The sequence below is a fragment of the Sceloporus occidentalis genome, unplaced genomic scaffold (genome assembly GCF_023333645.1).
Source record: "Sceloporus occidentalis isolate IW3139 unplaced genomic scaffold, rSceOcc1.0.p SCAF_1, whole genome shotgun sequence".
Classification (NCBI taxonomy): domain Eukaryota; kingdom Metazoa; phylum Chordata; class Lepidosauria; order Squamata; family Phrynosomatidae; genus Sceloporus; species Sceloporus occidentalis.
Genome location: NW_028316981.1, coordinates 289,145,897 through 289,434,254, shown reverse-complemented (window position 1 = coordinate 289,434,254; position 288,358 = coordinate 289,145,897). Strand labels below are relative to the sequence as shown.

The window sequence follows — 288,358 nt, the reverse complement described above, 5'->3', positions numbered from 1 at the left end:
GTATAGGGTTTTCAGGACTTGCTGGGTGGAAGCACCCAAACTTTTCGATGATGCAGGAATGTAATTCTTTGCTAATTTTTGTTCTCATGGGAAACAATGAATAATATTACATGTTTTCTTCCTACTGCAATAAAGTTTTCAAAGACTGTTCATAATTCAGGACTTATTCTGTACAGAATTCAAACATTTTTTTGGGGAGGGACAGCATTTGCTGAACAGAAAATGCTATTTTCTGTGCGCGCATGCACACACACACACACACACACCATGTATGAATTTTGTGCAGAAAATGTGCCTAGATCAAAGATGTCCAAGTCCAAGATGTTCCTCGTCAAGGTTTCTCAACACTCAAAAAATATGTTTTAACCACTTTTCAAATATTTTGGATATTCTTTCCATCCCAAGAAAGATGTCACAATCAGGGCCTTCCCAATGGCTGTTCCTAGACTATGGAACTCCACTTCAAGGGATGCTAGTCTGGCTCCATCCCTGTCATCTTTCTCCAGCAGAGAAAGACTGTATTATTTTTGCAGGCTTTTGGAAACTGCCCAGGAAGAAACTTCAGGTGGTAATGGATTTGTTATTGATGTGATTTTAAAGTTACCTTTAATTTGCTTGTAGACATAGCTTATCTTATGAAGACAATGAGAAAGGGGATAAAATGCAATGTTCGGGCATTAGAGAGGAATTTGGGGAAGGCAGGAGAGGAAATCAACCTAAATTGGTGAAATCCATACAGAAATTCAGAGGAAAAGCATTTTGCACAATGTTTCCCAATAATGCTTCATTGAATTGTTTCACTGTATCTTTATTGTTTCTTTCACAGGAGGCCCATGTAAATTCTATGGTAATTACTTCAGCTTAGACATGCATAGGCTTACACTGTTTAATCTTTTATTTCCCAGTTAGAATGAATGGTTTGTTTTGGCTTCATTTGAGGGGTGAGGCCAAATTTAGAGGGGGTGGTCAGAGCAGCCATCAACCATAAAATACTGAGATGTGAATTAGGGAAAATTAAAAATAGCTCCCATGATATAACTTTTTTAAAAACAAAAATGATGACGATCATAGTAGTAAACAACAAGGGAATAGCTAGCCATTAAGCCTGTTTGACATGCCTCAAAGCTATGGACTTCTGGGATTTGTAGTTTTGTGAGATATTTAACCTTCTCTGTCAGAAAGCTCTTGTGCCACAACAAACTACAAATCCCAAGATTCCATAGCTTTGAGCCATGGCAGTTAAAGCAATGCCAAATTGTATTATTTCTGCAGTGCAGATAAAGCCTCAGACTTGAACTCTTACATTGTTGATTACAATATACTGGTATTAGATGAATGACCTTGTTTTTCTTTGTTTTTCATCTGAATCACCTTTGTTTTCCATAAAGGTAATATTGATGGTTTACTTGATAGGAGTAATGAATAATGAATATAAAGTACTATAAGTACTTTTTAAACATCTATAAATACTCAGTGGCATTATTAATATAGGCAAAATTCCAATAGAGTACTTCTGTATCCAGTGGTACATTTCCATACTGAATGGAAACAAAACAAGGACCATGTTCCACTCCAGCCTCAACCTTTTGTGGTGCCAAAAACCTGCTTTGGGGGGGTTTCTTAGCATGTTTTTAGAGGGACTAGGGAAACACAGAAGGATATAGAGCAGTGGTTTTCAACCTTCCTAATGCCACGACCCTTTAATACAGTTCCTCATGTTGTGGTGACCTCAACCATAAAATTAATTTTGTTGCTACTTCATAACTGAAATTTTGCTGCTGTCATGAATATGTGTTTTCTGATGGTCTTAGGCAACTCCTGTGAAAGGGTCATTTGATCCCCAAAGGGGTTGCGACCCACAGGCTGAGAACCGCTGATATAGAGGGTGCTGCTTTGGATAGAAGCATCAGGAACCTGAGAAAGTATAGACAGTAAATTACATGAGGAGTGACTTAGGGAGCTGGATATGTTTAACCTGGAGACAATAAGGTTAAGAGGTGATATGATAGCCCTCTTTAAGTATTTAAAGGGGTGTCATATTGAGGATGAAGCAAGCTTTTTTTCTGCTGCTCCAGAGATTAGGACCTGAAGCAATGTATGCAAACTACAGGAAAAGAAATTCCACTTCAACATTAGGAAGAACTTTCTGACAGTGACATCTGTTCAGCAGTAGAACAAACTCTATGATTCTATGCTTCCAAGAAAGTAATTCATTATCATTATAGCTGTAATTTTATGATATATTGTTTTACCCTCATTTCTGAAAAGTAATTACATACTTTGTTGTACTTTTTCAAAAAATCTGAAAGCTACCAGAGGTGTTACAACACCAATTTCCCATCTAACTAGTCATAATCTCGACACCCAAAGCAGAGCACAAGGCATCAGCCTAAGACAATGCACAAACCAGCACTTGAACTATGTGATAGTCATCCTTTGTTATTTATTGAAACCACACCTCCAGACTATAAAACTAACCAAAGGCAGCCAGTAGATCTGTTGCAGATGCATTGAATCTATTCTCAGTTTTATGGTGGATTGCTGTGAATCTGCCATCCTGTCACAACAGATTCACTAGCCGCCCCTGTTGCTGTTTGTTGTTAATTGCTTTTGCGTCAGCCATGACTGTAAAACATCTGAAGAGTAGCCTTGTTAGTTTGTGGTAGCAACTAGAAGAAGAAGAATACAACAACACTTTTGTAACTAATTTATTTTAGCATGAGCTTTCATTGATTTCCATCCAGCTCTTCAGGCATACTGATCGAATAAATATGAAGCCACACATATATTAGCAATTTTCCACGCCATCTGGATAAATTTAGTGTCTCCCACTGTGGCAATTTTGAAATTTACAGAACTATGTAAGTTTTAATACACCTCTGGTTTGAAGAAGCAGATTGAAATCCATGAAAACTCATACTAAAATAAATCAGTTCATCCTAAAGGTGTTGGATTCCTCCTACCCATCTCCAATTTTCCATTTGAACAACTGCAGTTAAACTGCAAAAGGAATGACATGATTCTTCGCTGACTTACAATCACAATGCAATGTAGTTATATTTTTAATTGGGAAAATGTTAGTTACAAATAGTTATTTATTTCTCTAGATGCTTTCTAGCAACCTATTTTGAAACTTTGGGTGGGCATCCCCTAGCTCTACCAGTATTACAAATCAGTGTTGTGCTACTATTCTGTTTTTCTCTCCTGAAAGGATTTTTGGGGGTAAGAAACAAGAACAAAATGTGAGAAAGGTTGAAAAGGAAAACAATGAAATCTCAACACACACATTGCAAGTGAACACACACATGAATGAAGCAAGGTTATGGAACAATAAAAATCTCACCTGGAAATAGCCTCCTCCCATAATAAGTGTCTACAATTTTTCTACTCTGTTATATTCCTCCAACAACATCTGTGCTACCTTGACTTAGTTCATGACTTTGCACAAACATAGCCCCTATAAATGAGTAAATTAATATGTTGTTGGATAAGATAAGAATGGACAGAGTCCAACTCACTCTAATTTGGCCCTGCAGACCTAGCAGAATATAAGTACCTCATGTCCTTGGCTGAAGTGGGCAAATACAATGCAGGAAAAATGCTTGAAAAAGCAGATCTATCCAAGGAGACAGTGCCATTGCCTACCCACTTCCCCAGCTACTGTTTCTGGCTTAGAGATTTGAAGGACAGCTGACAAACCAACATTAAAATTGTGTTGCTACCACAGTTACAGATGGTGTGCTATGCCCCATAAAGGATGAAAGCTGCAGTCAACTCATAAAGGTTGTCTCTTTTTTATTGAAATACATGATTTCTTATATGGTAATACCACCTGCCGCTCTGAAGCCCATATTTCTTCATTCACATGTGCTGGACTCATGCCTAGTTTTTATTTTCATTGGTGCACTAAAATATCAGGTTTCTGTTTGCCACAGTCCTCAGAATGGGAAAGGAAGCAGTACTTTGCTTAAAGTTCATGGACACCCAGGAGTAGCAGGAGAACATGAATGTATCTAAACCTTTCAACCAGTTTTCTCCTTGCCACAGATTCATTCTGGATCTTATCACCATGTTACTGAATTTCCTATAGAACAATTTGTCCATTTAAGGTGAAAAGCAGGGAGTGACTTTATTTCTGAATTAAATGCACAGTATTAGTGATTCACAAAGGAATGTGAACTAACTGTCATCTATTCTATGTCCCTTTAGAATTTCTAAGGTTATTTTACTCCATAATTAATTGGAAATGGAAATAAAATATGTTTTTCAGCAATGTCCTTCCCCTGGCCAAGATCTTTTAACATTTTCTCTCAAGTAAATCCTGCTCAGCAAATGTCCTCTCCAATGTTTATTAAATGTTTCTTGTTTCCCCAAATAATCTAGGTCTGCAGTTTTTAATAAGGCAGTGGCTTCTCCCATGTATATCTCAACAGTTTCAACTCAGAATTCTTACTTCACGTACAAACTTCATCTGAGGTCACATTATCGACTTGTGAAACCCATATAATGGGATTTCCTCCCTAAGAAAAAATTGCAAGGTACTACTCCAGTTTGAGTTTTAGGAAACTTATCCAGATTTTTTTAAAAACAAAAATTATACTAACTTCTCAGATTATTTCTATAATATAAAATAGTCTGCTCTTCAGGAAATATGTTTTTCCCCATTCCAGCTGGTCATGATGACAAATGTTATGTTACTTTAAGAACTGGTGCCTCTAATATTGTGTCTTCTTTCCTCTTCATTCCTTTTTCTTGTGAGCCATATACTCTAACCTAGCCTGTTAGCAAGGGTTATCGTGGTTTTATTGATGTTAAATAAATCACTCCAGAAGCCTCTGGGGCTTAAATGCTTTAAATAAATAAATATAGTCCCTTGTGTTGGCACAAAATCCCCAACTTGTGTATCCAGTATGATTCTGAGAATTGTAATACAGCAAGAAACTTTTCCTAGCTGATTTTGTACATTGTAGCCAAAATCTATGGAGGGGAATTTTACTTAGCTCAAATTGAGAGTGGGTCGGCTACAAGGATCCTGCAAGACCATCTCCCACCTGTATCCCAAGAGGCCAATGGATCCAAGAAATAATGCAGAAGCAGACTTCTCCGATTAAAGTATTATTTTATTAAGGGGGGAAATCACACAGCAATCACTACCACACACTGATTCATTCAAGGCTCAGGAAATCAGGGGTTAGCTTGGAATAGGTTTGAAGCAGAACTACAAGTGATACTTACTATAGTTGAGGCTTGCTTCCGGAATTCAATTGGGTGTGGTAGGGTGAGACACAGCCGTTCCGACAGCGTTGGGTGAACAGAAGTGCTGGAGCTAGACTAGAGATTACAGTGACCTAGAGTCCCCATGAAATCCAAACTAGCTCACTGAGGGGAGATTTCCAGGAGTTTATAAGGACTAAAACTAGCCATAGAGCAAAGATGTTAGATTGTATGGGGTGAGATAATCTCGCCTGGCAATAGTCAAGGTAAATAAGAAGGGGATTGAGTCATTTGCCGGCCCATCAGGTGAGATGTCTAGGGAATCATCTCCCATTCTTCTGATTATGGAGAGGATGATGATCCCATTCGCAACTCCCAAACTGCCTTCTTGTCTTGGGATGGGATTTTCCAAGTGGGCTTGGTATGACCTGCCTGTCATCTCCCAGGTGGTAGTGGGGTCATCTACAGGGTACATCTGGGGTCATGTGGAATGCTACAAACACACCAAAATTCAGAAAAATGCACTTTGGCTAGCAATATTGTTTTAAAAATGCATTTTGTGATTATTTTGTTGTATTACATGTTTGTTTTTGTTGTTGTGTACCTTCAAGTTGTTTCTAACTTATGATGAGCCTAAGTCAAACCTACATTGGGGTTTTCTTAACAAGATTTAGTCAGAGGGGTTTTCTGTACTGCATACCTTCCAACATTTAAATAGCAATAGTGTGGGGTGGAATTTTAGTTTCCCAGGATGTTAACCCTTTTAAAGGTAAACTAAAATATGCAAGTATGAAAGTTAAACAGCCAAAAACATGGGTTAGACTATATCTTAATATGCTTTCCCATATCAGAGTATGGCCATACAATAACACTGCACATGTTATTAATGAGGAAGAACACACAAAACTACGGTACTATTTTAAGTAAGGAAATGCTGGTACAGTGGGCCCTTGTTATCCGCTGGGGTTTGGTTCCAGGATCCCCCATGGATAACAAAATCCATGAGTGTTCAAGTCCCATTAAATATGATGGCATAGTAAAATAGTTTCTCTTATATAAAATGGAAAATCAAGGTTTGCTATTTGGAATATATATATATATATATGGGGGGAATATTCTCAAGCCATGGATGCTTGAATCCGTGGATAAAAAAAATCCATGGATAAGGAGGGCTGATTGTATTTATGGACTGAGTTTAGGGAATGCAAAACTACCCCCTCATTTCCCCCGCTGCTAAGCTAACTGAATGAAAACTATTTTGGCACTTTGAATTCAGCTTAAAGCAACTAAAGTGAAGGGGGAAAGTGGGAGAAAGAGGAATAAACTAGGCCATTTTGATAACAGCTAAGAAAGTAGGATGACAGAGGATTAACTGGGCCCATTGCTGTTAAACTGGGGCAATTGGAGGATATGGTGTTACTTCAGTCTTCTCAGAGAAAAAGTGACACACATCTCAAAGCAGGAAGAATCGCCCTGGTACCTAGAATTAGAGAAATTCAGGTCTCCATCTCTTTGGTGGGCTTATTTACAAAGCTGTGTTTCTGTTGAAAGCCTGATGGAGAAATGGTATGTTAAAAAATAAATAAATGAATACATAAATGTCATTTCATTTAAATGATTCCATTTCTAGCAACAACAGCAAAACTGCCTCTCATCACTGCTCACTCTGCTGTGGAAAATCTGAAGCACTGTTTTTACTGCTGCCTCGCTTTTTCCCCAAATGCTGGTCATTCCCAGGTCAGAACTGCTGCTAAGAATGCTGTGAGCTTCACTGGTTTAGCAGCACTGAGTGACCTTAAATTTTTGAGAGCACTTCAACATTTAACAGCCAAATCCAGTGCTACTTAGTTCTCAGCTTGTGGCACTCTGACTCACCGCTGAAAAAAATGGAGGAAATTCAACCTATTTCTAAACCTTGGCAGGAAATTATGTAGAAGCCTCTGCTTCTCAACTCCTTCCACAGCTCCAATAAACATATCTGTTCATTTTTGTTATGTTTCTGTTTCCAGAAATCAGGTTAAGTGCCCTCAAGGTTGAGGGATAAGCAATCAATGTTATCTCCGGAGTGCACTTCCACCCAAACAACACAAAGTAAATTTCTTTTCATTTTTAGGATTTTTCTTTTCTTGTTGTTGAAGTGACCATATCTGCGGTCTGCCTGGTGAAACTTTTCACCCGTTTTTCAATAGAAGGAATAATGCAAAATTCTTAATGGGATTAATTTAAAACTGATGAGAACTGTAGGGACCTCAGATATTTCACTGTGTTCAAGGAAGTTACATGGCCAGGCCTCAAACTCAAATGGAATCTCTTTCATAGTTACTACTAGTAACTAATCCTAGCTAAGATAGACTTATATTTCTCAACTGTCTTGGTTTGGCAGAGGCAACCCCAGTTAACCTGCTGTCTGTTAATTCCCTCTGCATATCCCATACTGTATTTTGGGGTTGTCATATTTTTATATCTCCTAACTGGAGCATGTTTTTGAGAGATTCATGACTTGTCAGGAACACTAGGTCAGGTTCCGGGGGGGGGGGGGATTTTTTCCCCTGAGGCATGTGTACATCACAGGTAAACCAAATCATTAAATCTAAAGGGCTCCTTCCATCCCCCAAGAAATCTGCATTTCCCCTCAAAACTTGAGACAAAGGATCTCTTTGCATGAAAAGCAGTAAGCCAATCTCTCTCTGTCTACTCCCTGTTGTGTAACCAGCCAAACTTCTCTCATCCATGCATCTCAGGGATATCCTGATCCAATCACTGTTTTCTTACATTAAAATTAAAGCCAACAGCCAGTTAAGAATCCCATTGTTAATTTCTGGGACAAGTTTCTCAATCTTTGGCCCAAGACAGACAGGCCAAAAAGTGCTATCTTGCTGCCGAAAATAGGGTACCAGAGTGCATGGCAACTGCACGCTCCAGAACCCTAATATGTACAGGTGGTGGTCTAATGCTAGCCTGCTATCCACACAGGGCTGCCATCTTTACATAAGTGACGCACTGCATCCACACGTCGCTGCGCATTGCTTATGTTGCGAGTGTGCCAGTGGCGCACTCGCGACGTAACCTGGGCACAGCCAAAAGAACCCGGAAGAACTGGGTTCTTTTTACTCCAGAGGGATGTTGTACGGTTTGGTGGCTGCAGCATCCCTCCAGAGTTAAAATGGGCACGTAAAATGGGCACTCCCCTTTTTGGGCAGTCCGTCTCAGCCCCTTGTTACCTGACCAGATAGCCCATCACCTAGAGCTAGTTTTAAGGTAGCAATGTGATTTCAAAGCCTAACTTCTGCAAACACAGCCCAGCCCGCATACACACCCACAATCTGTGTATGTTCTGAGTGACCCTCAGGCCTCCCAGCCTGAGCCACTCTAGCTTTCTGTAGTTTCACATCAGACAGGTAATTATAATCCCACTGCAAACCTCTAAAAACTCTGCTATCCCTTTCCATATTTCCATTTTAGTTAGCTCTGCATAATGTGTTTGTTTGAATTGCTATCTTTTGTGTGTGTGGTTGCACTCCACATTTTTCTAAATAAAACCTTCTTAATTCAGCTCCAAACTGGAGTCCTCCCAGTTAGTATTATTATACACCAGTGCAAAGGGTCCAAATCTCTTGCAAAGCTAATTTCCCCAAAGTTTAAAGTATTGCTAATGGTTGGTGGGGGGCCCCAGTCCCCTCCCACCTGTTCTTTGGGGACACCTTGCACCCTTTAAACCCTTGAATCATCACACATGGTCTAGGTGGTGTCAGATGTAGGGAAACATGTGGAGACTCCAGTAGGCTTTTGTATGTGTGAATTTGTGATTGCACTTCCACATAGTGCAGCCATTAGGGTTACCTGTTTGGGGCTGGAAATCAGCTCCATCTTTAATTTTTTGTGGGTTTTTCAGGTTATCTGGCCATGTTCTGAAAGAGTTTATTCCTGATGTTATGCCAGCATCCGTGGCTGGCATCTTCTGAGAATGCTGGCATGGAAGAGAGTGGGATATATATATTCAATGCAAGCATTCTCTGAAGATGCCAGCCACAAATCCCAATGAAATCTTAGAAATAACCCGAAAAACCCACCAAAAACTATGGATGCCAGCCATGAAAGCCTTTGACTTCACACTGCTCCCTCTTTCTGCTTGACATGTATCTGGTAGCTGCTACCAAACAGCCACAACCCATGAGCCATTCTGGATTGCAAAGGCTGGATACGCTACTGCCCCAGAAATCTCTCCTGAACTCTAGGCCTATCAAGGTGTGGAAACCAACAGTTGGACACTTTGTTTACATCGAGTGCCTAACATACATCACATGTTAGGCACTCGAGTTGTCCCTTTGTCACAATGATGGGGGTAGTAACACTATCATCACCCAGTTTGTGTAGGCTTCATGACATTTGTAGGTCGGTGAACCTACTCACGTGTTTTGCAAAGCTAATTTCCCCAACTTTGAAGTATCAGTGAAAGTTGGTGGGGACCCTCTAGTCTCCCCACCTGTTGCTTTTAAAATGTCCCAGTTTCTCTGTCCTCTTCTCACCATTCCATTTTATTCTTGCTTACTCTAATTACAGCAAAATTGAGTTCAGTCCACAAAAGTAGCTTGAACTCAGCTCAGCAGGAGGGAGTGGATGAGACAGTGTCTTCCTCTTCCCAAACACAGTACATACATTCCAGCATTTCTTTACTTGAAATAGTAGTTCTGTGAGATCTTCCTCATTAAGAATTTTTGCCTCTTGTTACTTTGCTACACCCTTTCACCACATTCTGTTGTTTCATTTCGGAATGTTGGAAGGTATGTAAACACAACGAGTCAGTTACTGAATGGTAATTCAATACTTATGTAAGCTCCCTTGATTCATTGAATTTACCCTAGTTTGGATTAGTAATTGGATTTTGGCAATAACGTCTACAGGCCTGTCCACAGTCCAAGTCAACAAGTCATGTAGATTGGGATAAGCAGAAGACACTTCACTCCCTGAACATAATGACTTTATGAGACATACTCTGATGCTGACTATGGGCATTTACAGACTGACCAGAAAAGCTAGCCTTGGGACAGAATTGGGGTGCAGCATCCTGACAATGCACAGCTGACTCCCCCCTCCAGGGGCCCTGATGCCGTGCGCCATCCAGACAGCGTGCGGCATCATGGTGCACGTCTGGTGCTGTGTCCAGATGAGACAGTACCGAAGGAGCGTCATATAGCCACATCGCCACAGCTATGGCACCCTTTTGAGGGCGCAAAAAGAAGCCACTTTTTGCAGCTCCTTTTTGCACCCTCTAAAGGCCAGATGGGGGTCATGGCATGAGGTTGCCACAGCCCTGATCTGGCACAAAAAGGGGCGGCTGCAGGCAACCTCTTCAGGATGGTATATAGAGCCCTATGTAGTGTTTAATTTATTACAATATGTGATAGGCCAGCCCTACTGAATTGGGAGACCCTCCTACATATTCTACTGATAGGTCCCTGATCTTCTATCGCAACATCTATCCAAGGGGTACAATCTACATGGGACCCTTGCAGTCAATACAGCTGTAGTGCTATGATTCCAATTTAACACCAATGGCAACATCCCATGTAATCCTGGGGTTTATAATCCTAGTGAGGTATTAGTCCTCTCTGACTGATCATTCTACATGCACCTACCTGAACTGCAAATCCCAGGATTCCATCGGACGTTGCAATGGCACTGGAGTATACTGTTCTAATTATATAGAGTGCGAAGGCCCATGGAATATATAAAGGGATACTGTCAATGGTTTAGTTTAGAAAGCAGTTATGTCCGACAAGCTCAAGGAGTTTCACATCTCCTTTGTTCCCAGCCCTAAGGCAACATCTCTATACTATGCCCTGTAGACTACACTCAGGGACCAAACTAACCAAATCACAGTATTTGCTCCCTAAAATTATCTTTGTCATTGCTCCCTTAGCTGTGACTGATATCTAAGATTTGGACACAGAGGATATATTTGTATATATGTGTTTGTGTGTAATTTGTTTTGCTCTTCTGTAAATGATTCTCTCTCATCACACATGAAATTTTTGATGCACACATCAAATGAAACTGACATGGTTCAGTCCTTAGCATAATCCAACCTTTGTTCAGATATTATATAAATTAAGTTTCTCTCTGTATGTTTTTCACTACATCACAAGTAAATGGCTGGAGAAGTTTTCACATATTGGAATGGGATATTTGAGATGATGTAACTTAACATACAAATTATGTGGTGTACATGAAATTCACTTGGGAGGGATGCTAAGGAAGCACCCCAGTTATACAGTGCACCCTTGGCTTACGTGGGGGATCCATTCCAGACCTCCCCCCCCCCCGCATAAGACAAATACCATGCATGCTCAAGCCCCATTCAAGTGAATGGGGCTCGTGCATGCAGCGACGCAGTGGCACATATGCACCATTCATCCGAATGGGACGCACTGTCCCACATGCCCCGCAGCTTTACACATATGCTCAAAGTCGCATATAACACAGGTGCACTGTATTTTTATTCATGACATGTAGTGTGTTTGGAACCTTGTTGAGGTTAGCTCTTTTAAGAGCAGCTAAGGGGTTATTCAGATGGTGCAAATAATACCAGTAGAACGATGGTTGAATCTGTGTTGATCACATAAATTTCAGTTACATCCAATTAAATTTGGAGTAGGAAGCACTACCAAATAATCCACAAAGCCCAGGATAATTTATTTTGGGTGTCATTTTTTAAAGTTTTCCTGAAATATTTGCATTGTCAGCTGTGTATAAACTGATGCAGTTAGACCTGGGATAAACTGGGATAAAACTCTGCTCGTCCTGAATGTGTTTCGAATATATTTGCATTATCTACTCAATCTTTATTCACACTGCTGACACATGGAGGCAACAGAACTTGCAAATAAGTGCATAGATATAGTTCCAATTAAAAAATAGTGTGAACAACAAATCGGGAATGTATGAGTGAGATTCTTTGCATAGTTGTGTTGCAAAAGAAAACAGTAGATAATCCTTAAAATTGATGTACATCTTGAGCACCCAAAGAGATATAACCTCATCCTCCAGAACAGTTGAAACAACCACTAAAAATGGATAATTCTACTCCCAAGAAACATTGGGTAGTCGTGCTAGTCCAAAATAATTTAATTGTTTCCTAAATATAGCGAGTATCCCCTATATTCACACATACACTCCCACTTTTAGATCTTCAGAAAGTTATTTTTGCCCATAATCCCCCATCCACACTGCCCTGAAGATTTGGGGAGTTGTAATCCCAAAATGTATCTACAAAAATAGTCATCAAAAAAGTAAGTTTCCCAAGATCTAGTGAATTTTGCCTGTTTCTCTTGTCTCTCTGTTAAGCAGTGACATGGTGGTAATTGTCAGTGTGAATAAAAGCTGACCCTGCTTTTCCACCTGGTTGAATATTAAATAATCAGTGACCTCTTTGAGCACATTCATCTCTGTAGAGACACCATGTTCTATTAACAGTAAACAAAATTTCTCTGTGCATTCTGCATTGAATTTATTTATTTTTTGCAAAATATTCCCTCTGCATCTGAATACACATGTGTACTCTCACAGAGAGGGAGAGAGGTATACCTCAGTTAATGAAGTAGATGTGTTCCTGGGGCTTTACTTCTTTAACAGAAACTCTAGTACCAGAAAAAGAAATAACATGGAAAGAATAACTGAAAGAAAAGAGCTGGAAGCATGGCTTTCATAGACTTGAGTCTACTTCTCCAGTTGCATCCATGTGTGTTTGTGTGTATATACACATACACACATACGTATACCTAAAAAGACAAATATTATGTGTGTGTGTGTGTGTGTGTACACACACACACACACACACACACACACAAATATATACAAATACAAATATATATTTTAAAATATATGTTTTCAACATGTCATTAGTTGACTTGCATTTCATTACTGAGAAAAAAGCAGACAGTGAGGCTGTACAGACTGCCCTGAAAGGATGGTCTGCAGCGGCTCCTTTCTGCTGCCGAGGGACGCTACAGCAGCCAAACCGCATGGCGTCCCTCCAGAGTAAAAAGAACCTGCTTAAAACAGGTTCTTTTTATGGCACTGTCAGGACGCAATGACTGTGCCTGTCATGTGTCCATGACATAAGTGCAGCGCAATGATGTGTGGATTCTGCACAGTGCTTGCATCATGGATGTGCACCCCGTGTGGGCAGGGCCACACAGTCATGGCAGCGCCTGTACATCCTAGGGTTTGAGGGCGTGCAGTTACTGTGTGCTCCCAAACCCTAGTATCGACGGTAGCACACCGCTTTTGGCCCGTGTGTCTATAAACAACAAAAAAAGATTGTACAAGTGGCATGCAATAACACACTGTTTTATTTTCTAAGTCTGAGCCAAGGTTTCCGCCAAGCTGTGGGATGTACAGAAAGTAGGAAAATAATCCAGTATCACAGCTACTAGTCACATGCAGCCTAGACTCAATCTTTTCTCCTCATTCTCCTCACCATGGAAGGTTTACCTTTTTACTGAGCAGCTCAAGCAAACAATGGGGAAGGCTCTGAGCTGAACACATATAACATTTCAGGTAGCCCAGTTTTGTTAAGCTTATTTAAAAGCAGGAAATACAGATCAGGGAAATGGAAACTTGCATTTAAGGAAATAAAACATAAAGACTGAAAATGTGAGAAGCTTAAGAGCCTCACAATAAGTCAAGTGTTAGCAGAGATGCAGTAAGGGTGGAGTGGGGTATGGGGAGGTGAGGTGAGGTGGAGACTGAGTTCCATACATGGAAAGGAAGAATTATGCTTCTCAAAGGCAATACAACAAAGACAAAAGAAAACTGAGAAAATGTCTGGAGATTCAAAATCAGGAAGGAAAAGGAAATTCGGAGATCCAAAAAATCAAGTGGACAGTGTGGTCTAAATCCATCTCCTAAGTCCAACTAGAACAGACCTATTGAATCAATGGAATTTTCATAAGTGACTTATCACTTAGTACCTGACTGAATTGAATTTTTTTTATTAGTTGGGAATATCTGCTTGATATAGGACTAAACCTTCTCTGGGACACTTACAAGTTATCATTGTGATATATGTTGGGTTGACCTAGATATTCCTTACCTTTCTCTTCATCTTGATCTTCTTGTTGTTGTGTGACTTCAAGTCGTTTCCAACTTATGGCAACCCTAAGGTGACCCTATCATGGGGTGTTGTTGGCAAGGTTTGTTCAGAGGAGGTTTGCCTTCCACTGAGGCAGAGAGTGTGCCCATGAGCACTCAGTGGTTTTCAGGGCTGAACAGAAAATTGAACCCTGGTCTCCAGAGTGGTAGGCCAACATTCAATCCACTCTGCCATGCTGGCTCTCCATGGCTCAAATGCTCAGGGAAAGCCAATTTCAATGGGCATCTAAGCATTCTGGCTTTGTTGATAAATTTTAACCTGCATTCAAAGAAGGATGGTTTAGCTGCTGCCACCTACTGAATATAAAACAGTAAGACTCTCTGGCAGCCTGGTTAAAAAGCCAAGGCAAAGCTGTAGGAGGAGATGCTAGTATTAACAATTCCTTTGAACTGAACTAAACCAGCTAAGCATAATTCAAAGAATCAAATTTATTAACAAGACATACAGGACCCAATATTGCAGTCAGTTCAAGCAAACAAGAATAGGTCAAGCTACTGAGTGAAATTTCTCTAGCATAGGCAACCCAGATACCAACTCAGGCAAGGGAGAAAGGACAGCAGGAACCAACATTGGGGACTCATTGACTGAGTTGAAATAAAGTTCAGAGTTACCAATTTTGGGACATGACAACATAACTTTTTTTTTCTTCCCAGCTCTCTGTGGCAGTCAGATACACAGAGGGATATGGCCAATGATTTGTCAGCGAGGTGGGACAAGAGGTGTGAATGGATGGAGCCAATCCTCCCTTGGTTTCCTGTCAGACAAGAGATTTGGGGATTTGGGAGGAAATATATTGGAAATGACTCATTTCCTCCCAGATAATTAGAACTCATTTTCTTCAAAGATCCAATGGATCACATGAGGCCCATCACCCATTTTTGTGGCCCTGGGAATTCCCTCCACTTCCCCCACACAGACTTCTTCTTATTATTATTATTATTATTATTATTATTATTAATATCCTGCCTCTCCCAAAGGATCGAGGAGGGTTACAACACAAAAATACATCATAAAATGCAAAATACATACATACTGTACTTAGAATTTACATAATCCCCTTATTCCCCCATTTAAAACTTAAAAAAAACAATTATAAAATGCAGATTAAAATCAGTTAAAACAGACATAATTGAGTGAGACTTCTAAGGCAGTCAACAGGCATTCTATATCAGTGGACTGGGAGGATCATTCAGGGAAAGCCTGCTGGAAGGGATCCGTCTTGACAGCCTTCTTAAAGGCGTCAAGAGTGGTGATATGTGAGATCTCTGCAGGCAGGCCATTCCATAAATTAGGAGCAGCAGATGAAAAGGCCCTCTGGGTAACCGCAGCCAACTTGGTCTTCCTTGGCTGTAGTAGGTTTTTCCCAGAGGACCTGAGAGTGCGGGGTGGATTGCATGGAGGAAGGCGTCCCTGCAAGTAATCTGGATCCAAGCCATGAAGGGCTTTAAATGTTATTACCAAGACCTTGTACTGTGCCCGAAAACTAATAGGCAGTCAATGAAGAGATTTTAAGATTGGTATTATGTGGTCACCTCTAGATTTTCCTGCGATCAGACTAGAAAAGGTATAATTAAAGAGAGACAAAATGTTGATCCTACAAGCATCCAGGAGTAGTGATTCTCCTTTAAAATGAGGTGCACCCCCCTGTGTTTTGTTTTGACGGCTGAAAAAGTTTGAGATGATGTTTGAACCACTTCTGATTTCAGTTTTATGGGGTGGTGATGCCTGTGGTAACCACAGGAGGTGGGAGAACTGACCCTTGCCTCCACCCCACCCCAAGCTCATATACTCTTGTTTTTGAAAGTACAAAATACAGATTTGTATAATTTCCCCTTGTGTACAATCTCCCTTCATGCCAACAGCCCACTGTATTAAAGAAGGTACTCAGGAGAGTCATATGGGCCATGCTGGGGAGGGGAGAGTCATATTTTGCCCAACTCTTTCAGAAAAAAGTGCTAGGAATCCAAGCTAAAAAATGTCCAAACTTTAAATCTTAATGGAACTTCCATATTCAGGGGCAATCTGTCAGAGAACAGCAGCTGCTAGAAGGGGAGGAAACAATGGAGGGAAGGGATTTATTGCCTTTGCAACCTCCTTGTGCAGTTTCCAAACAAGATTCCTTCCCTATATGGATGATATGGAATAAAAATAATAATAAAAAGTGAGTCCTTTAAATGCTCCATTGCTCATTTTCTCTTTCAACACTGGGTTTTAGGAGGCATAACATGTTCAGTGGAAGTTATGCCCTATAAACAATGATGCAAACAGTGGAAAACTGAATGCTTCATAGGACAAATGCAATCCAAACACAAAGGCAACAGCATCAAAGATCAACACTCCCATCTCGTGGCTGCTGTAGGAAATTCATATGCTAATAAAAGTTACAAAGCAGTGAACCGTCCAGGAAGGTATCAAAGAGAGACACCGATTAATGTTTCTTATTATTATTGGTAGGGGTTTGTATTATTGTACATGGCATGAAAGGAAGGTGCAGCCATTATGCAGAGCAAGTGCAAAGTCTCTCAGTCAATCTCATGCACACAGATAGACACACACATTTTATAATATAGAGTTAATAATTCTCATCTTAATTTGCATACCCTGACAATGCTGAATACATTTCCTAATGATTTATAAACATTAATAACCAAAGCTTGCATGGGATAGGTTACAGATAATGCAGTCACACACAACTACAGTGAGCTGTTGTAATCTTCTGGGGGTTTGGATCTAGGACCTTCCATGGATACCAAAATCTGTGGATGCTCAAGCCCCATTTTATACAATAGCATAGTAAAATGGTGTCCTTATATTAAATGGAAAATCAAGGCTTACTTTTGAGTGTATATATATATATTAATTTTGGGTGTATATAATATAATTTTAAGAGTAAGGATGGTATAATGAAACCACATTTCAAAAGTAATATTAAGTAACAATGTAAAAAGTAAGAGATACTTTAGTGGAGCAAGGAATAGCAGCTTCTAGTTACAGGGAAAACTCAGTATCCATGGATTCCTTATCCACAGATTCAACCATCCACTGCTTGAACATAGTTTTACAAATACAAATTCCAAAAAGCAAATGTTGATTTTGCCATTTTATACAAGGAACACTATTTTACTACACCATTGTATTTAATGGGACTTGAGCATCCATGGATTCTGTATCTATGAGTGGTCCTGGAACTAAACCCTACCAGATACCAAGGGCCCACGGTACTTGCAAAACATACAGTCGGCCCTTCTTATACACGGATTTTTTATACACGGATTTAAGCATACACGGTTTGAAAATGTTCCAAAAAAGTATAAATTTACCTTGATTTTCTATTTTTTATAAGGGACACCATTTTGCTATGTCATTATATGTAATGGGACTTGAGCATACACGGATTTTGTTATACACGGGGGATCTTGGAACCAAACCCCAGCGTATAACAAGGGTCCACTGTACTTTTAAAAGGCATTTTAACAGGCATTGTCACAGGAATTTTTCAAACTTTATGCATTCTCTTACTGGTTGTGATTTTTTTTTCCATTTAAAAAAGTAAGCAAAAATAATAGAGAGAATAATAATGCAACAAACAGAAATTTCATCATAGTAGTGAGTAACTTTAATGGGTACCTTTTTAAACACTGTAGTGAGATTGGGATAAATTATTGTTAAAAGGTAATGCTGCAAGCTCTGCTAAGGGCAGAACATGAAACAAGTAAATCCGAGTACGCATGTGACTTAGCAAAGCAGAGTGGAGCCAAAACATGGAAGTCAAATTCACACAAACACCTCCATGCATTCAATAAACAGAAAGGTTCTCCATGGAAGACTGTCTCACCCATCTCTGCTATCTCCTATTGAATGTCAAATTATTGTTCTTGAGAAAGATGTTTCCTTTCTGACAGATATATGCTTAGAAATGTACATCTGATGAGGCATCTTCATTGGGTAGGATTACACCATGAATGTAGGAACACTCCATGCGTACAATTGCACATTTGGACAATTCCCTATCAACAACACTGACTGGATATTCATAATGGAAAGTCAGCTTGTGCTTCTGAAAGTGGACAGGCTACCCTCCATGCATTCACAACCCATTCTGCATGTTCTTTCAATGCATGCATAGAGAAGGTTATATGTCTCCCTGCTTATCCACCCAGCACTGTGTTTTTCATGAAAATGTTGCCCTTTGTACAAAAAAAAAACCCCAAAACCAAAAAACCTCCCCCTTTGGAGAATTTGGGTGGAGTTGGGAATGATTAATTTTCCCTACAGTGAACTTCCCCAGCAGCTGTTCAAAGCAAAACAATGTCTTGCTCTCCCACTCTGAATTGGCTTCATACAGAGTATAGGGCCTGTCTTCCTCTGAACTGATCTTGTACCAGTAGACTTTTCACAAACCTAAAAATGTCTAGCAGCTGGAATTTATTAAGCTTGTGAAAAGACTCTAGATTCTAACTGCTATTAGATCCAGATTGCTGAATCATAATAGATTTCAAAGGAGTTGACAATGTCATGGAAGAAGATTGGAGGGAGGGTATTTCATACCATCATATTACATCTTCCACAATGCCCCAACTTAATGATAATTGTTTGGTCAGAGCCACCACACCAAAATAGATTAGATGGGACAATGAGACAAAGCAGATTTATTGGTAATGAATGGATACAGCAGGAATTTATAGTGAAGAAAGCTTTCATGACCTCAAGTCAACAGGAAGCCAAAATCCCTTTACAAGCCATTGGGGAGCAAGGTTTCCAGGCAATACCAAACACCGTTACTTTAGGCTCATAGGAAAGCATATTCTTACCTTTCAGTATGTTCTGCCAGGAGGAACAGTGAGGTCTAACTATTCTAAGTGGAAGATAGCCCCTTCTGTTCAGGTTGCAACTGAGACACAGTATGCAAGCAGTGGTGTCAGTCTTTCCTTCCCCAGCCATGAACTCAATAAACATCCCACCCCACAGTATGCCTATGAAATTTAGGTAGGGGGAAACCTCCTACTGGCACATATGGGAGGTTTCTTTTCTAAGGGCCTGAATGAATGGACAGAATATGATGGGTCAAACCCATCATATCCTTCCTGTGAATCCAGCCTATCCCTGTCCTCTGAACCTACCCGTCTGGCACAGCAACAGACGGGGGTTCAGACACTCATCCACCATTGTACCTTGGAGCCACCACTGCTGCCTTGCCCATCGTGCAGATCCACAGTGCATAAGAGCAGAAATGGGGCTCCTGGCTTCACCCATATGGTCAGACATCTCCTTCCAACACCAGAGGCCACAACTGGGGCTTGTGAAAAGTCTACTGGTACAAGATCAGTGGATGCAACGGTCAGGAGCACCTATTATCAGCTTCGGCTTATTCGCCAGCTGCGCCCATACCTGTCCCAGAGAGACCTTGAAACGGTAGTACATGCTCTGGTAACCTCTCGATTGGATTTCTGCAACGCGCTCTACATGGGGCAACCCTTGTACCAAACCCGGAAGCTACAGATGGTACAGAATATGGCAGCCAGACTGGTCACTGGTACCTCCAGGACCAGTCATATTACACCTGTACTTAAAGATCTACATTGGCTGCCCATCCGCTTCCGGGCACAATACAAGGTGTTGGTGATAACCTATAAAGCCCTACATGGCTTGGGCCCAGGATACCTGGAGGACCGCCTCTCCCCATACATTCCGCCCCGCACCCTCAGAACATCTGGGCAGCAACTTTTGAGGGTCCCAGGGGCTAGACTGGCCTCCAGAACAAGGAGGTCATATACCATCGTCGCCCCGACCCTCTGGAATACGCTGCCCTTAGAGCTCCACTCAGCCACCTCCCTGGCCCAGTTCAGGAGGGAGCTAAAAACCTTCCTGTTCAGGTTGGCGTTCCCTGAAATAGATCCCAGCTAGTCTCCCCCTACCCTTCGACAGCGATGGCAGCTGGCTGTTGGGGTTTTAAAGTCGATGATGTGTTCAATGTTTATTTTAATATTGTTATTGATATATGTATTAGTATTTTATTGCATTAGCTGTTGTACACCGCCCTGATCGCTGGAAGGGCGGTATATAAATAAAACTTTATTATTATTATTATTAGTAGTAGTAGTAGTAGTAGTAGTAGTAGTAGAATGATGACAATGGCAGCAGGGTAGAGGCACATGGCCATTTGGTCTACCAGCTAAAGTTTTAGGGAAGCACTGCTGCAAATAGCTAGGTTTTCTAGACCAGGCTAAGGGCTGGTTGGGCTGGCGTCTGGTCGGATCCACCAAAATGATATCTGGTCTGCCCATCCCTGGCCCAGGGCTGTTGCTCTGCATCATCTCAACAGGATGATTCCAGGCTGGTGGGGGCACAGGCTTTTTGGCTCATATGTACAGCCCCTAAGCCTCATAACTACATAGCATCATTTTTTATTTATAAAAAATCAGGTTGTAGGAGCAAAATAAACAGTTTTTCCCATCCCTATTCTATATGTACTCGAGCTACTGTGCATTTATATCCATTTACAAAAGTTCAAAATGCAATACATGTGCTCGCTTCAGCAGCACATATACTAAAATTGGAACAATACAGAGAAGATTAGCATCTGCAATACAGATTTTGGCCCAAATGGGCCTCGTGGCATGTCTTGATGATGTGCTAGGGTTGCCTTGGGGCATCGCTTACAGATGCCCCGCAACCCTAGCACATATTCCATACATCAAAATGGCGGCGCCGTGTACAGATGGGCACTGCCATTTTGATGAGACAGATGCTTAGGGTCCGTATGTTGCAGTGCGATACTGATGCCACGAGTACACTATTAGTGCACTGCGGCGCCAGTATCGCACCACAAAAAGAACCTGCTTTTTGCGGGTTCTTTTTGCCCTGCGAGGAAGACATGCTGTTTGTCCGCTGCAGCTTCCTCGCGGAACAAAACAAGGCACCAGCAGTCTGCCCTTTTTGGGCAGTCTGTACTGGGCCAAAGTATGGATTTAAATATGTACAAAATTAAATATGCATGCACAAGAACTTTTATGAACAAACCCTGGAAACTGCAGTCCTTGTGGAATGTCTCTCTTTGTGTAGTGAAAAATTAGAAAGCAATATTGAAATGGTAGAAAGAGTGAAAAGAAAACATGTTTCAGGAGCAGAGAAGAATTTGTACTGTCTGGATTACCCATGACAGTGCCTTCTTTAGACTTCACTGCACTTTAATAGACATTAATGTTATAAGGCAAATGACAAAATAGATTTCTCATGTTTTTTCACTGGCTTAACTTTTCAGGGTAAGTGCCATCTAGTGGCTCATATCTAACTCTTAACTAATGCTACATTTATCTATGAGCACATAATTTCTCCATAAACTGACACTGTTTTTAAAATTAAGAAACAATTGTTTAATGTAAGGTCTACATAATGTCAAAAGGTCAACTTTATTTTTGATTGTACATTTCTCATATTTTTAATTCTTTTTTAATTAAACTTTATTAATATAATAAAAAACAAACAAAAAATGACATACAATATTACGGATATACCTGAAACTTCCCACAACCCCTCCAACAAAAAATATACAAATGCAAACATATTAAGAATAGTAACTTCCTGAAGATTGCAACCAATTACTGCTTCTTCAAAGACTTGATTGACTCTAATACTTTCAGTTTTTAATTACCCCATCCATTTTACTCAATAGAATGAAAATCACCTTGTTGTCCATCCTAACTGTCCTTTTTTTAAAAAAAAAATGGCATCGATACCTATATCTCAATACAAATTATAGTACCTTCATATAACTTATTTTCTCTCCTTTGTTTTGCAGGTATTTTAGCAGTGGATCCCAGTCAGACTTTTGCCTCTCCCAAAACTCACCTCTCAATAAGCATGTAAGATTATCTATTTCAATATCGTCTACTGGCTCATCTGGCCACTCTTTGCTATCAGGACATTCCTTCTTCTTCCAGTCTTTTGCAAATAAAATGAGAGCTGTAGTCGACATATAAAATAAGAGCTTACCATATTTGTTCTCTAAGGATCCTTAATATTTTTTTAAGGATTAGAAAAATTAAAGCTTGCTTTATTTTTATCTTTTAAAGATTATAGATAACAACAACAACAACACCCTGTTAGTAGCAAAGCTTAGTAGGTGGCAAAGTCCTACTGACTACGCCATAAAATGGCCCAGTTTGGCATTTAACTCTTTCTCCTTAGTAAGCAGCTCTGTGCTGTGCTTCTTGTAAGCTTCAAAATGCATCTGGAGTTCAGCATAGGATCTATGGATCCTTAATTCTGACAGACATAACAAAAATTACAAACCATATACATTTTAAAATTAGATGATAGTTATTTTTATGTCACACCTTATATTGTCAGTTGAAAAAAATTGAAACTAAATTAATATAATATATTAATGTGTCTACAAGTCTACATGTGCATTGAGATTTGTTTGTCCAACATCATGATTTGACCATTAGAGAAACAATGGATGAATCTGCTGGTTTTTCATTTCTATCTCATTTTTCAGTTTTTTCCAAGGTCATCCTTAAGCTCCATTTATCACAAACTCTAAAATATCCAAAGTTTGAACGAAAAATTGTTTACATTTCTCTGACATTTTTGTAAGATGTATGCTTTTGTCTAATACATATATTTTTGCAAGCAATTTCCAAGATGTAAGACAATTTAAATTATTTCAACAGATATATGGATTTGTATACCCATTTTACTAATAAATATTTAGTATGTGATTTTTTAAAAAAAAATGGAGAATATCATTGCGTAATTTGGAGAAGTGCAAATTTCAATTGTTTACTGTGTTTAGGTTCACATCTTGTATCTAAAAGTGCAACTAGGTAATTTCTCATTAAAATGCAACATAGAAGTGCTTTCAAATATACAAACACAACTAAACAGTCATCTGAAAAAGTAGTACTGAGTTGAGTGTGAGTATGCACCAGTGCATGTAATCCATATTACCATAATGATGATCATTTGATTAATATTCAAGACTTCCTCATAAAAGTCCAGGGTGCCTAGCAATGTACATAAAATGTATTGTTAAGCAGGAATTGTAAATACCTAAAATAATAAATTACAAATGTCTGCTAAATATTATGGGCTAAATCAAATCTTAGCCCTAACCAGAGTCAATGAGATTTACTAAAGTGTTCCTAATGTTTCCAGTAATTCAATGGGTCTTATTCTTCGTTAGACGGAACAATTGGATTTAGTCCACTAAAAGCTATACAAACAAACAACTATTATAGAGAAACCAACAATAAAATCCAATATTCTGAACAGCGACTGTTATATTTAAAATACCTCCAATTAAAGCATTCAAAAGCAAGCAGATCAAATGTTGTAATTTGTTTGACATAGGCTCTACTAAACTGAATAGCACAGATGCATATTATCCAGTTTTGTCTTTGTTCAGCCTAGTGCTTTGTGGGGGAGCTTTTTATTTTCCTTTTTGCTCCTGCTTCTTTTTCGGGTATACAGCTATGAATGACCTCAAACATTAAAAAAGCAACTGCAATTTAAAAAATAATAATATAAAGAATAATCAAAGCACGCTATTAAATGCATAGAAATATGTGTTTATTTCTCTGTTGTGTGAGCAATAAAAAGATAATGTACCAGTTAGAAGTTTGGGTTGTTCAATCCCAACTTTTGAGATACGGACTGAACTTTTTGATTAACAAGATAAGTAACCTCTCTTTACCTTTCACTGCAATACAGGCTTTTGCTGATAAACCCAATGCTCTTTCTACTTAACCAGGCCTGGCTCTGACACCTGGCATCTTACATCAGCTGCCAGAGCCCCACTAAGCTCTCTATGATAAACTCTCCACCTTCCTTAGGCATCTAGATTTGAGAACCCCCATTTTAATTTCCCTGATGCTCTGCAGTGACACTAGTGGTGTATTGTGGCTCCAGTGAAATCTAATTTTACTGGATTTAGCTCTGATTTTAAATGAGCTGTCCAATGCACTCTTGGGGCATAAAGTTACTTCAAAGGGTACTTTAAAGTTCAGATTTAAACCCAGTGCTTGTTCACTGTGTCTCTGACATGGGATCTTCAAGCAGCCAGTGAGTGAAACTACTGTATATTAAACACTATCATGGAAAATCTGAATCACAGCTCCTATGCACCCTTATTTACAGATAAGTATGAAGAGGGCACTTATGTGAATGAGAGGCCACTGGGCAATTGCCCCAAGATCCTCCCAAACAGAGCTATCTATCTCACTTTGATAGATAGACACTGTTGTATAGGTATTTTAAATAGAAGAATAGTCACCATGTCAAAGGACAGTCATCTATCTGTGATTGTCATCTGTTTGAAGTATCATCTAGTCTTAACTAGAAAGAGGGGAGAGCAAGGACCTCACACATGCCCAAGAACACATGATGCTTGGATAGCAGACTGAGCAGTAGCAATACAAGTCACCTGGACACAATACTGCATGCTATGGTGTTTCAGAGGAACTTCAGATATATTATTCCTCTGTAACTGAAGTATACAATATTAGACATTGCCCTGACACAATGGCTCAAGAATCCATTCTTGTTCAGGCAAGTATCACTTCAGAAGCTGCTGAGAACATTGCTAAGACTATGGAATGCTGTAGGAGTCATAGAATGTTTGTTGTTTATGTGTGCCTTCAAGTCATTTCCAGCTTATCATGACCTGGCCTAAAATGAACTTATCTGAAGACTTTCTGTGGCCGAGAATATGTGACTTTTCCAAGGTCCCCCAGTGGGTTTCCACAGCTGAGTGGGAAATCAATCTCTGATCTCTAGAGTCATAGTCCAATGCTCAAACCACTGCACCATGCTGACTCTTTTTCATAGAAGTATGGACCCATATCATGTATACATTTTGTTAACAGGAACATTGCCAAAGAACTGAAGGAGCCCATGGAAATACCTATCCAACTCTCATTACATTATTCAGCCAATTAACCTAGGCAAGTACCATTGAAATGGCCAGTCAAAGCTCTGGCAGGAAAGATGATCTAGTAGTCTGAAGCAACTTCACCAACCTAACTGCTGTCTAAAGTCTAACACTAACCCAGCCTAGCCAAGTACCCTTGAATACTCCTTTTGTCATGAATGAAGCATTAATACTACTTTGAATATCTGGCTGCATTCTTAATCAAAAGATTATTCTAAAGGTCTCTCTCTCCATTGTACATACTGCTAAAAGTGTTTTCAACTATGATAGTACAAATGCTATATGGCAGCTCTTTTTTAATGTTTTCAGATTCAAGCGGTATCCATTTCTACTCCTTTAAGATTAAACTGCTAGAGGATCAGGGTAGGAGACAATTTTGGCAAGTCACAATAATTGTTGGACTGTTCTAGCGAGATAATAATAATAATAATAATAATAATAATAATAATAATAATAATAGGATTTATTTATATGCCGCCTGATCACTGGGAATCCGGGCGGCTTACAACAGAGGGGATAATACACGGTTCCCTCTCCTCAGGCTTACAATCTAAAAAGACATGACACTAAAGGAAGAGGGAATGGTGGGGAGGGAGGGGATCAGGTCCAGCATTCTTCTCTCCCTCTGAGGCCTGGACCAAGGCAGATGGACTGGAGGGAGGGCTCTTTTTCTTAATCAAGGCCATGCCCGATGGCGTTGGGCCTATCCTTTTGCTCCCTCTAAGGCCAGAAGATGACAGTTGGAAGGAAGGAGGGGAGGGCTCTTCCTCTTCAGGCCCAATGCTATTGGGCCTGTCCTTTCACTCTCTTGAAGGCCAGAAGATGACAGTTGGAAGGAGAGGGCTCTATTTTTTTTTAATGGGCCAGACATAAGTTTAATTTAATAGAAATTGTCTTCAATATTTCATACATTCAAGTGTGAACAAGTGAGATGACTCCCTCTGGTGTTAAGTCTCTGCCTCCAAAAGCCCCCCCTCCCCAACTTCATTCCTTGATTTTTATGTGAAGATGCACCTTTTGAACACAAAGCAGGAGTTATTTTCCCCCCACACACACAATTGATCCTTCAGCTGAAGCTCTGCAAAAAACTACTAAGGCATCCTTAAGCACAAAAGTAGGTACAAAACAGAAGCTTTCATTAGGGCCAATGCCCAGGGTGAGTGAATTGTTCTGGGTAAATAAAATGTGATGCTATTGCTATGCAGTGCTAAACAGATAATTCCTAGGTTTGTGTGATAGGAATTTACAGAAAGGAGATTATCGCACTGCGTTCTGAGAACGTTCCTATCATCACGTGATGAGAACGTTCCTGGAACAGATATTACTGCATTAGTAAACTAGAACGTGATCAGAACGTGATCAGAACTGCATTTTACCGCACAGCAATTCCTGAAACCGTTCCGAGAACATATTCCACCAAGGCCGCCTCCGTCTCCTGATTGGCTGAAAGAATGACAGGCAGGGAGGCAGGGAAGCAGGCAGGCGAGCGACTGCAGTGAGGGAAGGGGTGTGTGTGTGAGAGAGAGGGGGGAAAGGAGGAGGGAGGGAAGGGAGGGAAGAAGGAGGGATCGGGAGGAAGGCAGGGAGAAAGAGAAATGGGGAGAGATGAGCCTTGCAAGTTACATCCCAAACCTCCTTTGCAAGGTTGGGAAGAAGGAGGAGCTCCATGCAGGTCTCTTCAAGCCGAAGAAAAGCAAGTTGCCAGGGAGGGGACTGGGCCAAGGGCAGAGCCCCGGCAGCCATAGCAGCTCTTTAAACCGGTTAGAAAAGAAGAGTCCTCTGCTGTCATCCCAATTCCCCATTTTGGCTGCTTGTCAGCCTTTTGCCTCCTGTGTGTGTGCGCATGTAATGTGTGCCTTCATAGAATCATAGAATCATAGAGTTGGAAGAGACCACAAGGGCCATCCAGTCCAACCCCATTCTGCCATGCAGGAAATCACAATCAAAGCATCCCCAACAGATGGCCATCCAGCCTCTGCTTAAAGACCTCCAAGGAAGGAGACTCCACTACACTCTGAGGAAAGAGTGTGTTCCACTGTCGAACAGCCCTTACTCTCAGGAAGTTCCTCCTAATATTGAAGTGGGATCTCTTTTCCTGGAGCTTGCATCCATTGCTCCGGGTCCTAGTCTCTGGAGCAGCAGAAAACAAGCTTGCTCCCTCATCAATGTGACATCCCTTCAAATATTTAAACAGGGCTATCATATCACCTCTTAATCTTCTCTTCTCCAGGCTAAACATCCCCAGCTCCCTAAGTCGTTCCTTGTAGGGCATGGTTTCCAGACCTTTCACCATTTTAGTCGCCCACCTTTGGACACGCTCCTTTTTGAATTGTGGTGCCCAGAACTGGACACAATATTCCAGGTGGGGCCTGTGAGCTTCCCTCCCCGCTTTAATTCTTGTCTGGCTCTTTGCTATGGAATTCTGGGAGTTGTTTGCTTGCTTTTGTGTGTTGCTCCAAACAGAGGAGCTTTTGTGGGTTCCTTCCTGGAGGGAAGGAGGAGAAGGTCCTGGGCATCCCTGCCATCCTTGCCTCCTGCAGGCTGCCAGCACAGGAGCCCCGCTGGACATGACACTAGAGGCCCCCGCAGAAGCAGCCAGACCCTCTCCCTCTTGCTCTCTGCTCTGGCCCCCCTGTTTCCCTCTCTCTTTCTCTCTCTTTCCCTTCTTTCCTCTTCTCTCACTTGTCCCAACTTTCCTCCCTTCCCTCCCTCCTTCTTTCCCCCCTCACACACACACACCTTCCCTCACTGCAGTCGCTCGCCTGCCTGCCTCCCTCCCTGCCTGTCATTCTTTCAGCCAATCAGGAGACGAAGGAATGAGAGAACGGATTTGAGAACAGATAAGAATATCGCACACACCTCTGTTGGAACGTTCTCATCACGTTTCAGCTCTCTGGGAACACATTCATATCTGTACCCTCCTGGAACACATTTGGAACACATTTAAACGTTCTGAGAACCCGATTGGAACACATACGTGCGGTATACTCAAATGCGTTCCGTTCTCATCACGTGATGAGAATGTTCTCAGAACGCAGTGCGATAATCTCCAAAGTCCCAATGCTCCAGATGTGTTGTATTACATTTCCCATTCTCCACCACCATTAACTCTGATGGCTGAGGACAGCTTGTCTCGAACACACCAGTTGGTGAAAGCTGCTATAGATGGATATAGAGGCTGAGAAAGACAAGGATAGCCCAGATTGCAGGCTAAGTACAATTGCTGTTGTGCGGCTCCAAAACAATGGCTCCTTCTTTACCAAGAAACCAAAGATCAACCTGGCTTCTTTTAGTCTTAGTGCAATAAACACTGTGGTGTTTTGTGTCCAAGGAATCTATCTAAGCTGACATCTGGACTGCAGGTGTCCTGCCATTTGTAAAGTCTTCTGTCTGGACAACATAATGCCACTGTTTCCAGCTCAAGCTCATAGGTCTCATATGCCACTGTTTCCACCTCAGGTAGTTAGTTCCTTACACCAGAAGGTGGAACATAGTTTCAGCAGCTGGATCTTCTTTTCCTACTACTGAGATCTACTTCTTTGGAGAGCAAAGTTTGTTTTATAAACAACTACTTGTTTCCTTCTTAAGAAACAAGCCCATTGACATGCTGTACATGTGGGTTGTTTTCCCCCAAAAAAATCTATATAACAGTTGTTCTTCAAAACAGTAGTAATATCCTGGAGGAGGAAGTGATAAATAATGAGGATTTCCTCAGCCTCTTTTAAACAAGAGCTTCTCTGACTATCCTCTTAATAAGTTTCAGGTGCAGCTGATCCCGGGCATCTGCTGAAGGAAGTGAAAGCTTTTAAGATGCTTGAAGATAAAACACGTCAAGACAAGGGAACAGATGTGTTCCTTTCTTGTGGTTGTGTTGGAAGATGCTATCAACATAACGTGCAAGGAGAAGCTGAAGCACCATTTCTGTGACCTCCTAGAGTCACACCCTTAAAGCTTTCTTTAAAATGCCAGTATTGTGGCATTTTATTGTGGCACAGGATCCTAAGACTAAGTGATATGAACAGAATCTGCAGTGCCACCAATAACAGTGAGAGTTTTTCTGAATGCATCTCCATATTCCCACTTTCTCTTTTAATTTTACCAGAAACAGAAACTTCAATGGTGTGGTTACATGCTCTCAAGCCATTTCTGACTCATGGCAACCCTAAGGCAAACCTGTCAGAGGGGTTTTTGTTTGTTTGTTTGTTTGTTTGTGGCAAAATTTGTTCAGAAAGGGTTTGCCCTTACCTTCATCTGAGGCTGGGAGAGAGTAACTTGCCCAAGGTCACTCAGTGAGATTCCATGGCCTAGCAAGGATGTGAACTCTAGTCTCCCATGGTTCTAGTCCAACACTCAGATCACTATACCACCTTGGCTACAGACTAGTAAATGACAATCTACGACCATGGGCCCAGGGAAAATTCACCATGGTTCCTGTCAAAGTTTATTAGACTGCATCTGTCATCTGTTACCAGGTATTGCAGACAATTGAAATACTCTTAAGCAAGTGATGGTTATGACCTATGAACCACTGTGAAGGTAGAATTCAGAGAAATAGCCAAGTTAGTATGGAATATCAGTTTGCAAGGGTGTCTTGTAGTATCTTTAAAACTAACTGTGCAAAAGAAGTTGCAGCATAAACTTTCATCGGCCCTTATCACACTAGAGGAATCCAGCTCAGAAACGGGTAGATTTAAAGTAGGAAAAAAAACCTGCAAATGCAGGAGGTTTTTCACACAACATTTCTGCAAAACAGAAATAAGGTGAAAATAAAACTAGCATTAAGGAGACAAAAATGACACCTTTTTACTTTTGGAACTTCCCGAACACACTGCAGAAATCATCCAGTCTGAGATGATTAAATTGGTGCTTATTTTAATTGGATAGGTGTTTTAATAATGTTGTGTGTGGGGGGGGGGGGTACTGTTATGATTGGGTTTTAGTTGTATTTTGTTTTAACCCTATGTTCTGAGGCACTTGGGTCATATACTGGGATAATGTGGGATAAAATTTAAATAAATAAATGCTGGAAATGGGATGGTGTGGATCACAACCATACCACAATACCATGGTAGTCTCCCAGCTCCAAGGGTTTCTGGACAAGATGGATTATCTAGATCCATTTCAATCTGGCTTCAGACCTGGCTATGTAATGGAGACAGATTTGGTCACCTTGGTGGATGACCTATTCAGGGAACTGGACAGGGGGAGTATGTCCCTGTGGTTCTGCTGGATCTCTCAGTCATTTTCAATATCATCGACCATGGTATCCTTCTGAACCACTTCTCTGGAATGGGACTTGTCGTCACTGATTCTTGGAGGGACAAACCCAGAAGGTGGTGCTGGGGTACTCCTGTTCAACTCCTTGGACACTGGCTTATGGGGTCCCACATGGTTCTGTTTTGTCCTCCATGTTATTTAACATCTACATGAAATCACTGAGAGAGATCATCCAGTGTTTTGGGGTGCAGTGTCACCAGTATGCAAATGACACCCAGCTCTATTTCTCCTTTCCATCTGATTCCAGATGTACTGAACCAATGTCTGATGTCAGTAATGGGCTGGATGAGGGGAAACAAATTGAAACTTGATCCAGACAAGACAGAGGTGCTCCTGGTCAGTCAGAAGGTAGATCAGGGAATAGGGATTTTGCGTATGCTGGACAGGGTTACATTCCCCTTGAAATATCAGGTTTACACCTTGAGTGTGAACCTGGACTCAACTCTGAGCTGGATGCCCAGATTTCAGTAGCGGCCAGGAGTGCATTTGTACAGCTAAAACTAGTGTGCCAGCTGAGACTGTTTATTAACCTGTGAGATCTGGCTAAGGTAACACATGTCTTTACATCCTATTTGGACTACTGTAATGCACTCTGCTTGGAGCTGCCCCTTGTTATTGTCAGATTGGTGTCCAAATACAAAGAAGGTCTGTCTTGTCTGTTGGAGTTACTCTGCTGAGGAGCTGTGGTCCCTCTTACAACTGCCCAGAGCTTATGGGGTATTTAACATGAGAGTCATCACAGTAATGTTTGGTTTGAAGTAATCAGTTGGTAAATGTATCCTTGTTTACAAATAAATGGCTTGAAGTAATTTATAAATAACAACATCAAAAGAACGCTATCAAGAACATTAAAACACTTAATAGTAAAGGATACTAGGAGCCTATATCTGAGTCACTTATTAAGTGAATGGACTAGGATAAGAACTGGGGCCATTGGGAGGATGAATGGTTAAAGAGACCGTTCTGAGGGAAGAAAAGCTTCCAACTACAGTCGCCCCTCCTAACTTGTGGCTCTGTGATCCACACCCTCGAATATCCATGGAGGGGTGAGCTCCGCTATTTCCAGTGGTACACAAGAGGACAACAATTTAAAAACATATTGTCAACCATCCACAAGATGCAAAGTTAAAATGCAATTAAACAATCAGAAAAAAATTAAAACTGGGTTAAGATATAGATCATTAAAAGACACATAGGCGGGTTACAGACCGCCTATTTGGGGCGGGCTGCACCCGCCCCTTTCCCCGGTGTATCGGGGCCTCAGCTGCCAGAACGGCAGCCGCTGAGGCCCCGATCCACCGTTTTTCAGCCTGCGGGGAAGCGGCAAAACGCCGCTTCCCCGCAGCCTGAAAAGGGATGTAATTGGGGCTTCAAGCCCCAAGGACACCCCGCGGCGGCAGGGAGGGGGAGAAAGGGGCCGCTTGGCCCCTTTCTCCCTTGCTTCGCTGGGCGCAGCTGTCTGAAGGCTGCGCCCAGCGACACAAAGCGGCGCCGCAAACCAGGAAGGAGCTCCGAAACGGAGCTCCTTCCTGGTCCGTGCTAAGGGCGCACTAGGCGCCCTGGCATGGAGCGAGGATGTCACGTCCGCACCGCCCCATATAGAGGCGGCACGGCCGTGACGTCCTCATGGCGGCGGCCGTCTGGAATGGCCACCGTCATTTTTTACGTGCAGAGCGCGTATTAGGGTTAGGGAGGTGCAGAAGCACCGCACTTCCCTAACCCTAGTACGCGCTACGCGCGTACTTTTGTGGCAGTGTGTAACCCGCCATACACCCTATATAGATACACATTATTACTGTTGCCAGAATAGTAACGCTGTAAGGTGTGTGTGTGCACGCATGTGTATGCACCTTCAAGTCATCCGGTGACCCCATGAATTTCATAGGGTTTTCTTAGGCAGGGAACACTCAGAGGTGGTTTTGCAGTTCCTTCCTTTGAAATGTAGCCTACAGAACCTGGTATTCATTGGCAGTCTCCCATCCAAGTACTAACCAGGGCTGATCCCAAATATCTTCCGAAATCAGACACAATCTGGTGCCTTTAAGGTATTTAGACCAACCCTGTAACATAGCTAGTAGTATTGTCCCTACAAATGGGATCTACAATAAAATGTTGCAATGCATCCTTCTTCCAAAGAAAAGTGCTCTTCTTACTTTCTCATCAAATGGTCAGTCACGCTTTGTCTCCAGTTAGATACCCTTTCGGGGAGTTTTTTATATGTCTTTTTAAAACTTTTTTATTTTTTATACAATTTTGTATTGTTTTAGCAAGATGATTTGAATTCTTCTTAAATTTTTATTGTAAAGTTTTAAAATTGATTTTATGTATGAGCTGCCTTGGGTCCCTTTCCAGAAGAAAGGTGACATATAAATAAAATAAACAAGTAATAAAAACAAAATCAATTGTCCTGATTTGGCAGGGACAGTCCCAATTAAAACCCTCACTCACCCCACTTTTTGAGCTGGTTTTAAAATGTCCCACTTTCTCTCTCCTCCTTCCAATTTCCCTCTTTGACCTAAGCTAACTTCAGTTGCTGCAAACTGAGTTCAAAGTGCAAAAGTAGTTTGCAGTCAATTAACTAAGCAGGGGGAGCAGAGAGGAAGGGGCAGAATCTTGCCCTTCTCTTAGGCTCAGGCAAAAGCAAACTACTGCAGCCTCTCCTAGCATGTGTGATTATATTTACAATGTCATATTATCAATCTAAGCCTTACAGGGAAGGTGGTATATAAGCTGAAATTGTTGGATAGTATCTGTTTCTGATGTTTGAAGATGTGGTGTGTGTGTGTGGGGGGGGGGGGATCAAATTCAGATAACATGGTAAAAAGTGTCTCCAACAACTGGCTTGCAGTTTCACATTTCTCATTCCAACCACCAGATAGCAGAAGAACTTTAATTCTGCACACTGTGTAGAACTGGGGGAAAAATTGAATCCAAGTCAGAGTGAAACTAAACAAATCCCAGACATTCTTTTTGTGATACATAAGCCAACTTTTAACCATGCTTGGAAAGAGTGGTGGGAACCTTGGATAGGATCTATGCTATTGCATGAAAACAAGTAGACGAGACACTTCAGAGAACTCACACTGCAGTTAATGTTCTATGTAAAGCAGCATATTTTACAGTAGGGTGTGGATTCCATTCAAAATGCAACTTCCCATGGGGAGAAGAAGCTGGCTTGTCTTCTATTGCTCCAGAGGTTGGATGCATACTAGTAGATTCAACTTACAAGAAAGGAGATTCCAACTGAAATATTAGGAGCAGAGGAACAGACTACCTTGGAAGGTGGTGGACTCTCCTTCTTTGGGGTTTTTTGAAACAGAGATGGAGTAGTCCTCTATTCAGGATGCATTAGCTGGAAGGTAACTGGCCTATGTGACCCTTAAGGAACCTACAATTCTATGATGGTTGCATACCCAACTTGGTATGAGGACTTACCACTTGGAGGCAAAATACACATCATTTGAAAAAATCACTAGCAGCTATTCTTTCTTTTAAAACTTATACATGCAGGAGATTGGATCTGGATCAGGACCATAGCTTGAATGTTATGAGGACTTCACACAGTTCCAATCCAGACTGGGTTTTTTGTAGAGTGGGGCCTTGTTATCTGCTGGGGCTTGATTACAGGACCTGCTGTGAATACCAAAATCTGTGGCTACTTAAGTCCCATTAAACACAATAGGGTAACACAATAGTGTTTGTTATATACAATGGTAAAATCAAGGTTTACATTTTGGATTTTTTAAAAAATATTTTCAAGCTATGGATTTTTGCATCCATGGATATATCCATGAATATGGAAGGCTGAACAACCCTTAGCCCATCCACATAGTAAATCTTAGGGGCCTTACATGGGAACCACTCTAATGGTTGAATTTTCCCCAGATCAAAAGAAAAGTAACAGTGGATGAAAGAATCAAAGAAGGCAGCATCTGACTGAATCATGGCTTTTCCAAAATTCTGCTCTGACCATGACTGACTGGATAAGTATTATATCAAGTCATGACACCCTCAAAATCAGCCCTTCTTCTTCCTGATTTAAGGACTGTCAGTCATAATCAGGTTAATACAATGGTTCTCAAGCAGTGGGGCAGGACAACAGCGGGGGTGATAGTTGCTAAAGGAGGGTGCAACAGTAGGAGGCCATGATCCTGGCTCTTCTTCCTTCTCTTTCCAAACTTTTTATGTGTAAAATTTACACATGCGTTGAGTTAAATACTGAGTTTACTTACATAAAACTGTTCTAATTTGATGTATATTACTTCCTTATAAAATGTTTAAATATTACTATACATGAATGTGCAAATGAAAATGCTCACACTAAATAAACAGACTAATGTTATTTATATACATGTCGAGTGGGGCGGGGATACCTGCATGTAGATGTAGATGTGAAGAGGGATCCCAAGGGTAATAATAAATAAATAAATAAATTTTTAATTTCTATCCCACTTTTTGCCAGGCAATCAAAGTGGCATACAAGTTAAAATGCATCCATATATACATACTGCCCCCCCTTAAAACAAGATTAAACAATATAAGATTAAAACTTATAAAAAGTTGGAGTACCACTGGGTTAACATAAACAGTCTCCAAATAGGACAAGAGTGGGCCACCATGTATTGATTTCCCCCTAAACCCACAGGACCAGCATCTTCTCTCTACCAAATTTAAGTGGTGCCAAGACCAACAAGTAAAATGGTAGTTTCTCTTTAAAACAAAACATTCAGGGAGCACATGCCTTTTTTTCTCTTTTAAAAATGCATTTCTGGGAAGGCTTTTGAAAAAATATTGCATTTTTGGCCTGCGAGAATGGCATCATGAAGAAATATATGGACATATATATACCTATGGGTCTCACATTCCCATCAGACACAGAAAGTTAAAACAAAAATAATGGATTATTACTGGATCTCAGTATGTATGTCTAACCATCACATGCAATTAAGCATCAATAATCCTTTAGAGAAATGCTACTATCCAGCTAACTGTCATTCAATGCCCAAGAGGTTTATATCAAGACTTCAAGAAAGTTTACTCAACTCAAAGGAAATTAGGTCCAAAACCCACCGCAGAAATAATCCAGTTTGAGACTACTGTAATTGCCCTGGCTCAATGCTAGGGTATTCTGGTACTGTAGTTTTCTGAGATGTTTAGCCTTTTTTTGTCAGAGACCTCTGGTACCACAATAAACTACAGTTTTCAGGATTCCCTAGCACTGAGCCAGGGCACTCAAAATGGTCTCAAACTGGATTATTTCTGCAGTGGGTTTTGGACTTTAGTGTAAGGTCTAATCTGCACTGCAGAATTAATGCAGTTTGACACCATTTTAACTGTTGTTCAAGCATTCTGGGATTTGTAGTTCTGTGAAATATTTAGCCTTCTCTGTCAGAGAGTTCTAGTGCCAAAATAAGCTACAAATCCCAGGATTTCATAGGATGGTGCCATGACAGATAAATCGGTACCAAACTGCTTTATTTCTGCAGTGCAAGTAAGACCTTAGTCAGGTCAGAGGACTTCAGTAGTTAGTTAACCAAAAGTCAGCTCTTCGAAACATTTTATAAATGAATGACAAATGGTCAGTAGAAGAGATTACACACACACACACCATTTTCATGATTTAATTTTTAGCTTATGTTTTCCTGGAAAAGAACCAGTGTGAGTCGGATAAGAACTCCAGGAGATCAGGTTTTGGATCTCCACTCAGCTATATTTGGGTGACATTGGGCATGTCACACTCTCTCAGCCTCAGAGGAAGACAATGGCCACAAACCCTCTCTGAACAAATTGCCAAGAAAACCCAATGACAGGGTCACTTTGGGATTGCCATAAGTGAGAAATGACTAAAAGGTACACAATAACAATTCCTCATTGCTTTTGAGACATGCATGGGCTAAAAATCAGACCATGTTCCATTACTTTATAAAATGCATGACCCCAGAATGGAACAGCATCAGAAAGAAATGAAGGGGGAGTGAAAACAGCAGCAGAACATAATCATAATGTGATGGTTTCAGAAGGAGAGGGAGAAATTTGGATAAGAAAATTGAATACATATGTCAAACAGAATCATGTATTCTTCAAGTACATCAGAATTTTTTCTGTCTCGGTCACACACCAGCTATGTGTGAATTGCTCTACATCAATTTAACATTTGGTAGTCCAATGTGGGAATGAAACTGCAACCAGCATACCACACATTATGCTGGAATTGTCTCAGTGGCTTTACATTGCTGTCTGATGCTGATGTTTGCACTCTAGCAGCTACATAACACTTGGGTTCTCATTTGTTATATTCTGCCCCTGCCAGTTAGTCTACAAATTGTAACACACTCTCACATTGGAGACAAATGAACACTTCTAAGAGTTGCCAAAGTGCCACATGGCATGAGAAATTATTAAACTTTAAAGCCTTCTGATAGTGTGGGCAGATTACAACAGCAAGAACTGAACAGTTACACTTTCCAGCTTCAAAAAGGAGGAAATGATGAGTAATGAAGTGCAGATGCCAAGGAAATGCACAGTTCCCAACTCAAGCACTCTTTGCCTCTGTTTTCCACTGGATATATGCATGCTGGAGCTGCATACTTTCTCACATACAGAAATAGTAGAGATGGGGATGAGAAGGGAGGTGGGTGGAATAAATGGCCACTGACATGGAACTGTAGCTGAACAAAGGAGTCATGAATTTACTCCCCAGTTTACTGGTGTGCTGTGTGGGATCAAGGATACAAAGAGCTGCTCTGCTAGTCCCACATGTTAGCCAGTGGGGGGTAGTGTTTCTGGAAGAAGAAAAAAAATCTCTAAAGCCATTGTGGTATGGTATGGCTTTCTGCTGTTCAAAGAGTGTGCCAGAAATCTTACCGCATGCCTGTGAGCCCTAGCAGAATTGTACAGCACACAAGGCAAGCCTAAGCATATGTATACTTACTAATTGGTAAATGCCACCTAGTCCAATGGAAACTACTCCTGTGTTAAGTACGTATGTGGTTGGTGGCTAAAGGGTACTGCAACATTAACCTCTTTCAATGGAATTGTCATTCTTTGATCACTCCAAAGACATCATTTTAAAATCACTGTTTTCCAGTGTTCCTCTGTTGCTGCATGTTTTCATTCTACTTGATTCTTGTGGGTTATAAAAATAGCATGCCATTGTAGATCTATCTTCCTCTGTAAACAAACAATGCACAATTAAACTTTGTTTAGTGTTCTTGTGCCTTTAAATTAAGGAAGACTGTACACAGTCAGCCCTCCATATCCACGGATTCAAACATCCAGGGCTTGAAAATATTATCTCTCCCTTCCAAAAATTCAAAAAGCAAACCTTGATTTTGCCATTTTACTACACCATTGTATATAATAGGACTTGAGCATTCATAGATTTTGGTATCCACGTGGGGTCATGGAACCAAACCCTAGCAGATACCAAAGGCCCATTGTATGGTTTCCTGTTGCTTCTAAAGTAATTGCCCCAAAAATGTCTTCTCTGTTAATTGCCCTTTATCACTTTCTAGGCTGGAATCCTGTGCAAACCTATCTTGGAGTACGTGCCATTGAACTTCATGGTGCTTACTTTGAGTACATATGTAGGCTTGCAATGTCAAAGGGGCCATTCAAGAAGAGATTAGTCACTAATTCCTCAGATGTAGTCAACAAGAATCAACAAACTAGGAAGAAGCTAAAAATAATAAACTTTTATCCAAGGTTGCCAAGGGCCACTCTTCAGTGGAATTTAGTTGAGAGCAAACACATCATAGAAGGTTCTTCGACAGCAAGAAGGGCACTGCTGCTGAATGGAGAACTAAATCAGATGCTGTGTGGGACTTCCGTTATAATTCTGCTTCCAGCTAATTATGGATAAGGAAAGTCTGAGCAGTGCAAAAGGGCCTTTGTGTGAAAGCTAGCAGATGTAGGGACTGTTAATAAGTGAAAAATAGATAAAAGTTAAACATTAAAGCTCATACAGGGCAAAAAAACAAACAAACCCATGCACACTTAGATCCTAGACTTTTAGTATGTGTTGTGGAGTATTATTCCTGAGCAGAGATGGTACTTTCTACGTTGAAGCCCCATAAATCAAACCAGTCCTATGCTATTTGTACAGCAAACAACTTACATAAAAGAGAAAGAATGATTGGTTGGATTTGGTTAGCATGAGACATCCATCACAATGTGTGTATATGTGTGCCCACATGCATGTACCTTCATGTGTTAATATATTTTATGTAAATGAAAATAAAGCATATTGGGCAGGTTTTTCTTTTTAAGATAGCATCCTTTTAAATCAAATACATAAATCTGGGTTTTAAAAATAGATAGCTACCATTATTGCCATGCTGTTTAATGTAGCAATTTATCAGTTTTCAAAATGAGATGTGCATTTCCAGCTTTTTTTTTTTTTTAGTGTGTTTGTTTGTTTGTTTTACTGTAAAGTACACGCTAATTCCACTCCAGGAATATAATTCTTTAACAGATTCAGAAAAGCTTTATTCAGTAAGCAGAGTTGATCACGGTACATAGGTGTCAGGACTGAAGAGTTTTCTCAGTTACCCCAAATACTTTAAGAGTCCAAAAATTCACAGTTACAAAAGCCTTCATTCCATTTGTCAGCAATTCAAAATGCATTGTCTTCCCAGGTCTTAGCCTCCTTCTTTTTCCCCTACATGGCTACAGCATCCCAGAAGAACCACTGTAGTAATCTGCAATTCATACATCCTCCCCATACCTGTGTACAGTCTGTCAAAACCAGAAGTGGATTGTCTTTGGATTCCTTCCTTTTTTTATATGGGATGTTTAGGAGTCTATTTTTGGCATTCTGTGTGGCACCCAGAGAGTTCTGGAGTAGAAATTTGGTCCATGGGCCTCCTGTAGAGGAGTCATCATTTTCTTTTTCTTTTTTTCTGAGGCAGCAAAAATGTCTTGGATCAACCTTGTCTATTTTGTCAAGATTTTTGAGTTTTCAAAAAGATTCTTGAGTTTTGAACACCTCAGACTCTGTGTATTTTGTCTTCTTCACTAATTATTATTATTATTAACCTTTATTTATGAAGCGCTGTAAATTTACACAGCGCTGTACATGCAATCTTTTTAGCTAGACGGATCCCTGCCCTCGGGCTTACAATCTAAAAAGACATGACACAGAAGGAGAAGGGAGTGGTGGAGGGAAAGGGTAAGAGGTCCAGCAGTTCCTCTCTACCTCCGAGGCCTGGACCAAGGCAGATGGACTGGAGGGAGGGCTTCCATTGTTCCACTAATGGAACAAAAGCTTCATGAACAATAAAATAAAAGCTAGAGAATGAAAGAATCATAGAATCATAGAGTTGGAAGAGACCTCACGGGCCATCCAGTCCAACCCCCTGCCATGCAGGAAATCCAAATCAAAGCATCCCCAACAGATGGCCATCCAGCCTCTGCTTAAAGACCTCCAAGGAAGGAGACTCCACTACACTCTGAGGGAGTGTGTTCCACTGTCGAACAGCCCTTACTGTCAGGAAGTTCTTCCTAATGTTGAGGTGGAATCTCTTTTCCTGTAGCTTGCATCCATTGTTCCGGGTCCTGTTCTCTGGAGCAGCAGCAAACAAGCTTGCTCCCTGACATCCTTTCAAATATTTAAACAGGGCTATCATATCACCTCTTAACCTTCTCTTCTCCAGGCTAAACATCCCCAGCTCCCTGAGTCGTTCCTCATAGGACAAGGTTTCCAGACCTTTCACCATTTTAGTCGCCCTCCTCTGGACATGCTTCAGTTTCTCAATGTACTTTTTGAATTGTGGTGCCCAGAACTGGACACAATATTCCATATAACAGTTACTTTGTCTAGCCCACATTTTACAAGCTTGTTTGCAAGAATATCATGGGAAACCTTGTCAAAGGTTTCTTACTGAGTGAATGCTCAACTGCAAAACTCACAATTGCTATCAAAACTGGATCCAACCTCCTCATGGTGGTATTTAGATGTTTCTGTGTCAATGGACCAGTTAATAAATAATAATAATAAACCATTTATTTATATACCGCTTTTCCTGGAGATCAAAGCGGTTTACAGCAATTCGAATTATGACCGATGCCATAATACAATATAAAAACAATTAAAAATACTATTACAATCACAGTTACAATATTAACAGTTCAATAAAACCATCTAAGAATAACCCAGAAAAATTACCAGATAGGGGAGTACAATCTCAAAGAGAATTGGGAGGGTAGGCTTGTTGAAAGAGGTAGGTTTTTAATGCTCTTTTGAAGGCTTCCAATGACCCGCTCAAGCGGATATCTTCTGGGAGACCGTTCCAGAGAATGGGTGCCATAGCTGTATAAGCCCTCTGCTGGGTTGTCACCATTCTCACCTTCGGATGTTCAAGTAATAGTTTCCCCATAGTTCTAAGGGTGCGGGGCAGATTGTGTGGGGAGAGGCGTTCTCTCAAGTAACTGGGGCCCAAGCCATCTAGGGCTTTAAAGGTAATAACCAACACTTTGTATTGGGACCGGAAGCAGATTGGCAGCCAGTGGAGAGATTTTAACATGGGTGTTATACGATCTGATCTCAATGTTCCCGTGATCAATCTGGCTGCAGCATTTTGAACCAATTGAAGCTTCCGAACCTGATACAAAGGTAGCCCCATGTAGAGCGCGTTACAGAAATCCAAATGAGAGGTTACCAGTGCATGTACTACACTTTCTAGGTCCCTTCGATCCAGACAGGGATGCAGCTGGCGTATCAGCCGAAGCTGGTACCAAGCACTCCTGGCCATCGCATCTACTTGAGATGATAACCGTAGAGATGGATCCAGGAGTACTCCCAAACTATGAACTTTGTCCTTTAGGGGAAGTGTAACCCGGTCCAGGACAGGATGACAAACTTCCCTACCTGGATTCGAGGGACCCATCATGAGTACCTCTGTTTTCTCTAGTTTCAGCCTGAGTTTGTTTTTTCCTCATCCAGTCCATTACTGACCCCAGACAGGCATCCAGAGGAGAGGTGCCATCCTTGGTCACTGTATCAGTCGGAGACATGGAGAGATAGATCTGGGTGTCATCAGCATACTGATAACACCAAGCTCCATGGCTCCGGATGATCTCTCCCGGCGGCTTCATGTAAATGTTAAATAGCATAGGGGACAGGATGGCGCCCTGAGGGACGCCCAATGTAAGCTCTCTTTTACAAGAGCAACTGTCCCCCAGCCTCACCATCTGGAATCTCCCCGAGAGATAGGACCAGAACCACTGGAGCGCAGTGCCCCCGATACCCAATTCTCTCAGGCGTAATATGTTCTCATGGAGTGTTCTGTCAGATAAGTTCTGATGTTTCCGCCAGTTGCGCTCTAGTCGTTGCGCAGCCCGCTTCATCTGGTGAAGATCTTTGGTGTACCAGGGTCTTCTATTAAGAGCGATACTGTCTATAGCCCCGGTGAGGTTCCTATCCCAGTTGTTAACCAGGGTTTCAACAGCATCGCCATCATGCCCAAACATAACACCCTCTAGGGCTTCTTGGAACCTTTTGGGTTCCATCAGCCTTCGAGGGTGGACCATTATAATAGGTCCTTCACCTCCGAGGGGTTTTTGGATAGTGGCTTTCAGTCCTATCTTGACCAGGAAATGGTCTGTCCATGACAAGGGTGAAATAGCATCTATTTCCACCCACTGACATTCACGCACTGTACTGAAGACAACATCGAGTATATTACCAGCACTGTGAGTTGGCCCTGAAACCAAATGGGACAGGCCCATAGAAGTCATGGATTCCATGAACAACCGAGCCGCACCAGATAGATCTGTTGAGCCGGCCTCGAAAGGTTGAAGCCTGGGAGACTCCAACACCAGCTCCGAGACCAGCTGTGTCAGCTCGACCAGGGAGTCTGTTAGGTTACGGTTAATTCCCTACAAGTTAGAAACCAAACTTTAAGCAGCTTAAAGGGTGTTGAATTATATCCCACAAAATTGGTTTCAGCCTTTGAATATCTTAATTTCAGACCCTAGTCTCCAGAGTCATAGTCCAACACTCAAACCATTACACCATGCTAGTAGCAATGACAGTGGTAAAAAGGGGGGGGGGGGTGTCCCACTTTCAAAGGAGTTATCACTGCACATTTTCTCAGTTGTGTGACTGGGGCTGCTACCCTCACTACACTTTCTTCCTGACTCTCCCTTAATACCTACCCAGCATGCCTTCCAGGGTTTGTTTGTTTTTAATTTGTTTTCTTCCCACTTTTTCATACAGTTTCAGAACTCTGCTACTGTGAGTTAAGTTGAAAAGAAAAGAAAAGAAAAGAAAAGAAAAGCAATGAGGGGGGATCATAGAATCAGGCTGTTTAGAAATATCAAGGAGAGGGTGGACAGCAGGAGGAGGACACACTGACACCATGTGACTGCCAATTGACAACTGCCCCGGCAGTGATGTTTCACACCTAGGGACTTATGGAATTGTGAGGTCATTGATGGGCTTCCCTATCAATGAAAAAGGACAAGTCAGGGACACAGCAGCTACAGGTCAGAGATGGTGTCGTGTGATAACTATTGCCAAGCCCACCTTTTTCCTGGTGTAATTGTGGTTTGAAAGCTGCATGTGATAAAGTCCTAAAACCCAAACCATTCACTACCCCACTGACACTGGAACCACTAGTGACTACTGGCTTCTCCTAAATTAATATCATTCAGCTATGTAACAATAGATCAGCATAAATAACTGGAATCTCAAATATTCTATTATATCAAGCCATGTATTCCCAGCTACTGTAAGTTTCAAAGTACAACATTCATCTTTAATATGTTGAATGGAGTGATTTATTTAATTTTATTTAGTTTTTATTTTGTTCTCACAGCAATATCATTTAAAAATCTAAACTCAAACCAAACAAATATAGAAACAGGCAACAAAAGTAACAGACCACCATTAAATTAGTCACAATGCACAACAACCAATCTCCTCCTGCAAACAACTTTAGAAAGAGGAATGCTTATAACAAGGGACCAAAACTGTATAGCAAGGGTGGAGAAATGTTAGCACACCAGATAGTTTGGACTTCAGTTCCCCTGGGCCCTATACAGCATGACTAGTAGTAAAAGATTGTTGAAGTTCAAAACACCTAATGGCCCAAAGATTCCCCAGTCCTGTAAAGGAGGGGTGGGCCTGAAATGTCCCCAAAGTGGCTTGAAATTAGATCAGAATCGGCCCCAAATCTTCTGTAAGTCAATCTATGGGTTGTGCTCCAAGCACAACTTGAAAAAGTTGTGTTTTTTTTTTTTTTTTTGCCTATAACCCAGCAACCTTTGAATAAGATGGCTGCAGGCCAATTTCCATGGAGATTCTGTAAATCCCCCCCAAAAGTAACTTGTCCATGCTCTGCTTTCACAGAGCCTCTCATAGGTATGATCTTCTGTCCTTCACTATATCTTTTCACCTATGTGAGCTCCTGGTGCATTTATCTGCAAAGATTATTAGATAAGGGTGAATATGTTGACATATAGATGCTTTGCTAGGCTGAATTATTGGGGGTGGGGGAATAACTTTCTCAGAGATATCCAAGATATCAGGGAAAAGGAAGCAGTGGAAGCTGATGAAATCAAATGCACAACAGCTTTGTTATCTCCTTCAAAACCAGAACTGGCTCAGTTTTAGAAGGAGGAGTCAGAGGACCTTATGATTCTGTATGTTCAGCTTCACTGGACCCATTGATAATGGACAATGACTATCTATGCCTAAGAAGCTGGGGGTGGATCAGAGAGCTTTGCACTGATTATCAAGCCAATAATAAAGAAACAGAAAAGAAGAGAATGAGTTCTATGATTTGAACAGATTAGGCAGAATTATAAATGCAGGCAGCTGCTTTTCATTTATGTCTTATTTAGTCACTTGAATCTACATTTTTCTAAAAATGTTGGGGTGGTGTAGATATCATGTTAAAATGTCTTCTACAAATGGATTTTGCTTGAGTACAGCTCCCATTGTCCTAATGAACATGCTTTCTAGGGATGCTGGTAAATGTAGAACAACACTTCTGGCACATGCTTCAAGTCATGGAAGGCTGTGTTAGGCTGTGTCGGACACAGTGCATTTAGGACTTCAATAAAACTCTACTCTGCAGGTATGTAGAAAAGCACCAGACTACTGGTTTATCAACTGTAAAACTGGGAAGATCTGGGTTCAAAACCCTAACTGGGCATGAAGATCAATGAGTGAGTTTGTGTCTGTCACTATCTCTTGGCCTACTCTGTACCCTCAGCTAGTTCTGAAGCCATACATAGGAAGGAGAACCAGGTGTGTTACCTTGACTACTTAGAGGAAAGCCAGGAGTAAATACAACAAATAAACAAATAAAGACAAAAAGTTGCATCAATTAAGCTTTACAGTGATAAGTATGAGTGATTTCTGACATTCCCATTTTAAGCACATTTTCAGAGTTTTAGTAGAATTTGTGGAATGTTAGAGGAGAAGAAACAGTGAGTAACCAGATAATTCATCTTCAGCCAAGATCCAGTGGGAACACCATTATGAGAGAAAACATTAGGGAGAAACAGGACCTAAAATATTAACAGAGAAGAAGACACCCTTCATACACATACAATGCTGTGTTTGGAAGAAGTAAGAACATAAGACAAAGGCAGGACATGAGACTAAGAGCCTGTACAGACCGGCACTTTGTGCTGCCCTGCAGGCAAACTAAGGCTGAACTAGGGCAGAGTGTTCCACTGCTCAGACGCCTTCTTGGCGCACACCCATACACACAGGGCGTGCCATGATGATGTCCCTTGGGCACAGCGCCCAAACAGCACTATGCACAAGGGGTGTTGTCATGGCGCACAGGCACGCCAATGGCGCCCCTTCAGGGATACAAAGAGAACCCACCAGGAAGTGGGTTCTTTTTCATCCTTCCAGAGGCCTCCATCCGGGGCAAAAATGGACAGCGTTGAACCCCCATCTGTCAAGCCCCTAAGCTGTAAGCAGTGAGAGCAGCTTTTCACAGATGGATTTGATGTCTCTTTCTAGTCATCAGAACATGAGAAATCATTAATCCTCATAAACTATTCAAACCTCAGAAATCTTTGAAGGAGAGGGGGGAGGGTGGCACAAATTGCCACCTCCTTTTCTGCCATTTGCACTTGGCACTTTGCCTGCTTAATGGCAAGACTAGACATAGAAAAAAGGAAGTTGCATGGCACAGTTGACTCAGAAATTTCTTCTAATGTAAATGTAGCCTTTCCCAATTTGTCAACTGTTAAATATCCAATGACATTAGAAGAAGAATAGATAAATTCATGGATGGTAAGACTGACCATGAGAGCCAGCACAGAATACAGGTTTGAGTATTGGACTAAAACTCTAAAAGGTGTAGTATAAATCAATGCTCAGTCAGGGAAACCCACTGGGTGAACTTGGGCAATTTCCACTCTCTTATCCTCAGACAAAAGAAATGGCAAATTCCATCTGAACAAATCTTGACAAGAAAACCCCATAATTTTTGCCTTAGGGGCACCATAAGTTGGGAAAGACTTGAAGATGCACAACAACAAGACTTCTAGTGGCTACGAATCATGATAGCTAAAGTCATGATAGTTCCCTACTTGCTGAGGAACAGGTGCAAGAGAATACTAAGGTGCTCGTTGTTATTGGTAACAACTTTAGTATGATTGTGCTCAGAAGTTGCATGTTTGCATGTCTACCTAAGAATTAGGCATAGCCCCTTTTTCTCTCCAGCTAGACTTAGCTTGCTTATCTTCCAAATTGTAGTGTGCAGTTCTCCCTCTATTTTCCATGTTGGAACAGTACATGTTATAGAGCCTCTCATCATGCCATGTAATGAAATCTTTAGTATTTATAAATAAACCTATTTCACATGCTTTTACAAAGGTGATTAAACTTGCTTTCCTAGAACCTGAACGTGTGAGATGAGGGGATGGCACTGGTTGTTGTTACTTGTGAATACTAATTATCCTACTTGTGAAAAAACAACCCTACTATCTCCCACATCCTCCAGCATTCTTGTCCTGCTTTCCATAGATATTTGGTTGGCTGCTGTGAGAACAGTATGCTAGGGGACCTGATAGGCCTTCAGCCTCATCCAGTGTGCCTCTTATCATTATCAAGTAGTAACAAATAAGAAATAGCATGGCATATCAACTATCAAGTAAAATCAGAAAGTAATAAATAATCTAATATTGAAATTAAATATCATTAGGGGTGTAAAATATTGGACAGGTATTCCTAGAACGTGTGGCATCTACTTAAACATCTCAACACTACCAATCTGATTTATTTTTTAAAAAACAGCCGTAGTTTTACTCATTTTGTCCTTTGATTCATTTGTTCCATTCATTCAGCCTTTTCAGTTAATATATGACCATGAAAACTCTTAATCAAAGAAGCCGTGAAGCTTGCCAAAGTCTGAGCATCCTTCAGAAGTGGAGATGATCAATTCATTTCAGAACTGATCTTTCCGCATCATGAAAGCAGAAGCCAGTGCTTCAAGAATTACTGTTTTGTTTGCCACTGTACTTGGTTAACCACAACAAATTAAGCTCAAGACAGGAAAGCTAAACATATCATTTTGTTTCTTTGCACATCTCTAACATTGTAACAGCCTTATGCAAAGGGATTTTGTAGCATATCTGAGGCTGTGTAAAGACACTGTAACATAAGCTTTCATAGATTTAGGGCTGGTAGACACCGGCACAATATACCAGCTTCCCAATGGTGTGGAGAGGTGTGTACAGAGGACGCATGTCCTGACACTGCCCTGAAGCTGACATCACACTTCCCACCTGCCCAGGAGTGCCAAAAAGGCACCACTGTGGCAGAAAAGCCAACCTTTTTCCAGCACAAAAAGGAGCTGGAAAATTTTGCCACCTCTTTTTGCAACAGAAAAAAGCCAGAGTGGGGTCATGGCATGTGGTTGCCGTGGCACCCTCCTGGCTCTTTCAGGTGCGATGTCACACCACCCCTTTGTGCTAGTCTGTTTCAGAAATTGGTCTACTTCCTCATATGCATAGAATGATGCTCAGGAAGGATTTTTATAATCTTATGCTTATGCTACCATTTCTTCTACATGATCTCAATGAGCTACAAAATCCCTTTGTATACTGGTATTCCATTCTTACATAGCTATGTCTCTGAACTGGAACAGCCTTATTTGTGATATTCTGACAATAGCCTCGCCTTCTCAAAGGAGCAGAGGTGAAGCATCATTTTCACTGCAAACGATTTTGATCAACAGCACAAATTATCTATATCTTGATGAAGATATCATGATCATGAGTGTTCTTTTCATTGGGTGTATCCTTCTGCCAAGTGGAAAACACCATCATTGGAACCCCCTGTAAATTTCCATGTTTGAGCAAATACATATCAGACTCATCTAGAAGAGCCAACCCTCTTCCCCAAGGAAAGTGAGGCAGCTGCTTCACACAGCTGATTTTATTTGTTAGGAAAGGGTAGCAAGAATATTTCTTCTTTACTTAGCTATAACTAATTAATTCACTCTCTCTCTTGATCTCTCTCTTCAACTATCAAGGATGAGGAAAAGGTCTTTTGGGACTTTGCTTCATATAACACAACTAATTGGCTGCTTTGTGTACTACACAATGTGATTCGGGTAGATTGTGGGAGAAAGCACCATTTGCTGCTCTGCCGTCAGTAAAATGTCTCTGACTAGCCCTGACCCGTTATTAGCTATAGATTCAGCAAGGATCGTTGACTGATGCACACAAAGAAAAAGCAGGGTCTGCATAGTTTAAATGTAAATTGTAAAAAGATGATGGAGATTATCACACAGGAACCAGATAAGGACAGAATCTCTTTCCTGTCCTTATCCCATATTTGACTGCAATCCCATGAAAGGCTTTCAGATTGCATCACGCTTGTCCCATCATTGAAGTGGCATTGCATTAACATGGACTCCTGTTAATGCAAAAATGCTAGGCAATGCTGCTTCAATGACAGCACAATGACAGGGATCTATGCAATATCCTTTGAAAGTCTTTTGCACAATCACAGTCAATTGTGCTTTCTTGACAGAATAATGTCTGGATAAGCACAAAAAACTATATGAGAAAACACATTACTGGTGTCATCTGTAGAGATTGTAAAGAGTGGAAGTTCTTTCCTAAAATAGTTCACCTACTCCCAGTAATGATAAATATTATCCTGACAGCACCAAAACATGATTGTCCTTTTTTCTGAGTGCATGAAGCAGTGCCACATCCACTGCAAGAAGACAAGATGGGTGTGCTCTACCTCAGGTTTTGCCTGCTGCTGCACTGCAGAATTAATGCAATTTGACCCCGCTTTAGCTGGTTTAAAGTTATGGAATCCTGGGATTTGTAGTTTGTTGTGGCACCAGAGCTCTATGACAGAGAAGGGTAAATGTCTCACATAACTACAAATCCCAGATTTCTATTGCATTGAGCCATGACAGTTAAAGTGGTGTCAAACTGCATTAATTCTGCAGTGCAGATGATTTGCTACATGAGTAAGAGGAGCAGGTGTCATTCCCACCTAGTCAGCTCAAGGAATATAGTAACTAAAGCAAAGTTATTTTGTCAGGGAAAAAAGCAGAAAATCACACAGACATCTCTCTTCTCTTTCCTAAACATAAAAATGAATAATAAATTAAATAATTAACAAGTGACTGTCCTTTCATGACACCAGAACGTGCTACATAAAACAGCCACCTCACTCTGGTAGATAATAGAGCCACCTCTGATGGGGAGCAGTTTCACTTTCCTATGTGTATGGGAGGCTCAAATACCCCAAAAGCATGACAACAAAAGGAACAGACACAGCTCCCCACTTGATGCTTGGGTCCAGCTGTACAATCCATTTACACAAGAGCAAACAACAATTCCTCTTTGAAAAAGATGATTCTTGCAGAGATTTTCTTGTCTTTTTGACCCGCCACAGGAGCTTCATGTTTCTCACTTGTTTGTGTTATCAAACCATCTGTAAAAACAGAAGAAGGTTCATAAAGGACTCTGAAGCTGGGTTGCTTGGAGACGTTTCCTGTGTGACATGTTTCCTCCACTTAAAAGCATGCAAAACATGGGGTGAAGTCTGTCTACCTGTAGTAACTGCATTTCTCCATGAGGCTGTAGTCATCTGAAGCTGGAAACCTCAGGGAAGCCAATGAATATTTTTTACTTGATTTGCAATAGGCAATTGCTACTGGGGAGCCATTATCATTCTGAGAACACCTTCAGCTCCTCAAGTTGCTGGTCACAGGCACTGTTTTAAAGACAGTACAGATATTGCAACTGGTACAAATCTGCTTCTGGGTCAGATGATCTGGGGAAATGGCAGAGGGGGCAATGTAGGTGAATAGGCCCAGAATATAGGTAAAATCTAACAAACTGGGTCATACGGCAACTCAGAGCCAGACCAGCCGGCGGGGGGGGGGGGGGGAGGACACCAAATCACTTTTTCAGCAGCTGGGCAGGCAGCAAAATCTACAGAGTAAATGCTGCAGTTGCCATCTTTCATGGTAGCTCTTGTATTCTGAGCCTTGTGTGATGCTGCCACTCCCATAGCTTGTTCAATAAAAGGACTCATGAATAATGGTGCTGGCATTTCACTTTCTGTCTTGTGTTAGTGGCCATGCTTTCCCACAACTACTGTATATAATCATGTATACGTCTAGATGTTTAGGTTAAAAAATTGACCCCAAAAGCCTGAGTCAACTTATCCACAGGTCAATGTAAGTACTGTATCTTAATTCTTATCTAAAAGAAGGAATCATTCCCTGGTGAAAACCAAGAGTATAATCTGTCCTGGAAGCACTGACCTCCACTACTCTCTCATCCATCCGCCTTCAGAGTAAGCACAAAGAGTTATGTCTGCTGGACATTTTTAAAGTTCTTTGACATTGTTTTGCTTTGCTTTGTTCTTTAGATCCTTTGCTATATGTCCCTATGTTTTACCCTCAATTTATCCAAGGGTCATAGCAAAATCCATAATTTTGGCCCCAAAACATGCCCTCAACATATACATGAGGTCGACTTATTGTCGAGTATATATGGTATGTTTCCCTGGTCCCATCTGTATTTCTTGGATTTTTTGGTGTGCCAACAAGCATAACAAGCAAACAAGCAACTTTGAACCGAGCCAGAAAGCCACCAGTTCTTGATCATTTTGAACCACTACTGTAAGGTTTTCTCCAAAACTGACACTCCACTCCCTGCTTCACTTCAAACTGTACAATGGGCCAAAGTGCATGCATGCTTTCTCTCTCTCTTAAGCCCTATCCCCTTGTTCTTGACAACATACCGAAGACCACCTCCATGCTGAGGTACAGTGACCTAGCCCCAGCTGGAACTGGATGGAGACATGTAGGCAGGCTTTAAAGCCACCTCACACAAAAAAACAGGGCTTCTTACGTGAATTTTGTCTTCCTATCTGGACCTGTGAGAGCACCAGTGTGGTGTAGTGGTTTGAGTGTTGGACCATCATTTCTCTTTTTTGCTGTCCTTGAACTGTTTCCCAGGCTAATCTCTCTTGTGGCTTCATCCCATCCTTCAAGGCAATGAACAAATATTCATGCTGAGGTGAATTATGACCACTTGAATCCAATTTATCTCCCTGTCAGTTCCCTTTCTTTCCATTTTCCTTTTTACTATAAAGGTTAGAATCTCAAATGGGACGAAAAGCCACCAGTCTCATTGTGTTTCCACAGATTTCTCGATTCTCATACTGTATAATCCTGCCTTCAGAACATGTGCCAGCAGTAAGGTTGTGGTCCCTCAGCCTTTCATAGGATAGTGGTTTGAGCACTGGACTACAACTCTGGAGACCAGGGCTCTATTCCTGCTCAGCCAGGAAATCCACTGGTTGGCCTTGGGCAAGTCACATGCTCTCATCCTCAGGGGAAGGAAATGGCAAACCTCCTCTGAATAAATCTTGCCAAGAAAATCCCATGATAGCCATAAGTCAGAAACTATTTGAAGTCACACAACAACATCTGGATACCCCGAGAAGCAAAGCAATTCCTGGGACTTCAGCTGATGCCCTGAGACCTGGCAACTCTAGTATAGATTGATTGTTGACAAACAACTCTCAGTGCTCAAGAACCAATTTTCTGTTGAGCATCAAAAGCCAATCCAGACTCAGTTCATGCCATACCAGGAACTTATGCATAATCATCTTATTCTGAGATGAAGCAACTGGGAGCTTTTTATGGGCTGACCTGCTTCCTGCAGCCACTACACATTGAACTGTTTGCAAAGATGAAGCCTTAACTTATTCTGACTAGAATGTGCTGGCATTTTTTTTAGGGGGGGGGGGGTTACATTTAGGAAGTAAAATAATTCTATTTTAGCAAAGCTGTCTTGTTTTAGCAAAATAAGACAGTTTGCTTGCCATTGCACAACTCATCAATAACCACTTCAGGCTCTCCACTGGCTGCTTAAGATGATCCCTCTTTTAAATTGCTAAAGAAAACAAAACCTTTCAGGCCTGGGAAAAATAAATAAGGGAATAAAACTACTCCTTCCCCTCCTCTTCCATTGTTTCTGCCACCTCTCAAGGGTCTTTTTTTCATACCCAAACAGCCTAGGATTTATGACTGGAGGTAAAGCTCCTTCCCCCCTCCCACCTTCCAAATGAATTTCATTTTTATTATTCTGCCTTTATTTTCCCCTTTCCTGACAGGTTCTTTTTCAACTAAATCCTCCTTTTATTACCAAGAGAAGATGTGTTCTATGGTGGCCTATCTGTTCCAATATCAAAAGAGAATCTTTCCTCTCTCTCTGTTTTGTAAACCCATTCATCACAATGGAACCTGAGCACCTATCCTCCATAAGCAATCCTTCACCCAGCTATCATCACAATCATTAAAGGCACAACAGGAGCCTTAAAAAGCAGGTTGAAATGCACTTTGGTGCTTTGCTGTAATCATTTTATTGGGCTTGCAATGACTGTCCAGATAACTATCAGGGGGATCCCTTCTGGTTGATGCACTGCTGCCATAAAACCAGCATTTTGTTTCTATGAACTAAAAGCATTGGGGAAAATTAGGCAGCATGTCAGGCCATCAGGAATGCTGTACAGCTACGAAAAAATATGTACTGTATTTTTTCCAGCAGTAATGCTGAAAATGCTGTTTATTCCATCGCTTAAGCACATTATAAAGAAAAATGCCTGGAATCTTTTTACAGTAACATGTAGCATGCACTGTAAAGTGTCATCTGTTGTGTGTGAAACAAAAATCTGAGCTTGTCGGAAGGATGTCCTTACAATCTGAGGTCAGCCAATAAGAGCTGGGACAGATAATATTTCGGGGTCTTTCAAAGAGTGGGAAATCTGGAGACTGATTTTTCCCTTCTTTCCCAGGAGAAAGCATAAATATTAAGCCAGGCCATCTGAAAAGTGGAAACAAACATCTGGAGAATAAAGAGTGGGGGGAACCATCTTACTTCCTGGCATACATTAAAGGAGGGTGCACACATCTACTATTTGAGGACAGCATTGTAAACATCACCATTAGTGTCAGCCTGGCTTTATCATATGCCAAATATTATTTAAACTATGACACTAGCAGATAGCATTTACAGGCTTCCTAAACAGCATTGTCCAGTTGTTCATCAGTTGTATTAATGTTGTCTTTAAAGATCTGAAAGAGTTACTACTATTAAGGAAGACTACAGTTCATACAGTAGTCTAAAGGAAAGACTAGTGTTCATAGAGCAAGGCTGAAAACAGCTTTGCTAACATCCTTCATCAGCTGACTGCCCACCATGAAATACAGTGAGCTCTTGGTATCTCTGGGGTTCAGTTCAAGGACCCCCACCACCACCAAGGATATTAAAATCCATGGATGCTCAGTCCCAATAAGTACAATGGTATAGTAAAATGGTGTCCCTTATGTAAAATGGTGAAATTAAGGTTTGCTTTTTGGAATAGTGAAAGGTACACCAACATGAAAAACGCTTGGTAAGAGTTGCATTTCTCTACACAACACATACAAGCAGTTTCATTCTGAAGGACAAAAAGTACTCCAAAAGGCTGCAGCAAGGAAACAAAACTTCTGGAATTTCCTGAAATAAAGCTTGCATTTAATGATCACAGTAGTGTGAAATGCTCACAAACCACATCACTCGTCCATTTATACTAAGAAAGCTCCATCTTTTTTCATATAATGCTTCCTTTCCAATTAAAAAAAAAGTGCTCAGCCCAAAGATGAAATATTCTTTGAATAAGTGATTTGATCCAGTAAATTCAATTATGTAAGAAGTTTGGCTGGGTTGACAAATGACTATTCTTCCAAGTTCCTTAATATTGGATATATTTATTTGATCTCAGACCTTAAGCTAGGCAATAGCTTTAATGAATTTATTTTTTAACCCCTATTTTATAATATTTACCTTCAAAGAGGAAAGTTAGACTCAAAAACTTTGCACTCTGTGACTCCTCCAGTGGATACAAATTGCCTATATGAATCAATAACAGTATTAAAGTTTTAGCTTTGAGGGCCTGCAGGCTGAAAATTCTGCAAATACTTTCCATATGTTTGTTAAATCAAATTCAGTTGCTTTAAAAAAAATGTTTTGAAAAACACAAAATGCCTTAGAGCTCATGATGATTAAGTTCGCTGTCACATTTTATGTCCCAAATCCCATCTGGTTCCATCAGCCAGAGAAGCTGTGGCAAAAATGCACATTTTTGCACTACAAATTACCAAGAGGTTTTTTTCCCCCAAGCATGAATAATCTTGTGGAAGGACATGTTTCACATAAAAAAAAAAAAATCAAAACATGTTCATACTCAGAAAATCAGTAGATATATGAAACACAAGGGTCTCAAAGCTATTCCCTACCTTTGCAATTCTCTTTGGTAATGAAAAAAATAAAGCAGGGTTCCTTTGCCTCCCTCTGAGGCTGAGAGAGTGTGACTTTGGAGAGATTTCTATAGCCAAGTGAAGATTTGAATCCTGCTCTCCATCGTCATAGTCCAAACCACTACACCATGCTGCCTCATTTACTCATTAACAACCATAAACATGAATCCCAAGTTACAAGAAGGATTGTTAAATCCCTTGTACATATTGAACAAGATACCTTCCCATCAGGGGAAGATGCACACAAAAGCCACGGATTAGGGCAAATTGTGTATGAAATTAAATACGGATGTCCAAATTCTCCTTTTAATGTAGAGTGTTACAGAAAACTGGACAAAGTATCTATGTCAGAAAGGCCTGAAACTCCTTTGATAATCCTTTCTAGAATAGAGGAAATGAATTAACAACTGGGTGCATGGATACATGCCACTGATTTAATAGATTTGCAGGACTTGTAATGTTAGGGATGCTGTGGCTTAGTAGTTAAGATGTCAATTCTGACTATTGGTAAAATGGAACATTGGCAGTTTGAGGCCTGAGTGATGCATGATGGGATGAGCTCCTGTCACTAGTCCCATCTTCTGGCAAATTTAGCAGTTCGAAAGCATACAAATGCAAGTAGATAAATAGGTACCACTTCAGTGGGAAGGTAACAGCAGAATAGTCCTCTGACAACGCTGGTTCTTTGGCTTAGTAACGGAGATGAGCACTGTCCCCTAAAGTCGGTTATGACTAGACATTCATGTCAAGTGACTACTTTTACCTTTACCTTCACCTAGGATGTGTAATAGCATTCAAGCTACTATGTGCAATTGTAAAACAAATCAGATGTTGGCTGATTGGTCCATTGGTGGGTTGTCTTCATTTTCTATACTTCCCACTCTGGGTGAGAGAGAGGAATTTTATTCCCACCCTGTTTAGGTCCCAGGAAAAAAACAGGCTTCCTACTCATGTTCCCACTGCTCTAGCCCTCTTCTACTACTTCATTGCCAATATTTAGCTATTTTAGTATGTTGGCTAGCTTGTTCTGGAAGGGATATAATTTTGCTTTGCTACTAAGTTTCATGAATCTCTGGTGTATGTCTGCTTTCTGTCTCAGTTTTTGGCAGATACAACTGAAAGTACAGATGAGGTGACAGGAAAGGCCATTCAAATTACGCATGTTTTTAAATGACAGTTCATTATAGTTATGTCTTCCAATGCATATTGAAAATTTTAAAAACAAACAAAAACAAAGCCCTTCAGTCTCATGTTGTTGTTAACTGCCTTCAAGTCTATCTCGATTCATGGTGACCCTGTGGATGAGACCTCCTTAATTGAGTCCATCCATCTAGCATACCATCTTCCTCTCTTTCTACTTCCTACCATCTTTCCTAGCATTGTTGTCTTTTCTAATGATTCATGCCTTCTCATGATGTGGTCAAAGTACCCCGGTTAACCTCAGTTTGATCAACTTGGTTTCCAGGAAGATTCAGGCTTGATCTCTTTTAGGACACGTTTGTTTGAGTCTTTTGGCTGTCGATGGTATCCTCAGCACTCTTCTCTGGGACCACATCTCAAATGAATTTGTTTTCTTCCTATCTATCAGCTATATTATCTATGCTGGGCACCTCATTCACCATTTTACCCAGTTGGACTCTTAGCTGAGCTGACCACTGATGTGGTAGCCTGAACCATTGCATACATAGCTAGGTTGACCGGGGTGGGGCAAGGAAGCAGCCAGACTTCCTCATTAGATGGATTATCAAATATTATTTTTAGGCTGCATCTGCACTGCATAAATAATGCACTTTGATACCACTTTAACTGCCCTGGCTCAATGCTATGGATTTCTGGGATTTGTAGTTTTGTGAGATATTTCGCCTTCTCTGTCAGAGTGCTTAGGTGTCACAACAAACTACAAATCCTAAAATTCCATAGCATGGAGACAAAGCAGTTTAGGTGGTGTCAAACTGCATTTGTTCTACAGTGCAGACGCAGCCCAAGAGAGACTTCAAAGTGTGTTAAGACCAGCTATCTTGTTACTCCTAGAAAGTAAACAGATTCTTGAAAATACGTCTTGTAATCATACTGCATACCTTACATGTTCCCTCTCAATTTCATCAAAAGAAGGATTGCATCCTGCATTTCAGGAAAAGGGAGTGGATGGCTTTCAGTACTAAACTTCCCCTAAATTGTTTTTTCCTAGGACACTTTTTTTTTAATTCAAGATTTTTACTGACAAGGTTCAACTTCCTCCACAATTCTTCTATATGAATAGTATCAGCTTGTCTTACTTTTCCTGTTGCCAAATGCATGGATTTCCTTGAAAGATAACTCTAGTTTGGGAATAATAATCAGAAGAATCGTGTGATAAATTCAAAGCCAAGGCACATCCTAAAATGAAAGTTAAGACACATCCTAAAATGAAAGCTATAGTTCTAGTTTTGCTAAACAAAGCTGCTTGCTGAATCACAACAATTTATGAGTGATAGGAGGAGAGTAAGATGATGTTTGTGTTCAAGAGGATATTGCAGCCACATGTTTAGACAGATTTCAGTAAATGTCACAAATTATGCAGATTCCAAAAAATGGATATTCTTTCCTTCAGATAGCCTCTTCAATTATAATTGTCATAGGAATTCCAAAAACTGAATTTAGGGCACATTTTCTCTTTGTGGTGGAAGGGAATGGCTAGTATGCAATAAGGAATAAGATAAGCTGTTTTTGGCTCTTCTCAGCTGTGGCCCAGCCAACAGCAACTCCTTTAGACTTTAGAGCAGAGATGGTGAAATGAAGCAGGGCCATTCCTTCACCTCCATTGAGCACCAACACCCTTTTGGTTCTTCCCAAATATCTTCTAGAAGCGGGCACACCACCAGGTTTCCATCCCAGCTGTTCAGGAAAAAAACCAGTAACTTCATGGCCTCATGTAATGCCTAGGGATGTAAAGAATAAGTCTTGTTATCCATTTCCCCGCCAAGGAAAGGGTTTCCTGACACTCTAGAAAACCTTTCAGGAAGAATAATACAGCAGCAAGACTTTTACCTTTTAGGATACGTACATCCCAGTGTTTTGGAAAATTATTCTGTACAGAAATACTCGTGGTTTTAGGACTGGAGCATGGCTTTGGTGCGGCTTCTGGACTCTTAGGACACATGCATCTTTTAAACAGCATACCATCAAAGTGATCCAAAACAGCTTTATTTTGGCCTGTCTGTATGGGACCTAAGACTTATATTTTATAACATAAAAGCTTTGTCCAGTATATGTTGAGTGGTTAGTTAGAATTGTTTGTATGAAAATTGTACTTTGTCTAGCATTTTATGTGTTTTTGTATTGCATTTGTTATGTATTTTTATTATGTGTATAAATACTAAATAATAATAATGATAATGATAATAATCAGCTATTGAGCCTTCATAAGGCAAGCTTTAATTTATGATTTTTTTCTGTCTCTCCTACTCACTCTTTTCTCTTAGCCTCTTTTCTGTTGCATTAAATTTTTTGTTACTTGCATCAATGTAATTTATATTGTTTTATTTTACAGTATTTGCTATTTTGTGTTATTCTGTTTGCCTTTATTACTATGGTCCACTTTGTATCTTTTGTATATATTTGGCCCATTACAGACGGGCTTAAAAGTACGCGTGGAGCACGTACTAGAGTTAAGGCGGGGCGGTGCTTCCGCACCGCCCTAACCCTAGTGTGCGCTGTCCACGCACAAAATGGCGGCAGCCGTTCCACACGGCCGCCGCCATCGATACGTCACGACCGTGCCACCTCCAAACAAGGCGGCGTGGTTGTGACGTATTGGGGTCGCGGCAAGGCGCCTAGGGTGCCCTTTCCGCGACCCCGGAAGGAGCCCCGTTTCGGAGCTCCTTCCTGGTTTGGTCTGCTGGGCGCAGCCTTCAGACGGCTGCGCCCAGAGGACCAAAGGAGAAAGGGGCCAAACGGCCCCTTTCTCCTTCTCCCCGCCACCGCGGGGTGTCCTTGGGGCTTGAAGCCCCAAGGACACCCCTTTCCAGGCTGCGGGGAAGGGGCCTTTTGCCGCTTCCCTGCAGCCCGGAAAGCGGCGGATCGGGGCCTCAGCGGCTGCCGCTCTGGCCGCTGAGGCCCCGATCCAGCGGGGAAAGGTGCGCCTACAGGCCGCCCCAAAGGGGCGGTCTGTAACGTGCCTTATTTTTGAATACTTTTGTTTCATACGTTGTTTGGTTACCTTTTAAGCAGATAAAATACCTTTTGCTTTTGGCCTTTTCAGTTCCATTGTTTCAACTCATCTCCTCTACTCACCAATGCCAATGAACTTACTTCCTTCATTTTAAACATTTTGGGAGGCTGGCTTTACAGTAATGGAGCTGGATCTGTACTTCCTAGACTCTATCACTACTAGCACATGCAGCATTTTGATTCTACTTTAACTATCACAGTTCATTTCGACATAATCCCAGGATTTGGTGTAGTTTGGTGAGATACTTTGAATCTTTAGGCGAGAGTTCTAGTCCACTTTGCCTGAACAACACTTGAACTCTCTAGCCAAAAATTATAAGTTTGTCGCTGGACTCCAAATTATAGGATTCTGTTAAAGTTGCATTTAGTTAAAGTAGCTGTGTAGTCTAGATAAACTCCTTATTCCTTCCCATTGTTTCTGCTTTTCTTGTTGTTCTTGGAGAACTTTTATACTACCACAGTAGAGTCAAATTCAAATAATATATGACTCGTTCTTATTTTTCTCATTTTCTTATTATTAATACTTTTTTTTAAAAAAAAATGACTAGTTTTTACCTGTTTGGTGGAGAACAGAGATTATCATGCTAATTTACTTCATGGTAAATTCTCAGGTACTAGGACCATGTTCCCACTATGATTTAAAGCAAATTGCTGATTGGGTCATTCTCATTTGAAACCAGTTCTGATCCTACTGTGATCGGTTTCAATCACGATGAAGTGAGGCAAACGGGAAAAAACCTCTCTTTCCTGACACTAGTTCTTTGGCAGTTCTTTTGAAAAGAACAGATTTCAAAGCATGTTCAACAAGTGGGAATGACGGGTCTGAATGACATAATTCTGGAGGGGAGGGACCAATGGCAGAGGGGTGTTTACCATCCCTCTTCAGTTTTTGGTACCCCCCCCCCCCTCAGTGCTGCCTTTGTGTTTGTGGTGTGACCTATGGGCACATGATTTTTTTAAAAAAAATGATACAAGATTCAATTCATTAGTTTTGCAACTACTTGCAATTACCCGGGCGATCCAAGGGCAGCTCCTAGGGAGGCAAGTAGTTGCAAAACCAATGCATCAAATCTTCTATCAATATAGTCCCCAAGCTGGGCTGCCACTTATGTCACTGATGACACACACGTTTGGCATGCATTTTGAAAGGGCACAAACTAGTGAGGATGACAATTGTGCCAAAAAAGTGATTACAAGGGGATAATGAAAAGATCTGCTTTCATAGTGGGAACAACAGACCTTTTGGAATCGATTTACTAACACAGAGCAAAGGTGAATTGCATACTGGTTGAAATGTAAGTGGGAATGAGTCCCTAGTCTTACCCCTATTCTTGAGGATATATCAACATTATAACAAACCTCCTCCAAAAGAAAAGCACATTTGTTTGCATCCTAGTTTAACTTTAAATTAACTGCATGGTGATACACATCACATGCATGATGATACACACAGACTGTATTTTTCTGCTTTGCTCACTGGCATGATCACTAAACAAACCAGGCTTATCCCAATCAATCTGTTTGATCAGCCTTGTTGCTTCCTTTGCAAGCTAGGATAAGAAACCAAAGTTTGTTCTAGATTTACAATTCCTAACTTGTTTGGGAATGGCAAGGTAATATTCCCATTTAGACGACTTACTAAATAAACACTTTTTGTCTTGTTCAGCAACTGGGTTTGCAGTAACCAGGAGCAATCAGGCAGTTTGCAGTACTTTTATATCATGCCAAGATTCTACAGATTATTCTGGGCAAAACACAACCAGTGTTTACTTTGGATAGTTATCAAATCTTTCCCTTTCTTTGGCTGTGCTCACACCTTATCCCACATTCATTTTTGGCTGTAGTAAAGTAAACATTAAAGCTGTCCAGCACTTGCATCCATACATGATGATGGGAAAAACAACAGCTTGGACAATCCCTTTTGTGTTCAGTGTTCTACCTTTGCATTTTATGATTTTATCTAATTTTTGCATAGCTGTCCTTCCAGCCCTAGTCTTCATCTGATTTCTTGACTGCAGTGCCATTGTCAAGGTCCAAGGTATGGGATCCAAGGTATGGTAAATCTGTTAACTATTTCAATTTCATTATTTTCTAGATTGAAGTTATGTTATGGTCATTATTTTTGATTTCTTAATATTCTGTATTAAGTGTGCCTTCATACTTTCTTCTTTGACTTTCTTTAGTAATTGTTCCAAGTGTATGTTGTTGTTGTTTTTTGGTAGTAGTATGGTGTCATCTACATACCTTACATATGCTGACATTTCTTCCTCCAGTCTTCATTGCTCCTTCCTCTGAGTCTAATCCTGCTCTTTGTATTACATTTTCTGCATACAAGCTGAACAAATAGGGTGATAGGATGTAACCTTGTCTGACCCCCTTTCCAATTGGGAACCATTTGTTTCTCCATTGTCCAAAACACACTGCATAAATAATCCAGTTTGGGTCAGTTTTAACTGCCATGGTTCAGTGCTACAGACTCCTGGGAATTGCAGTTCATTGAGGCACCAGAGCTCTCTGACAGAGGCCCCGATCCGCCACTTTCCGGGCTGCAGGGAAGCGGCAAAAGGCCCCTTCCCCGCAGCCTGGAAAGAAGAAGGATAAATGTTCAACAAAACTACAGTTCGCAGAATTCCCTAACATTGAGCCAGGGCAGTTCAAGTGGTCTCAAACTATACTATTCCTGCGGTGTGTTTTGGACCCATATTCTTTTCTAATGGTAGCTTGTTGTTCTTTGTACAGGTTACACATCAGGACAATTAAACATGATGCTACACATATTACTTTAAGAACCAGCCATAACTTTTTGTGGTCTTTGCAGTTAAAGATTTTGGTGTAGTCTATAAAGCACATGGTGATGTTTTTCCCCTAGAATTATTTGATGCACTCCATTAATAAATAATAAATGATTTATTTATAGCCTGCCCAATTACAAGGAATCCAGGCGGGTTACAAAAAAAATACATAGAAAATACAATAAAATTAAAAATTAGTCCCTTCCCAACCCCCCATCCCAATACTAAAATTACGATTAAATAATTATCATTTAAAAACAATAAAATACAATAGTGTTAAAATTAAGGGAAGAATTGGTGGATAGAACGACGTAAATCATAGTACAGTATATCACAATATACGAGGAGAGGAGCTAGGTTGGGAAGGCCTGCCGGAAGAGATCCGTCTTAAGAGCCTTCTTAAAGGCTGTAAGAGTAGAGATGTGGTGGATCTGCTCCAGCAGGTCATTCCATAGCTTTGGAGCAGCAGTGGAGAAGGCCCTCTGGGTGACTGAAATTAGTCTAGATCTTTTAGACTGAAGTGAATTCTTCCCTGAGGACCTTAGTGTGCGGGACAGACAATACAGAAGAAGGTGTTCCCTTAAGTATTCTGGACCCAAGCCATGTAGGGCTTTTTATTATCCAGCGTATTTTTGCAATGTGATCCCTAATGCCTCTTCCTTGCCTAAACCCAGCTTGCACCTCTGGAAAATCTCGTTGCACATATGGTAGAAGTCTTTGCTGTAGTATTTTCAGCACGACTTTGCTTGCATGGGAAAGTAATGCAGTGATCCTGCAGTTACTGCAATCTTTTTACATTCCTTTTTTGTATATTGATCATTTCCAATCTGTGGGCCATTGTTTTGTTTCCATATTTGTTGGCAGATTTTTGTTAGAACTAAAATTGATTCTGACTATTTGGACTGTACCAGTTTTGTTGGTATGTCATGTGTTCCTGCTGATTTATTCTTCTCAATTGTTTTGAGTGCAGCTTTCACTTCACTTTTCAAAATTTGGGTTTAATCTTTATAGGATTTTTTCCATGTGTTGTTCATCCCTTCATCTCTTTTATATAACTCTGCTATGTATTGCTTCCATCATCTTTTCATTTCATTTTGATCATGTAGTATACAGTCGATCCCTGGTATACACTGGGGTTTGGTTTCAAGATCCCCTGTGGATAACAAAATCTGTGGATGTTCAAGTCCCATTAAATATAATGACATAGCAAAATGGTATCCCTTGTAAAAAAAATGGAAAATCAAGGTATGATATTTGAAATTTATACTTTTTTTGAACATTTTCAAACCATGGATGCTTGACTCCGTGTATTAAAAAATCTGTGTATAAGAAGGGCTGACTGTATTCCTCTTCTGATCATTGAGCATTCCCACCCTTGGTTTAAATTTCCCTTTGATTTCACGGATCTTGTGGAAGAGGTCTCATATTCTTCCTTTTGTTATTCCATATAAAAAGGTTATGACGACTGCTCTTCCTTGACTCTGATTGTTGGCTAATGGACAAATTGTAATTTTTAGAGAACAGGAATTCTTAGTAAATTCAATGTTAGTATTTTATTGTTGTATCGATTGTAAATTGTACTAATCTGCTAGCCATGCATGAGCATGTACAAAGAGAATGTATAATCACATGTACTATCTAGTCTGTTATAATTCAGTTTTAAAACCACTACAGTTTCCTGGAAATTACTCCTTCTTGAAGACTGACATACAGGAAATACGTTCAACAAGGTTTCATTAAAATTCAAGACAAAAATAGCAACCACATTTTAACTAGAATTTGTAGTCATCAGCAGCTACATTTTATTGCCCTCAAAGGAGCACAGGAAAATTCCATGAACTTCCGATTATTCGTCAAAATCCTGGCTCCAGCTCAGAAGGGTGTGGATGAACAGTCATTAATAAGCTCAGTATCTCCAGAGATACATACAATTTTTCGTAGCAATGCAAGAAGACATAATCTTTGCTCCCACTGTTTTGCAAACAATGATACAAAGGCATAGTAGTGAGATCAAAGAACTGCAGAAGCAGTACTTTGGAAGGAAACTGATTAGGAAAAGAGGCCTGTTTAGAGAACAAAAAAAATCACATGAAAGGCAGGAAAATTACAAGCCAGAGAGCTTACATTTTGAAGAGAGCAAGCAAAGCACCCCAAACATGAAACCACTTGGAAGTCTAATACCAGCTAAGATTTGCTTACCAGATGATCTGGAAAATTCCCTGGAGGAAAAAAAAAGACCTGGAAACGAGTCTAAAACTTTGTTACAGTTTGCTTGGTATTTTCCAGAGTAGACTTCCAGAATTTTTTTTAAAAAAATCCTGCTATAATAATTAGCTTCCACTATAAAGTAGTTACTTGCTGTCACAGTTACTATTTTGAAAGTAACTCTTTATGTGGGGAACATATGGATGTAGCAGTGTAAGACAGTAGCATAAAAATGAGGTACCACTTAAACCATGTGATATTCCTCATCCACCATTTCATGAAACCATGCTCCCAAATCATAAACTATAGAAGGAAGGAAGGAAGGAAGGAAGGAAGGAAGGAAGGAAGGAAGGAAGGAATAAATAAATAGCATAATTTTCTTTGGGTGACCACTCTGTCTCCTTAGTCAACAATAGGGAGATATATCCTTCTCTATGTGGGATAGTGGTTGGAGTGTTGAACTATGACTCTGGTAACTAGGGTTTGAGTTCCAGCTCAACCATGAAACCCACAGGGAAAGTCACATACTCTCAGCCTCAGGGAAAGGCAATGGCAAACATCCCCTGAACAAGTCTTGCCATGAAAACCCCATAATAGGATCACCTTAGAGCCACCATAAGTCGGAAACGCCTTGAAGGCACACAACAACAACAATACAGAGTATATTATCATCCCTTATCATTCTTCCCTCCTTTCTCTGAATCTACTCTAACCTGTCTATACCTTCCTTAAAATGAGGTGGCCAGAAATGTAGTACTCCAGATGTGGCCTGATAAGCACAGAACATAGTAGGACTATTACTTCCCTCAACTTAGAAACTATGCTTCTATTAAAACAGGCTAACACAGCATTTGCTTTCTTTGCTTCAGCATCATTGCTGGCTCATGTTCAACATATGATCAAGAATAATCCCAAGGTCCTTTTCACATGGAGTACTGCTGAGCCAAGTATTCCACATCTTATCCTAGATATGCATTTGGTCTTTGTGCTTAAATATAGAATTTTTTATTTGACTCTGTTGAATTTCCTTTTATTAATTTCAGCCCAGTTTTCTAGGGTATCAAGGTCCTTTTGAATTGCCCCTCTATATTCCAATGTGTTAGCTACCCCTCTCAGTTTTGTATCATCTGTAAATCTGTTAAAGATTCTCTCCATCCTCAGACAGTCAGTTAAGAAAACTTCCCAATACGATTTAAAAAAAAACCCAGTATCATTACAATTAAACTAATTTAAAATCATACAAAAGTTTTAAAGACATACAAAAGTTTTAAAAGACAGATAAAACACCCCAATAAGAAGCTCCCCTGCACACACATTAAAAGTCTGCTTAAACCAAAAATTATTTGCCTGTTAGCAAAAGGAAAGCAGGGAAGGGGCTAACCTCACCCCTCACAGAAAGGAGTTCCAGGTAGTGAGAGCAGCCACTGAAAAGGCTCTGTCCCCATCAAAGCAGCATTGAAGTTTCCAAACAGTTTCCAAAGGCAGCCCCATGTAGAATGTGTTAGTAGTCTAAACGGCTTGTAATCAAGGCACAATCAAGCCAGATCTGATATCTCAAGGAACAGGCACAGCAAATGCACTCCTGTCCACTGCTGAAACCTGGGCATCCAGGCTCAGAGTTGAGTCCAGGAGAACACCAAAAGCATGAGCCTGAGATTTCAGGGGGAGCGTAGCCCTGTCTAGGATAGGTAAAGCTTCTTTTCCCAGATCTGCCTTTTAACTGACTAGGAGCACCTCTGTCTTGTCTGGATTAAGTTTCAATTTGTTTCCTTCATCTAATCTATTACTAACAACAAACATTGGTTTAGCACCAAGACACCTCCCTTGGAATCGGATGGAGAGGAGAGGAGAGGTAGAGTTGGGTGTCAGTATATTGGTGACGCCACACCCCAAAACTCAAGAGGACCTCTTCCAGCAGTTCCACGTAGATTCTAAACACCATGGGGGACAAAAAAGGGAAATGACCAGGGCACTGAACAGGAGTCCCCCAGCATCACCTTCTGAGTTTGTCCCTCCAAGACCACAACCACTGTACAACAATGCCCCCAAGTCCCATCCCAGAGAGTTGGCCCAGAAGGATTGATGACTTCAAAAGCCACTAAGGGTTTCAGCAGAACCAACAGGGACATACTCCCACTGTCCAGTTCCCTACATACATCATTCACCAAGGCAACCAAAGCTGTCTCTGGAGTTTATCGCACTGGCCCTAAAACGGGCCCAGTGTGTTCTAAATGTGTGTGTGTGCACGCACACATGGAACAGGATGGGGCCCAAAACCCCATTTTATTGCACACTGGAACACCGCCTTTGCCGCCGGGCGTTCCAGTTGCGTTCCCATTCCGTCCCAGAGGACGCCATTTCTGGGAACTGTTTCTAAGCGTCCCCAGAAATGGCGCCTCTGGGACGGAACAGGAACGCAACTGGAACACCCAGTGGCAAAGGCGGTGTTCCAGTGTGCGATGAAATGGGGTTCTGGGAACTGTTCCGTTTTGTGTGTGCACATGCGCGTACACGTTTAGAACACACTGGGCCCATTTTAGGGCCAGTGCGATAAACTTCTCTGTCTCCTAACTAGATCTGAAAGCAGATTCAAATGGATTTAGATAATCTATCTCATCCAGAAACATTTGGAGATTGGAGGCCACCACACACTCCAGAACCTTGCGTAAAAATGAAACATTAAAAACTGTCCAATAATTATTAAGAATGGTGGGACCCAGGGGGGCCTTTTTTAGAAATGGCCTCAGCCCAACCTCTTTTAGGCAGGATGAAAATTTCCCTTGCTCCTGTGAGGGATTCACTCATTTGGCCAGTCCCCCTCTAGCTGCTTTCAGAAGTCAGGAAGTACAGTGCACCTGCATCATACACCGCGCAGAGAGGAAGGGGCGGTGTGTCCCATAGAGTAATGGGGCATGCGTCTCTCGCGCGTGGTGTTGCGGGCACAAGCCCCATTCATTTAAATGAGGCTCAAGCATGCATAGAATTTGCTTTACGCTGGGGAGTCCGGAACGGATCCCCCGCATAAAGCAAGGGTGCACTGTACATATGTGGAGATGGTGACTATTCTGTAGGTTGCTCCCTCATTGTTAAAGCCCTCTTTTTTTTCATTGGCATTTTCTTCCTGGTGCTCCTCTATCTATCCAGAAAGTCCTCATGTTCTCTGATGTGTTAAAGAGTATCAGCATGTAGCTGCAGTGTACTGACTTTCTCTTCTATGAGAGCCACCAGTTCTCACTTGCTGCAAGTGTAACCAGGAAGATTTTCTGGCAAGGAAACAAACATTGCACACAGCAGATGCTGACAGATCCTTCTGCCTTCATCCATGCAGGACTGTTGCTGTTTTTAAAATCCCCTTCAGGATGTAATAACACTTACTGATATGACAGGAGTATGCCACTGGCCCTCAGATAATGAGCTGCTAAGGGAGTAGTTATACAGACCTAGTGGCTTCTAGCTCTGCCTCCAAACAACATTAGTATGTAGCTCTGCTTCCTATGGATAAGAAAGCATCGAATGCTCAAGTTATCCTTGAAATAGGTTTTCATAGAATCATAGAATCGTAGAGTTGGAAGAGACCACAAGGGCCATCCAGTCCAACCCCTGCCATGCAGGAACTCTCAATAAAAGCATCCCCGACAGATGGCCATCCAGCCTCTGCTTAAACACCTCTAAGGAAGGAGACTCCACCACTCTCCGAGGGAGTGTGTTCCACTGTCGAACAAGCCCTTACTGTCACGAAGTTCCTCCTAATGTTGAGGTGGAATCTCTTTTCCCATAGCTTGCATCCATTGTTCTGGGTCCTGTTTTCTGGAGCAGCACTCTTAACCTTCTCTTCTCCAGGCTAAACATCCTCAGCTTCCTAAGTCATTCCTCATAGGACATGGTTTCCAGGCCATTCACCATTTCAGTCACCCTCCTTTGGACATGCTCCAGTTTCTCAACATCCTTTCTGAATTGTGGTGGCCAGAACTGGACACAATATTCCAGTCTTATTTACAAATATACAAGCAGAGCACATTGGAAGCAAGCAGACACTTCTGTGGTGGACAAAAGAACTGTTAACCATGCTTCGGATCCCAGGAAAAACATTCAGAATCCCAAGTCCCACTACATGAAACCAACTCATATCTCTTGGCCCATTTCTATGGATTTTTATCACACATGGCTTTTAAACTGCCATAAAAATTCAATAATAGCACTTTTGGCAAAACTTATCACACAACACCATCTCCATCTCTCTCTTGTTGCCGCTTTGTCCTCCAATCATGGTTAGCTTGCACCTTGCCATTGATGGGGAAACCCATCAATGAGCTCCCAAATGCACTAATACAGTCCTAGCCCAGAGATGTGGTAAAGAACCATGCAAGACTGAAAACAGCCCAGTCAAGCTAGCGAAGAACTGTGTGGTAGGGAATGCTCCCTATCTGGTATGCATGCACTTTACTTCATTAGAATGATTGCAGTGAGAACACTGGTCATGCAATACAGTCCTATGTCTCTGACCACTAGCTAGAGAAATTCCTAGCTGACAAGAAACAACATCCAGGTTCTTTCATTAAATCCTTAGCTACCTCCAGGCAACACTGTACTATAATCACAGTAATCAAGCTGGCTGAACTAATAACAGTATTCATCTTTACAATGACAACAATCACCAAAAGCAGGGAACACTAAGTTTTAGCCTGCAGGTCTAGTATGGTTAACCCGCAACTCCCATAATTCTGTTATTTATTCCACAAATATATGTACATCAATATGTATCTCTGCTTTCATCCCAAGCTGAAATACAGTCAAGGATGGAAAGAGATGTTTAAGAGTGGAAGACGCTGCCTAAGAATAAGGTGGCATCTCCTACCTTGGAGGTTTTTAGGCATAGATTGGATGGCCATCTGTCAGAGGTGCTTTGATTATGTATTCCTGCATGGCAGGGAGTCCCTTCCAGATTCATGATTTTATGAAAGGAGTCTAGAAATCCAAATTTCTGTGTGAACAGCAATGCATGTTCAGGGCATATTTTCACCTTATAACATGCAACCCATAGGAGAAAAGCACACACACTTCTGCCATCTCTCTTTTTCAGCCACCTTTAAAATATCATAGCTCCTCTATCCTTCTGTTTTTTCCCATTTGTCATCAGCTTATTGCAAACTGAGTTGAAAATACAAAAGAATGTGCACTCATTTAACTGGAGGGGGGGAGGCAAAATATTGCCTTTCCCAGTAGGCTCAGGCAAAGGCAAACTACTACAGCTTCTCCTAGCATGTCATTAATAACTTTTGCCATCTTATACACATTGTGGCTCATCACACATATCCCAATTTGGAGGATAAGCAAAGATGAATGGGCATGAAGGAATTGTTCTGAGGTGGATGTTGAACAGAGCACATTCTAGTGTTCATTGAATTCTCAACAGGCATAGGAATGAATTAAATACAGTTGGCCCTCCACATTTGCAATTTTGATTAATATGTTCTCTCTAGGAATCTCTGTGTCCCCCAGTGCAACTCTACCAGAAGCTGATCACAGAGTTGTGCTGGATAACCTAGAATTTCCTAGAGAAAATTCTTCTGTAGACATTTATAGATCCTCCAGCAAGTTGATTCTGTGATCAACTTCTGGCACATGTTGGCCATAGAGTTGCACTGGGGGAGCTAGATATTCCTAGAGAGGTGTTCTTTCAGGTAAAAAGAATAGTGTTGTTTTATTTGCAGTTTTTCACATTCATGAGGTCCTTCATCCCTAACCCCAGTGAATGTGGAGGGATCACTATACTGCCTTGTATTCTTTAGAACATGACCCCTCTTTTAAATATAGAATCCACAGTTATCATTATTGATGTATCACTCTGAGAACTGTCACTGTTGTTCTTAATTGATAGCTGGATAACTGAGGCTGAATGGCAGTGTCTCATGGACCGACTGAAGGCAGAATGAGACGAAGACCCCTTTAAAACAATGTTTGATAATCTATATGATAAAAAAAGCACTGTAAATACTAATCTTAAATAAGAGAGCAAGTGAGAAGTTGCAATTCTGGCCTGCAAAAGTTGGATTCCGAGATCTTGTTCCATAGCCACTAGCCATGCTGGCTGCAAAAATTTGGGAGTGGTAGTTCAGATAATAGCAACAGTAATTTCTCCCAGCTCTCACTTGTTCAGAGTGTTCCATGAAGTCTTGTTTTAGGGCATACCATACCAACCTTCCACAGACGTTTCCACAGAGATTTCCTTTAGGGTAATATGCCACAGTATAGATCTGACACATTTTTAAAGAGTGATGCAAGTGAAATAAAATCAGACCAACAAAGGGCAGCTTCAGTTTGCAAGTCTGTTGAAATATGAACTTAGCACACACTTCGTGTAACACAGCTTTCATTTGTTTCTTGCAAAGAAGAGAGCAGTTAAAAACACAGTTTAAAAAGAAAGTGCAGGAATGGAAAAAGAGACATGGCAAGGGGTGGATCCCAAAAAACCTTTGCCTTCTCACTCCCAGTATTTGGTAGAAGTTGCCTGGTAGCTGGAAAGACACCCATTAATTATGAGCCTGCAGATGTCCCTTTAAGGTTTGCTCTGCAGCCTGGAGACTTCAGCCTAAACATTAGCTGTTAAAGATCTGACTTTATTTGTACATGTCTCTTGGATCTCGCCACGTGGGGGTTTCAAAGGCTAACGGCTCACTTCGGAGAGGATGGGGAGTGGGGCTAATAAGAGGGGGGGATAATTCATCTTGATGTCTAGGGGGAGGAAAAGTTAAAGGGCTTGAACAACAAACAGGAAATGCCTCACTGGACTGCTGTTGCTGCTGCAAATGCAGAAGGGGACCAGAAGCAGCAAGAGCAACAGCATTTTGGAGTTAGCAGATGTTTTCTGAACAGCAGAAGAGGTCCTGTTGCTAGTCTCCTTGATATTCGTCCTGGCTGGGTTCCTTTTGCTGTGCAACAACAGTCTCCTAAGCTCTCCTTCTGAGCAACATGCCTGGTGTCACTGCCCCATGCTTGGTCATAGCAGGTAAGAACATCTCTCTTTCTCTTATTGTAGAAATCTTCCCATCTGTCAAACTGTGAGAACAGGGAGAGCCACAAGCATCTCATTCTTATTCTCTCTCTCTCTTTTTGGACCTCATCAGATGTGAGTTCATCAATCCCACTTCTTTCAGTCTGTCTCCTTTTGAGCCAATCCTGGAGAGCGTTAAGTCAACTTTACAACCAGTGGGGTTTCCGTGACAGGAAATGTGATATTAAACAAAACAAAAAATAGAAAGAAGTAGGAGAGCAGGATTGAGAAATCACAGAATTAGCCCATGTCTAAAGACAGGCATGGAACTGTAGACTTTTATGTACAGTAGTTCTGTAAATCCTGTTGGTTTTAAATTTGCAAATTATTTGAGGTAGCAACATTTTGGGTTATGGCAGACTACACTTTGTAAAATCCACAGAACAAGAGATATGCAAGATGTTTTAAGAACATGTTCCAGAAGATTTATTAAATCAAACTTGATTCTTACCAGTTCTGTTTTTACTTACATAAACCATTTCTAGAGGGGATGGTAAAATTCAAGGAAATGGAAGTGGAAGTTGGGGGTGGAGAAAAGGAAATGAAAACAATAATAATTGCTTGATACTCTATGGGACTCTGAGGGACAGTATGGCTAAAATATGTGGGCGAAACACTAAAAAGAAGCAGGGTTTCAGGTTGAAAAAGTGCTGTTTAGCCAAGAAATCACGCAAAGGAGAAAAGAAACAATGTTTTCTGCTGCTCATGTCTTTTGTAAGTTTTGGCTGTGGTTCATCACTTTTGACAGCTAGTTTTATTGAGTTTGGTGGAAGAATTATGGAGTAAGCTGTTCAGAGTTTCAACATTTGTCTTCTTGGGGAGGGAAACATTCTTTGGAAATGTGCACACTATCACTACATTAATGCCTCATTATAATAATCCAAGTTTACCAAGCAATAATAGCATTCAGCATGCATGTATCTTATTATTATACCTTCCAAAATTATAGCATAGTACTATTTTTCTTTCTTCACTCTAATATGTGCAGTGATGGTAGTAGTGAGGGTGGTTTTTATGCAGCTAGTGAACTTTTTTGTTGTTTTACTTTCTGGACTTCTTTTACAATTGCAACTGTTGTTACATAATTTTAATCCATTATTAAATAGCTGAATAAATTATTGTTGTAACTTACTGTGAGATAAAACTCTGCAATACAATGGTAGGCCAGTTGCGATGAAGGAAATCTTGGATCTTGAAAAGGGCATTTGTTTAGTGTTCATATTGTTGATGATTAGATATCCTCCAAGTTCCTGAAAGACATGACCTGAATATTCCCCTACTGCTCTAAATTGTTGGACTCTATTATATGGAATTCAATTTGCCCACTGTTGAAGTGAGGCTGGATTGGGCATACTTTCACAATTTAACAAAGATTGCCATATGTACACATGCCCTTCATTTGATTTCCTATCTTTTGATTAGTCAACATTTGATGATTGGCAGCTGCATGTCTAAAGTGACTCTTTCAATGGAAATAGTATTTGAGATATTACATGATACAGATATTCTGACTGCTTTTGGATCTGCAGTGTGTCATTCAGATGTGCAAGTACTACTAGGTGCTGCAGACATCACATGATGAAAAGAGTGCACTGAAGTTGTTTTTCTTGTCCTAAATGGTTGCTCTTTTGTCTAGGTGCCACACGTAACCTTCTTTGCATGCACAAACTAATCTAGCTTGGGAGTCATGAATGATTTTTATTTCAGCTTGAACAGAGAGAGTACCGGGCATGAGAGTATTACTTTTTCAGGCACCTGTGTTGATCATTCAAAAAAAGGAAATTAGATAAAATCAGCTCAGAATGTACTACATTCCTCTCTTAAAGCCATCATTTCAAAAATGGCAATCCATTTCATGTACCCAGTAAAAACAACCTGGTTACAAACTTAATTCTCTCACTTAGTCACAAATGTATTGCAAGTCTCCTTCAAGGGTAACCTGAAACTGAGGATTCAGTCACACTGCAGAATTAATGGCTCCATCCAATGGAATTCTGAAATTTGCAGGTTGTTGTGGCACCAGAGCTCTGGCAGAGATGGCTAAACATCTCACCAAACTGCAAACCCCAGAATTCTATACCATTGAACCATGGCAGTTAAAGGCGTGTCAAACTGCTTTCATTTTGCAATCTAAGGTCCAAAGCACACTGCAGAAATAATTCAGTTTGCAACCACTTTAACTGCCCTGACTCAACGTTAGGGAATTCTGGGAACTGTAGTTTTGTGAGACTTTTAGCCTTTTCCGTCCGAGAGCACCGGTATCACAATAAGCTAAACAATAATTCCCAGGATTCCCTAGCACTGAACCAGGGCAGTTAAAGCAGTCTCACACTGGATAATTTTTGCAGTGTGTTTTGGGCCGTAGATTCTGCCTAAGACTGAAATTGCAAGCATACATTGTAGGAAAATTGAGCAAACATGATGCAGGATTAAGTTATTCACTGCCTTGCGGTTCTCTTTTCTCTTTTGAAAATCAACCAAAGTATATAACATTAGTAGCTTTTGAGGGCAACATATAATATTGCATGTTTTCTGCTGCAATACAAAGCACATTTTTCAGACTGAACAAATTTCACATTGAATAAGAAAACCAACAATTAGTTGCCATAAATAAAACCTGTGTCCAATGTTTAACATATAAGGCCAAATTTTGCTTCCAGACACAGAAGTTACATTGTCTCCCTTCTAAGGTAAAAATTATACTCCAGTGTAAATCAACTATTTGGCAGTGTTATGGTGTTGCTATTCTTCAGCTCTTTAATTCTTTTTAAAAGTACTTTATGTGGCACATGAACTCATATCTTCAATATCTTTTCTAGAACATTTCATTTGATTTTCTCAAGCATGCTTTTGAAAAATTGGGCTGCAGATATTTGAGAAATATTAATAGATGGCAGATTTGCCTAGAGTATGCAAAAGGTAACAATTTCTCTGTTTCTAAGCACCTTTCTTTTCCTTCCTGTTTGTTATTTGTCAAGGGTTTTTCATCTGATATGACAGAATAATCATCCAGAAAGTGTTATTTTGGCAGTTCTCATAAATTCTTCAGCAAGTGTTTCAAAAGTTTGGATTTGCCTAGAGTTACCATATATCTAAGATAATATAAACTGACCCGGAAGTTGTATTTGATATTGTTTCAAGTACTTTTGCTTGGTTTCACAACTCAGTATTCCCCTCTCCCACCCCCAAAACCCCTTGATGAACTTTTGATTGTTTTAAATGAAGAAAACAAGTGAGGACACCATATATGGATGGGTTTGTACAATTTGCCATAAAGTTAAGCTTTTGGTAGACCAGGCATTTTTCATACAAAGTAATAAATATGACCATAAAAACTATATTCCTTGACAACACAGTACTTTTCTATTGTCAGCCTTTAAAAGAAAAAGGTGCATCATGAGCACACTATGGTGGCTTGTGGTTGAGGTTTTTTTCTGACTGACAGGCGCTGTGGTACAAAATGGTTATCACCACAATATTGTATAATAGTTTTCAACTGATTCCCCTTTTGCATCCTTTTGCATAACTGTTTTTGTCTGAGAAATAAGTCAGTGCTTATATAGACTTCTTTCCTAATTGATTTCTGAACATATCACAAGAATCAACGGAATGTGCTAGGTTAAAACTTAAATATACATATTTTAAAAGCAATCTTTTTTTTAAGCATGCAATTACTTTGGTTGTGTACTTACAGCTGCTGAATAAGTATCTGTTATCTTGAAGAGGAGAGCTATTCCTGAAAAACTATTTCTTTTACAACATTGGTAACAGATGGTTGAATGTAACATCCTGAGCGTCAGGATGAAATGTCTACACATCAACAATTTTTTCCTTTCAATATCACTATGTTGTAAATCTGTATACACAGAAATCAGTGGTATTGATTTCATTTAAAATTAAGGCTTTAACAAACAGCAATGCCAGCACTGCTCTTAGAAGAGTGAGACGGCTGCTTCTTATAGCGGAGGGTGCATCTAGACTGTAGAAATAATGCAGTTTTTCACCACTTTAAGTGCTGTAGCTCCAACCTATGGAATCCTGGGACCTGTTGTTTTATAGCCTCCTCTCCAAAAAGTGCTGGTGCCTCACAAAACTACAAATGCAGGGATTTTGTAAAATGGAGCCATGGCAATTAATGTGATGTCAAACTGCAATATTTCTATGGTATAGATGGACCCTGAGTTGGGATGCCAGGAAAAGGCAATAAATGTATTATTGTCACATTTTGACTAGCAGAGTTAAATATAAAATGCATCTTTCAAAGTAACTCAGTAGCTTCTGGCACCTTACCCTCAGTATTAGCTGGTGGGTCCCAAGTCAGTGGGCCTGTGAATCCTCTTCAGGTTTTAGCTTAAAGGAGTTCACCCCCTAACTCTTTTAAAGTTCAGACCAAAATCTGTAGCAGATTCACTGCATCGCTGACACAGACATCACCAGCTGTCCTGGGTAGGCATGATTTGTTACACAACCAAACCTTTTGGCATGGCCACTGCTCCACTCTACTAAAACCTAAAACAGTGGAATTTGAAATGAAGACCAGTTTTGTCTGTGATATGCTTTCAGCCTTGTGGAGATCATTTATTTTACAAAACAGCAGTTGCCTTGCAGCACTGGGATTACCAGAAGTGACTAAAATGAAGTCTTCAGAAATACTTCTTACCTTGCAAACAGATATGCTTATTCAGCCCTCGCTGGCTCCCATGGGATTTGCTCCCAGGCTGGTTCGCTTAAGATTTCCAGTAAATGTTTTGAACAGCTTGTCCCTTCACATATAAGAACAATATAGGTAACAGAATTAATAACTTCCAGAACAGTGTTCACATAATTTCCCTTGCAACACCACACCTTTAACAGTTGTCTTGTAGAAACAATGCTTAAGACATTGCACAGCAACTGGAACTTTCAATATATGGAGACCAATGGCAACTGGTCTGTCCACCTTTGTTTCATATGTTCCATGTGATTGCACAAATAAACTAGATTAGCAAAATTATTTTGGGTGCAATCGTAAAAACAGCACACCTCAAAGTTGTCTCCAACATGTTATGCATTGGAATAAGGTGCAGTTGAGAGTTGAGATGGTGAGTGCAGAAAACAATTTTTTTTTTGCATTTATCTTTGCACTGCACCAGCTATTTCTGGCATCATAGTGCTACACAAGGATCTGAAAAGAACAAAACTCAGAGAGACCACAACTTGATGACTCAACAGTTTGTGTTGTTGTTATGTGCTTTCAAGTCATTTCCAATTTATGGTGATCCTAAAGTGAATTATGGGGCTTCCTTGGCAAGATTTGTTCAATGGTTTGCCATTGCCTTCCCCCGAGGCTGAGAATGTGTGACTTGCCCAATGTGACCCAATGGGTTTCATGGCCAAGTGGGGAATCAAACCCTGGTCTCCAGAGTTGTAGTATAACACTCAAACCACTAGGCCATGCTGGCTCTCAACAGTAAGCCTGCTTAATCTGTGCACTATCATTAAACCTTACTGACAAACTTGATTACAACAGGTTTTTTTGTGTGTGTTAGTACAATAGCTTCATCTGCATTCATATAAAAGAAGTGAGCTTTTACCCAGCGAACAAATTAGTTTCTAGTTACAGTTCATCTCTATTATGATCATAGACAAGCTCAATTAGTTTCTAGGTATTTCCATATTATTTCTGTATAATGAATGTATTTACTCACACTCTGGAATATGCATCCCCTGACATAGATTAGCTACTTTTGTTTGGTAAGACTGTGGAAGCATACATTGCATTAGCAGCAACAGATACTTCAACTACAGCTTTTAATTCTGGATCTTGCTTAATTGTCCAATGGAAAAGGGCACTGAATCACCATCAGTTTCTGCCAGATGAGTCAGAAAGCTATGCCCAGCACAGCCACATGAAGGAGGTTTATATTTACATAAGAACTTCATACATTCCACTATTTGGGTGGTATAGTACCCACTTCTGAACCTGCTTAGAAACTAAAAAGATGGATTTCATCCCCAATGCTGAATTCTGCTCCTCCTAGGAACCCGCCACCATAAATAACATAAAACCTGGATGACCAATCCTTTTCGGCTCCCTAAGCCAATATTCCAGACTGTTTCCAGGCTGCAAAAATAAAGCAGTCTGACACCACCTTAACTGACATGACTCAGTACTATGAATTCAGGGATTAGTAGCTTAGTGGGGCACCACAGCACTCTTGACAGCGAAGGCTAAACATCTCACAAAACTACAAATCCCAGAAGTCCACAGCATTGATTCATGACAGTTACAGTGGTGGTGTCATACTGCTTTATTTCTGCAGCATGACAGCAGCCTTAAGATGGCTGTATATAGGCCACGCCAATAGCCTTTTTGGTTGAGGAGGGTAAACAAATGCTTTAAATCAGTAATACCCAAATTCTGGTGCACCACGTTTTTTGGACTTCAGCTCCCAGAAGTCTCAGCCATCTTGGCCAATGATTTAGGATTATGGGAACCAAAATCCAAAAGCCTGGAATGCTAGAATTTGGGAATCACTGATTTAAATAAATGAGAGATCTTGTAGCTAGAGCACCTTTGAGATTAACTGAAAGAAAGAAGTTGGAAGGATGTGCTTTCTAGAGTTAAGTCTACTTCTTCAGATGCATTTGGTCAAAGTCTGCAAAAGCTCATGCTGCCAACTTCTTTCTTTCAGCTAGTCTCAAAGGTGCTACAAGATCTCTCTACATACTGATCCTACAGATTAACATGGCTATATCTCTGAATATATGACAGTTATAGTGGTGGTGTCATACATACTGCTTTATTTATGCAGCATGGCAGCAACCTTAAGATGACTGTGCATAAGCCACTCCAATAGCCTTTTAGCAGAGAAAAATAAAAATGCTTTAAATAGATACAATCAATTAACAAAGGTCAGATAACCGTACGTCATAACAGCAAAGGAGAACAAGGCACCACAAAATGTAGGACCTTCAAGAAAAATGTAGAGCATTCCAAATAAAAGTGGAAAACACTAATATAAATTTAAACGCATGGAGGACATTTTGACATTCCTCCTGGACAGAAGAATGAAATGTAGGACATGTCCAGGAAAAGTAGGACAACTAGTCACCTTGACAAAGGTAAATCGTTGTGAAGTTGAAGGCTTTTTTGTGGGTTTTTGGGGCTATGTGGCCATGTTCTAGTGGTCCCCAAACTGTGCCCTTGAAGAGACTTTGGACTTCAGCTCCCAGAAGCCTCAGCCATGTTGGCCAATAGTGTGGGATTCTGGGAGCTGAAGTCCAAAATCCCTTAAAGGGCTCAGATTGGGGACCACTGACTTTAGAGTACACCTGTCCTTCCATATTCTCTAGGGTTAGGGGCACAAGACCCCCGTGAATATGGAAAAACCGCAAATAACATAAACACTGTGTTTTTACCTGAGAGGACACCTAGGTCCTCCAACGCCAGACATTGACCACAGAATTGCACTGGAGGAGCTGCAAGTATTCTCTCTAGGAAACTCTAGAGACCTTTAGTTGAAGTTGACCATAGAGTTGCAATCTAGGAGAACCTAGATATTCCTAGAGAGAACATATTAATCAAATCCCTGAATAATCAAATCCACAAATATCAAAGCTGCAAATATGGAGATAAGTGTATTTATACTCCCCTGTGGAGCAACAACAGCTTTCAGAGTGCCTTACAGATTGTTAATTTGACAGTTCCCTCTCCTCAACTTTTCAATTTAAAAATCTATTAATAATAATAATAATAATAATAATTTATTTGTATTTTCCCGCTTCTCCCTGCGGATCGAGGTGGGATTACATCGACAAATTAACTCAGTACAGATATGAAATACAATCAATAAAACACTGACTTTATTATTAATTCAATAAAACAGCTAAAACATCTAGAACATCTAAAACATTTAGAAAACATAGATCCTATTAGGCAACCTATGAGGCAGCAGTGCTTTCTCTCCAGCTCCCATGGCTTTCCCACTTGCCACTGGCCTCCCTGCATCGAAAGCGGAGGCCAGAGAGGGGAAATTGTGCCAGACACCATTTACCTACAACTTTTAAAATCTAACCATTTCAATCAGTGATTTCCCAAACTCTGATCCTCCGGTTCTTTTGGACTTCAACTCCCAGAAGCCTTTGCCATCTTGGGCAGCAGTCAGGGATTCTGGGAGCTGAAGTCCAAAGTTTGGGAAATCACTGATTTAAACACAAACTTTTGGTTCCTGGAGGGATTAGTCACCCCTGTCCCCATTACGCTCGCACTGGAAAAACTTGTCAAGGGCTTGTGATTAATTTTACAATTTAATAAATATATAAAACATAATAATTTTAAAAAATAATTTTAAATTATTTTTTTAAATTAAAATTATAAATTTAAAAAATTAATTTTTAAAATTTATAATTAAAAATAATAATAATTATATAACATACGTTTAGTATGTTTTTCATTAAAAATAAAAGATAATTATATAAAATACATTATATATATATATATGAGATTTTTCAGTATTCCAACACTCTCGCCTTCTTTAGCGCGCATGCGCTCTTTTCAATTCTGACCGTATTCGCTCAGGGTTTGGTCCGCCAAAAGTAGCGGGCTCCGGTGCCGATGATATTGTTCTGGGGGGCGTGGCGTTTGGTTAGCCCCGCCCCTCCAATGCCCCACTCGAGCCGGCAGAGGGGAAACGGAGGGGGCGTGGCATTTAGTTAGCTCCGCCCCTCCAAGTCGGAGAGTAAGCCGGTTGAGGGAAGACGGAGAAGGCGTGGTGTTTGGTTAGCCCCGCCCCTCCAAGGCGGCTGAGGGAATACGGAGAGGGTGCGGCCTTTGGTTAGCTCCGCTCCTCCAATGTTGCGGTCAAGGCGGCAAATAAAAGGCACGGAGGGCGTGACACTTGGAAAGCCCCGCCCCTCCACGCACATCGGATTGGCTGGAGAGCCTAGGAGGGTTAGCTCCGCCCTCCACGCACATGGGGTTGGCTGAAGGGCCGGAGGGGCGTGGGTTTTCGTCAGCTCTGCCCCTCCAACCCAGCAGACTGGGCGGCTGAGGGAAGACAAGGAGAGCATGGCATTTGGAAAGCTCTGCCTCTCCAAGCCAGCGGGAGGGAAAATATGGTGGGCGTGGCCTCTGGAAAGCTCCGCCCTCCAAGCCCATGGTGGGGTCGAAAGCAGAGGAGTCCGAGGGCGTGGCCTTTGGTTAGCCCCGCCCCTCCAAGCGGGAGGGCGGACAGGCTGAGGAAGACGTGGAGGGCGTGGCCTTTGCGAAGCCCCGCCCCGGTGAGGCAAAATTGTGCGCGCGGCTGCCGGCGCGTCTTCCCAAAATGGGGAGGAGGAAGCGGAAGCGGCCAAGCCGAGCAGACACCTCCTCGAAAATCGAGGCCGGGCTTCGCGGGCGGCGGTAGGCCGCAGTGAGGATCCTGGTGAGGAAGGAAGAGGGAGGCGAGGCTGCCGCGCGACTAGGCCTGCGGCCTCCAGGATGAAGCTGCTGCGGAAGGACATGGAGAAGGACAACGCGGGGCAGGTGACGCTGGTGCCGGAGGAGCCGGAGGACATGTGGCACGCCTACAACCTGCTGCAGGTGGGGGACAGCCTGCGGGCCTCGACCATCCGGAAGGTGCAGACGGAGTCTTCGACGGGGAGCGTGGGCAGCAACCGCGTCCGCACCACGCTGACCCTCTGCGTGGAGAGCATCGACTTCGACTCGCAGGCCTGCCAGCTCCGCGTCAAGGGCACCAACATCCAGGAGAACGAGTACGTCAAGATGGGCGCCTACCACACCATCGAGCTGGAGCCCAACCGTCAGTTCACGCTGGCCAAGAAGCAGTGGGACAGCGTGGTGCTGGAGCGGATCGAGCAGGCCTGCGACCCGGCCTGGAGCGCCGACGTGGCGGCCGTGGTGATGCAGGAGGGCCTGGCCCACGTCTGCCTGGTCACGCCCAGCATGACCCTCACCCGCGCCAAGGTGGAGGTCAGCATCCCCCGCAAGCGCCGCGGCAGCTGCGCCCAGCACGACCGCGCCCTGCTGCGCTTCTACGAGCAGGTGGCCCAGGCCCTCCAGCGCCACGTCAACTTCGAGGTGGTCAAGTGCGTGCTGGTGGCCAGCCCCGGCTTCGTCCGGGAGCAGTTCTGCCAACACATGTTCCAGCAGGCCCTGAAGGCCGACAACAAGCTCCTCCTCGAGAACAGGAACAAGTTCCTCCAGGTAAAGGCAGGCAGAATAGCAATAGCAATAACAACAGCGCTGCCCACCCAGCTTCCAGCAGGCCCCCAGACTGACAGCAAGGTCCTCCTCAACCCAGGGAGGCAGCCATGCAAAATCATCATCATCATCATCATCATAATACGTGTTTATAGTAATAATGATAATACAATTTATTTTATCCTGCTCCTTTGCGCAATGCAAGCGGGACGGTTTACAGCATTGAAACATACATTCCATAACATACTTCATTGCTTCCTTTCCACTCTCCCCCCCTTATACTTCCTCCCCTCTCTAAATAGTGAGTGCATTTCTATACCACTTATTGGCGCAGTGAGATATACCTGCTATTGCTATTAAGTACTCCCAAAGCCATTTACAACGTGTAAGATAATTGCCCCCAACAATCTGCATAATGATTTTTAGAGACCTCAGAAGGATGCCAGGCTGAGTTGACCCTGGGCCCCTGGATGGCATTGAACCCACAGCCTTGTGGTTTGTGAGTGAGTGGCCGCAGTACAGGCAATTTAGCCTCTGTGCCGCCAGGGCTCTAAGGGACGCTCAGTTTCTACTAAACAACACATCATATTAAAAATCACAGCATGTTCCTTAAAGGAAAACACTTGAGGCAATCATCACCTTTCCTTATTATGCAACAGCATCCTGCTAAATATCTGCTTTCATGAATCAGACAATACCCTTCTCTGTCAGAGAGCTCTGGTGCTGCAACAAACTATAGTTCCCATAATTCCATAGCATTCAGCCATGGCAATTAAAGTACTGTCAAACCGGATTATTTCTGCAGTGTGGATGCAGCCCTAGTCCAACAGCCAAACCACCAAACTACTTTGACAGTACACCAGTGCTTCCCAAACTGTGTGCTTTAAGGGAACTTGGACTTCAGTCCCCAGAATCCCAGACTATTAGCTACCATGGCTGAGGCTTCTGGGAGCTGAAGTCCAAAATCTCTTAAAGGGCAGTTTAGAGACCACTGCTCTACACTATACTGGCTTTCTGGGAAATAAAAGTCCAAAATACTGGGAAGTTTAAAGTTTGGAAACCTTTGTGGGCTGCACCATTGAGATCAACTGAGAAAATGAACTGCTAATGTAAGCTTTCCTAGACTCCAATCAGATCATATCAGGCTGCTGCCACACAACAAAATTAATGCAGCTTGATGCCACTTTAGTTATCATGCCTCCATCCTATGGAATCCTGGGACTTATAGTTTGTTGTGGCACCAAAGCTCTCTGATAGAGCAGCCTAGATATCTCACAAAACTACAGATCCCAGAATTCCATTGAACTGAGCCATTGCAATTAAAGCGGTGTCAGACTGCATTAATTCTGCAGTGTAGGTGGAAACTTGGGCCTGTTACAGACTGCCAAAATAAAGCTGCTTCGGGTCTCTTTGGAGGTATGCTGTTTAAATGATGCATGGGTCCTAAGAGTCCGGAGGTCGCGCCAAAGCCACACTCCATTCCTAATCACTGGAGTGCAGCTTTGGTGCAGCTTCCAGATTCTTAGGATGCATGCATCATTTAAATAGCATACCTCCAAAGAGACCCGAAGCAGCTTTATTTTGGCAGTCTGAAACAGACCACAGTCTCTTTCAGATTGCATGCATACTTCCCCTTAAGAACTCTATATCTTTGTAGACTGACACAATATTTAGGATGAAAGTACGAACACATTTAGTATGAGAAGTAGTAAAATTCATATATAGTTAACATAATTCAAAAGTATGGCTGAGTAAAATGTTGCTCTTTGAAAACTGGGTTTTCTTGTATGTAAATTCATCATACATTTTATTTAACTTTGGTTTTTACTGCTTATACAACTTGGAAAGAAAAGGGCAAACAGGCTTCTAGTTCCATTGTAGTTTTCCCAGGATTTTGTTAAACTAGATACATGCCAGTAATTTAAACTAAAATGCCTTTGCTTGATAGAAAAGAGATCTTTGAAGCAATGACCAGTACATTTATTTAAACATATTTTAGATAACAAAATGCTCAATACAGTTATTAAAGGCCTGCCTGCATATTTCAGTCCTTGGAAAATAATCTGTGGAAGCAGATTGCCAATGTACTATTCACACTGAAAATGAAGGACTCAATTTAGAAATTTCTGTGATTTTAACGATGATTTCAAATATATGAAACCTGATACTGTATGTATGTATCAAAAGTATGCCTCATTAGATTTGATGAGGCATTTCCTAGTAAGCATGCTTAACATTTCAGTCCAGATTTTTCTTAAAAGCCACTTCCTCTCTACATAAGATGATTATCAGTAAAAGTACTGTTCAAACAAATAATGAGAAACTTAGGTACTTGGGAAACTGTTTTATTTTAAATACAACTAGAAAATGCAGGGCTGTGGTAAAGTTGAATCCAGATGCAATTCCATCTATCTATAGTAAGTGAATATAGAGCATTACATAAAATATGTAATAATGTTTTAAGATGATTAAATATTTTTTCTTTAACAAAAAATGTTTTAGTCACTTTTTTGCATTTAAAAACTTACCTGAAAGTACATACTCTGGTCAAAAGAGTTTACATTTCAAGAGAGAAACAACTCAGTATCAAAGTAGTTAGTGTATGCTTTCTGGAATTCTTCTTCTTTAGGTACACTCTTCTTCTGGACATAAATACGCATTGAAGGAAGTTCTGTGTGATCCTGCTGTGACGAGTAGACTTGCTGATACTAAAGCAGCCAGTGAAGTGAAGGCCTTAGATGATTTCTACAAGATGTTACAACATGAACCGGACCGAGCTTTTTATGGCCTTAAGCATGTGGAAAAGGCCAATGAAGCCATGGCTATTGATACCTTATTGATAAGTGATGAACTTTTTAGACATCAAGATGTGGCTACTCGCAGCCGATATGTTCGACTAGTAGATAGTGTGCGGGACAACATGGGCACTGTTCGCATTTTCTCTAGTCTGCATGTGTCTGGGGAACAGCTTGGACAGCTGACAGGTGTAGCTGCTATTTTGCGTTTTCCTGTAGCTGAGGTCTCTGATCAAGAGGAGGAATCTAGTTCTGAAGAAGATTGATGATGGTGATCCATTGCATCTTACCATAGAATAAATCTGCAACAGTGGGGAAAAGGGGAATCTGTTTCTACCATGATGATACACATCTGTACCATGCGTTATTGAAATGAGAATACTATTTTTCTAAGTGACTGATGAGGTGAGCATCTAGTGTCCTTATTTAAATACATTTTCCTTGCTGCAGTGCTAGTGGTAATGATTGTTCTAGCAAAAATGAACTGGAATATCTAATTCAATAACAACATTGGAATTTGTGGAACATGTACAAAAACAATAAAGTAACCCCAAGAAAGAAGATACAGTCTTGCTTAAGTATTTTCTGTATTTGGGGTGGGGGGACTTGGTACTTACCTGTTTGTCCTCATAGAAATCTTGATTCAAAGCCAAGAGTGTTTAGTATGTGAGGAGGATGACTATGAAATGGTGTGACTAGTCCAGTTGAGTCTTAATTTACTCTCTAGTTATTAACATTTTCAGACTTTTGATCCCAGCATCTGACAGTTTAAATGTTTTAACACAACATTCTTAGAGATTTAATCAGAACTTCATGGACATTATTAATGGGCAAGTGAAGTCACATATGACCTCTCTTTGAGCTATCCATTCCTATTAAATACATTCATAATGGGATATATATACACACACATACACACACACACATATATATTCAAGCTATTAATAGTTTAGTTCAAGCTTGAGCTGCAACTGAAGTGAACAAGGAGCAATGGCTTCAAACAATAGAACTTCATGATGGTAAGAACTGTTGGGCAGTGGGACACACTGCCTCAGAGTGTGGTGGAAACTCCTTTGGAGGTATTTAAACAGAGGTTGAATATCCATCTGTCAAGAGTGCCTTGGTTTCCTGCATGGCGGATTTGGACTGAATGGTCCATGTGATCTTTTCCAACTCAATTAGTCTATGTCTCAGGCCAATAAAGATTCAGTAACCAGTTCAGCACACACATCTGATTTAATTCCAGTTCACATGGGAGATTTTAATGCAAATATATAATTTATAATTATTATTAGTATTAATGCAGGGCAAGCAACAGTGAAAACTTGCAGGTCTAAAACTACTATAGCAAACATGTTGTCAGAAAGTATTATGAAACAAAAAATAGTGTTTATTGAAAAGCTCATTTTCTTTTTGCTGTTTAACATTAATTGTACCAAGGCAATAGTCTTGTACTCAGCTAGGGCTAATCCCCACTGAATTCAATGCAAACCACTCCTGAGTAGCATGTATAGGATTGCACTGCTAGTCTTTGCAGAAGGATGAAATTGCTGCTTTCTACCTCCAATTCTCAATGTTCTGTGTGTATTGAGTGATGGTATTTTATTCAAAACATACTGCCTTTTATCACATTTGATTCCAGGGTAAAGGCAGGTTACAGCATTTAACAGTTTCTTAGTGGTGGTAAGACTGAAGTGTCGGGGCTGGTGGTTTTAAATTGTTGAATGTTTTAAAGTTTTCAAAATAGATGTTCACAATTAGAGAGAATAGGCATGGCTGGATCCAATGTGACTGCTGTGTGAATGAAAAGAGAATTGCATATATGGAAAGGAGTATTTTTAGAATAGAGGTAGGTAACCTGCCAGAAGTTTTGAATTATCCATAATCCCTTACCATTGGGCACTTTGGCTTTGGGAGTTGAAATCCAAAGTATCTGGAGGTCCATCTGGAAGCCCATTGTACAATTTAAAAGTATGTATGTATGATATTTTACCAATCATAGCCTTATTATCCAATAACTATCCTTTATCCAGTGTCGTATAGTGGTTTGAAGGTTGGACTAGGCCTGTGGAGATCAGGGTTCAATTCCTTGCTTGGTTGTGGAAACCCACTGGGTGATTTTGGGAGAATCACATGCTCTCAGCCCCAGAAACCTCATGATAGTGTCACCTTCAGGTCTCCATAAGTTGGAAATGACTTCCAAAGACTGCAGGCAATGTTTACAGCACACTCACTCCTCCATTATAGTCTTGCAAGACTTCCTTGTGATAAGACACAGTGGCTATTCCCATCTTCACACAGTGGACTTTGTCACAGAGTTGGATTTGAACTGGAGATGTCAAAATATTTCAGTTTCATTTTACTGTGTTTTTTTTTAATTCAGTCTGCATTTTCTTGCTGTCCTTGATTCATATCTGGTTGCATGACTGAGGTGGGATTGGAGGGAGGAGTTGGGTGTATTTTGGTATGCATTTTTCCTAAATAATAGACTTTACGTGTATTTTTCTTAATGTATGCATTTTTTGTAATGCATGCATTTCCGCATTGACTAAATCATGTTTATACAGTTTTTTCCCCAAAGATATACATAGAATCATAGAGTTGGAAGAAACCAGAAGGACTGTTTCAAGCTGTACATTTTATTTGTGAATATGTTACTTCTTGTTATTTTCCAGTTATGGAAAATCAAAAGATACTCATTAACAATCTTACTGACCACAGATGAGGTGCATTCATTTAAAAACAATAAAACAACAATTACTATGAGTTTCTTTTCCATCCCTAATGAAAACCCATGTCTCCTTAATTCTCATTCACTACAGCGACACACTGGCTCTGGTTATACAGTTGAACCAGTTACAACTGTATCCAGCAAGTGTTTTTTCTAAATCAGTTTTTATATGCTTACAAGAAGATGTCAAGCCTTTGCTTAGTATATTTCTCAGTTACTATAAATCTGTGACCAAAGCTTATGACTGCATACTCCCGTGAATAAAGCCTTTGTTCGCTGGACTTGATCAAAGTCTAATACTAGATCTGACATGTCTTAATTATGGAATTTAAGGCTTTTGCAAGATCCATAGTTCTGATTTACTTCAGCAGAGTGTTGTGAGTTTTCTAATAAAAAGAATTTGAACTTTTATTGTTTATTGGCATTTGTCCAGGATGGCAGTTTCTTCTTCTACAAAGGCTAAAGATTAAGGCAGAGAAGCTAGAAGAAAGTTTAAACAAAAGTTCTTTTATGGATCATAGGAATAGGCACATTCTGAATTCTTAGCTGGAAAAATGGAAAGCTTTGTACAAGGGTTTATTGGAAATACTGGTGTTTAGCCAACTATGAAATTAATAGCCATATGAGTTTCAGTTGTGGCTGTATAAAAAATCAGTCCTGATAATGTTAAAAGGACACTAAGATCTTTGGGCACCAATTTTCAGCTGACAATAATGTGATACAGATATACTATAGTATATACGAATGGCTTTAGTACCAAAGATTTTTTGTAGCAATGGTCAAGAGCTCAGAGGAGGGATGTGGGCAACTGTGTTGGGCTAGGGACCACTTTTGTGTCCCTGGAACCTTGGCAGTCACATAAACTGCCAAAAATGCATTAAAAAGCCAAAAATGGAAATGGACAGAAGTTTGTCTGGTTTTGAAAAACTCTGTGTATGTGAAGGGAGGTGTAGTTATAAACACAGGGAGACACAAAATTAGGGCATTTCCTCCCCTAACATGAACCCACCCCCATTATTACATTTTCATTCAGTTTTCAAATTTCTAGTGATATGGAAAGTGAAACCTTGAAATCTGTTTGACCTAGCACTTATCTATTTTCTGCGTTTGTATTCCCTTTCTGTGGATGCTTAAACTGCATTCTAAATGTTCAACAAGTTTTAAATTACTACAAGGTTAGACAAGAGGCTACCAATAGAACAGAATATAGAGAAACAGAATGGTTCCCAATAGGCAAAGAGGTTAGTCAAGGCTGCATACTATCATTTATTTGTTCAACATATATGCTGAGAATATCACAAGAAGAGCAGGTTTAGATTCAGAAGAAGGGGTGAAGGTAGCAGGAAGGAACATCAACAAGCTAAGGTATGTGGGTGACACTATAAAACTTTGGAAAAATTACTGAAGAAGGTAGAGGAAGAAAGTTGAAAAGCAGGCTGAATGCTGCAAATAAAACAAAAATAGCATCCATAGAAGAACTACATAAATTCAACTTAGACAACAAGGAAATCAAAGTACAGTAGTTAAAGATTTCCCATACCTTGGATAAAACATGGATCAGAATGGAGACTGCAGTCAAGAAACCAGAAGAAGACTAGGAATGAAAGAACTAGAAAAGATCCTAAAGGGTACTTCACTCACCATGGCTGAGAACATAATGTGTTTGCCATGAGCACATGATGTCATGGATGCTTATAAAGTACCTTTTTAATCTTTTGTAAAATAATGGAGCTTCAAAAGACTATTCAAAAGCACCATAACAAGTTAAACTTAGTGTTTAATAATTACAGAACACCTTTTGTTATGATGGGGAATCTCTCTCTCTGTGTGTGTGTAGAGAGAGGGGGGGCTTAATTTTTCAAATATCCTTGAGATACAAAAGGTGAGATTCGCAGTTCCACATCCACATATATCTGCATCGTGCTTGCTTAGGTTCTGTGAAGGGCAGTCCACAAAGTGCCAGCAGTAGAAGGCAGGCATTTCATCGTGACAACTGTGCCCCTTCAAAAGGTGTTTTATCCACAACAATGACCCAAAGTAGTATTTTTCAATTGAAAAGATCCTAAAGAACCTACTTTTGTATTTACCCTAAGTATTCTAATACCTTCCTTTGCACATGGTGTTGTTTTTGGATACATAAGAACTCACACTCAGAAAATGGGTTTGCTACTAACATATAGGATAAAATAATTCATCAACTTCAGATTATTTTTCCATTTAAAAACAATTTTTGTTGCAGATGGTTTAGTTATTATAATTTTATTTTTTGTGTTCTAGTTAAAGCTGTTAAAACATGAAAAGAGGCTAAGGGAAGTTACCTTTTTGGACTACAGATCCCAGAATCTCCAAGTGTCATGCCAGCTACAGATTCAATAATTTGAACCTTCAAAATAAAACCAGTCTCTAGATATGGGGCTGTTGGCATTACTTTTGTCAAAAAAGCAAAGCCATCAAAATATCTCCATTTAACTTCAGTTATTGTCAGTAATTTTTAGAGTATGTGTGCACATAAACATGCACAATTTATATGTGTGTTTTCTCAAGGATCATAAGACCACTAATGGTGGCAGGCAGACTTTTACAAGCAATAGTTCTGTTCTATCAGCTTTGACTACTGTAAAAGGCACCAAAAGACTTGATTATGGCCTCTTAAAATGCATTGTGAATCCTAGCATCACTTAATTATCAACAACTATGAGTTGCACTCTTCTACCAGGAATATAATCCAAAAAAAACAACTTCACTACAATTCCTATGAAAAGGGACAGGAGGGGCAAAAAATACAGTTGTGTTCTTTTATATCTCCTATGTACTTTAATTTGTATTGCACACAATCGAGCTCTCTGGCTCATGTTACAATTCTTGCGTCATAAAGTATTTAAATTTTAATAATGTAATGTTTTTAATTGTTTGAATTGTTTAATTGTTTTTTAAACTTGTATTTTGCATGTTTTATAGTTTTTTAATTTGGACTGTTTAGATTTGTAAGCTGCCTTGAGTCCCTGTACAGGGAGGAAGGTGGGATGATGATGATGATGATGATGATGATGATGATGATGATGAGTGCATTTGATATGGGTTTTAAAAAACATGAAAGCTGTATCAGTTCATTACTGAACATACAAAGAGCTCTGCTGCATCAAACCATATCCATTGAGGACACCATACTACTTCTCAGTTTGGGGTAGCCTAAACTTTTTTTACTCTGGATAGAGTCAAGCAACTCTGGTAGTTCATCCTAGCAGCAGAAAGCAGTGATAGCTCAAGCTATTCCTCTCAAGCCCACAACCCACCATCCTCTTCTGTTGGGTGGCATAGTTGTATAAGTCACAGCCAGTCCTGTATTCACCAAACTACTGTACTGCTGCCCTCCAATTCAGTGGAGGATATAAGAATAACATGAAACAGTTAGTGATTTGTTAGGGTGGGATGGCTGGGTGGGGAGAGGACAGGTCAATTGATATTTTGGATCATTTGCCTCAAACAGCAAGATCTCTTGGATCAATGGTGCTCACAGTGGCAACCAAATGTTTCCACTAGCAAGACAGCAATTTATATATTATTTGTACCACTCTTCTCTTTTCCAATAGATATAGTAGAATTGCAGCCAGGATCTGTTTATCTTTTAATATGCAATGTGCAGCTACTTAGCCTGAGCCATGGAAATAGGAGAGGCTAAGATAATCATGCTTGGTAAGGTTAAAGGCAGTAAGAAAGGAAGAAGTTAGATAAATGGAGCCACAGCCCTGAGTCTGCAAGACCTGAGCAGGGTGACTTGGAGGTCTCTTATTCTGATGGTCACCATAAATCGAAGTTAATTTGAAATCAGTTAACATCAGTGGGGGAAAATACAACTAGTTATGGTTTTCATATCCACATTATCTAAGGCCCCATTCATACTGGCCTAAAAGACATGGAGGGAACTGGGATGATCCGGATGCCCCTCCCCCGAATCGCTCCGTTAGCAAGTGCCCACTACAAATTTGAAATCGAATGCATTTTGACAGAAATCGAATGCATTCTGTCTGCCGGCGAGGTGGCCGCTGTCAATCAAGCGATTGTCAAATGGTGACGTTTTGCAGGGCATCGGAAAGTGTCCTCCCCCTCCTCCCTTTTTTTAAAGAGCCAGGCACAGGGTTAATTTTTTTATAAACCTGTGGGCATTTGGGTCAGATCTGCCCCGTCCCAGGCAAAGGATGGAATTGTCATGCATTTTTTTATGCTTTTAAAAGCAACATTTGTAGCTTTCCCTTTGCTCCAAAAAATTGTTTAAAAATGTAACACTGATTGTAAGTGAGGTCTTTTGCAACATTGTAGCTTCCCCCTCTGCTGAACTGACCCCTTTCCTCCTGCTTACACTTTGCCATTGCCTTCCACTGAGGCTGAGAGAGAGTGACCTCATGGAATCAATTGGGAATAAATGGGAAATGCAGCGCATTAATAATAATAATAATAATAATAATAATAATAATAATAATCCAGGAGCAAGAGGAAATAGCAAGCACACAGACATGTCACCCCCCAAAAATGCGCATAAATGGTCAAAAAATGCGCATAAATGCTTCTGCTGCATCCATTTCCCTACATCCCCCAGCCTTGGCAATCCTCCTCTTCCTCTTCCTCCTTCCTCCTCCTCCATCACTTTCTCCATCTCCCCCCCCCCACCCCCAGCCCTATGCAGCCCAGCCTCCCCTTTTGCCACCTGTCACCCTTAGCATCCACCCTTTGGGCTCTTTCCTCCTCTCTCTCCCCTCCGATGAGGGGCGGGAATGCTCTAACCCATGGAATCAATTGGGAATAAAGGGGAAATGCAGTGCAGGCATTCTGACTGTAGCATCCGCATATAACAGTAATAATAACAACAACAACAACAACAATAATAATAATAATAATAATAAATAATCCAGGAGCAAGAGGAAATAAAGCACAAGCAAGCACACAGACATGTCACCCCCCAAAAAATGCGCATAAATGGTCAAAAATGCGCATAAATGGTCAAAAGAGGCTGCTTGAAAAGGGGGGGGGGGTGTTGCTTTGATTGGGGGTTGGACTGGATGTCCCTTGGGGATCCCTTCCAGCCTTGGGATCATGAGGGAGAAGAGCAATGGGGAGGCTGCGGGAGCGGGAAGTAGACCACCACCCCCTTTTCCCTCTGACACACACACACACACACACACAGAGAGAGAGAGAGAGAGAGAGAGAGGAATCTCTCTCCCTGCTTCAGCTGCTGGAGGTCTGCTGCTGCCTGGCCAGCGACCCTCCTCCTCCTCCTCCCGCCATCCCCTGGCTGCCAGGCTGGCTCTCAGGGGAGCCCCTCTCTGGGTGCCAGGCTCCAGGCTGGAAGCGGCTGCCTCCGTGGGCATACAATGTGCCCTCCTGGGGTTGGCCAAGTCCCCCAGCAAGAGAGGCGGCCTTGAATGGCCCCGGAGGGAGCAGGGGCCAGCAGGAGAGCAGGAGGAGGAGGAAGAGGAGGAGGAGGAGGAGGAGGAGGAGGAGAGCATCCCCTTGCCCAGCAGCAGCCCTTCTTCTCAGGGCTCTTTCCTCCTCCCCCTCCCCTCCGATGAGGGGAGGAAATGCCTTGCCCTTTGCCCACCCTCTGACCTAAATCCCTCCCTCAATTTGCCTCGATCGTGATCGAGGCAAAGTTCTCATTCCCAGGACCCGGGGTTTTTAAAAAGAAACGGCATTTGCGCCGATTTCAAAAGACCCGCGCTAGGGGCCATTTAACACGGAACGGGTGTGCAAGCTCCGGATTCGCTTGTGTGAGATTCGGGGTGAGTAGGAACTTCAAGTGATTGAATCGGTTTCAGAACCGATGTTTTTTGTAATGTGAATGGGCCCTAAAATTACGAATTGAGTTTAGTATTTGGTGTTCTCACAGAATGTAGAGCAGTGAATACAGAAACTGTTGGTGAAATGTTTGGATCAACATTTACACTGAAGTTTCCAAGCAGAGTATTAGGTCCTTTGACCACAGGTAAGAGAAGAGCAGGACCTGGTTCTTTCTCCCTTTCCCAGAGGTAGCAGTGAATGAGCTGTGGCTATGGAGTCTTCCTGCAACAAAGGCTAAGAGAATTGTGAAGATGAATTCCTACACATTTAAATTTTCTTGGAATTTCAGTATGACCAAGAAATAGATATTCCAAGTGGTCCTTTTTATATAATGAGGTGCCTTTCTGATCACACATGGACAACAAGGATACTGGCAAAGAGGGAGTGTGATGATGGGCCTTAAGTTGGAGGATGAGGGTTAATGGGATGAGAGAAAGAGCAGGAGGGGGGCAGGATCCAGAAAATAAAACAAACGTCAGTTCAGTATCAGAAGGAAGATAGAAACATGGAGAGAAGAATTATGTCATCTTAGTGAGAGAATAAGATATGGGAGAATTCCCAACTGATCCCAAGGAGTAGTACTCAATTTGAGTTGACTTACAGTTGGATTCATTACTGGAGTCAAACAGAACACCAAGCTAGACTGGTTGAACTACTGGTTGAACTACTGGTTGAAGGCACAAGCAGAGAAAGAAGGAAGTTCAGTCTGACAAGCTCCATCTGCATATGAAGCATGCCTTCAAAAGTCTCTTCTTTTTTGATCCATAAGCTAAATAGTGAACATTGAACTAGACAGCTATATTACTGCTGTACAGCACCATGTACATTGATGGCAACTTTATTGTTATACAGACCCTGCCATGTATGCCGATGGTGCTATACAAAACAATAATAAATAATAATATGACTCAACCCAGTTCCACCTGCTACCCAAAATTTCCCATAGGTTACTGCAGAGTTCTTTGTATTTGCAGAGATCTTTGTATTTGGTCCAAAAGAAGCATGGATATATGCTCAATCACACTGCTAAGTAGCAAGCTTAATTCAAAATCCAGTTGTAAAAAAGAGGGGGCACATATCTCCTTGCAGATTAATCCACTTCCATATTTGCTGAGGCATCCCTAACCTTTCTTGCTTAACACAACTATGCACATTTTTCCACATGTTTTTTTCTTTCACAGCTGTGCTGCATCTCACTCTGTCTTTCAATGTTGATGTGAAAGATACAATGACCTTCAGTGGCCCAGTGGAAGATATGTTTGGATACACTGTTCAGCAGTTTGAAAATGAAGAAGGAAAATGGTAAGATGATTTTTTAATACATCATCTCACATGTACACACTTTCCCAAAAAAACTATAAGCAACACAAACCATTGGATCTCCTACTATAAACATGCTTCTTTTCTGTTGATATATCATCCTACTGATTTTGTTTAATAAAAGAAACAATCCCTTAACTGCAAGAATCCTAGGGTGAAATTTCCAAGAAGATAACTGTGGTTTCCTTCCTTTTGCAGGGTGCTTATAGGGTCTCCCTTAGATGGTCAACCCCAGAAGAAAACGGGTGATGTGTATAAATGCCCTGTGGGCCAAGGCAGTGGTTTGCCATGTGTAAAATTAAATTTGCCAGGTAAGAGAGCAAAGGATGTGTCAGAAATTGGAAACAGAACCAGCACAGAAATAGTGAAGGCCTTGTCTGCATTTTCTTCACAACTCTTGTGTTGTCATCTTAGCATCACTTCAGATATCAAAAGTCTTTATGTCCAAAAGAGCAACAGAGAACACATTTATTCTCTGTTGGTCCAAACCAGCAAGATCAATAGTAAGAAAAAGGATTTCAACTAAATCTTAGAAAGAACTTCCTGATGTTATGAATTGTTTTAACAGTAGCACAAATTGCCTCAGAAAGTGGATGACTATACCTAGTTAAATTTTTTTGAATTGACACCTCCCAGGAATACTGTGCCTATTGAGACACTTTCTGCAGTGCATGAGAACTCAAAGTGTGTAGATTCAAATACTCTAGCCCTGCTTCTCTGTCTGTATATATGTGCCACTTCATATGAGTCCCCAACCTTGTCATGTAAAGCTAGCAGAACTCTGGGAACCCATAGCATTCAGCTAATATGCAAGCAAGCATAAGCGAAATGTCTCCTCAGACCTCTGTTAGTCAATGCAGCAAAGTTAGGGACAAAGGGGATATGTGTGTGTCAGGAGATAAGCTGAGAGGCCTTTGGTAGCAGCCAACCATGATAGCTTTCATGTCTAAATGAATACTTTCAGTCCAAGGAGAAGCAATGGTACCTACATCACTTCCTCAGAAGAGCCAATTTCTCAATGAGCATTTTCCCCCTTCCTTTTACTTGCTTTATTTGACAATGCTGAGCTTTGGACAAGAGGAGAAACTATTTTTTCCCTCTTACCTACAGAATCTTCTTTCACCTTCCATGATAGTAAGGCCCTATTCCTGCAATCATACCAAGGGACTTGTTCTTGTACTCAGGTTGGTTTTAACAACCTATGGCCTGTTACAGACAGCCAAAATAAAGCTGCTTCGAGTCACAGTGGAGGTATGGTATTTCAATGATGCATGCATCCTAAGAGTCCAGAAGTCGCACCAAAGCCATGCTCCAGTCTGGAGCGTGGCTTTGGTGTGACTTCTGGACTCTTAGGATGCATGCATCATTGAAATACCATACCTCCACTGTGACTCGAAGCAGCTTTATTTTGGCTGTCTGTAACAGGCCTTTAACTTTTCATGAGTCACTTTACATATAAAGGAAACTATCTTTTCTCATAACTTTTCACCACTCGTGCCCTTATAGAAGTACTATATATGCTGCCAATCTCTTTATATCAAATAATCTTTCAATCTAATAGCAGAATCATATAGACTGGAAAGTTTATTTGTTCTAAGGAGCAAGTTTCTGTACATCTTTGTTTCTTGCTGTCACTGCATAGCTTGTCTGACATTTTCTTTGAGGTTCAAGAAAACTATGTGAAGCAGTGTCCCAGACAAAGATTCTGGGATGAGAGCCAGGCTTTTGGCTTGAGGATCGGAATCCTAATCAAGAAGGAAGAGGGAGGAGGCAGGAAATAAAAAAAGAACTGTGGTTTGTTTTTTAAAAAATAAAAGGTTGGATCTTTCAGTTTAGATAAATTGCTGAATTTAACAGCTTCTTTGCACATAGACACATACTTAACATTTTTTATCTATTTATAGCTAACACGTCCATTCCTCAAGTTGCAGAAGTAAAGGAGAACATGACCCTCGGATCCACTTTAGTGACCAATCCCAAAGGAGGCTTTTTGGTGAGTACACAAGCATTTTACACAAATATATGTTGGTACACTACACCACAAAACACGCACCCTGAGTGGTTGTGAATGAGCAGCTAAGTGCTGTGTGTGGGTGCTCCTTCTTACAGAAGGAGTGGCTAAACAAACCATATCTGTTTATCTGTTGTGTCATCTGGCAGCCAATGTCTCTGGTTTATTTCCTCTCAACAAAATTGCAGATATAATCCTGGCTTTGTTCTTAGCTTCTTTGTCTGGCAATGCTGGCGAAACGTCAGGAAGAAACTCTTCTAGAACATGGCCACATAGCCCGAAAAATCCACAAAAACTACTTCACCTACATTTTGATATTTTAAAATAAAATAAAAAAAACCCTGATAAAACTGACCTGGACTCAGGTAAATATGGACCGGTTCCAGTCTGTAATTTGTCCATGGACCATTTCTCCTGCTTTTTAGGGAATATTCATCTTTCTGCCCATTGCCATATACTTTACCATTATAAACTTCAAACAGCAGATTTTCAGACATTTTGAGCCAGCAGAGACTGGCAATCATTATACAGTAATCTAAATTATTTAAATTACAACTTTTTCTTCCTTTCTGAAGGCATGTGGGCCTCTTTATGCTTACAAATGTGGACGCTTGCATTACACAACTGGCATCTGTTCCAATGTCAGCTCCACTTTTGAGGTTGTCAACTCCATTGCCCCATCTGTACAAGGTATGTGTATGAGAAGGCTACTCTTGTATGTGTTGAAATTATTGAGATCAAGGGCAACTAATGTATACAGAGGGATGTGCCAGAAGCACAGTCTATTTGTCAAGGCTACCAGCATTACCAAGTTAAGTAAATGTTATCATTATCTGTATATTACCTAATTGCTTGCTGCCTCTGGAATTCATTTTTGCATAAACAGAGTTTGGGATGCTATGTCATGAGCAAAGTTCCAGCTAAAAATAATCTGCAGAAAGTCACAGTGAACTAAGTGTCTCTTTAGATCAAGAAGACAAATGACTTAAGACACCCTCATAAACTTGCTTTTTTACATCTCATTGTATAACTGGAGCATAAGGGATGCCACAAGTTCTGCTCAAGTTTTGATTAGAAAAACAACATTTAGTCATGATGAGGCTCTGCTCTTTGTAGTTGGCAGGTGGTTGGATTCTGGGCTTTCCAGGCAGAAGGATATAGACATCACTTGCACGCACAACTCAGTTTCTATATTTGGGTAGAGATAGATCCCAGAGGGTGGTACTTTGTGGCTGCAAATAAGAAAAGATTATTTACTATTATTTATTTATTTATTTATTTATTTATTTATTTATTGCTTTTTTCCTAAACGGGACCCAAAGTGGCTAATGCTGTACATTAAAACAAAATTTCTCATATATATATATATATATATATATATATATATATATATATATATATATTAAACAACAGTCCACTTAAAACAGTGATTCTCAACCTTCCTAATGCTATGACCCTTGAATGCAGTGTCTCAGTTCCTAAGACCATCAGAAATATGTGTTTTCCAATGGTCTTAGGTGACTCCTGTGAAAGGATTGAGTACCGCTGATTTAAAATCATTCATTTAGAACAGTAAAAAAAACCCACATAAAATCTATTACATATTAAAAACCAGCATATCTGTTCCACTACCCCAACCAGTTAGAAGCTTAAAGTCTGTTTAAATAAGATATTTTTGCTGCTTTTATTCCTAGTCACCTGAAAGCCACAGAGGATGTGGCCTAACCTTTCTGGCTGCACAAATCTTCCATCTATAAACACCACATACAAATGCACACCTATGACTCTAACATTTTAGCTTCTCTTCCCCTGCATGATTTTTTTTTTTTTACTGTCTTACTTCCAGTGGCTACAAAAGCTAGTACAATTAAATTTGGGCCTCATGATAACACCTGAGCCTACTTAGTATGCTACACAAAAAGCAGCTTTTTGAAGTGGCTTTCCCAAATTTTAGTATACCCAACACCCTCCATGCTATATATGGAGTTTCCATATTTTCATATCTGGAGCCAGGCATGTTCTTAAGAGGTCACAATGACTTTTGGAACACCACAAAACATTCCCATGGGAAGGGCACAGACCCAAAGATAAGTGAAGGACCCCAGTAATACAAAAATAAAATCTGAATGGGTTTGCTGATTGCTCCCCCCTCCCCCCAGGTTTCTGCATGTCCTCTTGCACTTGAAACAACAGCAAAGGCAAGTAAGACCATATTTACCACATACCCCGTGCCCTGTTCCCAGCCAACTTCCTTGTGCATTTATTTTGGGGTTGTCCTAAATCCAATCACTGTTTTTGTTACTCCAAAGTTAAAGCCATCAGCCGTTCAGGAATCCCATTGTCTTCCTCCCAAGTCAGTTTGTCTCTATCCATTTTGAGCTTTTAGCAAGCAGCCAAGACGGCACTGTTTTATAATCAACATGCAATTAAAACAATCTCTAAATCCAAGGATGGTTTTTGGGATTGTTTTAATTGAATGTTGATTTTTAAAACTGCTTTGTACATTGTTTTTAAATGAATGTATTTATCCATTGTGCATCACTTAGTTGGGCTAAGAGGTGATGCATATTTTATTAAACAAAGAAAAAAAAAATCATGGGAGTTGGGATGCCCCACAAATGCTACCATGGGTGTTAACTGAATTTTGTGGAAGAACAGAAAACAGAAACAAACTCACTCTACAGGATCAGTCAGTACTGGAACTTTTTCTGAAAAAGAGATAGAAAGTTGATTTGGTTCTTTCCACAGCAGGCAGTGGAAACATATGGTTTTGCTTCCTCCTTTCTTTTCCTTGCTCCCTGGCTGAGGACAAGTATAAGTAATGCCAGACTTGTAACCATCTTTCTTCAATTTTTCTGAGTCATGCTTAAGGAGGCCGGAACCATTATTTTCTTGATTTAGTACCATTTCAAATTTTACATAATTTTTGCTTCTTTTGCATGTGAGCCATCACAGCCATTCCACACTTGTCAATGTAACATGAGAGCCAGGAAACCATACATATTATTACTTTCAGCAGTTCCTCCAAACTTGAAAGCACCTCTTAAAAAAATTACTGGCATTTCTTGTAATGACATTGTGGGCTACATGCTTATTCATGTGATTACAAATTCAAGGATGGCTGGAATGAGTTGCAATCACTGAAAAAAAACAACAGCTGCCCTAACTCTTAAGGAAAATCATAGGTAATACAAAATACCAGTATAAATGCTGTCAGAAAGCATGTTTGTTGTTGCTGTGTGCTTTTGAATTGTTTCCGACTTACAGCAACCCAAAGGTGAACCTATCAAAGTGTTTTCTGGGGCTGAGAGTGTGTGACTCACCCAAGATCGCCGAGTGGGTTTTCATGGCTGAGCAAGGAATCAAACCCTGGTTTCCTGGGTTAGTGTGTGTGTGTGTGTATTCTTAAGAACCAGGAAAGACAACTTTGGGGTTCGACAGACCACCCAAAAGGCTCCCATTTTCACTCCGGAGGAATGCTGCAGTAGCCAAACCACGCAGCATCCCTCCGGAGTAAAATGAACCTGTGAAAAGCAGGTTATTTTTGTGACATGCTCTGCATGTCATAACTGTGCCTGTCGGCATCCATGACGGAAGTGCAGCACCCAGAGGTGTGGATGCAGCACCACGCTTGCATCACCCTGTATGGATGGCACTGTAAAGATGGCACCATCCATACATGCTAGGTCTCCAGAGCATGCAGATGCTGCACACCCCGGAACCCTAGAATTGGCCCCAGGCTGCCATCTGTATTGGGCCTATGAATATTATTCAATCTTTTAAACTGGGGGAGGGAGTGTTCCCTTCCAGAAGCTACTGAAATAGTACTATCCATCATGTCTCACCACTGACCAGGCTGGCTATACTCAGTGAAATTGAAATATTCTCAATTTTGGAACCATGCTCTATAGAGGCAAAACATATTTCAAAATATTTGAATGATAGAAAAGGAAAATACTGGGGAAATGAGACTTTTCACAGTTTGGAACATGCTGAGTGGTGATTTCTGGGAGTTCTAGTCCAATAATAATAATAATAATAATAATAATAATAATAATAATAATAATTCAAATTTCCTAATTCTGTTTACTATTCTAGAAGTTCAGGATTCAAAAACATGTGTTTTTGAACACAGCAGATGTTCACCTTTCTGCAGAGGACAGTGGGGAAAGTCAAATGATGCAACAGAGTGAACAAAACAAATGCTCTTCCCTTATATTGTTTGAAGAACAAAATATTTGGAAAGGGTTCTTGTTTCTAAAAGGCCTTGACTTCTAGCAGCCTGGGAGCAAGCTGGAGAATGAGCAACTCAGTCACAGTCCAAGAAGGGCTCCATTTAATCTGTGAGGTGTCAAGCTTTTACAGAGTGAAGTGTTGAGGAACCATGCTAATCATTCATTAGTTCATTCATTCATGTCTTTCTCCCAAAATGAATCCCAGGGTAGCTTACAAGTCTAAATCAGAAGTCATCATATCAAAGCATTCCAGAACCATGTAGGCCACCTTCATTACTTTGTCTTGCTAGGTTGAAAGCTGCAATACAAAATAGGGATGTACTTGCATATTTTATTACCCTAATGTAAAGAATGCTTCCCATCCAAAAAGCTGTCAACCACTGTAAGATATTTTTTATTCTCTAGCAAAAGAAAGATCAGCACTTCTGCACTTTTGTTCTGTTTTTGTGCCCAAAATGTATTTTGTACAAAATTATATTGGCTCTTTTTACTCAGAATGTTGTGTTTGGAAGAAAACACAATGTATGTAGCAGAAAATACAAAATGTATATTTAAGAAGTGGATTTTGCACAAAGTAACAAAAAAAGTTCCAACATTTGGGGGGGGGGGAGAGAAATCTGTTTTCCAATCAACAGTGGAACAGAAACCCCTGCCTCCACCATATCTGTTTCATATCCGTAACTACCCAAAAGGAATTCTTACAACAATTTTGAGAGGGATTTAAATGAACAGAGAGGCATTTGGGGGTAGTGGGGGATTTCTTGGGATGGGTGGTCATACACCTTTTGCCCTACAAATCTCTTTTGCACAACAATGGTAATCTGTCGGGGATGCTTTGATTGAGATTTCCTGCATGGCGGGGGTTGGACTGGATTGCCCTTGTGGTCTCTTCCAACTCTACGATTCTATGATTCTATGAACAACAACTACAGCAACGGAAATTTCAAAATTTGGTCAGGTTGGGGATCTTTTGGGGATTGGTAGAGAGGCTTCAAACACTTCAAACATTTGATAAAGGGGTTACACATGTCCCATGGGCTGCACTTTTCCCATCCTTGCTGTCAGCACCGACAGCAGTCCCTCTTAGGTGTTCCTTCTAATCAAAGTCAATCATCTCTATTGGAAGAGTGCTACTTTAGTTTGAGTAGAAAAGCTATGGCATTATTAATAGCTACTAAATAGCTGCTCCCTTATCACTCATTTTACAGAATGCAAGACTCAGCTGGACATTGTCATAGTACTTGATGGCTCCAACAGTATTTACCCATGGGAGAGTGTTACTGAATTTTTGAACAGTTTGCTGCAAAATATGAATATAGGCCCCCAACAGACACAGGTATGATGAAGCAAATATTAGAGATATTTGATGATGCACAGATATCAAAGATGGGTCAAGTGAGCGATATGAGAGTGAAACCAGACAATATCATGGTTTTGGTAGCTGTGTACCCTCCAGCAGTGATAGTATGTGATTTTCCTCACTAGCACTTGAACTAAGAATGTTGTTGGAATTGTGGCTGGAGGATGTTGCTGCTGCAATTTGCAGGATGAATACATCAGTAGAGGAAATGCTTAATATCTGTGACAAAATAGCAGAATCCTCCATTTGGACTTTGTTGCTCATGATGCTTTTCCTTTTGACCCGGGGACCCCCTCCCTTAAGTATGTGTAGTTGACTGTAGAGGACGGTAAGAAAAAGCCTTACTCATTAGTAGTGGATTCCTGCATGGCTCTTGAGGTACCTTTCAACTCCCTCAGTCTACTATATATTTGCATTTCATAACTGCAATTCCTATGTTTCATTGATGTAAACCTGTATAATCATAATCATAACAATACCAATATTTGTTACATTTGTAACAGTAAAACATCTATGCCACTCTGCTCCTCTAAGACAGCTTCCATTCCTCAGTTCAAGTGGCAATAGTAAGTGCTAGTAAACACAGACATTCATATTGAAAGGGCTGGGCCATAAAACTGATTGAAAAGCACATCTGCAAAACCTAAAATGCAAGCCGGTGTAGCCATAAAAGAAATATAACTAGATAAAAACTGTAGAGGCCTTATTGATCATCTGTGTCTTAACCTTATGGGGCTTTTAATAATAGATGAATCAGCAATAAATATGCTAAATCAAGGTGCGTTATCACCCTACAGCAGCCATGTACACAAAGTATCAAAGCCAAACATAAACTTGAAATATGCTAATGGAACATCATGTAGATCACAACTAGTCAGGATGAACCACCTATTAACATTTAAGCAAATGGAAATGGGGAGAGGGGGTCTTGCTTGGAAATATTGCATATCTTCTTTTTTATTTTGTTTCAAACTTGTTCTAGAAGTGAGGCTGGCAAGCTATTAAAGTGAATCCCATGTGTTGTGTAGTTTGTGTTCAATAAACATGCGTATGCACAACATATTCCAGATTTATAATTCTTTATTTTGTTATTTAGTTAGTTGCCTGTTAAGTTACTAATAAAATATTTCTAATCCATCCCATATCACAATACAGGATACAATCAACAATTCTCTTTAAAAAATAGAACAAAGTAGCCAGTTTAACATAATTTAAATGTTAAGAGAGCCAAGTATAGTTTATTGGTTTGCATGTTGGACTATAACACCAGGAGACCAGGGCTCAAATCCCAAGCTGGCCATAGAAACACATTAGGTAGCCTTGGGAATGTCCTTCTCTCAGCTTACGAGGAAAGCAATGTCATATCTCCTTTGAATAAATCTTGGTAAGAAAATGCTATGAGAGGGTTACTATAAGTCAGTGTTGACTTGAAGGCACATAACAATAATACAACCACTTTACATGACATTGCTGAACCTAATGAATATATATTCAGGGATAGGCATGCTTTGACCATACAGCAAAATGAAACAAAATCCAAAATCCACAAAAGAAGAACTTTATTAGCTAGCTAAAATGCACAAAACACATAATGCAATATTTCAGAGGTCCACTGGATATAAATAATTCAGGTAGCCAATCTATGGTGACTAGGTAGCTTACAGAACTGCCGTTTTTCTTTGAAGGTATTCGATGTATGAGGAATCTTTTCAAACAGGGTAACAGTTGTTTAGTTGGGATAACTTGCTTGGCTCAGTTAGATTAATTTTGTGGTTGCTGCTCTCTAAGCTATCACTAAAACATTGTGGTGAAACCTATTTAAACTGAAAATTATGTACTGCAGGTTGGGATTGTTCAGTATGGACAAAATGTAACCCATGAATTTAACCTCAATACATACACAACTGTAGAAGATGTGCTTGTTGCAGCAAAGAAGATTGTTCAGAGGGGAGGACGTCAAACCATGACAGCTCTTGGAATTGATACTGCAAGGTAGGTTCAAACCATGTTGTGAAAAAGCATTGGCCTCATGTGCTATTCTGTTGGTTTGTTACACATGTGCCAACTGTTGATAATTGAGTTTGTGCTCACCATTGACTGGACTAGAAGTATGGTGAGCTCTGCTAGATCAAACAAAAATTATGTCTGGTCTGGCCTACTGTTTCCCAGTCTCATTTCAATGGGACTTACTTCTGAGTAGTTATGGAGAGTAGTGCCTTCTTCCTACACTAAAAACTACTATGTGGGTGGAGGTAAAACAGTGGACACAAAGGAATCACTTGATCCAGTGAATATAAGGCCATTTCCATTACTTTCTTGAATCATTTTTCTAACTAGTCACCACCTCACCTCTGAGGGAAAACATCCATAAAGGAGGTAAAGACGGAATGGCTGCACAATGCCTCTTCATTGGTATTATAAGAAGTTATCCATTAGATCTTCTAAATGCTCCCTTTTCTAGAGAATCATTTCCAGAATTCCAGAGTCAGCGTGAACATGGGTTGTGTTGGATGATGGCACCATGGATGGATGATGGAGTCTGGGAATGTTAGAGTCTAAAAAATAACATCCACGTTCTGGAAAGCATGCACGGTGTTAGAGCCTTAACACATGCCAAAAGAAAGTCAAGGCAGAGCAGCAGAGAAATGGCTTTCTCCTTGCTCCACTGCATGCTGTCATAGCACTTCCATTCTTCTTCCCAAGGGAGATAGTTGTAAAATCTTGCCTTTTGCCAAACAGATTTTTCCAGCATGACACAAGATACACTTTTACAGCAGCTTTGGGCCACTTTAGAGGTGTTCTATTTAAATGATGCATGCGTCCTAAGAGGCTGGAAGCCACACTAAAGCTTCACTTCACTCCTAAGGACCAGAACACAGTTTTGTCATGGCTTCTGGCCTCTTAGGACACATGCATCATTTAAACAGCACAAAACCTCCAAAGTGGCCTGAAGGTGCTTTATTTTGGCCTGTCTGTTCGGACCCTCAGTCTTATTCATTTCCTATCCAATTCTCATTGTTCCCATCAATATAATAATCTGTATTATAATAGACTTGTATATGCTCCCTATAATAGACTTCTTAATGCATTTCACTTACACCTCATTTACAAACCCTTCCGGATAGCTACAAATCTTCCCTGGCCCACTATTCCTACTCTTTCAATGACAATAAACAGTGAAACAACACCTTCCCCACTTTCCTGTGCAGGAATATTCTAGAGATGCTGTAAGAGTACATAGACTTTGGTTCTGCAGATGTAACATTAGGTTTTAATGAATAAATGCTGAATGCTAACTATTATTTTGCTTCATGTTTTGATATGCAGTGCTTTTCAGACTAGAAAGCCAATGGGATATAATGATTAGAGTTTTGATCTCATTGTGGAAAAGCAGGATATAAATGTAACCACTAAAACAACTAAAATTAATTGTAGCCCTCAGTTCATATAATGTTATCAGATTTCTAATTCTGCTTATCTGTTTCTGTACCTGCTCAGAAAAGAAGCTTTTACAGAAGCACGTGGTGCACGCCGAGGGGTACAAAAAGTAATGGTAGTTGTGACTGATGGAGAATCTCATGACGATTACCTTCTGAGAGAAGTGATTGAGGATTGTGAAGATGAAAATATCCAGAGATTCTCTATTGCTGTAAGTGATGTATTGACAGAAGACTCTAAGCCTACCTTTTCTTTGTTTGTCTAGATAGAAGCACAATGCATCTACTAGATGTCAATCATGTAATACAGAGAGCATATAAAGTACTGTATAAGAGCCTGCAAAGTAAGCCATTGGTACTAAATTCATATTGTACAAGGCTGAGAGAGCAACTACCTAAGGCCACCTAGTAAATTCTTAGCTAAAGCATAATGTGACCTTCCTAATGTATAACTCACAATGTAGTCACTACACAGCCCTAATTCACATAGGCTGACAGAAGTGGATTTGGGGCTTGACAACAGTTTAGCAGAGACATGCTCAGTTTTACAACATGCTCAGTTTGACAACTAAAGGTTTATATGGCTCAGGAGTGGGAACCAGCCCTACAGATGTTGTTAGACTACAATTCTGAGCAACCATAATCAGCATAGCTAATGGTGAGGAATGCTGGGAGTTGCGGTCCAACAATATCTGGAGGATTACCTGATCCCAACCCCTAGTCTACCTGAATAGAGGAGTGTACCTACTCATGGGAGGTTCGCTTGGCCTCCTTTTTGTTCTCTTTTCAACAGTGGGCAAAGACCTTTTTATTTTGAGAGACCTTTGATTTTTAATTATTTTTCAGAAGGGTGTGCTGGACTTTTATCTTTAATATGTGTTAAACATGTTTTTAAAAACATTTAAATTAATATTAATAAGATTGCCTATGTAATTTTTTATCTTTTGTATTTGTTGTTTTAATTACATTCTGTTTGAAACTACACTGCAAGCCACCTTGGATCCCATATTGGAACAAAGGTCAATTATAAATAAAAATAAATAGATAAATAAATACCTTGTACTAAGTCAGATCACCAACTAACCCAATATTGTTTCTTCTACTTGTCAGCAACTCTCTAGGTGCTCGGGGAAAAAATATTACCCAGCCTTGCAACCTTAGATTCTTTTTGTTAGAGATGAAGGAAATCAAATCAGGGACTTTTTCTACAGTGTAAAGCACACGTATTAACACCAAGCTCTTTCATGAAGCAGTATGAAATTCTTACTTCAAGCAATGGAAATGTGTGTTTGGGAAGGGGATTTGAATTGCACCTCACTAACTGCTTTTGAAAGTCTTCCATTGCTTTCAGAATCAATTAACCCTTCCTTATCATTTTTCACCTATCTTTTGCTGCTCTTGAGTCATGTGTTACTGAACCTGGCAACTCATGGTTGGCCAAAATGCCTCTCATGAAAGTTGACTCTAAACCTTATCCCTTTAAAGTGCTACGGGGTTTTTGTTGTTGTTTTTTTGCAGCAACAGGTTGTCAAAAATTTTGCTTTTAAAGTTGTACAGGCATAAGCCCTGTATGCACAGCTAGGAACTCTGAATGTTCTCAGTCCATGTGTCACCCCTCATGTTTGTTCAGCCTTGACACATTTAAAAAGGTTAATATGTCCTTCAAAACTCTTTACCATTCACAGTAGGGAGCCTACCTCTGTATCAGTTCCTGGTGTTTGTCTCCATCTAATAGCCTCCTATTTTAACAAAACAGTTGAATGCACTTTCTTTTTTATCTCTGACAACAAACCATCCTTTTGGAAAAGTTATTTATTATTATTATCATTATTATCATTATTATTTATTTATATAGCACCATCAATTTACACAGCACTTTATAGGTACAGTAACTGAAAGCAGTGGGCCCTGCCAGAGGCATACAATCTAAAATCTGTGAGGGAAGGAAGGAAAGAATCATAAAATAAAACTATACAATGCAGTTATAAAACAAACTATCTAGGTAGAATACAAAAATATATAATGTAATATAAAATAAAAAGAGCCAATGTGGGATAGTGGTTTGAGCACTGGAGTATGACTCTGGAGACCAGGGTTTGAATCCTGGCTCGGTCACAGAAACCCACTGGATTTGGACAAGTCACACTCTTTAAATCTCAGAGGAAGGCAATGGCAAAACCTCCTTTGAAAATAGGGGTTTTTTTGTGGGTTTTTCAGGCTATGTGGTCATGTTTTGGAAGAATTTATTCCTGATGTTTCTCCTGCATATGTGGCTGGCATCTTTAGAGAATAGTGGTATAGAGGTATGTGGGGTATATATACTGTGTGAACATTTGTCTGCTGGGAAAACCTGACCCTGCCCTTCCCCCAGAGGGGGATTCCCAGCAAACAATGGATCACTAATTAAATAGACACAAATCCTCCTCTCATATCCTCCCACCCTGAGACCTTGTCATTCACCAACAGACCAACACACAGATTAACATGTAAATCACTTCCTCTCAGCCAAGGGTCACACACACCATGCCACCATTCTCTGAAGTTGACAACAACAGATGCTCGTGAAACGTCAGGAATAAATTCTTCCAGAACATGGCCACATAGCCCCCCCCCCCCCAAAAAAAAAAAACCCACAAAAAACTTTCACAACTATGAAAGCCTTCAACTCCTCTGAACAAATCTTGCCAAGCAAACCCCATGATAGGGTTGCCATAAGTCAGAAATGGCTTCAAGGCACTCAGCAGCAGCAATATAAAACAAAGTAACCTATACATTTAATCAATGTTATATCCAAATGCATCTGAGGAAGTAGACTTAAGTCTACAAAGGCTCATTCTGTCAACTTCTTTCCTTCAGTTGTCTCAAAGGTGTGCCAAGATTTCTCTACATACTGATTCTATAGACTAACTCATCGATATCTTTGGACATTAAATTAAAGTTCCAAATGCTTTAGAAAACAAAGATTTTTTATTCAGATTTAAAAACAGCAAGGGAAGGAACAGTCTGCAAAAAGGGAGGTGATTCCAAGAGTATGGAGCAGTGATTGAGAAAGTGTTGTTGCTTCAACAGCAAAAACCTGCTTTAATAGCAAGTAACTCACTACTAATTGTTATATGTTTACGTGACAACATACAGAAAGGGATGGTTGTTTTCCTGTTAGGGGACCAGTATGTCCATTCCAGGTGTTAAAAAGAGCTATCCATTGTATTAAGCCATGTTCGTGAAATAGGCGGAGCACCTTTGATAGCTCCATTAATATTTCTATTAAAACCTGGAGGGCATTCCCTGCCCTACTGACGCGGAAGCCACCAGCTGTGACTTAACTGCTTGGCATGGACTCAGAAGGTTTCAACAGCTACAGAATTTCAAAGTAACACTTTGCCAGGGAGTAACACTTGTGGAACTTTTAGTCAGGGAGATCTCCATTTACAGAAAACTAAGCCTCTTTAGAAAATTGATATGCTTAGCCTCAGGCTTCTCCCAGTCTTAATGCACACAAGAATGAATCCATAAAGCACGTTTTCATAATATGGATTTTATGGACAATTTCAGTGCTCAGCTGTCCCTAGTGTGATTGCATCTTTGGAAGAAAAACAAGCCCTCCTTTCATGTGGTATACTGTTCCCCACAGTTAAAACTACCAGAAGACCAACAATGACACGCTGTTGCTAACTTACAACCATATGTATTGCTGTCTTGATGCCACCACAATATTGAGGTAAAATTGAACCAGCAGGTCAGACAGTTTCTCAATGTGAAATGGGGCAGGAGGTGTTAGATTTGCCTCAAGCAACAAAATGTCATGGCTTTGCATAATATCTATGGCGCTTTACAGACTGCCCGAAAAGGGTGGTCTCCCGCCACCCTCATTTGTTGCACGAGGGAGCCGCAGCGGCCAAACCGCACGGCTACCTCACGCAACAAAAAGAAGCTGCAAAATGGAGCTTCTTTTTGTGGAGCCATTATGATGCTGCAAAGTGCCATTGGCGCACTTGCGGTGTCATAATGGTGCCAAGAAGTGCGGATGCTAAGCGTCTGCTACGTCAAAATGGCGGTGCCCGTGTAGAATGGGCATTGCCATTTTGTACGTGCTTGGCACGTACTAGGGTTAGGGGCGTCTGGAAACGATGCCCCTTCCTAACCCTAGTATGTGCCGAGTACGTACTTTTTGGCAGTGTGTAACCCGCCTATGATTTCTTTTCCAATGCCATATCTCCTGTCTTCCATCTCTGCAATTTCCCATATTTTCCTGTAGTTGTGAGGCTTCTTTTTGAAACGTTACATATCACATGACTTCTTGATGGGTTCTTGTATGTGTTTTCTTTTCTTTTTAAAAAACCTCTATAGATTCTTGGCCATTATAACCGAGGGAACCTCAGCACTGACAAATTAGTTGAAGAAATCAAATCAATTGCCAGTGAGCCAACTGAGAAGCATTTTTTTAATGTCTCTGATGAATTAGCCCTGGTTACTATTGTTGAAGCTCTGGGAGAGAGGATATTTGCCCTGGAAGGTATGTTTTCTTTTTCGGTTTTGGTTTTTCTTTCATCTTTAACATGTTTCAGTACTGACTTTGTGGTAAATAAAGGTGTTCCCACTGCCAGATTTCCCCGTTATGGATTTTAGTCAAGATATTGATATCTAGAATTTTTCTCCAAGTTCAATAATGAAGTTAGCCTTTTAAGTCTTTAAAGATTATATGATTGTAATATTGGCCACTTCATTAAAGACCATGACAAAGAATCCATTTAAGAGCAATCCTGTTCTATCAGAGCTTGGAAATGTTCTTCTTCTTTGAACTACAAATCTCTGGGCACATTTTGTGTCTTTATCCTCTTGATGGTGAAATGTGTGTATTGACCAAACACTGTGTTATAAAGGCAAAGCAGGCCTCTGGTACAGTCCCCACCAATTGCTTCAAATTGTTAGATGCAGAGCTGCTAGATCAATTCAGTCATACACGGGATACCCAAAATTTGTTGGACTGTATGTATTAGTTGTTTCCAGGCTGAATTTTTACTGGCGTCTTTTTGCTCCCGGGTACAGGACTTACTGTGACGTAGCCTTGCCATTTCACATTGTGTTCTAGTTACATCTTTGTAACCTCTATTACATTCCTCTCTAATTGCAACATTGGGCAACTGTCAGGGGTTTGCAGTAACATCAGCCTCACCTGGGATCCTGGGGAGCATTTTCATTTCCAATCACTATGGGGGGGGGGGGGGGATTGGATGTCATTTTTTGCTACAAAAATTGAAGTAATAATTCATTCCCCAAAGCCTTTGAGAGATGTTACTGGATATTTTTCTGTATTTTAGGACTTTTCTCCCAACCCCTTTATCCACCTCTTCCATATCCTTTATTTCTAAACATGACCTGACATCCAAAATGTTGAGCTTACTCCCAAATATGGAGGGGATGGCAAGGAGAGCTTTGTGAGTCAAACAATGGTGGGTTATAGACCGCCGCTTTGAGGCGGTCTGCCACCGCCGCCGTTTGCTCCGTAAGGGAGCTGTCGCAGCCACACCGCGCGGCTCCCTTGCGGAGCAAAAAAGAAGCTCCAAAATGGAGCTTCTTTCTGTGGCACCCTAATGACATCGCGAGGCGCCGCTGGTGCACTCGCGATGTCATTAGCACCGCGACACGTTCGGACGCACAGCGTCCGATACGTAAAGATGGCGCCGGCCGTGTGGAACTGCCGGCGCCATATTGTACGGACAGAGTCCGTATTAGAGCCAGGGGCGTCTAGAAGAGACGCCCCTTTTTTAAAATGGGACGTCCTGCGGACGTCCCAAGTGCCGGTCTGTAACCGGCCTATGACCTTCACATAAAACCCACACTTACCCCATCCCATCTTATAGGCTGTATTAATAGAAATAGCATCATGTTTGCATTTATTTAAGTACTAGCAGTGCTTTAAAATTTTAGGCAGCTATACAAGTAATTTGCAAGAGATTATATCCCTTAGTAGGGAAAACATCTGTGTATACTTTATATTTAAATATCTCAGTCTTTCCTAGATAATCCCAGGGAGCTTGTTTGCAGAGAACAATTGCATCGGTGTCAACAGATGTATATACAGAGGAATTCACTGATGTAACTACATGCATTAGCATTTTATTGCTAATAAATGATTCAAACCTCCTTAGAATAATTTGTACAGAATCAATGGTAGGATGCAACAGTTTCTCAGTACTGCAGCTTGTTTCAGTTGAGCGTAATATATTTTTCTTCTTAGCTTGTGAAAATTATTCATTTCCTCACTTATAAACTTTGGCTGCACTCCACCAAAGCTGTATGTGTATAAAAGGGAAAGCAACATGATATTTCTTTCCCAGTAACATATAAGCCCTTAGCACTACCGAAAAGGAAATTTTCATTTTCATCTGAGATGTAGGAGCTTTTTGCACAGCTTTAAAAAATGACTTACTGCTCCCAAATTGAATTCTAATTCGTGATGTATCCTGATATCATCACAAGCATTTTTGCCACTAACACCACTGAGCAGGTGCAGCCCAGGTAATCTTCAGATACAATCCAAGTTCAGCCTCTTTTCAAAGCCGGGAGTTTCCCGGCTTTTCAAATTAGCTATTAGGGCTACACCAGGGGAGAAGAGAATTAAACCGGTACTTTCCTATTTGTATGCATGTGTGCCTTCAGGTCACCTGTTGACCTAGGGTGACCTCATGAATTTTGTAGGGTTTTCTTAGGTAAAGAATACTCAGAGGTACCAGCAAAACAGCTCAAGCTTGACTCAGGCTTGCATCCTTCCAAGGAGGCTAAAATGATTACCCAGATTGTTGGGGGCAATTAGCTTACAGTTGTAAACTGCTTAGACACTGCTAGTTCAGTATGAAGTGGTATATAAATGAAGCTGTTCATTTTGTTTATGTCCCATGCATAAACTGTAATGGACACGCCATTGGATAATAATGGGAGAAGCGCACCAGGGTGTGATAATCTTCCCCCCGATCATGCTATTGGCATGATTTAATCACATTTTAATGATGCTTGTCTCCTGTGTGAAAAAGTCCATTGTTTCCAATATAGGAACATAGGAAGGTGTCTCTTATGGAATCAGATCATGGTTTGTCTAGCCCAGGGGTTGGCAACTGTGGAAGATTAGGTGGCTGCATAGACCCCTAGGGGAACTCAGGGGGCAACACACATACACTGCTAAAAATCCCCCCCTTTCCTTTTAGGAGCTGTGAGGGGTATGCTTTCCATTATTTTAGCCTCTTTGAGGTACAGGAAAGGATTTTTTTCCCCAAAAGAGTAAGTCACTGGAAGTCTGATTTTAAAAAAGGCATTTTGGGGCAAAAGCAGGGCCCCTGGGAGCCACAAACAGCCCCGGGGGCCAATGCAGCTCATAAACCAAAACCTTGTCCCCTGCTGGTCTAACCCAATGTTCTTAACACTAAGTGACAGCAGCTTTCCAGGGTTTCATTACAGGAAATTCTCCAATCCCAGCTGGAGATGCTGATGACTAAACTGGGGGCCTTCTGCAGGCAAAGCTCGCCATTTAACCATTTGCTGTGGCCCTGGCTATCTTTTATTTGATCATGTACATGTCAAGTTTTAGCATTCTGGAGTCATCAAAACCTCAGTCACGACTGGATTGTATTCCAGTGCAATATGTAAATAATAAAATCTGTTGAAAAACATACAGTGTGTTCTGTTTATGGCTTTCTGTAAGTACCCCACTTCTTCCCAAATGCAACTGCATTATGCTTCTTGAGTCTCTGGTTGTGTACAATCTGAGAGGTTAATTTGCTTAATAACGTAATAAATGGTAGCCTTGAAGATAATGAATAGGCAGCACATGGGTACTTTGAAAATATTTTTGTTCCTTTGAAAATGAATAGCTCCCTTTTGCTTTGAAGCTTTTCCAGAAAAGAAAATTCTCTATGTTCTGGGTTGTTCTTGCTGTTTCTTAACTGGAATGCAATTACACAACCAGATTAAAACAACAAAGATTCTTGTCACACTTTAAAGACTAACAAATTTATCATAACAAACTTTTGTGGATATAGCTCACTTTATCAAATGCCTAACCAGAATGTCCAGTATATTTGCAATATGTAAATGGGATAGTAGATTATGAGGGGACAGAACAATGAATTGAAAATCAAATGCAGAAAGTACATTATGACCATTTGACATCCAACATGTGTTGACAATACAAATTCTTAGTCCTAGGTAAGCCAATGTGGACATCAATTGTTATATGAAACAGTTACCCCATTTAAACTTCTGCTGATAGACTGACCTTTTCTATGGAATAATATATTAGCTGTCTTCTTGCTCCAATCTCCCTTTGAAGTTTCTGCACTGGCTGCTTTAACATCAGTGAAATGTACTGAGAGGCTGAAGGATTCTTCCACTGGTTTTTGAATGTTGCCATTTCTGGCAAGATCTGTGTCCATTTATTTTTCTACATCAACTGTTTGCCCTATGTCCTATGCAGAAGGGCATTGCCTCACATTAGACAAAGATGCCATGCCTCACATTAGACAGTGACCAAGTAAACAAACATCTAATATTGTAAATGACATTATTTGATCTGGACATAGTGTTGCAAAAAACAGATTTAGTTCCAGGAGCTAGTTTTCTTTCCTGTGATCTGCCATTAGCCAAATCCCACAAAATTAAAGCCTAGTGCAAACTCAGACAAACCTTTGTGGAAACCAAAACTATATGTGGGGGGCCTGTGTATTGTTTTAATGGAGAATTGATCTAAAAGGATCCAACTGCGAATTTTAACATATTCATGTTATCTAAGTTGTACATACAGTAATTGTTAATGTTAAACTTTTGCTATCTGATACAATTTGTTGTATATTGTTTTTATGGGAATTTTATGTGTATTGTACTATTACTTTGATTTTGCAATGGCCATTGGCCAAAAACAATAAAGTATGTATGTATGTTAATGGAGAATTGCTTCTCCTGGAGATTTCTGAGAATTGAATTCTTTTTATATTTTTCTGTAGAAAAGGTCTGAGGTCTACAGATGAGATTGGGACTGCATTTGGCCCATGAGTTGTGTGTTATTCAATCCTGAGTTATTGGAATCTGGATTTATTGTGGATGCTAGACCTGTTTTTAAATCTTCGTTAAGTGATCTGTTACTGCTAGTGAGTAGTTTAAGGCTGAAAGGGTTTCTGTAATTCAAGCACAGTACGACCAGGCAGTGGTGTCAGTGGCATCACTAGGGTTGGTGTCATGCAGTGAGGTAACTCATGGTGTCTCACACACACACACACACACACACACACACACACACCATTGACCTCCCATTTCACACCATACTTAGGGCCCATTCTCACTAGCCCATTTGCTCTGGATAGAACTGGATAGATCCGGTTGCCCCCATATCAAATCTGCTCGGAAAGAAGTGCCCACTACCCGTTACCTCGATTGGGGCAATTTGCCCCTCTGAATTTCACATTTGCAGTACCACTTTAAAATGGAGCCTCCTTTGTTGGCAATCAAATTCACTTCTGCTTTCGTCAAAGGTGACATATCCTACAGCCATTGGCCAACCAAATGGGTGCTTTTCCTCCCTCCTTTACAAAAAAAACTGGTGGCAATGTGCACATATTCTGTCAACTTGTCAAATTTAAAAACCTCCAGGTGTGTGTGTGTGTGTGTTGTGTGTATTTGGGTCATTACAGATTATGGCAACCCTAAAATGACGCCATCCTGGGGTTTTCTTGGCAAGATTAGTTCTAAGGAGATTTACCATTGCCATTGCCTTGAGGCTGAGAGAGTGTGACTCCCCCAAAGTCATGGGTTTCCACAGCCTTCCCTCTGAATGCCAGCCTCTAGCTTCCCTTCACTTCCAGCTCAGCATTTCCTTCTCTTTGGAACCTCTTCCCTTCCCTTCCTTCCAGCCCAAAGCATTCGCATAATCTGTCATAATAATAATAATAACAACAGCAACAACAACAACAAACATCGCTTGCAGGGGAGGCCACCTGAATGCCGTCTCTGCATCTACTTTCTCTCCGATTGCCACCCCAGAATGCCACCTCTCCTTACATACACACATGTAGCACAAGCATTCACACATTGTCTCAGTTTGTCAAATTGAAAGGGAAACATTTGTAACATTCACAATGTAGCATTCGCATATTCTGTCACACACACACACAAATAATTTTTTAAAAAGCCACTTGCAAAGTGAGGTGCCATGCCGGCAGCAAGCAAACGAAAGGGAAATGTAGCACACATATACATTCTATCAATATGTATATGTGTCAACCTGTAGAACTATTTGCATAGTATGTCAAAAATAAAAATTCAAAGAAAGAGAGAGAGAGAGAGAGAGAGAGAGAGAGAGAGAGAAAGCTGCCTGCGAGAGGGGAGGCATGTTCTGCTCTCTGCCCTCCCTCTGACCTAAATCCCTCACCTGAACTTGACCCGATCAATGACCGGGGCCAAGTTCACATTTGCCGGCAGCAGGGAAGAAACAGGTTTTCCTAAAAGACCCGGGAAATAATCCACTTCCGAAAAACCGCTCCAAGGGGGATTTGTCCTGGATTGAGTGTGAAAGACCCTAATTCTGATGTGTTTAAACCGGTGCCAATGGGAACTTCCGACTTTTAATCCGGTTTACAATTCGGTATAAAAGGTAGTCTGAATGGCCCCTTAGTAATGCTTTTTTTGCACTGATGTTACTTGTAAATCGTAATTCCCATATACCACTGAATGTAATGCTAATAGTTGTGAAGTAAACAAGTAGCCAAATTAACATTATACTTTCAAATTAAAATTCTACTTTCAATTACAATATCATATGCCCAACCTAAATGTATTTAAATATACATAGTGAAGATTTGGTTAAAATGAGATGATGATGATGATGATGATGATGATTATTATTAAAGATAAAGGTGAGATTTCTTACATATTTTGAAATTCTCATTATCTTCTGTTGCTTAACATATTATTTATGTTACTAGATTTCTCTTGACACAATGCAGTTTACTCGCTTAGAAAAATAAAAATAAAAATATTGACTACATTTTGCAGACTTCCCCCTCTATTACCCATATATGAGAAGGATAAGTAAATTAAAGAGATAGCTGTACCCTACAGAGTTCCTTTTCTAGGGATAGCTTATTCCCTTCCTCATATACAATTCCTATTTTTTTAAGATTTGCTTTCATATTTTGTTGATCTTGCCCTTTTAGACTCCAAGTTATTTAATGGTTTTTACAACCCACAAAGCTTAACTTATTATTCTTTTGCCCTTTTACCCTTTTATAGCTCCTTTTATAAAGTAATTAACAAAGAGAGAAAAAACTTTGTTTCAGCAAATAATAAATAATACTATTCATTACCTCTAAGATTTAAACCCAGAGTTTAGTTACTTTCTCCATTTTCTTTGGGAATTTTGTTCCGATCGGTCCTTAATTTCCATTGTTATTTTATCCATTACCATAAGTTCACTGATTTTTACTATCCAGTCCTCCAACATATGTTCGTTTTCAACTTTCCAGTTCCTCTCATATATTAAGCGTGCTGCTGTAATCAAATAAAGAATGATATCTATTTCTTCCTTGTTAAGTTTTCCTTTAAAATCTTATGTAATATTCAGTAAATATATTTTAGGTTCCTTTCCAAAGTTTATTTCAAATACCATCTGAAGTTTTAGGTGGAACTTTTCTCAAAATTTTCTTACCTCAAATACCATGTGGTAGAAGGAAGCATTATTCTGTCCACATTTCCATCATTTGCCATCCTTACGATTCTTCATCTTCGCCAATTGAGCAGGTGAAAGATGCCATCTATAGTGTACTTTATAGTAGTTTTCAATCAGCTGGACACATTTAGTAAACTTTAAGTTTTTCTTCCATACCCTCTCTCAGCTCTCCAGGGGTATTTGTTGTCCTAGATCTTGCATCCATTTCACCATGCAACTTTGAACTGTTTCTTCTTCCAACTCAATATTAAACAAGATCTTGTAAATATTAGATATCATACGTTTTCCATATTGGTGTTACAGGACAGCAAAAGAAGAGGAGGTCTGGGCTTACCAAACCTCCAATTATATTTGAATGCATGCACCTTAATGTGGATAAAACACTGGATAAATCTAAAAAAAATCAAAGTCTTCTGGAACTAGAAGGAGCTAATTTAGAAAAAGGTTGGCACGCATATCTTTGCTACCAGGAAAATGAATCATTTAAAGATTTAAATAAGCACTTTATAAGGAAGGCTTTAATTAGGATAAGCGAACCCTTCACTTTAAACTCCTGAGATGGACATCCACACAGGAAGCTTTTCACTATATAAAGGAAAATGGATCACCTACAACGATTTACTAACTAAAACTACAAAGGGAGAAACCTTCAAAACATGAACGGACCTACAGAAAGAAGGCCTTGAGATTCATTGGTTGCTGTATCATCAGTTTAAAAAGAAATATAAAGAAGATTTAAAAAACAATGGAATAGAATTCAAAACAAAAAGCTTAGAGAAAATTCTATTAAAAATGAGATGTTTTAAAGGAAAATCTGTTAAAAATAAAAAAAATCTTTAATTTTTTTTAAAATTTAAAATTTTGAAATTTGAAAAAACATAATTAAAAAAAATCCTTTCTCTTCCCACTGAGCTTCACCCCACTCCCACCATCTCTTAAAGCATTTTAAAGGGAAGCAGATGAATGCCACAGCCTATTTATACCAAAAGATAGGTGTTTTAGGAGCAGTGGTGTCACCGCTCCGCACCCCCCTCACACCTTCTGCACCTTAGTGACACCACTAGGAATCTCAGCAGGGGTATACGAGAATAGGCAAGTGTGCCCTTCCTGGCTTTGCCACTGTTGGGCTCCCTCCCAGAAAGAAGCTGTGGCAGCAGCAAAGCAGAAAGAGTGAAGTGCCCCTTCCATCCCCTTCTGCTGTCTCACTTGTCTGGCAGTCCTCCAGTAGCCCTGGGCAAGCAGGCAGCTCAGTGAGGGAGTGGAAAGACCGGGGAGGTTGCTACCCAACCCCTGGCAGCCCCTTTCCACACTGGGTGACACCAAGCCTGGGGATGCCACTGCTACCAACCAAAGCTTGTGGGAAGGAGGTGATATTGTCCCATCATAGACTTCAGGTCAGCGTCAATATGTTTTGAATGATTTTTGTTGGCATTAATATTTTAGAATTTTGCCCCATTGTACACCACTTTGGTTATTTTTATTGAAAGTCAGTACATAAATGTAAATAAATAAATAAAATTAAGTATGCATGTCATATTCAGCTATGTGTAGTAAAGCATAATGCCTTCACTGTTTTACAGCTACCAAAGACAAGCTGGCAGCGTCTTTTGAAATGGAAATGTCTCAAGCTGGGTTCAGTGCCCATTATTCCCAGGTAAACTAACAAGACTGAGGTAGGGTTGTTTTTTTTTAAAGGAACTATAGATGATTCTATGTTAGCTAAAATTAATAATATAAAACCAGCTTCTTATAATTTTGTTTAGGTTATGAATAGTTCATAACCTTCTGTTCTCTATATTTTCCTGGGGCAGCCCCATTTTTTGGCTTAAATAAAAATAATAAAAATAAAACTTTTATTTGTATCCCGCTTTTCTGTGACAAGACAATCAAAGCGGCTCACAACACATTAAAATCCACATTTACAAAATTATGTCCCAAATCCCCCCCTTAAAACAGGATTAAACATATTACAATTAAAATATCTATTAAAAACACAATAAAAAAATACAACGAGGACAGAGCGGTGGGCTAATACATGATGTGTACCAAATACCAAATGCCATCAAGAATATAACAACACAGTGACCAAGTGGCAGAATGTATGATTTATCTAAAGAAATTATTTATCCTGCTTTCTAAGGACTGGATCATGCTTGGAGCAGTAGGAGCCTATGACTGGAATGGAACTGTTGTCATGTTAAAGGATAGTGCTTTCCTAATCCCAAGAAATGACACATTTTATGATGAATCTTCAGAAAAAAATGAGCCCCTTGCAGCTTACTTGGGTAAGTAAAATATTCAGTTCGTTTTTTAAATTTCTCTTAGCTGCCGTCAAAACCAAGAACCAGGTTGGTGTAGTGTTTTCAGAGTTGGACTACATCTCTGGAGACCAGGGTTTGAATTCCCATTCTGCCTTGGAAACTCATTCAATTTCTGGCCAATTTTTCACACACACATCCTACACAAATCCCTCCACACTCTTTCAGCCTCTGAGGAAGGCAATGGTGAACCCTCTTTGAACAAATCTTGCCAAGAAAACCCCATAATATGGTTGAATTAGGGTCATCATAAATCAAAAAGGAGTTTAAGACACACAGCAACAACAACAACAACAAGCTCCTAAATATCCTAGTTTTACAACAAGCTACACCATCTTGAAGCAAACAAGCAAACTTTAGGTTACAGATATCTGTTCTATTATATCATAAATATGACTTCACACTGGAAGACATTTTGGAGCAAATGTTCTGAATTTGGAACTAATTCCATCCATTGCCCATGTTGCTTTGGTTACCTCCTTGTTTTGCAAATCCCAGTGTTTTCACTAGGTCTTTAGAAGATAAAGAAATGGTGAACAAATAATGTGTGCAATGATAAAACAAGATTAGTTTGTGTTCAAGATTTTACAGTGTAGTATATTCATTCTGTGGCTAGTTCTCAGATCTTTAATTGCAATAGGACTTTCTCAAGTTCTTCTAAAAGCATGCCAGAAAGAAAATGCCACCCTTAACCTTACAGGATTATTTAGAGCATTTAGAGGACTATACAGCATGAATGACTGACACAGTCACTCAGTGAATACTATGGCCCAGTGTGGATTTAAGTATGGATGTCTCAAATCTCAGTCCAACAGCCTATTCACATTAACTTTACACCATCATTACGCATTTATTTTAATTTAAAAAGATGATGTAGTTATTGTCAAACCATTATGAGAATGACTGCTGTATCTTTCGTTCTTTAGGTTATACAGTAAATTCTGCCTCAGTACCAGGAGATGTGCTGTACATTGCTGGCCAGCCTCGATATAATCACACTGGTCAAGTAATCATATATAGAATGAAAGCGGGAGATATAGAAATACTTCAACGATTAAATGGAGAACAAGTAAGTGTACATATTACCATAAATTTACTGCTAGGATGGCATCCACATATTTGTGGCATGGCATCATCCATGTTAAGAAAATTTAGCACTGCAGAAAAACCAGTATAATATAATAATAATAATAAAGATTTATTTATAGCCCGCCCAATCACAAAGAATCCGGGTGGGTTACAACAATAAAATACATCAAATACAATAGAGTTAAAAATCAAACCCTAGACCTACCGCCCCCCCCCCCACCCAGTACTAAAACAGAATTAAACAATAATAGTATAAAAAACATTAAAAACATTAAAAGCATTTTAAAAAGGCAGAAACATAGGCGGGAAAGAATAGACAAATGAGGGGACAATATCTCTATATCTGGGGAGGGTAACTAAGTTGGAAAGGCCTGCCGGAAGAGATCCGTGCTTTCTTAAAAGCTCTCAGAGTGGAAATGTGATGGATCTCCTCCGGCAGGTCGTTCCATAGTTTAGGAGCAGTAGTAGAGAAGGCCCTCTGGGAAACTGATGTTAACCTAGATATTTTGGCTGTAGTAGATTTCTTCCAGAGGACCTTAGTGTGCGGGGCGGACAATAGGGAAAAAAGCGTTCCCTCAAGTACTCTGGGCCCAAGCCATGTAGGGCTTTAAAGGTGATCACCAACACCTTGTACTTTGCCCAGTAGTCAAAAGTCATTGCTTTCATAAATTAGTTTCTGATTAAAGCCATTTCAGATCAATGTAGCCTAGTCTATAATTGTAGAGTGTCCATTTTAAATGTCATCAAATGCATACTTTCTTGGCAGTCAAGGGGGAAAAAAGAAACCTAATGTCTTAACATAAATCTAAAACAGCATGGTAGACAGCCTCTGCAAAAAGTTCAGAGTTTTTCTGGGAATTTTGTAAAAAAAAAATAAAATGAAATGAAAAGGACAAGTTCATGGAACAGTCTCCTAGTCTGCATTGGAACCTCCACTATCAAAATTTACTTGACTCAAGTATGCAGGAAGAAAGAAAAACATCTAAGGTAAATAGCTTGAGCAGAAGCAGAGGATTTATCTTTAAGGCCTGGATGTACAACTAGCACCAACAAAATATGCAGTTCCTTAATTTTCGCAAACATATGATAGGATACTATTTTTTGTCAATTACAGATTGGATCCTATTTTGGGAGTGTTATTACAACCATTGACATTGACAAAGATACATTTTCTGATATTCTTCTGGTGGGAGCACCTATGTACATGGGGACTGAGAAAGAAGAACAAGGCAAAGTGTATGTTTATGCTTTGAACAAGGTAATGGTGAGAAAATAATTGGTAGGGGGGAACTGGGCTGGGATTTCAACAATACTGCAATACAGCAAACTGCATGATCTAACTCATGGCTGGTTCTGTATATACTGTATCTTGGGGAGTTGATCAAGAACATAACTAAGAATTACTTTTAGGGGCTGGACTGGAGCTGCGTTGGCCAGGGGATTCCAGAAGCTATAGTCTAAACAAAGTAGTCTTTACAAGCTCTGATTGAAAGAACCTCTGTAGTGAAATAGACAAAAATCTATTTTTGGCATTTCCTCCTCTACAGAAAACATTTGAATATCAGATGTCACTTGAGCCTTTAAAGCAAACATGCTGTTCACAACTAAAGCACAGTGACTGCACAAATCACAACAAGAATGAACCTTGTGGGGCTCGCTTTGGAACTTCCATTGCTTCAGTAAAAGATCTAAACCTTGATGGGTTTAATGATATAGTGATAGGGGCTCCTCTAGAAGATGATCATCGTGGAGCTGTGTATGTTTACCATGGCAATGGAAACAGCATAAGGAAAGAATATGCTCAGGTATGGAACAAAATTAAATGACTGTCCAAATCCCAAACCTATATCTTTTGGCAGTACTGGGGCTGTGGCCCCAGAAATCTGGATGTATTTACTTTTGCAACAAAATCGATGGAGTTTTTTGCAGTTTGGAGGTGTGTTGCCTGGATTTAGATTTCATAGTGGAGAATGTAGTTTATTCTCAGTTCCACAGTCTATCAATTGTTATTCACTGGAGTTTCACACTATCAGTGATTAGGATTCTATCCAAGCATCATGGAATCAGTGAAGTATGTAAATATAATAATGATTGGATAATGTAGCATGTTTTCAGTAGTGTCACTTCTGGTAATCGTGCTATTGTGATCCTACCTATAGACTAGTAATTTCAATCATTCCCCCCCCACCACCACCACCATTCATCATTATTATTTTTATAGGAAGGGTTTTGGAATTGTTGATGTCTTACCAGATTACTTTTATTGATATCTTACTGGATTACTTTTATTTTTAAACATAAGTTATGATTTATTACACTGAAGATAGTGAACCAAAATTAAAGAGATGAGTGGTATCCATACTGCCCTCTTAATTCTCTATTGTTTTACACTATAGAGTGTAGATTTTTCTTTTCACAGGTTTGATCAATTGCCAGATTAAAGGACTTTTGTCAAATGGATTTTTTTTAAAATATCAATCACGAACAAATCCATGACTAACAGTGTAAAGCTATGCATGTCCCCATAGATGTAGCTCCTACTAAGTCCTGAAAGGCCTGTTCTGAAGGAAATAGATGCATGGTTACAACCATGCTTAAATAAGTTTGCTATAATAAAGATATTGTGGTTTTTCACAGCGAATCGCATCAGGTGGGGATGGGGAAAAGATGAAATTTTTTGGCCAGTCTATACATGGTGAAATGGATTTAAATGGCGATGGATTGACAGATGTCACCATTGGAGGACTTGGAGGGGCAGCCCTCTTCTGGTATGTAAATTAAGTGTTCAATTAAAAGGTCAATTAAGCTGTTACTTACAGATATCTACAGGAGTGGTGCCCAATCACTGATTGTCCAAGGAGGATACTGTAGAAAAAAGAGCCATGTTCCAAGATCTCCAAAGATTGGTTATTTTATTAGTAGAAAAGCTCAGTGAATTTCAGACTGTGTATACTCTTAGGTCTTTTACATCTATTTGGGCTGTCTTTTGGAGCAGTGGATTCAGAAGCACCTTCAAGCTGTTAACACAGTCTTTCAGAGGAGTGTAATCCCATCCAGGAGTGGTTGACACACCTTCGAGTCCAGGTTAGGACCTTTGACAGTAAGCACCTCCATCTTGTTTGAATTCAGCTTCAGTTTGGTTTTCTTCATCCAACCCATTACCTCTTCTAGGGAGTCATTCAGAAGAGATATCTTATCCTTAGCTTTTGAAGGCACAGAGAAATATATTTGGTTATCAGCATAACAGCACCCCACTGCATGCTTCCAGATGACCTCTCCCAGCAGTTTCATGTAGATATTAAACAGCATTGGAAATAGAATAGCACCTTGTGATGTGCTGTATAACAGCCATTTAATTTTTTAAAAATATTTTATTTATTATTAATATTTTAGCAGCTATCGCAAAGCACCACCATCTGGAATGTAACTGAGAGGTAGGACCAGACCCACTGATTTACAGTTTCCCCAGTTGCCAAAGCCCTCAGGTGATCTAAGGAGATACCATGGTTGATGGTATGAAACACTACTCAGAGGTCCAAAAGCACCAGCAGGGACTCACTCCCCCTCTCAATGATCAGGCAAAGATCATCCACTAAGGTGACCATAGCAGTTTCAACTCTATCCTGTACTGAAGCCAGTTTGAAATGGTTTTAGAAAATGTGTGTCATCCAAGATACAACTGCCTTCTCAATCACCTTGCCCAGAAAAGGAAGATTTGATACAGATTTAATAGTTGTTAAAATCTAGAGGGTCCGGGTAGGACTTTTGTTAAATAGTCATATCACTGCTTCTTTTAAACAAGATGGAAAACTTCTATCCAAAAAGATAGTCCCCCCAAAAAGTAATTTTTCCAAGCTCTGGTTAGGAGAAAGGTAGAAGCTACTGGACAGGGGGAGGTATGGCATGTCTTGGAAGAAGGTACAGCTGGCTGGCTGGCTGGCCGGCCAGAATCCTGAACAATATTCCAAACTATGGCATTTTGAGGGGGTTCCAGTTGCTCAGAAATTTAAAAGTGATTTTTAGATTATTTTCATAAAACAAATTGGAAGGAGGTATGTTTATGGATAGTATATGCCTGCTGATAAATTCAGACTACTCTCAGTTGTCAAATGAAAAACAGTGGTTTTGATGGCCCACTATTAATGCTCAGTATGACATCTTTACCTTTTCAACTTTTATTATTTGTAATGTGTAAAGCTTTGCATTGTTAAAGTATTTAAAACATTTCTTTCTTCCCACCTACCATGTGTTACTTAGTGTTACTTAGTGTCTCCCCTCTGTTGTCTTCCCTTCACTGGCTCCCTCTTCCTTTCCGCATCAGGTACAAACTTTTGCTACTCACCTTTAAAGCCCTGCATGGGCTGGCCCCTCTTTATTTAACTGATCTTCTCTCTCCCTACATCCCTACTCGCACTCTCCGCTCTGGTAGCCAAAATCTCCTCTCTCAACCCAGGATCTCCTCTGCCCCGTCCCGGATCCGTCCCTTCTCTCTAGCTGCCCCTCATTCCTGGAACCTTCTTCCTCTGCATGCACGGCTCATCACTTCCCTAACCAGCTTTAAAGCTGAGCTGAAAACCATATTGTTTAGGGAAGCGTTCTCAGGGAATTTGTGATTGTTATCTGGCTGTCTGACAATATTTGATGTGATGTGATTTGTTTGATATTTGATGTTTTTAATCTGTTTTTTCCTTTCTATATGGTAATTTTATCTATTCCTCTTTTAATTGTTATTATCTTAGAATGTACGCCTTGGGCAGGCTTTTATTTACTCCTAATTTTACCGACTTTGTACAGCGCTGTGTATAATTACAGCGCTATAGAAATAAAGTTTAATAATAATAATAATAATTACAAAATGAAACATTTTCTTAAATGATGTCTTTCAGGTCTCGAGATGTTGCGGAAGTGAATGCATCCATGAAATTCATGCCGAACAAAATTAATATCCAGAAAATAAGCAGTGACATGCAAAAACAAAGGGTATTCATTAATGCTACAATTTGCTTTGAAGTCAAATTAAAATCAAAGGAAGTCACAGTAAATGAAACAAGTAAGTAGATAGCATCCAAGTTATTAAATATTACTTCATGTGTTGCCTTCAGAAAAAAGGTTTGGAGATTCAAGGGCCAGTTCTACCACTTCCTACTTGCTGTGGGAAACACCACCTAGAAAACTGAGGTCCGATTCCAATTTTGTACATTCATCTTAAAAAAGAATAAGAAGAACTAGGGACTTTATCACACTAAAATTACACACACACCCCAAATTGCTATGCAGTCTGGATTACTCTCTTCTTTGTCACACCTTTGTAATTTTCCAGTATGACAGCCTTCATTTCTGCCCACATACAGCATTTGGCATTGCCCACCTAGTACCACTCAAGACTGTCCAATGTGTGCCTAGTTTGACACACAAACTCAGATACTCCCAAAGAAATATAAATTAAAAGGAGGCTTACCTTTAAAAAGGACTCCCTGGTTGGGGGGGGGGGGGGGGCTTCCTGATTCATGATAGACTAATTGCTGGGAAATAAAAACTATTAATCTGCCAGCAACTAATCTAATCTGCTGAAGAACACCTTCATCACTAATCACTGGCAAACAAAAGGCAAGCAACACCTAAAGCCCACCTGTTGGCCATCCAAATTTGGGTTTAAAACAGAATTAATTGATCATACTGCAATGCTAGCACCACAGAAGCTGGAAAGGTTATCCAAGGAGGTTTTGCGTGAATGAAAAGAAACGCCTGCAAAACTTATCTCCCACCAAGATACCTACAGAAAAGAGGTGACATTGTGTGATAAGTCCCAGCTAAAGATGCTATTAATCATTTTAATTGCAGTTTACTTCCTCTTGTGATAAAGAACTTAGTGTGAGAGGATAGTGGTTTGAGTGTTCAAATCCTTGGTCAGCCATGGAAATCCACTGGGTGACCTTTGATAAATCACACTCTCTATGCCTTAGATAATGGGAAGCCTTGCTAAGAAACCACTATGAGAAGTCAGAGCTGATTTAAAGCATAAAACAAGTGTGGGAGAGGGTGTGTCCCATTTTAATCACCAAGCAGTCATTTTTCTTTTTCAATAAAATCAAATGTTGAGGTGTAGTCTGCAGGCTGCATACTTCCCTCACCAAATGATTGGGGAGCTGAAGGCTTGGTTATATTTAAGAGGACATCACAGTTATTATATAGGTATTATGTTATTATATTATTATACAGTAAAGAGGATTTATCATTGAATATCAAAATCAGGATTATCCATTCCATAGTATTTCCAGTTTCTATGTATGGTCATGAAAGCTGGACAGTGAAAACATCTGACAGGAAGGAAATCAACTCATTTGATTTATGGTGCTGGAGGAGAGTTCCTTAGATATCATGGACTATCAAGAAGACAAATAAATGAATCTGAGAACTAGTCAAGGCTGAACTCACACTTGAAGTCAAAACAGCTAAACTGAAGCTATTGTAACTTGAAGATGACATCGTGAAACTATATCATGAGATGTCATGGCTCAGCAAAGTGAAAAGCAGTAGAAAATTAGGACGACCTCATCACATATGGATTGATTAAATAAAGAAAGCAGTGACTCTGAGCTTGCTAGATTTCAGAAGATCTGTTGAACAACCGGGGCATATGGAGGTTTCTCCGTTATAGTGCTGCCATAAATCAAAGCTGATTTGATGGCAAATATCAGCAACACAGCTATTTCATCATGACTGCACATGTCTCCTATTCCCTCAAGACCATAAGCATGTTCTGTTTGTGAATTGGAAGAATGCATGACCTGTATAGTGAGAGCCAGCATGGTACAGTGGTCAAGCGTTGGACTGGGATTCTAATAGACCAGAATTTGAATCCCTGCTCAGTCATGGAAACCCCAAGTGTGACTATGGGGAAGTCACACACTCTCTCAGACTCATGGAATGGTGATGCCGAGCCCCTTCTGACCAAATATTTCAGAGAAAACCCTGTACTAGGTTCATCTTAACGTTGCCATAAATCGAAAAGGAACTGAAAGCACACAGCAACAACAGGGGGAGCCTCACATTTAGCAGGAGGTATGAAAGACTTGAGAGCTGTTGTGTTGAGTTGCAGTGATTTGAGTGCTGGACTAGGGCTTTGGGAGACCCGAGTTCAAATCCCTACTCAGTTATTTAAACCACCAGGTGATTTTGGGCAAGTCACATACTCTCAACCTCTGCTGAACAAATCTTGCTAAGAAACCCCTAGCTTCAGCTTAGGGTCACCATAGGTTGGAAAGAACTTGAAAGCACAATACAACAAACAGCAACCTGCAACTGATAGGAGAACACATTTGTCCATTATACTTCTTCAGCTATCCCTTCTTTAACATATCTGAAGCAGAGGCAGCTGGTGGTTTTCATACTCATTGAGGAACTGAATCTGCTCTGGGTTTTAGTATGTATTTTAAGGCAGCTATTCAAGAGACTGGATTTTATTCCCAAACAGATTCTCCACCTTGGATAACTCCTTTAAAGTCTAGATTAAAACCTGGCACAGATTCACTATACCACAGACTTCAGCGACATCAGCTGCTACTGATCTGAACCAATTCAAAAAACTGGATAGAAAGTAAGACAAATAGTCTCTATGAGGAATGCTTTTGGAAAAGTTTTCCCAGTGCAACCAATCATTCTTGTTTGCTTTTTAGATATCCAGTATTGGATTACACTTGATGCACAAAGAAAGTTGTCCCGAAGTCTTTTCACAGAAACATCTGAAAGGAAGATGCAAAAAAATATCACAGTCAAGGGTTCAGAATGTGTTAAGCACAACTTCTACATGTTGGCAAGTAAATCATATAAAATGGCTATCCTCCCCCTGGCACTTTTTTTACTTGCCATTCCATTTAATTAATGAATGATTTTGGATGTTTCTAAACTGTTTTAGCATGATATTTTATTTAGTTGTTTTGAAACTTTTCATTTGTATGTATTTTTAACTATTCTCTGTTTTCATCTGTGCAGGGAGGGGCCTTTGGTCCCATATTGGGAAAAAGGCATGAAATAAATTAGGAAATAAATAAATAACCAAGCAGCTATTTTGGGCAGAAATGGCCCACTACAAAGAATTTGCACTGATTTTAATGAGAGGAATATCCGCTTATCTCATTGTGTTCTCATCTTGTTGCTGTTGTTCTTCCATCACTTGAAAATGGCACAGCAGCATTATGTGTTTAATTACATATCGTAGTTTCATAACCTATTTTCTGTTACTGATGTCTGCCTGGGACATGCCACAGTTTGTCCAGGAGGAGTATACAGGATTCTTCCTGTGTCACAGGGTATGAAGCTTCATATATTTCTAAGCATCCGCCAGGATCCATAGGACAGTTGCTGTTGATAAATGTGGGGACTTTTCATTCACTTTTTCTCTCTCACATCCTGCTGCCCTCCCACTGAATGCATCTGAGAACACAGAACATGTTCCAGACTGTTATACCACCAAACACCAAGTGCCACTGGAAAAGACACTGTGTCTTTTCGGGTTTTGCCTTACAGTTACTCTGTTGCTGTGACTGAACAATGTCTTTTAGGAGACAGAATAGACTGTAAACTAGTGAGGAATATACTTCACTTTCAACATGACTAACACAATATGCCCAAAGTTCAGGGTAGGCCAGATGTTTTGGTTTACAACTCCCATCAGGCCTACCAATCATAGCCATTACTAAATATTATGGGAATTGTATTCAAAAACATCTGTCCCAACAGCTTCTACTATTGGAATAAATAAAAAAGAATAGTTGGAGAATGAGTATAATCCATAATATTGAGTATATAATCTACTTAGATCTTTAAACCCAGTCTAGGGTAAGTGTGTCATACTCAGTGTGCTGTTTAGTGTATTTCCTTTTCTATGAATAATATAAAATACAGGCCACTAGCAAACCAATATTTTAAAAACGTGTCTTTTTAAAATTTATTATCACCAGTAAAAAAGGAAAAGTTTGCAGTGATTGCTTTCCTCTTGTTTGCTTCTAGGACAAGCCTGACTTTCGTGATTCTATCAAGATTCTGTTGGAGTTCAATTTTTCTGATCCAGAGAGTGGTCCTATTCTTGACAGTGCTCTGCCCAACTCAATATATGAATATGTAAGTCACGGCAATGTGGAAAGTGTTATGATACTATTAATCATGTTAATACTTCAGATTCAATTTAACTCACGACTTGCTCCCTGCCCTGTGTTCAATTCTTCTCCTGCAGGAAATAATATAATGGAGAGGAGAATTGGGGTGCATGGGGGAGCTTCAGAAGGTCTGTTGGGGGCTGGGGGACTGCAAAAGGGCTGTAAAAGCAGCATACAGCCTTCAGGACAAAGGTTCCCAATTGAGAACAGTTTTGCAGAGACTCAGCTGTGTGTAAAAAAAGCCAGGGACTGTCTACACATAAACTATCACCCTCCATCTTGCATCAAACTGGAGAAAGACCAAACCATCATCAAACTGCTACAAAAGCCAGGATTCATAAGTGACCCAGTGCTCACTCCACCAGGCAGTATCTTGCTTTGTGTACTACAAGACTGATAAAGTTGGTCACTAAAAAATATTAAGACAGAACATCTGTGGGTCAGGAAGCTGTCCACAAAAATTTGCCACTTGTACCCCAAAAGCCTTTAGACGATGCAACTGGACATTCCTCTTTCCCCCAGGCCCTGTTTGCATCTCAGGAAATTCTTCCATCAAAAAACTAAGTGATTTCTGGTGTAAAACAGACCTGAGGGGTTGCAAATGGTGCAAACAGCCAATCTTGTTCCATAGAGGCTTTTGAGAACTTCCTAACCATGAGGGCTGTTTGACAGTGGAACACATTTCCTTGGAGAATGGTGTGGTCTCCTTCTTTGGAAGTCTTTAAACAGAGGCCGGATGGCTATCTGTCGGAGATGCTTTGATTGAAAGTTCCTGCATGGCAGGGGTTTGGACTCGATGGCCCTTGTGGTTTCTTCCAACTCTAAGATTTTATTGTAGACAATTTCATGGCCAAAAAGCAAAAGCAAAAAAAAAAAAAAAAAAAAAAAAAAAAAAGCCTATGGAGGAAGCATGGAAGCTGCAAAAAAGACCTCTTCCATATGTAGCTTATGACCCCCACTTTGCCTACCTCCGGTATAAGATGTCACTACAAATCAGGGCTAGCGGAGTTGGCTTCTCATAGCACAGGATAATAACAGGATATCAAACTCCTGGTGCTAGGTTTCACAAATTCCATGGTATACGGTGTGATTTCTTGTACTGTCACAATATGAAAATTAAACTATACATTCCACAGATTATTCCACAATAGTTGCTTTCCTAGTATAAGATTGTAAATATTTCATCCTGTAAATACATTATGTTCACAAGCAGTCAGTAAATTACTCCTTCCAAGAGAAGATAACAAAAAAGGAGGGGGAGAAGAGATGGGGTTGTACTATGCTAAGCCCTTCTTTTGATAATTAATGATGTCTTGCAGATCCCTTTTACAAAAGATTGTGGAAGCAAGAAGAAATGTATTACTGATCTACAGCTGACTGCCAATGCAACCATAGGAGGAAACAGGTAAGATAAATGAAACTACTTATTTATTTGCCCATGTATTTAAAATACATTTTTTTACAAATTTAATATAATACAAATATAGGCCTGGTACATACCACCCTGAAATGGAGAGCTGGAGGTAGCTGGTTTTCCTACAGAGGGACACCACAGCAGCCAAACTGCTCAGCATCCCTCTGCCCCAAAAAGAACCCAGAAAAATTGGGTTCTTCTTGGATGCCGCGTGCACATCACAAGTGCGCCATTGGTGCACTTGTGACATAAGTGATGCACAACGACATCTATATGTTGTGCATTGCTTACATCATGATGGCGGCCCCCGTATGGATGGGAGGCTGCCATTATGCCACCACCATGATGTCCTAGGGATTGTGCAGTTAGTGCATAGTGCATCTTAAGAGGCCAGAAGCTGTGCCAAAGCTACACTGAAGTCCTTAGGACTAGAGCATGGCATTGGCATGGCTTCCGACCTCTTTCGACTCATGCATCATTTAAACAGCATACCTCCAAAGTGACCCTGAAGCAGCTTTATTTTGTCCTGTCTGTTCGGGCCCAATAATACCCCATTCTCACAATAAATGTTCACTGCCCACTACATAAATTGGACTGGAATTAAATGTTCAGCACATGCATAGTTGCTATCAAAAATAGAATCTCCATATGTCTTCTTTTCCTTATAAAAAAGGGCTAAACTGGCTACTTGCAATGCTTGAGACACCTGTATTCTTCAGCAGGGATGGAAATGTTTTTTGATATAATTGCTCTCTCTTCTGGTGGAGACAAAATATATCTTGCCTCAGAAATTCACACATTTGCAAGTCTTGTGATGTATTTCTGAAAACTAAAATATCATGAATTCAGTCATACATTTATAAAATGCCAACAGATAAAAATATATACAGTTGAAAAATGCACACAGATACATTTTAATCAACCGGTGAAATGTTTTAAATGAATATATTAAAAATGTGTATCAATTAATGACTATATTTTGAGGAGGGTGGGAATATGGAAATTGTTTATAAATCTCCATGCAGGGTTTTAACGAAAGTCTTGCAAGCTGCTGTAAAAACAAAACAAAACAAAAATGGGATGGCAAAACAGTTTGGAAAAAAATAACAAAATTTAGACTAAGTGTTTCTCTCATCCATAGTTCTCAGCATAATTTTGCATAAAGGGAGAGAGAAAGTGAGAGGGAAGGGTAAGAGAACAGAGAGCCAAAGAAAATGTAGAAAAAGAAAAAGAAAGGTATGGAAGCCTGAAATGCTGAAAGTGTTATTTCTGGCTCCATCCATCACCAGGGCTCTTCCAGATTGGTCTATGAGATATACCTCCTTGGAGGTTTCTGGTTGTTGTTGCCTCCATGTCCACTCACTGAATTGTGTAGCAATTTATTGGTTCTGCACAAGACCTCTTTTAATTATGGCAGGGTTTGCTCAGATTGCTCATTGTTTGAAGGAAATCTTTTCTCCTCTGAATTTCTTTAAAAATAAAATAAAATAGAGTTATAGAGTACAGAGGTGCCACTTCCCTGATATAGTGATGGACTATAGCTCTATGTTGCTTGAAAAGGGGGGGGGGGGAGAGAGAGAGAGAGACAAGGATGCTTTTTTCCCCTGATACAGAATCATAGAGTCATAGAGTTGGAAGAGACCACAAGGGCCATCCAGTCCAACCCCCTGCCATGCAGGAACTCTCAATCAATACCCAAGAGATGACCATCCAGCCTCTGCTTAAAGACCTCCAAGGAAAGAGACTCCCCCACTCTCCATATGTCTTGAAAATAATGGATTCCACTTGAAAATGGGGATGGAATGTTGCAGCTCATGTTGGAATTGTCCACAAATATGAGTCTGCAACAGCAGAAACATTATTAGGATATTTAAAAAAAACAACAGCAGCAACCAAAAGCTACAGCCACAAATAAGCTTCAGCAGCCTCCTGACACATGTGCCATATATGAAGGAGCCCTCTGTGATTTTTTCCTGTGTCAATGGCTTTTCTTAGGAAAAAAATTCTCCAACCTGATCCTGTCACTGCAGCTCAAATTTCTCGGCTTCTGTTCTATTTCACTTTTTGCAAAGAAAGGGAAATTCACCAGTTATGATGTTATGTTACATATTATTACATATTACATGTGTGGAATATTACATATTCTTCAATGCTAATGCATTGCCAGAACGAAGAAGGGTAAGGGTAGGACTAAAAATAGGTAAGCTGTTGTTTTTAGAGAAAGCCTATAACACCCTGCATTATGTTATACCCAGCATCAAAAGTAATAGCAATTATGTCATGCCCTTGTTCTAGATCTAGATTGTTCACTAATAAACACTTGCTATATTTTTGAAAGTATACCAGGAGGTACCCAGCCATTTTTATTTACAAACTGCAACTTCTACATGTTTATATTATTTCTACATCCTTCCTCCACCTATCTTTTTGCCTTTTTCTCTTGATCATTCTAGGGGAAAATTCCCCACAAATCTTCTGTATTTCTTTCTATTATACTTTTTTATGCATGTTTCAGTATTGTGGAAGCTATAGTTGAGGAGAGGATAAGCCAAAGCTTATTAATTAATTTAAATATTTTTTGTTTATATTTTTCAGTTTTTCACCGTTTATTGTCAAGTTGAACAGCCTCAAGTTCTGGGTACACATGCTTGTTAGGAATAAAAAAGACAGTGCTTATAATACAAGAGTCGTTGTTCAATATTCTCCCAATATTATTTTTTCTGGGATTGAGGTATGTCTTCCTTCACTATTATCATCTTGGGATGGAGAACTAGCAAAGCGTGAGCATTTGCTTAGGTTTGGTTTATGGGCAACCTATGTTCTGTAATAATTGTTTTAGAATCTGGAATTACTGTATAATTAATTTTCACCCATGCTAGATGAACATTGGCCTTTCATTCTATAGTCAGCATGATCTGGGGACAATGTTTGCCTCTCAGACATGTATAGAGCTCCAGAAACCAGAGAAAACATGAAGAAACATACCCACATAAGTGCTTCAGAACATGATACTATACCCAAAATCTTAATTTTTCTTGTTTTCCCACACAGTGTCACTTCTTATTGCAGTTTTGAGAGGCACCGCATAGGAAAACAGGATTTGGGCATGCTGTGGAGGGTTATCGGAGGGGATCTGGGGAGAAACTGGTCCCTACCCCTATGTGGTTGCTCACTCCTGCTTTAAGGAAACTGGCAACTCTTTGCTTCAGCTAGTGTGTGGATTTTGGCATTTGTCATTTTATTACGATTTTCTTGCATGAAAAAGCTTGCATTTTAAAATGCAAAGCATGGTTTTTGTACAAAATAGCTTTTGCCCCTAGATTAAGCTTTTTGCATAAAATGCTTTTTAAATGAAGAAATGCACTTTTTGTGGGAGAATTTTTTGTTTTGTTTTGTTTTGTTTGCTATTGCTGCTTCTCCTGATTTATTTATTGTTTAAACCCTGTTCTTTTTTCACTCTCAAACATTGGTGAAATATTTTGCAGCAGCTGACACTTTTTTCAGGATGCTGTATATCTTCAAGGTGAACTAGAGGGGGAATCAAATATTATTTACAGCTGTATTATATGATATGATTATTTTCTTGGTTAATAATAAATGGTCCCACGCTAAAAAAAAAAAAAAAGAATTGATTACAGCATGTGCTTTCATGGATGATACCACATTTCAGAAGATGCAAGAAAGCCCATGCTATAATTATTTTTTAGGCTTTTTGATGCCACAGGACTCTGCATTGCTTTTGCTGCAAAACCTAATATGATTACCTCTTGAGAAATTTTTCTTATGGATATGATGATATGAGGTTCAGCCCATGCATCCTTTCATACTACACAATGCTAGAACTGGGGCTTCTGCCACACTGCAGATTTAATGCAGTCTGACAGTGCTTTAACTGCCATGGCACAATGCTATGGAGTGCTGGGATTTGTAGCTTGTTCTGTCACCCGATCTCTCTGACAGAGAAGACTAAAATATCTCACAGAATTATAAATCCCAGAATTCTATTGCTTTGAGCCCTGACAGCTAAAGTGATGTTAAACTGCATTAATTCTACAGTGCAGATGCACCCTACAATTCTACATTAGGATTCTACTTTAACTGCCATGGCAACCTTCTATGGAATCCTTGCATTTGGAGGATATTATGTTGGGATGGCAGTTAGCATTCTCAATCAGAGAGTTCTAGTGCCTCATCAAACTATAAATTGCAGGGATCCATAAGACATGCCATGTCAGTAAAGTGGAGCCATAGTGCTATAATTGTGTAGTGTGACACAATGTGGGCCAATAAAACTTGTGGCATGATTCTTCGTGATTTTTGCTGATACAGCCTCCTACAATCTTCCTTAGGAATATGTTGTAGAATGGATACCTTTTCTGTTATCGTTACTTTGTTTTTAAACAATTACATATCACAACAATTTATAGTTTATTTTTTCGTCATTTATGTCCAGAAAATACCAAAAGACAGCTGTGAATCCGGGCATAATATCACTTGCAAAATAGGTTACCCATTCCTATCAACTGGAGAGGAGGTGAGTTGTTGGGACTGAAATTGGTTTGGTTCATTTATATATTTTTTCCATTGCTAGGAAGTGGTGTTATACTAACTTAATAGCTGTGCTTCCCCCAAAGAAACAGGGGACTACAGTTATATGTGGAGTGAATAAGTGTCTGTCAGAGATCCCATGTTACTGTTGCAAATGCACAATTATCAATACTCTCAACTTGTTGCTGTCTCATTCTTTGTTATACACAATGAGATTTTTCCCCTTCTTTTACATTTTTTTTTTAACAAAGATGTAATTATGTAGTACAGAGATACTTCCACTGTTGGTATTAAGAACCTAAACAGAAAAGTGGGTAAGAGGGAGAATGGAATGGTGTGTCCTGAATAGGACTGGATAGGACAAGACAAGAGTGGTTTTGTTACAGGTTCCAGTTGTTAGCTAAAATAGGTAACATTGACATCAGAGAACTGGTTGGAATACAGGTAGAATATAAATCCTTGGTATCGTACTAGAAGAAAGGTGAGATATAAACTAACTAACTAACTAACTAACTAACTAACTAACTAACTAACTACAGTGGGCCCTCTCCTTATGCAGGGACCCGTTCCGGACCCCCCCCCCAACGTAAGGGAAAATGTGCGTATGCTCGCACCCCATAGGAAACAATGGGGTGTGTGCATGCGGTGGCAATGTGGTGCACGCATGCAGGCATGGACACCATTATTTAGATTGTTGTACAGCTTCCGCGTAAGCAGGAAGTCGTGTATAGTGTGCCCACATATGGGGCGGGCACACTGTACAATAAATAAATAGAACAGAGCACTTTTTTTCACCCTGGCTGGGAATTTGTGGAACTGTAGACTGCTAAAATGATAAATGAATGGGTCCTAGAGCAAATCAAGCCTGAAGTCTCCCTAGAAACCAAGATGACTAACTGAGGCTGTCATATTTTGGACGTATCATGAGACAATGTGGCTCACTAGAAAATTCAATAATACTTGCCATTTATGTTGCAATAGGAAAAAAGGGAGACTGCACCACAGATGCATTAATTCAAATAAGGAAGGCTGAGTTTGTAAAACCTGATCAGGGATGTTGATGATCAGGTCCCTAAAAGGTGCCTGAATCATAAGGTCACCATAGGTTGAAGTTGACTTGATAGCAAATAGCAACAACAACAGTCTAAAATGGGATGTTTCCAAGTTCTGAGGTGTGTCAAGAAAGAACAGATCTTAGACCTCCTGTTTAAGATCACATGCCAGTAGTGCAATAAAGCAATTCAGAAGAACAACCATCTCCGCTATCCTGCAATCATCAAAAGGATTTTAACTGCCATAATCTGTGAGGACATGAGGGAAATATTTTTTTTTCCTTTCTGATTGAATATGTCAGCTCTTAGAATCAAATTTTTAAGTGCTGCTGCTTGCTGAAAACACAATGGCTGTCTCCTAGTTTGCTTGAAAGGCTTCCATGAACTTGGAACATATGCTTGGAACACAGGAAGTGTCTTTGCAACAGCACTGAACAAAGATTGCAAGATGTTTGCCTTGGACATTCTTTAGAAGGTTTGACTGTGCCAAAATTGGAATCCTAAGAATCACACAGCATGTTGAAGTGCATGGGAATATAAACAGTTGTTTCCAGTATGGTCAAAGTACCTGCAAACCACAGATTCTAGACTGCATATTTATTTATTGTTAATCCTGAAGTTAAGAAAGGGTACAGTTACAGAAGTCAGAGGTCCATATATTATCTCCCTTGGGATAATATCAGCAGATGCTTTGTCTCATGCTTCTTTCTGCACTAGGAAGAAAAATGTCTGTAAAGAAACTTGTCCCTGCAAATAGGAGCACAACTTGGATAGTTATTTTTTAAACTAATTTATAACAGGCTGAGTATCCAAAATCCAAAATATTCCAAAAACTAAAACTTTTTTCATGGGTGGCTGAGCTAGTGACGCCTTTGGTTCAATGTACACAAACTTTGTTTCATGCACAAAATCATTAAAAATATGGTATAAAATTACCTTCAGGCTATGTATATAAGGTTATATGAAACATAAATGAATTTTATGTTTAGACTTGGATCTCATCTCCAAGATATCTCTTTATGTATGTCTATGCAAATACAGGTATTTCAAAACAAAATCAAAAATCAAAAATACTTCTGGCCACAGGCATTTCAGATAAGAGATTTTGTTTTGTTTTGAAATTTGCATAGACATGCATAAAGAGATATCTTGGAGATGAGATCCATTATCCATTACAGGGTTTAGAAAGTAACTTGTTACGTTGTTCACTGAATTGCTTTTTCGCTACTTTTCTTTTAAAAAATGAATGATGATCTCAGGTTTTGGCCCTGAAACTTCTTCAGGTGCTTTTAAAATGTCCCAGTTGGTCTCTCCTCCTTCCACTTCCCCACTTTGTTCTCAGCTTAGCACGAGGAAAGGAACTGTGCCCTTCCAATTAGTCTCAGGCAAAAGCAAACTGCTGCAGTATATCCTAGTTTGTTTGTTCTTCCTCACTAATAACTTCTGCCAACATGACCACCATCTGATGTTTTTATCTATGAAATGCTGGAGGGTATGGAAATTTTGGAGAATTTTAATCCAAGAGAGGAAGAGGCAGCCACCCCTTTACTGGCAGGATCGGGGCCTTGGCAACCTCACATCATGGCCCCAATCCGGCTTCCGGAGAGGGCAAAAGGAGCTGCAAAAACTGGGTCCTTTTTGTGCCCTCCAAGGGGTGCCAAAGCCACGGTGGCACGGCTTTATGATGCTCCTTCAGTACTGCATCACGTGGATGCAGCACTGGAGGGGTGTCATAATGGTGTGTGTCATGTGGACTGGCATGTGCCTAAATGGCGCCCAGGGGGCAGGGTTAGGACATGCAGCATGCAGATGCTGCATCCTGACTCCACCCACAGGCTGGCACAAAGTGCTGGTCTGTATTGGGCCTAACTTTTCCAAACTCTACATGGAGCTATGAGACCTCTCTCTGTAATGACACTACATGGGTGTGTTTTGGGGCATTGATGCATTAATATACTTTATAAAAAAACCTAGTGAGTTAAATGTTTTCTAAATGCATTCACACAATGTCATGTTTGCTTTGGTCTTCAGTCATAATAATAGCAGGCCACTACTGCAAAAATATTTTCAAATTCAATGCTGAGAAACTGTGATGACTTGGAACAGGCATGCATCTCTGAGTGATGTCTGGATCCCACAGACATCCCAGAAAAGGAATAAGCAATAATTCCACATCTTGCGCTGCTAACGCTAAAGATAGATATAACTCTTTAGGGACAGTGGGAAGCCAGTGTGAAGTACCCACTAGGTTGAAAAGGCTATGCTTCTCTTCACCCTGTTTTCCTGGAAAGATCATGAGGCAGAGACTGACAGCACTTGCTCTTGTAACCTCATATATTGCAACCTTTGTTCTCAGTCATAACATTAACTGTGAAGCTCATTGCTGCTTCTAAAGTGAAATTCCACACTGACTTAGGCTTTTTCATAAACATATGAAAATAAATGATGTGGAATTTCCACTTTATTCCCAGATACTCCTTTGTGACCCTGCTTGGTTCCCTCAACAGTAAATTGGCTAACAGCAAACTTTCCCACAGCTTCTTCTCCAGAGGCGTAGAAGTATCAGACTTCAGCAGTTGGAGATTCATTCTTCATTGTGCATGAAATATGGCTTTTTGTGGCCCAGATTATCTACTGCTAAATCAACCTAAAAATTTTCCATGCAATAATTTAAAAATGGGAGCATGAGAGTATTTATAATTTACAGCAGATGTTACAGTTTGAAATATCAGAGTGTCTGATCTAAAATATGTGACTATATTACACTAGAGTAATGCTCCCTCCTTCCAGAAGAGGGTTTCACTGTGCAGTCACACTACCTCTCATTCATTGATGTATGAGAGAAGTCCAGACACTTTGGCCTGATTCTGTTTTGTTGTTAATCCTGACGATTATCCTGACTGGAGTAGACCCCACTAAATCTGTAGGATTTATCTGTGCTAATGCAGACTGAAAGCCAGTGTGGTGTAGTAGTTTGAATACTGGACTAGGGCACTGGGAGACCTGGGTTGGAATCCCCACTTAACCATGGCAACCCATGGGGTGGCCTTGGGCAAGTCACACTCTCAGCCCAAGAAGAAAACAGTAGCAACCCTGTTTCAGCAAATCATGCCAAGAAAACCTGTGATAGGGTCTCCATAAGTCAGAAGTGACTTGAAGGTGCACAACAAAAAGACTGGAGATTAATCAGTAGGATTCAGGCAACACTACAATTTGCTGCCAGCCTATGTTTTCCCATTCTTCTTTCTGTCTTTTTTCTTACCAGAGAAAATCTGTTGAGAAAAAAAAAGTATTAGCTCTGGAAAGCCTTTTAGATGTGAACAGTAGAAGCCCTCTGGCAGTAATTTGTTTCATGTATACACACATATACATTCATGAAAAGCAAGACATGTTCAAGTAAGAGTGGTGTATCCAAGTGGACATGAAGTCCTAGCTGCTGGACACCCAGTGGAGACTAGGTTTTTTTTCGCACAGCTAAAAATGCGACTTACATTGCCTGGTTTGAATCCTCTTCTGGGATGCAGCCAGATATTATCACTCACATTTTGCCACCAATGCCACCTCCTGCCTAAAACCTGTCTAGAAACCACGCTCAGCTGGCATTTTTTTAGCTGTGCAAAAACTCGTAATTTGGTCAATATACTAAGAATACAAGATACCAAGAATACAGGTACATTGACTAATGGTATTGTATATTGTGGCTATAAATATATATGTCCATATTTGCATTGTCCTTGCTTTATATCTTCTACATTTCTGCTTGTATTTATTTTTAATAAAATCACTTTCATCTCAGTCTGAATATCAACATTGTATGTAGCAAAGATGTTCCCATTCATGAACTGATTGAATGAGGACATCCAGCCCCTATTTCTTTAAAACAAAATCTTGACAGAAACGGAGAGTTAATAATGCTGGCATAAAGTCATAGCACCCTTAGACAAAGTGTTATTTTTTATTTTTCTTTCAAAACAGCAAGATTTTGTGGTGCAGGTCAGGATTTCTCCTGTCTGCATGGGCCTAGGAATGCAGGAAATTATCAACTCAGACCATTAGTCCATTTTACCCAGTAACTAGCACTGGCTCTTCTAGGTTTTCAGCAGCAGTTTTTCAATCCCTATATAAGAAGTCAGAGATTTAACCAGTGTGCAAAGTGTGTGGCACAAGTCCCTCTTCCAGTTCTCTCACTCACATTTTACTCATGGCATTTTGTTTCCATTTATATTCTTTACTATTTGAAAATTTTATTTCTTTTTTTCTTAAAGGCATTGTAATTTTGACACATGTTAAAATCTTTGCATTTAGATTTACTTTGAAATAGCATTCCAGTTCAATGTGTCTTATCTTCTGGAAAATACTACCATTCAGTTTTCTGTAACAAGGTAAGTTTTGTTATATGTATATCTGTATACCTTTAATTTTAAAAAAATCACTATGCAGTTTTGCTTTCTATATTCATAGAATCATACAGTTAGAAGAGACCACAAGGGCCATCCAGCCATGCAGGAACTCACAGCCAAAGCAACCCTAACAGATGGCCAATCAGCTTCTGTTTTACAGTCCACCCTCCCCATATGTGGGGGATCCGTTCCGAACCCCCCGCTTATGGGGAAAAGAGCTTATGCTCAAACCCCATAGAAAATAATGGAGTGCATGCTTGCGGTGGCACACAGGGCGGGCGGCGTGAATATGTGTCCCATTACGTATGCCGGGGTTTGCCTTCTGCATAAGCTCAAAGCTGCAGAAGGCAAACCTGCCTATGGGGAGGGCTGACTGTATTACTGAATGTGATGCTGTATCTGCCTCAGAATGAAATAAAGTATGTGGCGGTGGTGTAATAATGGCGGTGTCCTGTATACATGGGAGCCACCATTATTACCTAAGTGCCACGCGGCATCCACACGTTGTCGCCTGGTGCTTACGTAACAAGTGTGCCAGTGGCACACTTGTTACGCCGCCCCTGCAGCTTTTGGGGGGGGGGGGGTTTCCACCGGAGGGGTCTGTACTGTGCCTATAATTTGTATTGGTTAGGAGCTGGTTGAGAGTTAAAGCATTAACTATTTCTGTTGATGGTCTTTTAGCATACTGTCTAGAAATTTTAGTCAAAAAAAGTGACTCAAAAAAACCCTGGGTCAGTTTATACATGGGTCAGTGTAAATACTGTACCTTAACTTTTATCCAAAAAGAATAAAAAACCCTTCTGTGAGCAGAGTGGTGAAAGACGAGAGTTTAGTCCGTCCTGGTAGAACCTAAAATAAACACCACGACCCCCCCCCCCCCTTCACTCTCTCCATCATGGGGCCATTTCTGGCCATTTTGAATGCCAGGATGGGAAAATGGCATAAATAATAATAATAATAAAATTTTTATTTGTACCCCGCCCTTCCGGGTGATCAGGGCGGCTAACAAAATGCACCGAAGCGCAAACAAGATACAAGATTAAAAACATACATTAACAATAACAATCCTTAAAAACAATAAAAAACCCCTTAGCCCAACCTCACGGCCACGAGAGAGGAGGGAGGCCCACAGGATGTTTAGTCGGGGAATGCCTGATTAAATAGGAAGGTTTTTAGGCCCTTCCTAAATTGGGCCAGGGTGGTAGATGAGCGGAGCTCCGTGGGCAACGTATTCCAGAGGGCTGGGGCAGCTGTGGAAAAAGATCTTCTGGCAGTAGCAGCCAACCTAGCCCCAGGCACCTTCAGGATTTGCTGCCCAGATGTTCTGAGGGTGCGAGGCGGAATGTACGGGGAGAGGCGGTCCTTCAGGAATCCTGGGCCCAAGCCATTTAGGGCTTTATAGGTGATAACCAACGCCTTATATTGCGCTTGGAAGCGAATGGGCAGCCAATGGAGATCTTTAAGCACGGGTGTTATATGGCTGGTCCTGGGAGCACCAGTGACCAGCCGCGCTGCCATGTTCTGCACCAGTTGCAGCTTCCGAGTTTGGTATAAGGGTTGCCCCATGTAGAGTACATTACAGAAATCCAGTCTCGAAGTTACCAGAGCGTGTACAACAGTTTCAAGGTCCCTCTGAGCCAGGTATGGGCGCAGCTGGCGAATCAGCCGAAGCTGATAACAGGTACTCTTGACCGTCGCATTCACCTGAGCAGTCAGGTGAAGGGAAGAGTCAAGAAGCACCCCCAGACTGCGCACGGAGTCCTTCACGGGGAGCGTGACCCCATTCAGGACAGGTGGAACCACCGTCTTTCCTGGTCCAGGGGAACCTATCACTAGTACCTCCGTTTTTTCTGGATTAAGCTTGAGTCGGTTTTCCCTCATCCAGCCCATTACTGACTCCAGACAGGCCACGAGAGGAGAGAGTAATGGCTTTTTGGAGCTTCCCCTCAGAGTTATGCAGAGAGAATAGATGGATAGTGCTTCTAGTTTTCCCAGGGCAGACTAAGCCCTCACCTTTCACCACTATTTAGAGAAGGGGATGGTTCCCTTTTTTTATATGAAAGAGCACTCTACCTGAACCTTTACCAAAAATGGAACCAGCCCTTTCTCTGAGTGAAGTAGTGAGAGGTCTTTTTGAGTGCCTGGATGGGAAAATGGCAGTGGCAACTCCCCCCACCTTAGGCAGTGCTGGTTCTTTCTTCTCTTCGCAGAATGGCCTTCGACATATCCATGGATCATATCAAAATCCATAATTTTTGTCCCCAAACCTACCCTCAGCGTATACATGAGGTCAACTTATAGATGAGTACAGTGGACCCTTGGTATCCACTGGGGTTTGGTTCCAGGACCCCCTGTGGATACCAAAATCTGTGGACACTCAAGTCATATTAAATACAATGGCTTGAATCTGTGGATAAAAAGTCCATGAATATGGAGGACTAATTGTATATACATTACGTAAACTTGGTTTCATGCTTGTCCCTTTAAAAAGATTCTCAGAATGGCGTAGTCACACTAATGATGTTCTTCTGTCCCAAAGGGGAAAAGGAATAATTAAATATTTTCCCCCTGGTCCAGTAACATCTTTGAAAACTGTGCAGTTTTCAAAGATGTTCTCATAGGAGAAGGAAAGTCTCTCCCTTGACCCATCTATCTCCTGCTCTCAACTCACCAGATATAGCTATGTAGTGGCAGGAGAAGATGAGCATGGATTTCCATCACTACCTGTTTTCAGACCTGGCTGGTTCAACCTAACACATTTCCTTAAGACGTACAAGGTAGACTCACGGGTCAGTTTGTCTTTGTATTTGTTCACAAATCTCAGTATGCTCTTTGGTCTCATGATTGCTGTACCTTTATTTGTTAGTCACAGACACCTTGTTTAAATATAAAATACTAAAAAAATGGCAAAATGAATGTGTGCTTTTAAACTTGCATCAGTAAGCAATTCCTTATAACAAAAGTGACCTGTGACTCATGTAGTAGATAAACTCCATAGCTGAACTGTCCACTCTTTCTTTTTAGTGACAGTGATGAACATGATGAGACCCTAGAAGACAACAGAGGAAGTATTGTAATGCCCATAAAATATGAAAGTGGATTAATATTCAAAAGGTATCTTTATATGTCTGTCTTACGATATTTAATGTAAATTTTCTCCTTAATTTGTAGAAAGGAATCATATGCTATATTTAAAGTAAAAAAAATGTGGTATTAAAAGGTGTTTTAACACAGAGCAGAAGGATTTAGACTAGTTTTATGCAATTTAATATAGTAATCTTGGAAGGGCTGTAGATTAAGCCACTTTACGGCTGCTGTAAAGTCAACTAAAATATCCTTAGCACTACAAAATATTCTTAGAACTACTGTGTCTCCAAATATTAGCTAAACTGAAATACTTTATTAATGAGTTGTAGGACTGTCAACATGGAATAGCCAGAAAATATGACTGAAATCTACTATGCCTTCAGTTGATTATCCCTTCAAAAAAGACCCAAAATTTTCAGCTTTATATAATTTAGGAATCTACATTCTACATGTTTGCACTATACAGTATTTTTATTTCAAGCCTATAATTTATTCCAAATAAAGAGCAAAGTAAAGTGAACCTGATCAAACACATATGCCCACTAGCAATACAGCATTTTCCCATTCTTACACATTATAGAAGTTATGGTTCTATATAATACTACTATGGTACAAACATAGATGGAAAACAAAAAACTGCATGCTCATTATGGGTCTGCCCAAATTCAGTGTATATTTCCAGGCTTACATGACTCAATATAGATAGTGTATTTCTTCAGGATCGATTTTCATGCTTTTGAAATATTGAAATGTTATGAGCCTGCCTCATGGGATCCAGGCTGTTGGAACACTTTCTACAGTAGAGAATTGTGGAAAGTGAGAATCTACATATTGCTGACCAAAGTAGGATTGCCACATATAAAAAGAAGCAACAAATCTTTGATCATACTATTCATGCAAAAGGAATTGCAGTGGACCCTTGTTATACATTGGGGTTTGGTTCCAAGATCCCCCGTGGATAACAAAATTTGTGTATGCTCAAGTCCCATTAAATATAATGACATAGCAGAATGGTGTCCCTTATAAAAAAAAAATGGAAAATCAAGGTTTGATATTTAAAATTTATACTTTTTTTGAACATTTCCAAACCGTGGATGCTTGAAACCATGTATAAAAAAAAACAATGTATAAGAAGGGCCGACTGTAATTTCATTTCCAAGATATCTTTTTTTGGTCTTGTATTAACTTAGAAATATGGGAACCTGCTTTATACTGAAGGAATCCTAGGATTTGTAATTTAGGGCCTCAACAGACTGGCGTTATATGCCGGCATGAGGGCAGCATGGGGAGCGTGGCATATACATGCCAGCTACCCCGACTCCACCCCCACACCACCCTACTGACCAGATGGCAGGCGGCATTACACCATGTCTTTAACTCAGCACTTACATGCACTGTGCCGAAGAAACAGTGAAAAGCTGTGGTGGTTAGGGCGGCCTTTACAGCTTTTTTTTTGCAGCTTCTTTTTGCACCATAGAAATGCCACGGGCCAGATCCAGTGAGGAAAGGGGCGGCTGCAGGTCGCTCCAAAGGTGTGGTATGTTGAGCCCCTTAGTACGTTACTTTGAATTCTCTGCTGGAGAGCAGCAGTGCTGTACTTCAGCAGATCATGTAATCCAATAATTGTCACCTTTGACAGGTATTTAGGGGTTTCAGAAAAGATTCTTTCCTGCAGATTCCTTGTATTTCCTAGGCATCTCCTATCCAAGTACAAACTAGGCTTGACTCTACTTAGCTTCTGAAATCAGATGAGAGATGTTTCCAGGATTGCATGTTGCTATAGCTTTTTCTACAAAATGGTGATACGTTAGCCATCTTTACCTGCTTGAGTTGTTTCCTGGGAGATATAAATGGGTTAGACTGGACTGAAGGAAGTGAGGTTTCAATAGTAGACTGGCTATAGAGAATCCTAGTTTGAAATGTCCCTCAATCTCCCTTCAAGATCTAGCCTGGCTTCTTAATGCATTGAAGCCTGGATATTTTCTTTATCTGGAATGAAAGTACCATACATTAGAGACCTTTGAACCTGGTTAGTATCAGCTGAGTCAAAACTAGGTTACCACAAAAGTGACTGGGGAATTTCTTAATCAATGGTAGAAACTGATTGATGATGTGATGGCATTCATTTCGCGAATGATAGATATAACAGATCTTGTGAATGGGAGGTATAACAGATAACCATTTGTAATTTCACAAACATTGTCAGCATGGAATGGTCCATTACTGAAGCTGTCATGTAAGGTAATTGTATGTATAATGTCAAGCAAAAATAAGTTATGATACAATGTACATATCTGCCCAGACAAAAATCCTATTTAGTTCAACAGATCTTAATTTTGGGCATAATTCCCACTTAGGTTTAAACCAGATCGTGTTTCGACAAGATCTGGTTTAAATCACCGAAACAATTCGGAAAGGGAGAGCATGGTTTTTGCCAATTTTACCCACGTCAAAAAGACATGGATAAAATGGGGTGTTTTTTGGGCTGAATTGATTTATTTAGAAATAAATCGATTCAGCCCCAGTGGGAACCAGGGCGGATTTAAATCTGCCCTGGTTCCCACTGGCAACCCTCTTTCCTGACCTCTCTGCCCCACCCATCCCTCCCTCCGTCCTCCTGGCCATACCTCCTTCCTTCCTTCCTTCCTTCCTTCCTTCCTTCCTTCCTTCCTTCTTTCCTTGCTTCCTTCCCTCCTTCCCTCCTTCTTCCTCTCCCCCTCCTTTCTCCTTCCCTCCTTCTCTCTGCCTGCCTGCCTGACTACTGGTGGCTTTACGGGGGCCTGGCTGCAGTGGTGAGAAAAGGTGTCAGAGCTTGCTGGCCCTCTCCTCCAGTCATCGTCCTCTTCCGCCATGGGATCTGTGCCATGGATCCTTCTCTGCTGCCCTACCTCTTTCCCCTTCTCCGCCCTGGTAGGCCTACCTTAGAAGGAGGCCAGGGCGGAAGGAGAGAGGCAGGCCAGGAAGATGGCTCCTTCTCCACTGCCTGCCCTGACATGCTCCATCCTCTCAGCCTGCCTTTCTCCTTCTGCCCCGGCCTTCTTCTAAGGTAGGCCTAGCTGGATGGAGAAGGGGAAGGAGGCCAGGTAGTGGAGAAGCAAAGATCCCACAGAGGAGGACAATGACTGGAGAAGAGGGCCAACGAGCCCTGAAAGCCCCCGTGGCCACAGCCACCAGGCCTCCGCAAATCCACCCTGACCTCATAGGACTTCATCAGCAATAATAATAATATTTAAAAATGACATTGCTTAAGCAAGAAATAGGAAGCCCTTTGTGTCATTTGCATTTGAAGGGTCCAGTCCCTTCTGGGTGGGCCCATTCAGTCTGGAGACTCAGAAGGGGTTTTCTGATATCTAATGTCCAAACCAAAATGGCTGTGTGGCCCCATAGCTTATTTCTCTGAGGACTCAAGTCAAATTGAGGAGAAGGTTGATATTTTTTCAGATTCTTACAAAAAGTAATTCTGAAACACACAGATGAGCACATAAGTGTATGTACAGAATCCACTGTTTTGCATTCTGAATGAGACTAGCTTTCTTATGTTCTTTATCCTGAACAGAGAACACCCAGTAGGATTTACCTATGTATTCACTCATCATTCAATAATAGATTGAATAGGTCTACTATAGTTGGGACTAAGCAACCGAATGCCAGCCCAAATTGTCAATTGCATTATTAAAACTCTCAGAATACAAATCTCATTTTAGCTTGCACAGTGTTTTTTCAAGCTCATTTCCCCACCCTCTACCTAAAATGTGGGTGCAAATCTTAAAGGTTTATTAGAAGGATTGTTGGATGCTTTGTAAGCTCTCAATAGCCAAATAAATCATTATTGTCTTCTTTTTAAGGGATCCAAGTTCATATCACATCATTATTGCTGCAAATGAACGCACTCCAGAAGTGTTTAATTCCACTGAAAGTATTGGAGATGAAATTAACTTAAACTATTTGGTAAGGAAAAACATGCAGTATGACTGATTGCTCTGTGCCAGTATAATGGCATTTGCACGGCTCATCACTTCCCTAACCAGCTTTAAGGCTGAGCTGAAAACCATATTGTTTAGGGAAGTGTTCTCAGGGAATTTGTGATTGTCATCTGGCTGTCTGATAATGTTTGATGTGATGTGATCTGCTTTTATATTTGATGTTTTTAATTTGTCTTTTCTACATGGTAATTTTATCTATTCCTCTATTTAATTGTTATTATCTTAGAGTGTACGCCTTGGGCAGGCTTTTATATACCGTATTTTCCGGCGTATTAGACGACTTTTTAACCCCTAAAATCTTTTTGAAAGTTGGGGGGTCGTCTTAATACACCGGGAAGGCTCCGCTGCCGGCACGAGGGCCGCTGGCCTTCTCCTCCTCCCAGGCCCCGTGGAGCCCGGGAAGGAGCGCCGCGGCCTGGCGCGAGGGCCGCCAGCCTTCTCCTCCTCCCAGGCCCTGCGGAGCCCAGGAAGGAGCGCCGCGGCCTGGCGCGAGGGCTGCCTGCCTTGCCCTCCTCCCAGGCCCCTGGGGAGGCTTGGAAGGTGGGCCGCAACCGGCGCGAGAGCCGCCGGCTTTCTCCTCTTCCCAGGCCCCCCGGGGAGGCTTGGAAGGAGGGCCACTGCCAGCGCAAGGGTCGCCAGCCTTGCTTTCCTCCAAGGCCCCACGGAGCCCGGGAAGGAGCGCCGCGGCCTGGCACGAGGGCCGCTGGCCTTCTCCCTCCTTGGATTTTAAGGAGGGAGTCTTATACGGCGAGTATATCCCAAATTCTATATTTTTACTGGAAAAGTTGGCGGTCATCTTATACGCCCAGTCGTCTTATACGCCGGAAAATACGGTACTCCTTAATTTTACCGACTTTACAGTGCTGTGTATAATTACAGCGCTCTAGAAATAAAGTTTAATAATAATAATAATAATAATACCTATGTTATACAATACTTTAAAAAGTTTTACAGGGTCATCTTGATTTCTTTTAAGGTGCCAGTGCTCTACATCCAACATTACACTAATGGACATCTACTCACGACGTAAAGCCCCTGTATAAGGCTTTATGTGCGCATGCATGCATGCACACATACATTCTGCTAGTGAACACAATTCCAGGATGGACCCAACTATATTTCATTCAGTGTCACATTTCAATCTCATAAACTCCCTGGGCAGTGGAGACCTTTACCCAAAGACAACTCCCTTGTGTAAAGTTCTGTTTGGTAAAGGAATAAGATGTTAAGTTCATAAACTCCTTGGCTCATCAGAGATCTTTTCAAAAAACAGGCTGCCCTGGAGAGTGGTTATGAAGATACTTCACTAAATTATTCATTCTTGATAAAATAGGTTGTCTCATAAATTCAAGACAACCTGTTGAAAATTTGTTGACCCTTCCCCCCCACCATGAGATTTTTCATCTCCAGCATCAGAACAAGGCAACAATGGCTTTTTTTCGTGAAGGTTTCTACAATTCGAAATCACTTTTGCCTCTGTACAAAATTAATGTCTTTTTCTTTTGTGGAGCAAGAGAGAGCAGGTACAGGAGGCCTGCTTGCTTGATTCAAAAGTTACAAACAACCCATCTGATTTTAATTTTGAATAGTCTGTGAATAAGGCAGCATCTATAGTAGTTTAGAAACATGTAATTCTCACAAAAATAATTCTCACAAATGCCCTTGAAACCAACAGATTGTCTCTCACAAGTAAGGAGAAAAACTGCAATTTTTCATTCTCATATAGAAAGAGACACATGGGAATTTATATCCTACTATAAAGTAGCTTTATTTCTTGTTAGGCATTTTAGGATGAATGAAGGAGATATTAATAAAGGATGAAGATAACATACCAGTAAATAATTATGCTCCATTCTTCTTGTCTTTAGATTGAAAGGGGTGAATATTTTCCAATGCCACAGATTACGTTACAGATCTCATTCCCTCACATGGATTCAGTAAAAAACCCTATTCTCTACTTAACAAAGATATCATACTCAGAGGTAAGTTAGTTATATATTTTAAAATTTACTCTGCTACTTCAAGATAAGCTTTGGTTTTCATATTGTAGAGGACATCTCATTTCATGGTACTCAGCCATTCTGATACCCTTCAGATTATTTTGTCTTTTCAATGAATATTTTCTGATCCTTTTTGCAATGTATAATAAATTTTATAATTTAGATTCCCTAACTCCAGTAAAATAATCAAATAAGATTATACAAATTAACTTGGTTACAAATTGGAAACAGAATTTAGTTTCCATGGATGGAAGAGCTAATTCTGTCTCCAGAATGCAGTAGAAATGAGCAGAAGAATGTGTATTCGGTTCAACAATTTCTATTCTTCTGCTCTTTCCACCAAAATTCCACTGGTGAAAGTGATAATTTTTGTAAACATAAAAAACTCCACAAAAACATTACGAATACAGAAAACCTCTTTCAGAAGTTGGGAAGCACTTAAACAATGAGGGATGTATTGCTGGGACAGAAGGGAGAAGCAGTCAAAAATGACCTCTTTGCTGCCTTTTCATCTGCAGAGATGTTCTAAGTGGGACTCCAGTTGAGGGATGCTTCTGTAATTCCAGCAGAAAAACCTTCTGGAACAAATCTTCTGAACCTTTGTTGTTGTGTCCTGGAATGACCGAGTTGGTCAGTGTGGTCTGAATCCTTTTGTCAGACCAGATTAAAATAGAGTCTACAATCCTACAATGTCTACAATAGGATTTGCTTATGTATCACCTTACCATTGAACATGTGATTGAATGGTCTTCTACTCTAGTTGGGAGCTGCTGCTGCTGCTGTTATTATTGTTATTTTCTTACCCTCCTCTCTCTATCGATCAAGATCAGGAACAAAAAGAGATTGAAATGTAACAAACAAAATCAGTTAGCAACACATAACATCAGTTATAAGAGCATATAAAACCTAGACATAGTTTAAAAAACAGTCATTCCAGAAAGGTATGCTATAGGGACTGGGGCTTCATTACATTGATTTGAAATGTTGGTTCACTGCATCTGCCCTCCCCTCCCCCCCAATACCCATGTGGTTTATTACTTATTTGTTTCAAAAGAATAAAATTAATATTTGTTTCTAAATTTTAATCTCTATTAAAGCTACATGGATTACTAATGAGATTTTTCATTCTTCTCTTCTCTCTGTAACAGAATGTGCAATGCCAAAGCAGCCATCCCACCGATGCATTAAAGATTGATGTTCCTGGCCATTCCTTTGTGGTGCCAAAAACACAAGAGCCTCTGAATGATGCACAAATAGTATGTTTGTTTGAACATTCATTAGGTTAATCTGAATATTCCAGTTGGAAACAAGGCAGGACTATTTAATCCCCCCCCCCCCGATTATTTTAGCAACTCATAGACATTTCACTGTAATTATTGCTTATGCTCACATTCATATATATGCTGAACTCACTGAAAATCATAGAGTTTGGAAATTTTGCTGGATTAGGTATTCTGGGAGGTGAAGTCTAAAAACAGTTTTTGACACTCTGGCTACTAAAGAAGCAGATGCAGCTGTGATTGTTCCACTTATGAAAGTGATTTCTTATTCTGAAGTAGTTGGTAAGAAATATGTGGTTATTAGGATTATAATTTTAAATTTTGAAAACCTTTAACCTTTCAGATCTGGATTACAACCCCGTTTACACTGTTGTCAGCAGAAACTGTACTTGTGTAAAGCTCAATTTTTATTTATTTAATGCAGTAAACGTTGTTGGGTGTTCTTCCCTGTACATCCAGTTTTATTTCCAGCCATATGTCAGTTACTGGGGGGGAGGGAGGTTCAGGCTGAGAGGAAGCAAATTATTACTTTTTTCTATGTTGTTTTTTTAAAGAACACCTTTTTATTTTAAAAAATGGCTCAAAAAATAAAATTAAAGCGTCTGAAAAGAAAGGAAGATCTGTGATTTATAAACAGAAGTATCAAACTTCTGTCACTAGATGGCACTCAGTTCAAAGATTTCCAGGAATAACTGACGAAATATTGCTATTAAAAGGAAAACTAAATATCAGGAGTTCTGTGACACCTTGAAAATTAACAGATAGAATTTCACATGAGTTTTCATGGACTATAATCCACCCCCTCAGATGCGGGAAGGAATACAATATTCAAGAATGTATGTGCAATTTCATTGTTATGGAGGTGAAATTAGAGTAAAATAACATACAAAAGATGACACCTGCATTATTACTACTGAATAACTATCAGGTGTAGAATCATAGAATCATAGAGTTGGAAGAGACCGCAAGGACCATGCAATCCAACCCCCTGCCATTCAGGAACTCTTAATCAAAGCATCCCCGAAAGATGGCCTTCCAGCCTCTGCTTAAAGGCCTCCAAGGAGGGAGATTCCACTACACTCTGAGGGAGTGTGTTCCACTGTCGAACAGCCCTGACTGTCAGGAAGTTCTTCCTAATGTTGAGGTGGAATCTCTTTTCCTGCAGCTTGCATCCATTGTTCCAGGTCCTAGTCTCTGGAGCAGCAGAAAACACGTTAGCTCCCTCCTCAATATGACATCCCTTCAAGTATTTAAACAGGGCTATCATATCACCTCTTAATCTTCTCTTCTCCAGGTTAAACATCTCCAGCTCCCTAAGTCGTTCCTCATAGGACATGGTTTCCAAACCCTTCACCATTTTAGTTGCCCTCCTTTGGACACGCTCCAGTTTCTCCGCATCCTTTTTTAATTGTGGTGCCCCGAACTGGACACAATATTCCAGGTGGGGCCTGACCAGAGCAGCATAGAGTGGCACTATTACTTCCCTTGATCTAGACACTATACTTTTATTGATGCAGGTACATCCAGGCTTCTGGGTGGTAAGGCTCCTTTTTGGCTGGAAGGTTCTTTTCTTCTGTTGGCCATGTCTCATCTCTCTCCAGTAGCTGGAGAAAGTTGTTTACTTCCTCCTCCATCCTTGGTCTGGGATTACTGCTAGCTTTCCTGAGCAGCACTTGCTGTTGGCTTTGAGGGATTTAGTTTGGTGTTTTGTTAGCTGGTCTGGGTGAATGACACCCGCCCTTCCTAACTCTCAGGGAAGAAATCTACCTGTTGTTGTTTCTATCCTACCTTTGTCCCAGTTCAGGACTCAAAGAAGCTTATAAATTAAAAAAAAAAACACATTGTAAAAAATTCATAAGCTACAACAGTTAAAACCTGACATGGTTTGGGTCCAGGTTATCTATGAGATCACCTTCTCCCATATATCCACCACATACAATCAGGTTCTTTGGTTGACATTTGCTCCAGGTGGTCAGTACTAGGTTAAGAACTGTCAGCTGGAAGACTTTTTCTTCAGCTGCCCCCAGACTGTGGAACAACCTGCCAGAAGAGATGGCTGAGTATGCTGTTTGAATTTAAACAGCATTAAAGACCAGTCTCTTCTGGCAGGCCTACTGTATCTGGATGGTTTTTAAATTGTGAATTTTAAATGTGGATTGTTTAAATGTATGTCTTATTTGTCCTTTGAAATTGATGTGAGTGTTGTATATATTTTTAATCTGTCATTGTTCTTTGCCTGCCTCAATCCGTGGGTTCTCTGCTTCGATCCATAATACAATCAAAAATTCAAACCAGATTAAAATATCCATCATATGCACGCACACACATACATGCACCAGCACAACAACTAGCAAGATCCTGCACATTGTTTAGATGGCACAGGCCTTATATGGTCACTCACAAAATGCTTGTCAAAATTCAAAAGTCTTCATTTGTGTGCAAAAAGAAAGCAGGAAGGATGCCAATCTAACTTCTCTTACAAAGGGAGTTCCAGAGTTTGGGAGGAGCCACTGAGGAGACCCTCTCCCATGTTCCCAGCAGATGAAGCTTTGAGAGTGGCCTCCTTAGTAAATTTCAAAGCACAGGCTTGTTCATAAGGCAGAATACAGTCCTACAAATAACCTGGACTTGAGCCATATAGGGCTTTATAGGTCAAAACCAGCACAGTGAATTATGTCCAGTAATGGGCAGGCAGCCAATGAAGCTGTTGCAACAAAAGAATTATGCATTCACATGAACTTCTCAATTGCACATCCCCAGATCAACTGTGTAGTAATAAACTTTGAATTGGAGGTCCTCATTGTGACAGCTCCTATAGACAAACACATGTCCCAAGAAGAGTGAAAAATGAAAGCATTTTACTCTGGACAGTCATGTTTTACAAATGTGTCATTCCTAATATATGTTGTTGATCCTTCAAACAGAACTGTGATTCATATGACTGCATATCTATTAACTGTACTGTGGCCCCATCAGATGTAACTCACGTAAACATTTCACTCCGACTCTGGAAACGTACCTTTATAAAGGTGAGTGAAATCTGCCTCATTCAGCCATACTAAGGAAGTAAACCTATGTCATGATCATGTACCTATACTAGCCACATTTATCTTTCCGCAGAGGAATATCCATCTTTGTTATATTCTGAATTTAGCTACAACTTTGACTCTGTGACTTCTAACCCATTATTCCAAGCTCTGGTGTAACACTTATCATATTCTTCTGTACACAGCATGTCCTGGGTCATATAGAATAGTCCTTAAGTATAACTACACTACAGAGCTATAGAAGACTGATAGCATTCTAGCTACCATGGCTCTTTCCTTCAGAATTTGTGGTTGAATTTTCTGCTAGAGAACTTTAGTCCACTCTGAAATGGAGCTCTCTGGCAGAAGATTATAAGTGGCTCACCAAACTAGAAATCCCAAGATTCTGTAGCATACAAGACAGTTAAGGTGCTGTAACTGTGTAGCATAGAACAATAGTATCCAAAATCCACAAAACAGTGATACCTTTATAGGGCTATCCAGAATGCATAGTGCAAAATTCAAAATGCAAAATACATGATGCAAGCTTTCCAAGCTCCACTGGCTTCTTCATCAGGCAAAGGTGTTAAAAATTGTACACACACACACACACACACACATATATATAATGACAATGTTAGTCACAGGCCTGCATTTTCTCAATTTGTTGTTTTTGTTGTTGTTGTTGTTCTGTGGAGGGATAGCTATGCAAGGAGGCCCCTCCTCCTTTTGGCCACGTAGCACTGGGAACAAAACATATGGGTAATATAGATACATGCTTTTCAACTGTAGTTTGAGTGTCTGCACTGGTTGCAAGGAATCTGGTGACCAATATGAAAGGGTTGCATATTTTCTTCATCCTTTCTGGATCAAGCCAGAGTCCTGCTTTAAATCTCTCAAAATGCTATTTACTGATTATTAAATATATACAAGATATGATAGACTCAATAGACTCATTTTTATTTCACAACACACTTTCACTGATGTTGTCTCTTGTAAGCAAAGCAGCTCTTTTCTTATCCATCTTTGAAATCTGAAACATCTCCTGAGTGTCAATCATTGTGCCTTCATTTTATTTTAGGCAAGTATTCACAGTGCAGAGATCACAGCAAAAGCATTACTTCAAAGTGAAAATTCATCACTGATATTGAAAAAAGAAAATGAAAAAGTAGAGGTGAGTTCTACCAGATTCTGTTATACACTGGAAGCTTAATCAATAAACTAGTTAATCCCAGAAAGAAAGAAAGAAAGATCTAAGCCTGAACATTTACTAGGTAGTAAGTCCTATTAAAAGTAGAGAATCTTACTTCTGAGTTTTGAATCCATGACTTTCCTTCCCCCCCCCCCCCCAACCTCTGCATTCAAACCATTATGGTTCAGGTTACAGTCTGGCTCTTTCAGACATCGGCAGTATCTGAATCAGCTTAATTGGTTTTGGGAAAATAGGACCTAACTCCAGTTATTCCAACTAGAGTCCAGAGGTTCAGTTCAGTCAATGTTGGTTCTAGTTGGTTCTGAGTGTTAAGCCAATGGCTAGAATCCTTCCGGTGTTTTAAACATGGATGAGTTCCCCTGCAGAAGCAGTTAGACATTTTTGTCGGGTGCAGAATGGTCACATTCACATGAAGATTACAGAGGTGCCACTATACATGTGGCACCATTGTAGATGGATGTGCACTGCCCATGCATGCACTAGGTGTACATTGCACATGCATGTGATTGTGCATTGAGTTGTACATTTGGTGTCCTGGTTCAGTTGCACAATGTTGCTATTCAACACAAGCATTTTATATTACAATCGATCTGTAACTGAATAGAGATAAACTGTGCAAGTACAATCTTGGCCAATGTGTAAATTATATTTCTGGTGGTGGCTGCATAAGAAAACTGCATTATACATATGCATCTTCGCATCATCATCTCCAGCATGGAAATTATTTTTTCCATATGTGGCAGTTTTATACTTACTGTTTAAAAACTGGATGCATCCAGACTGATTATAAAGACCAGAAAGTCCCAGATTTTGTTTCTGTTCTTACTTATTTTATTTTGGAGATCCATACACCTTTAATTCATCACAGAATATATTCTGTCAGTTCTCATGATTTATTTTAACCTAGTATGAAATCAGGAAAAAAAACCAGGAACAAAATCTTGGACTTTTCAATCAGACTGAATGTACCCTGTAAAAAGGAATTAAAATAACAGGCTTTTCTATACTTAGCTCAGTTTCTGGGTTGGATCAAGACTCGGGCTGTACAAACTGGTACTTTGAACATTGGCATGCTCAAAGCCCTTACCACGCCGCATGAGTGCCATTTTGGCATGCGCCCATCCACACATGTGCCATGACGACGCATGCCACGTGCAGCACCCAAATGGTGCAATGCATGGCGCATCAGCATGCCTATAGCACCTCTTCCAGGACGCAAAAGAAGCCCCATTTTGGGGGGCTTATTTTTGCTCCCTTGGGAGGCTGTGGCATGTAGTTGCCGCAGCCTGAATCTTGGGCAAACAGGGGTGGCGTCCCGCCGCCTGTCTGTACAGCCCCTTTATTCTTTTAGGACACCCTACAGCTTGAGAGATCCAGTGTGGTTTAGACTAGGACTCGATTGGACTACAGTTTGATTTAGCCATGGAAACCCAGTAAGTGGCCTTGGGTGAACTACACTCCCTCAACCTAAGAGGAAAGCAATGAAAAAACTCTGAATAAACTTTGACAAGAAAACTCCATGATAAGTTGGGTACAGGTCAAGTCAACTTAAAGGCACATAACAACACAGGAGATCCATTGAAATGAATGGGATTTCAATTAATCATCATTGTTACATATATTTCAGTGGCTTACTCTTAAGTATGATTAAGCCTAGATCCAATCCACTATGTTATACTTCTAAAATGTAATCCAGACTAATTGCAGATTCAATTCTATGGCATTGCACTATTTAAAAATATTTAAAAATAACTTTTTTTTCTTTAATAATTTTCAGACTATTATTAAAATTTCAAGAGACCTTCCTCCTGGCCATGTACCATTATGGGTTATTCTGCTGAGTGTATTTGCAGGACTTCTGATCCTTATGTTACTTATATTCGCATTGTGGAAGGTATGGTACTTCCATTGCTTGCTCTCTATTTGGATTTTCAGAATCTTTAGCATTTCAGATTTCTTTTTCTTCCTGTGCAAATCAGGTACCTTTCACACTCTATGGTTTTTAATTGTTGATTTTTACCCTTATATGGTTTAATCCTTTTTTAAGGGGGGAGAGATTATGTATACAGTGGGCCAGGCTACTTATAGGTGTCTTTCAGCATACGCTGAAGCTGCCTGGGAAACGGTTCAATGCCCGGGGAGCACGCATGGCCGCACAGCGAGCATGAGCCCCATTATTTCCAATGGGGCTCACAAATGGTGCATGTGGCTGTGGGGTGTGTACACAGCCGTGCAGCGAGCACAAGCCCCATTGGGCTCAAGCATATACGTTTTTTGCTTTACGTGGGGAGGGGTCCAGAACAGATCCCCGGGTAAAGCAAGGGCCCACTGTATATTGATGTATTTTAATCTTTGTACACCTCTTTCATTGTCTCAACAAAAAGCGGGATGGAAATAAAAGTTTTATTATTATTATTATTTATTATGAGGTTCAGGAATGAGAGACCAACAGTAACAGAGTAACATGATTGCTCTCTGCCAATTATCATACATATAAAGGAAGGTCTGAGTACTAGGACATAGGGCAAGTAATGTCAGTGTCATCATTACTGTTTCAAATGATCATCTTTAATAATAATAATAATAATAATAATAATAATAATTTTTCTATTTCCACCTCTCCCTGCGGATTGAGGCAGGATCCCATCAATATCAGCAATACAGTTTACAAAATACATAACAAATTAAAAACATCATCATATAACCACAATATACAGTAAAATACAGTACAATACAATACTAGTCAATGCTAGTCAGCCAGCAATATTACAGTAGGGGAAACAATGCATCTGATTCATCTGTTTTTCCATATAATCTAAACGGGGTGGGAATCTTCACTATAGCAGGTCAGGTGGATCTTGATAGGTTTTACTGAATTATCCATTTCTAATATGATTATATCATAAGTGAATTATACAGGGTTTCCAGGCAACTTTAAAAAAATAAAAGATTACATGGTTCTAGGGTGCTCACTGAAGAAATATAAAATCTGGAGGCTTTTTTATAAGGGAGAAAATATTAGTTCACCATTTCCAAATATTGTTGTTCTGTCGGTGTTTATCAAATCAAACTTTACAATGTGTACATGTAGCCTTCCCAATATTTTGGATTCTATGTCCCATCAATTCCAGCCAGCATGGCCAAAAGTCAGTGGAGATGGGAGTTATAGATCAACAGTATCATGGAGGGGGGAGGTTCCCCTGGGTTTGGTGTTTCATCTCCAGTCCTTTTTTGATTCCAAAAAAGCCTGGGTACATCACTTTCTCTCTTTGAAAAAGGCACTGTTTCTAGAGGTCCGTCACTGGTTTCAGACTGGCATATTTTCGGTGCTGAATATAAATATGAAAAAAGTTTTGTGGGCCTTTCCCACTTTTTCAATCATAAATATTTGAGGAGGGATATGAATGAATAAAGCAAGATTCTGAACTCGCCAGAATGACATATAAGTCAGCAAAACACAAGGCTACTTCTTTAAGATGATTTTATAATTCTCATGAGGTTTCTCTGTCCCTTTTGGCATAAGTATTTCTTCTGGTCTTCAAACTTTGCACCATTATAGTTGCACTGAGCTGTTAATAGTAGTGTGTCTTGGAGTGATACACTGATTGCACATTCATTGTAGTTAGGATCTGGGTGTCATCAAAAACTTGACCACAAGTGGGCAGACCTGTTAAAGGTAAAGGAAGAAACTACATCTTGAGCTTCCTTTATCCGAAATGCTTGGGATTAGAAGTGTTTTAGATTTCAGACTTCTTCAAATTTTTGCAATATTTGCATATACATAATGTGAACAGATGAGCAGGAGCACCACAGCCACCACCTTGAAGGCACAGGAAACAGAAGAATGCTCACCTGGTGGCTGGAGCTTACTACTGCCTTCACTGCTGCTTTACCCCATTTTATATGTAAGAACTTCCACATCCATGTTTTTTGTCATCTGCACAGAGTTCTAAAACCAAAACCCCAGAGGTGCGGTAGGCCCACTGTACAGGTATCACAGCTGAAGGGGGCTAGAAGGTTCTTCACCCCACCCTTGGGGACACTGAATAAACTGTTCTGCACCTGCATTTTGACTGTGGCCTACCACATGGGGTCAGGTGTGACCTTTTTGACTTGTAGCATCATGTCAAAACTCAAAAAGTTTCAGATTTTGAAGGATTGGGGATTTTCGGATTAGGGATGCTCAACCTTTACTAACTTACTGGAAGTACAGTATATGCATAATTTGATTCAAGCATCAATATTTTACACTTGTACAAATGACAGCAGTGTTAATTCAGGAGTCCCAGTTATTATTAACATGCCCAAAAGTTCATTATATTTTATGGGAGGTGGAATAACTGATTCAAAAGTCATTGGATTTGATAGCAGTGCCTCTATTGACCCAACTAAGGAAGTCACAGCCCTGAGTTTACAAGAACTGAGCATGGCTGTTGATGGTCATTCATAGAGTTCCTATAAGTGAATGCTGACTTGATGGTAAATAACAACAACATAGGCTGAGCATAAGGTTGAGGATCACAGCATAACATTCCAATAGATTCCTCTTCCCCAGTTGATTTTACAGTGCCATAAGATTTCCTGCAGGGATTGCATGAGCCCTGCTTGCATTTCAGGGACATTTCAAGCATGACCGATTTGCTTACCCAACTACTTTGTTGGCTCTTACCTCAAATTAACTTGTCACATTCCTTATTGTGGGATGAAACCAACCACTTTGGACTAATTTCACACATGTATTTTTGCACCTATATTCTCAAAGAATTAGGTGGGAACCGAACAATAAGATATTAGCCCACTCCTGCCCCATGGCAACTAGTGGCTTGAATGTCAATGGAGGGATCTGCACTGCAGAAAGTGTGACACCACTTTAACTGCCATGGCTCAATCCTGTGGAATTCTGGGATTCATAGTTTTGTGGTAGCAAAGGTCTTAGATAAAAAAGGCTAAATATCTCACAAAACCATAAATCCCAGAATTCTGTAACACTGAGTCATGGCAGTTAAAGCGGTGTCAAACTGCATTATTTCTGCAGTACAAATTAGACTGTAGATCCACTCAGGTTTAGTCCAAATTTGAAGGAGCTATTCAAGGTGCTGAACTACTTTAGCACCTCTCTGGATAGCACCTTTTAAGTGTGGAGTAAAATCCAGACAGTAGATTCACATCCCCACTGGTATTGCAGCTGCCCATGATAGTAGTATTAGGTTGCTCAGTCTCCAAATGTTCATCTTTAAATAGCCAGGATGGCACCCAAAACAGAGTTATCAGCATATCCAAAATATGCAAAATTATAAAAATACATATATTTAAGAAATATTACCACACAGCAATTGTGAACCCTGAAACAGTCTACTAGGGACTAAAGGTGGTCTACAACCACAAAATCCTTACTGACTGTTGAGGGAACAAATGAAAAATTGGATGGGAGGCAGAATGGAAAGGAATATTCTGAGAGATAGCATGGCTGGCAGGTAGCCTAAACAGGTTCACATTCTGCTGCAATGTTTTCCACTTCCATTTTTTGCTGATAAATTTTCCAAGCTGAATTTAAATACCTCCTACTCCTTTTATAGGCTGGATTTTTCAACAGGCCCTTAAGAAAGAAAATGGAGAAATGAAAAGTCCTCAAAGGGAAACCAGCAGTTCTACAATGATCACTCCTCAGGCCTTCGTCAGAAATAAGACTGTAAAAGAATTCCTTGCGTGTTGTGGTCACCAGGTTTTCTTCCACATCAACAGAGAATATCTAACACTTAAAGAAAAGAAAACTAACAAATCAAAGGGAATGAAAGAGGTAGTACTGGGGAAAAAACATATTTTTCTTTTCTTTTGACATGGGGAGGAATGAAAGATCCATGGTTGTTCTGTGTGTTTTGGAAAGGTTGTGGCTTCTCTTTTGCAAATATCCTTTTGAAGTGGAAATACAAACTACTTTTGAAACTGAGGAGCATTTTAAAAACAGTTTGGGATACAGCCAGGGTGGGATGGGAGTTCTTCTACTGACCTGTTTATGGAGGTCTTAACACATTGATTATTACTTTTAAAGCACAACATTAATGCTGCCATCCCAAGTGCATTTTCATGGAAGCATGCTCTATTGAACTCAATCTGTGATAAGTATGGGAAACTTGCCTTTTATAAACTTGTCCTTTCACTGATCCAAGATAGGGCTACAGGGATAGAAATCTCTCAGTTTATTTCTTGTTTTCAGTAAGTAAAAGTTCAAAACTTGGTACTTGACTAATCATGAATTCCAGGCCTTGGATAGTCTATTACTTTCAGTAACACATCTGTTTATTTGGAAAATAAACCTTCAGAATGTTATCAGAGACACTATGAAATTTGATAGAGGCAAAACCAAGGCAGCTTCAGTTTTGCTTTACTGCAGTTGGTAAAGACTTATTGCTGAGTGGCAGAGCGCATGTTTTGCATGCAAAGGGTTCCAGGTTCAGTCCTTGCCACCTGCAGATATGGCTAGGAAATTCCCTGGTCAAAAATTAAAAAGCTGCTGCTGTGGTGAGATCAAAGACACAGTGGATCAAAACACGGTTCACTTTATAATAGTTTTCAATGTTCCTACTACAATAAGGTACATATATAAAGACTATATCATAAAACATAATTCAGTTGATGTCAACGATATAGGTCTTGTTCATAGAAAGAATGCAGATACAATTTCCTATTTATGAATTGTTTTATCCACAGAAAATGCCAATTTTGTATTTTAAAAAACCCACATTTGTATGTTTTTCATTCAGAGTAAATCTCAAAATGCACAGATTTGTACCTATCTAGAATTCTATTCATCAAGGTTTCCTGACACTCAAGAAATCCATTTTAAACCATTTTTGAAATTTTTCAATTATTATTTTCACCAACCCATTTGCTATTTCAGACAAAGAACAAAATAGCCTAGAAACATCTGCTTAAGATTCTAAATAAATTACATTTGCCTGTGATGTTTAAACTCAAGAGAATTGTGGTTTCTTTATGTTACATTCAGAGAGGACAACCTGGAAGGAAACTGTAATTTCAGAACCTGGGTCATTCTCAAACAATAGTTTAAAATAAATCACAGTTTCCTGAGTGTGAATGTCACAAAGAATTGTGGTTAGTTTAAAGTGGAAGTGTGATCTTCCAATCTCCTCCTTGTAGATGTGAAAGTGGAAAAGACAGAGGGCACACACAAGAACATGTCTAACTGCAGTTTGCGCACATAGCAGGAAACATTTAAAGTAAAGCTTGGAAAAAAAATACACTTTAGACTGTTTTAGACTGAATGTTGTAGTCCAGGAAGAAAAAGGCTGAGATTTTGCATCAGAAGGAGCATCAATGATACCAGAGCTCTGTCTCCTGATGCAAGCCCCCAAAAATCTACCTTATAAGCCAGGAAGTGATACCAGCCTACAATTTCAAGATGCTGGGAAGTGAAAAAGTGTCCAGTTTTCTGCTGGCAGTGAGGTACTTTATGACAGGCAACTGCAACAGGCCTTGCAGAGAATTTCAGTGCTTTGGAAATCTATGTTGTTGGCACTTCCTGGCTGCTAGAGTAGGGTTTTTTTTTTTTTTTGGGGGGGGGGGGGGCTTTTTGATTGTTACAATGGTGCAATGACTGTAAATGTGAATTCCAAAATTTATGAAGTCCTACATCTGGCTTATGACATAAGTACTGAACAGCAAGTCATCAGTCACTTTTATCAATTTTTATCAAGATCTGAAACAGGGCACAGTGTTGCTGCATTGAACATATGTGCCTATCTGAACTGTTATAATCATTTCCCTATGTCCCTGTAAAAATATTCCCATGACAATGAATGGTATATATCGCAATGGTTTCCTGACCAACACTGTATCACAAAATATGGGTAACGACAGTGTTTACTAGAGATTTCCTGAGCAATTGTTAAATATGAAGATGCTTATTATGGTGGGCAAAGATAATAACATAGTACTCTGAAAAGGACATGACCATTGTTGCTTTATGTCAATGGTGGGCAGCAGTCAGAGGCTATGAGGCTGCAGCTTGTCAAATTCAATTTTTACAACAGGAATTTATCTAGTACTCACTTCCTGTCCATTTTCTGTATTTAACAAAGGCCTCTCCTGGACCTAAAAATGGCAAAAGGGGGCCAAAGTGTGGTGAAAATACTCTACAGCATTTTTAGGGGGATTTGAGGCAACGTTTTTTAAAAAATGACCCCAGCTGGTGTTGGGGGCTACAGAGATGGCTGTGAGTCCACATGCAGCATATATGATACACTTTGCCTGCTTCAAGTAGAAATTGTGTAGATCATTGGTTGTTGGGCCACAGAAACATAATTTAGGAATAGGTATAAGCACAATCCTGAAAAGAGAAAGTTTCCCTTTTACAGTTTAAAATGAGACATGCAAATATTTTTATTTTAAAAAACAAAATCCAGCATTTAATTCCTTACATAACTATAGATGTTAGGTGTACATTTCTGGCACTTTCCTTTGCTTTCCCTTGAGTGTTTTGCCTGTACACTAAGGTGATATATGTGCATGGAGAAATTGCATTTCTGTGGTTTCACTGTAGACAATTGGGTTTGTTTTGAGTTTTTTGAAAGGGTGATCAGACTTGCATTCACCTTTTCAAAAATTCCAAGTGTGTACAATATATACTGGTTCTTGTGAACTCTGGTGCTGGTGTGCATTTTAAAGACTGAATGTAAAAATTTTCTTCATCAATCTGCCAACTGATGTGCACTGAGTGTGTTTGTTTGTTTCAAATAGCACCAACCATTAAGTAGCCTCTTTCCTGTATTTGTACAATTACTTATGTATATTGATACAATTTGTACAGTTAAATGGTTCCTTATATTTTTGTTGATTTAATCAATTCACTGAGATTATAAAAATGTGCTTGTACATAAAGGCCACTATCTTTATAGAAAAATAAGCCTGAACCAGTGTGTCTCGCCTGAATTCCATTAGAAATCCCAGCTTTCATTGCCATTGGCTGTGCTGACTAGGGCTTCTGGGAGTTGCAGTCCATCAATAACTGGTAGACCACACAAGTTCCACTAGTGATCAAAAAAGTCTCTGTAGCCCTGTTGGTAGGGCATTACAGAGTAGGATCTTTGTTTTGTTTCCTGACAGATTAAGAATGGTTGAGAGATTTTAAAGAATTCACAGATTATGAAGTTGGCAAGTTTCTGTAGTTGTGCCCAAGAAAGGAATTTGCAGCATGAATTCATCGCAGTCACATAGTTTCATATGAATAAACTGTATATTTTTTTCCTCTGGCAGTTGATGTTGTTAATGCTTGAAACAACTGCATTATCTGTATTCACTGCTTTCAAGAGTCCAGTTACCCAAGCAGAAGTAAAAGGAATGGAAACTATCAGGGCTGGCCCAAGATGTTTTGTGCTCGAGACAGAGCAGCAAATGGCACATGCACATACAGTTCAATGTACATAAGTAGCTGAAGCCAAGTTATTTTGGTAAATGAATTAGATGTTATTTTGGTACATGAAACAGAAAATCAGACAACTGGGTCTCCTTTTCCATGGCAGTAAAAATAAAACAGCAACAAATTAAATGGACAAATAGTATTAATTAGTATTCAAGGACATGGCCATGTTAGTCTGCTTTAGCATAAAAAGATATAAATGAGTCCTGTAGTGTAGTACCTTTGAGACTAAGAGAGAACACAATATTGTCTTTTGCATCTGATGCATTAATAGATAATAGATAAGAGTCCATGGAAGATTAAGCTAGACATTTGCTTTTTCTCAGGACTTTATTGCTCAGGAAAAGAAAGTTGAAACCAACTGGGAGTGTAATGGTTTCTCCATGTTGCTCCGCATGCCCTCGTAGTACTTCCACTCTCTTTTCAAGGAGAGACAGTAATTAAAGCATGCCTTTTGCTAACAGGGAAAATACCCTCAGGAAGAGAATGGAAGTGCTACAAAGTTATGCAGAGAGGCACAGAGAAAGCTGCTATGTTTCTGAACTTTTTTGCCTTTTATTAATTATTATTAATTATCCTTTTGTTATAATCAAAACCTGTTGTCTGAGGAGGCTATCTTTCTCTGTCTAATGGTAGGACTGACTCAAAAAGCTATAAGGAAATACAAAGCAGGCAGATTTGGATTCACATGTGCAATACTGCATTATAGTCAATGAGAACAAAAAAGGATTACAGTAAAAACAACGCAGTGCATAAACTGTTATAGCCCACATTATTTCTTGCTACTTATCAGCTGTGGAATTGTTTAAATGCATATTGAAGTAGCTATGATAAGTGCCTCAAAAACTACTGTGGATACTGTATATAGGAATACACTGAAATAGATGGAATGTTTAAATCTTCATAGAACATTGATGGCCTGGCCCTAAACACATTGATCCAAATCCAGTCAAATTTAGTCCTCTGTGAAAAAGTCCCATTGAAAACACTAGAAGATATTACAGGCATGACTAACTGACTTTCGTATATTGCAATGGATAATTATAGAAATAAATCCTATTTATTTTAAAGAACTCACTTTCAAACAAATGTGTCTTAGGTAATGATCTAAAAATTGAACTCAGTGATCTGTTTACTCCAGAGAAGTCTAGTTAACAGCAATTTAAACTACACTGGAGAATTTAGGTTGTATATTGGGGTTAGTTATTAATACAAATTGTTATGTTTTTCACATATATCATTCCATTTTGCATAATGAAAATGCTTTGCTATCCATTTGTCTTTTCAAGATAGCATGTAGATTAATGCAGATATTTACCAACACAAGTTTGGTATGGATATTATTTAATTTCAATATCTAATTTTTCTTTTGTGTCATATGTTATTTTTTCCCTTGAGCATTCGTTTTTTCTGTTTCTCTAAATCTTCTGGTCTACTAAGGGTTTGTTCATACATAATGACAAACCAAAGGAAAAAGGTTTGTACCCATGCACAGCTATTTCTCATTCCTTTCTCCCTTCTTACTTCAAAGCAGTTTCTGAAATCTTTTGCAAAATCCATCATTTGCCATTACAACCAACATGCATCACTTGCACTTGCCTTCAACTGAGGATTGTGAAACCAGCTTGAATGTGTTTTACAATACTGATTTAGATGGAAAGCACAAATCATAGTTTTCTAGTATTGGCTTAATGACAGGTTATGGCGCACTAATAATGGAGTTATTAGTTTACATGAAAAGCACAAGGAGACAAGAAGGAGACTTGTGAGAGCTCAAAGGTTTTTGCCATAGAATGAAACCATCAATTGCTTCTATTTTTAGACTCAAATATATTTTAGTATATGCAAAAATGAGAGCCAGCATGGCGAGCGCTTTGCACATTGGACTATGACTTTGAAGACCAGGATTTAAGTCCCCACTTGGCTATAGAAACCCACCGGGTGATCTTGACCAAGTCATACATTCTCAGCCACAGAGGGAAGCAAAGCACCTCAACCCTCTAAACAATCTTGCCAGGGGAGAAAGAAATGTTCCTTGATTTAAATAAATGTATAAAATTGAAGTAATGAGTAACTCATATTTTACAACAGGGGTGTGTAACATGTTTTTCTCCAGATGTTACTGGGCAGCAAATTCAATCAGCTCTTGCCAACATAGCCATTGGTGAGGGATTTCAGAATTGTAATCCAACATCATTTGGAGGGCCAAAAGTTGTCACCCTTGTGTTATAGCATAGATAGGCCAAGAAGCAAACCAACCACATAGGTTTCTTCTTGAAAATTTATTTCTAAAAATATTGTTTGTGGGAGAAGGCATGTGTGAGACAGTGCATGTTTGTGTATTACTAATACTATTGCACAACCCTGTCTGGAACTGTGAACACCCCCTTTGTTTAATAATAAACTACATATAGACTCACAACTTTAAGCTTTATGAATAATTATGACTCTGGCCACCTCTTAAGAAATTCTTAAGGATCAATTGAAATAAGTGTGTCTGCTGTACCTGCCCAGCCCCACTCCATCCCACCTATATGGAATTTACTAATAATTGGGGCTTTGCTTGAATTACATGGCTGAATTCTGTTCATGCTTTCTCAGAAGTCCCAGTAAGTGCAAATCATCCGACTCTCTGGTAATAGGACTGAAAATAATGAGACTAGGAATATAAATCTTTGTGTATTCATTCTTGCATGCAAGAGCAAAATAATCAATAATTTTGTCAGATACAAGTTTAGAATTAGTAAAGACTAAGCCAATGTCTTTAGACAAGTCAAAATTCAGTTATATGCCACAGCTGAAGAAGTGAAATGAGTACTAAAGGGCAATATGCTATGTGCATTGTATCACTTGAGGTAGGTTTCCTTTTAAACAGAGAACAGTAGAAGAGCTTACTTCTGCAAAATAGTTTAGTTTTTGTCAATGTGCATTCTTGTTCATGTTTCTCTAATAAAAAGAAATCAAATACCCTCCATTAATCGTATGAGTTTCTTTTTTCTGTATTGATTCTCTGCTCCATGCTTCATATATAATGACAAACATTAGAAGTTTCCAAACTGATAATTCTTTAGTGAGCAATAAGATTAGTTACAGTAGTAGTAGTAGTAAAAATGCTACAGTACTTTGACTAGGATCTCAAGATAAGCAGGAACTCTTTGTTCCCTGCCTTCATCTGCTACAGCCTCTACTAATGACTCACTGTCCTCTCCCACACTATTACCAGCATTTCTTGGGAGGTAGAAATTGCAACATTTTTGTATTGCAGTAGGATGAACAATCTGACACAGTGACAGAGGTGGCTTTATCAGATGCCTTCTTGAAACGTCATTTCATATCCTGCTTCATCATAGCATACGTTTCCTCAGTCTGATCATTAGAAGAAGCAAATAAAAGATAAGTGTCTATAGAAATAAATGTCACAATGCCTGTCTAGAAACAACACATGTTTAGAAAGATGACTTTGAATCTCACAAAAAAATGTAAGAATGCTAGCTTGCATGTGACAAAACTGTAAAACTGAACAATTCTGTTGTATGGCCACTTTTTTGTTTCTACAGCTCCCCCCCCCCCCCCCCCAGTTAGTGGTGCTGCATTTTCCCTCAAAATATTAATAAGCTCCTTCAATGTTTGTTTAAACATATGTCACAAATTATTTTGGCTTGGTACATATAATAAACCAAGCTGAAAAATGCAAACAAAAATAATAGATAAAACATACAACTCAGACACAATTTCATATTAGATTTGCCTTTTGGTAAATATTCTGTATTCACTGAGATTGTATCAAGGCTAACATTTTAATGAAGCCATTCTAGCTGGGAAAATAGATACTGTATATTGATTCTAAGGTTGTCTCCAATGCAATGTTAACACCACACTGCAGAATTTAGGACAGAGCATGTAATGTTATGGGTTTAGTTGTTACTTTTTAAAAATAATGTGTTACTTGTTATTCTACATTGAATGCATTAGTAAATGTGTGTTTTAGGTATGCATTTTAATGTACATCTATTTTTTAAAAAAAGAATTACCATAATTGTATTTTTAAAATACCTGAAAAATTGTTAAATTGTCAAAAATGTCCCCCAAACCACATAATATAGGAGTAGAGAGTAAATATTAATTGCATCAAAAATAATGTTACTTGGGGTTACCTTACTTTTTAAAAAATAACAATACTGGTAACATCATCATCACCTCAAATCAGACATTGTAGGTAATATTATCACTTGCAACACTTTCCACGGAAGCTCTGAATAAAGGCTCCATCTACTGTTGAATGAGTGGGACTCTGCTTGCAAAACAGTGGCCCCATTCCCACTCGCCCATTTGCCCTGGATAGAACTGAACAGATCCAGGTCCCCCCATATCGAATCTGCTCGGAAAGAAGTGCCCACTACCCGTTACCTCAATCAGGACAATTTGCCCCTCTGAAGTTCACATTTGCAGTACCGCTTTAAAATGGAGCCTCCTTTGTTATCAATCAAATTCACTTCCGCTTTTGTCAAAGGTGACATATCCTACAGCCATTGGCCAACGGAATTGGTTCTTTCTCCACTCCTTTAAAAAAAAACTGGCGGCAGTGTGTGCATATTCTGTCAACTTGTCAGATTTAAAAACCTCCAGGTGTGTGTGTGTTTTGTGTGTATTTGGGTCATTGCAGATGATGGCAACCCTAAAACAATTCCATCCTGGGGTTTGATTGGCAAGATTGGTTCCGAGGAGATTTGCCATTGCCTTTCACCTAAGGCTGAGAGAGTGTGACTCCCCCAAAGTCATGGGTTTCCACAGCCCTCTTTGAAACCCCTTCCCTTCCAGCCCAAAGTATTCGCATAATCTGTCACAACAACAACAATAACAACAACAACAACAACAAATGTCGCTTGTAGGGGAGGCCACCTGAATGCCATCTCTGCATCTTCTTTCTTTGCTTTCCCTCCGATTGCCACCCCAAAATGCCATCTATCCTTCTCTCCTCAGGATCTCCTTGCTCTGCCTCCGTTTTCAACCCCAAAATGACATCTATCCTCACCTCAGAATGCCATCTCTGCATCCTCTTGCTTTGCGACCCCAGAATGCCTTACATACACATATGTAGCAAAAGCATTCACACATTGTATCAATTTGCCAATTTAAAAGGAAACACAAGCATCTGCGTATTCTCTCTCTCTCTCTCTCTCTCTCTCTCTCTCTCACACACACACACACACACAATTTAAAAAAGCCACTTGCAAAGTGCCGTGCCATGCCGGCAGCAAGCAAATGAAAGGGAAATGTAGCACAAGCAGACACATTCTGTCAATATGTATCAACCTGTAGATCTATTCGCATAGTCTGTCAAAAATAACATTACAAAAAAAGAGAGAGAGAAAAGCTGCCTGCAAGAGGGGAGGCATGTTCCGCCCTCTGCCCTCCCTCTGCCCTAATCTCTCCTTGAACTTGACCCGAACATGACCAGGGCCAAGTTCACATTTGCCAGCACCCGGTTTTTCTCAAAAGATACAGGAAAAACTCCGCTTTCAAAAGACCCGCACCAAGGGGCATTTGCCCTTGAACAGGTGTGCAAAGCTCAAATTTGAGTGTAAAAGAACCAGTGCCAGTATGAACTTCCTGCTTTTAATCCGGTTTCTGAACCAGGGTAAAAGGTAGTCTGAATGGCCCAGAACTTCCTCATCCTGTCCTCTCTCTATTCAGATGATTTGTAGAGTGCTAACAAAACAATTTGGATTCAAAATATTCCAACTTTGAGTCACAGATGAGATTGAACTCATGTAATATTTTGCACTTCTGCAAGGTAGGTGTCTTTCTCCACCTTTGACATCTACCCAAGTGCTTCATCACCCTGACCACCTCAAAAAACCAAGGAGCCTGTGCTTTGCACCCAAGTGAAAGACACTTGAGATCAACTGTGTCAGTTGCCTGGGTTTTATCCCTATTCCACAGATCAATCAGGGCATCAAGAGAATTACCAACTTTAGTAGCTGGAAAATCCCCCAAAGCATTCAAAATCCTTTTAGAGTCGTTAGTCTCTGGCAGTGGACCACTAGACTACTACCCCTTCAGAGGTTAGGAGTCCCAGCAGATCTACACCCTACCCCAAGATCACCATCATCCTGAACAGTAAAAACCAGATGAAAAATTTAGCATGCTATATATGTAGGGTCAAATATTGGGATAGGCCTATGGTTTCTAGATGAGGATGCCTTAGCATAGATGGGAGAGATTAACACCACTTCCAAGAGCACATCTAGCAGCTCTGGCAAGAAGACAGTGGGCAATGAGGTGAATGGTACACCAACAGTATCCCCATGCTCCCTAGTTGTCAGGTGTACACACTCAAAATCCTGGAGACTATTGGATAGGGTACCTCAATACAGGAATGAATGCTTAACAGATCACTGTGATGCCTCCTTCTAGCCCAGCAGAACTTGCCTGCTTCTGCACCCAGAAACCTGGTGGCCATAGCTGGGTCAAATTGACATCCCACTCTTGAGTTAATCAGGTTTCAGCTATACATGCAAGTTCAGCTTGCTTATCACACAGCTCTTCCCAGTTACACAATCTGGCATTAAGATGCAGTAGTTTGTGGTCTGATTGGGTTTACTAGAGTAGCCAGGAATCTTGTTGAATCAGAAGGAGGAACAGCCATGAGATGCCTCTCCCCCATTCTTCTCTATTGGCTTGTTCTACCTCCACCGTCATACCTTTTCTTGCCCGTTAACACTGAAATGGAAACATCCTTTACAGAAGAAACAGGTTCATCTTGGTCAGTTTAGCCTGAAAAGCTCCTGATACTTCGCCAAAGCTGGCTTCATGGGACCCTACTCAATAGGTGTTCCATTGGGATGGACTGTGAGTGGCTAGCCAACAGCTATGGGATGAGAAATTAGATGTTTGCTACAAAATTTCCAGACATATTCCAAAGTTTATTCAAGGGTTACTTTCTTATCTTGTCTTGGCTCAAATGCTGGTTAAATTAAATTCTGCATGTGTGCGATCTGATCACAGATAGACAGAAATTCTAATACACAATATACTGCTTTTGAATTTTCATCCAACTGATAGAAGAAATATATCAACAGAAGTAATATTCAGTGTGGGGTAGAGATTATTGGATTACATGGAAACCTTAAGCAAGTCACATGCTCTCAGCCTCAGAGGAGGGCAATGGCAAACAACCTTTGAACAAATCTTAACAAGAAAACCTTGTGATAGGTTTGCCTTAGGATCACCATAAAGTGGGAAACAACTTGAAGGCACACAACAATAACAGAAGTGAGAAAGCACTTACCAATTCTATGTTTATAGAATTGGTAAGTGCTCATACAATTATAGTTTTGACTCAGACTTACTTTCCCAGAAAGGCTATGCCCAGTGTCTCTCCCTAAGCAGTAGAATATGGATAATTCTACTGAAAGCATATGAAAAAAATAGGGGGAAAAATCAAAAGATGCAACAAGTTGTTTCATATCCTGGGGCTACCTTTATACTCAGGATGAGATCACTAATTCTCTGAATAAGGCAGGAAACTGTGATGAAATGTGCCTCTCCCACTTTTTTTGGTATTTGGGAAGGTTTCGTTCTTTTATACAGTTGGGAGAACAGGCATGCTATATTAGTGTTTTAACATTAAGCCCACATATGAGGTATTAGATACTATTATTCTTTTTCCTATTTGTCCATGTTAGTGACCACACCAAAGGTCATACCTTCTATGTGATGGTTGACAGAGAGAATAATTTGCTCCCAAATGAACAGAAGATTCTGAAGCAACTTTTCTCCAGCCTTGTTTTCACAGTCAGTTCTATGTCAATGAAATGGTGAATTGACTCTGGGTTTTGGTCTAAATCAAAAAGGAGTTATTCAGGACACTGAACCTATTTTGGGAATAGGATTCAAATTAAAACCAAGCATGGCATAGGAGCCACATGGCAATTATGACAACTGTGCATTAGCTAACTGCATAGAGTTGCAGGCCATAGCAACCTGCTCTGAACAAACTAATAGCTTAATCACATAATTTGGTATTTAAAAGATTTGTTCTTCACAAAGATAATAATCAAAGTAATAGGAAGAAAGGGCAGGAATCTCTCTCTCTTTTTGCACCAGGTTCACAGACCTCCTCAAAGACCATCCATGATCCCTGAGGGGCAAGAACCTCTGTATCAAAACAAAGGGTGGTTTGAGATACGTATCTCTGAGCACAACCCATCAATACACATTTGTCTGGAATCACACTGGTGACATATGCAGGCATTATCCTTTTGTATGTCTTTTAGGACTTTATCACCTTGGGAAAATTGGAAGGTTAACCAAAGGTTAATCCGGGGTCAGCCAAGGTATTTCACGTAATTTTACAAAAGATTTTCAAATGACGTTGCACGCAAACGAAAGGCAATCCAAACACAATTGTGACACATCCCAGGAATAGCTGGATTCAGAAAAATATCACATTTATAGGTCCCTTTCCGCTGCAAATTCACAGGCAATTCACATTTGCGTTAGCATGAAATGCATTTCCAGTTTGGCCATGGGATTATTGTTGGCCATGGGATCCTGTCCTCCCTGCGCATGCGCAAACATGCTAATTTGAAATCAAGAAGCCGATTTCATTCGCATTCGCATTGCTTTCTCTTTTGGATAGACGTTGTGTTCATCTGTGCATATGATAAACCACTACATAATTTCTTACATTTTCTTGTGCTGGAGAGCACCCACCACATGGCCATTCAGTGGCTGGGAGAGGGTGGAAGGCAGACAGTCAATGGCTGGGTTTTCCTGCAGCTGGACACACAAAGATTGCATCCTCCTGAACCTCTCAGGCACAATCTGTAGCAATAGTTTCCAAACTTTGGCCTTCCAGATGTTGTGTGCTTCTGCTCCCAGAATTTCTGTTGGCCAGGCCGGCTAGGGCTTTTAGGACTTGGTGTCCAAAATACCTGGAGGACCAAAGTTTGGGAATCATTTATCTGGAGGTTCAGGATGGTGGTGTTTCTTCCATGCATCCAGGTGCAGAAACACAGATGGCTGCTGCCTAGCCCTGTGATGGCAAACCTATGGCACGCGTACCATGGGTGGCACACAACGCCACTTCTCCAGGCACAGGCCTGGGAGGAGGAGGAACAGGAATACAGGTGCCCATTTCTCCTCCTCCCTGCCTTTCCCTGGCCTCTAGCTGTCTCTCTGAGACAGCTGGAAACCAGAAAATGGTGCTGAGAAGAAGCCAGAGGCACGCGACTCTGGCTCCTCCCCCCAGCCTTCTCCTCTCCAAGAGAGCTGAAGCCTGGGAAAAGGGTGGGGGGCAGAGGAGCGGCCGCATGCCAGCTTCTCTGTACCCCATGGGCCCATTCAGAGCCATAGCTGTTTCCGGAGAGCCAGCTATGGGTCTGAACCAGCTGGGGGTGGAGGAGTGGCCAGCAAATGGTGGAGGGGAGGAGCCAGAGGTGCACGCCTTTGTTTCCTGCCCTCAGAAGCCCGTTTGCAGGCTTCTGAGTGTCGCAAAGGGATAGTCAAAGGCTGGCAAACACTGAGGGGGGGAAGAGCCAGAGGCGCACACCTCTGGCTCCTGCCCTCCAGACAGCTGGAGGCCGGGAAAAGGTGGTTGGAAGCCCTGCCCTTGGAGGGTGGAAACCTTACCCCCCAAAGGGTTGAAGTCCCACCCCCCAGAGGCCAGAAGCCCCACGCCTGGCACCGGGTAGAGCCTGGTGTCTTAAAAAAACAGTTGGGGCACACGGCCCTAAAAAGTTTGCCATCACTGGCCTAGCCATTCAGGAGGCACTCTGGCAGCAAAAAGATGGATGAGGAAGTAGAGCTACACCTGGCAGAGCTCTATACCTGTCAGAACAATGCAGGATTTCAGCCATTGTGCAGTTGTTTGCCTTTTTTCACCTTCATGGGTTGTTGTGAAGGTGGGAGACATAGAAAAAGCTGTAGAAAACATGGAAGTGTTGTGAGTGGGAGATGAAATCCCACTCTTCGACCACCACCCAGTAAAACTGCATGAAAGAGGTAGAGTAATTCCATGGTAAAAGCCTAATTTGGAAGTATGGAGTAAGGGCAACAGAAATGTCCAGTCACCCAGAAAGACATTATTCACCCGTCTATGTTTACATACATAAATATTCAATTGAATCATTGTGTCTTAAGAAAGGTTAATAAGTGACTACTTGGGAGTGGCTGAGTAAACCTAGACATTGTGATTGTGGGTGACTGCAGGAAACAGAAAATAAGTACATATCATAATCATAAATAAAAGAGTTATTTAAAATGCAAGTCTCTACTCATCCTTACTAATATACCTGAAATAATTAACATACTGTACAATGATTTCAGTATTCACTCCTGTTTTTATGAGGATGAGGAACTCTGTTTCTATTCTTTGATGTTTGATGGGCTGTTCAGTTTTGTTTTAATTAAATTAAGATTTAATTCAATGCAGAGCATCAAACAATAGAATGTGTAGGTGAACAAGTATTTTATTTGCTAGAACATGAAGGGAACTGAGATTTTGTTGTTTTGTAGATTGGTCTAGTGAAGACTTCAGGGACAGATTTCTTTGAGAGCAGGAGCCTTCCTCTTCCAGTGAGGCAGTAACTCCCCTTTCCCACCACCATTCCCTTCTCCTTTTGTGTTGTATCTTTTAGATTGTAAACCTGAGGGCAGGGAACCATCTAATTAAAAATAATAATTGTAAGCTGCTCTGATAGCCATTAGGGCTGAAGGGCGGGGTATAAATACTGTAAATAAATAAAATAAATAAATAACTTACCAGAAGACGATCTTAAATCAAGGGCAGAGCTAAATAACCATCTGTGAAAAATAGGGAAGCAAAAAGATATTGTGGGGTGGCAAAATTGGTCTTGGGGATCAGGATGGTGGGACGCCAAATGCCATACAGGCCAACTCTTCTGATTTGGGAGGCACAGTCCCAATTACTCCTCTGTCATCCCACTTCTCATCTGCTTTTAAAATGTTCCAGTTTCTCACTCCTCCTCCAATTTTCACACTTCATCCTAGGTTACTTCAATTGCTGTAAATTATATTTAAAGTACAAAAGTAGTTTGCATTCAATTCACTTGATGAGGGAAGAGGGGGGAGGGGGGAAGGAAACTTGCCTTTCCCAGTAAGATTAGGCAAAAGCAAACTGCAACAGCCTCTCCTAACTTGTTGTGTTCCTCCTCTTCTTGACCACACTCTGATGTTATTTAGCCACATGTGCCCATTTTCACCTGTGAAATGTTGGAAGGAATTAAATGTACTTGTTTCCATGGCCACAGTATTACTTCTCTCAGCTGCTCCTCCACCCTCAGCTTTTCTACCTCATGTAGTGCCAGAGGAAGGATGAGGAGCCTTTTAGTTTCAACTACTGAGAAGCTCTCAAGGGGTGCTTTCTATTAGTTGGCAGGGCAAAGTGGATATATAGTCTCACTGTTTGTAACTAAGCCTTAAGAGAGGTATTTCAAACTTTTAGTATGGGAAGCCAACAAACCTTGACTCCAAAAGCTCATTTTTATATATCCATAGTGTAACCATTTCTATAAATCTATAGTAGGGATATTAATCATTAAAAATCCATCCATCTCATTGTCACTGGGGAGCCAATTTCATGGGGAATGGTAGCCCATGGGCTGAATTGGGACCTCAGAAAAGCCAGATCCAGACCCAAGATGTGAGATTCCTCACTCTTATTCATTTTAGTTAGTTGATATTGCACCTTACTCCCAATATGGGACTCAAAGCAGTTTACCACAAGCTTAAAAACAGGATATAGCTATATACTTGATGATATGCCAGCCCTATGAATGAGAAGCCTCCAAGTCACTCTATCATGAACAGTCCTGCTCAAGTCTTACAAACTCAGGGCAGCCATGGCTTCTTTGATTCTGTCTATCCACCTGTAATACCGTCTTCTTCATTTCCTACTGGCTTCCACCTTACCCAACATCACTGAAATCTTCTTAAATGGCTAAACTAAGGCGGGTTATAAACCGCTGCTGTTTGCTCTGTGAGGGAGCCACTGCAGGCAAACCGCGCGACTCCATTACAGAGCAAAAAAGAAGTTCCAAAATGGAGCTTCTTTCTGCAGCACAGCTATGACGCTGCGAGGTGCCGCTGGCGCACTCGCGACGTCATAGGCACCGCGGCACGTCTGGACGCTATGCATCCAAGATGTAAACATGGCGACGGCTGACTGGAACGGCCATCACCAAAAAATACGTAGTGACTACATATTAGGGTCAGGGGGGTGCGGAAGCACCGCACCTTCCTAACCCTAATACGTAGTCACTACGTATTTTTTGGCGGTCTGTAACCCGCCTAAGACTATTGTAATGTATGCTTGATAAGTACCATGCTTGGATGGGACCATGAGAAGGCATGTCTCATTAGAAACTTGATGATACAAAAGTTTTTTAAAAAGAAAATCCTATCTGAGTGCCACTAATTTACAACAGCATAATAACATTTTAAAAGTAACAATAAGGACAAAAAGCACAGCAGCACCCATTAAAGACCCTTAATCACTAAATGACGGCTTGAATAAAAAGGTCTTTATCTGCTGGTGGAAGGAGAGTGGAGAGGATAGCACCAAAAATTGTGACAAAGGAAAGCCACATTGCCATTACCAAGTCGAGGTATTACATTTCACAGTCCTTCCTATCTTCTTGGAATGACATGCTGTGGCCATTTTGCTGGTTTCCTTTGCTCTTATCAAGAAGAACCAGAAGACAGGAAACCCAACCGGGGTCTATGGATAGACAAAAAACTTCCCTGTTCGCCACCCAATATAATGCACCCTGTACACTCTGGTCCTCTGGCAGACATTTACTCCACTCAGCCAGGACTAGCTTGGCAACTGTCAGCCCGAGGACTTTTTTGTCAGTCACCCCTAAACTGTGGAACAACCTGCTGGAAGAGATTCGACAGCTGAATATACTGTCAACATTTAAAACAGCATTAAAAGCCAGCCTCTTCTGGCAGACACCATTTTGCTATGCAATTGTGTTTAATGGGACTTGCGCATACACAGATTTTGTTATTCACAGCGGATAACAAGGGTCCACTGTACAGGGAAGTTGGCTGGGAACACAGCAGGCAGGAGATATTCTTACTAGCTTTGGTGCAATGAGGCCTCCTTTGTTTCTGGGTGCAGGTGCATATGCAGAGAGCCTGGGGGAGGATGGAATGATCAGTGCACCCATTTAACCTTCATTTAGATACCACTTAGGTCCTCCACATGTCTTTGGGTCCACATTCCTTTCCTGTGGGAAATTCTTTTGTGTGTTAGAGATCATTGTGACCTCTGTAAAGACCATTAGGTCTTCTTATAACATGTTTGGCTCTAGAGATAAAAAAAAATATGAAGAGCCCTATCTACAGCGTGTGCCAACATTATGTGCCAAACATGACCTGGCCTAGGCACATCCTTTGCAGGACGGCTTCCTACAGCCCATGTTCTGTGTTCTTTGACAGGTAAGGAAATATGGCTTCAAGTGTGGGCAGACACAAACATGTACAGACAGAGCATACAATTGGAGGGGGGGGAGTGGTCACAGTACAGCTCATTCCCATTATTCACTGTCCTCAGCTGAAGTCAACATTGTCAACAACAACAACACAAACCCCTCAGGTAATTCATTTCTGAGAGTCAGCATAGTCTAGTAGTTTGAACATTGGAGGATGACTCTAGAGACCAGGGTTGGAATCACAGCTCGGCCGTGAAACCCACTGGGTGACCTTGGGCAAGGCACAGTCTCTCAGCTTCAAAGGATGGCAATGGCACCTGCCCAGCCATGAAAACCCCATGATAGGGTCACCTTAGGGTAACCATAAGTCGGAAACCACTTGAATCATCATAGAATGATAAAGCTGGGAGAAAGCTCACAACAAACAGACAGTAGGTAAGGAAACATGGCTCCATACCACACAAGAGTGGGCAGACACAAACATGTACAGACAGAACACAGAATCAGGAAAAGAAAAAGAAAAAGTAGTCACAGTACAGCTCATTCCCATTATTCATCATGTTCAGCTGAACACCACCACCAACACACACACACAGCCCACAGAGCACCCATTTCCAAGAGGCAGCATGGTGTAATGGTTTTGAGAACTGGACTGTGGCTCTGGAGGCCAGTGCTTGAATCCCAGCTCATCTATGAAAACCCCGTGGGTGACCTTGAGCCTAAGCCACACTCTCTCAGCCTCAGAGGAAGAAGGCCATGGCAAACCTCCTCCAAACAATTCTTGCTGAGAAGACCCCATGGTGTCTGGGAAGTCTTATGGCAGTCCTAAATCAGAAACGACTGGAAAGCACGAGAACCACCATGAAATCCATTGCTATCTTCCTCTTTACCTACTGCCTTGCACCGTACCAAACATTATCATCTTTTCCAGTGAGCCATGTCATGTTATGTCCATATGATAACCTTGGTTGAGTTGTTTGGACTTCTAGTAGGATTTCAGGCTCAGTTTGCTCTGAGACCCATTGATCCATCTTTTGGGCAATCCATGGTATCCATTGAACTCTCTTCCAGTGCCAGAGATAAGCTGGTTGACTTCCTATCAGCTTTCTTCACTGTCCAGCTTCCACAACTATGCATAGAAGAATAGAATAGAATCACTGATTCATAAGCTTTATTGCTGTTGTTGTTGTTATTGGGCCTGAAGTCATGGTAATGGATTTCACTCTAGTTCTGGTGTGACCTGATTCCATCAAATAAGACCTGAGTTTAAGAACATTAAGATGATTGGGACTCTTGGAAAGAAAAGAAAAGATCTGTGTTTGGAAGACCTGAGCAGGGAACTGGATGATTGGGACTCCTGAAGAGAAAGAAGGAAAAGAAAGGAAAGAAAGAAAGAGGAGAGGATGAGAAGGAAAATGAAAAGAGAGGAATAGAAAACTAGGGAAGAAGAGAAAGGGGGAGAGAGAACAGGAGGAGGGAGAAAAGGGGATAGTAAAAAAAAGGAAACACAAAGAATGAAAAGGGGGGAAAGAAGGGAGAAAAGGAAAGAGAAAAAAGTAGAAGGGAGGGGATAGTTTAGTAAAGGAGGCGCTGCCAGGAGGGCGGAGGAAGAAGCTTGCTTAATTTCAGGTGGCCCCAAAGTGGCTTTTGTGGCTGTGGGTGGCAAGTGTGGGCAGCCCCTTTGGCTGAGGGGAAAGGAGAGGGAGGAGGAGGTCCTCTTGTGGGCACGGAAGAAGGCTGAGGCGCCAAAGCAGGGGCTGGGGAGGGCTGCCTTCTTGGGGCACCTTCCTTGTCCCACCCGGGAAGGCGAGCGAGGGAGCTTGGGCGGAGCCTCCCTCCTTCCCTCTTTCCTTCCTCTGCTTCTGAGGCTGGAGCTGCACCTGGAGCCTTTGGGGGGTTGTTTGGGCGCCTTTCCTTCGGGAGAAATGAGCCCTGGAAGAAGGCAGGCGCTGCTGCTGCTGCTGCTGCTGCTGAGGGCTCTGCTCCTGCTCAGCCCTTCAGGTAAGGCGGGACAGATGCCACAGAGCACCCGGGTCGACAGTGCTTGAAGTGCCCTGGCTCCCTGCTGAATGGGGATTCTGGGAATGGTCGTTAGAGTGGCACCACCACAAACTCCAACTCCCAGAATTCCATAGCCTTGAGCCAGACATGTGTATATATGCATGTAAATATACTGAGCACAGCTGCTCTCTCTCATCGTGATGGGCCTTGAGAGGCATTCTGTGGGAGAAGGGTCAATCGATCCAGGACAGTTAACCAAGCAAACCCACTTGGGGCTGAAATGATCTCTCCAGCTTGAGGAAGCCCATTTGATGCTCAGTGTACTGCTGACAGCAGGCTGTGTATGTGTGTATATAGAAAATGAATAAGTCTATAAATTTAAGCAGGTTGGTTAAAATATTATAGGAGTTTTCAGAGAAAACTTTTATCCTGGCATCACTGTTGCTCAGTTAGGGGTTTTGGGGGAGGCCATCTCCCTTTCTGCCTTGATTACATCATTCCTCTTTTTGTTTCCACACGAAATCCTGTTAAAGAGCGGCATATGAAATAGTGTCTTTAGTGGTAGGATCCATAGACTGAAAGTACTTCACTGAAGACCCATATTCAGATCCTCATTCAGGCATGAAACTTGCCTGCTACCTCATTCTGAGCTTAACCTGCTTTAGGAGTTTATCACATAAAGGGCAAATTGGTGAAATCCTGTGCAGAAATGGGATTGAAAAATCCAGGTGTTTGTCAGTTGCATTGGCCTGAAAGAGAAATAACGCAAAAATAACCTGAACAAATAGCCAATTTGTGCTTTTGGAAGTTAGCAAAAGGAAAAAGGTGCTGGTTTCGATGACTTTGCATTTGGGTTATTTTTGTGTTATTTCTCTTTCACATGAACGTCATCTGATAAACATCCCGCAAATGCAGTGTTTTTCCACTTTCCGTTTGGGTTAACCCCAAACATCATCTGGAAAACAACCCACAAATGCAGATTATTTTCAGTTTAACTTTAGTTTCTTCATGGGATTCATCCCAGTGTGATAAATTCCTTACAGGGTTATTGCAGAGAGAACATAGGGAGGAGAAACCATGTCCCTTGCCTTGAAAGCATAGTAGAAATGTAATTAATAATAACAACTTAATATCAATATTTCTTTCCACATACCATGTTTGTTTGCTAGAGTCCATTTCTCAGGTGCACATGCCAAATAGGCAAAGTAGGTGGTTACAAAGTAGGTCTTTTCAATGTGGCACTATGCTTTTACTGGTGCCAGTTGGAGACCTTTTTAGCTTCCCAAGTGTTTTAGCAGTGGCTTTGGTAGGTCATCTAGCTGTTTTGTCTCTGCTTGTGGTAACATTGTGCTCTATTTGATCTTGATTGGATTTGAATTGCTTCATCTTATTTTTTTTATCAGACTTGTTTATGGGTGACTTTGTATTCTATGATTTTAACTTGGGAAAAAGTTGGGCAAGTTAAAAATAAAACCTACATTTTACTCTTTTCTCAGAAGTCCTCAAATAATAATGTTTCACTTTTCTGTAGTTAGCCTAATTGAAGCTGTTAAATTATTGAGTTATATGTCTACACGCCAGTTATGAAAGTACAGTTGGCCCTCCACATTTGCAGCTTTCACTTTTGTGTATTTAATTATTTATGGTTTTGATTACTATGTCCTCTCTAGGAAGCTCTAGGTCCTCCAGCGCAACTCTGCCAGAAATTGACCATAGAGTTGTGCTGCAGAACCTAGAGATTCCTAGAGAAAACACTTCTGTAGGCATTTGAACGTCCTCCATTATGATTCTATGATCAACTTTGTTGATCATAGAGTTGCACTAGAGGACCTGGAAATTCCTAGAGAGGTGTTCTCTCAAGTAAAAAGAATAGTGGTATTTTATTCACTTTTTTTCATATTCACGGGGTCCTTCAACCTAACCCCAGCGAATGTGTAGGGACCACTGTAGATGTGTCCCTGGGTGTTACTTCTTTAAGAGAAACTTTGGTACCAGAGGTAAAAGTAATATGGAAAGAATGGACAGATTGCTAGACCATAAAGAAGAAGAGCAGTTCAATATGTTTCAGCAAACTTTTTATTCAAACTTAACATTATGCACATGTGAAATGAAACCTTACATAAATAAGCAAAAACATTTTGAATATTCTGGAGACCACCATTCCCTCAACAGCCTCCACTTTTTCTTAGGATTTCCATTTTGATAGCAACTCTGTGATTTTTTCAACATGCCAAGGTAGCTGGTGAGGCAAGTTGATTTGCTTTCCCCTTTTCTTACTATTTTGTTTTTCACACATGCTCAGTAAGTTATCATGGTGGCATCTGTTCTGCTTGCCATTTGTATATAAGCAGATCTCCTAGGCTACATACACACTGCAGAAATAATCCATTTTGACAACAATTTGACACCACTTTAACTGCCATGGCTCAATGCTGTGGAATTTAGAGATGTATACTTTTGTGAGATATTTATTCTTCTCTATTAGAGAGCTCAGATGCCACAACAAACTACAGATCCCAGAATTCCATAACATTGAACCTGGGCTGTTAAAGTAGTGTCAAAGCAGATTATTTCTGTGGTGGATGCAACCCTAGAATAGAATACCATTTTTTCCTATGTCAAGTTTTATTGCATTGATTACTGGAGACATGCTGCTACAACTCAGTACTGAAAGTCTATTTTTCTCTTGTCGTTCCTAATGATGATGCTACAAAAAAAGTTCCAAGTACACAGAAGACAAGAATAGGGAAGGCTGACTGGGTCTCCCATAAAAATACTTTTTAATGTTAGAGGCTTTAACTGAGGTATGCCTGTAGTAGGTATAGTTGTCCTGCCTCAGCTACTTTTACCTTAAAGAGTTTTGGCAAGGTTAAAGTGAGAAGAGAGTTGTATATGCCACACTGACTTCAATGAAAGGAAAGTGGGATTACAAATGTAACACAGGCCTGGTACAGACGGGCATGTTGCAGTGATATTAGGGTTCTATAGGGCTGGACATCCAGACGCGCCCAGCCCTAGTGATGTCACAGGGGCGCACGTCCATCCACACAGTGGGCCCACAGCTGCGCAGCTGTGGTGCTGTGTACAGACGCCTCTCAGCAGATGTGACATCATAGAGATGTGTTGCAGCCCTTATGACACTGTAAAAAAGGAGCTGCCTCAAGGGCTCCTTTTTTAGTGCGCATGTGTGCAGCAGCATGGTGGCTGCTGCTGTACAGCTGCGCAGAAAAGAGGAGTGGCTTTTTGCCGCCCGTATGTACCAGGCCTAATACACAAAGAATAAACTCCATATGGCAGATTTATAGTGACTTAACACCTACAGTATGTTAATGCAGTAGTAAACCCCCTTTCATGCAGTGACAGTTATATACAGGTGAATGTGTGTGTATGTGTGCTGCAAAACCAGTATATTTGTTTTTTAAATGAATTTTTAACTAGGGACTCCAGGGCTCATGTTCTGAACCACTCATCTGATCTGTGGATGGATTGTTTCCTTTCCCCTTTTTATTTAATATGGAGGTGCCTTTGAGCTTGTTCAAAGTGCTTTTCCCCCTTGATAGCTGGCTGTAAGATTTCTGACACAGACCATCATGGCACCCTCTTAACAAGCAGAAAAGCGAACTGCACAAAAGCCTATTCAGAAACATGCACCAATAAGTGAAAAGGAAGAGCATGTATGGTCTCCCTGGCCCCACTCAACTGCTGCTTTCTTTAGAATCTTCATGAATTATACTGTAGATGAAAAACAGTGTTTTATCTATCTGTGGAGGCATCCATAAAATATAGAACGAAGAACATGCTCTTCCTTCCTGCATGCTGGCATAAGTAAAATTTCTGAATAGGGCTGAACTGAAGGACCTCTCTCTAGATGATATTTGTACAAAACACAAGTAGTGCACAAACTATTTAAAAAAAGCTACATAAAATTGCTAGTCCCAGCTAGAGGTGGTGGTGATGTTCCTTCAAGTCGTTTCTGACTTATCACTATTCTAAGGCAAATCTAATCTGGGTTTTTATTGGCAAGACTTATACATAGGAGGCTTGCCATTGCCTTCCATGGAGGCTGTAAGTGGATGCTCATGATAAAGCAAGGATTTGAATTCTCAGATGTATGAAATCCTAGCCCAGCACTCAAACCACTACACCTGACCCCAGCTAGAGTAGAACCAGTGACTCAATTAGTGAGATTTAGCATATTTCCATTGATCAGTGGGTCTGCTCTAGTTGGAAGTAACAATCCAATTAGTCCAAATATATCATTTTCTTTTAAAGATATAACTAAAACATACCTTTATTATTCCTTTATTAACTGTTCTGGCCAGGAATAGTGTTGCTTCTATTCAAAGTTTTATCCCCTTTTCCTCAGTCATATGAAGACCTGGCAACTATCCTGTTTCCCTGTCTCTGAAGTAAGCTGTGATCTTTAAGAAAGACAGTGTGATGTAGTGGTTTGAGCACTGGACTACAACTCTGGAGACCAGGGTTCAAATCCCCACTCAGCCATGGAAACGCACAGGATGATCTTAGGCAATCACGTTCTCTTAGCCCCCTCTAAAAAAACCTTGCTAAGAAAACCCTGTGATACGTTTGCCTTAAGGTTGGCTTAAGTTGGAAACCACTTGAAGATGCACAACAACAATGCCCTTTGCCACTGAGCAATCACCACAAATTTCTTCAGAACTAGGGTTAGGAGGAAGTATCTTTACATAAATGTAGGCTCTGCTACTCCTAATTTTATAAATTGAATTGTCAGCAAATAAAGATATGAATTATCCACAAAGATTGGTCAATAATATTTTCACAATAAAAAAGTGTAAAATACAAGAGGGTAGATTTTGATTGAACATTAGAATGAAATTTTTGATGGTGAGAGCTGTTTGGTAATGGAACCAATTGCCTAGAGTGGTGGAGGAGTCTCCTTCTCTGGATGTCTTCAAAAAGATCAACATAGCTACCAGCTGGGGAAGCCCTGGCTGGAAATCCTGCAATGTTCACGGGATTGGATGATTAATAATAATAATATTAACGATGATGATGGTCCAAAACACACTGCAGAAATAATCTAGTTTGAGACCCCTTTAACTGTCCTGTCTCAATGCTAGCGAATTCTTGGAACTGTAGTTTTGTGAGACATTTAGCTGCCTCTCTCAGAGAGATCTGGTGCCACAATAAATTATAATTCCCAGGATTCCCTAGCACTGAGCCAGGGCAGTTAAAGCAGCCTCAAACTGGATTATTTCTGCAGTGTGTTTTGGGCCAATAATAATAATAATAATAATAATAATAATAATAATAATAATACTGTATTGATGATGATGATGAGCACTTAGCATTTTACATTTCTATACCGCTTCTAGTGAACTCTCTACACGGTTTACAATGTGTTAGTCAGTTGCCCCCAACAAGCTGGATACTCACTTTACCAACCTACGAAAGGATGGAAGGCTGAGTCAACCCTGCAGGATCGAACTCACAACATTGTGGCTGCGGAACCTGTATTTAACCATTGCACCACCAGGCTCCCATTAGTTAAAGTCAGTTAGATAAGTTAAAACACAAAAACTAGGACACATTAAAACCACCCATTAAAATTTAAAACATATCAATTTAAAATTCATAGTTTAAAACTGACTGGCTAAGTCTGCCAGAAGAGATAGATCGTTAATACTGTTTTAAATGCAGACATCATGCTTAGCTGTTGATTCTCTTCCAGCAGGTCATTCCACAGTCTGGGGTGGCTGATGCCCCATTAGGCCCCTTTCTATTTTATGGCTCTATGTTGTGGGAGTAGAAAGGCTGCTGATGGTGCCATTACATCATATGCTTCCTCTTTGCTTGTGGAGTGCTATTTCTGATTGAATTGGACTGTTAAAAGACAGTAATGTTAACTGTGTTTCAGATTAACTAGCAATAATAATAATAATAATAATAATAGGATTTATTTATATGCCACCCAATCACTAGGAATCCGGGCAGCTTACAACAGGGGATAATAGAGGGTTCCCTGCCCTCAGGCTTACAATCTAAAAAGACACAACACAAAAGGAGAAGGGAATGGTGAGGGGGGGAGGGCATCAGGTCCAGCATTCTTCTCTCCTTCTGAGGCCTGGACCAAGGCAGATGGACCGGAGGGAGGGCTCGTCTTCTTCAGGCTAGCCCTGATGGAGCTGGGCCAGCCTATTCTCTCCCTCATAGGCCGAAAGATGACAGTTAAGGAGGGAGGAGCCTCTTTCTTCGGGCTAGCCCTGATGGAGCTGGGCCAGCCTACTCTATAAACTTGGTTTCAAATGCTGGTTGTGTGTGGAACCCTGATTAGTCTCAACCATAGTTTATATTACTACTGACACAAGTCTGAATCCAATTGTTAGTACCAACTAGTGTGGATCCATCAACTGAATTAGCATGTTAAGTCAACGTGTATATAAGGTCAATTGATTCAATGGATCTACAGCAGTTGGGACTAACAGTTGGATTTAGGTCATTAGAAAACAATTACAGCCAGGGATTCACACTATAAAGGGGAGGGGTGTGGATGAAGGATCAAAAAAGTCTCTGGGCAACTCCCTGTTGCTGAAGCATTTTTAAAATGTATGTCTGGTTTCACTATTGCTTTGATCATATTGATGTCATTAAGTGGGCCTCTTAAAAAAATCTATACATGTATAATTGAGGAACCATGGTAACCTAACTCTAGATTTTAAAATACACACTTTGCCTGTATAGTTAAATAATTTTAGTGGCACTAGGCTTGTGTCAGAGTTTGGAAAAGTTACTCCTTTGGATTCCAGGTCCCCAAATCTGCCAGCTGGCATAGCTGCTGGCCATGCTGGCTGGAGAGTGTTGGAAGATATGGTCCAAAAAGTAATGTTCCGAAGCTCTGCCTGTCAGGTGCCTCACCCTTTCTGTTCACCTTTGGCCCACGATGAGTGTGAAGTGTGGAAATATGAACTACCTCATATTTTTGAGAAGTTAATAGCCTTTGCACGTATTTTTCTGAGAGCAGCAGCTTATTTGTTATAACATCTCTCTTCCACCAGTTCTTCCAGCTTGTTAAAAATAAACTTATTGTTTCATCTGAGTTTATTGTGGAATTGGATGGCATACAAAAGCATTTACCTGTGAGAAGTTCCATCTTGTTTTTGCAGTAACTATGGGAGACATTGTGGAATGTAGTGCTAGAGGGAATGAAATCAGATACAAAGACATTAACCTTTTGGAAGAATTGTGGCATGCAAAGAGCCCTGAAACATTGGGAGGGAAAACTTTTTTTAAAAAAACCCAGACCACAAAATGTTCTATCTGCATTTTTGTCTAATCTTTCCTTTATTCTCTTGGTGAAAGTGACTGCAGCTTAAACAAAAGCACCAATTCAGACTGTAAAGACACTTGGACTAGAGTGACAGTGTGTACTAGTGTTGTCAAAACAGAGTAGATGGAATGTAATAATATGCAGAGATACACTGACTGCGGTAGCTGTAGGGAAAATTGAATGCTTGTACATATGTGCTTCTACAAAATTATTTATAGTATAGACTGCAGTGATTTACATTTGAATTTTATCCTTTGAGATTTATCAATTAGCCCTTTGACAAGGCAATTTGCTTCTGCATCTAAACTTCTAGAACAATAGAAAAGGCAGTCTGAAGTAGTTTAAAATGTTACCCATATAATGTTATAATAAATTTAGTTTGACACATAGAAGCTTATCTTTAAAGCTTTGTAATCAAAATAATCCACATCTGTGACCCTGTATTCTGACCCTGTATTCTGCTTGTTACTAGCCAGATACAAATGCACCAGCAAGATTCAATTGCAGAAGCTTTCATGGGAGCATTCCATTTCATTTATGGTCCTTCACTCTCTCTTCCACATGGCCTCCATAATCCCACCTTCCTGCCCTATAACCTATCTAGAGTGGCTTTCAGTTTCTATTATTTTTATTTTCACCATTGCAATGCAATGAATTTTTTTAAAATATAAAAGAAAAGAAAACAGACTGCTTGGGAATAGGAAAGGGAAAAGAGAAGAGAAGAATCATGCTCACTGATGCTAGGCAACTACCAGCATGTTGGAACTGCTGCATAAGGGACCTATCACATAGAAGATACTAATGGAAAAGGTGCAATTTTGGAAGACATTGACAGGTTTTTACCCATCAATGAAAAGATGTGCTCCACTAACAACTGGAATGTGCAGCAGCAGCAGCAGGACAAACATGACATCATGTGCTAAGTACCAGTATGCTCTTCATGGCCAGTGAAGGACCAAAGTGAGGTGATAAGTTCTAATAATAATAATAATAATTTATTTGTGTTTCCCCGCCTCTCCCAAAGTATCGAAGCGGGGTTACAGACTACTAAAATCAGTACATACAATGCAATACAATACACTATAAAAACACAAAATGGTACATCTATACAAACATCAGTAAAATACAACAATCCAACAGCATCCAACATCCAGGGGTAAGACAGAATATCATTGTCGGCAGGCATATTGGTCATGTAGACATCACTCCTCGGGGGGGGGGGGAACGCTTGGCAAAAGAGTACGGTTATCAATCTCTTTTTAAATGTTTCCAAAGAGGTCATGAGGCGGAGCTCCTCCGGAAGGCTGTTCCAAATCCGCGGGGCCGTTATTGTAAAGGCCCTTTGGGAAGAGGAGATGTATATTCCAATAAGTTCTTCCTGGATGTTCTGAGTGTGCAGGGCGGATTATATAGGGAGATGCGATCCCTCAAGTAACTCGGGCCCAAGCCATGTAGGGCTTTATAGGTGATAACCAACACCTTGTATTGTGCCTGGAAGCGAATAGGCAACCAGTGCAGAGCTTTCAGCTTAGGTGTTATATGGTCAAACCTAGATGCACCGGTGATCAGTCTGGCTGCCATATTTTGTACTAACTGAAGCTTCCGGACTTGGTACAAGGGTAGCCCCATGTAGAGTGCATTACAGAAATCTAAGCGAGAGGTTACCAAAGCGTGTACCACTGTTTCAAGGTCCCTTTGGCCCAGGTAGGGTCACAGTTGGCGTATCAGCCAAAGCTGGTACCAAGTACTCCTGGCCGTTGCATCTACTTGAGATGTCAACTGCAGGGACGAATCCAGAAGTACTCCTAAACTGCGAACTTGGTCCTTTAGGGAAGTGTGACCCCGTCCAGGGTGGGAACCTATCACGAGTACTTCCATTTTCTCTGGATTCAATCTGAGTTTGTTTTTCCTCATCCATAGGGTTGCCATATCCCGCCTGTGGGCGGAACTTTTCCAGTTTTGGGCGGGTCCTCACGGTCCGGCCCCAGGATATCCCCCGCCCCCGGGCTTTGTTGCAAAGTCTGCAACAGCGGTGGCGGGGGAAAGAAAGAGGCCTGTGTAGGCCTCTCTCTCCTTTGGCAGGGGGGCTTCCCTCCCCTCTTTGGCTCCGCTGGAGCCGAGGGAGGGAAAGAAGGCTAGCCGAGGCCAGACTTCTTTCCCAGCCTGGGCTCCGCCGCCGAGAACGGAGCCCAGGCAGGGAAAGAAAGCCTCCCCTCACCGAGGATTCTTTCCCCACCTGGGTTCTGCTGGCAGGGACGGAGCCCAGGCGGGGAAAGAAAGCCTCCCTGAGGGGAGGATTCCTTCCCTGCCTGGCCCCCTCCCCTCATGACAGGGCCAAGGAGCCAGCTTCAGCGAGGCTCCTTCACCCTGCATGTTCCCCTCCCCATTTATATTAACATTTTTTTAAAAAAATCACCCATTTTTTCGCATGTCCTCCATTTAAAAAAAGGTGCCCTACATTTTAAAATTTTGTCCTACATTTGTCCCGGTTTGGAGGTCCTGACTTATGGCAACCCTACTCATCCAGCCCATTACCAACTCCAGGCAGGCATTCAGAGGAGAGACGCCATCCTTAGTCACTACATCAGTCGGAGACACAGAGAAACATATTTGTGTCTCATCAGCGTACAGATGAAGAACCTCAGATGAATACTTCAAAAGACACTACAGCAGTTCTACCTTTTCCTCTTTAAGAGATCTTTTTTAGTCTTTGAAAAAGTAGAACTTGAACCTATTGAATCAAATTACAATAAAGGAGAGTCTAAACAGACATTGGGAAGAACTTCCTGATACTAAGAACTGTTTACAGCAGAATGGTCTCTCCCCCCCCCCCCCCAAAAAAAAAAAAAATAAACATGATGGACTCTCTTTTCTTGCACATTTTAAAGCAAGAATTTAAAATCCCTTGAGTCCTAGTTTTAGGGAAACATTATTGGGGGGGGGGGGTTATAAATAAAGTTAATAATAATAAATACATCTTAGGTTACTTTAGTAGTATATTTGCAGGGAGTTGAATTAGATAGTCTTTGGGGTCATGCTGGTCATTGGCTGTAATAATAAATATCATATTTTTCATTGGGGTCAATTCAACTCTACAATTATATGAGAAGTAGGAAAGTTATGTTATAAGCTCATGACATTTGGTTCCTGATCAAATCCTGTGTTTGAGGTGGGATGATTTTGCAAGACAAAAGCTTCATGTGGAAGCTCCCTAAATAATCAGGACAAAGCAAGAGATCATTGTATTAGTGAGACAATAGGACAAGTTTTACAAATTTCATTCAGGAAAAATGTAAAGGAGAGGAAGTACTCTATATATTTTATATGCTGCATTTTCTTGGCATATAGGCAGTTACTTTCAGATTTCTTCAGTTCTTATTGCTGCATACACATATAAATACAAATTCATGTCTGTAATATTAACCAAGTGATTCAAAGCAATTAATTATCGTGCAGTGGAAGGGGAGGGATGGGAGATGGACGTATGAGTTTGTTTTTATTTTTATTCAGAAGGCCAGACCAAGCTGTTAGCACTCCTAAAAGTCTCGAACGTTCACAATTCACTGTTGTCATTTTCGCTTACTCAGTTCAAAGTTCCCTTTGTTTGGCTCTGTGCAGGCTTGTCCCCATTTCCATGGTTACCATGTTAAAATGCAGACAGGACACAAGCTGCATTCCGATCAGAGTTGTTCATGAAGCTCCTCCATCCCTGCCACCAGCATATGTTTGATTGTTTTAGGGCAGCAGTACTCAAACTTTTCCTTTTTCATGGACCATTGAAAATTGCTGGTGATCTTGGCAGACCACTTCAAAAACCGTATTTGTTCTGGAAATCAAAGCAAATTCTTAACTCATATCATGTTTTTACTGTGTGCTACAGCCACTTGAATGTCATGGAATAGAAGCAGCACTTTCTTAATCTTTCTTAATGTATGTACTTCTACTGTGATAAAGTTTGTCTCAGTCTCATGTGCCCCTACAGTCTGATTCTATGCATATTTACCTCCCAAAAGTGAATCGTTTGACTTATGCCTAGAACATGGAAGGCCACCTACAGCTATCAGCCTAGTTTCATGCAACCATGGACCTTCTTTTTGGCAGACCTGATTTTATATAGATGGTAGCAATAGTATTTGTACTGAGAGAGAGATGGGAAGACAGAGAGAAGAATGATGACTTGAGGACAGCAGACAGCAGTCTGTGCAATTCTGCAAACTGCATCTATATTTTGTTCTGGTCCTGCCCATTTTGGCTTTGAATTTGCTTGCAGATTAACCCTTAGGAAATATTGCTATGACCGGGGGGGGGGGGGACCAACCCCCTCACCCCATGAGAGTGTCCTTTCATTTTACGTCACAGAGTACTATCATAGGCATCTGTGGTCAAATTTGTTTTTGAATATTTTTATGGTCTAGGTTTGTAGACATAGCAGTGCATGTGGTTCTCACAACTCATCTTTAAAATTTATTAATAAGCAGTAATATTATAAAATAAAACACTTTGCTTGCTTGCTTCATTACAAAATATATTAGAGAAACATTGTGGAGAGGTGTAGTTGTACAAATTAGGGTTACCTGCCGGATGGTGATGTTGCCACTGCTTCAAGAACAGCATCAGTTTAAAGGAAAGGCCACTCATTTGACCACAGGAAGATGCATGTGACACAAACTTTTTTTTTTTAAAAAAAAGTTATTAACAAGAAACATATGACAGTTTTTGGTTGTATTGTTATTTCTGGAATTGACATTTTCATTTCACTTAAACATTTCATTCTTCAGAAGAGATCTAATTTGGTGAAGTCTTTAATGTTGATAGCTGGATTGGAAGGAATCCAAAATATTAAAATATTTTTTAAAAATACCATTTAAAACTAAAAAAAATAGAGCCATTATTCTCTTTCAGCTACTTAGTTATGTATACTTCACTGAGTAAACTGGCTTGGCCTGACCACCCCTCCCCCCCCCCCAAAAAAAAAACCCATGGAAACCTCATTTACCCATGCTCTGTTTGTTGGCAGAATGGACCTCCTTCTCCCCATAGAGCTGATGCTCAGAAAAGGAGGGTGAAGGAGGGGAAGGTAAGTTTGTGGCAAGTGTCACAATTGTGACTGAGTAGTAATCACAGATTTTAATCAGTTGGAACAGAGGGGCCAAGTAAAGCAGTTTCCAACCAACCACTTTAAAGGCAGAGCGTTTAAATGATGCATACCTCCACTGTGGGCGGAAACTGCACTGAAGCCACTCTCCAGGGCTAAAAACTGGAGCAAACAGAATCCAGGATATTTCTGCTCAAGGCAGAAGATGCGTATCTTTCCCCATGGATATAAACAGCCCAACATGAGTGCGAGCTGTGGGAAAGCAAAAAATGAAAGTGCAACAACTCCAATGGATTTAATCACAGTATACACAAACCAGACACTCCAACAGGGGGGGCATGTAGGGGGGGGCCTCCATGATTGTGCTTTGCCATGTATAACTCACATACTGATGCCTTTTGCAAGCAGAGCACTGCACATGCGACTGTGTGGCCAATCAAAGGTGCAGCCATGCAATGGGGTGGCATGTAGGCAGATGCAGGAGACACTTGGTAGTTGCCAGTAATGTATTTGTGCGATGGCGCATATGTATGATGGGGAGGCAACAAAAAATTACCCAGTTGCACGACTTCATACTGCACTGTGCATTTAGCCCATGCGTATTCGGCTCATCTTCAGAATGAGGCATGTAGGGAATGGGGGTTCGACTGATTATGGGGGAAAGCTGCTTTTTCCTGCTTGTCTAGTTCAGCCTTCAGTTACCTAAATTTATTCATCCATAATTTCTCTGTATTGATCCCAGAATCTTCAGGGGCAAAATTATGCTTTTTTTTTTTTGTATAATACTTCTCTTTGGGGCTTGTAGGAATTATTGTTTATGTGCCACTACCAGAGCGTAAAGGCATTCTTCCATAAGGAGTACCTGTGATAATTTTCCCTGTTCCATTGCCAAGTATAAACACGTGGCTCCTCACCACTTTGCCTATTCTGTCTGTGACTCCTTTGATGTATGGTAGAAATACGTGGACACTTTCACCATTTGGAGCCATGGAGAAGAAGATCTGACTGTGTTCCTGAACCATCTGAACAACATCCACCCCAACATCCAGTTCACTATGGAAAAAGAAAAGGAAGGAACACTGCCATTCTTGCATGTCTTAGTCATCCGCAAACCGAACCAACGTTTGGGTCACACAGTATACAAAAAACCCACACATACAGACTGATACCTGCACAAGAACTCCAACCATCACCGAGAACAAAAAAGAAGCACAATCAAAACACTGGTAGACAGAGCAAAATGCATCTGTGAACCACACTTCTTGGAAGATGAACTGAAGCAACAGACAGAATAGGCAAAGTGGTGAGGAAGCACAACATGCAAATGGTTTACAAACCGACGAAGAAAATCCAGCAAATGCTTCGCTCAGCCAAGGACCAGAGAGACCCTCTCACAGCCGCAGGAGTTTACCGCATACCATGAATCTGCGGACAAGTCTACATAGGGACCACCAAATGCAGTGTGCAAACCAGAATCAAGGAACATGAGAGGCACTGCAGACTGGGCCACCAGAAAAATCAGCAGTAGCAGAACATGCCACAAACCATCCTGGGCATAAAATTCTGTTTAAAAACACTGTAGTAAAAGTAAACACTGTAAAAGTACTGGACCATGCCAAATACTATCATGTCAGGATGCTCAGGGAAGCCATTGAAATCCACAAACACCTGGACAATTTCAACAGGAAAGAGGAATCCCTTAAAGTAAACAAGGTTTGGCTACCGGTCCTGAAAGATAGCAAGATAAAGACTCAACAAATGCAAATGAGAAATCTCCCTGGGTCAGGGGTTTCCCAGCAGACAGTGAGCACTAATCAAGCAGATACTAATCCTCTTGTGTAGACCCTCACACCCTGAGGACTGCAATTAGCAACAAACATATACATGCAAATCACTCCTGCCTTTCCAGGTCACACAATATATATAGCCAAGTCCTTTCCAGGCAAACATTCTCTGAAGATGCCAGCCACAGATGCTGGCGAAATGTCAGAAAGAAACTCTGCTAGAACATGGCCACATAGCCCGAAAAACCCACAAAAAACTATAATATACTTTGCTTCAGAAATGTGCACAGTACAAAACCAATTATAAAGCATGCCTGAATTCATGCAATCATTTTAATGAGGTGAATGGCCAAAAATATACAAAATTTAAAAGTGTGCATAAACGTGCTTTAATCAATGCAGAAAATGCATATATCTCGCTTAGATTTCTGTAATGCGTCCTACATGGGGTAACCCTTGTACCAAGCCCGGAAGTTTCAGCTAGTACAGAATGGCTAGATCGCCTTCTCAGTAGTGGCCCCACAAATCTGGAACAGTCTTCCCGAGGAGCTCCGCCTTATCACCCCCCTGGAAACATTTAAAAAGAGGCTTAAAACCTCCCTCTTCTGTCAAACCTTCCCCTCTGGAAAATGAAGTTGTGTATTCGACTCTCTGCCTCACCCTATTGAATGTCTGTTTTAGATTTGTATAGTGTATATTGTGTTACTGGTTTTTATCTATTTTTATGACGTGTTTGTAACTGGTTTTAATTCTGTGTAAACCGCTTTGATCTTTTGGAAAAGCGGTATATAAATAAAAATTATAATTTATTATTATTATATAGGTCTGCTTCCTACTTGAACTTACATACTTGTCATGAAATGAAAAATATATACATTAATACAAGATGTTACAAGCAATTATCACCCATCCCCCCGCCTCTGAAAAATTATGCAAGACTGCATTTACTTTTTGGAACATCTTGGGTATATTGGAGAGCTGCCTATTTTCAAGCAGCCCCACAGAATTCTAATGTTTGTTTTTTTGTAGAAATTTTGTACACTATGATTCAGTGTTTTGATCTGAAGCGTTAAACAGCATTAAAAGTTTGAGTACCACTGGCCTAGTGGATCAAAAGTGCATCTGTTCCAGCATTCTGGGTGTTTGTTTGTCATAGCCAATGGGATGATAATTGGAAGCCCAGGAGCAAAATACAGTTATTGAATGCAATAACTCGCTCCTAGTGTTCGGGTTATCTACTGAGACATATAATATGTATAGATTATTCCTCTGTACATTTTTACCATATGGATTTCTAATTGTGTTCATCAGTGGGATGTAAAGGAGGTTGAGCAGAACAGAAAGATTTCATCTTGACCGTATGTAAGATCATACCTACACTCCAGTTTAGAAAAAAAGTGTCAACTTAATATGTAGTTATCATACTTATAAAATGAAACAAAACTTGAAAAACTTATATACTTTGCATTTCAGCAATATATGACAGGTTAAGTCTCTTAAACAGAATTCTGAAATCCAAAATATTTAAAAAAAAAACACACCATGGGTGGCTGAGAGAGTGACACCTTTGCTTTTTGATGGCTCAGTGTACACAAACTTTGTTTCATACACAAAATTATTTCCAGTATTGTATAAAACATTTCCCTTGTGGCTATGTGTACAAGGTGTCTATGGAACACATGAATTTTGTTTTTAGACTTGGATCCCATCTCCAAGATACCTCATTATGTACATGTATGCAAATACAGGTATTCAAAAATCCAAACCAATCTGAAATTCAAAACACCTCTGATCTGAAGCGTTTTGTATAAGGGTGACTCAACCTGTATTTGACAGTTATAGGAGCTTATCACACTCTAAATAATGTGACATCCCTGATGGGATGCAGTCACTTTTTGGGTTAACAGCAGGTATTATTGTAGTGAAATTGCCACACCTGCCACCAGGCGACGACATCCTGAGTCCCAGCCACACTCAGCCAGCTGCTTTACAAAAACAGGAGCTTACCATTTTTTCAAAGCAGCTGGCTGAGTGTGGCTGGGAACTGAGATGCAGCTGGGTTCCAGTTGGTCAGTGGCGGCGGCAGCAATTTTACATGCGATAATGCCCACTTATATCCCCAAACGCAACTATCCAGTTGGGGATATGTTGCATTATTTCTAATGTGATAATCTCCACAGTCTTACAGTAGCCATTTACAAATGTATCTGACAACAGTTTTCAAGTGTGGAGTATATCTGTTCAGGTTTCTAGTTAGACAACTGTGCTCTTTTGGGATACTCTTCCACCACATCTCTGGTTTTGTGACCTCTTCCCCCTGCAACAGCTTGTTTCACTATTACTATATAGAAAGTATAAGTCTTTGGAAAAACACTTATAGGAACATAACTGTAACTTGTTCATAGTACTATCAAAAATCATAGCTAGTAGTCTGCTCTAGGCAATTGCCCTGAGTTGGCATTCTATGAATGTAACTTAACAACAACAACAACAACAACAAAAGGTTGGTGGAGGAGAGGCCTTGCCATTCATTCACTAAAAATAGTAGGAAGCAAACTTAGCTATTCCATTCTTACTATATTCAGTACAGATTCTGGATATGTTTTCCTGCTTGCTGCAGTTTAATTGAAAAGTACCAACTGGAAAAGGTCATAGTTTGCCTTTTTGAATGACAACACAAAATATTTGCCAATTAAATTAAAAAGATTAGCAGAATTCTAAATAATCTGCAGAGAACAGTACATCTTTGAATCAGTACTTTTATTTAATCAGTTTGCAAGGAACAAATCTGCTGTCCTTGTAACTAATTTTAGAAAATGTAACTGGGTCTTTGTTTTGTCATTTAATTGTAGTGAATACTCTTCTAATGACGCAAAAATTTTAAAATTTATTTATGGACCTGCATTTAATTAATATTAGGTATAGGGATTCTTGGGTTTGTACATACAGGTTGAGCATCTATTATCTAGAAATCTGAAATCTGTAGTACTCCAAAATCCAAAATTGTCCACATGGGTGGCTAAAATGACACCTTGCTTTCTGATTATTCAGTGTACCCAAACTTTGTTTCATGCACAAAATTAGTAAAAATATTGTGTATAAAATGAGCTTCAGGCTAATATGTACAAGACATTTACAAATATAAATGAATTTCATGTTTAGACTTGGGTCCCATCTCCAAAATGTGTTGTTATGTATATGCAAATATTCCAAAATCTCAAAAAATCCAAAATCTAAAACACTTCTGGACCCCAGACATTTTGGATGAGGGAGACTCAACCTGTATTATAATGGCAGGCTAAGTAGTTTTTAAAATCTAGATTCTTACTGTGTTTCTTAGATTCCATTCTGCCAAACAAACCAGGGTGTTGTTGTTGTTTTTTTTATCCAAATACAAACTAGTTAGAAGCCATCATTTGGCTTGTTTAAGCCTCCATACTACTGACCCATTTGTTGAACTGTAAAGGTAACTCTTCCCAGTCCTAGCAAAAACTCATAGCTGAAGATTTCTAATAGCATTATGCCAGTCTTTGTTGAGTAAGTTACATATCCAGTCGAGACTATTGTACACACCACAGCCTTGACTTGTCTGGGAATCACATACATGGTTGATTAACCCAAGGCGTTTTTATCTGCAGATAGTCTGTGTCCTGATTAAGAAGGTCCCCATTTCCCACAACAGAAATTGTTTTGTCCTTGGCAACACTAAATGGTGCAGTAGTTTTTCCTCTTTCCTTTCTTATTTTTTAACTTTCATGAATTCATTTTTGGCCATTGGGCATAGCTTGAATTAATCGGCACATAAACTGTGAGTGTTATGTGCATGTACTGTGCATCTTAAAAGTCACCACTTCTAAAGAAACAAACAGACCAGATGTATTTACAGTGAGTGAAAAGTAGCTGTCTGGGCTTCTGGTTTGACCCCTGCAGTTCCGGACAGGATCATAAGGGGTGTTTCCACAGATGTTTTTAAAGACCTTTACTGTAATCAGGCCCTTGTATCTACAACATCAGTAGAAGGTCTGTAAATGCTTGTGAATGATGCAAAAAGGAGTATTTGTAAAATTCCTAAATTATTACATCTGTTTGTACTCTCCCTCCTACACAGTTCCAGGCCAGCAATTCATGACACAGGAAGTCATTTTTGTAGATATTTAACTTTATTCAATATATTAGTTCACTCCTTAGCAATGTTTCGAAAAAGCCATCTTTTATTGCTATGTTTTAATTTATTAGCTATTATACTTCCTGTAAGTGTTTTGAATGATGGTTAATAAGTATATTTGTGTGTACATAGAATCATAGAATTGTAGAGTTGGAAAAGACCACAAGGGCCATCCAGTCCAACCCCCTGCCATGCAGGAACTCTCAGTCAAAGCATCCCCAACAGATGGCCACCCAGCCTCTGTTTAAAGACCTCCAGGGAAGGAGACTCTACATGTGTGTATGTGCCAGCATTGCTATTAATAATAGTAGTTATACAGAAAGGCTAAAATGAATTCTTAGCAACAGGCTGAAACAGAACAAGAAGAAAGTGACTTAAATTTTACAGCGGGACTCTCCAATGTGGCATCCAATAGTCTCCATTGCTCCCAGTGATGCCACCTGTGGTGGCACTAAGGTTGACAGTTCAGGACTGATCCAGGCCCTGACATTTTCTGGCCCAAACTTGAAACCTAGGGACATCCCCTTCCAATGCCATTGAATGTTATGCATTAAGTAGCAACCACTGCTGCTCCTAGCTTGTTAGTCAAGGACACACTGAGACATAATGTACTTTCCTGTTTGGAAATTAAGGGGGAAATCTTAGCTACAGCATTTCTTCCCAGATCAAAGGCTTTCACAGCTGGCATCCATAGTTTTTGGTGGGGTTTTCAGGCTATGAGGCTGTGTTCTAGAAATCTATTCCTGATATTTTGCCAGCAACTGGCTGGCATCTTCAGAGAATGCTGGCATGGAAGAGATTGGGGGATATATTCTGTTGGTTGAGAGGAAGTGATTTACATATTAATCTGTTGCCATTCAACAACAGAACAATGCACAGATCTGAAGATGCACACTTGTCTCCCACCTGGAGATGACCTATGAAAACTGGAGATTCAGGACTACACTGTCTCAGCCTCAGAGGAAGGCAAACCCTCTCTAAAGAAATCTTGCCAACAAAACCCCATGATAGGTTTGCCTTGGGGTCACCATAAGTCAGAAATTACTTGAAGGCAAACAATGACAGCACTGCTTTTTTTTTTTTTGCACTACCAGCTTAAAAAAAATTAAGTAGCAGGTGACTGAAAAGATTTGATTTGAAATTTCAGAAAGCAGCCAGCAATTTGTGGAGGCAATATTAAGCTAGCATTACCCCATTGTATGGCAACAATTTTCAGACCATTCTGCTCCATCCTAAGAGTTAGAAACAATTTTTTTAAAAATGAAACTGAGATGCTGAATTCTGATATAGCTGCAGCTGTTATACCTGTGCGGCGCCACTGTGGGAATGTGGAATATACTCAAACTATCATGGCATATAAATCATATACTGAGTGGAAGTGGTATGCAGAAAGGGAATAATGCATCAACTTCTTAATTGATTTTTATGATATTACTTCCTCTTAACAGGTATTTATCAGAACTGTTGTGAAGCCTACAATGTTGGGCTCCAAGGAGCAAAAGTATTTTCTGGCCCCTCGAGTGAGCAATTTGGATATACAGTTCAACAGCTTTTAAATGAAGATGGCAAATGGTAAGCATTTTCTGTTCTTCACTTAGAGCTAATTCAAAAGATGCCTGGGTTGTAGCTATGAAGCTTTGTTTAAATGTCCTCTAAAGTAATAAACTGTGTCTTTGACTTTTGTGGATTTGATTAATATATTCGGTCTAGGAATCTCTATCTAGGAATCTCTAGGAATCTCACAACTTGGCTGTAGGTAGGGAAGAAAATTAAAATAGGCTAAACTTCTTTGGGATGCAGATAGGTTTTTAGTAGCTAACTTTCCAAGTAAAGGTATAATTAATGAATGAACTATTGTAATCATTAATTAATAAGAAATAATAAGAAATATTATTAATATTAATTCTGTCCTCCTCCTCCGCAGCCCGGCTCTTTCCCAGGAGAAAGCTCCTCTATGGAGGAGGCTGGGAGTGTGTGTATTCACTCATCCTCATCCTCCATAGCCCAGCTCTTTCCTGGAAGAAAGCTGGATGGTGGAGGAGCCTTAAAGTCCTTGCAGGCCACCCAGAATCCTTTGGTGGGCTGCAAGTGGCCCATGTGCCATATTCTGTGCAGGCCTGCTCTAGTGTAACTCTCTGCCAGAGGTCATGCTGGAGGACATAGAGATTACTAGAGAAGATGTCTCTAGGAAATTGTTGGTCCCCCAGCACAGCACTGTGGTCAACCTCTAACAGACGTTGACTATAGACCTGTGCTGGAGGACCTAAAGATTTCTAGAGAGGTGTTCTCACAGGTTACCCCCCCCCCTTTTTTTTTTTTTTTAAAAATCAGTTTTTCCACTTTCACAAGAGTCCTGCACCCCTAACCCATGTAAATATGGAGGGCCCACTGTATTGTTAAGAGAATCACAAGATATTCTATTTCTGTTTTAGATTTCTAGTTTGTTCCCCCACCAAAAGTCTTGTGATTTAAAAGGAGGCTTTGAAACTGTAAAGTAATAACTAAATAATAAAATACAATAACACAATACTATAACAGCTCAAAATACAAAGTAAAATAAATGGACTAGTGTAAAATAACAGAAAAGAAATTTGGAAGAATGATCACTGGGTGACATTGGACCAATACTGGCATTTCAGTCTGATCTATCTCACACAGTTATTATTATGTGAATAAAGTGGATGCGGGGAATCAGATACACTGCCTTCAGCTCAGAGAACAAAAGGCAGGATATATGAGGGAGGGAGGAATACTGTGATATAAAAAACAGAGCTGTCAAGGAATATGTGTTTTAATTCAGACTTTCATGGATATCTACCTCCCAAGATCAGTGCAGACCTTATGCTAAGTAAGCTTTAGCTTTAAGGCACAGGCAACAATCTGCAAGATCATGTATACTTCCTTTCCCAAGCACTTCCTCTGGTTTGGATGAATTCTCCTTATCCTCCCTGTTAATCCAAAACCTCGTAATGTTGTCGGATTTGGTCATGTTATTTGTTCTGATGTTTCTGTAAACCAGTCTGAGCATCATTTACCATGGGAAACTGGCATACAGATGTGGCAGTAGTGATGATGCCAGGTGATGTAGTGGTGGTGGTGATGATGATGATGATAAAGAATTTGAAGCCCTAAAGTTATTTGACACTAGGATGATTTGGATGAGATGGTGATAGCCTGTTCCCTTTTTTTAACTCACTGTAAAAAGATGGCTAGTGTAGCACCTACATGGTCCTAACACCAATGATCTTTACCTGGGTTCCAGGTATCACTTCCAAGGTTGCTTGAGGACCTCTGCTCTCTCCACCTCACAACCAAGTAGTTACACTGTGTACTGGATGTGGCTGTTCTATGTTGCTCTTTACATCTTGGGTTCATATACTGCCACAGCTGATTGACCAATTGCTCCTGTGTTCTCCTGTCCTCTCCCCAGCCATTATAGAACTGAAAGGTTGCAAATCTCTGATTCAGCACTTCTGCTGAGAATTTCTTGATAGCCTACCCATATCTCTGCTATCCAAGATCAAAGCAAGCGAGCTGATAAGTAAATCAAGGACAGATTAACAGTTGTTGAGAATCCAAAATCCACGAAATAGTGACACCTTTATTGGACCAACCAAAATGTAAAACAAAGTAAAACAGTTTCTAAAAAATTAACTATTTGGCATGTTTTACCAAAATGACACTTGAAAAAGTTTCCTACTACAAAAATATGGAGGGTTTCTGTATAAATTCAGTGCTCTCTGTCTAACGGAGGAGCTTGTAGCTTTACAAAGGATGGAGGCAATTTGGATCTCAAGAGGAACATCTCTTTTTGCCTTGAAAATATATTTTATTTCCTGAAATACCCACACTGCCAGAAGAAGGAGGGCCCTGCCTGCATGAAGGTCCCTCCATGTCTCATGAACTGAGAACAGCTACAAAATTAAAAAATTAAAAAATGCAGGCTTGTGAATAACATTATCATAATTTCTTCTCCTCCTGTATGGTTCTGAACACTTTGCCCGATCAAGAAGCCAGTGGGCTTTCAAAAGCTTGCGGTATGTATTTTGTACATTTTCTTTAGCCCAATAAAAGTATCACTGTTTTGTGGATTTTGGATACAGAATTTTTACATTTTGTTTTGGTGCAAAAGCCAGTAAACGTCTGTTCCTTTTTCTCTTGAGGAACTAAGCTGTATTTAGATTTGTTGTTGTTGTGTGCCTTCAAGTAGGGTGATTTGTCTTATAGTGACCCTCTCATGCTGCCTTGGGACTGCAAAGCTGAAGGGTAGCCTATACTGTCTGCTGCCATTGGCTATAAGAGAAAAGATATCTGCAAAAGAAAGACTGCTAGCTACTGTGGATTGCCCAAGGTTCAGAATCCTAAAAGTGAAAGCAGTCCTAAAGAGCAGGCAGCCTTTCCTCCTGTTGCTACAGTAAGTCTGCTGCTATAGCACTCAATGCCCATCCAGCCACTTCTAAAAAAACACTATCAAAGGAGAGTCTGCCACTTCCAGGACAGCCTCTTGTTATGTTGAACATCTTGGGATATTCTGACATTGAGCTACTAGATTTAATGTTGACTTTGGGCTGCACCCATTTCTGGTTTTGATCGGTGTCATTGCATTTGTTTCTGCAAATAATACTTGTTGTACTTTGGTCTGCTCCCTCCCACAGTCTGGTGTGTGTTTGTAATTGTGTTTGTATAGTTTTGTGCTTCCGACAATTCAAGTCCCTTACAAGAAAGGGATTCATTGGGAGGATGTTTAGAAAGCTGACTAATAATTTTTCATTTCAGTACTTATGTTTAGTCACAGTATTGTGCAAGATAGAGTGAACGCAATTAGAATGCACAGTAAAGCAATTGTATATGCAATTTATATATAAACTCACTCTGTGTGTGTGAGAGAGACACAGAGAGACAGATGATGCAACTAGGAGGAAGTGGAAGAATTTTGGAATGATTCATTGTCCTTGGTTTCTGAAATTATGTAGATTTTATGTAGATTTTACTGTTCTGTACAGACAAGGAAACTATGAAAATGAGTTTCATAGAAGGAAATCTTCCATATTGCTTCAATATCTCTCTGGAAATGTTTACGCAAAGTTTCTTCTGGGTTTTTTTTACTTTCTCTTTTTAAATACTGTATTTTGAAAACAAAATATAAACAAAGGATGTGGATCTTTGCTGTTTGAATTTTCACATACAAGAAAGATGTTGTTTTTTAAACTTCCCAGCTGGGTGAGATAATGAGTGTGTGTGTGTGTGTGTGTGTGTGTGTGTGTGTGTGTGTGTGTTTTATGATTTCTCACATGTAGGAACCTTTTGGCAAATATATATATATGTTTGCACAAAAAGTGTAAAAAAGACAGAGAATGTTTTTTGTGCAGATTTTGCCAGAAAATCCTCAAATGCATGGGGGGAGGGGAAATCACATGACAATTGGCTATTTTCTTTTACGTCTCTAAATATATGGAAATACATTTTATCAAGCATGAACAAAGAGTTTTCATTGTATTCCTAATATAACCTAATATAAATATCTTTTAGAATCCCAATCTATTACTGCAGTCTTTATTCAATATATGGTAGAATTCAAAGACATAGACATGTTAGTCTGAAAAATCAATATGCAAAGGGATCTTGCTGCAGCTTTGAGACTAACTGAAAGATAGAATTTGGTAGCATGAGCTTTCATAGACTTCAGCCTACTTCCTCAGAAGCATCTCTTGTCTTCCTCTGTTGGTTTTAAGAGATACTATCAAACTGGTGATCAGGTTATTAGTGGGAACAAGATATTAATGGGAGAGAATGCTCACTTAGTAGCATGTGCGAACAACCAGAAAGGAATCCTGAAATGAAATCCTACTCTCTGCAATACTAGGCCTAGAGCACTGTTCCATAACTATCATAAACATTTCAAAGCATGCATATAGTAGGTGTAGAAAGTGACAGCATATTTCCACCACATGTGCCCCAATTATTTTAACTTTATATTGTTGCCTCACTCATTACATGCTCATTGCAGTAAGTGCCAGACAAAACTACCCACTGTGTTGAATAAAATTTCAGCTTTCTGTTAGTTGCAAATAACTGTGCATAGAAGTTTCCAGGAGACACAGGATGTGGTAAGTGTTGGAAAGGAAGAAGGCACTAAGCAATTACAAATTCAAAATAACCTAATAGGAAACAAAAGTATTACTTATTATCTGAGCACTGGTCTTTTCTTGGCAATTTTGACTTTGATTGTCTGCACATTCAGTATACTGCAGTTACCTTCCATAGACAAAACCCACCATTACAGAATGACTCAGGACATTTAATTATATCACTTATGTGACCGATTTAGAATAACAATACAGTACTCTGAATTTACTTGAGATATTTTCTGTGTGGTAATAGGCAATCTGTTCTTTAAACACATGCAGAAATTTGCTTACCTCTCAGGAATTGTTTTTAAAAAGCAAGAACTTGTTATTTGTATATTTGAATGTTTACGGTAATTTGAAATATCAAAATAACTTACCATAATAGTATATGTTGGCCTACAAGCAGAAAAGCTAGTACTGGTGGAATAGAATTTTCCTTCCCCTCAAAGCACCCTGAAAACCCCCCAAATCTGCTCCAGAGCATTGAGGGATTCTTGAAAGCAGATTGGAGGCACGGGGGGTGGGGGGTGGGGGGGAGAAACATACCTTTGCATGAGCTTATGTATCACTCTTTCTTTTTAAATTGTTGTTGTTGCACCTTTAAGTCACTTATGACTTATGACAATCCTTTCACAGGATTCTTGGTAAGATTTTTTTAGAGACTTGCCTTTGACTCCCTCTGAGGCTGAGACAGTGTGGCTTGCCTGAAACAGGGTTTCAAGTGGTCTCCAGTGTCATAGTTCAATATTCAAGCCACTGCACCATGCTGGCTCTCCTGTTTTAAATATGACTCTCTTAACTCCAGAACCAATATTTAATTTAATTTGATGCATTTCTTAGTTACAATTTAAGTCTTCCCAAGGCAGTTTATAATATAAAACTGGCTTTGGTTTGCATCCCATTCATATGATTCTGTGTATATAACTCGCAGAAACTCAGGCGTAGTGACATGATTATGGGCACCTGCTTCTGTGCCTAGGATTTGGCTTTTAGGACATACCTGTGTTATGAAATAACAGGAAAAGTTTATTGGGAAGAACAAGGAGAGCATCACTGTACCAAAAAGCTAAATCCTGACCATGTTGATTGCTGTACAGTACACAGTCATTTCTGTGTAGGCTGGTGACTGTCACATACAGGTTTTTTTTCTGTGGTTTCTCTGACAATCTGGGCAAACTTATACTATCTATGTGAAAGATGGCAAAGAATCACACCATAAATCATAACCATAAGATATTTTATGAGTAAGATATTTTACTTATTAAGATATCTCATTGACATACCTATACTCATAACATCAGAATCGTTATTTATTTACTTTTATTTATTTATGGTATTTTTACCCCGCCCTTCAGCCCTAAAGGCTATCAATATAGTAGTTGTCAATACCTAGTACAACCCAAAGACTGGAGAGCAAACTGTTGAGTTCAGAATTGCAGTCTATGGTTCTATGACAAGAATCAACCTGAGCTTGTTTCCTTTCCTGTGGTCTGTTCTATAGCATATTCTACTTTTGGCAATATCATGCTTTGTTACTGTTTGGTGAAGAGCATAATATAAAAAACATTTCAGGTTCCTTTAGCTGGGCAGTTGCAGACTGTGCCTACCTGCTTTTCCTAGTTGTCTTTTACTCTATGATTATCAGAGCTGCTGTAACTTGCACTGTTGAATGTGTACAATTCCTGGCTGTAGGACTGCAGTCTTTGTGTTTTGTAAGGGTGTGGCATAATCCCTGCATGAATTAAGAAGCTGAAACCATATAATTATGTTAACTAAGAATCTAATCCTGTTAGTCAGAAGCTATTTTGTCCTTAATTCTTCTAAATAGAAAAAGAAAAAGGAAGAGAAAGAGAGCAGAACCAAACACAACATTAAGGAATGCAGGCGCGTTACAGACGGCCCAGAAGGGGCAGTCTCGCACCGCTGCTGGTTGCTGCGTCCGGGAACTGCAGCATCCAAACCGCGCGGTTCCCGGATGCAGCAAAGAAGGAGCGCGAAAATCGCGCTCCTTCCTCAGCCCGGAAGAGATGCGGCGAGGCGCTAGTCGTGCACTCATGGTGTCACTTCCGCCGTGCAGATGCAGAGCGTCCGCTACACCAAAATGGCGGCGGCCATGTGGAACGGCCACTGCCATTTTGACATAGTCATTACGCGCGAGGGGCAAGGCGCTTCAGGAAGCGCCGCCCCTCGCGCGTAATGACAGCATGATGATGGCGCCTCATGGGCCCGTCTGTAACGCGCCACAGACTTACAGAGCAAATTTAACTAGGTTCGTGAAGGAGTAGAGTAGCTGATCCAGTACTGAATTTCAATTATTTGCATTGGTTGGGACAGAATATGGCAGCAGTGTCTTCCAGTATTCCTTTCCACTCCCAGATGGGACAGAGTACTTTAACGTTTTTCATTGTAAGGAGTAGATGGTACTGAAAGAGAATACAGCTCCATTCTAATCATGGGGCTTATCTCAGTATCTGCAGTGTAACCAGTGGATCTAGTGTTCTACCCCTTCCCCCCACAATGCACTATTTTGGGGTCTCCTTGCAATATGGGTGCTGCTGGGACTATGAGACATATGAAGAAAAATTTAGTTAACATTACTACCACAGCCCATCTTCTCCATCTAATCCTAGATCAAATCAAGATCCTCCCCGTCCCCAACAAGCTAGGGGCTAGAATTGCCCTGCAACCTAATTCTTAGATTTATATCCACCTTTCGAGTGTGACCAAAAGAGTTAAGAGGAAATGTTTGCCACTGACAGGTGTTTGTTTCTGACATTTTTGTACTACATGTGTGTATCTTTGGTTTGGCTAGGTTATCATTTTGTGTGCTTGTTTAAGTTGCAGACACTTCATGAAAAGATGTCATGAATCTTATGAAGAGGGGTGTGGTTTACAAGAGCTCATGCCATAATTAATTTATTTTAAGTTGCTCCATGATCCTGGTGATATATAGTCCAGTGTTCTCTTTACTACAAAACAACTTGCATCAAATATTGCTGCTTTTGTTGCTGCACATTTCCTCCAGGCAATATTAGTGCTGGAGAAAAAATCTTAATTGTTTGGCCATCCCTCTCAAACCTTAACAGCCAGCTCTCCTCACTAGCACTCCAGTCTTGATTTCCCTACCCAAAGGCAGAAGATTCCTGACACTTAAGCTGCACCTCACACTGTTATCCCATGTCCTGTGTCAGTTTCTTTCAAACAGTGTCTTTTCCTGCACTAGTGCATTCAGGACTCTCCTGGAGGGACTGTCAAAGCCACCTCTGAGTATTTCATGCCTAAGAAAACCCTAATGAAATTTACGGGGCCATCGTAAGTCAACAGGTGACTTGAAGGGACGTGCGCACACACTCATAAGGAATCTGGGATACATTATTTTAGGCTTCACCTAGCCTACATTTGCTGAGCCATTTGCAGGCTGGACAGAATTAATTTTCTAAAATCCACATGTTGATGGATGACTATCCATGCATCTTCATACCCTAGTACACATCTGAAAAATACACATAGAAAAATGTGCAGATTTTAAATATTTGCAAAACCCTGCTTGAACACATTTGTTAATGAATTATTTGAATGCAAAGGATATATTTAAAACTGTAGTGTACAAAGTGTAGCTTAAAGGTTGCATGCAGCCCTTGGGACACCAGTGTATAACCCCTGAAGCACCCCACACATCCCCAATTTAAATTTAGGGGAACAATTTTTAGGTGAGCTTTTTGCCCAAGCCAAAGTGGTTCACTTCCCCTAACAATCAAAAACCCGATTCGCAGAAAAAAAATATTTAAATCATTGAAAATCAGCCAAACGGCAGCCAGGAATGATGACTTGGCACTTTGGATATGCTGAAATGTGCCATGTGTGGGCATGGAGGCCCACCCCAATTTAAAGGATGCACACAGATAGCACACATGCATGCACAAATTAAAAATGGATGGATTACGTCCCATTAAAAATATAAAGCAACAGCACCAGTCACAAACCAGATGCAGAAATGAAAAACCAGAGAAACAGAATTTAAATATATGATATCATTAATGTGAGCAGGTTTGCATTTTATCGATTATTGGCTTTAACTTGGATGAAAGATTAGAAGAATTAATTATTGTGAAGTTACAGTGATTAGTTGTCACCTAAAATTTTACTTACTATTGAAAGTAGTTGTTGGATAGCATAAAAATTAACCTTTATATGCATGTAAGATACTGTATAATGGGAGCTGAAGATGACTCTTCTTAAACTTGATATGTAACAATATAAACAACTTCCTCATTATGTTACTTTTGACACTAATTAGAGACTCTTTATCCTCTCCTTCACAAAATATAATTTGTTGTTTCCACTCTCTGAATGTGAGGTCTTTTGTTCAGTTATTATTCTGAGAAGGAAACTTTCCAACTGAAATGACCAAACCTTTCATATAGATATGTTTGTCTGTTTTCCAGGTTGCTTGTTGGGTCACCCTGGAGTGGCTATCCAGGAAACAGAATGGGTGACATCTATAAATGTGCAGTTAGTCTGCAGAGAACCAAATGTTCAAAAATGAACTTGCAGAGTAAGTGGTGACATTTTTAAAGTATATTTCTACTTTATCCCAGGTGCTCAAGATGTTATACATGGTCCCCACTGCCAATCCTAGTAATAATGTTCTAAATAGACTAGGCTGAGAGAGCATGAACAGGCCAAGGTACACAACCTTGTTGTAAGGGTGTGTTTTTGCAGTTGAAAATAATAATTCGTTTATCTAAATCCACTGGGAGATTTTGATCTGAACTGTGATCTGACATTTGAAATCAGAGAAGTCCCTTATTTTAAAATTTTTGTTTGGACATCACTTTAGTTCCCTTCAGAAAATGTGATACGGTTATGCAGGTGGATACATGAAAGCCATCATTTCTGTGTCTGACTTCCCGAAAGTAATTCTAGATTATTTTGAGGTTAGGGAGTGTCACACTATTCTCAGGTGAAACAGATGGGCAAAATAAAGCAGTTTATAGGTGCTTTGCAGGTGGGGTGTTTAGATAACACATGAAAGCAGCTGGAAATCAGGCTGAAGCCATGCTTTGGGGCTAAAAAAAAAGAGCAAAAAGAAGCCAGGATAGTCCGACTCAAGGTGAAAGATGCACATCTTCATGGCTGCATATAAATGCTGGGGCAGGTGCAGGGCTGTGGCAAAAAAATGAAAGTGCGACAACTCTAGTGGATGTAATTGCAACATACATGTAAATCAGACAGTCCAACAGGGAGGCATGGTGTGAAGGGGCTTGTTTGGGGGGGGGGCATGATTGTGCTTTGCCAATGTAGCCCCCAGACACTGATGCCCTATACACTGATGCCTGAGTCAGTAGAATGCATATCAAAATACATAGAGTTGAGATGCATATTAAAAATAAGAACAATTTTTGCACAGAAATGTGAACAGATTTCTGTGTGGGAAAAGAAGATGTTTATAATCTGGTGCTGGCTGAAGTCAGAACAAGTTTGGCAGTAGAAATAAGCGATAGCTAAAAGATTGAGTTTGAGAGATTTACACATCCACAGTTAAATTCCTGATATTCAAGTAATGTACAATTCCCATAGATAACTGGTGGCCTCCGTGTAAACTAGGAGTGCGGATCTTTGACTGTTTCATCCATACATGTGAAGAACAATAATTTTCACAGTTTACATTCCAATGCAGGAGAAAACAAATATTTCTGTACAGTTTTTTTAACCCATTATTCACACTCCCTTGGAGCCTTAATATGTGCTGAAAAATTTTTCTGGAAGCAGTTTTTTTGTGTAAAAATTGTGGTTTTTACACAAAAACATGATTTTTGTGCAGAAAAAGGTTCCAGAAATATATAGCTTTTTGTGCAAAACTGGTGGGCTTAAGGGATAACCCACCAATTTTTGACAAAAAATTGTATTTCTAGAAACGTCATTTTTTTGTCACGACAAAACATGTTTTTCATGGAAAAATCCACCATTTTCACAAAAATACCCTGCTTCTAGAAAAATGAACTTTGTACAAAATTTATTTTTTGAACAAAACCTACCAATTATGCAAACACGTGTTTCTAGAAAAGTGCTTTTTTTATATACCCAAAATGTATTTCGCCCTGCTGCAAGAGAAGATGAGTATTTAAGCATACCTGTCAGCTAGTAGTTTCACATTTAAAAGTATTTCAGGATATCATTCTACACAAAAATGCATATGGGGTATGTTTGCACAGATGAAATGAAACAGGTGTATGAAGTAACCTCAATCATTTAAGGCTGAGGTATATGTCTAAAATAGCACCTTCTGTTGTTGGTTTTTTATTGTGTCTTCATAGCTTTTGCAAGTATCCCGAATGTTACAGAGATAAAGAAGGACATGAATCTCGGTTTAACCCTAGTAAGAAACTCAATAACTGGAGGGTTTTTGGTAAGTGCTGAAGATATGTGTAGCAAAAATATAGCTTCTATCACTTTTAGTGATAAAATGGTCATGCTTTTTTCCTTTATCTGTGTGTGGATAGTAAGTAGGTAATACTAAGTTTATCCAGCTAAGAAAAGGATAAGCAAAATGTAATTATATAAGTATGTTCATATTACATTTAAATTAATCTGCTTTGGTCTTTTTTGTATATGTATGTTAGATGAAAAAGTTTTCCCAGATGAGGCTGCATATACTTTCAATGATAAGTCAATCATAACTATAAACAGTGCCCTCTTCTTCATTATGACACTCACTAGCTTCATTAAGTGACCTCAGTACATATACCCAGTATGGTAAACACTGACCTCATTCCCACTTACAAATAAATCAGTTTGCGATTTCAATTGATGGATCGGTGCAACAGCATTGCGTGGTTCAGACTACATTTGCCCCGATCACATTTTCTTGCTGTAAAATAACCTACTTGTCATTCACATTGACTAATGAATCGATTCAAAATGGACCCTCTTCAGCCAATCGGCAAATTTAAATTGATTCCTATCCATATCTCATTCACACTTGCGCTTGATTGATTTATTGCAAAACATGCAGAAAAAAAGAGTGCCAAAAAGACACGTGTTAAATGGGTCTAGTGCAGGGGGGGCCCTTGCCAAACTGCTTCAGCAGTTCGGCTCAAGCGTTAACAAGGGTCATTTAAACCACTTCAGATTGATTAGCAAACTGATTTATAACGTAGTGGGAATGAGGCCACTGTCTTCATTTCTGATTAGGTTTCCAAGCAGTCACCTTATCAAAGATCATTTCTTGCATTGCCAACCATTCTAGGGATGAAATGGATATCCATAATTGTTCATTCCCAAGTAGAAAAATGGGTCTCTCTGACAGTCAGGAAGCCGAATTCAAAAAATAATAAGAGTAGCAAGGAATGTGCACAGTATTCACCCTGTATTCAGACATCCTGAAGTGTTGCAGAGGGGAATTATTCTGCAAAGGAAAACACTTTTTTGCACACACAGATCCCAGCGTTGTTTGGTGTGCAGAAAATGACATAATGTACAGCAAATATTGTTTCCTGAGCAGAATACCTGTTTTCTATGGAAAAACAAACAAACCACCTTTTTTCTCTCCAAAATAATTTCTCTGCAATACTTCAGTGTTTGAATGTGGGGAGAATAGTGCAGACAGTGTTCATTTTCACCCACAGTGGGTAGATGACTACTTTATTACTGTAAATAGTTGAATATTTACATCCCTAATCCACACACCATCTCCACTTCCTTCCATACACACAGATTTGACCAGATCCAGCCTGATTCCCAAGATCTGGCTGGCAATTCTTCACCCACGGCTTAAATATTTGCTTGTCTCCACATCAGTCAGAATAGGGAGCTCCCTCAGAGCCACATCACTCTACACTGGTTCTGGATATTTTGCAGAAATAAGCAAAGCAAAAGGGCCAGTGGCTTTACTTTCCCCTGCTTATATGGTCATATTTAAAGCAGGAACCAAAGATTCAGCTGTAGTCATAACTGGATTCTAGAGTTCTTTTGAGCAATGGGAACCACTTTGTACACTAAACAATGTACTTCTGCCTTGTTGCAGTACACAACAGCCATCTACCTTCCCTTTTTAGTGGACTGTTTGTTTATGTGGGGTTTTTTTATTTACTGTATATCTATCTGCCTTCCTATAGATTTTGCTTGTGAGCCACCCAGAAGTCTGTCCAGGACATAAACAGATGATTTTGTGCTAATGAAGTAAACTAGATCCCTTTAGTTTAGTTCCTCCAGTGGCTTTTATCCAAAGATGTCCTTCCACTAGTATAATAGACACCACTGGTGGATAGTTCCTCCACTATTCCCCTTCCCCATAGTTCTCCCTAAGGGTAAGATCAGCTTCAGAGAGTTAGCTATTGCAAAGAAACATATGAGGCCATGCTTGGAGACTTAAGTAGTGAGTGAGAAGAAGGCTAACTTCTACTACACAAGCAGAAGTTGCTTGCATACCATTGGATTTAAAGAGTTTCTTTTCAAGGTAGGATCACTACAAAAACTCTGAGTAAAGTTGTGGGAGTCCTATCCTTTTCCCGATTTCTGCATTTTTAAAATCCTGCAATTATCACCCCTTTCCTAAACAGTTAGCAGTTAAAAGTGCCAAATTTGTATGAATATGTGTGTCTTTAAGTCATCTCTTGACTTAGGCCAGCCCCATGAATTGCACTGTTTTTTGTTTTTTTTTAGAAAACACTTAGAGGTGGTTTTGCCAGTTCCTTCCTCTGAAATATAGCCTACAGCAGTGGTATTCATTGGTGGTTCCCCATCTAGTTACTAACCAGGGCTGACCCTGCCCAGCTTCGAAGATCAGACAGGATCTGATGCTTTCAGAGTATTTAGGCAGATATCTAACGATACAAAATAAGATTATAATTTATTCTTTGAGACCTGTTAGTTTCCAGTGGCTTTGAACAAAAAACACTTTCATTGTATCACTTTACATGGAATTCAGTTTTTGAATTAATTGTCTTGTATATTGCTGAACTACAAACATCTGCGAACACTTAAAGTTGTGTTCTCTTCTGTAGCCCAGAAGCATTACCTGTGTTTATTGATAATGAATCCTGCACTTGGTATTATGAGAAACCTGACAGAGCAAGTTATTTGCATAGTCTTGGAAAGCATGCTCAGTGTGTTGTTTTCATGTGCTACGAATGCAATAAAAATAAGTCCCTTGTGACTTAATTGCATTATCTACAATGTTTTTATACTATAGAGTTCCATCTAAAACATTACAGCTTTTATGGGAATTATAGTAGGCCTGCTAGCAGAGTGTTTGCCAATTCTATGAATCCAGTCAGCAGAAAAAGTCATCCAGGAGGTAAATGCTGAAGCAGCACACATCTAGAAAATTCATCTTTAAACAGAAGTATGTTATCTCCCCATCCACTCTGCTGTTCTTTCCTGAGTTGCCAGTTTGAAAAAAGTGTGTAGGTGGGGAGGGGGGAGAAACAAGGGTGTAGCTATTGTGGGGGCAATATGAAGACATCACCCCCAATAAAAATTCTCTTTTCCCCACCCATGAAAATTTCCTCCAATCCTCAAATTTTTAGCATTGCAACATCTTCTCACTTCAGTTGAGCCCTTAGAAATACTGTTTAAGCATACAAAGAAATGGGGCAAGAAAAATACCATGAGAGTGCAAACATAGCAAATAAGTCTGCTCTAGGTGTGAATTATTTTCAGTGTCTTAGGACCTGTCCAGACCGGCCTGAAAGGCTGGCCTGGGGGTGGAGTTGGGGCATCGTGTCCAGAAGATGCATGCCCTGAATTTGCCCCCAGGGCGCCCTGACACCACGCACTGATCCACATGGCGCATGGCATCATGGTACTTCTCCAGCACTGTGTCCATATGAAGCTGCTGTCTGGGAAAGCTGCCAATGGACAGCTAAGAATGTGCCAGCCAAAGGTAATAAATAATAATAATAAAACTTTTACTTTTATCCCGCTTTTCTGTGATGAGACAATCAAAGCGGCTCACAACATATTAAAATATCCACATTCACAACATTATGTCCCAAATTTCCCCCTTAAAACAGGATTAAACAATTAAAATATCTATTAAAATACAATTAAAATATCTATTAAAAACACAGTAAAAAAATACAACGAGGATAGAGCGGTGGACTAATACATGATGTAGGGGACAGTCATTCTGTGGCCGGACACTTTTAATCAGGAAAGGCCTGCTGGAAGAGATCTGTCTTGACAGCTTTTTTAAAGCTGTCTAACCTGGCAATTTGATGGATCTCGTCCGGCAGGCCGTTCCATAGTTTGGGAGCATTTGCAAAGAAGGCTCTCTGGGAGGTAGCAGTTAGTCTGGTTTTTAAAGGCATAGCATAAAGTTCCAGACAGATGAAAATATGACACATCATATTCACCCTCCTCTCTAGATCCCCACCATTTGGCTTCTGCACCCAATCCTTCAACGCAGTGATTTACTGGCTGGTGGCAGCAGGGCAGTGGAAAAGGAACATAGTTGGACACACAGTGATCATCATCCTCCTGGGAAGCCCTGAAGGATGTCTGGTTCTGTCTGTCAAGTTATATGAACATAGCTGGGTTCTTCTCCGCTGTCTTCCTTCCCCAGTAAATGGAAAGGTTGAGGGAGCTGTGCAGTGGGGATTTCAGAGAGAGTGGGTTTATTGCATGTTTGGAAGAGGATTCAGATCTCTTCAGGAACCAAAAAGTGAGTTTCTGAAGTTGGAGCTAGATCTGCGTCACTCACTAACAGGAATTTCTACATAAACTGACCTGCCTTGCCTAAGATTTCCCAAATGCTCATGGCTTGGGTCTTCTCAGGTGATCAAGTTGAAGACACTGGGGTGCTAGTTAAATCAACCTCTTTTATTTTGCCTCTAGCCAGTGTCAACATTGGGAAGTTCCTGTTCCTATGAATACAGGGTGAAAAGGCTAGTTTATATGAACTGGCTTGCAGAAGTGGTTAATGTGTTCTAAAGAGTTTTTAAAGAGGCTGATAATGTCTTAGCTTTGCTGATGGCTGAGAAAGCTGTGGCTTTCCAGAGATGATCTGAATGGTTATGGCAGGGTTGGGCACCTTTGGCAGGTCATGGGGGCCAATTTTATGGCCCAGGACCTTTCCAGTATCCTTGTGGACTGCCAAAATTGCCAACAAATAAAAACAAAGCAAAGCAAAGGTGGAAGTGCCCAGTAGTCTACTCTTGCTTTTGGGGGGGGGGGGGGGAGAGATTTTAAAATATTAGTTGGTATTGGGAGGGTGTCTATGAACCCACTGTTCCTGGAGGTTCTTAAGAGAGGTCTTCCCTTCAGAAAAAGGGCGGTCAGATTGGTGGTGGGAGCTGCTAAAACAGTCTTGGGGGTGCAGGGCCATATACTGAGCTATGCCTAAGCTTTGCTATTGCTTGTGTTAATTTAATCAATGCAAGATAGAGTTTGTAAATATTAGCTTGCATGTAGTGCCATCTTTTGGTCAGTTTGGGCCAATTTGTTTGGCTGAAAGTGAATACATCTAGAGGTGAGCCAAAAGTTCTTTCCAAAGCCCTTCTTCTGGATTTGGGTTATGTGTAGAAGATTTCATGAAAGAGCCCTTCCTGTTCTTTTCTGTTGTGTGTGTGATGGTGACAGTCTTACTTCCCATAGCATCTGGGTTTCAGTCCCTCCCCTTTACCCCTGAAAGGCCAGAATGAGCGTAGCACTGCTTTCACTCTAATTCAGTTTGTGTTCATGGCCCATTGCCCAAATTTCTAGTGTGGGAAAAACCATGCCATGCATAATCCAGAACAATATGGTTATCAAATCTGGTGAGAAAGGAGTTAACTGATGTTTATCTTGAAATGTGGTGGTGTGATAGTCTTAATGAATTTAATTTCTCTGTGTTTTTGTTTCAAAGACTTGTGGTCCTTTGTGGGCACAACAGTGTGGAAGTCAGTACTATGCAACAGGAATCTGTTCTGAGTTCAGTCCAAGCTTCCAAATTGTGAGAAGTTTTTCACCAGCTGTACAAAGTAAGACTTTTAAAAATAATTTAGAAATTCATCAGTTTTAAAAATGAGACGCAACCAATGAATACAGAGAATCTGGCTCAGTCTTTTCATATAAGACATGCTTTATTAATTTATGGAATTTAAGCACAAATATTTTTTGGCCTAGAAATCCCTGGCCCTTAACTCTATATGCACATGAAAAGGTTACTCAAGTAGTTATTTTTAATGGGAAACGTGATTATTTTCCCTTCAGGCAATGTGTGGATTGTGACTGTGAGATTATCTCATCTACAGTGTGGTTATGCAAATGTCATTATTATCATTTTTAAAAGTTATGTGTGTTAATATGCCATTTATTTCTTTGGCTAAGCAATCTGCCACTTTTGGCAGTGTTATCTCATATATCATGGAGTAATTCAAAGCCCTGTATTTTGTATCTGAAAGCCAGCTTTGAGTGTTGGACTTCAATTCAGGGGACTAGGATCAGATTCCTTGCTCAGCCCTGAAACCCACTGGGTGACCTTGGGCAAGGCACATGCTTTCAGCCTCAGGGGAGGTCAATGGCAAACCTCTTCTGAACAAATCTTGCTAAGAAAGCCTTCAGGCCGCCATAAGTCAGAACTGACTTGAAGGTACACAACTCTCTCTCTTTCTCTCTTTATATCTGGCAATGATTATGCTTTCCTCAGTGCTTGTACTTCTGGAATATACTGTCTCATTGTTATTTCTTTTAACAAAAGAAAGAGAATAGGAGTATGGTTACCTCACTATAAAACAAAAATCTTTCTCTTATTAGAGTGGGGATATTTAGTCACACTAACTGCTCAACTTTTCTGGTAGCATAAATATTGTCCTGCTGGGAAGTTTAGGGGAATTTGTTTGCCTTTTATCTTGACTCCATGAATTTGTAATGTCATTGGACACAATATGTAAATGAAAATAACATCAAACACTTTTCTTATCCCTTTCTGCTGCAGAATGTTCTTCAGCTGTTGATGTTGTGGTGGTATGTGATGAATCAAATAGTATTTATCCTTGGGATGCTGTGAAGGCATTTTTGGAAAAATTTGTCCAAAGTTTAGATATAGGCCCCACAAAAACTCAGGTAAGCAGATTAAACATTTTTTTAAAAAAAATTCCATCAGCAACTTCTTGGTTCTGAAAATTGTAGAAGAAAGTAGGTGTCTTTTACCATAAAGTTGGAGGGGAGGGGGTTGGTAGTAGTAGAAATCAGAAGATGGGAGATTGGGAAGGGCAGCTATGAAAGAACTGGGCAAGATTCTAAAGTGTAAAGAACACTAAACACTGAACACTAAAGTGTGAATCACCCAACCCATTGTATCCCCCATCACAATGTATGGATGTGAGAGCTGGACAATGAAGAAAGCAGGTGAAAAGAAAATCAACTCATTTGAGATGTAGTGCTGGAGAAAAGTTGTGAAGATATCATGGATGGCCGAGAAGACAAACAGATGGAGCCTTGAACAAATCAAGCCTGAACAAGCAAATGGGTCCTTGAACAAACTAAGCCTGGAAGCCAAAATGCCTAAATTGAGGCTGCCATATTTCAGCCACATCATGAGAAGACACCACTCATTACAAAAGACAATAATGCTAGTGCAATAGAAGTAGAGGAAGACTGCAAATCAGATGGCTAGACTCAATCACAGAGGTCACAGGCCACTGTGGACAAGGGGGTCTTGGAGATGTCTCATCCACAGGGTCGCCATCAGTCAAGTTCAACAGTTAACAACAACAAAGCAGTAATCGAAAAATTGAAACAAAGTGAGGGTGAAGGCTGATTCATCAGAGTTTCTGAAAGTATCAGTTTCTATCACCAGAGGGCTGGATCATAATACAATGGGGCCTCTGTATCCATGGACTTGCAATCTTCAGATTTGAACATCCATGGATGACATGCAGCCGCGCCGTCATTGGGAACAATGGGACTGAAGTCTTCCTTCCTTCCTTCCTTCCTTCCTTCCTTCCTTCCTTCCTTCCTTCTCCCTCCCCCTCCAAGGCTTCTACTCCAGGCTTAGCTTTGGGGGCAGTTCAGAAGTGGAGGCTGGAGGTGGATCTTTAAACCTCATATCGATTATCTCAGATTAAGTGGGGGTTTTGGCAAAAAAAAAACAAACCCCGAACCAAATCGGGTGCATTCAGGATGTGTGTGAACTACAGAGATTCAACCTGGATTCATCCTGGATTATTTTCACAGTGGGAATAACCCCCAAGTCTATGAAAGCTCATGCTACATCTTCTTTTGCACTGTTAGTCTCAAAAGTTCTGCAAGATTTTTATTTATTTATTTATTTATTTATTTATTTATTTATTTATTTATTTAGGTATTTATATCCCGCCCTTCAGCCCTAATGGCTCTCAGGGCGGCTTACAATTATTATTTTTAATCAGATGGTTCCCTGCCCTCAGGCTTACAATCTAAAAGACATGACACAAAATGAGAAGGGAATGGTGGAGGGAAAGGGGATGAGGTCCAGTGGTTCTTCTCTCCCTCTGAGGCCTGGACCAAGGCAGATGGACTGGAGGGAGGGCTCTTATCCCTATGCAATACATGTATCACCAATACAAAGTTAGATTCATGTATGCCATATATACATACTAATTTATCTAATATTATGGAGGCTTCTGTTTGTAATTTCTTATTCTTAATTTTAGGTAGGCTTAATTCAGTATGGTAATAGCCCAAGAGTAATATTCAACTTGAATACATATCAAAATAAGGAAGGTGCTGTACAAGCAATGTCAAGGACCTATCAGAGAGGAGGGGAATATACAAATACATTTGAAGCAATTGATTATGCCAGGTAAGGGGCACCAATGATAAACTTTATTATTATTATTATTATTATTATTATTTTCATTAGTAGAAAAAATGAGAAAAATGCATCATTGCTGCCAAGGCTGTATATACTGATACTTTTTTTTACAAAAATGCTTGAATAGTGCTTTGAATTTTAATGTTGTTTATGTGCTTAATTTTACCTATTGTAAGCTAAGGAGTCGTAAGTGAAGTTGTTCCCCAGCTTTACTTTGTTGATGGTAAAAGTGCTAATGGATGCATGGACAAAAAATAATTTTCATGTTTAAAAAATTGTGCATGGTTTTTATTTCAGGCGTTATGCTTTCTTAAAAGAATCTGGTGGGCGACCCTCAGCCTCTAAAGTCATGGTTGTTGTGACAGATGGTGAATCACATGATGGCTCAAACTTGCAAGAAGTGATAACTAAATGTAATGAGGACAATATCACAAGATTTGGTATAGCAGTAAGTAAGGTTTTTATTACTATGATGATAACTTTAGCTGACCTTGTTTTCTTTGCTTTGTCTAGCAGTGCTTTATTTAATGCAGTTACTGAGAAAATGTGATTACTATAGACGTTGTTAGACTCTAGCTCCCCATAACTGCCCTCGAGTCAGCCTCAACTCACGATAATCCTGTAGATGAGACACCTCCACTGCTCTGCTTTTGCACTCATCCCCAATGACCTCTCTGATTGATCCATCCATCTGACGTGTGGTCTCCTTCTCTTTCAACTACCCTTGACCTTTCCCAGCACTATTGCCTTTTCTAATGAGTTGTGCCTTCCATGATGTGGCCAAAGTACAACAACTTCAATTTGATTGTCTTTGCTTCTAAGGGTATTTCAGGCGTGATCTGTTCAATCAATCAATCATTTATTATTACAGCATACAGCCAGTACAAGATAAAATACAATAATGATGACCAAGCATCCATATAAACAATACACTCAATATGACCTTTTACAAACAGGTACAAATATCAGCAAGAAATCTAGGATAAAATAAAGCTCATTCCCATGTGTTAGTTAACAGCAGAATTTAGAAGAATTGATAAAATATTATTAAAAAGTTTCTTTAGCATAACATTTAACAGTCATCTGTCAAAGTATCCATCCGTTATGGAGTGCTTATTAAAGCAGAATGTAATATTAAGGAAATAGTAAAAAAAACGATAAAAAGATGTTCCATCCATACACATAACGACTAGCACAGTCAAACAATTTATAAAATGAGTAGGAACAGATAACATAATATCTGCAATAGTAAGCAATAGCAAGTACATTTCTGTACCGCTTATCAGTGCACTTAAGCACTCCCTAAGTGGTTTACAAACTGTAAGCTAATTGCCCCCAGCAATCTGGGTACTCATTTTAACGACCTCGGAAGGATGCAAGCCTGAGTCAAGTTTGAGCCCTTTTGCTGGTATTTAACTTGCAATCTTATGGTTTTAAGTGAGTGGCTGCATTTTTACAAGGGTTACTGTGTCTGTCTTAGAAATCTTGTTCAAAGAATAATAGCAGCTGCAAGAAATTTAGCAACTCTGCTAGTTACATGTTCATTGCAGTCTGCTAGAAGGTAGTCAACATAAAATTTCTCCTGTCTACCTGGTTGCTGTTTAATAATGGGAGTTATATAAAAAGCATGGGTTTCTGTATAGAGGGGGCAACAAAGAAGAACATGACTGATTGATTCAACTTCCTCAAAGCCACAAGGACAAAAACGACCACTTTGCCTATTCTGTCTGTGGTGAGGAAACACAACCTTCAAATGGTTTACAAACCAACGAAGAAAATCCAGCAAATGCTACACTCAGCCAAGGACCAGAAAGACCCTCTCACAGCCGCAGGAGTTTACCACATACCATGCAGCTGCGGACAAGTCTACATAGGGACCACCAAATGCAGTGTGCAAACAAGAATCAAGGAACACGAGAGACACTGCAGAGTGGGTCAGCCAGAAAAATCAGCAGTAGCAGAACATGTTACAAACCATCCTGGGCATAAAATACTGTTTGAAATTCTGGACCATGCCAACCACTACCATGTCAGGATGCACAGGGAAGCCATGGAAATCCACAAACACCTGGATAATTTCAACAGGAAAAAGGAAACCCTTAAAGTAAACAAGGTTTGGCTACCAGTCCTGAAAAATAGTAAGATGAAGACTCAACAAATGCAAATGAGAAATCTGCCAGGGTCAGGGGTTTCCCAGCAGACAATGAGCACTAATCAAGCAGATACTAATCCTCTTTTGCAGACCCTCCCACCCTGAGGTCTGCCATTAGCAACAGAACTATACACATGTAAATCACTCCTGCCTTTCCAGGTCACACAATATATATACCCAACTCCTTTCCAGGCAAGCATTCTCTGAAGATGCCAGCCACAGATGCTGGCGAAACATTAGGAAGAAACCTTTCTGGAACATGGCCACATAGCCCGAAAAACCCACAAAAAACTATGGATGCTGGCCATGGAAGCCTTCAACTTCAGATAAAAGCCCTTCTTTGATCTGTTCAAAAACCCATTTGTTTGTTTGTTTTTGGCTTTCCACCATTTCTTATCATTCTTCTCCAGTACCACATCTCAAATTAATTGATTTTCTTTTTATCTGCTTTTTTCACTGTCCAGCTTTCACATCCATACATAGTGATGTGGAATACCATGGCTTGAATGATTTTAACTTTAGTGCTCAGTTGTATATCTTTACTTTTTAGGATCTTTTCTAGCTCTTTTATGGCTGCCCTTCCCATTCCTAGTCTTCTTCTTATCTCTTAATTGCATAACCATAGCCTCAAAGATTTTTCTATCTGATGAAAGTTGCTGTCTAACAACATCTGAGAGTCAAAAGGTTCTGCACCCTCGATGCTTTGCATAAATTATAAAGGGATTGAAAAATGAATGACAATGGGCCTCTGGATATAGTTTCCTGTGAGAAATATGCACCACCTCCATCTCCACTACTACTATTGCTAATACTGCTACCTCTATTTCTATCCTGCCTTTCTCTCCAGTATCAGGACCTAGGGCGGCTATAAAAAGTTTAAAAAAATACAGTTAAAAACAATTGCAACAAGAGAATTAAAAACAGTAAAAATTATTAAAGACAGAGTATCCCTTATTCACAATTCTGAAATACAAAATTCTACAAAATTGTCCACACGGTGGCTGAGATAGTGATACTTTTGCTTTCTGATGGTTCAGTGAACCCAAACTTTGTTTCACATATAAAATTATTAAAAAATATTATGTATAAAACTCTTCAGGCTACATGTATAAGGTACATAAGGGAAAAAACACGGATGCTCAAGCCCCATTCAAATGAATGGGTCTCATGCCCATGGTGGTGCGGTGGCGGGGCACATGCCACGGGAGAGTGCACCATTGTTTTCTTCTGGTGCATGCCTCCCTTCCTTCTGGCACGGCTTCCAGCATAGGCTGGAAGCCACGTAAAACACACCTGCACTGTATATAAGAAACATACTCATATATACTTGACTATAAATCGACCTCATGTATAAGTCAAGGGCAGATTGTGGGGCCAAAATTATGGATTTTGTCATGACCCATGGATAGGTCAAGGAAACTTGGAAGCTCCTTCAGTGTGTGCATGTGTGGCAAGAGAGACTCTTGTTGAGGCTTTTTGCTTCAGCATTTCAGCTTTCATTTCAGCCAGGTGCATAGGCAGGAGAGGGACTCTTAAACAAACAGCCATATCAATCAATCACCCAGGACACTTTCTGCTTGGCTCAAGAGAGAAAGAAACTGCAAGAGGAAATCTGAAAAAGCTGCTATCACATTACCATAGTGATGCGTAAATAAGTCAATCTGGGATTTTGAGGTCAATTTTTGGGCATAAATTTTTAGACTTATAGGTGAGTATATACTGTAAATGAATTTCATGTTTAGGCTTTGGTTCAATCTGCAATATATCTCATTATATATATGGAAGTATTCCAAAATCCAAAACACTTTTAGTGCCAAGCATTTCAGATAAGGGAATCCCAACCTGTATTAAAATACAATACCTAGAATTAAAACTCATGCCAAGTCCAGAGTTCTGTGTGTGGTGCAAAGTATGTATGGATCTGCTGAGTTTCATCTTTCCTCTTTGCTTCTTTCAACGAAGATGTCTTATATATTCATCTTTGTCAAGCTATCTATTTTTGTGAAAATCCTTATAACCATGCCAGCTGATCAGAAAGTGATAAGCTGATACTATTTGTTGAATCCTAGTTTAAAGAAAAAGGTGGGATATAAATAAACCAGTCAATCATCCATTATCACCACCACATCAGGCAACTACCAGTTTTTAAATAATTACTTCTCCATCTTACAGAATGGCACATGTGAAATAATGTCTGAAGAGGACATCAGTCAGAATAGTAGACATGTTGAACAATAGCTGTGGTTTGTTTAGCTGCTCTTTTCAGTATGACCTTAGAAGTGATATGCACTGCATAGTGCAAAAATGGAGGCAATAAGAAGACATTATAAGAGAAGGCTATTCCCCTTTGAAAAACTCATTCTCTTCCATTTCCACTTAAAATTTATTCTCACTACTAGGCAGTCATGACTGGCAACAGGAGCATTATTTCTTCTTGTCACTTGAAGCTCCATAGGCAAAGACTTTAGATGATAAATTGTGTAAAAGAATAGGATAGAAATATATTCTGTCAAAAATTGCACTTTTTTCAGTTTCCTTACAAATACAAGTGTATCTCTTTGTTTCTTGTTAAAGTAAACACTATTATTTTTCTTTCACTTTCCTGCAGGTATTAGGATATTTAATCAGAAATGACATGGACACTAGAAACTTAATCAAAGAAATTAAAGGGATAGCAAGTCTTCCTACATCAAAATATTTCTTTAATGTGTCATCTGAAGCTGCACTTCTAGAAGAGGCAGGAACATTGGGAGAGCGAATTTTCAGTATAGAAGGTACTAAATAAGGGGATTTAGTAAGAAATGACTGTTTTCCTTGTGCCTTTGAAATGATATGGTAATTGTTTATATTATTCTTATAATTCTTAATGCGCTGTTTTAAAATTCAAGCATCTGCATTATAAGACAAAACCTGGGGAACTGAGAATTCATTGGAAAATGCATAGAGCCTAGTGGGTGGGGCAGAATATACCCAGAAAACTGACATATGGTCCTAAACCTGTTCTCTGACATCTATAGAACTATGCAGTGTGAGTAAGGTGGTGATTCCACTATGGGCTTGGCTACAAACTTTAAATTACTAATTTTATCCACAAAATAGGTTAAGTTAAGAATAAAACCTGAAGTTGAGCCACCAGCCTGCACTACCTGGGATCTAGGTTTATCAGACAGCATGTCCCAGCTCCTTGCCCCTGGTGGGCAGCCTTGGTCTGTTAACAGATCTGAGCTTCCTTTACTTCCTTCAGAGATTCTGGTCCTATGCTAATAGTTTGTCCTATGACATCCATTAGCTGTGCCTAAGCTTGCTGATTTCAGCAGACATAGATTTGATATTTATTTAGTGATCTGGCCGTATACCTGCCAATACACAACCATTTTCACCGACATGAAGAACACTCCTCACGTTGACTGATTTTGTTGGAAACTCTTTTTGTAAAATGAAATGGCACCAAAAAACAAAAACTACACTGAGCATGTGGAAGCTGTTAGGTACACCTAAAATAGGCTTTTTATTCCACTCATCATTTGAAAGCAAGTCCCATTTTTGAAATCATTATTACTTGCATGTGAGGCTGCATCTGTACTGCAGAAATAATCCAGTTTGACATCACTTTAACTACCATGGCTCAGTGCTATAGAATTCTGTGAACTGTAGTTTGTTGTGGCACAAGAATAATCTGACAGAAAAGGCTAACTTTCACAAAACTACAATTCCCAGAATTCCATAGCATTGAGCCATAGCAGTTAAAGAGGTGTTAAACTGGATTATTTCTGCAGTGTGGATGCAGCCAATGTAACAAGTTTGTTGAATAAGCACATGAATAAACACCAGTTCATACTGTTGTTTTCCTACCAGGCACTGATCAAGGTGATTTATTCCAGCTGGAAATGTCACAAGTGGGTTTCAGTGCTTCATATTCACAGCAAAAGGTAATGAATATTTTACAAATTTATGTACTAGCTAGACTTTATTAATATGGCACTACTTTGTAGTAAACTTATAACAGTGAAGAAGAAACATTAAAATAGGACAGAAGTGTGTATTAATAGAAATGTTGAATTGAAAGCTATATTGAAGGCTTAGAAGGTATATTGAAGCTTTAGACTGCTACTCTCAGAATCTCACAGTAAGCTGGGGAATTCAGGAGTTGTAGACCAACACATCTTAAAATTAAAGATGAAAAATTGTTTAGTTTTCTTCCACTTGCTAGTTTGTTTTTTTAAAATAATAATTAACATTTTTTCCATCTGCAAGTTTTGGCAAGTTCATTTGGGTAACTTAATTAGCAACAATGCATTGAAAGAATTTGTTATTTATCTGCAGTGGTCAAATTCAGTAGGTATATCTGTTCCCCGTGCAGAGTGAATCATACTATAGAGTGCCATCTCACTCTTAGAGATTGAGAGAATAAGAGAAAAAATAGGAAGCAACCCCACTTCAGTATGACAAATGTGGTCAAATATTCTGAGATGTACAGTCGGCCCTTCTTATACACGGATTTTTTATACACAGATTCAAGCATACACGGTTTGAAAATGTTCCAAAAAAGTATAAATTTACCTTGATTTTCCATTTTTTATAAGGGACACCATTTTGCTATGTCATTATATTTAATGGGACTTGAGCATACACGGATTTTGTTATACACGGTGGATTTTGGAACCAAACCCCAGCGTATAACAAGGGTCCACTGTACTATATTTAATTTAATTTAAAGCAGATCTTAGAAAGCTAACCAGTCAGAGCTTTTCACTTTGATTGTGTGCATCTATGAGTTTCATTTTCTTCCACATTGTAATTTTTATAACTCTTGCTACTTAGTTTAAAATTCTGAGTTCTTTCTATTTACTTTATGCAGTGGGATCTTGTAGAACCTTTGAAGGCACATCCATACTGGCCGCTTAATTTGGTGCCAGTCTAGAGCATTATGCCCCAAATTGGTTCTGGATTGACCACAGTGGTGACCATATGCATCAGGCCAAATCCAGCATGACACCACATTGTTGTCTGTTGCATTGGCCCAGCTACCCCATCCCCTGTTTTCAGAGCTGCCACCACCACTTCTTCCTGATAGGATCTCTGTTTAAATCCTACCTGGTATGCCACCATTTCTGCTAAGGACAGAATCAGCCATCTGGACATGTGATCAACAAGGAGTCTGGGCCGCCATTTCTGTCTGTAGCAGATGTAGTGGCACGCTGGTCAGGCTTTCCATAGAGCTCCTGCATTCAAGGAAGAAGCAGCAGTGGTTCTGAAAACAGGCTATCCCCTTTGACTACACTGCTCAGCTAGAGGAAGAGGGATGATGAAGCTCTTGGCATGAGGAGAGCTGGACTGAGCCAGACTGAACCCAGTTCAGTTGTCCACACGCGAAAACAACCTAAGGTTAACCCAGGGTTCCTGCGAAATACTGGGATTTTCCCTGACTTTGTTTTGTCCAAAGCAAGTCAGATTAAGGACAGAAAAACAGGGATCTCCACTGGAAATAGCCATATGTCATCAGGACTGCAAGTACAGGCTGCAAGGTGAATATCACATTTTTCATAAGCCCCTTGAGAAAAACCCCTCAAAGAAGAACCTAGTAGCCTAAGCTTTTCAAAACGTATATCTATAAAAGTTTATGCTTTCTCTTTGGTCCAAAACACACTGCAGAAATAATCCAGTCTGAGACTGCTTTAACTGCCCTGGATCAGTGCTGGGAAATTCTGGGAACTGTAATTTTGTGAGACATTTAGCCTTCTCTGTCAGAGAGCTCTGGTACCACAATAAACTACAATTCCCAGTGTTCCCTAGGACTGAGCCAAGGCAGTTAAAGCTATCTCAAACTGGATTATTTCTGCAGTGTGTTTTGCACCTTTGATAGGGCTGGAGGAGATAGGCAGGAAAGAGTGGCCTGAGTCTGCTCTGGCCAGAAGTGGGTTGGAACCCCACTGACCACATGGCCCTCTCCCAAGGTAGGCCATGCAATGCAGGAGCTAACCAGAGTCAGATTATTCAAGGTCTTCTTTCCTCCAGTCCAAAGGACCAGAGCATGGCTTCTGCATGGCTTCCAGGCGCTTTGGAGGTGTGTATTGTCTAATCGACACACCTCCAAACCATCCGGAAGCCTCTTCATCCCACCTGTCTGTTTCAGCCCTTAGTCTCAGTGGTGCTAAAAGATCTCTTTGCATATTTATCCAGACTAATGCATCTATGTGTTTGAATTCAATTTAGTGTATGAAGTACTTTGTGAATTTTTAAAAATCCTTATCGCTGAACAAATGAACCAAAGGAAATTCTGATCCATCTTATTTACTTGATTGAATTTTAAATCCTGTTTGCTTTCTATTTGATTTCTCCAAAGGAGGTTCTCATGTTAGGTGCTGTTGGAGCCTATGAGTGGACTGGGACTGTGATCCGGGAGTCAGAAAAACAAGCTACTATGTTTCCAAATGATGCATTTGAAAAAGTTTTGCAAGATAGAAATCAGAGCTCCTATCTAGGTGAGACTTACAGTCCCAGTGAACACCATAACATGTTGTTGGCTAGAATTATTGAAAGGACCCCCCCCCCCCATATATATATATATATATATATATATATATATATATGTCAGAATATGGAATGAAATCACCATTCCAGACAATTTCAAGACTATTCTGGAATTGTAAGTAGTGCGTTTTTAAGTAGTTGTTGCTATTGATTTCTACCCTGCCATTTTCCCAGTTCAGAAATGAAAGCAGCTTACACCAAATAAAGAAACATATCAGTTTGAGCAATCATTTGTCTTTTGATTGTTTGATTGATTAACTGAAGTTAGAAATTAATCAGAAAAAATCAAAATGCCTATGACAAGTCATGTGTTCTAAATGGAAAATAACGGATCTTATATTTATTTATATATTGATTAATTACAATCAATATTCCATCTTTCTGCCAAGGCAAAAAAAATCCAGATGTCACTAACGCTGTATACCCTGAACTAAAAACATGCCCAGGGAAATGCCCCAAGCACTGCAGAAAGACTGCACCAGGTGTGCTGCTCCACTAGTGCCCAGAGATCCTTGAAAATGGCTTAACATTGGGAACAGAGTATAGGGAAAGAGTATATTTAGGCTAAATGCTAACCGCACCCCACCCCAATTCTAAAGATATGCCTTGAAATGTGGAGTAAATCTGCAAAAGGAAAGTCTCTGACATATGCATGATTCCAAAGGAAGGAAAGAGGATAAAAGATTTTTGTATTTTCCACATGGAGTTGTTTTTGACAATGCTGGCTCCTTCAGCTTAGTACAGTCGGCCCTTCTTATACACGGATTTTTTATACACGGATTCAAGCATACACGGTTTGAAAATGTTCCAAAAAAGTATAAATTTACCTTGGTTTTCCATTTTTTATAAGGGACACCATTTTGCTATGTCATTATATTTAATGGGACTTGAGCATACACGGATTTTGTTATACACAGGGGATCTTGGAACCAAACCCCAGCGTATAACAAGGGTCCACTGTAATAGAGATGAGCACTGTCCCCAATTTGTCAAAGGGGAAACCTATACCTTTTACCTCCCTCCCTTCCTGAGCTGGGTATAGAGAATGTACTATACATGGATAGTTCTGATGCAATAGCCATTATGAACTGGAGCAGAGGGTGCCGTAATTCTCTCTTCTCATCATGTTGAGTCCAGAATTGTGTCTTATTCTGTATATAAACTGTTACTTGTAAAGATTAACTACAACATTGCCTTTCAGGTTATTCTGTTGCTGTTCTCTCAATGGAAAGCACTGTCTATTTTGTTGCTGGCGCTCCACGATCCAACTACACTGGCAGAGTAGTGGTTTATCAGGTGGATGGCCATGGCAATCTAAATATTATTCATTCTCAAAAAGGAGAGCAGGCAAGTGGAGATGTGTTCTTGATTGTTTCCTATTTTATGTTTCAAGGTCTGTCTGCTATTTGCCCAAACTTTGCTACAATGTATGTCTGTAACTGGTGCAATAATCCCATCATTTCAGATTGGCTCCTATTTTGGCAGCGTAGTGTGTTCAGTGGATGTTAATGGAGACTCCATAACAGATGTACTGTTAGTTGGTGCACCAATGTTTATGAATGATTTTAAAAAAGAAGAAGGGAGAGTTTACATGTTTTCTGTCAAAAATGTAAGTAAAAATAAATCCAAACAGTAATTCTATGATCTCTCTGCTAATTCTCATCTTTTTCTCTTCACTTGGCTATGTATTGGTCAATACTGAAAACCAAGAGAAAAAAATGTATTTCAGATTCAGTAGCATATACACAATAATGGGCTAAATCCAGTGTTCAGCTGGCAGTTTCAGCAAATGTTTCTTTTCTTCCCCTTTCAGCCCTCCCTACCTCCTGAAGATTGGCTTCTGAAGGGTGCATCTACACTGTAGAGATAATGCAGTTTGACATCAGTTTAAGTACTGTAGCTCCATCCTGGGATTTGCAGTTTTAGAAGGTCTTTCTCTGCCAGAGTGCTGGTGCCTCACAAACTACAAACCCCAGGATTCTCTAAGATGGAGCCATGGCAGTCAATGTGCTGTCAAAATGCATTATTTCTATAGTGTATATGCACCTAAAGTTTCCTTGCCCACCTGGGTTTGGGAGATACACAGGTAGGTGGTACCATCCTACTATCTATAGTCAGCCATTGGATTTTGTCCAATCAAATCATATCCTTTCGTTACTGCTGTCCATTTTATTGCTTGTATTTTTAGATAATGTTATATCTTGTATTTTGTTTTGTTGATTTTTTGTTGTAATCCTGCCTTGATCCGCAGGGAGAGGCAGGAAATATAACTAAAATTATTATTATTATTATTATCATTATTATTATTATTATTATTATTATTATTATTTTGAAAGTAAAACAGTAGAAAAACTGACCCCCATGGAAGACTCCATCTAGTGTTACGTGCTTATGGTTTTTAAATGGAGATTTCCATATTTCTTAGTTAAGCTTTTTCCATCTGACCTCCACAGTTTTCCAGTCGTAGAGCAGAAACAGTTGACAGTTGAAGTCCATCATTACTAGATCTTGGTTAATAATGTAATCGGTCTCTATCCCAAAACCACCTTGGATTCAAAGCCACCTTGGATCCCATTTTGGGAGAAATGTGTGATATAAGTTTTATATTGAATTTTTATCTTGTATTGTAATGTTTTAAATTTTGTAAGCCACCTTGATCATATTTATGGAAAGGCGGGGTAAAAATAAAATTTATTATTATTATTATTATTATTATTATTATTAAATAAATAAATAACAATACAATTGTTAACAATATATAAAGTACAGTCATGTACATACATTGTCAAATCACTTTGTTTCTCATTGATATATATTCCTTTTTATGAATATGTATACAATTATGTTTTAATTTAATTAAAATTAAATTAATTATTTTATATTTAATATAAAAACACATATTGGTCATCTCACCTCAATCTTTAGCAAAAAGGTATAGATACTTTCAAAATACCTATAATCTTGCTGACTTGGTTTTACTGCAGAATTAGGATGGAGAGATTAATTGCAACCCATGCTTGCCCTTCCAAATGCCTACTTAATTAAGTGTGAACATTTATAAAAAGATTGTGCATACATAGCTCAGCTGCTGGAATGGATGGTAGTGCATGATTCCCATTTGCATCAATTATTTCCTTATCCAGTTGGATTAGCTCTTGTGCATACAGTTTCCTTCTTTTACTGTCCTGTGTTATGCCAAAGGAAGTAATTGTGGCAATATGAGACACACAGGGAAGTTATTTTGTGTGACCAATAATTCCAGAGATGCTTAATGGAAAGTTTTTATTACTTGTATCTGAGCTGATTTTATAGCACTTTCTTTATAGTTGGCACAACAACAATCAGGAGTAAGTATTTCTACAGTTGACTATTTCTTTCTTCTTTTAGGAACAAGGAAATTCCATTCCCATTTCAAAGAATTACATTCGGATGCAAGAATGTTAGTCTAGTGGCTTAAATCCAGTTCCTACTCCTAAAGAGAATAGGCCTGTAAAATACAGCAGACCATTTGAATTAATGGGACTTATTTAAGAGTTGGCTTACCATTCAAGAACTTATTCAGTTGAGACCTGTATATTTAGGCCAGCATATTTAATAAAGCATTAATGTAAGTTTATTTTCCTCTCTCCTTCTAATGTTTTTGTCAAAGGGGATTTTGGACAAACGAGAAATTCTAGAAGGTCCTGAAGGGTTAGAAAATACTCGGTATGGATCTGCTATCACTGCTATTTCAGATCTTGATTTGGATGGTTTTAATGATGTAATAGTTGGAGCACCATTAGAAAACAAGAATGCTGGTGCAATCTACATTTACAATGGCAGACAAAGGACAATACAGACTAAGTATTCCCAAGTAAGTAACATTGATATGTTATGCTATTGATCAAGGAATTGTTACCAATACTCTGTTCTCAGACAGAGCTTGGAAAACTTACTTTTTGGACTACAGCTATGAGCATGTCCTCTCATCTGAGCCATTCAGAGCTATGCCCATGTCCACAGCATTTTTCTTTTCTTTTTTTCATTAATAGATCAATATTTTATGTTTGTTTTTTTACCCTTTTTGTCATTGTATTCTAGAGCTCTGGTAAATAGATTACAAATCTGCAGCTTTTGGGAAATCTTAGAGATAGTATTGGTACTCTTATGCTGAATAATCTATTTTCAAGATAGAAGCTAAACAAAAAACAATCTCAGTCAACTCCCCCCACCCCAGCCCAGATTCTCGCAGTGAAAAGAAAGAAGGTCTTTGTAAAACATATAAAAGTAACTTTACTTACATTGAGTGGTGCATAACCAATTAACCAGATAAGTGGTCTAATGGATGAGAGGGCAAACAAAAAATAGCTGCAAACTAAAGTGGTGAAGGAAATGAGAGAGTGCAGAAAGCAAACAGTCAAAAGTTTGCAAATATGCAAACTAGTAGTGAGTATAGGCAATCAAAGGCAAGCAAAGGCTGCTAACTTAAGAGTAGCATGATTTTCAACTGTTCCTCCTGAGCTCATCTTGGCACTTAGAATGTCATTACCCTCACTTTTCTGTAGAAATCCTCAGTCCTCATGAGATGTTCTCAGGAAAAGCAACAAACTGCAGGTAGAGGAACAATTTGAAACTTCCTTTAGTTGCCTTTTTGTTCAGAATCCTACATTAGACCAAAGAACAAGATCAAACCCATTTCTGTAAAAAGTATTATTATTATTATTATTAGTAGTAGTAGTAGTAGTAGTAGTATTGCTCTCTATCTTGCTCCCTATTATTGCTATCAACTGATTTTATTGTTATCAAATATCCAGCATGTTTTCTTAAATCAGCTGAATTGTGCTAACTGAACACATATGTTAGATATTTACTACAGATTTAGTATCCCTTATCCAGAAATGTGAAATACCCCACAATCTAACATGGTTGGCTGAGACAGTGACATTTTTGCTTTCTGTTAGTTCAGAGTACACAAATTTTACTTGTGCACAAAATTATTCAAAACATTGTGTATAAATGTACCTTTAGGCTATGTGTATAAAGTGTATATGAAACGTAAATGAATTTCAGTTTAGACTTGAGTCCCATAGCCAAGATATCTCATTATGTATATGCAAATCTTCCAAAATCTAAAAAATCCAAAATCTAAACCACTTCTGGTCCCAAGAATTTTGGATAAGGGATACCCAAGCTGTTCTATTTTACTATTTGATGACTTTGGTTTTGTTGTGTGTGTATGTGTGTGTAGAAATGTAGACATGTGGCTGTATTAGTCCCTTATACAGTGTGCCCTTGCTATCTGTGTGGGATCCATTCTGGATCCCCCTGTGGATAGTAAAAAATGTGGGACCTTAAGTCCCATTCTTCTCAATGGGCACGCACCACCGTGTGCGTGTGTGCCCATTCAGAAAGCATGAGGTTGCCATCCATGGAAGCTCAAATCATGGATGGCAAGCCCACGTTTGGCCCAGGTGCACTGTAATAAAAATTAAGAAAGAGCCTCATGACATGTTAAAAGTTTTAACAAATTTATTGTGACATAAACTTTTGTGGGCTAAACCCTATTGTTTCAAGTGTTTATGCTGTTGTGAAATTACAAGCAAAATTATCATGAAAATAGATAAAAACCATGTAATGCTAATTTGAAAATTTTGGGTGGGATAGAATGCTCAAAATACTTAAAACCTAATATTGTTAATGAAACAATGTATCTGCTGTAAACAATCTCTTTCCAGAAAATTTCAGGATCAGACCCTGCCTTCGGCCAGCAACTCCAGTATTTTGGAAGATCAATAGATGGCCGTAGTGACTTAAATGGTGATGGGATAACTGATGTATCTGTAGGATCTGATGGAAATGTGATTCAACTCTGGTGAGCAACAGATTTTTAGAAAAATGACAAATATTTTTTTTAAAAGATGTCCATTCCATCCATTCCACCAATATTTGGGGTGTCACTAGAGGGTGCAGACTGTGCCATGTGACACCTCTAAGGGAGTGTATTACACCACTGCTTCGCAAGCATCTGCCTTTTGGCAGAAATAAGTTGTGGCTTTCGCCTCCATGCCTTCAAACCACTGAAGAGATGGGGTGATGCTGAATGGGAGAAGAAAGGAGAGGCCCCAGGTTTTTAAATAAATTTTAAATTGTATTTTTTTTTAAATTAAAAAAATAAAATTTAAAAGGTTTAATTTTTTTAGAAAGTTTTTATTCTTTTAAAATTTTCTTTAATTTCCACTTTAACCATATGAAACTATATACAGTGGTCCCTTCCCTTATGTTCTGGACCCCCCCCCCCCCAAATATGAGGCAAATTCCACTATGCTTGAGCCCCATTTAAAGTAATGGGGCTCGTGCCCATGGCACTCTGGGCGCACACGCCACTACTCTTTCTGGTGCGTGGTGCCACTTCTTCCGTTGCGGCTTTCAGCACATATGACACGGGCACACTATAGATATAAATACATTTAGGCTGTTTGTGTGATACTGTAATTTAAAGGTATAATTTTAATTTTACTAGTTGTTTATGTCACAACTATTACCATTACATTATATTCAGTGATATATGGGAATTATGATTTATGCATAACATTAGTAAAAAATATTACTAAGGATTCTGTTTGGTGTGATGGGAAGAGGTCAGTGGGGGGTGACAGCATGAGTTGCTGTGCTCTGGGTGACACCAAACCTAGTGGCGCCGCTGTCACTACTTTTTTTCCTCATCTTTTAACTGATTTAAATTAGATGCTAATTCACACATGCACAAACACATAAATCTACATCATCTGAAGAATCTGATGAAGTAGCCCTAAGTCTTAAAAGCGTATGCTACCAACTTTTTCCTTATGGTTAGTCTCAAAGGTAGTACAATATACTTTGTATATTGACATAGACTAACACAGCTATGTCTTTTAATTTTATTCCTATTATATCTTCAGGTTATCTTGAGTTGCCATGTTCTATAGGACAAACTGAACATATAATAGGAAGTAGTCCCACTATAATCCCACTATCAGAGGTAGTCCCACCATATTGCATGTGGTTGTCCCCTAGTAAGTATGTATCCCCAACCTATCTATTTTATAGTGCTTCTGCCATTTGTGGAAACATGTTTTCATCCTTGCACAAATGTGTTGAATGAGATACTTCAATTTCATTCGCACAAGCCCTTCCACAGGCATTGCATGTGAGTTTAGAGTAAGAGGATGCAAAATGCATTAAATTTTCATTTGTGTATCTGTTGTGCTACTTATACTAATTGTTTCTATTGCGTTTATGGGCTGGGGGTCTCTGCCACATCTCTTTCCACTGACCTAACTGTGAATACTACCATATAACACTTGTATTGTAATATTTTGGTAAGAGTTTGAATACATACAATCCAAAACAAATCTCCCTTTCTGTGACTGAGTGTACAGGGAAATCTATCACTCTGTAATTTAGGTCTCAGAGTATAGCAGTGGTGTCAATGCATGTCTCATCTACACCAAAGAAGCTCAATTTGCTAAGCAAGAATACAGAGGTGATTCTCCAGATATGCTTCATTGGAACTTTTAGACCGACCCGTGGGAATAATCAAGTTGGTAAGAATTTCTAACTTTATAATTTATATAATTGAGGGGGGGGGAGGGGAGATGAGTACAGCTTCAATTGTAGTTGGAAAATGTCCACTACAGTGAGTTTAATAATAATAATAATAATAATAATAATAATAGATGCAAACCATGAGAATTAAACACCTATAATGTAAACATTGAGGGAGTTACAATTGGATATGCTGCTGTGAAATTGTATAGCAAAACGTGAAACTGGCTATGCAGCTATATGCAGCACTAAAATGTGTCCCCAGTTAATATAGATGATCACTTCTCACTATTTGGTCAGATGTTACTAAAGCAGTAACAATATTGATGAATATGTTTGTTTGCATTTATGGTCTTTTTAGAGCTCCACCCCACCAAACTATTCAGTCCTTTCTACTGAAGAGAAGTTATGAGGATTCAAAGTACTGTACAGTTTGAGTCTCCCTTATCTGGAATTCTGAAATCCAAAATATTCCACAATTATCCACATGGGTGGCTGAGATAGTGACACCTTTGCTTTCTGGTTGATTATACACAAACTTAGTTTTCATGCAGAAAATTATTTAAAACATTATGGATAAAATTACCTTCATTCTTTCATATAGTGTATATGAAGCATACATTAATTTTATGTTTAGATCTGGGTCCGATCTCCAAGTTATTGCATTATGTATGTATATGCAAATACAAGTATTCCAAAATCCAAACAAATCCAAAAGAATCCACCTCTTGTCCCAAGCATTTCAGATAAGGAAAATTGAATCTGTACAACCTTTGTTTCCATAAGAGTTTATTTGTCTTGTGCTAGTGGTGAACAAATCATTACCTGTGGATACAGGTGGGCCTGTGAAAATCTATAGTAATGTTTTGTGCTTTTACTGCTGAAAAGTACAAAGACACTATGCCTGGAGACTGGCAGATCTCTATGGTGTAATAGAACCTCCTTGCACTATAGATACATATTACAGTTGCTTCTATACTTTGAAATCAGTTTGTTGTGGCACCAGAACTCCACTACCTGTGGAGCTCTACTACCTGTGGAGCTTCCACTACCTGGAAACTAACATTCCCAGAATACCATAGTGTTGAGCCATGGCAGTTAAAGTGGTGTCAAACTGGATTGTTGCTGCAGTGTGGGTGCAGCCAGTAGTAACCAAACTTTGGCAGCAGCAAAAATCTTGGTGATAGTATGAAAGTGTGATCTCTGGTTAGCCATCTACTGTAAATCTAAAAGTTTGCCATTCTTTTAGATCATAGTTTTATTTCTATGGGCTGGACAAAGCCCAAATAAATTATGTGATGCTGATTTTCTACATTTTTATGTCCTATTATATTCTTGTGAGTTTATGCTTCACTAAGCATTCATAGGATTGAAGCCTGAGGAGGAAACACAAACATGGGCAACTAAGGTGGAAAACAAATTTCATCCCTACTCCCACAGCAGACTCCAGCACCCTAGGAAGTAATTTTTTCAAAACAAGAAGGAATTTATAGTCACTAGCAGTTTAAATTAAATAAACTATTGTTCCTACAAGCCACCAGAAATGCTGGCTGACCCTATTTGCATCACATTTTACCTAAAAAGAAATGCTGGGAAAAACAGGACACATGTGTGCATTTGTTGGACCAAGAGGGTGCAGGAGACTGGGAAAGGTGTTAGGGGCTGCAAGAAGACTATAGTTCCCTCATTTCTGTTTTCACATAATTATATGTCCTACACTGTCCATTAAATTTATAGGCAAAGGATCTAATAGTACCTTTGAGACTAATTGAATGGTTAGACTAACTCAAAGGTCCTACTAGATCCCTTTATATGCTGATTTTCCAGACTAACATGGCTATGTCTTTGAATTTTACCTTTAAATTTGTAGTGGAACATGTATATGTGTGTGTGTGTGTGAGAGAGAGAGAGAGAGAGTGAGTGAGTGATATATATATATATATATATATATATATATATATATATATATATATATCACAGACTCACAAAGGTACAACTCTTGTAATAATATTAATAATAATAATAATAATAATAATAATAATAATATGGTAATAATAATATTTATTTATTTAGATTCTGCTTAATCTCTAGGAATCCAAGCGAATTACAACAGTAAAGCAAAATACAGTTAAAAGAGAATACATTAAAAATTCCAAGATCCCCATCCCACCCTCCCAGTCATAAAAACATAATTACATTCTAAAAGGAGATTAAACCAAGAAAAGAAGTTAAAAACATTAATTTACACTAACGATTAAAATGAAATAAGAGTTTCAAGTGGGGCCTGGGTAGAATAAAGATAAAGATGGGGGATAATGGGAGAAAAAGGAGTAATTTCTACAATATGTTTCCCCCTTTAGATATCAGATACAATGTGACATTGGATGCTGATCTCTTATCCTCTCGAGTGACCTCTAGAGGCTTATTTAAAGAAAACAATGAGCGATATCTGCAGGATAATGTGATAGTTCGCCCCATGGAGAATTGTGTGGAGCATGTTTTTAATGTCCAGGTAATGCCATTGGTTCCATATATTATATAAACAGAAGTGTATACTTGAGGGTTGGTTCTCATAAACTGCAGATAAGACAGTAAACTTGCAACTTCCTTATTAGAAAGGCTAGAATGGCCCCCTTCCTTGCTGTCCTTCCATCAGCAGGCAAATACTTTTGAGAAGTGAACATTTTTAAAGTAAGGGCTTTTAAAAGCGTTCTGTGCTCTTTTAATTATATAGTTGTTTTTTAAATTGCTTTTTGACATTTTTAATTGTATGTTTTCAATTGTTTTTAATTTGGTCAGTAGTTTAATTTATAGCCCTGTCTCCTCTGACATGCCTGCAAAAGAAACCCCTTATATTTTATATGCTATGCACCTCCAACACATTCATTTTTCTGACTGGTGGAGAGCAGGTGGAGGTAATGGTGACAAAGTATTGAGCTGAAAGTAGAGATTACATGTTGCTTCATCGCCTCCATAGGTTCTGGAGGTTCTGCCTCATCACTATGCATCCATCTAGAGGCACACAGATGAATGCTTTTCTGCTGCTGCCCTTCCCTAAGATGACCAGTAAACAGCAGTGTTCAGGGGTATAGCATGTACAAGATTTTGGGAGTGTTTTGATCAATGCAAGGAGACACTGAGTTCCTCTCCCTCTCCCCCCCACCAAAAGAATCTGCCAGTTTTATACTAGCATATGTAACTAAAGAATGTCAACCCAGCGCCAAGGATTATTTAAGGGATCACCTTCCATAAAACCCACCCCATGCTCTCAGGTCCTCTGGGAGGAACGTATTGCAGCCTATAAAGACCAGATTGACTGCAATCTCCCAGAGAACCTTTTCTGCAACCACTCCCAGCCTGTGGAATGGCCTGCCGGACGAGATCCGTCAAATTACCAATCTAGATAGCTTCAAGAAAGCTTTTATTGCTTTTCTGTTCAATATAGGTATCAAAGGTCCAAAACATACTGCAGAAATAATCTAGTTTGAGCCTTGGCTCAGTGGTAGGGAATCCTGGAAACTGTATTTTATTGTGGCACCAGAGCACAAAGTAGGCTAAATGTCTCACTGGTTCCCAAAATTCCCTAGTACTGAACCAGGGCAGTTAAAGCAGTCTCAAACTGTTTTTTTTTTTCTGCAGTGTGTTTTGCAACAAAGTTAAGTTTGGTGGAAAATTATTTATGTAAACCAATACTAAATATAAAAATCTAAAATATTTGTTTTGGTTCCAAAGTGTTACTGCATTGAGTCACATCAGTTCAATGCTTCTCAGGTGATCTGATGTGGGAGATCATATATATATATATATATGTGTGTGTGTGTGTGTGTGTGTGTGTGTGTGCTAGGAACTGGTGCCATGTTCATGTCAATGGGCTACAAATGTTTTTTCGTTCACACACTTGCACTGGTCTATCACTTGAGCAGCACTTAATTAGATAACACATCTAGCTAGACAACTTTGTAATTAAATATATGAATTTGTATAGCATAACAGGCAGAAACTGATAAACAAAATACTTTATTATATATGTGTATAATCAAAAATATTAACAGATGCTATTATATTATATGTGTGTGTCTGTTTATAGGAGCCCTCTGATGCTGTTGACTCACTTAGTGTACGTGTTGATATTAAGCTCAACAATCCTGGTTCAAGTCCTGTTCTTGATAAAACTTCTCCTGCATCTGTAACTTATACTGTAGGTATATTAACACATATTCCATTCCTAGTGTCAACAATAAGTTGCCACATAATGTAATTGCAGAAAACCAGATGTTATTATAGTGTCACAAGGGTATTCAGTGGATGAATCGCAAAGATCCATGATCAGATCAAATAAATTTTAAAGTTTAATCATAGAGACAGAAGTTGTCTTCTCAAGTAGAGATACTCGTGAAGATTGAGGGACCTTGGCTCAGACGTAAGCTGGAGGGCCCCAACTGATGGATACATCAGAAATAGAGATGGATACTGCTTCCTGGCTTAAACCACAACTGACCCTGAAATGGATGCAAAAAAGGAGTGCAAAACTGCTTCAGCCATTCAGCAATTTCCAAGGCTGATCACTCTATAAATCCTCCTATTGAAATCAGAAGAGGCATCAATATTTATTTCTGTTGATAGACCTGACAGTGATATTGATGTTGATATCCCTGCCCAACAACTACAATTGTCCAAGGAGGTCCTCCTCTGTCCCACTGTTGAAAACAGACAAGAAGGAGACAAAGGGATCCCATAAAGACTTGGCTGTGGTATATTCTCCCCTTCAGTGTTCAACTGGCACCATTATTGGCCTTATTTAAGTGCCAAATGAAATCTTTATGGTTCATTCATGTTTTGTGTCTCTAATGATTGCATTTGCTTTTGATCAATTGGGGATTTTACCTAGATTATGGCCTGGTACAGACCACCCAAAAAGGGTGGTCTCCTGGCGCCTAATTTTGCTCCGCAGGGAATCTGCAGCCTCCAGACCACAGGACTTCCCCACGGAGCAAAAAGAACCCACAAAAAGCGGGTTCTTCTTGTGGTGCAATTATGATGCCGCAGTGCACCAATGGCGCGTTTGCAACATCATAATGGTGCCGTGACGTGTGGATGCTAGGCGTCTTTCACATAACAATGGAAGCGCCCATCTGTACAGGGGGCCGCCATTGCTATGGCCTCGTCACGTGCTAGGGTTGAGGCACGTGTGGGCAGAGCGCCTCAGCCAACCCCTAGCATGTGACGAGGGCGCCCAATAGTCCTATCTGTACTGGGCCTATGTTGAACTGCATTACAATTTTGGCTCGTGGCTAGCCTATCAGCATGGCAGTGAATCCTCTCCAGGTTTTCATCCAGGGGTTCTTCAAGATGATAAACCCATTTTTAAATAGGTTCTGCACCTTGGACAGCATCTTTAATGCTGGTGTGAATTCACTGCCCTATAGATACGGAGCTATCAGTCACAACTATAATGCAATTCAACATAAAGTAATATCCTCAGGTGATCAAAATGCAATCATTGGGACCCCCAAAATTTGGATGCACTTCAGCATATTAATTTGGCACCTAAGTGAGGCTGAAACTACTGCCAGTTAGACCTTCAAGGGGAGACTACACAAATACTTAAATGTTTTAGAGTTTATTCATATTAAAAAAATATTATAGCATTTTAATAGCACTTTAACTGCTCTTACAGTACCCTGTATAATTCTATGGTTCATAGCTTGATAAAGAGCTTAGAATCCTTTATTACCCGAGTGCTCTTCCCTTAATCAGAGCTCTAGAAATACTTATTTGTAACAGATGATTCCATGTCCCTCACCATGGTTCCATGCTATGGTATTCTGGGAACTGTAGTTTTGTGAAGTTCTGCCAGAATGCTCTGTTGCCACAACAAACTACAGTTCTCAGAATTCTATAGCATTGAACCATGATAATTAAAGTGATGTCAAACTGGATTATTTCTGCAGTGCAGTTGCAGTCTTAGATTTTGAAGGGACCACAAGGGCCATCTAATCGAATTCCTTACCCAAGAATACACCACTAAAGCAAACCTGAAAGATACCCTTCCACCTTCTGTTTAAAGACCACCACTTTAGGCTATGTACAAAGTTACATAGAACATTACATAGAAGATGAGGGTTTTTTTTTTCTTTTTGCAGATACCATTTGTTAAAGACTGTGGTGGAGATGAAGTTTGCAATGCTGACCTTATTCTTGATGTTCAACAGAAAACAAATAATGGGTAACAGTTGTGTTTTTGTCCCCATTCAGTTCTTCTGTAATAAACAATTATAGAAAAGAAAAAATATAGCAAATGTGTATAAATAAGGAATAATTGCATAATATTTTGCTTTAAACTTAAACAGAATTTATGCATTGGCACAGTATTATAAAATACCAATGAAATAACAGACTACTGTATATGACTCCTGTAACAAAAGATGAAAAACTGAAAGTATTGTTCTTGAATGCATAGTTCTTTGGAAATGTGTATATAATAACACACTGGTTTGCATGCTGAAGTTTGAGATAAATAGTATCCATGCTGGCCTCCTGCTGAAAGCAGAGCATCCTTGAATCCTGCTGATTTTAGTGAGACTCAAGTATGCTTAACTACATGTTAGCTTGCCTCTAGATTGGTTGTTTCCAGCGCACATACTTTCATTTAAATAGACTGGAATTCACTCATATGCCACCTTAACAGTATGTTTCTGTTGTTTTCTATTTTTCCTTCCTGGTACCAGCAAACAACCTGTTATTATCAGCAGTAAGACCAAAAGACTGATATTCGGTGTGAAACTGAGAAATAAGAATGAAAATGCATACAACACCAGAATTCAAATTGCTTTTTCTGAAAACTTGTTTTTTGCCTCATCTTCTTCACCTGTACGTGCAACATTTATCTCCAATTTTACTACTATAATGTTAGGAATGCCAGCTATTATCTTTAAAATGAGTTTTTTTCTTCAGAAATGTGGCCTATACTACTAGTTAGTAGGAATTCTACACCATCTCTTCACCATTGTGAAGATATTTCCTAAATCAATGATGTTTGTTGCCATAAACCAGTCCTGTGAAGGCCCTGGCCCTGTGCAAACCGGCCTTAAAGGTCAGGTTGGGAGTGGAGTCGGGGCATAGTGTCCATATGATGCATGCCCCAGCTCTGCCCCCAGGGCAGCGTGACACCACACGCCTCACCGCATGGCACACAGAATCATAGTGCTCCTCTGGCACTGAGCCTGCATGATGCAGCACTGAAGAAGCGCCGTAAAGTCATGGTGCTGTGGCTATCACACTCTTTCCAGGATGCAAAAAGGAGCTGCTTTTTGCAGCTCCTTTTCATGCCTTGGGAAAGCCAGATTGGGGACGCAGCGTGCAGTTGCCGTGGTCCCAATTTGGCTGTAAAAGGGGCAGCTGGAGGCTGCCCCTTCAAGGTTTTCTGTATAGTCCCTATGTTGACTCAGATGCTGAGTGCCAATGAGTTCAATGGGATTTGACCTCATGCCCTAGAAATGTGCTTAGAATTGACTACAGTAATTCAGTCACCAAGAGGAAAGGACGTCATACAACACATGATGGGGGAAATTAATTGTATTATTTATGGAGCTTTTTCCACTTGCCCCAGTATGGTGCCCCTTTTCTGGTATTTTGTGGTTGTACTGTTGCGTGCTTTCAAGTAGTTTCTGACTTATGGTGATCCGAAGGTGAACCTATTATGAGGTTCTGATTGCAAGATTTGTTCAGAGGGGGATTGCCTTTACCTTCCTCTGAGACAGAGAGAGTGTGGCTTCCCAAGGTCACCCAGTGAGATTCCATGGCTTAGCATGGATTTGAATCTTGGTCTTCAGAATTGTACTTCAGTGCTCAAACCAGTTTGTGGTGCTTGCTGTCATCTAAGGTTCCACTAGGCTATTCATTTTTATTAGACAGCAAATACTAATGAAGCCAATACATGGCATATGTGAATATGCAGCAGAGGCATATATACAGAAATATTAATGACACACTCTTGTGATTTATGGAATGGATTAGAAAGTTTCACCAGTAGGGAACATGTCCTGTTTAGACTACAAAGCAAAGTTAAGTTTGAAGCATTACAGAGCTATAATTTTATGAATAAATGTCTGTCTTTAACTTTACAGGTTGATGGAACTGCCGTTTCTTGTCAAGTCCAGCAATTTGTTATCTGCCAGATCAGCTATCCTGTTTTCAAAGAAGCACAGCAGGTATGTCTTGCAGTTCCAGTTTAAATTACCATATATACTCATGCATGAATTGAATGCAGATTTGGGGACCAAAATTATGGATTTTGATAGGTCAAGAGTAAAACATAGGGGAAAGCAACAAAGGATGTAAAGGACAAAGCAAAGGAAAATTATGTCAAAGAACTTCCAAACTTCTGGCAGGCATAATTGTTTTTGCTCACCCTAAAGGCCAGATGGAGGAGGTATGAACTACTGTACAGTAAATGGTGGCTGTGCAATGTGTGGGAGAGTAGACCAGGCATGGCCAGGCCTAAGAAAATGCACACATGTCAAAAAGGATGTAAAGGCGAGAGTTAAAGTACAGTATTAATCTTATCAAAAAAAGGAACTATCCCCTTCTCCGAGTAGAGTGGTGAAAGGCAAGAATTTATTTTGTCCCAGGAGAACCTAAAAGAAGCATTCTCAGTGCCCCTTTGAGGGGAAGTGCCAAAGAGCTGCCACTGCTGCGATTTCCCAACCCAGGCATTCAAAAAGGCCAGAAGCAGCACTGCAGTAGAGAGAGTAGAGGGGGTTTGTGGTTCTTTTAGGTTCTCCCAGGAAGGTCTAAGATTTAGCCTTTTGCCACTCTATTCAGACAGGGATGGTTCCTTTACTTGATAAGAGTTTAGATTTAGATACAGTGCTTACACTGACCCATGAATAAGTTGACCCAAGGTTTGGGGGTCACAGTTACTGGATTTTTAATGAAAAATAAGTTTGAAGAGAAAACCTATTCCTGTGTATAGACCTATTTTTCCCCTCAAAAAAACAATTTTGGACAGAATCCACTGTTCATGGTGCAAACATGTTGTTTTGCATTGAAAGCCAAGTTATTGCATAAAGACATTTTTTGCAAGATGCCCCAAAATGCAGAACGCAATAACAATAAAAATCATAGGCCCGTTACAGACGGGCCTTAAATTACGTGCTGAGCAGGTACTAGGGTTAGGAAGCGGCGGCGTTTCCACAGCCCCCCAACCCTAGTACGTGCTCAGCACGTACAAAATGGCGTCGGCCGTTTCACACGGCCGACACCATGACTACGTCACGACCGCGCCACCTCCAAACGAGGCGGCATGGTTGTTATGTAGTGGGGCCGCATGAGGGCGCTTAGTGCCCCTTCCTCGTGGCCCGGAAAGCGGCGGACCGGGGCCTCAGCGGCTGCCGCTCTAGCCACTGAGGCCCCAATCCGGCGGGGAAAGGGGCGGGTGCAGGCCGCCGCTTTTCGGCAGTGTGTAACGCGCCATAGTGTCTGAATGAAGAGAAATATGATTGACTGGAACAAACAAGCAAAAATTGGTATTGGCATCAAGTAAAACTCTTGGGAAAGACATGCCATGAAAAGGGAATTTATCATGAAATACTTTGGTTGAAAGGGCACTGGGATAACTGATAATCTCCTTCTCCTCTGACACAGTGATATCTTATATCCATCAGACCCATATTTTTGAGAGAGCAGCCAAATCTAGTATTTCACACTTAGGACCAAATTACACATGTTTTTTACATAATTTGGTGTTGGGTAAGTGGGTTTTTAAAAAAAAACAAACGATAGCCAATGTAGTGGAGGAAAGGAAGCTGGATCATTGCATGGGGAGAGAGAAGAGGGATTTAACCCTTCCTTAATCTGGTATTGATTGGAATCTAACCTCTTCACATTTGCTGTTCCCAGTGTGAGAAAAATGCTATGCAAATGTAATTTCTAAGTTGGCACCAGCACTGAAAGGTATGGTCCTTTGTGGCCATTCACTGCATATCAGACACAATACAATGTTTCAAAAGATTATCAGAGTAAAAGGTATATTTGTATAAGTGTAGATAATTCTTCCCATTGGAATTTCAGTTCTGTCCTGCTCAATGGAAGGAAGAAGGTGCACAAACATCCTCCCCACTACCATACTGGGTGTGTTCAGTGTTACCCAGTAGTAACTAGTGGTTTCCATTTCCGTGAGGCAATCAGTCCACTCTGCCCTCAAATGTTTTCAGCATCTTGGATACCTCCTTTAAAATTCAGTCTAAATACTGTATTTTCCGGTGTAGAAGACAACCGGGCGTATAAGACGACCCCCAACTTTTAAATGAATATTATAGGCTTTAGCCTATACTCACTGTATAAGGCTACCCCTCCTCCGTGCCAGTGTGGGGCTGCAGGCTTCTCAGGTCTCCGGAGGCCTGAGAGGCCGGCGGCCCCAGAGCTCGCGCGCCGGCTTCTGAAGGGCCTCTGAAGGCCCCTCAGAAGCCAGCACGGGGCTGCCAGCTTCCCACGCCTCCGGAGGCCTGAGAGGTCGGCGGCCCCAGAGCGCGCGTGCCGTCTTCTAAGGGGCCTCTGAAGGCCCCTCAGAAGCCGGCGCGGGGCTGCCACCTTCCCAGGCCTCCAGAGGCCTGAGAAGCCGGCAGCCCAGAGCACGCACCCGGCGTACAAGACCCAATTTTAGAGGGTCAAAAAGTCGTCTTGTACGCCGGAAAATACGGTAAGTAGTGAATCCACTACTCCACTGACATTGAAGCTACTGGTATTGTCTCTCTGACAACAGTTAGCTCTTGCTTTTCTAATGTTTTCAATATCACCAGGCAATGGGTAGTGGAAGCAACATATACCCTACCCAGATCCTTGTTGAAAGAATGATTGCAAGATTGCACTGCATGAGGGATGATCAAAGAGCAAAGATAGACTTACGAGAAACAAAGAAAATAGGCTTTGCTATAGGAAATACATCTGAAAGTAGGACAGTTAATACATGCTTGGGAAAATTGTGAATGTGACAAGCAAAGGGAGTGAAGTCATCCTTAAAAGTATCACTCTGTATCATACAGACAAAAGATAGGTACAAGAAGAGGAACACCCTGGTCATCGTAATTATTTGATGCCAACACTTCTCCCCCTGTAGACTTTCTTGGTTCTTTTTGTTGCACTTCCAACATCTATAATCTACAGGAAATACATAGGACATTGAAGAAGAGAGGGCAAAGGGGCATGTTTGGAACTGGCAATATGTGGGGATGGGGTGAGAGAGAATCAGCTGGCACTGTGGTGATGCATCTAAATGAGGATTTGTTTAGTCCTGAAGGGTCACACTGAAGACATGGCCTTAAAAGAAATGTAGAATTTGTTTGAGAAAGGGGGTTGTTGCAGCATGCGGATGATATTATAAAGTAATTATAACTTCCTGAAATGTGACAACCACTGTCATAATGCTTTGCTTGTTTTTTAATTTCATCTTGTGTCTTTGTTTTGCATAGGTATCTTTTGACATCAGTTTTGACTTTAATTTGAAAAGTCTTCAAAATCTGGCAGTATTAAATTTTCAAGCTTTAAGGTATAGCATAACTTTTCATTTGACCTAAATACCCTAAAGACACCAGATCCTATCTAATCTTGGAAGCTAAGCAGAGTCAAGTCTGGTTAGTACTTGGATGGTAGTAACCACTAATTAGTACCAGGTGCTATAGCCTTCCTTCAAAGGAAGGAACTGACTAAAAAAACTCTAAGTATACCTTGCCTAGGAAAACCTCTGAAATTCATGGGGTCACTATGACAGGCATCTTGAAGGCACATTATTGTTGTGTGTCTTCAGATTATTTCTAATTTATGGTGACCCCAAAGTTAACCTATTGTGGAATTTACATGGTAGAATTTGTTCAGATGGGGTCTGCTCTTGCCTTCCTCTAAGGCAGAGAGAGAGTTACTTGCTCAAGGACGCCTAGTAGGTTTCCATGGAGGAGCTGGGATTTGAACTCTGGTCTCCCAGTGTCCTAGTCCAACACTCAAACCACTACACCACATTGGCTCTCACTGAAGTCACATAAATACATGATATGATACTTCATATATTTCAGTTAATAGGAACTATTTATTTTTATTTTTATTTATTGAATGGGTGCAGTGTCTGCACACTGCACTAATTGTACTGACAGAATAGCCCAAATAAAATTATATAAAACAATAATAATCACAATAACATCAAGTATATAATAATATAAAATAATAACATCGAATGCAGCATTTATGAAACAAATTTGGTTATCACTGAAAACTGACTGGAGCATAAGAATCTTTAGAGTTCTTCCAAAAACCAGTGAAAGAGAGGCCATATATATCTTTCCGGGAAGAGAGTCCCAAAGAGACAAAGCTATTGCAAGAAAGGTTTTTTTCCTGATACCTATCAGCCTAATAGTTATTGATGAAAAAATAAAACGCAGAACCTCAGAAGCATATTGCAAGGTTTGGGTGGTTTGATGAGTGTTCAAGCAGCCCTTCAGAGAAGCTGGTCCCAACAGCTTAGGTCTTTCAAAGCTAAAAGCAGCTGCTTCAACTAGGCTTGAAGCAGATAAGCAGCTACTTTGACTGATGCAGAATAAATATAGTGTGATCAGAACATTACACTCTTACCAGCCATTCTTGCTGCTGCTTTCTTCACTATCTGCAAAGGGATTTTAATGTTGTGGCAGAACAGCATTTGAAAGTGATGTGCTTTTATCTTGTAAGTTTTGAATTATATTTTAAATGTGTTTTATTATGTGCTTTTAACAAAACTATTGTTTAATTATTTTGAACTTCTGTAATATGACATTTTAGCTATTTATTTTTTAAAAAAAATTATTATAAGTCACTTTGGGTTCCATGGCAGAAAAAGATCTGGGAATAAATTAATTAAATAAATAATAAATACAAAAGGGAGTCCCCACCGTAGCATGTTACAATTATCCCACCTGGAGTAATATAACCAAACACATGTGAAGCAATCTTCATTTTCTCTAAATAAGGCCTTAGCTGCAAACCAGCCAAAGCTGAAAATACATTCCTGGCGGCTGCTGATTTCTGTATTTCCATAGCGTCTAGGAATCCTCAATATCTAGCTCCCTATTCTTTTAGAGAGGATGCACTCTAGTGGCAGTCTTCTCTGGATTAAGTTGCTTGTATTTTTTCATTACCCTAAAGATGCCCCCAGAAAAAAAAAACTGTTCCTGGACACTGAATGGTATCAAGCTATGTTTATAAATAAGGGTGTTTCATAAAAACATTTTACATATGCAATTCTTTAGTGCAAGTAATGAAGAGGATGATACAAACAACCAGGTCAACCTGACAGTCCGTCTTCGATATGATGCAGAACTCCACTTAACAAGGTAATTCTAAATTAACTAGCAGTGCTTATGGAAATTTTCTTGGTGTTTAGCATATCTCTACAAATTTGTGGTCAGTAAAAGCAAAAGCATGACTTACAAGACCTAAATATCCTTAAAGCACCAGATCCTGTCTGATCTCAGAAAGTAATCATGTGATCCAACAGAAAAAGACTATCACACGGGGGGGCGGGGGCGGAATTTACTAACGGATGATGACAGAAAGAATTGTCAAATATCCGTTAAAAGGTATTATGCCCTTACAACAGAAGTACTTAGCTTATAAATTTGCATATACATAAGTACATATGTATATATTTTTCTTTTCCTTCTCATATATTAATTTGTACGGCTTTATATATTTGTATGCCATGCAAAGTTAAAATAAAATTAAAAATTAAAAAAAAAAGAAGGTAAGTTAGGTCAGCCTTGGTTAGTACTTGAATGGCACACCACCAAGGAATATCAGGTGCTGTAGGGTACATTCAGAGGAAGGAATTGGCAAACCCACCTCTGAATATTCTTTGTCTAAGAAAACCCTATGAAATTCACGGGATCACCATGAGTTTACAGCTGACTTGAAGGCACATAGACACAGAGAAAAGCATGACTCATCAGTGAAGCAGAAATCTCAAGAATAATCCACATATGTGTTTTTCCTGAAATTTTAATACTAATTCTAGAATGCTTATATTATATTGAGAAGTGAATACATGTAGACACTTGTATCATGCTAATAGCACACCAAATATCTGACCTTTGCTGAGAAGTGAATACATGTAGACACTTGTATCATGCTAATAGCACACCAAATGTCTGACATTTGCTGGTATTTCTTGTGCAATCAGTATCTCGTATTATCATAGAAATGTTGAGAACTCCAGATGGTTTTCGTGAATGTCCAAAAACTCTGAGATATTTTATTTATTTTGGTGCATTTATTCAGTTCATTTTGGATTATCAGCATTACTGTTTTTAAAAGTAAACCTACATGTTACTACTTTTTTCTAAAATACAGTTTTTACTTCAGTCACTCAAGTCAGTAGAGAAAATGAAAAGAAAGTGTTCATAATATAATATTTTCCTGTTCAGGTTTACTAGTATGAATCTCTATGAAGTATATTCAGATCATTATGTTCCTTCTGTGGTGAACAATTTTGATGAAATTGGACCTGCATTCAATTTTTCTGTTAAGGTCAGTAAACATATGCTCAGTGTGCATATGACTTAAAAACTATCATGTTTTATGTTTCATACTAAAACATATTGAGCTAAACACTGTCAGGACTGGATTAAATTGGGCTATACAAAGTATACAAGTTCCCATGGTTCCCTGAATAACTGACCCATGGATGTGGTGGCACATGGGGCAATGAAGAAGCATACCTTCAAGGTCAGAACTGCCTCATCTGCTCTAGAGGGATGTCACTTGCTCTGTGTTTATTATGAGTCATATGGCACATTGACTGTAATGTGCTGCACTAGTGATTTTCGGTGGCCTCTATCCTATTTATGTTACTTCATTACTTAAAATTCATACCTAGCTTTTAGTCTGTATGTCCTCTGTCCTAGTCTGAAACATTATTATCAGTTTATTATCTCTTTGAACTACAGTCGCCCTTACATTTTCGCAGACTTGGAGTCTGCATCCTTCACCCATTTGTGGGTGGCAAACAAAGGGGGACAAAATGGGGCACATGCTGCCATTCAAGCCAATGGGGCTTGAATACTGGCAATTTTCCATTTTTGTGGGGGTGGGTGGGTCCGGAACTGATCCCCTGCAAAATCAAAGGGGCAACTGTATTTGGAAATAAAATTTACAGTAGGGTAGCTGTGTCAATGCAAAACCAATACAGAGTACTGTGATATTATAATCCATGGACACTCCAGCTATAATAAATTTGTTAGTTTATGGTGTCACATGTAACATGTGGTTGTTCTTCCTGAACTATAGACTGCAGTCCTTCCAATATTAAACAGATTTGGTTCTTTAGATACACCAATGCAAAAATGAAAAAGTTTGTTCATATTAGTACAAATCCAGTTTGTCCCTCACACTGAGTAATAATTTTTTTTAATATGTCAATATGAAATAGCTACCATCGGTTTGTCAAGGGCAACACATATGCATGAAGAACAAAAATGGCATTGTTCTTCATGCATATGTGTATGTACATTACGTTCACAGATCTAAAATATGTGGGAGCTTTGACCAGTTCTTTCTTTGATTTCCAAGCCTTGAGAAAAATAATGTCCATACATCCTTAAAGATGCACATTAATTCTGAGGATGAGAGCCTTGCATTATTTGAAAGGAATGTTAAAACAGTAAAGAACACAGGCTCTGTTCTAAAGTTTGTATAATCTACTGTGCCATGCTTGTACTTGCACAGATTTGAAACAAGCACAAATTCCATTCATAAACACAAAGACTTATTAGCTGCAGCTAAATATATACACTTGTTTACTGTCAAGTGCTAACAGAGGGCAAGTGCAACTTAAGTCATTATCTGCTAGCATTATTTCCCCACTGATTGTCCGCGTAATTGTTTATTTTTCAGGTCACAAGAGGAAGTATTCCAGTCAATATGGCATCTTTAAAAATCCATATTCCAAAGCAGAGTGAAGGGAACAATCCATTGATGTATGTGACTGCAGTGCACACCAGTCAGGTAAAACAATGTTTGTTTGTTTTTTAATAAAGGTTTATAGCACAATAGTGAAGACAGCATGAATACAAAAACACCATAGAAAGACTAACAATGATGATGCAGGCCCTCTGTTCCACGTATGAATTTGCATATTCTTTCCAGGGTGGTGACCTCAGGTGTGAAGCACAGATAAATCCATATAATATAGGACAACAAAGTTATGCAGTGTCATTTAGAAAAGAAAACTTCAAAGCTTTGGAAGAACTGGTGAGTTAATTTTATGACTGCTGTTGATTAATATTGACAACATAGGCCAATACAGTTCACAATTCATTTTTGTGTTTGTAACAGTTAATGAAACATGGACAAATGCAAAAGCATAGCTAAACTTGAAAGCTAGAATGTGTTATGTACCAAGTGAAATAGAAAGAAATCCATGCATAGGCATAATGAATGTTCAGTGCATTCATTCATTCATTCATTCATTCATTGAATACTAAGTCTATTCATTCCTTATAGAAAACAGTAAAATAAAATGCAGAAATTCCAAACAAAACAGAACAGGTAAAAAGATATACTGATACAATAAAATATGGGCGCTGCCTTGGGTCCTGTGCAAAAAAAATATATGAAGTTGCTGTGTGCCTTCAAATCATTCACAATGTATGGTGAACTTATGACCTGAGATCTTATCATGGTCTTTATTGGCAAGATTTATTGAGAAGAGTTTGCCATTGCCTTTGCCTTCTTTTGAGACTGAGAGAGTATAATGTGCCCAAGGTCATCACCTAGATTTTTATTGGGGATTTGAATCTAGGTCTCCAGTAATCCTGGTACAACATTCAAACTACTATACCAAACTGACAAGGAGAAAGGCATGATATAAATGTATTAAATAAAATAAATAAAATCAGTGTGGGATTAATCACTGTGTTGTATAGTTTTAAATATTTTTATAGAAGGCTAATAATAGTGGAGCCACCCCTGAACTCATTGACAATAGAGTTCTACATATGGATATCTCCAGGAGAGGGTCTTATCTTTCTACAGGAGGTGGGACACATAATATGGCCATACCAGGATTGAATAAATGAGCTAATCTGGGATTCTGGGATTATTTTTATCATGGGCTAGAGTTGGATTTAGCAGAAAGACAGACACACAAATCTACATACTTTCCCTTCTGGGAAAGAGCCTTCTGTGATGATACAGATTTATGTGGAATTATTAAAAAAACTTCAGTGAAATACAGTGAATGCCTAAATTGTATGAAAGATATGAATTGCTGTTCTGCCACATTTGAAAGTAATAATATTTAATAACAATGCTATATTATATTTTCTCCTTATATGAAAGAACTGCAAGAATGTCAAATGTGATACAATTATGTGCAAGTTAAAAGATATCATTCTGAAGGGTGAATATTACGTTAATGTTTCTGCCAGAATCTGGAATGGAACATTTGCAGCTGTAAGTAACATCTGTGTTTTAATAACTTACCAGACCCTATATATTTTGTATTTTATATATTTATGAGACTAAGCATGTCCACATGATTCTGTGTAGATCTGAAGCCACTTCAGAAGATCTAGCATAGATTATAAAAGAATCTTCTAAATCATGGGTAGGAATAGTGCAGTCTCCAGATGGTGCAAATCCCATCAGCCCCATGCAGCATAGCCAATTGTGAGGAATAGTAAGAACTGCAGTCTAACAACATGTGGAGAGCCACAATTTCCCACCCCTGATCTAAATATAATCATACCCATGTTTAGACTAAAACAAACTGAGTAAACATCATCCCTAGTTAGAATAGTAGCCAAAGATGGAATAATTAGCACAATGGCCTCTTCATAAAAAGATCTGAAAAATTATTAAGCAAGCTATTTGTATTGGTCACACTATATGGTTTCTTTTAAATGGACTAAAAACTCTAAATAATTTTATGTACTTTGAAAATCATATAATTTTTAATTGTAGTGTGCTATGTTTTTGTACTGCAGTCAAGGTTCCAGAGAATACAGCTATCTGCATTTGCAGAAATTGATGCCCATAACTCAGATCTGTTTGTGACTGGAGAAAACAGTTTACCAGTGAGTATACCTATTTTGTATTTCCAGTCTTGTTATGCTGTTTTATGCTAATGAAAAGCATATGGCTTAACACAAAATTGGTGTCTTGTTCTTATTTAAATGTTACATTATTACTGACTTTTATAAACTATCTTGTGAGTTTTAAGATGACTGGAAATTTAGCAGTTTTAATTGCAAATGCTAGCATGAACTTTTATTTAACATGTATTATCATGTACCTAGAAAGGAACTTAAAACTATGTATAAAACTCTTGTTGTTTAAATCATTTAGTACAAAAAAATGGATTGTTGTGTTGATTTGATCAAAAAGTATAATAAATTATAGACTAACAAACTGTGGAAAAAGAGAGTAGCTGTAGCTTTTTTTAGATGATCTGGCTGCAGGGCTACTGCTGTAGTGGAAAACAAAAGATGTGAGTTTAAGTCTCACTCTTGAAAGACTTTGAGGGGACTCCTACAAGATGAAACATATTTACAGACTGCAGTTTATAGGTCAGGTTTAGTACACCTGTGGAAATGCTTCCCCATTCCCTCAGATCTGCCAGGAAAGCTCTAGTCTGTGAAATGCCCTTGGGAACTGTGGTTGTCAAGATAAGCCTATTATCCATCTATTTGGATTAAAATGGAGATGAATTGCTGAGAGGCATAGACAGTGGGCCCTTGGTATCCACTAGGCACTGCTTCCAGGACCTCTCTTGATGCCAAAATCCATGGATGCTCAAGCCCCATTACATACAGTGATGTAGTAAAATGGGACAACCTCTTTCTCCACTGTGCTGAGGCTTGTGTCCCTGAATCCTGGTTTTTCCAGTGGAAAGCAATGGAAACATTTTCCCTTGCTTTGCATGTTGTTAACTGCTGTCAAGCTCACTTCAATTTATAGCATCCCTATGAATGAGAGATCTCCAGTGCTGTCACCAACAGTCTCAGGGCGATGGCTTTCTTAATTGAGTCTATCCATTTCTAATGTATTCATCCTCTTTTCCTACTGCCTTTTACCTTGCCTAGCATCACTGTCTTATCAAGATATGTCCAAAGTACAACAGTCTCAGTTTAGTCATCTTGGCTTCTAGGGAGAGTTCAGGTTTCATTTTCTCTCTAGGACCCATTGATTTGCTTTGAATAGGCATTTTTGACAAGCTGTTGAATCCAATTCCATCCACCCATGAGATTCAACGGCTCCAAGAGCTGCAGAAGATACTCAGCTCCAGTTTCCCTGAGGTCAGCCATTCAAAGCCACCACTATACAAAAGGAACAGAAAGGCAAACAGTATGGAAGTGTGAATGATTTAAAAAATACACCAAAACTCATGTGATCTTACTTATTAATATGTTCAAGGAAATTGTAAAAAAAAAAAATCATTTTCATCAAATTAAATTTTCCCCGTTAGTCAACCATTTGAGAAGTGTAGTGTTAAAGTTTTATCTGCGAAAATCATTATTTCATTTTGTTACAACATATGTGGGAAATAGCCATAGTAAAATCTATGCATAGATCCACACCCAAACCCAGGCAATGATGATAATAAAAAAGATTTCCAGCAATAAAATTTTAATTATTCAAGTTCTGTCAAGGTGCAGTTGCCAGCGTCCTGAAATTAAATTGCATCAGACTACTAAATTGCATTTAATTGTACCTCTTTACATGTTTTTCATTTAAAAGAAAGTTAATCCAGGTTTTTGAAACTCATTTTGAATGCTTAGAGATTTTGAAAATTCTAAATGCATTTAGAAGCCAACAAGAACATCTGCATTTATCATCAGACTGATTCCATAAAAAGTACCAAGCAGGAGGTAGAGAAAATCCTGCAGAATATTGCACTCATCCATTTCTGCAAATAAGAACAGGCAAACACTTATCCTAGGATTTCTGAGTCCAAGGCAGTAACGAGCAATCTTTGCAGAATCGGCCTCATTTAGATTCCACCTAGGTTTTTGAGGCTCTTACCAGTGGGAGATGAAAAATGTCATCTATTTGTTCTGTACCAGCATGTTTTCAAAATTTGTACAGAATTTAGTATAAATCACTTTTAAACTGAATGAACAGCATGTATTTACTATTTAAAGTACACAGATTTGTGATGTTATTAATTTTCTCAGAGCACAACTTTGTAAAATTGGACTATTCCATACTGAGCAAATGCCTTTTGGAAAGGCACTACTGTACCTTTTGTACTAACTGTGGTCCATTTGGGTTTTTTCCTCCCCAGATTTCAGTCACAATAATAAATCCTGATGAGAAAGCAGAAGTGCCAATTGGAGTTGTGATAGGAAGTGTATTAGTGGGTCTCCTCTTGCTAGTAGGTCTAATTGCTGCTTTATGGAAAGTAAGTAAACACTTTTAAAATGTTTAGAAATTAATTAAATGATATATTCCCACATGTATTCATAAGCAGTGTTCTTGAATCACTGGCCGAGATCCTGTATCGTCAGACATAGCTATGTTGACAGAGCTCTGTCTTTATAGTTATTTCTGCTGATCTCTGCCCAAACCCCCAACCTAATTGTTTCTGCAGATCTGCAGATGGGGAAACGGGGAAATGCTGAATGCAGTATTCTCTCAGTTCTGGGGCATCTCGAGACAAGCAGCTGGAGAGACCCTTTCAGGGTCCTGCCACAACTGCTTGTCCCAAAGCACCCTGCAACCAGGGGAAGAGCTGCAGTCATCATTCCCCAGTGCTCTGGTCTGTAGCGCCTTAGAAACCTTTCCATTGGGGCAATAGTTGCCTTAAGAGGTAAGTTTTTGTGCTTAGGTACAGTCATTAACTACTGTAAATGTGGGTCCTGAAAGTTATGAAATATCAGTCCAGTATATATGGTATATGTGTGTGTGTTCAAGTCTCCTATCTACTTACGGTGACCCCATGAATTTCAAGAAATACTCAGCTCCTCATTATTACAGATGGTTTTGTCAGTTCCTTCCTCTGAAATATAGTTTACAACACCTGGTATTCATTGACAGTCTCCCATCCAAGTGCTGACCAGAAATTATCCTGCCTTAGCATTCAAGATCAGATGGGATCTGGTGCCTTTATGGTGTTTAGGCTCAGGTCCAGCTTATGCCTTCATAAATATTTAACAGGATGCTAACCACAATTTTTAAAATGTTGAACCAACACTCCCCCAACCCCAATAATATACATACATTTAATATAGGTACATTTAGAATCAACATGATTATATTTTAAGATTTTTGTTTAAGTATTCACAGGCGAAAAAATGACATATTTTTGGAGATATGAATCTTATTAGCACTGATTATGTTATAGCAATGGAGCCCCTACCTATCTAACACAGCAACCAGGAGACTGGAGTTTTTTTCAGATAGCCATGGTTGAACTATGGCTAGTCTTACTTAGGAAAACGAGCTGGAATCAGCACCTATGATACTATAATTAAGACTAACTACAGTCTTCTCTGTTTTAACATAATAACAAACTAGTTAAAAATGGAAGCAAAAAGCTTCTAGTCTCTTCATAAAAGAGGTTTAATACTGTTTAGCAGTGCCTTGAGGCACATAATGAAGTGCTGTATCTGAATACAGCATATGTAGGCATATGCAGAGAAGTGTAAATGTTTTAACAACCAAGTGTGGAAACTGGGCTTAGGTAGCATGTAATATATACACATACCCACAAGTAAACTCACATACATGTACAGTACACACACGCATGCGCGCACACACAATTCCAGAATATTTACTATCTATTACCTCTTTTAATCTAACAGCTTGGTTTCTTCAAGAGGAAGTATGAAAAAATGGGGAAGGATGTGGAAGATGTAGATGAAATTATGGAACTCACTAAGGACTGAGATTGAACATAGCACTTACTGTACTGTGTCTACCAACCCTCTGAGCCACAAGCGATGCTTGCAGTCACACTGGTTCAACTACACTAAGTGCCTTACAGATTATTATGCTGTTTCACACTTTTTTCTTTTTTTTAATGAAAATGTCTTATGTGTTTTATAGATGAAAATATTTTTACATGTACTATTTTATTTTAGTAATAACTGCTGGTCGGTTTGGGGTTTTGTTTAAAAGAGTTTAAAGTATATTGTGTTGCTGTGCGATTTTGTATTGTATTATTTTTTATAGACAAGAAGTACAAAACATGTGGGCTCCCCCAGATGCCATAGCACATGATTTTTCGCACATCGGCTATGCAAGCTGAGGTGGATGACAATTGCAATTGAACTATATCTGGCAAGCCACATGTCCTGCACCCATACAACAGACTCTCTGAATTAATAGAATCAACAATTCTAATCAGTGCCAGAAATATTACTCTGTTTACTGCCATTGATAAGCAGCCAGTTTCGGATAGAAGGTCTTTACTGAACATTGACACATACATCATTTATTTTAATTTGCAGTCTACTGTTCAAATAATTCTTTGAAGTATACAAAGGTTTGCGTGTGTCCAACACCACCAGCATTAGCACAGTCATTGCCTTTATCATTCTGAATTGGTTTTTTTGAAGTTCCTTATAATTTAAAACAGAGATGGACAACTGCAGCTCTCCAGATGACTTTGCACTGTATCTTTCATAATCTCTCACCATTGACTATGCTGGCTAGGGTTCATGGGAGTTGAAGCTCAAAGACAACTGGAGAATCATAGCTGCCCAGTTTTAAGACACAGTGTGTCATTATAGATTTTATTCAGACAGGACTGTGATGAGAGGAATTTTGGTCATCACAGTACCTGAGATGGTTATTTTTTCCATTGTGTCTGTCAATCATGTGTTTTCCCACCATATAATTCTAATCATAGAAGCGGGAAGTGCATTCTGTTCCACTTCTGAGACTTGTGTATCTGCATACTCAGCAACAGGCAATCAGATATTTGGCAGGCAGCCACTAACCGTCCCATTGGAGATGGCAAGGTGCTACATAGATCAGCCCAAGTTGTTGTTTAGTTTGAGGTTGGAGGATGAGTCCCTGGCATTACCCAAGAATAACTGGGTGAAACATGAGATCAGACTTCGGTTGTAAAGGTCTCAGAAGCTATAGGAAAAAAAGTCTTAAGGATGCAGTACAATGTAGGGAAAGGGAGTGAGAGGCCTTTGCATACAGTAAGACTATAATGCCCATCATTCCTCACCATTGGCTATGCTGGTTAGGGTAAATGGAACACCTGGAGGACTGCATATTCCTAGAATATACTTACTCCTTGCCTTTAGGGATGGAAACCTCAAAGAACTCATACTGTTAGTGACTAGTTCAAAAGTGTATGACTTATAATTACACATAAAATGTGCAATGGCAATTCAGATGTTGGTGCCAGCAGGGAGTTCAGGCTGGCACCTGATCATAATCTAGTATTATAATCTTCTATTCTGATGTAGGTGTGTGGTTGTAATTGCAGCACAAAATGTGACATTACAGATTTGTACAAACACTTTGTACAAATCAACCGATGACTCAATTCGTGGTGACACACATATAATATTTAATAATATTGATTTACTTATACCCCGCTCTTCAGCCAAAAGGCTATCGGAGCGGCTTACAAATTGTTAATTAGACATTTCCCTGCCCTCAGGCTTACAATCTAAAGAGACAAAAGGAGAAGGGAATGGCAGTGGGGAAGGGGAAAAGTCCAGCAGATCTTCTCTCCCTCTGAGGCCTGGGCCAGGGCAGATGGACTGGAGGGAGGGCCCTTCTTCTTACTCTGATTAGGACTGATTAGGGAAGGCATTGGGCCTACCTTTCTCTCCCTCAGAGGCCAGGATGGAGTCAGATGCCTTCTGGGAGGGCTCAGTTCCTTTAGGGAGGCCTGGTGGCATTGGGATATATTCAGAGATATACTGAATATATCTCTGGCTGGATGGTATTAATTGTGTATGGATTGTGTCCGCTGTTCCTCAGTAAAGAAGGACAATTGTATAGTTATGGCTGCTTTGCTGGATGAGTAATCACACTGCTTGTTTTCATGCATTCATTTTTATTTTTTCTTTGAGCCCCACATAGTTCATATACACTATCTGTTAAGTCATGGTAGGGAGATTGTGGCAGAAGAGTCAATAATTCCAATTATCTTCTGGGAAATGGTGTCCTTTTTTCTTCACTACTTCTCATTGAAGCCAGTGGGGAGGAGGGTTTGCTACTCTCATCATTCAGCTCCTGTATCTGGGGCCATGTTGTGGGAACAAGGGTATTTAGCATCCTGGGAACCCTCAGCCATCCTCAGTATGTCCTGCCATCTGCCCTGTTTTCAGCACTATCAAGATAGGAACCAAGGAAGGTCTCCTACAGTCTAGAGTGGAACTTGGTGTGTGCCTGCCTCTCCCACTGCATCCTCTGTCCCCTGGAGAATCCTCCAAAAGAGTGTAAGACTGCAGTGTTAAAAACAATTATGAAATAAAAAAAACTTGAAAACTCAGGGGCTAAACAGATGGCGAGTAAGAAGAGGCTTGCTGCTGCCCCTTTGCTTGCCAGGTTGGGGCCACGGCAACCGCACACCCCAACCCAGCCTTTTCCCAGCACAAAAAAGAACGGCAGAAAGCTGCTCCCTTTTGCTCCAGGGAAAGGGTGCCTTTGCTGCTGCAGCAGTGTTTTTTCAGCATTTCTTCAGTGCAGTGTGTGTAAGCACTGTGCTGCCAAAATGCCATGGATCCACAACACATGCAGTCAGCTCTGTGGCTTCCCAGCAGACTGGGGGCATGCTACTGTTTAAACGGCACACCCCTAGTCCGCCATGAAGCCGGCTCTTTTTTGATCATCTGTTTCACCCTCAGACTCACAGGGTAAATAAATTCAGTGTAATGTTTTTTCCTGCTCACAAAAGTCTTACTTAGGAGACTAAGGGTGCAGCTACATTGTAGTAATAGTGTAGTTTGAGCGCACTTTAATAATTTTAAGTGAAATAGTTCCAATCTATGGATTTCTGGTTTTATAAGGTCTATAGCTTTCTCTGCCAAAGACTGCTGGTTACTCACAAAACTACATATCCCAGTCAACATATAGAGTAGCCTGTTGCTACCCGTGCATAGCTCTATTGGGGACTTATTCTGGAAATATTGGGGCTATTATGATGTGAAGTGAAATAATATGTGTAGGATAAAGACTTATTTGTTGGTTATGAAGTGAACCGCTTGCTGCATGTGGAAAACAGTATCAGAGCCACTGGAGTGTCTATAGGACTAGAGGATCAACTGATTGATTCCACATGAAGTGAATATTACACCCGTCTCCACCCTGGACTATTAAGATCTGTGGATTTCATATATTCAGCTGAGCCACTTTATCCTTTAGAGAGTAAATGACTCAGTAATCAGCCATTTAACAGTCACTGGTGTTTTTATTGCACTTTTCAGGTAGCACAAATGTAGTCTAATGACAAATTGGATGTTTTTCACATAGGTTTTGTAATATGCACACTTTTTGATAATTAAAAATGCCATTTGATACCACACGATACCATAAGGCATTGGGTTTAATAGAATCTTTCTAATCAGAACTGCAAAAGCAATGAAATTCAGCTATTCACTAAAATAAAGGGAGTAGACCGGGATTGTTTTGACTGTCTCCTATACAGATTCTGCTATCTCACATTTAAATTCTACATTTATTTACATTACCTTAATCTGATCAGTTACATAAAAATAGTTATACAGTACAACATTTGATTATACTTGCCCGTAATTAACACAAGCTTGGGCATGCTTTAGATTCAGCATTTGGAATGGAGACATCTTTAAGACTGGTTAATGACAAAACTACTCTCACAGCTACCCCAGACTTGGCAGCATTTACTATAACTGGAAAGCTAGGAATTTGGGCTTCAGGGTTGAGGCATTTGAGCAAATACACTTAAATGGCATTTGTGTTTATTTTAAAAAATGTTTTATAGACCTTCATCTTGTGCAGAAAACCACAATGCCAAGAAAAAACGAATTCTTTTCTATGGCAGTAGCAGAAAATGAAGAATTCTGGGGCTACAATCATATGAATACATGAATTTTCTAAACAAATTCCATTGAAAACATTGAACATTCCATTGAACACCCATTCGGACTGTAATACATGTCTGCAATGCTGGAAGATGCCTGTAATCCAACCTGCCAGAAAGCCTGTTTTTATTAAATATATTGTTCCACTAACAATTCAACATACAAGGGAACTCAGGACAATTTTCTTAAATATGCCATTGGTGTTATTAATTTGCACAGGGGAGATTTTACTAGTTGGCTGCAAAACTACAAAGCTTTCTTCAGTATTGGGCAAGTAACCAGAAAGCTAACATGAATACAAACCAAACCCTCTACATTTCAACCCAATGGGATTTTGTGCACATACTACAATTAAAATGCATGCATTTCCACCTCACCTTCTGTGTACATTTTACAGTCTTTAAATAAGATGTACAGATTGCTCCATTTCAATAGAGTATGTTGTGCTCTCTCTATATGTATATTTTGCACTTTGTTCCAGAAAAACTGATGATGAAGTGAGTGTGTTTAAGTAAAAATGGATCTGATGGATTAAATTTGAAATAACCCCTGTGCATTTTTATTGCAAAATTCGATTTGCTACATACCTATCTGGTACAGAAAAACCCTACACTTAATTGCAACCACTTATGGTTGACTTGTGCGCTCTTCATTTTTGCTGAGACTGTAAGGAGTCAACATAAGATGGTAAGTAAAGATGCTACACATCTGAAAACATATTTGTTATACATTTTTCCAGTTGAACATCGTCTTTACACATCAAGAAAATACACTATTGTTTGAGTTGTCATGGAATCAAGCACCATTCATAGTTTAACTATGGAAGCTTTTCAAAATCTGCACAACTCTGCATTTTTAGTACGTACAGAAGGCATGTATTTTACCCATGGGTCTCTTGATAGCATTTCCACTGACATCTACTGGCTATTTCTAGTACAGTGGTACCCCGGGTTACGAAATTAATTCGTTCCGCCGCCGCTTTCGTAACCCGGAAACTTTCGCTAGCCGAAAAGCCCATAGGCGCTAATAGCGAAAGCCGCGATTCCGTGTGAAATCGCGCCGAAAAGCACCAAATTTTTCTTCGTAACCCGAAATAACCTTCGTAACCCGGAAATGTTTTTTTCAATGGATTTTTTTCGTAACCCGGAAATTTCGTAAAGCGGCGCATTCGTATCCCGGGGTACCACTGTATTGTAGAAATAAATATTGGCTGGAATCCTATATGAGCTACTAAGTATAAAAAGTATACAAAGATTTAAGGTACTTAAGTATACTTTGTAAGCAACCTTTCCTAACCCCACCCCAAACCTGACAACTATCATTTACCCATGTTCCAGTCATAAACAATCTCCCCTGCCCATGCAGCTGATGCCTGGTAAAGTAGGTTGGAGAGGGGGAGCTATGATTGTGGCATATTGTCACAATCATGAAAAAGTAGTGATTGTGAATAAAAAAAGTTACAGATGAGTACCTCTAAGTATCTGTTTTGCATTCACAATTGCTACTTAGTCATGAATGTGACAATATTGCTACAATTATAACTCCCACTCACATTTATTTTACTAGGCATCACTGCATTTTGTTGCAGTTGTTGTTGTTGTGTGCCTCCAAGTAATTTTTTACTTATGGCAACCCTAAGGCAAGCATCATGGGACATCTTGGCAAGTGTCTTCAGAGGAGGTTGAGGAGAAGGAACTCCATTCTACTGGCAATCAGACGTTTCCATCAGGTTTTGGGGGGGACGGAATGGTGGCCAAGAAAGATTACTTACTTTGGTATACACTGAGTAGCTAATAAAAAATTCCCAGCATTACTAGTGCAGGGTTTTTTGGGGAGTGGTGGTTTTTGATTCAGGCATCAGAAACGCCCATGGAAATCTTGCAAGAAAATATGCCACTTAAGTTCAGCCCTGGTTCTTCCTGCAGTATTTTGTTCTGAATCCGAATTCAGACACTGAGCTCTGAATCCCGTATTTGCATGCACCATACCTTACAGCAGTGATTTTTAGAGCTTTTCTGTTCACAATTGCTTTAATGAAGGAATGGCTTTGCATTAGGGCAACTCATGGCTCTCGGCTTTATTTCATGCTTGAAGGGCAGGGTTTCCAGCAGAGGAGATAAAATGGAGGACAGCCAATGCCAATGCCAACAAATCACCAGTGGTGAAGAGAGGGGGAAATTCATCCACCTTGCAGTCCTTGACATAGAAAGGTAATGCCATGTAAGTCAAAACACATTATTTACAGTGGGGATGGGCTAGCCTACCTGTTTTCTGTTGGATGCAATGAAAGATTGTCAAGAAGTGCAACTTAACAGTGTGCATAATCAAAGACAGGAATGGATAGAGTCCAAAGTGGGCCTTCCTCTCACACCTTCCTTCCCACCTTGCAAACTTCAGGGAAGAAACAAACCACTCACCACAGATATGCACTAATACTCTACATGGGGTTCCTGATGCTGGACATTAGGCCAAGAGCTGAACATAGAGATAATGGATAAAGCAAAATCAGCTGTTTATAAGACTCGGGATGGGGGGGGGGGGGGAGTTTACACAGAACTTTCTAGCAATATACAATACAGATTTCTGGAGAGTCTAAGCTTTGACTCTAATAATCATATATGAATGCATAAATATACATGTAATATCTTCAGACAGTACAAAAAGCACTTCAGTTTCTTCTACTCAACAGAACATTTGTCTATCGCTTCCTCCTTAGCTGTTTCCATTATCTGAGAATATCAATCTAACCCTCTTGAAATCCACTTCTAGCTTCACTGAGGACTGCTCTATCACAATAACATGGTATCAGTGGTATGACAAAGGGAGCTGAACCATATTCAGGTCAACCTATGATTTTGGCAGCTTTCATATTCTGATGGAATTCAAAAACTCCAACCAGGTGCTGTGTAAAACCCACCACAGCCACAATGGGACAAATTGCATTGCCCTGTTCAGGAATTTTCATGCCTGGTGCCATACCAGAGCTGATGTTGGATCAAACTGCAACCTCACCTGCTGCATCAATCAGTCTTGAATCTTGTAAAAAACGAGAGAAAGAATCAGCACCTCTTAATACAGGAGAAGAAAGACCAAGATCCAGTGCAGCTACAAAAGTGAAACAAGACTATATAAAATAAACAAGAGAATGCCACACATGAATCTGTAGACACTAGTAACTAACAAATCTCACAGCAGACTAATGCGAGGATTACAATGTGTATTTACCCACCCACCCCCCCCCCCCAAAAAAAAAAAAAAAACAGGAGTCAGGAAGAATGTAAAATATCTTTACAAAATCTAATACACAGTTAAAGAGAAAACAAACTTTTAAAATTACAATGAGTTCTCAATATTAAAGTCACTGAGACTTTATAAAGAGCAACAAACACTAAAATCCTTCTAAGGAAAATATGCTTACAACAATATTAGCAATTCATGTCTTTGGAAATATAACCAATAAAGGTTATATTGGCTACTTCACTGTGGCTGGAAATGAAAACCAGGGATCTTAAAAAGAAATGATACTTATTAGCTGACATTAAGATGAAAAGTTGCAGGTGCTGCCATTAAAAAACTTGGGAAAGAGTTACTCATACTTTCAACCATAACCAAGATGATACTTCTGCAAGAACATACTAGAGCAGGAACCCAGAACTCTTATAAAAACCTTTTACTATTGTAAAGGTATACCTCAGTTAACAAAGTAGATTTTTTAAAAATTACTGCTTTAAAAGAAAATTAGGTACTAGAGGCAGTAATAATATGGGGGGGGGGGGGGGGAAGGGAGAGGTTCTTACACCACAAGAAAGAAGAGCAGTTCAACATGTTTCATCAAACCTTGTTCTTCAAAACTAGCAACATGTGAGATGAGAGATGAAACAACCAAGTCAGGTCAACCTTGCATAAGTAAGCAAAAATATTTTCAGTTTTGTTGAAATTGAAGGTTTCTTCCAAAATACGGCTAGGAGTATCATTTTCTTTCACCAGCCTCCACTTTTGTTATAACTTGTTTTTTGGTGACCAGACTTACAAATCTATGCTTTTTAACATGCTGAGAATTGGTGATGCAGGTTACCTGTTTTGTCCTTTAATCTGTTTTCCTGTTCACACCTGGTCAGTAAGGAATCCTGGAGGTAGCTGCTGTTTACTTTGCTGATTACAAGCTGGCAGACACTGCTATAGTAGGCTCACCTAGAGGAAAATTCCATTCATTCCAACCTCAGGCTCCACAGGCTAGTGGGCTTCACAGCAGCCTAGGATTTCAAGTATGTAAGGATGTGGAAATGCTAGGTTGCTCACATGCATAAATTCACATGGTCATGCTTGAACAGACAATTATTGCATTTGAGTGTAACAACAAACTACAGTTTGCCCTGATGGCAATAAGCCTAGCCCTCTTCCACAAGCAAAGAGCACTTCTGAAACTTTTGCTTCCATTTTTTTATTGATCAGCATTTATTTGTTACATAAATTCCACCAACTTTGACTATTCATAACTAAGTTCATTTAAACAAAGCCAATTTCAGCTATGGGGCTATGAAGCTGGCCTATTTCAACCACACCATAGAATTAAGCATGATTTGGGATTTAGACAACAGACTGAACTATTCCTCATGGCCATGTCAGAGAGAATTGCCCAGGTCTGAGGGAAGCTAGCATTATTTTTGTCATGACAACCATGGTCTATTGTGCTGGCTGAATGTAGCTGTTACATCATGCATAGAATTATAAAAGTTTGTTTGATCTGACAAAATTCACATAATCAGTCAAAAATTTCAAATGTTATGAAAATACTAATGATTTCATAGGAAGCCATGACAATTTTTCAGGATTCTTCACAGACTAAGCAGCTTGCATAAATCCTATCTTTGAATCCAATACAACTTTTCAAAAGTTCCAACACTAAGGCTTGAGGCTCAGTAGAACAGGAAAAAAACACAAATTAAAGTACTATGTTTCTGTACAAAATCAGGTCCTAGACAACTGCTTTGGAAACGCCTTATATTATTAAGATAACATGGAAGCGTGGCTGAAACTGAGTTGCCTTCCACCTTGTTTTGAAACAGTAGGCAGTTACAATAAAACTTTTGGCAGAATTTCATTTTTCTGTCTTGACCCAAAAACATTCCTTGTTTTTCTTCCAGGAAGAGTCATCTTCATATACCTCCTGGAAGAAAAAAAAAGGATAAGAACAATGGATAACAACTGAAGGGTTCAGCAGAGCACCCCTTTGGAGCAGCCTGCAGCCACTCCTACATGCAGCAGCCCCAATCTGGCTCCTTTCTGCGCAGTGGAAGGGGAGCACTTTCTGGTACTCCTTTTGACATGCATCATCTGACACACTGCCAAAGGAGCATCATGACACTGCCCGCCATGCAGGCACACGGCGTGATGCTGGCGTCAGGGCAGCATCGGGGTGTGCATTGTACAGACGCCACACCCCCACTCTGCTCCAAGGCAGGCGTTTAGTGCTGGTTTGTTGAGGCCCTCAGTCTAGTGGGACCCACAGTCTGCTTTCTGGGAATGTACTCATGGGAAATACAGCATTTTAGGGATTTCCTGTCCTTCCCTGTATCACAGTTCCAATCATTCAGCAAGGTCCCCAACATCACTGATTTTCAGGAGGCTGCAGGGATTGCTGTGGGTAGGGACTGAGACTACACTGATACCCTTCCCACCAGAACACAAAATACCAGCAAGACCTAATGCTCAGATTTATCAAGCCAACTGCTGTTTTGACTCACTACCACAATTGCTGTCAAAATTCAGGACAGCTGTGACAGATGACTGTGGTGTAGGTGGGTGCCTGAGTGCCCTCTTGCACCACAAAGTGTTGCCAGTCTGCAAAGCAGAGTGCTTCCTTCCCTTCCGTCTGGAAAGAAAGGCAAATCCTAAATTCAAATTATTTTGGAAGCACTACCATCATCAATTTTGGCACCATTCTTTTTCCAGCAGCTGCATGAATACCACAGGTTTCACAGGCACAGAAGCAGCAGCAGTACAGGGCAAAGGTGGCTGCAAAAATGGGCCACCTTTGTATTATCCACTCTTCTTTTAAGTTTTTCTTAACATGTGGCAAGCTTCCTTTGAAACAAAAACATCTAGGGAAGTAGCTGGATGAATAATTTGTGCATGAGACCTGGGAATGTGATGACTGAATACATAACACAGGAGATGCACACAGGCCCTGTCTTGAAAAGAAAGGCTGGAGAAAAGCTGGTGTTATGTTATAAGACTGAGGACCAGTAGAATAGGTGACAAAGCACAGAGTTTCACTGGCTCACACGCAGAAACTCTTCTTATTCACTCAGTTGCCCACACAGAGATGTTCTATTACTTCACATAAAACATATGCAGATTGAGTTTTCCTGTTCAGGAATTCCGAAATCCAAAATATTCCAAAATCCACAATTGTCCACCTAACTAGATTACCACACTACACTCTTATAATGCTGCTATTCCACTTTAACTGCTCTGGCTGTCTCCTGTTGCATTCTGGGATTTGCAGTTTAGGGAGGGTCATTTAGAATTCTCAGCCAGGGAGCTATTAGGCCTCAGAATGCAATAGGAGGCAGACATAGCAGTTAAAAGTGGAATAGCAGCACTGTAAGAGTGTAGTGCGGTAATGTGGCAAGTGGCTGAGATAGTGACATCTTTGGTTTCTGATGGTTCAATATACACAACATTTGTTTCATGCACAAAATTATCAAAAATTATTGTGTATAAAATTACCTTCAGGCTACGTGTATAAAGCGTATATGAAAAATAATTTCATGTTCAGACATGGGTTCCATCTCCAAGATATCTCATTATGTATATGCAAATATTCCAAAATAATAATAAAAAACCCTCCAAAATCCCAAACATTTCTGGTCCCAAGTGTTTTGGATAAGGGAAACTCAACCTGTACCTGGATCCACTCAGTGGCTGCAATTGTGTTCACTGGTTGCGCAATGCCAGTGTAGATGTTACTGCATTGTATTGCTGCACAGCTGATCACTTTGCACTCTCCTGTTGCACAAGAGTGAATCCAACTTCCCACCCCCTCTAAAAGACTGCAAATTTGGAATTTCCGAGATAGCACAACTGTCTGCATAAACCTGAAAAGAAAGTGAACTGCAACATCTATACCTGTGTAGCATCCATGCCATCTGTGTCATGGAACATATGCCTACATAATCATTACAATACTTATATTCCCCTCTATATCAAAGGATCTCAGAACAGTATACAATAAGTGTAATTCAAACAGTAGAAAACAGCAAATCATTTTTTGAAAAAGACTAAAAAGGCTATCAAACAATTCAACAAGTTAAAAACAAGACAATTAAAAACAGTTAAAACTATTTAAATCCAAAATCATGCATTGCATGAGGTATTCACAACTGAATAATAGCATTTACACCCTCCACATCAGAATTCTGGCCAAGGAGGTACCTTTATGTGTAGGATATCTGTTCTTATTTTCAGAAGGGGCAGAAACATATGGTGTACACATGTGTCTATTTATACACAGGTCTAGTGAACATGTGTTTGTTGAACTTGTGCTGGATTCCCCTCCTAGAGTTGCCTCAAGAAACATGTTCCTCCCCAACAAACTGTCCGTGGAAAACTGACTTGGTACAAACATCACTTACTGCCCTTTTGTTTTGAAAGCAAGCATACAGAGGCACACGTACCTTTTTCCAGATAGGCACAGTTGCTTTCAAAGTATTGATACAATACTGCACAGCATCAAGAGATTCTGTTCTGTGAGGGGAAGAGATTGCTACCATCACGCTCGCTTCACTAATGGGAACTGAACTACAGAGAAAAGTGAAAAAATGGCATTAGGTTGTTGCTTTTATCTGCATTAGCTTAATCTTGAGAGAACTAAATAAATGTTTTCTTGCTAACCACTGAATAGACATACAAAGGAAGAGAGGCCATGTTCTGCGAACCTTAAATTAAATAGAAGCTGCATGTCTCTCTGTTATTCTTTGCAAAAGTAGGATTCAGCAGGAAAACAAATTAACTAGAGACAGAGATCAAGTGCGACAATAACAACCTCATAGGACAATAATTAGATCAGAGTTGGGCAAGCCTTGTCCTCAACTCAGAATATGACAACAAATTTCTCCAAGCAGCTTAGCAGTGGTATCTGGTGGCTTCCATGTGGGGGCAGTGAATTCACTCTAGGTCTTAGTCTTAACTTCAAAGCAAGATGCTAAATGCAATACTTAAATCAGGTTCAACACCTTGGATATCTCACATGTGTGTATGTGCCTTCTAGTCGCCTGTTGACTTATGATGACCACATAATTTTCTCTTGCAAGGAATACTCAGAGGTATTCTTTCTAGTTCCTTCCTCTGAAATAGAACCTACAGCACCTGATATTTATTTGTGATTTCCCATCTAAGTACTAGCCAGGGCTGACCCTGCTTAAGTTTCAAGATCAGACAGAATCTTGTGCCTTATGGGTATTTAGGCCCTTCTAAATGCTATCACTGCAGCTTAATTCTGGACACTGCCATCTAAAAAAGTAACTTCCCAAACTCTGGGAAAGACTTCTCTGAGATCTTGGAAACCTGCTGTTACTCAGAGTTGGCAATACAATAATAGTTGACCAAACTGTTCAACCTGGAATGAGGTACTTTCCTATATACTTTCATCCCAGCAAAAGAGATTGTTCTACTTTTTTAAAAGTCAGATCTGAAATCCCACATGTCCAATAATAAAACAGTATCCTAGAGACACATACCCAAGTCTATGATGTATTGCTATATGCTTCACTGAAGGCCATTTCAACCTAATATCTATACATATTTTCTTCAATTCTGCTTCAGCCATAGGAGCATATGCTTCATATTCTAACTGTATTACTTTTCTCCCTTCAAAATTATTCCTGGTAGTGCCTGAAATGAAATAAGACATTCAGTTTGTACTTTGCATGGTAGAAAAGCTGAGACCGAAATCATTTTAAGATGTTTGTCAGAAAGCAAGTTAACAGTAGTTCCCAGACAGTAGTCACATCTTCAGATGAGGCCATGTAAATAATGGGGGGAAAACTACAACTCTGTGATTAAATATATGTTCCAGGGGAAAGACAGAGCTATAAACAGTGGGTCCTTTGTATCAGTGAGATTTGGTTCAGGGACCCATCATGGATACCAAAATCTGTGAATGCTCAAGTCCTACTGTATACAATGGTGTCATAAAATGGTAACCCTTACATCAAATGGCAAAATCAAGGTTTACTTTTGGGATTTAAAAAAAAATATTCTCAAGCCATGGATAGTTGAATCTGTGGCTGCAGAATATTTATTATTATTATTACTATTATTAATCTTAAAAGATGCAGAAAGAAGAATTTTAGAGGAAAACTGTGGTCTTGGAGGCTTCTAGAGATCATGAACCATGGAGTTGGAAGGGACCACAAGGGACATGTAATCCATGCAGGAATATACATCTAAAGCACTTTTGAAAGATGGCCATCCATCATATGTTTAAAGCTCACCAAAACATGAAGATACAATTCTCAATGGAGGAGGATAAAACTGGAGGAAGTGGGACAATTATGGGGATCTCAAAGTCTGTCCTTGGATCACACGTATGCCATGGGATTCCTATCTTTACCTCTAAGGCCCTGTCAGTGTTCTCTCAGTCTTCCCCTGGCAATATCCACCGTCAGAGCATGCATGTTCCCAGAACTATTCTACCTCTAGTTTTCAAGTAATTGTTTTCATTCTTGTGGTTTAGAAAGAGATAACTGGAATACCTAGAAGAAAGAGATAAGATTTGTCTGCCATGACTTGTTTCTCTGAAACTCATGTTGACTCTTTGTGATTATGGAAGGCAATTCCATAATCACACGGAGTCAACATGGGTTTCAGAGAAACAAGTCATGCCAGATAAATCTTCTCTCTTTCTTTGATAAAATTACCAGCTTGGTAGATGACGGGAATGCTGTGGATATAGTATATTTTGATTTCAGTAAGGCCTTTGAAAAGGTTTCCCATGACATTCTTGCCAAAAAGCTTATAAAATATGGGCTAGACAAGGTAACTGTTACATGGATTTGTAATTAGTTGACTGGCCGAACCCAAAGGGTGCTCAACAATAGCTTCTTCTCATCCTGGAGAGAGTTGGCCAGTGGGGTACCACAGGGCTCTGTCGTGGGCCTAGTGCTATTCAACATCTTTATCAATGACTTGGATGACAGAACTGGGGGCATACTTATCAAATTTGCAGATGACACCAAATTAGGAGGAACAGCTAATACTCCAGAGGACAGGATCAAAATTCAAAACGATCTGAACAGACTAGAAAAATGGGCCAAAGCTAACAAAATGAAATTCAACATGGAGAAATGTAAGAAATGTAAGGCTGAAAAATGAAACGCACAGATATAGGATGGGCGACACCTGGCTGAACGAGACTACATGTGAAAGGGATCTAGGAGTCCAAGTAGACCACAAGTTGAACATGAGTCAACAGTGTGATGTAGCAGCTAAAAAGGCCAATGTGATTTTAGGCTGCATCAATAAAAGTATAGTGTCTAGATCAAGAGAAGTAATAGTGCCACTGTATTCTGCTTTGGTCAGGCCCCACCTGGAATATTGTGTCCAGTTCTGGGCACCACAATTGAAAAGGGACATTGAGAAACTGGAGCGTGTCCAAAGGAGGGTGACTAAAATGGTGATGGGTCTGGAAACGACTTAGGGAGCTGGGGATGTTTAGCCTGGAGAAGAGAAGATTAAGAGGCAATATGATAGCCCTGTTTAAATATTTGATGTCATATTGAGGAGGGAACAAGTTTGTTTCCTGCTGTTCCAGAGAACAGGACACAGAATAATGGATGCAAGCTACAGGAAAAGAGATTCCACCTCAACATTAGGAAAAACTTCCTGACAATAAGGGCTGTCCGACAGTTGATCACATTCCCTCGGAGTGTAGTGGAGTCTCCTTCCCTGGAGGTCTTTAAACAGAGGCTGGATGGCCATCTGTTGGGGATGCTTTGATTGGGAGTTCCTGCATGGCAGAGGGTTGGACTGGATGGCCCTTGTGGTCTCTTCCAATTCTACGATTCTACGATTCTATGATTCTATGAATAAATGCTTCTTCCTTCCATTTCCACTTCATGCCATTCATTCACCTTTACTTATTTTATTCTTTATTTATTTATTTTTATCCCACCTTTCTCCAAAGTGAGACCCAAGGTGGCTAACAACACATACAGTATAAAACACATTAAAACAACAATTAAAATTGTAAATTAAAATCGTAAATATATTTTAAAAAATTACAAATATAAAATTTAAAACATACAAAGTTAAAAATAATAATCTAAAACCAACCCCCACATCTCCCAATAAAACCAAGCCTGCAAGATCTTAAAAGGCCTGTTTAAATAAAATCTCTTCGCCTGCCGGCAAAAGGCCAGCAGTCAGGGGGCCAGCCTAGTCTCCTGAGGAAGGGAGTTCCACAGGGTGGGAGCAGCCATTGAGAAGGCTCTCTCTCGTGTCCTCACCAGGTGAGCCTGGGATGGTGGTGGGACCGAGAGAAAGCCTTCTTCCTAAGGATCTTAGGGCTCTAGGTGGTTCATCTGGTCTCTCATATAGTCTGGATCTAAGCTGTGTAGGGCTTTATAGGTCATAACCAGCACTTTGAATTGTGCTCAGAAACAAACCGGTAGCCAGTGAAGCTGTTTCAATACAGGAGTTATACCAGTGATGGTGAACTGGCTCTGGTCAGCATTCTAGCATTTTGTACCTGCTGACGTTTCCGAAAAGTTTCCAAAAGCAGCCCCACATAGAGCGCGTTACAATAGTCCAAATGGAATGTAACCAAAGCATGTGTCACTGTAGCCAGATCTGACATCTCAAGGAATGGGCACAGCTGGCACACAAGTTTTAATTGTGCAAATGCACTCCTGGCCACTGCTGAAACCTGGCATCCAGACTCAGAGTGGAGTCCAGGAACATACCCAAGCTGCGAGCCTGAGATTTCAGGGGGAGTGTAACCCCACCCAGACATTCAGTGTCTTTCTGGCTGTCCCTACTGATATGCACCAAGTCTTCTTTCCCCATTTACAGTTCTATGAGACAATTTAAAAGGTCACTGAGTTTCTCTCTTATTTAGAGATTCTTGCTATCTGCATCAAACCTACCTATAAACAAAGACACAGCCCCGCAGCAAGGAGAAACCACCAGTGCTGATATTTCATCTGCTGAGAGCTTCTCATGGTTCAGTTTAATTAAGTCCTTGGGCTCATTCTCATTTTCATTCATGATGTCTTTAGAAATAACCAGAAATAACAAGCAATACAATTATTAATACAGCAAATGAGACTGTTTTCAAGATGACTGAATTCGGTATGATAAATGGTTCATACACAAAAACCATCAATACGCTCATTCCATGAATATGGCAAATTTATTTGGGAAAATGTTCATGTAAGTTTGACTAAACATAAGCATGCTTTATTCCAAAGACTGGGAGTCTGTGAACTACCAGACATTGTTGGACTACATCTCCCATCAATCTTGGCCAGCATGGCCAATGCTTATAGGCAATGGAAAGTGAGTCCATAAACATGTGAAGAGCCACAGATCCCCTGCAAATGCCTAATGTTTTTTTTTTTAAAACAATGTTAGCAACAACACTTGCCATGCAGCACACAACTGTGGGGTCATAATTCCTCAACCAGGACTTGTTATTCACAAGTACATACGCCAATATTTAGAATGGAAAATTGGTACTTACGTCCCTTTCCAGCAGAGAAGGTCTGAGCATTCTAACATTGGGTAGCTCCGCCTACTAGGCTCCTGAAGCTGGATCTGGATGGTGAGCTTGGCCCTGGGACAGCAGGTCTGGCCTGGTTGGAAGAGGAAGTCTCTGTGTTGACAAGTTGAGAATCTCTGGAAACCAAGGGTGTTTGGGCCATGCTGGGGCCACCAGGATGACCTCTGCTCTGGTCCTTCGAATCTTTGACAGTAGTTTTGTCAGTAACGGGACTGGTGGGAAGGCATATAGTAGGCCCGCCGGCCAGTGGCAGTTTAGGGAGTCGAAGTCCTCTGACCCTTCTGACTGGAATCTCGAGAAAAATCTGGGGATCTTGGCGCTGTCTGGGGAGGCAAACAGGTCCACAATTGGATGGCTGAATGTCTCAGCGATGATCTGGAGCACCTCTGGATGAAGACTCCATTCTCTGTGGAGTATGTCTGTTTGACTTAGCCAGTGTGCCTTGAAGTTTAGTTGACCCCGTAGGTGTTCGGCATCTAGGGATATCAGGTTTACTTCTGCCCAGGTCAGAAGTGTCTGGGCCTCGTCCATCAGGGACTGGGATCTTGTCCCCCCCCCCCCCCCGATGGTTGACATGGGCCTTGGCTGTTTGAAAGATAGGAGAGCTAGGCGAATCGTTCGGAGTTCTAGCCAGTTGATGCTGTGTGACTGTTCCACCCCTGGGCCAGGCGAGACCCGCAATAGGTCAATTATTATTATTATTATTTATGCCCAGCTCTTCAGCCAAAAGGCTATCAGAGCAGCTTACAAATTGCTAGACATTTCCCTGCCCTCAGGCTTCCAATCTAAAGGGACAAGAGACAAAAGGAGAAGCGAATGGCAGGGGAAAAGTTCAGCAGATCTTCATTCTCCCACATTCTCTTTTGTGAGGGTCACATTCTCTCAGCCTCAGAGGCAGGGCATGACCAACTCTCCAACTCTCTCTCTCTGCACCTCTCCCATGGTGATGCTAAGGTCATGCAATAATAATAATAATAATTGGCAAGGAGAGTGCACATTCTCTCAGCCTCAAAGGCAGGGCATGACCAACTCTCCCTCTCTGCACCTCTCCCATGGTCATGCAATAATAATAATAATAATTGGCAAGGAGAGTGCACATTCCTGCCAGAGGAGCCAATAGATGGGCCACTGGAGGGGGGGAGCCGGGAATGGGAAAGGGCCTGACCAACCAAGGAAGGGGGGGACCAGAGGGTTGAAGGGCCCAGTTTCTCAAAGCAGTGCGCCACTGGATCCCAGCTGAAACCCAGCACGATCTCCATCCTCCTGGGAGGCCCTGACCATAGCCGGGGCCTCCTGAGCCAAAAAGGCCCGAAACTAATGCACCATCTCTGGCAGGGGGTACTCACATCTTCCCCTCCAACAGGATCTGGGCTTGTCGCTGTGAGCTCTCCCTCCTCTGACCCTGACCAGGTCGATCGGGGAGCTCTGGCCTTGGCAGCGGGCGGGAGGGTGATTCCCTCGGCTAGCTGCGGCCGCGCTTTCACTCCCTGGCTGGCTGAGTATGATGAAACCTCAGGGCATGCATCCGGCAAAGCCGGGGCTGGCCCGGGCTGAGTGGAAGCAAGCTTACCCAATGGCTTGGTCTCTTCGTCTCCTACCATCGCCAAAGAAGGGAGAAGGAGAGGAATAGAGGTGGAGAAAAAGGATTTTTTTTAAGGGAAGAGAAGGAGGAAAAAGAAGAAAAAGAGCAAGCCAGGCAAGTCTGGGAAGCAGTTGAGGGAATCAATCCGAAGAGATGAATTTGTTTGGAGTAACCAAGGTTCACGTCCTACCAGGAGATAGGCAGGAAGTAGACTGAGGCTGCTAGGGGTCACTCTGCCTACAGAGATGGGGTCAGGCCCCTGGCCTTTTTTTCTCTCCCTGCCTATCAGGAGCCTAGTAGGCAGAGCTACCCAATGTTAGGATGCTCGGTTCCTCCTCTGCTGGGAATCAGTATTTTGTGTAATAATTCCAGGGAATATAATAAAATTTCAAGTAAAATTTCATCAAACATGAGAACAGATCCTATCTAACTATTTGCATAACAATTAAACCAGATGCTAAACAACCCTCAGGTAACCCATTCAAACACTGAATGACCAAGTAGTCTTTTCAACTCACTATAATTAAGTTATGGTTCACTGAAATAATCTAGCAAGCTTCACACAAGTGTCATACATACTGACGAAATAAAAATAGTATTTCAATCAGTGATAGGGATCTATGTGAACCTACTGCCTGTCTCCAGAAAATTCCAGAAAAGAGGAGCTTCAACTGAGAAAGTCCTGTAATCACAACCCTGCAACTAAAGGGAATTTAAGCCTGACTTTAAGAGAGCAAATATGGAGAAAATGGTTCCTGCAGAACTTTAAACAGGCACAATATGGTAACCTTTTTGAAAACTAGAAAGTTTCTCATCTCAGAAATATCTCCCTTGGCCACTCACAGAAAGAGGTGGGACATGGGTTCCCACAGGAAACATGTGAGAACTGATTCAAGTTTTCTATAGCAACATGCTCAGTTCTTCATTTGACACTCCACCCTCCATAGAAATCATTTTTAAAAGATCCAGATTCTCCAATAGGCTAACTAGAAGGTATGTCTACTAAAATTTCCATAAAAGTTTAGCTATTAGAGGTCATTCTAAGATGCCTGGCCAATAACCTTTCCTTAGCTTTTGAAGAACAACAAAATATTAAGCAGTCCACTAAGACTCTACCGCCACAAATGTTCAATTGACCAGCAGGGAGAATAAAAGAACATTTCATAATCTGCTCTCAATTTATGTTCTGTGCTACATCTCCCCTGTTCTATAGGCCAATCATTTTGGCAACTGTACCAATACTATATAATTATGTACATGGGTTTTCCACTATTTCTGCCCTATGTCATTACAATAATTATTTGTAAAAACACCATCACTTACCTTTTCAAGAGTTAACCACCACTAATAGGAGGGATAATGGCAACTTCGTCTCCGGAGCAAAGGACTAGAAGCTGATCTCCAAGAAGCACATATTCCTGCCGGACAGCAAAGACAACCTGGTCCTGTATAGCAGCAAGTCTAAAGGAAAAGCATCGGTATACAGATTAATATAAAATTTAATGTTTCCTTTCTCTACAGTAGTTTTGAGGAAAGACATTTAGCCTTCTCTGTCAGAGAGCTCTGGTGCTACAATCAACTACAATTCCCAGGATTCCCTAGCACTGAGCCAGGGCAGTTAAAGAGGTCTCAAACTGGATTATTTCTGCAGAAGAGTAACTTTTCTGAGCTTATTTTAAAAACAGATAAAATAAGTTCGATCTCTTGATCACATCAGAAGTGCACAGGGGAATGAGGGCCACCACCACCAATCTGCATTCCCATCATGGGGCATGGCACTGCTCTCATTGTGACTGGAAGGTAAGTACATCACTTCCATATGTGAATTTTTTTCCTGCTGCTCAACAGGGATGTTATGGGGGCAGAGGTCCACCAACTGTCAGGTTTGTGACATTTGGAGTGTTTTTCTTTTGATCACCTTCATCCAAAAATGGCCAGAATGATTCATAGAATAAGAGTTGGATGAAATTACAAGTGCCATCCAGACCAACCATCTCCTCTCCTATGCAAGAATATATAATCAAAGCACTACCAACAGATGGCCATGCAGCCTGGTTAAAAAACTCCAAAGAAATAAACTCCACCACACTCCAAGGCAACTTATTCCACTGTCAGGAAATTCTTCCTAATGTTGAGCTGGAATCTCATTTCTTGTAGTTTGTATCCACTGCTCTGTGTCCTAGTCTCTGGAGCAGCAGAAGGCAAGTTTGCTCCATCCTCAATACGATATCCCTTCAAATATTTAAACATGGCTATCATGTCACGCCTTAACCTACTCTACCCCAGGCTAACCATACCGTTCCTCATATGGCATGGTTTCCAGCGTTTTCACCATTTTGATCACCCTCCTTTGGTCACAGTCCAGCTTGTTAATATCTGTCCTGATATGTGGTGCCCAGAACTGGACACAGTGAGGTCTGACCAAAGCAGAATACAATGGTACTATTACTTCCCTCAGTCTAGATACTACACTCCTATTGATACAAACATATTGACTTTTTGAGCTGCTGCATCACACTGTTGACTCATGTTCAGCTTGTGGCCTACTATGACTCCCAGATTCATTTTGTATTTACTGCTCTTAAACCAGGTGTTACCCATCTTCTATCTGAGCCTTTCATTTTTTTTTTCTGCCTAAGTGTAGTAGTAGCTTATGCTCTCCTTGTTGAAATTCATTTTGCTAGTTTTGGTCCAACATTCTAATCTTTTTATGTCATTTTGAATTCTGATCCTGTCCTTTGGGACAATCTCATGCAGGACTCGGAAAGTCACAAAAAAGGGCTGAGAGGGATCATTCCTCCACCATCCATGCATTAAAACAAGTGAGGATATACTTCATGGCCTATGTCAGCTTTAGGGCTGTAAAAACACACAAGCACACACATACAGGATTAGAATATTTTGGAGCACGGCATGGGGACAGCTGCTTTGAGGTCCCTGCTTCACTGCCAGCATACAAGGTCTTGCTAAAGGAGGAAAAAGCTACCCTGTTTGATGGGGGGAGGAGTTTGGTACTGATGGGAGGGTTGTGGATGTCATAGGCAAGGCTTTGAGGCCACAAGTGATGCACAAGCCACACTTGGTACACCTTGATACTAGTAAGTGAGACGAGAGCATAGAATGCGAGCCAAGCATTGGGTAGTGGTTTTAGAGCTGGGCTGGGACTTTGGGAGCCCAGGATTTGAATCCCCACTCAACAATGAAACCCCACCAGTTGATCTTGGGAGAATCACACACTTAGCTTAAAAGGAAGGCAACAGCAAATCTCCTCTGACAAATCTTGCCATGATAAGCTCCCAATAGATCAGAAATGACTTGAAGGTACACAGCAGCAAAGTATTATGTTAAGGCTGCAATCCTGCATTTACTCATAACTAAGCTCAATGAGTTCAACAGGCCTGACCTCAGAGCACACATCCACAACACTAGGTTGCAAGGCCTATGTGAGGGAGACACATTTTTGGATAGGTGAAACTCAAAGTACCTTGGATGCCTCTTCACAATTTCTTCCCACAGCTGCAGCGATGTTATGCGTTGGGGCACAGAAATGGTCTCAGTGCGGACACCAGCCAATTCAGCACTTTTTGCAAAGTACAACACTTCCACCTGTTTTTTAAAACCTAGTTAGAACTATAATAAAATTAATCATTTACATAGCATATGTCAGACTTGAGTTCTCCAGAGAAAGATGTATATGCAATAAATGAGCCTTTTTCTTAAATGCCCAAACCACTGCATATGACACAAACACCAGCTCACAAATCAACAAGCCTTGTCAGCTAGACTGGTGTGATCAGTAAAGAGCAACTCAAGCAGAGAGACCTAGACAGATGCACCTCAACTGCATACACATTTACTTAGGACGTTCCACTGTGTTCAAAAGTTTACTGTAAAATCGACAAGGCGACAAACAACAGATTGAGCTGAAGAAAAGAACTTTCAAATCTAAGATCAGCCTTGACCAAAATGGGACCTTCCAGATGTGCTGAACCCAGGTATGTTGGACTAGAGATCAGCCTCACGGCATATCTGTGCTGCTGTGAAATTATGAGAGCTCTAGTCCAGCATGGTGTATTGATTTGAGCTCTGACTCATAGAATCATAGAGCTGGAAGAGAACACAAGGAGCATCCAGTCCAACCCCCTGCCATGCAGGAACTCTCAATCAAAGCATCCCCGACAGATGACCATCCAGCCTGTTTAAAAAGCTCCAAAGAAGGAGACTCCACCATTATCCGAGGGAATGTGTTCCACTGTCCGCCCTTACTGTCAGGAAGTTCCTCCTAATGTTGAGATGGAATCTCTTTTCCTGTAGCTTGCACCCACTGCTCCATGAGCAGCAGAAAACAAGCTTGCTCCCTCCTCAATATGGCATCCCTTCAAATAGTTAAACAAGGCTATTATACCACCTCTTAACCTTCTTTTCTCCAGGCTAAACATACCCAGGTCCTTAAGCATCTCCTCATCGGGCATGGTTTGACACTGCTTTAACTGCTGTCGTTCAGTCCTATGGAATTCTGGGATTTGTAGTTTTAATAATAATAATAATAATAATAAGTTTTTATTTCTATCCCGCCTCTCCCGTAGGATCATAGCAGGCTTACAATTACAATAAAATTCATGCAATATAAATAAATCCTGCTATTCCCTCCCTCCTTACACTTATAACATAATAATTCTAATGACAATAATAAAATATAAATTAAATCATTTTGCGAGATATTTCAGCCTTCTCTGTCGGAGAGCTCGAGCGCTGAAACAAACTAGGAATCCCAGGATTCCATAGGATGGAGCCATGACAGATAAACTGGTTATCAAACTGCTTTATTTCTGCAGTGCAGGTATGACCTTAGTCAGGTCAGAGGCCTTCGGAGAAAGTCAGTTAACCAAGATGCCTGAATCTATAGGAATCAAAGATATAGCCGTGTTATTCTGCAGAATCAGTGTTTGGAGAGACCTTGTAGCACCTTTGAGGCTAACTGAAAGAAATTGGCAGCATGAGCTTTCCTAGACTGCAGTCTACTTCCTCAGATGCATTTGGATATATAATAATAATAATAATAATAATAATAATAATGTAGAGTTCTTGTAACACCTCTGAGACTCACTGAAAGAAAGGAGGTGGCAGCATGAGCTCTCATCTCCTCAGATGCATTGGGATATAATAATAATATTAATAATAATGTAGAGAGATCTTGCAGCACCTTTGAAACTAACTGAAAGAACTAACAAATGCATTTGGTGAAGTGGAGACTATGCACATACCGATGGCATATACAAATATGCCTGTGCCTGGCTTCCACTCCACCCAATGCACCTGGGGAAGTAGACTGAAGTCTAGGAAAGCTCATGCTGCCAATGTCTTTCTTTCAGTGAGTCTCAGAGGAGCTACAAGAGCTTTCTAGGTACTGTTTATAGTAGTGTTATTGAGCTCTTGTCTGGTCATGCCCTCCATTTTGGGGTGCCTGCTTCACCCTGAGACCCAGCCACCCCAACTGCCCTGGCTCAGTGCTAGGGAATCCTGGGAATTGTAGTTTATTGTGGCACCAGACGGAGGAGGATCAACGTCTCACAAAACTACACTTCCCAGCATCCCCTGGCATTGAGCCATGGCCCTTACAGCCAAGGCTGGGTTGCTTCTGCAGTGTGTCTGGGGCCCCTGAGAGCAAAGCCTGCCAGCCCCGAGGAGGAGAGGAGAGGAGCAGGCCCCGAGTACCTCGCAGTTCATGGAGGCGCCGTCCCAGGGAGGCAGGCAATGGCTGCCCTTGCCCTCAGCTTCCCGGGCTCTGCGTTGCCCTCTCTCCAAGGAGGAGGAGGAGGAGGAGGAGGCGCCAGGCACTGGGACTAGGCCAGGCCTGCGCCCTTGTCACCGCCTCACAGCAACAGCGCCTCCGCCTCCTCTAGTCCTCCTCCTCCTCTCCTGGGTTGGGCTTCTCTGTTATGCTGCTGCTCTAAGGAAAGAGGGAAGAAGGAAGGAAGGAAGGAAGGAAGGAAAAGAAAGGAGGGAGGGAGGGAAGGAAGGCAAAGAAGGGAGGATGTGAGGGGAAAAAAGAAAGGAAGGGAGGAAAGAAAGAAAGAAAGAAAGAAAGAGGAAAGGAAAGAGGGAGGAAGGGAGGGGGGGAAGAAGGAAGGAAAGGAAAGGAAAGGGTGGAAGAAGGAAGGAAAAACGAAAAGGAGGAAAGGAAAAGAAAGGAGGAAGGAAGGAAGGAAGGGTAGGAAGGGAGGGAGGAAGGGGTGGAGGGATGGATGGAAGGAAGGAAAAGAAAGAAAGAAAGAAAGAAAGAACCCCCTTTAACCGTGGTCCCATTATGGTGCAAACAGAGTGACCAGGCACATCTTCTTTTTCCAGGACATGTCCTATATTTCAGTCTTCAGGAGGGATTTCAGAATGTCTTCCATTTTAACCCAGGCATGTCCTTTTTTTCCAGGACATGTCCTAAATTTCAGCCTTCAGTCCAGGAGAGATTTCAAAATATCCTCCTCCTTTTCCAGAACGTGCCCTACATTTAAGTTTTCGGGAGGGATTTTTAAAACGTCTTCCATTTTGACCCAGGCATGGCCTCCTTTTCCAGGGAATGCCCTACATTTCATCCCAGAATAACGTCGATCGCGCAACAGGCTTTCAGATGAAGTCACGCAGATCCTGTCATTATCCCGCCATTAACCTGTCAGGCCTGTGATCTTCCTAATGGAGTCCATCCATCTGGCATGTGGTCTTTCCTCTTTCTACTGTCCTCTACCTTTCCCAGCGTTATTGTCATTTCTCATGATGTCGCCAAAGTAAGACAGCCTCAGTTTAGCTGTCTTCTAGAGAGAATTCAACTTGATTTATTCTAGGATCCAATTGCTTGTCTTTTTGGCCATCCACAGTATCCTCCAGCACCACATCTCAAATGAATTAAATTTCTTCCTATTTGCTTTCTTCCCTTTCCAGCTTTCACATCTGTACACAGTGACAGGAAATACAATGGCTTGGACAATTCTAACTTTAGTATTCAGCTGCATATCTTTATTCTTTAGAATTTTGTCTACCGTATATACCCAACTATAAGTCAACTTCATGTATAAATCAAGGACAAATTTTGGGACCAAAAATATGGATTTTACATGACCTGTGGATAAGTCGAGGGTAAACTTCAGAGGCATGAACAAAGGATTTAAAGGATGAAGCAACAGAAAACAATGCCAAAAAACTCACAAAATTCCAGCAGGCAAGTCTGTGCTCAGACTAAAGGCTGGATGGATGAGGGAATAGAGCGGGTCAGTGGTTCCAGGAGAGATTGTGCTCTTGCCTTTCGCCAAGTGATGATTTCTTTTTTAAATAAGAGTCAAAGTACAATACAGTTGAGCCCCGCCTTACACGATCTGATCCGGACCCCCCGCGTAAGGCGATTTTCACCTATGCTTGAGCCCCATTCAAATGAATGGGACTCATGTGCGCGGCGGTGCACGCACGCCCCATTCATTCAAATGGGACGCGCTGCCCCTTGTGCCCCGCATGTTCCCTGCGTGCTCAAGTCCGCGTACAGCACGCCCACGTATAACGTGGGTGCACTGTACTTATATTGACCCATGAATAAGTCAACTTAGTTTTTGGGGTCAATTTTTTTTACTAAAATTTTTAGACTTATACAGTGCGCCTGCTTCATACACGGGTGCACTATACGCGGATTTGAGCATATGCTGAAACCTGTGTAAAGCCGCACGGGAGCGTGCGGGGCGTAAGGGGCGGCGTGTCCCATTGGAATAAACAGGGTGCGCACCCATGGCCTGCGTGCGCTGCCGCATGCACGAGCCCCATTCAGTCCAATGGGGCTTGAGCATGCGTGGAATTCAGCTTACGCAGGGGGTCTGGAACGGATCTCCTGCGTAAGCCGAGGGCGCGCTGTATATATACAGTAGTGCTTTCATAGCTGCCCTTCCCATTTCTAGTCTTTTGATTTCTGACTGCAGGCTCTGTTCTGATTAATGTTTGATCCAAGGTATGGGAAATCTTTATTTTGATTTCTTTGATATCTAAATCCTCTGAGTGCTTCTTAAAACTACTCTACAGATGGTACCTTACCCCTCTCTGTACAACTGGCTAGATTTTCTAAGCAGTTAACTGCAAAATATTGGAGACATTCTAATTGCAAGGAAACATATATGTCCATATGTGGTTGCATTGTGATAAAGTTACACAAATTGGGTTAAATGTACTATTGGTTATTTCTGAGATCGCTCAGCAAGAACTATCTCCCTGACCTGATATTTTATTACTCACAGTGTTTCTGGGAGAAAACAAGGCCTTGAAACATAAATCAGATTTATTTTCTCCTGGCCATCACTAGTACTGAAATAGCCAAGAACTGGAAAAGAGGCAGCTTGACTATGGATAATTGGTGCCACACATTATGGGACAGTTTACTAATGGAAAAATTGTCAGACAGGATAAATAATCTCTGCTGTACCCCTTTTGAAGAAGAATAGCATCCATTTCTAAAGTACATTAACAATCATTCCTGTCAACCAAAACCACAAGACTGGTATTTTAATCTCTGGAAAAAATATTATTAAAGAAGGTTAATAATAATAATGACTTATATGTATATGGCTATGTTGCTCCCTCCTAAGAGTTATCTAATGACGCTGAATAGTGTGAGGTGCAGGATGGCAGTACAATGGCGCGTTACAGACCGCCAGATTGCGGCGGTCTGCTGCCGCCGCCGCTTGCACCATCCGGGAGCTACAGCCTTTAAACAGCGCGGCTCCCAGACGCTGCTGAGAAGGAGCACAGAAATCGCTCTCCTTCTCAGGCCCCGGAAGAGGCGCCGCAAAGCACAAGGGGCGCATTTGCGGCGTCATTTCTGGGGCGACACGTGCGGACGCAACGCATCCAGCACGTAAAGATGGCAGCGCCCGTGTGTATAGGGTGCCGCCATCTTTACGCCCCCATCATGTGCTAGGGGTGAGGCCGGTATGGACGCTAGGTCCTCGGCCAACCCCTAGCACGTGATGGGGGCGTATTAAAGGCCTGTTTATAACGCGCCAATGTTAGCATTTTAATATGTTTTTAAAGTCTTAATACTGATTTTAATTTGTATTTTAAACTTGTTTTTTCAATCAAAGGCCTGTTCTAGACGGGCCTTTAATATGCACCCGTCACATGCTAGGGGTTGGCCGAGGACCTAGTGTCCATACCGGCCTCACCCCTAGCATGTGATGGGGGCATAAAAATGGCAGCACCCTATACACATGGGCGCCGCCATTTTTACGTGCCAGACTGAATTACTGCTTGGCCATGAAAACCAACTGGATGACCTTGGGCAAGTTATATTTACTCACCCTCAGAGAGGGACAAAGACAAACCCCCTCTGAACAAATATTGCCCAAGAAAACACCATGATAGAGTCACTTTAGGGTTGCTATAAGTCAGAAATAGCTTAAAGGCATACAACAACAGCAAGTATGTCTGGGCATACTTTACCAAAATGGTTTAGTGGTTTGAGTTTTAGACTAGAACTCCTGGAGACCAGGAAGCCATGGAAACCAAGGTGCTTATTGCATACACATTTAACCAGACTGCACCCTAACGGGATGTAGCCAGGATGCAGGTGGGAATTATCACATGTAATTCACCACCAATTCCACCAGCCAAGTACAGGCCAGCTGGAGCCTGGCTCCCAGATGCACTTTCGAGACTGCTTTTCCAAGCCAGGAGCTTTCCGATTTGGAAAAGCAGCCTCCAAAACGCACCTGGGAGCTGAAATACAGCCAGACTGTACTCGGCTGGTGGAATCGGCGATGAATTACATGCGATAATTCCCGCCTGCATCCCATGTCCTGGCTCCATCCCGTTAGGGTGCAGTCAGGTTAAATGTGTGTGTGTTAAGCACCTAACTGAGTGGCCTTGGGTAAATTATACTCACTCAACCTTAGAAGAAGGCAGTGGCAAACCTCCACTGAATAAAGCTTGCCAAGAAATCCCTAAGATAAGGTTGCTATAAATCAGAGCCAATTTGAAGGTAAATAACAGCAGTGTGTGTAAATACAGTCTAAAGGTGAGATGCAGAGTTTGCTTTCCCCTCACTGTACTTTCAGTTCCCTGCCCATTTGTACTATTTTTATACATAATGCTCCAATACTGCTTCTCATACATCTGAGGAAGCAAGATATGCATCCACAAACTTCACATGTGAGAGAATACAGCCCTTGGGATGAGGGGCAGGGACATGCAGCACAGTGCACAGGTCTCATGTAGATATTGCATCCCAGTTATACTTCATCTTATATTTGTTACCTGTTTGTAGTTTAATAAAAAACCTCATATAGTATCTGTTGCACTGGTATCTATGACAAAAAGTAAGAAGAAAAGATGAGGTCAAACATTAAGTTACTGAATGCCCTGTCTAGATCATTAAAATAGCTTTTGTTCCTCCCAGAATATAGTCTTTTCTATTCCTTTGTTTGTTTGCTCTGGTTCTTCCAATTTTCATTGTTTTAACAATGCAGACAGCAGAGTGCTTATTTATCCACTTTGACATTTACTGCTATATTGATTTCTTGCTCAGACTTCATCTGTGATGGACATTTTATATATTGTCTACATTTTTACTTGTTTATATACAAATCAGCAGTAAAGGGATGAAAAGGAATGAGCATATGAAAGTGTTAAGATGAAAAGACGAAAGGGGTGCTACCTTCTTGGATTAATAGCATCTGACAACATTTGCTGGAACAGGATTCCTATCCTATTTCTTGAAAATGCTGTCAAACTTTCTTATTGTCTGTTTGCTAACTAGAAAACCAGACTGTTGAACAATGTTACAAGTACATCCAACATAATATACTGAAAAGCCACTTTTATCACACTGACCTTTTTGAGTTGAAACCTAGGACTCCATTTCTGTTGTTGTTAGCTCACATTGCTCCCAAACAATTTTTAGTAACACCTGTAATTTTCCATTGTACAGTCTAATTATTTTTATGAATTTTAAGACATTTATTCCTTGCCTTATCACTGGGTAGTTGTATTAAGCAGATTATATGTCAACAATTTAACAATTAAAATTTACAACATAATGCAAAATTCAAAAACAGGGGCAGAAAACGCAACAGCAATCCAAATATTTAAAAGTAATATATACAGCTAAGTCAGCAAAGTAAAATTAAACGCTGGAACTCCTGCTACAAAGGGCTCACAAACTTCCGAAAAGGTATTTATGAAAAGAGATGGGTCTCTATTGAAAAGGAGATCCAGAACCCGAGTAGATTTATTCTCCAATCTGGTGTTCACAAAATGTTTTGGATTCTAACATCTAGCTTCCTTGACCATTAATCATGCTGTTTCAGTTTGACAGATTTTTAATCCAAACCATACAGAAGTGACTAGAATGAGGAAGGCTGGCCTTCCAGTACTCAAACTATCCAATGTGCCTCCCTTATATGGACCCTTTCAACAGTGCTACAGCACATGGTGTATTCTCTAGATAATCTGTGAAAAGCTGGCTATCTGGAACCATCACGTGAGTTACTGTTGAAAGCAGGGTACTGCTCTAGATCAGTGGTTCTTAACCTTTGGCTCTCCAGATGTTATGGAGCCTCCAGAATCAGCTATGGCCCTTTACAGATGGCCTGAAAAGGGTGGTCTGCTGGCGCCTCCGCTTGCTCTGCAAGGGAGCCGCAGCTTCCATACCGCGGGGCTCCCTTGCGGAGCAAAATGAAGACACTAAAAGTGCCTTCTTTTTGTGCTGCGGAAATGATGCCGCAAGGCGCCAATGGCGTACTCACGGCACCATTTCTGTCACGCAATGTGCGGACACTAGGTGTCTGCGACGTCAAAATGGTGGCGCCCGTGTAGAATGGGCGCCGCCATTTTGTATGTGCTCAGCGCGTACTAAGGTTAGGGGTGTCCAGAAAGCACGTACTAGAGTGCCCGTCTGTAACGGGCCCAGGTTAACTGTCCTTTCTGGTAGCTGAAGACTTAAATATTTGGAAGGGTGAAGTTGAGAAGCACTTGTCCATGTCATTACTCTGAACAGCAGCACTCTTAAGTTCAATGTATTTGTGTTTCGGTATTTCACTGCTACATACTAAGGGAAACAGCCTAACTGATTCCCAGTATCAGATCAGATTCTTTTACTAAAGGAGTACCTAGGAGGACATCTGTGTTCCAAGTTACCAAAAAATGTCATGATATTGAGCAACATTTCCTTACACTTCTGAGGAAGGGAAAGGATGGGTGTAGATTTTACAAACATTGATTTTAATACATTTAAAGAAATTGTACAATCCCACAAAAATAAGAGAAGACAGTTCAAGATGTATGTAAGTTAAGTAAGAGACTGAAAGCACAGTCACAAACATTTCCTTTGAGGGAGCAGGAGAACAAGCATCCAAGGTGGCTATACAAGGAACTTTCTAATCAGGTCAGATTTAAAAGGGCAATGGAAGGAGGAGCACATTATAGATGTATGAATGGAAATGAAAAGCCAAAGTTAAGCTCAGGGTGACCTTAGGCATGCAAACAAAAATATTTTTTTTAAAAAAAGAAGAAAATAAAAATGGCTTCTGTGTTCAAAGCATAATAAAGAATAAATCTCAGGTTCAGCTTCAACATACTATTGGACTCATCCCTGAACTTGGAGGCCCAGGTTTCAGTGGTAACCAGGAGCGTGTTTGCATAGTTAAATCTATCTGTTCCTATTTCTTGAGAAGCCAGATC

At 40.2% G+C, this 288,358-nt stretch overlaps 5 protein-coding genes and 1 pseudogene across 6 annotated transcripts; 4 read left to right on the top strand and 2 right to left on the bottom strand.

Moving 5' to 3' along the window:
• The first annotated feature begins 20,891 nt into the window (after positions 1-20,891).
• Positions 20,892-20,948, top strand: LOC149324054 (U6 spliceosomal RNA; annotated as a pseudogene).
• Positions 20,949-70,323: 49,375 nt separating this feature from the next.
• ITGA1 (integrin subunit alpha 1) lies at positions 70,324-162,398 on the top strand. Its single transcript, XM_089495763.1, has 30 exons — positions 70,324-70,606; positions 93,374-93,494; positions 93,711-93,823; positions 95,417-95,505; positions 96,099-96,213; positions 100,967-101,094; positions 102,962-103,110; positions 104,617-104,767; positions 108,903-109,068; positions 117,846-117,919; positions 118,406-118,550; positions 119,510-119,652; positions 120,787-120,930; positions 121,220-121,477; positions 122,310-122,440; positions 124,559-124,722; positions 127,349-127,485; positions 128,682-128,792; positions 130,147-130,232; positions 132,837-132,972; positions 134,695-134,775; positions 140,147-140,223; positions 143,266-143,355; positions 147,174-147,276; positions 149,180-149,293; positions 150,460-150,567; positions 153,516-153,620; positions 154,699-154,791; positions 156,608-156,724; positions 160,407-162,398. Exons 1-30 carry the CDS (start codon positions 70,570-70,572, stop codon positions 160,449-160,451), a joined length of 3,531 nt encoding a protein of 1,176 aa, XP_089351889.1. The 5' UTR covers positions 70,324-70,569; the 3' UTR covers positions 160,452-162,398.
• PELO (pelota mRNA surveillance and ribosome rescue factor) lies at positions 79,833-84,190 on the top strand. Its single transcript, XM_089495751.1, has 2 exons — positions 79,833-80,837; positions 83,464-84,190. The coding sequence occupies exons 1-2, from the start codon at positions 80,112-80,114 to the stop codon at positions 83,893-83,895; spliced, it is 1,158 nt and encodes a 385-aa protein (XP_089351877.1). The 5' UTR covers positions 79,833-80,111; the 3' UTR covers positions 83,896-84,190.
• A 17,256-nt stretch (positions 162,399-179,654) lies between the features above and the next one.
• ITGA2 (integrin subunit alpha 2) lies at positions 179,655-257,387 on the top strand. Its single transcript, XM_089486165.1, has 30 exons — positions 179,655-179,730; positions 199,532-199,655; positions 208,657-208,766; positions 210,529-210,620; positions 216,060-216,174; positions 217,131-217,258; positions 218,830-218,978; positions 219,288-219,438; positions 223,751-223,916; positions 224,998-225,071; positions 227,486-227,624; positions 228,875-229,020; positions 229,139-229,282; positions 231,323-231,526; positions 233,388-233,524; positions 235,096-235,235; positions 237,597-237,748; positions 239,324-239,434; positions 241,380-241,462; positions 241,965-242,106; positions 243,363-243,446; positions 246,705-246,781; positions 248,508-248,591; positions 249,681-249,783; positions 251,149-251,259; positions 251,401-251,505; positions 252,595-252,708; positions 253,242-253,331; positions 255,542-255,658; positions 257,061-257,387. Exons 1-30 carry the CDS (start codon positions 179,655-179,657, stop codon positions 257,142-257,144), a joined length of 3,552 nt encoding a protein of 1,183 aa, XP_089342291.1. The 3' UTR covers positions 257,145-257,387.
• Positions 257,388-263,818: 6,431 nt separating this feature from the next.
• Positions 263,819-273,560, bottom strand: LOC149324050 (molybdopterin synthase catalytic subunit-like). 2 transcript variants are annotated; one of them, XR_016277779.1, is made up of 5 exons: positions 273,440-273,560; positions 270,032-270,185; positions 268,970-269,093; positions 265,366-266,457; positions 263,819-264,326 (listed from the first exon to the last, which is right to left on the bottom strand). XR_016277779.1 is itself a non-coding variant. In XM_089495728.1 (4 exons), the coding sequence occupies exons 1-4, from the start codon at positions 273,558-273,560 to the stop codon at positions 266,389-266,391; spliced, it is 468 nt and encodes a 155-aa protein (XP_089351854.1). In that variant the 3' UTR covers positions 265,285-266,388. The 2 variants fall into 2 exon arrangements, 1 of the variants encoding a protein (XP_089351854.1); XM_089495728.1 differs by lacking the exon at positions 263,819-264,326 and having other exon boundaries at positions 265,285-266,457.
• A 3,430-nt stretch (positions 273,561-276,990) lies between these two features.
• Positions 276,991-281,635, bottom strand: MOCS2 (molybdenum cofactor synthesis 2). Its single transcript, XM_089495739.1, has 3 exons — positions 281,372-281,635; positions 279,141-279,262; positions 276,991-277,117 (listed from the first exon to the last, which is right to left on the bottom strand). The coding sequence occupies exons 1-3, from the start codon at positions 281,381-281,383 to the stop codon at positions 276,991-276,993; spliced, it is 261 nt and encodes an 86-aa protein (XP_089351865.1). The 5' UTR covers positions 281,384-281,635.
• Between the last annotated feature and the right edge of the window lie 6,723 nt (positions 281,636-288,358).

Excerpts from the sequence above, each read along its gene's own strand:
- PELO (XM_089495751.1), top strand. The coding sequence starts at position 80,112 with ATGAAGCTGCTGCGGAAGGACATGGAGAAGGACAACGCGGGGCAGGTG. Across the intron at positions 80,838-83,463 it reads ACAGGAACAAGTTCCTCCAG|GTACACTCTTCTTCTGGACA; the intron begins GTAAAGGCAGGC and ends CTTCTTCTTTAG.
- LOC149324050 (XM_089495728.1), bottom strand. The coding sequence starts at position 273,560 with ATGAATGAAAATGAGAATGAGCCCAAGGACTTAATTAAACTGAACCAT. Across the intron at positions 270,186-273,439 it reads GGCTGTGTCTTTGTTTATAG|GCACTACCAGGAATAATTTT; the intron begins GTAGGTTTGATG and ends ATTTCATTTCAG. Across the intron at positions 269,094-270,031 it reads GCAATACATCATAGACTTGG|TTCAGTTCCCATTAGTGAAG; the intron begins GTATGTGTCTCT and ends TTTTCTCTGTAG.
- ITGA2 (XM_089486165.1), top strand. The coding sequence starts at position 179,655 with ATGAGCCCTGGAAGAAGGCAGGCGCTGCTGCTGCTGCTGCTGCTGCTG. Across the intron at positions 246,782-248,507 it reads TTAAATTTTCAAGCTTTAAG|TGCAAGTAATGAAGAGGATG; the intron begins GTATAGCATAAC and ends GCAATTCTTTAG. Across the intron at positions 251,506-252,594 it reads TCAAAGCTTTGGAAGAACTG|AACTGCAAGAATGTCAAATG; the intron begins GTGAGTTAATTT and ends CTTATATGAAAG.
- MOCS2 (XM_089495739.1), bottom strand. Across the intron at positions 277,118-279,140 it reads ATTGTGAAGAGGCATCCAAG|ACTTGCTGCTATACAGGACC; the intron begins GTACTTTGAGTT and ends CTTTTCCTTTAG.
- ITGA1 (XM_089495763.1), top strand. The coding sequence starts at position 70,570 with ATGCCTGGTGTCACTGCCCCATGCTTGGTCATAGCAG. Across the intron at positions 109,069-117,845 it reads GAGGATATTTGCCCTGGAAG|CTACCAAAGACAAGCTGGCA; the intron begins GTATGTTTTCTT and ends ACTGTTTTACAG. Across the intron at positions 132,973-134,694 it reads TTATTTTTTCTGGGATTGAG|AAAATACCAAAAGACAGCTG; the intron begins GTATGTCTTCCT and ends ATTTATGTCCAG.